The sequence below is a fragment of the Urocampus carinirostris genome, chromosome 20 (assembly GCF_059441175.1).
Source record: "Urocampus carinirostris isolate Australia breed hairy pipefish chromosome 20, RoL_Ucar_1.0, whole genome shotgun sequence".
NCBI classification, from domain to species: domain Eukaryota; kingdom Metazoa; phylum Chordata; class Actinopteri; order Syngnathiformes; family Syngnathidae; genus Urocampus; species Urocampus carinirostris.
Genome location: NC_142368.1, coordinates 14,132,477 through 14,418,320, shown reverse-complemented (window position 1 = coordinate 14,418,320; position 285,844 = coordinate 14,132,477). Strand labels below are relative to the sequence as shown.

Below are 285,844 nucleotides of genomic sequence, written 5' to 3'. Positions count from 1 at the left end.
CTCACGGGCCGGATTCAATCCCTTAGCGGGCCTGATCTGGCCCACGGGCCGCCTGTTTGACACCTGTGCACTAGGGGGATATGGCTCCGGTGTGTATATATAATATATTTAGTCATGGTACCAAAAACTAATGCTAATTTTGCTATGCGTTTAACATGTCACGATAAGCATCAATCAGTCTCGAATGACTAAAATAGAATAGGAATTTAGAATTGATGGTCATTTTAACATGCGCGCAACAAAATTAGCAATTGTCTCTGGTACTGTGACTAAAGATTTTTTTTTTAAAAGGTTAATAAAAATACGTGTTATACACTAATAAATACAATATACATAAGGAGAGTTTTTAGTACTACTAAAACTTGTTTGTGAGTGCAAATAAGTTGGGGACTTCTCAAAGTGGACAGAGGACATGGTCCAAAGACTCCATGTGGACATGCTCACCCTTTCTGGAATTTTTTTCTGGATTTCTATACGTGGCTCCCTTAACCACTTGGGTCATTGGTGTACTCTCCAGGCCATTTTGGGGGGGGGTTAGGGGTTTACGCCCCCACATGAAACATCTAGTACTGGTTTTAATGGTTACCAGTAGCAGGAGAAGCTTCCTGATGTGACTCAGACACAACACCTTCATCATCTGGTCGCTGTTGTTTTTCGATGGGACGGGTTCTTAAAAGCGAGTCCAGGACATTTCAAGGGCATTTCTGCAAAAGATAATGTTGGAAGAAGAGAATATTTATTGGAATAAAATCTATCGTACTTTCACAATTTTTAAGGAGTATGTGATTTTTTTTATAGGTTTTGAGGAGTGGAACAAACATCTGTCACAATAGGGGGCAGTAAAGTCATGTATGCTATCAGCGCTTACACCCGAAGAAGAAAATCTACAGTAACGAGAGAGAGAGATAGAGAGACAGAGACAGAGAGAGAACATAGGGAAAAGGAAAAAAGGAAGAGAGCAAAAGAAGGTAAAAAGACAGAGAGAGAGAGAACATAGGGAAAGAAAAAAAAGGAAGAGAGCAAAAGAAGGTAAAAAGAGAGAGAGAGCAAAAGAAGGTAAAAAGACAGAGAGAGAGAGAACATAGGGAAAAGGAAAAAAGGGAGAGCACAAGAAGGTAAAAAGACAGGGAGAGAGAGAGAGAGAGAGAGAAGATAGGAAAAAGAAAGTGTTAGCCCTTTAAGCTAACCAGCAAACAAAAAGTAGCCCTCAACTTCAAAAAGATTGGAGACCCCTGCTATATACTGTATAATCCTAATCAACGTGTATGTCGCCATCTCGTGGCCGTTCATGGACCTACCCACAAAATCAACAGTAAAATAATAGCTACAAATACAGAATACACAATAGGGTTGGAAATTTTACACCATGCTGATCTACTGGTGATCCCAAGAGCCAAGAAGAACTCCGCAGGTTTGAGAGCGTAATAGTATTGGAAAATTTACACCGTGCTGATCTACTGGCGATCCCAAGAGCCAAGAAGAACTCTGCAGGTTTGATAGTGTAATAGTATCGGAAAATGTACACCATGCTGATCTACTGGTGATCCCAAGAGCCAAGAAGAACTCTGCAGGTTTGATAGTGTAATAGTATCGGAAAATTTAAACCATGCTGATTTACTGGTGATCCCAAGAGCCAAGAAGAACTCCGCAGGTTTGAGATGTATTAGGATCGGAAAATTTACACCATGCTGATCTACTGGCGATCCCAAGAGCCAAGAAGAACTCCGCAGGTTTGAGAGCGTAATAGTATCGGAAAACTTACACCATGCTGTTCTACTGGTGATCCCAAGAGCCAAGAAGAACTCCGCAGGTTTGAGAGCATAATAGTATCGGAAAATGTACACCATGCTGATCTACATATTTTACAGGTTTTTTTTTTGTTATAACATGAATTTCACTCTCTCTCTTTCTCTCTACCCGTATTCTATATGGTGTACTGTATACAGGGGGGTATACTGTATACGTTATTTTAAGCATTTTTGAAGGGGCGCCGCTACTTTGCGGATTTTCAGGTTTGGCAAGTGGTCTCGGTCCCCATCAACCGCGATAACCGAGGGATTACTGTTTACTCAAATCAGAATTTGTTCCCTTTTTCTGTCCCCTGTGATGTGTTGTCACCTAAAGGCGCATCAGTGCACCGCTCTACTTATGTTTTTAATGACGTCTGCAGGGATGGCCTAAAAAAAAAAAACGCTTCGTCATCACTACATCATCCTAAATTCGATTTTAAATGAAGTCAGGGTTGATATTTAAAAGCAAGGGTTCAAAAGACGAATTTTGGAATCAAAGTAATTGTGCGTCATGAAGTGTGCGTGAAACGAGTGATGCTCATGTTGCGGCTTTTTGGCGACATCTTGTGGTCACGTTGCGGTACAAAGTCCCTGCAAGCAGGGTCGGATAGGGTTACATGAACTTGATTACTTTCAATTACTTTTGGATTACTCCAATACCAATTATGCTAATAAGAGACAAAAGAAACTAAATATGAATAAAATGACTAAATTTTGTGCAGGCTTGGGGAGTAACGGAATACATGGAACGGCAAAAATGATGTTGGCAAGCTGTTTGGATTTATTTTTATTTTGTTTCTGTCGCATTTGATGTTAGTTTTGCCAGAGATCAAAGCCAGGAGAGAAAGCTTACCACGTGTTGTGAGTCATCATTTTATTCCTATTTAGTTTTTTAGGGAGAAACCTAAAATAGCAAGACACAGGAAAGTAAGCCTGTACAGTGTACACTACAAGGACTCTGGCGGAGTCGCAGGTTGATGACGTAACAACACTTCCCGTATGCAATTAGGCTTCGCCTGCTCCCTACTGGGTGAAAAATAGAATTGATTGTTACAACTTTGGAAAACGTGTACTGGACGTATTTTATTATTTTGTGCATTTCCTTTTTTTATTAGGCTCCTTCCACTATTTTCAACCATTCCCCCCAGCGCTTACTCTACCATTTAAGGACTTTATTGTGTGGACACTTCCGTCGTTCTTGGCACCCATATTCTAATTTGATAATCAATAGAACTGGAAGTTTTAAATTGAATTGTTGGAGATGAGACGCCCAAAAACACGCATAAATAACACAAAATTACACCAAATAAATTGCAAGACCTTTCCTTATTATATAAACATGGGGGACCGATATTCTTTTTTTCATAATCGGAAACACAGGACAAACACAAAAAGAACGCTCTATAAATTGTGTCAAGTTTTGGAACAACAGCGATTCAACAATGAAAAAAAAAAACTCAATCATATTTCGATTTTTTAAAATGCTAGATGAAAACACAATATTTTCTGTTCTTTTCTGTATGAATTTGTATGCCTTGACTGTTGTTTTTAGATGTTGATTATGGTCAAATATACATTTTGCTTATTTTCTTCCCCCTTTATCATCTTTTTTTTAAAGAGGATATAAAAGCAAAACAACATAATTATCATAACTACCGGTAATTAAAAAATATATTAAATTAGGCTCGGCCATTTCCGGTTAGAGAAAAAAAAAGTAGGCGTGTTTTTCTCGGACAAATTGGTTAAACTACGTTGGGCGCATTTTCGCTGTCGGCGTTTGTTAAATTTAATTTAACTCCTGGGCGTGTTTTAGTTTCAATTCCACCCAACAGCAAACTTGTTTACCAACAACTTAATCCGCATCTCATCCCAAAACTCAACCGAGAATATTCTGTTCGGAAGGTGCTAGCTAACTAGCGTGCTAGCTCGCACCTGCGTGAATTTTGGCGGAAGTGAAGGCCTCGGACGCCAAGAAAAAACGACAAAAGGTAAGAAAGATAACGTTTGTCCAAACTTTATCATGAACATTTAAGTCACTTTTAAAACATTCTGGCTTTTGTTTTGCGAAAAACTGTTTAAAGGCCTCATTAGGGACGTAATTGTTCGGTAGGGATGGGTATTCCGGCTCTTTTTCGAAAACCGGCTCTTTCGGCTCACTAATATCAGCGGCCTCTTTCGCTTCCTAAACGACTCCTTCGTTATATCTCCAACAATAATTACATAGTTTGCACTAAATAACGTTAATCACATAAAAGTTATATCCTCATTTAATTTAATAGCCTTCATATTTTTTATTCATGCTAGGAACTTATACCCATTTTACTATAAACTGTTAATGGATGAGGAAGTAAAGCAACAACGAATAATTTAAAACACGGGGATACAAAAAAAAATCTAAATTTTGAACACATTATAAACATTGAAGCTAAAGGAAACCATGTGAGGGTAATAATACGCTTTTAAGGTAGCCGTCTCCTGCTTGAGAGGGAGCCGGTTATTAGAGCCGTTACCTTCACGAACGATACATCACTCGCCCGGTGTTATGCCGAGATTTGCATCCCCTAGCTACTATAAGCACTTTTACCTCGTTTTATCTCACTTTTATATCACTTTTCAGGAAATTAATGGCGAACATATAACTAAAGCAACTTCGTCTTGCATTTGTTGGGAATGTGATACAACTAATACCATTCCGTCTTTGTATTTGTTGTGAATGTAATCGAACGGTAATGCACACTGTTATGCACTCTACCGTAAAGCTTTTTATGCTGAAATAAGCTTTATGGTAGAGTGCATAACAGTTTTAATACGAGCGATTTGAGTAGAAAAAGGCAAAAGTGAGATAAAACGAGGTAAAAGTGGTTCTAGTAGCCAGCGGATGCATTTCTCGGCATAACACCGGGCGACATTGATTTATCGACAAAACTGCTATTGTCCTTGTAACTCATTACAATGACGTAGTTATATTTGCAATGATTTATTTGAAGAAAACGAATACATACAGAAATGACGATGAATGCATGGGATGTATTTATTTTGCCGCTTTGCAATTGGTCCGAACTGTGCCACGTGACTGGAATGCTACGCTGATGCAAATCACTTTGATGAGTTTACCCTCGATTCGTGTTGAATGGATGCAAACAGAGTTACACTGTTTTTGGTTAAAGCGTATTTACCCAATTTTGGTGTTGCATTATGGTAAGTCCATTATCTTAACTGATCAGGTAATAAATTGTGTCTCAAAACCTACTGTAGGTTTTGCTTCTTGGCCTTTTGGCTAAGATCAAATTGTTCAATAAAATTGTTTAAACCCCAAAAATTGCTGGCATATGATATAAAGAAACTGTGTTTGATTGCTGTTAAAAGTGTTGGAAACAATTGTTAAAACGTCATATTGTCAGAGATAACGGAATTGTGAATATGCTTAATTGCATTTAAAATTGTAGAGAAAAATTGTTCAAACCTCGCATGGTTTATTTGCTGTTAATAGTGTCAATAAAATTGTTCAAACCCCCCAAAAAATAAATCAAAAATATGTAATAGGCATCGTGAATGTGATTTAATTGCTGTTAAGTGACAATAAAAATTGTTCAAAGCAATAGTCTGTAGTTGGCATCGCTTCTCTGCCTTGTGGCTAAAAAAAAATTGTTCAAATTAAATCCCCCAAAATGTTCAAACCTCATTCTGTTAGAATATGATATAATGAAATTGTGAATGTGTTCAATTGCTGTTAAAAATGTCGACAAAAATTGTTCAAACGTCATATTTTACCTGGTTATATCAGTATCAGAAATCATTTTCCCCCCATTTTATTATGAATATTTTGTTTGTTTGTTTGTTTGTACATGATTCAATTGTTTGTTTGTTTGTACATGATTCAAATTGAATCTTTTCTTCCGGCGCCGTCACGAATGGCAGCCACTCCAGCAGCTCCCGTGTTATTTTCGATTGTTCTCGATTGTTCTCAGCTCAGGGATGCTGCTGGAAAAGTGAATTTCCCTTCGGGGATGAATAAAGTATCTATCTATCTATCTATCTATCTATCTATCTATCTATCTATCTATCTATCTATCTATCTATCTATCTATCTATCTATCTATCTATCTATCTATCTATCTATCTATCTATCTATCTATCTATCTATCTATCTATCTATCTATCTATCTATCTATCTATCTATCTATCTATCTATCTATCTATCTATCTATCTATCTATCTATCTATCTATCTATCTATCTATCTATCTATCTATCTATCTATCTATCTATCTATCTATCTATCTATCTATCTATCTATCTATCTATCTATCTATCTATCTATCTATCTATCTATCTATCTATCTATCTATCTATCTATCTATCTATCTATCTATCTATCTATCTATCTATCTATCTATCTATCTATCTATCTATCTATCTATCTATCTATCTATCTATCTATCTATCTATCTATCTATCTATCTATCTATCTATCTATCTATCTATCTATCTATCTATCTATCTATCTATCTATCTATCTATCTATCTATCTATCTATCTATCTATCTATCTATCTATCTATCTATCTATCTATCTATCTATCTATCTATCTATCTATCTATCTATCTATCTATCTATCTATCTATCTATCTATCTATCTATCTATCTATCTATCTATCTATCTATCTATCTATCTATCTATCTATCTATCTATCTATCTATCTATCTATCTATCTATCTATCGTTAGAAAATGATATAACGAAATTGTGAATATGCTTAATTGCTGTTATGTGTCGAGAAAAATTGTTCAAACCTCACATTGTTTATTTGCTGTTAAGTGTCAATAAAATTGTTCAAATCAGAAAAAATTAAATCAAAAATATGTAATAGGCATCGTGAATGTGATTAATTGCTGTTAAGTGACAATAGAAATTGTTCAAAGCAATAGTCTGTAGTAGGCATCGCTTCTCGGCCTTTTAGCTAAGATCAAGTGTAGTAGATAAGCGGCGAGGGTGAGTCTGTCGCGTGAGGTATATTGAACACTTGTATATCACATCCTTTCTGTCTGCCATATATTGTCTTCTTATTAGCTAGAAGGAAAAGGTAAAGCGGCCGAGCCCCGCCATGGCCAGGCGGCCGAGACATCACAGCGTTCCTTTTTAAAGATGTGCGATCTGATTCCGACAAAATGTTAAGGATGGATTTTTCGAGGAAGTTTATTCAAAAGTGTCTGAAATTTAAAACTGAGGATCTAAATTGCATTATGACCATGCCTTTTAACAAAGGCTTTGATGCGAGTTTCGCATCGGCGGTCCTTTTTCGCGAGTTTTGGGATTGCTTTGAGGAGGTGAGGCCCAGGTTTTCTGCTTTTACGGTGGAGAAGCTGACTGACAATGCTACCAAGATAGTCATTCTCAGAATGTTCACTGAAACGGTGAGTGCAGAGGACATCTGTTTTCGGTCGAGCAGGTACTGCACGATAAAAGGCCAGGCTATGAAGGTGTCAAGTCAAGTCACATTTATTTATATAGCCCTCAATCACAAAAAATGTCTCAAAGGACTGCACAGGATTACAAATACAAGGTGAGGGATGAGGACGGCATCTGGAATTGTGCCTGGAGGGTACCCATCCAACAATGGCAAGACCCTGAAACACCTCCCGTCGATGATAGTCCTGGTGGAAAACCGAGGCTATATCCACTATCAAGGACAACCCAAACTCTGCCGCAAATGTGGTGATCATGGGCATCTGGCTGGATATGTGATTGAATCATTTGTGGAAAGTGTAGGACAATTGGACATTCCTTTGAGGAGTGTACCAATGGCAGAAAGTGCAACCTCTGTGGAGAAACCAACCACCTCTACAGGAACTGCCCGAAATCGTTTGCTAACAAGTTGAAAGCTGAGAAGGAAGGTAACAAAGACAATGAAACGAATAAATATATTGAAATGCCCAAAGAAAATGGACAAGAAATGCCCAAAGAAAATGGACAAGACAAACAAATTGAAAATGCGAATGTCCCTCCCAAAACCCCTATTAGTCAGGAGGGACCTAGAGGAGAGGCCAAAAAAAATCAAAATTGAATTTTCCTCCACTATCTGAAATTGGACAAGACAAACAAATTGAAAAGGCGGATGTCCCTCCCAAAATCCCTATTAGTCAGGAAGGACTTGGAGGAGAGGCCAAAAAAATCAAACTTGAGTTTCCCTCCACTACCTGCAATGGGAAAGAGGGGTAATAATAGGACAAAATTGGGGGTGGTGACCACACCGGAAACAAAGATTAAAGATTGAGAGGAAAACCGGTTCCTGATGAAAACGCCCACAAGGGAACTGTATGAAGTTGACCCGGGAGAAGAAAAAAATCAGATTCCTTGTGGGCAGGGAAACAAGAGACTTGTCCCCGCCTAACCCATAAAAAAGGGGAAGGCCTGGAACCACAGACAGTCAAAAGATTCCAGAGTTTTCCCCAGTGGGCCTCCAAATGAGATACCGTTCTTAAGTGTTGCTTTGTGCCCCAACTCTCAATGACCCCCAGAGAATGGACTCGGATCCCATACTTCAACAACACCTATGAACATTACCTTCTCTACTATCAATGTGAGAAGTGTGAGATCAAATGTTAGAGGTCACAGCGTTTTATCATTTTTAAAAACCATCAGAACGGATGTGTTTTTACTACAAGAATGCTGCATCCCCTTTTAAAAAAATTATAAACAGTGGGAGGAGATTTGGCCATACCCTTCATTATGGAGTGGCTCAAATGAAAACCGTAACAATGGGGTGGCCATTTTAATAAACAACCCTTGACTCATCATAAAGGGAAGCACTGTGATGAAGGACAGACGCGCAATTTTAGCAAGACATTCCTATATAGGGCACGATTTTAACCTCATTAACATATACGGCCATCCTGACAAACACCTCAGGTACGAACTCTTAGAAGACATCCAGTCACATATGCTAGGCCATCAACCACTAATAGTGGGAGGAGATTTTAATTGTATCCTAAGTCGAAAGGATAGGCACGGGACCGATGAGGATTTTAAAGTAGATAAAACATCAATTTTATTACAGGACATGTGCCGAGTTTTTAAACCGGAAGACTGTTTCAAGTCCATACATCCAAGAGAGGAGGGCTTCACCTGGTTCAGTAGTGACAACGCCAGAGCTTCTCGAATAGACAACATATTTACAAGGTGTTTACCACTGAGTGATGCTAGATTAATTCCTGTCTTTTTTTCCCACGATCACTTGTTACTGTCCTGCTCTCTCTCACTTTCTCCAGGTTTGACTGTTGGGAAGGGTCTGTGGAAGTTAAACTGCTCCCTGCTGGAGGATGAGGCCTTGGCCGCGCAATACAGGGAGCGGTACAAGGACTGGCAGACCCTTCAAGACTCGTATGATTCACGAGCACAACAGTGGGAGATGACAAAGAAACGGACGCAGATATTTTTTTTAAAAATGCAGGGGGGAAAAAAACTTAGGGGTAAAATATTCTAATCTAAGTCTCTTTAACACAAAAGGGGACTGACTTTATGATGAAATCAAATAGATCAAACAAGAACCAAACGCTTTGGCGGAAATAAAGAGCAAACGCATCATACTAAGGAGTAAAGAAAGAGAAATCGAAGGTAAAATGTACGCGCTATTTTTTCCAAAAAATTATGAGCAAGAGTGAGGAGCTTTTCAAACTTAAGAACGAAAACGGGCTTCTGACAAAATAAAGCAGTGAAATAACCCAATTAGTCCAAGACTATTACCAAAAATTATATGAAAGGTAAGAAACACACAAAAATGTAATGGGACAAGTATTAATTTATTTTTCGAGATCAGTGTGTCAAGACCCCTTTTTATCATCGGATTTTACCCAGGACCAACTGGATGCTTGTATAAAGAATTTTAAAAAAGGAAAACCGCCCGGGGAGGACGTGCTCAGCCTCGAATTTTATCAGACTTTTTGGGATATTTTGGCACCGGATCTGATTACTGTTTTTAACGAATTTTCCAGTCGAGACAACATGCCAGACTGTCAGAACAAGGATAGTGACTCTATTGCACAAAAAAGGGGACAAGACTGATTTAAAAAACTGGAGGACTTTGCCAAGGACTGGCTCACTCTCGCCGCCATCAAAGACGCCATCTGAACCTCCAGAAACCTGCTGGTAAGGAGGCACAGGTAGACCTCCCCCCATGGCTGTGCTCCGAATGGCTGCAGATACCATACAAAATCTGCGAGCGGCAAGCCTAGTACGCAGCCACAAAAGCAGAGTCGTCTGCGCCCACCCGGAGGAGGGAACCGGAGCTCCAATGTGAGGGTCCCGGCAGCAACGGCCTGACTCTTCGGTGGTTGTGGAAGGCAGGAGCACGAAGGGAGAGGACCCATCTGAGCGTCTTGGGCAGAGGACTGGAGGATCTCCGTACACATTGGCTTTTTTTATTTTCCAACAAATCCCATTTCCATAATGATCCGTATTGTTAGAATATGATATAATAAAATTGTGAATGTGTTTAATTGCTATTAAAAGTGTCAATAAAAATTGTTCAAAACAAAAATCTGTTCTTATCAGGATGATGAAAGCTACGAGAAGTCGTCCGACGTGCGTTCTCATCTGCGTTTCTTCGAACAACTAAACAGGATGGAAAAGGCGAGGAAGGATGAGCAGGAGAGAGAGATCCTCTTGAAAGCAGCCAAGGTAAAGCTAACGTCTTCATATGTGTGTGCTGATATTATGTCCTGTTGTGCCAAACACGTGTACCTGTGGGATGCTGGATGTGTGTGTTCGTAATATCGATGTATGTTGCTCCTGACATAGGAATTTGAGTGCAACGGGGAAATTATATGAACATACCCAAAGTCAATTAAACATTAAATTAGAGTCAAACAAAAAATAATCTGTTCTCATCAGTTTAATATCTGATACGTCCCCTATCCGGGGACCATATATTAAATTGATTTTTTGAACTGGGAGATGGGAATAGGGGCTTGCTCCGTCCACTCCACGCATCGACCTGGTATTGCAGTACCTTCAGGAACGGTGCACCCCCAACTCATGTTAATGAAAATTGTGTACAAACGCTTTGTATTTCTTGAGTATTTAGAAGGAGTTGAACTTGTGTCTGAAATATTTTGAATGAAGAGTCTGTTGGTAGTGAAAAGACTGGGTAGATCAAGGAATGAAACTGAGAGACACATCTGGAGTAGTAGTGGAACTGAGCAAGCGGGTGGATAAGAGAGTACTTGCTTGGTTTGGACACATGGAGAGGATGCTTGAAAAATGTTTACACTCGTATTTTTTAGAACCACAAATATATTTGTGATTTACTCAAGCTCTAACAATTATATGCCTGTATAAATGAACATGCATGATTAAAAATCACATTTGTAAATCGCATATTTATTTGTGGCTCTACAAAATACCTGATCCACACGGGATTTCTACTTTAAATGATATTGGAGAAATGGAAAAATCAGCTTGGAAAGTCTTTTAAAAGTGCTTGAATTTGGTCATGAAAAAAGTTTACGAACCCTGAACATTGGAGGTAAAACAAGGTGTCCTAACAATATTTTTTTGGACTCTGGCAGTTTCTTCGTCTGAGAGAATTTCACCTATTTTAAACCGTTCTCCCTTGCTTTTATTCGTCCATTTAAGGACTTAATTGTGTGGACACGTCCGTCATACCTGGCACCTGTATTTTAATTTGATGATATATTGAACTGAAAATCATAAATTAAGTTGTTGGTGGAAAATGTGTGAAGTGCATTACGAAAAAATATCAGATAACATGCAAGCTTTATTTTTCCCTTCCAAGGAGACCGACACTTTAAAAAAAAAAGCACAGGAAAAAAGACAAAAAGAACAATCGATAAATGGTGTCCGGTTATGGCACAAAATTGATTAGAGAATGAAGAACAACCCCAGAATATTTTTAATTTAAGTCTTCCGGATAAAAAACACAACTCGGATCCTCAGAGTTGAATGTTGAAGTGTCCTTGGGCAAGACACTGAACCCCTTATACTCCCGATAAGCAGGTTGCCAGGCGCCTTGCTTGCTATCAATGTGTGAGTGTGTGTGTGTGAACGGGTAAGTGTGAAGCCAATCGTTGAACGCTTTGGGAGGCTTTCAGTGGCTTGAAAAGCACAGACGATCTACCATTTACCATTTCAACAACTCCTCATTATTGAATTATACTATGTTCTTCCCTGTGATTCTATTTATTTGTATGCCTTGATTGTCCTAATTTTTTTTGATGTGGAGAAATTTTGCTTCTTTTTGTCCCCTTTTAACTTTTACGATAGCAACACATAACTAAACTAATATAAAGATTTAGAAACATAATAAACTAAGGAAGGCAGAGTTATTTTTGGTTGAAGGAAAATGTTTGTTTCTTTTTTTGATAAGTTCACTAAACTACAGTTGGCTTCTTTTTTCCCTGTCAACATTAATTCAGCATGGTTTCGAATTAATTTTCATATTTGGTAACCTTTAAACCAAAATAATCCTAAATTTTTTGTTCCAACTAATAAGTGCGCTAGCTAGCCCTCGCATGATTTTGGCGGAAGTAAAGGCGGCGACGCTATCAGCACAAAAATCCACGCAATAAAAACACCAAAAGGTAAAATAACGTTTGCCCCCCCCCCAAAAAAAACATAGAAAACATTTGAGCAGTTTTCAAATCCTCCTGTCTTTTGCCTTGTGAAAAAACATTGTGTTTTTAAGGCCTCATTAGGGGACGTTTTTGTTAGGAAGTTACTGGAATTCTGGCTTTTTTATGAACAGTCCCTTTCGGCTCACTACAATTAGCCAGCTCTTTTGGCTCCCTTACAGCCCCTGAATCAAATTGTGATCCATAGTAATGAAACATTATACTTACACTAAATGAATCATTTTACAACTTGTGTTATATCACTATGTTAATTTTGCTTGGGCAAGACACCGAATCCCTAATGCCCCCAATAAGCAGGTCGGCGCCTTGCATGGCTGCTATTGGTGTGTGAGTGTGTGTGTGAATGGATAAGTGTGAAGCGCTTTGGGAGGTCTTCATTGACTTGAAAAGCGCTATATAAATGTAGACCATTTACCATTTTTATTTACAATGAACTCTTTCCTATTTTCAATGTTCAGCTCTAAATTACACAGCACGAACATAGAACCCCTATAAAGATGCAACACAAAAAATGTCAGTGAAAAAGATCTACCTTTCAGCGCAAAAACAAACTTTAATCATACTGTAATGCAAATTTTTATACAAGGGGAAAACGACTCATGGTATGTAGGGAGCCAGCTTATTGAGCCGTTCCGTTCGCGAACGACACATCACACGTCTGCACGACATTAGCTTATTGACAGAACCATTGTTTTTCTTTTTTTTTTAACACAGTATAACAACCTCGTTATTTCTTCAATGTTTTATTGAAAAAAATAAGAATCCTATACTGTTTTGCAGATGAATGCATTGCATATATTCGCTGCTGCTTTGCTATTGGACGGAACTGTGTCACATGACTAGGAAGTTTCTCTGGCAAAGACCTTTAATGAGTTTACCTTCAGTTCACGATAAATGGATGTTAAAAAAAAATAACACTGTTGTTGGTTAAAGCGTATTTCCTCAGTTTTGTGTGTAAATGCATCAAATTTGGGTCACGACCAAGAACTTAACGGATCGTGTCGGGTATAAAATTGTGTCTGAAAACCCATTGTAGGTATCGCTTCTCGGCCTTTTGGCTAAGATCAAGTGTAGTATCTGTTCTTATCAGTTTAATATCTGATACGTCCCCTATCCGGGGACCATATATTAAATTGATTTTTGGAACTGGGAGATGGAATAGGGGCTTGCTCCGTCCACTCCACGCATCGACCTGGTATTGCAGTACCTCCAGGAACGGTGCACCCCCACCTCATGTCAATGAAAATTGTATACAAACCCCATGTATTCCATTAATAATTAGAATAAGTTGTACTTGTGTTTGAAGAATTTTGTATGTTGTGTAAAGGATGTATAAATCATAGAATGAAACTGTGAGAGACACATCTGGAGTAGTAGTGGAACTGAGTTAGCTCGTGGATAAGTCTTTGGTGGGTTTGGACACATGGAGAGGATGGCTAAGTAGCGAATGTTGAAGAGGATCTACTGAGCAGAAGTCAAGTTATGTGATTGTCTTGCTGTTGGTCACCCCTCTCAAGTTATATGACCAGGGTAGACTGATAGATTGTAATGATCGTAGTATCACTCGCATGACAGTTGAACATCTATCACGTGTAGTAGTAAAGTCTATCCAAAATCATGATACCACCCACATGTAGACCATAAATATGTTGTATGCTTCGTTGATCCAATAATTTAGTGAGGCGGAAATCACACCCTGAATACATAAACACGTGTCTGAAGAGTTTAAATACTTAGGGTTAACCCTAATAAAAAGATTTGTAAACGGTATTTTAGATGAATCTATGCCATATATTTGCAGCTGCTTTGCTATTGGACGGAACTGTGTCACATGACTAGGAAGTGTCTCTGGCAAAGACCTTTGACGAGTTTACCTTCAGTTCACGATGAATGAATGTTAAAAAAATATCACTGTTGTTAGTTAAAGCGGATTTACTCAGTTTTGTGTGTAAATGTATCAAATTTGGGTCGCAACCAAGAACTTAACGGATCGTGTCGGGTATTAAATTGGGTCTGAAAACCCATTGTAGGTATCGCTTCTCGGCCTTTTGGCTAAGATCAAGTGTAGTATCTGTTCTTATCAGTTTAATATCTGATACGTCCCCTATCCGGGGACCATATATTAAATTGATTTTTGGAACTGGGAGATGGAATAGGGGCTTGCTCCGTCCACTCCACGCATCGACCTGGTATTGCAGTACCTCCAGGAACGGTGCACCCCCAACTCATGTTAATGAAAATTGTATACAAATGCTGTTACCCTTCAGCTGTTAGAAGTATCTGAGCTTGCATCAGAATTTTTCGTATGTATAGTCTGCTAAAAAGGCTGCATAGATCAAAGAATGAAACTGTGAGAGACACGTATGGAGTAGTAGTGGAACTGAGTAAGCTCGTGGAAAAGTCATTGGTCGGTCTGGACACATGGAGAGGATGGCTAAGGAGCGAATGTTGAAGAGGATTTACAGAGCAGAAGTAAATGGAAGGAGACCAAAGAAGAAGGCCGCGGTTGATGTGGATGGATGGTGTTATGAGGTCGATATATAGTTGAAGCTAGGCTCTTGTTGGTGATAGGAATGAGTGGAGAGGTGTTGTAAAAGGAATAGTGGGATGTTGGACGCGTTCTAAGGGATGGGCAGGGGACCTCTCTGATGCGGCAGGGGTAAACCAGTGAAAGCTGTCGGGCCCTGCTGTTGAACAGAAGACTGTGTTGTCACCCTGACCCGAGTGACATGACCCCTTTCTCGTGTCCCGTTTCATCTGGAGGGACGAAAGCATGACCGACCTGGGTGCTGAGGTGCTTAACTTTTTAGGGTTGGGGTTTTGAAGGGTTATTGTTCTATCTTCGTTATTCATTATCAATTATCCGTTATCGGTCAGTTCATAATACGCTACAAGGCCTAGGAGCCGGGACACTTACTCTCAGCCAAAAGGCCAAGCTAAGGTCCTAGCCTTAAAGCCTTGCTGCGATCATTGCGAATGCACCGTTCCCGGAGGTACTGCAATACCGGGCCGATGCGTGGAGTGGACAGAGCAAGCTCTTAATCCATCTCCAGATTGCAAAAATCAAAGATCATTGAAGATAAATGTTAACCCATACGGCCAGAAATTTCTGGCCGTGAAGCAGATGCTGTTGGGCGTTTAGGCATTTGCGTTGGCCATGTTCCCAAAAATTTTGTGTGTTTTTTTGCTACTTTTTCCCTTTTTCATTTGTTTATGTGATTGTCTTGCTGTCGGTCACCCCTCTCAAGGTATATGACCTGGGTAGATTGATAGATTGTAATGATCGTAGTATCACTCGCATGACAGTTGAACATCTATCACGTGTAGTAGTAAGGTGTATCCGAAATCATGATATCACCCACATGCAGACCGTGCTCGCGACAACGGGTCAGGTGTATCGACATTTCGTTCTGTGTACATTGTTACAAAGAATGACAATACAAAGGAAATTATTATTATTATTAAATATGTTGTATGCTTGGTTGATCCAATAATTTAGTGAGGCGGAAATCACACCCTGAATACATAAACGCGCGTTTAAAGAGTTTTTAACGTGAATTATTATGTCATTGTCTCTGTTTGTGCCCATTCAACGTGCAGTGTTTTAATGGATTCGTGAAACCCTTAAATATTGATGGTACATTTTCAAGTATTAAAAAGGGCTTGAATTTAGGGTGAAGTGCTGGTAAATACTTGAATTGAAATGTTTCACAAAAAGTCTTTTAAAAAATGATGCAGACACTGCTCTCTGTTGGCTTTGCTTTGCCATTGCATTTCTTCCCTTGTGATTAACGGCAGCTGGCATTAGTTTGTATGGCATCGTCTTATAGAGCGTCATCACCCCCTTATGGGTTATGCTTAAGAGGACAGGTAGATGCTACACCTAAACTGGGCCTTATGAAATGTGTATCAATGTATGTATTGCGTATCAATTATAGGCATTTATTGGGGGTCATGTTAAGGAATTATGTTGGTGTAAATTGTAATGCAAATGGAAGCGACATATTACTGTTATTTTACCCAACACCTATACGTGGGGGGATTTTTCAGAAAAACGTTTACACTCGTATTTTTCAGAACCACAAATATATTCATGATTTACTCAAGCTCTAACAATTATATGCCTGTATAAATGAACATGCAAGATCAAAAATGACATTTGTAAATCGCATATTTATTTGTGGCTCTGTAAGATACCTGATCCACACGGGATTTCTTCTTTAAATGATACTGGAGAAATAAAAAATTAGCTTGGAAAGTCTTTAAAAAGTGCTTGAATTTGGTCATGAAAAGGGTGTACGAACCCTGAACATGTGAATTTTTGAAATAAGGAGGTAAAACAAGGTGTCCAAACAATATTTTTTCCTAAGTTTTTGGACTCGGGCAGTTTCTTTGTCCGAGAGAATTTCACCCATTTTAAACCGTTCTCCCTTGCATTTATTCATCCATTTTAGGACTTAATTGTTTGGATACGTCCGTCAAACTTGGCACCTTGTGCGCAATTTCGTTGTCACAATATGTGAACCCCTTTTGTAACAATGACAATAATGGTATATTCTATTCTATTCTATTCTGTATTTTAATTTGGTTGTATAATGAACTGAAAATCCTAAATTAAGTTGTTGGTGAAAAATGTGTGAAGCACAGAAAAAAAGACAAAAAGAACGGTCGTTAAATTGTGTCAGGTAATGGCACAAAATTGATTAGAGAATGGAAAACACCCCCAGAATTTTTTTAATGTAAGTCTTCTGGATAAAAAACACAACTCAACTCCTCAGAGTTGAATGTTGAAGTGTCCTTGGGCAAGACACTGAACCCCTAATGTTCCTGATAAGATGGTTGCCAGGCGCCTTGCTTGCTATCAATGTGTGAGTGTGTGAACGGGTAAGTGTGAAGCCAATGGTTGAGCGCTTTGGGAGGCTTTCATTGGCTTAAAAAGCACAGACGATGTACCATTTACCATTTCAACAACTCCTCATTTTTGTATTATACTATGTTCTTCCCTGTGATTCTACGCATTTGTATGCCTTGATTGTCTTAATTTTTTTTGATGTGGAGAAATTTTGCTTCTTTTTGTCCCCTTTTAATTACTTTTTACGATAGTAACAAATAACTAAACTAATATAAAGATTAAGAAACATAACTAAGGAAGGCGCAGTTATTTTTGTTTGAAGGAAAAAGTTTGTGTTTCTTTTTTTGACAAGTTCACTAAACTACGGTTGGCTTCTTTTTTCCTTGTCAACATTCATTCAACATGGTTTCGAATGAATTTTCATATTTGATAACCTTGAAACCAAAATAATCCTAAATTTTTGGTTCTAACTAATAAGTGCGCTAGCAAGCACTCGCATGATTTTGGCGGAAGTAAAGGCGGCGGCGCTATTGGCACAAAAATACACGCAATGAAAGCAACAAAAGGTAAAATAACGTTTGCCCCCCGCAAAAAAAAAACAAAAAAACATAGAAAACATTTTAGCAGTTTTCAAATCTTCCTGTCTTTGGCCCTGTGAAAAAACGACGTTTTTGTTCAGAAGTTATTGGAGTCCTGGCTCTTTTTCATGAACAGTCCCTTTCGGCTCACTAAAATTAGCCAGCTCTTTTGGCTCCCTTACAGCCCCTGAATCAAAATGTGAGCCATAATAATGAAACATTATACTTAGACTAAATGAATCATTTTACAACTTGTGTTATATCACTGTTAATTTTGCTTGGGCAAGACACCGAATCCCTAATGCCCCCAATAAGCAGGTCGGCGCCTTGCATGGCTGCTATTGGTGTGTGAGTGTGTGTGTGAATGGATAAGTGTGAAGCGCTTTGGGAGGTCTTCATTGACTTGAAAAGCGCTATATAAATGCAGACCATTTCCCATTTTAATTTACAGTGAACTCTTTCCTATTTTCAATGTTCAGCTTTATATTACACAGCACAAACATAGAACCCCTATATAAACGCAACGTAAAACATGACGTGAAAAAGAGCTACCTTTCAGTGCAATACCAAATGAACTATAAATATACTGTATGCTAATTTTGATGCGAGAGGAAAATAAAGAGCCGGCTCATGGTATGTAGGGAGCCAGCTTATTGAGCCGTTCCGTTCACGAACGACACATCACTCGTCTGCACGACATTGGTTTATTGACAGAACCATTGTTTTTCTTCTTTTTTTTAACACAGTATAACAACTTGGTTATTTCTTCAGTGTTTTATTGAAAAAAAAGAATCCTATACTGTATTGCAGATGAATGCATGCCATATATTTGCTGCTGCTTTGCTATTGGACGGAACTGTGTCACATGACTAGGAAGTGTCTCTGGCAAAGACCTTTGATGAGTTTACCGTCAGTTCACGATGAATGAATGTTAAAAAAAATAACACTGTTGTTGGTTAAAGCGTATTTACTCAGTTTTGTGTGTAAATGCATCAAATTTGGGTCGCAACCAAGAACTTAACGGATTGTGTCGAATATTAAATTGGTTCTGAAAACCCATTGTAGGTATCGCTTCTCGGCCTTTTGGCTAAGATCAAGTGTAGTATCTGTTCTTATCAGTTTAATATCTGATACGTCCCCTATCCGGGGACCATATATTAAATTGATTTTTGGAACTGGGAGATGGAATAGGGGCTTGCTCCGTCCACTCCACGCATCGACCTGGTATTGCAGTACCTCCAGGAACGGTGCACTCCCTCACTTTGTTTAAAAAAATCAATTCTACATCTTTGTTAATGCTGAATGTACCTTTAATTTATGTGTTATTTTTCCCATGTGGTCATAAAAACTAAATGTTGTATTGTATGTATGGTATGTAGAATATAGATTAGTGGGATTTAAAAAATGCTCTGAATGTCTAAAATATGTTTCAAGCCTCAAAATTTGACTCTTTCTGCTCAGAGTCGGGTTTATAGGGGTTTTTGAAATCCATGTAAGTGATTGAAGTTGTTGTTTTTAGGGATTGAAAAGTGCTTGTTTTTATTTGAAAATGTGATGCTAATTGCTTGAAATTGTTGCCATGTTTCACCACGATTATGCTTATGAATGCGGGGGCGGCAGTAGCTCAGGAGGTAGAGTGCTCGTCTTGGGATCAAGGCATCCCAGCTCGCCCGTGTGTCATGTCGAAGCGTCCTTGGGTAAGACACTGAACCCCTAATACCTTCAATAAGCAGGTTAGCGTCTTATATGGCTGCAAGGCCGCTATTGGGAAATGTGGAGCACATTGTAAAGCGCTTTGGGAAGTCATTGGCCCAATCCCATTTCTCTCACTCGGCCCTGAGAACCCTCCAGTGAGGTCCCTCGATAGAGGAGTGCCCTCCGCGAGTGGAGTGCAAATGGAGATGGTTTGGACAAGACTTGCAAGGTTCCACCCCTGTCCAGGAGATGGCGGTAATATTAATTGGCTGTAGACCTCAGTGACGTATTGGTCTACGTCACATGTAAACAACTCGAGTCTCAACCTGTAGTGTGTCAGTTGGAGAGTTCGTGCAACGTTAAAAATGCCCGCTACTGCTGTGTTATTACCGATTGCCTGAAAGCTCATCATCTTTTCCGTGTCTCCAATCAACGGAGGAGAAATGTGCTATACTGAAGACAGCTTCGGCGCTATGTAGTGCTGATTCATCTTTACAAGGTACGTACACTCATTAAAAAAAATGACCCGTTCGGTCAAATACAGTAAGAGTTAACATACAATGCACGTTCCCATAATACCCTATGTTTGTGTAGACATAAATGGCAATCTACTTATTAGTATCTTAATGCCATTTTATGACATATAGTAGGGGTCTTGAATCTGTGACATGACGAAACGTAAACAAACACAAGAACAGTCCACCTGGCCCTTTAGCTGACATAATATCGTCACCAAACTTCCCTGTACGACCCAAAAACCTTAGTTCATAAGGAATTTAATTCAAAAGAGTTGTCATTGAATATAAAAAGGTCATTTCAACATTTTTTCATGATGCTTACATCACAGTTAAAGCGGTCTTTTTCTTTGCTATGCCCACATTTATGTCTAAATTGTTTGTTATCTATTGTGTTCCAGAGTGGCTGTCCCATAAGCGTGGACAGGTTGGACAGGAATGTTCCCATCCTGTGCTTATGGTTGGATGTGGAGTCAGAACTCATTCAGGACTTAAGGTTGAGCAAGAAGGTTATGTGGGCCCTGCAGGAGCTGCTAAAGAGGGAACAGGGCCATGGCTGGAGGTCTTGATCTACGTGTACTGGCTGGTCCACGCTCTGTCCTACCGTGTGGTGTCACGGGTCTTCAGGGTTCCCAGGTCCACCGTACAAAGAATTGTCCACAGTTAATATGGAATAAATTGCCCAAAAGCCATATTTTAGGCTCTGGAAGTCAGACCCACATTTGCATTATGTGCTTTTCTGCATTACTATTCAATAAACATCTTCATTTTGAGTAACACCTTGGTGGTTTATTTCATAATGATGTGAGATACTGTGTGTGAACTATGTCACTGTTGGACAGAAAACAACTACAAATCACTCCAGCTTAAATAATAGTTTACTTTCAGAAAAACAAACTCACATTGGGCCAAAATACATAATAGTAAATAAATAATGTGTCACAAATTTTAACAAAAATATACCAATACTTCCATGAAGCTGGAAAACACAAACTGGAACTTCATTGAGTTCTTAATAAAAAAAAAAATATTTTCCTTTTATAAAACAAAGGGAAACATTGCAGAGATGTCACTGTTCTGGAAATTTGTCCACGAGCTTCCCAAAAAGGACGGGAACCGCTCAGTTTTGGCCACAGTTTCTTCGAGCCTTTTCCTCGCTCTGGCAGACTCCGCTTTCAAAAAGTCAAGGAGTGTATCGTGCTTCCTTTTTTTTCTGGGTGATTTGGGGTTTGGCGCCGGATTAGAAGGTGCCAACGACGTGCCCGGTGGTGTGGATGGCGTGGTAGCTGTGATGGTGACCAGCTCTTCCACGGGACGTTCTACAGTGGCCTTTAGGTTGGGTGGAAAAAACAAGAATTACTTAATGCTGATGTATTGTACAAAACAACTGTGTATAGGATGCTCAACAAGTTGATATGAGACAGGAAATTATAGGATGTGTTCTGGATAATTATTTGATAGTGAATAGATACAAAAAAATGACATGTTATTCTTATGGCTGTAAGAGCCTTCTATTGGCCAGCATCACATATGCTTTAGAATTGTCTCCACATTTGGACAACATTTTGAGAAGGTAATTAGTTTACTTAATATGTGTTTACAGAGAAGGCAGTGGACTATGTGATAGTAATTTGTTTCAACTGTATTTCCACGTGAAATTCTGAGACATTACTCACAATGCATGATGAAAACTAATGCATTCTGATCTCACATGAAAGAATCAAATTGTAAATAAAACACGACACCCGAAATTGTGTGCAGTAAACAAGGGCTTATGTCCAGAACGGTATTCTGACTATGCTCCATGTAGATGTAAAAGCACGACTCGTTTAAGATAAAAACAGGGATGGGCTGAACCGTGATTTTCTGCACAGTTATCCTACTTTACAGTTTGTAGCGTGAAGATTTTTTTTGCCGGCTCCCTTGGTAGATTAGTGCACTTCGTAAAGTAGCGATTTTGCAATGTTCGTGTTTTAACGCGAAAATACGATTTTCTATTGCATTTACGTCTAACTAAGATATCTCAATACATTTTGTTGCAAATACGTGCGTGGTTGTGGAAAACTACTTACATTTGTGCGGTTCCTTTTCGGGCATGTTTGTTGATATTGAGAATTCGCAAAGCCTTCTGGGTAGTCACTTCGCTGCCAAGTGAGGTCGAGAGCCCCCTCGGTCTTGAAGTGGTTACGACATGGTTTGAGGGCACTTCTGCCTCGGTCTTGAGAGTATCGGGACACACCCCATTTTCACGTGAACGCGCAAACCGAGTGACTAGGGCACATAGCGAGTGAAAGTGCGAAGAATGGGACGCAGCCATTGACTTGAAAAGCGCTATAGAAATGCAGATCATTTCATTTCATATAAATGAGGCAGACACTGCTCTTTGTTGGCTTTGATTTGCCATTGCCTTTCTTCCGTCTTTATTTACGGCAGCTGGCATTCGATTTTATGGCATTGTCCTATGAAGCTTCATTGGCCCCCAACAGGTGGCGCTCAAGAGGACAAGTGCATGCTACAGCTAAACAAAGCGTTAAAATAAGGTGTCAAAACAACATTTTTTTCCAAAATTTTTGAACTGGGGGGGGTGGGGGGTGTTTCTTTGTTTGGAGAGATTTTCACCAATTCTAAACTGTTCTCCCCAGCATATAGTCATCCATTTAAGGACTTAATTGTGTGGACCCGTCCGTCATACTTGGCACCTGTATTTTAACTTTAATACAAATTGAACTGAAAATTTTAAATTGATTTGTTGAAGAATACCGCGTGAAGCTCATCACTAAAAAATACCAAATACCTTTCAAAACCTTTTTTTTCCTAAGGTGACCGACTTTTTTCTTTTCATAATCACAGAACAAAAGCACAGAGCAATGAATAAACGGTGTCAATGTATGGTAAAAAATTGTTTCAACAAAGAAAAACATCTCTATTATATTTTTAATTTAAGAGGTCTCATGGATAAAAACTAGAAGTTGATGACTAGCGGGTGGGCCCATCATTATAAAACTGCGCCTTGTAGGGAGCCGGCTCCTGGTTGGTAGGGAGCTCGCTCATTGGGCCGTTGGTTTGTTGACAGAGCCATTGTTTTTCTTGGCTTTTTAACACAGTATAACAACCTGGTTATTCTTTCAATGTTCTATTGAAATTAAAAAAAAACGAATTACAGATGAATGCATGCAATATATTTGCTGCTACTTTTTTATTGGACAGAACTGTGTCACATGACTGGGAAGCTTCTCTGGCAAAGACCTTTGATGAGTTTAATGTCGGTTCATGATGAATGAATGTTAAAAAAGTAACACTTGTTGGTTAAAGCGTATTTACTCACTTTTGTGTGTAAATGTATCAAATTTGGGTCGCGACCAAGAACTTAACGGATCGTGTCGGGTATTAAATTGTGTCTGAAAACCCATTATAGGTATCGCTTCTCGGCCTTTTGGCTAAGATCAAGTGTAGTATAAAAAAAAAAAAAAAGTATAGTATTGCCTTTTACACGCTTGTTTACTACTGTTAAAAGAAAATAACTCTGAAATTGTTTAATTGATGTTGAAAATGTCAGGAAAAAATGTTAAAACGTCATATCGTCACGTCATATTGTCAAATATAAAAAAAATGTGAATATGCTTGATGGATGTGTTTTGCTGCTGTTGGTGTCGGTGGATTTGTTCAGACCGAGGACAATCGACTTTGGCCTGGACGGATCTATTGACACTAACAAAGATGTTATATAATGAAATTGTGAATATGTTTGATTTTCGAGAAGGTTTGTTCAAACCTCACTTTGTGTTTGCTGTTAAAAACGTAATATTGGAATATAATATTGTGAATGTGCTTAATTGCTGTTGAGATTGTCATGATTGTTTTCTGTTCTTAGTGTCAATAAATTTGTTCAAACCAAAAAAAAAAAAAAAACTGTTCTTATCAGTTTAATATCTGATACGTCCCCTATCCGGGGACCATATATTAAATTGATTTTTGGAACTGGGAGATGGAATAGGGGCTTGCTCCGTCCACTCCACGCATCGACCTGGTATTGCAGTACCTCCAGGAACGGTGCACCCCCTGAAAATGTAACAGTAAATCTTTAGATAGGCAAATCTTTTAGTATAGCTCACATAGTAACAAAACCCTACTAGTAAATAAAACACACATGTTCGGGTGTTGAAGATTACATCATGTCCGTTACCACAAAATCACGAAGACAGTAAAATATGTATCAAATGGTTGTTGCATGCAGTAAAATAGTGGGGTGTAGTTCTGGCTATTTGTACAAAAAATTATTGGGTAAAATAAAGTGCCTGTTCGTTTTTATATTAAAACAATATTTTTTCCAAAGCTTTTGGACTTGGGTGGTGTCTTTCTTTGCTGAGAAATTCACTTGCCTTAAAAAACGCTTTTACATGGTTTTGATTCCGCAATGGTAAACCTATTTACAAACCCTTTAACCAAAGTAAGTCATGTCATGTTTATTTGTATAGCCCTTAATCACAAGGAATCTCAAAGGGCTGCACAGACCACAGATTATTGCAAACTACAAACTACAAACTATGATTACACCATCCCCTGATCTAAAACATACATGAGGGCAAGGAAAAACTCAAAAACCCCAACATGAGGAAAATTAAGAAGCCTTGAAGGGACCACACATGAGGTCATCTCCCTTCCAGGATGACCAGGCTGCAAAGGATGTTGCAATAACAAATGATACGCGCGTTTACGGCACAGTTCTAAGGTCTAGGGAACCTCCTGTGTGGGTTCAAATCCAGCTACCGGACTTACTGTGCGGAGTTTGTATGTTCTCCCCGTGCTTGCGTGGGTTTCCTCCGGGCACTCTGGTTTCCTCCCACATTCCAAAGACATGCATTTCAGGTGGATTGGCCAGTCCAAATTGTCCCTAGGTGTGAATAAGCGAGCGAGTTGTCTGTCCCTGTGTGCCCTGCGATTGGCTGGCAACCAGTTCAGGGTGTCCACTGTCCGATGATTGCTGGGATGGGCTCCAGCACCCCCGCGACCCTACTTGAGGATAAGTGGTGCAGCTAATGAGATGAGATGAGACACCGATTTTCCACAGGAAATAGTCATTCATAAGATAGAGAATAGAAGTGTGTTTTAAGCCTTAATAAACTCCTCCAACAAGGTTGGAACTCCCTGTTTTAGGCTAATCACGTTTTGATTTGTAGTTATTTAATATGATTTCAGATTACATTTTACAGATAGAGATTCGGAGATCAGGTTTCAAATATGGGTGTCACGGGATTCTTGCTCTGACACGATAGAACAATCTGCAAGACTTGAATAAAACGGTGCGTTTTCGACTCTTGAGTGGAATCCATCCCCAGGGGCCAGAAAAGAAATAAGGATTTCTCCCCTGCTAATAGAGGTTCATGTAATGTTTTTAATCTGTTCTTTTTTGTTAGGATTACTGTTTTAAGATAGTTTGGAATCTGGTTGGAGACCCAAGTTGAGTTTTTTTTTTTTTAAAGCTGCAATGGCAGAACAAGCCATCAGACAAAGTGCGTCGGCATCACTTTTTAGCCAACTTGATTCATATTACTTTATTTGTTGTCTAGTAGGTGGTAACAACTTGTAGCATTTAAAAGGCACTTTTCAAACCTTGAAAACAACCATAAATTTCAGGCATTTTCAAGGATTTCAAGCACCAAGTAATGACATCAATTTTTGACTTACTCGACATAAGTCCAGCGCACTTAAAACCACAGTTAGGAATGATTTTTAATTGTTTCGCACCAAAGCACATAGTGCAGCCCAATACTAAATTTTCTATTCTGGAGGCCGTTAACTCATGCGCTAGCTAGCACGTGCATGATTTTGGCGAAAGTGAAGGCCTCAAAGCGGTCAGCACAAAAGTCCGCGCCATGAAAACACCAAAAGGTAAAATAATGTTTGCCAAAATAGCATAGAAAATATTTGAGTAGTTTCTAAACCTCCAGCCCTTTGCCCTGTGAAAAAAAGTGTTTTTTAAGGCCTCATCAGGGGACGTTTTTGTTCAGAAGTTACTGGAATTCTGGCTCTTTTTCATGAACCGTCCCTTTCGGCTCACTAAAATTAGCCAGCTCTCATGGCTCCCTTACTGCCCCTAAATCAAAATGTGATCCACAATAATGAAACACTATACTCTGACTAAATGAATCATTTTAAAAATGTTAATTTTGTTTTAATTTACAGTGAACTCTCTATTTTCAATGTTCAGCTTTATACTACACCGTGCAAACATCGGACCCCTATAAAAACATAAAAAACGACAGTGAAAAAGAGTTACCTTTCAGTGCAATACCAAATGAACTATAAATATACTGTATGCAAATTTTGATGCAAGCAGAAAATATAGTGAGAGAAAAAAGCGCCTTGCAGGGAGCCGACTCATGGTGTGTAGGGAGTCGGCTTATTGAGCCGTTCCGTTCGCTAACGACACACCGCTCGTCTGCACGACATTAGCTTATTGACAGTCATTGTTTTTCTTGTTTTTTTTAACACAGTATAACAACCTGGTTATTTTTTCAATGTTTTATTGAAATAAAAAGAATCCTATACTGTGTTGCAGATGAATGCATTGCATATATTTGCTGCTGCTTTGCTATTGGACGGAACTGTGTCACATGACTAGGAAGTGTCTCTGGCAAAGACCTTTGATGAGTTTAATGTCGGTTCACGATGAATGAATGTTAAAAAAAATAACACTCTTGTTGGTTAAAGCGTATTTACTCAGTTTTGTGTGTAAATGTATCAAATTTGGGTCGCAACCAAGAACTTAACGGATCGTGTCGGGTATTAAATTGGGTCTGAAAACCCATTGTAGGTATCGCTTCTCGGCCTTTTGGCTAAGATCAAGTGTAGTATCTGTTCTTATCAGTTTAATATCTGATACGTCCCCTATCCGGGGACCATATATTAAATTGATTTTTGGAACTGGGAGATGGAATAGGGGCTTGCTCCGTCCACTCCACGCATCGACCTGGTATTGCAGTACCTCCAGGAACGGTGCACCCCCTCACTTTGTTAAAATATTCACTCTACATCTTCATTAATACAATATTAAACTTTAACCCCCAACTATGTCTTCTGCAGGGGCACACCATCAGACAAAGTCGCATGATGCTTAGGTATCCATGAGGACTGATAAATGTGTTAAATGCTTGGTGAATTGGACAAATAATGGTCTGATCTAAATCATGCCCTGAATATCAAAAATATGGTTCAAGTTTCATAAAATGATTTATTTCTGCTCATGCAACGAGTAGGGTTAATAGGGGTTCTTGACATCAATGCAAATGCTTGACTTTCTAAGTAGGGTTGCATAGACATGACATGGCAAGTTTGTAGGAAATTGGTATGGTATATTTCCAAGATTCCCTGTACTGAAGGGGACTTTCAACTCTAGGGATCTATGGTTTTTTTGGTCGCTTGGTACACCTGCTTCGCGGAGCTTTAAAAGTCACCATGTAAGCCTGATGTGTCCAAAATCCGGCCCAAAGGCCAGTGATGGCCCTTGATTAAATTTCTACTGGCTCGCGGCCTCTCATAAATTGGATATGCGGCCTGCTAGTAATATTGATCGCTGAATAAGATTAATTCGTAAAATAAAAAAATGCACCGTTGCACCAGATGGTGGTAGCCCTTTGGCCACCTTGCCCTTTGCTTTCTGTGAGAATTTCAGCTCACTCCATTTCCAAAACGACGACTGTAAATAGAATAGGGAAAGTGCTTCCAAGCAAAAAAATTGAATTTTTTTTTCACTATGGCTGTTTTCAAAGGATATGATATTTAGAGGTACTGTCAGACGAAACGTGCCGACTACAAAAAAACAAACTGTAAAACAACGCTGTGAAAAGGTGAAGCAACTGGAAGCTGTTTAACCAGCACGGCAGCGCTTATTCACGAGATCCTGCTAGTCAAATAAAAATGCCACAAAAAAATTTAAGATGGTGATGGCCCCTGGGACGAAACTGTCCGTGAGACTTTTAGTCTTTATTTTTATGTGACGTGTAGCATCTGGCAGAGGGTAGAACAGGTGGTGGCCAGGGTGAGAAGGATCATTTCTGCAATGTCCTCCAGACTAGGTAGAGGGCAGCCGATAATTTTCTGGGCTGTGCTGATAACTGTCACGTGTTTTATCTGCAGCAATGCTCGGAGCATACCACACCGTGATGCGTTAAATTACCAGGTCATAGTAAAATAAGAAAATAATTCCATTTTGAGCAACTTTTCCTACTTTAATGCAACATATTTACACTATTCCAATTTATATTTTACAGATATTTTGCATGCACAGCGGTTGACAAATGGACAGTTTGACCGAGTGAAACTGAGGCAATGTCATCCATCCCTGGGCCTCCGACACGAGGGTCTGATGTGACAATCCTTATAAGCAGGGTTCTCTCAAATCCATTTAGTCCACTCTTAGAATTTGTTGCCAACTTTGGACAGTCGAGAGCCAGGGATTATGAATTCCTGGCCCAAAGCATCCAGTCTTCTGTAAATCAATTTCAGGAAGTCGAAGGAAATCCTGGTGACTTGTGCTTGGCTCAAATTGATGGTACATGGTACAGAGCCCGCATAGACTCGAGAAATGGATCCAATTGCAGAGTGTTCCTCATCGACCATGGCATCGCATGTAGTACGAGCACAAATTTTTTGTCTTGGGGAAAGATTGATTACTTCAACCTACCTCCTCAGGTGGAGTTGTGCGTGTTAGCCAATGTATGGCCATACCATCCTGAAAAAAGATGGTCTCCGAGAGCTCATGAATTCATCCAATCTCTTCAAGGGAGGGTGGTAAGGGCACATGTACTAGAGGTACTACTATATGAAAGGCAGCTTGTTCTAGACATACCATGCATATGCAAACAAATGTATGAAATGGGATTGGCGAAAAAAATAGAACCAAGCAATTTTCTGAACTTTGTTCTTAAATCATCAGAAACGGAAAAAAGTCCTCGTAGCTTAATCGGCGAAGTTGAGCAACACCAAAAGCAGGATCTTTACATGTTCCCAGAGCTTTCAGCTGGAGCTGTGGAGACTGTAGTCGTCACAGAAGTCACCAATCCACAGCGTATTTTCTGCCAATTGAAAGTTTTTTCTACAGCCCTGAGGAAACTCTCAGAGCAAATAACACAACACTATACGGGCAGAATGGGCAGTTGTAGCGTGAATCCAGAAATGATAGGATTCACCTGTGCAGCAAAAGGAAACTATGGCAGTTGGTTCCGTTCCGTTTTGCAGCAGATAATCCCAGGCAGTGAACAAGTGGAAGTGTTGAATGTTGACGATGGGACAAAACAACTGGTTGAAATGGAAAACATAAGACCACTTGCTCCAGAGTTCTTCAAAATGCCAGTTGTGACTTATGTGTGCTCACTCCACGGAATTTTCGACAAGGGTGTTGGATGGAACTGCAACCAGATCGACTTCCTCAAGTCATTGCTCTTGCACAAGACGGTCATGGCCAAATTTCATTACCAATGTATCTTCGAGGGTGTTTACTACGTTACGCTATATGGTGATGAAAATACTAACCTCAACCAGGTGTTTAGTTTTCAGGATTATTCTCAGCAGGAGAGTAGAGAAGCACCTGGTGAGTATGCACTTGCACACATGGCACCCAGCAGATCGCAATCGCCCCGATGTGAAAATTATAGAGACACGTCATTTTCTGAGAAAACCATAACGGTCGAAGAGATGGAGAAAATCACCATGTTCCCAGTACAAAGCTTTATCGCCAATTCTTCACACATGGCATGTATTTCTCACATATCCAACCCAGGCGAGTTTTGGATCCAAACCCAAAACCACAAGCTTGAAAAAATGATGTCCGATATTTTCCATTTTTTCAAATCCTCAGAGAATGTCCACGTGATTGAAACACCGACACTTGGTGCTTGCTGTGCAGCAAAAGCTGCTGATGGGGAATTCTACAGAGCTACTGTATCAGAAGTTGCGGAAAGAAAAATCAAAGTGTTCTTTGTGGATTATGGGCACAGTGAGGAGGTTGATTGGAGTAACATAAGCTTTCTTCCAGATCGCTTTAAAAAAATGCCACAGCTTGCGTTGAAATGTTCGTTGGCAGGCCTCAGACCAAAATATGATCAATGGAGTCACTCTGCCATTGACTTTTTCATCAGAGTGACTACAGACAAACTTCTAAATGTACATTTTTTAGGGAAAAACAACGATACCTATACAGTAACCATGACTGATCAAGAGTCACAAGGAGAAAAGGATGTAGGTAAGCTGCTATGCTATTCTGGTTTAGCAAAATTCCAAGGAAGTAAAAAATCCGGAATAGTCACTTCCGAAAATGAATTCTTGGGTTTTCCCAGAAACATTGTGGAATTTTTGGAAATACAAAATAACGCTGAGCCTGCCAGTAATGCGTTACAAATTGGAAAGTTCCACGAAAATATATTCCCCGTCGGGAGTGTCATTGAAGTCAACGTGTCTTGCATCGCGAGCCCAAATAATTTTTGGTGCCAACAGGCTCAAAACGCTAGTAAATTGAAGTCGCTCATGCGTGACGTACAATTATACTACATGGGCAGCGTTTATGAACCTTTTGGAGAAGCAGCTTGTGTTGTTCGACACCCAGACAACGAATTATGGTACAGAGGTCTAATCGTTAGCAAAGATAACGCTAATCACGCAACGATTCTTTTTGTTGACTATGGTCAGACAATAGAGGTCAGTCTTCAGGAATTGAGGAAAATCAGCCCGGAATTTCTCGAACTGTGTGCTCAAGCGTTTCGTTGCCGTCTTCTCAACCCTCTCGAGGTCACGTCACTTGAAAACGATTGGAGTGATGCTGCAAAAGAAATGTTTAGGAACTTTGTGGAAACTGCTGCTTCCAATACTGTGCCATTAAAGTGCACCGTGAATGCAGTCGTGTACAATGAAGAAAATCTAGTCATCAACATTGTGGATTTAGGAACTCCTTTTGAGAGCATCTGTACTAATATGGCCGGAATCGGCCATTTTTCACCTGGGAGGGCAGCACCTGAATCCCCTTACCGCTTGGAGACATACTACTACTCGACACACGGCATCAAAACTGGAACTCAAGAACAAATCAAAGTCACATGTGTCAATAGCGTGAGTTGGTTCTACTGCCAACTTGAAAGGAACTCCGACACGTTGAAGGACCTTAACAAGAAAGTCTGTAATCTTTGTTATCAGCTTGGCAAGGCGAATTTGTCCACTTCATTTCAGAAATTGTGCTTTGCAAAGTACACTGACGGGCTGTGGTACAGAGCACAAATCAAGAGACTTCAGCCATCAATACTGGTTCAGTTAGTTGATTATGGTGATACAGCTGTAGTGGCAATATCAGACTTGATTCCAGTGCCTAAAGAGGCCAAGGATATCATGTCTGTCCCAATGCAAGCAATGTTGTTCTCTCTCTCAGATGTCCCAACAAATGTACCCAGTGAGGTTAATGACTGGTTTAAAAAATATGCGGCGGAATGTAATTTCCGAGCAGTGATCACAGCCAAACAGCCTGACGGGAGTCACCTTGTCGAGCTTTACCACAAAAGCATGCAAGTCAACTCAAAGATGAAGAAAATGTTTCATCTCCAGATGCCGACTGTAGGTCAAGTTGACCACAGTTTTCAAAATGAACATGCTGTCAAGGAAACGGTGTCCATTTCTGCTGACCTCAACCCAGAAAACAATGTACTAAAACCACTGCACCAAATAAGTCAAGTGACGCAAACTTCAAGGCAGAATTTGCCGAAAAGGATTGCTAAAGCACCACAAAAACTCTACCAAACCCCTAATAGAAGGCAACACACTGAAAGAGAATTGGTCTCGAGCTTCAACCTGAATTCTGGATCACCTCTTAAAGAACTTGACAGTTTGCTAACTCAAATCAACTATGACAAACGTCCAAATCTTGGAGACTTAACCCAAAATGTCATCACATTGGATTGGGAAGAAGATGTCTACATCTCTCATTACAACAACCCATCAAGTTTTTATGTACATCTTGCGAGACAAGAAAATGAAATATACTCTGTAACTGAAAAGCTTAATGACCCACAATCCTTTCCCAAAATGAGCATCACTCAAGTTGAAGCAGGTGATTTGGTTGAAGCCAAGTTTCCAGATGATTCCTTGTGGTACCGGGCATTTGTAAAGGTCGTGCTCCCCAGCTCATTTGCTCTGGTGGAATTTTTAGATTTTGGCAACACCGCAAAGTTAGCATTTTCTAAACTAGCAAAACCAAGCAAGACTTTCTTGCAGGTGCCGAGGTACAGCATACACTGCATGCTTAACCAAGTTGATTCCCATGAGCTGTTGGATGCAGGAGTGGCGTCCTCTTTGAACAAAGCGATTGGTTCTAATAAAGAGAAAATCTGGAAGTGTCGGTTTTTGCAACAGTTGGGTGCAATGTGGAAAGTCATTCTTGAGGATGATGCTGTGAAACTCAAATGTGAACCTGAAAGTTTACCTGTCATTGAAAAGGAGACTGAAAAGAGTGCAGAGATTTCAGAAATGAATTACCGACATTTAGAATTAACAGAAGGACAACAGCTGGGTGTTTACGTCTCAGCTTTTTGTGATGCTCAAAAGTTCTGGTGTCAGCCTGACGACTCGGCCACACTCGATCAGATTTCTGAAAGTCTTTCTAGAATTGGAAACGCACCCCTGAATTCAAGCATGAACATCAACGTGCTTTCACCTGGCACACCGTGCATTGCTTTTTTCGCGGAGGATAAGCTTTGGTGCCGTGCCGAAGTACTCAGTCAAGAAGATGATGAGCTGTCTGTTCTGTTTGTGGATTATGGAAACACAGATAAAGTTACCCGCACAGAAATAAGGGAAATTACCCCTGACCTGTTGCAAACCCCTACACATGCATTTCTGTGTCGACTTGATGGTTTCGATGAACCTGATAGCTCTTGGCGTGACGGGGCTTTCAATGAATTAATTTCAATTGCAGGGCAGGTCAAATTAATGCAGATGACAGTTACCAAATCTTGTTGCGAAGGAGGAAAGAACATGTATCTTGTGCAGTTGGAGTGCGAAGGTAAGAAGATAAATGAGACTATGCTAAGCTGGTTGACGCCTGTTGTGCAAAATCAATCTGAACTTAAAAAAATGGATGCAACAGTGACCACCATAGAAAATGAACCATTAAAAAAAGAGAAAGCGGAAGGAGCTGTACCAATTGCCCTCACTGACATAGACCATGATGGTGTTGACTTGGACCATTTGGAGAGTAGATTTTCAAAAGACATTGAGAGCGTTGTGGATTATCTTCTCGATGCAGTTCTGAGCCAGGTTGAGACAAGCGGACCAGTAAACATAGTCGACGCTTCGAGTCCTCCAAGTAAAACTAATTTCACCAAAATGGATAGTGGAATACAAGCAAATATGGAAAAGAAAGCTGACTGGAGTTGCCTAGACTTCAAGGTGGAAACCGCCTCTCCGATAGACAATTTTTTGTCTGCATCTTCACCAGACAAAACCAGAGATGAATCTGGCGTTCCGCTGTTTCCACTTGAAGTGGGGGATCGCTCCATCGACAGAATTGACTCTGCAGGTACGTCCTGTGAGTTGATAAATGTTTGCACGGCTTGAGATATTCACCCACTACTTTTTTCTATTTTCAGATGCGACTGATTCTACGAATGACAAGGTTACAGATACAAATGCAGTCTCAAGTGGGACAAACTTGAAAAGGGTAAATTGTTTATCTACTCTGTTGGACTTGTAGTTGGTTTTCGTTTGTCTCTGCATTGTATTTTTAGATAACTTTACTGACACATTCACTAGCGACAGGAATATTTTACTTTATATCTTCCCAACTGGAATTCTAAATTGAAAAACCAAGCACCACCTAAACTTTTGTTTTTAAGTCAAGTCATTTTTATTTGTATAACCCTTAATCACAAATAGTCTCAAAGGGCTGCACAGATCAAAGACTATTGCAAACTACAGACCATTATGACACCATCCCCTAATCTAAAACCTACATGAGGGCAAATACACATATTATCAACATAAAATATAGGTTATTCATATGCTATAGAATAGAAGTTTGTTTTAAGCTTTGATTTAAACATTTCCACTGAGGTTGCAGATCGAATCTCAGGGAAAAATGCATTTAACTGATGGCAGTATAATACTGTTTGTTTCAGAAGTTAATTTGTCATGCATCCGTTTTCTTTTAGATTGAAATGACAACTGAGGACACGTCATGTGTGTTTTTTGAAGTAAAAACATGTTCAGGTTTGTTTTTGTTAGGCACGCGTATTAAAAACTATGAAATTTCCTAACGTTCTTCAGAAGTGTTTTTTTTATTTCCCACGCAGATCTTACTGTTGAAACTGAAACCAAGTTCAGCGATCTGGAGATCAGCACAGTATCTTCTACAGATGTAGTAATTGCTCAATATGCTCAATTGTAAGTGTAAATAAGCGTATTTCAGGTTTTGTTGGTTTTCAGGATGCCACAGCTGAGAAGTCGGTCGAAACTGAAAAAGAGTTGCCAGGTACGCAACAAAAGCTCTGTGACATGTTTACTAGGTTTCGCTCCCTCATTGACAAACTTAACCTCCAATGAAATAATCATCCAGGAGAGACCAGTATTTCCTCTACTACTAAAAAAAATCTTGCATGCTGAGAAACCCCTTGAATAACATCATTAAATATGTGTTGCAGAGCCGTTTGAGCACACCGGTGCGGTCACGGCTTCAAGGAATCTTTGCGTCATCAGTGAGAGAGAGGAGGAAATGGTAATTTGCATAACACTCAATTTCCACATGAGTTGCGCAGACATTGGCACATCTTCTACTTGAGTTTTTGCATGGGCTTCACAACATCTCGGAGAATGAAAATGTTAAATTGTTTGTTTTTGTTAGAGCCACAAAAGGGAATTGTGTTTTTCTAAATGTGCAAAGTAGAGCAATGTGTCCAAAACTAAAACATTTTCCTTATAGCTTTAATATATCATTTAATATTTTAATTTCCAAAGAATATGAGGAGTAAAAAAAAAATCCATGTCATAGGCGATGTTAAATATATTTTGGCCTCACTTGAATGTAAACATTTTTATATAACTTGGTTGGAATGCAGTCCAATCATTTTTTTTCTTAATCCCAAAGAAACAAAAAAAGTTTTTAATTTTAGGTCCCTGCTGAACCAACAAAGGAAGGATTTGGTAAGTCAGGCGAAGATTCCATTTGCACAATATACCAAATGTGAATATTGGATTTATCCAATCAGCATTGCTCTAAAGTGAATTTGAGTTTTTATTTTATGTGGAACTGAATATTCCGCAGAAGAGCCAATGCCCGTTCCAGAAGAGGAGGCAGAAAATGAGATGGAAGGTAAATGTTGAAGTTGATGGCGTTGCTTCTCCTACCCTCAGCTTCTCTATTTTCAAGGTGGTTGTTTGCATTCAGCTCGAGCATTTGCTACAGAGGCCGAATCCCTTACACATCTCTGTTCAGATGAGGTAGTTGATAGAAATTGAATAACAAAACAGTCTTCAATGAAAACTGAAATTCTGTACTATTTTGGGTGACGTTGAGGTGGTGACTTGTCTGGCCAAGGACATGTGCTTGGCAGACTTCCATGTGCCAGAAAATGAGGCTAGTGTGCATGGTAATTGAGGTCACGTGGTTATACCTTGTATATTGTGATGCTGAGCTGACTTGTCACTCCTGTTGTAGAGCAAAATGAGGATGAAGAGGAAGAAAAGAACAGAGAGGTAACATGATACTGATAGGATTTTTTTATGTTCTTTGTGAGAAAGCTAAGGAGTTGTTGTTTTTTCTTTGCAGTGTGCTCCAATTCAGATTTAATATTTTTCTCCATAAATCAGCAGTCAGAACACTTATTTTTCTCCTTTCTCTAAAGGATTCCCACGGTGTGGTGCATATCGGTCCTGCTGATGATATTATTGGTAGGTGACGGATACCAAATCCTCATTTCTCCAGTGATGATGATTCAAGTTATTTTTTTTCTTTTTAGGTGATGCGTTCTTGCAACTGATCCCCCAGTCTGTGGTTGCCAATGATGACTCTGCTGACACTAAGCCGGAGGAGTGACGGCAAAAATATTTGGGGGTTTGCTTTTGTAGTTTTTGGTTTTGTTCAAGTTGAGAAGTTGCATACATGTTAATAAATATTAGTTTGCAATTTGCTGCATGTTTGGAATGAGACTGCTGTTTGGATACAAACCCGTTTTATTACACAAAAATAGACTGCAGTGAAGAAAACGTCTAGATTTAAGCACAGCTTTACATATAAATATACAGCGCGGGCATTTGTTGTAAATGAAAGTACATCTCACATTGTTTGTGTACATTTTGCACCTGTATTGGTTGTTCCGCTTTTGGCTGAAAAAATACACAAAACCACAATTTGATCCAATACGTATTGCTTTTGAAAAGATTAAAATGTTTGTGAATATCCGCAAATATAAATAGACTTGAAATTGGTCAGTTATGTGCAGATCGCAAAAGTCCCTTTAGATAGAAGTCTGACTTTGATTAACATTGAGGGATTATCTCAATCCTAAGGCGCAACGTTGCAGAGGCTCCAAAAAAATTACCATCACAGTCTTGTCACATGGCCGACTGAAGCAAAGGGACATTCGTTCCCGGTATCAGGTTCTCGTCGTCTCCGTCGATCAGATGGTCCCATTGATTAAAGTCCTTTTCCAAGCCTTCAACAAAACATGAATAAGAAGAAATACCGTATTTTCCGCACTATAAGGCGCACCGGGTTATAGGTCGCACCCCCAAAAAATAGTTTTTGGTCCTATATTTTCCATACATAAGGCGCACCGGATTATAAGGCGCTACAATGGGAACGTCGACAAAACAGTCAGATAGTTCAGTCAAACTTATTACCCCTTAACATTCCGAAAGCTTGCAAAGAAGCAAATACGTGTCGTAGACACGTGCGGATGCGGTGTCCGTACGATGTCACCAAACAAACATTTCTTAGTTTCCATTTTATTTTTTTCTGTCAACTGTGTGGACAGCAAAGTAAGAATTTTATTGTGCAGGGAAACGGGGTTCTTTGCTGTGCATGTGACAATAAACACTTTGAATTGAATTGAGTTTAAAAATAGACTCATCCCAGAAACATCAAGATCGTTCTAAAACAAGATACCGGGGAAATATAAAGCCACATAGCTCACCTAAGTTCTCTTGCAGCCATCACATTCAATAATGATAGGTAACCATGGTCTTCTACAACCGTGAGTGTAGTAAATCCAGGAGAGTAAAATATTTACAAATTCAGAATAGTAAAAAATGTTTTCTCCATGCCGTCGTGCAACCCAACGTGTGATTCACATTCATCTTTTTCGGACAATTGCAGGCTTTGTTTCACCCCTTTAGCCTATGTGAGGATCCGCCCCCTTTACCTCCGAATAACTTTAGCCAATGGTGACTGATTCAAATGATGATCGACACATTGGTTAGGAAATGAAACGCCGGTATATAAATCCCAGCATACACCGCGGACTACTTGGCCTTCGGGGGAAAATCTAGTCGGCGGCTGCTTGCCTTAGTTGCAAGACTTGGCGACTTAATATTGATCCATATATAAGGCGCACTGTATTATAAGGCGCATGGTCAGCTTTTGAAAAAAAATATAGGCTTTTAGGTGCGCCTTATAGTGCGGAAAATTCGGTACACGTTTTAAATGTCAAAAATATATATATATATTTTTTACCGAGGTGCCGTTGAAGAAATGCAAGCGAGGCTTCGTTTGAGAGCTCAATCGCGATGTGTGGGTCCAAGTCTCCCTTGAGATTCATCAACTTGCCTATGCATTTCCCCGTCAGAAAGGTGAAGTCTGGGAACGATTGGTGCACAGTCCCCCTAGAGAAGTAGACCAAATCTGTCAAAGAATGTCACTAATAGGTTTGTTTTTGATGCATGAGGTACCTGATTGTAATCATTTTCCTCTCAACCTCTGTGGAATCCAACATTTTAATACGTTTAATGTTTTCCGCCCACTGAAACCTCTCCGAGTTGATAAAAAAGATGGGCTGATTAATCAGAGGGAAGGTTTCGTCTTTTAACGGAAACATCCAGGCATCCAGTACGACGGCACATCTGAAAGGAAGAGACGAAGATTTTATTATAGATTATACAACAACCGAGTAAGTGCCTCATTTTAGATTCTATTTGCCACGTTTTTAGTTCACTGTGTAGATGAGATATTTTTTTGGCCCTATTCACGGCATTTTATCCACTATACAACATGAACAACAAATTAATTTGTGTGCCCGAAAACTTGATAAAAATTCACATTTTCTTGTGTCGTATGACAAGTAACATCTCTTGGGTGGCTGACTGCTATTCGCTGGCACAGGGTTCATACAGGTGCTTGAAAATGCTTGAATTTTGTGTGAAGTTCTTGTAAATGTTTAAAATGATTTCCATGTAGACAAGTCTACTTAAACATGATGCCGACATCGCTTTCTAGTGGCTTCGCCTTGCCATTGCATTTTCTCTTTGTGACTAACTGCAGCTGACATTAGTTTGTATGGCGTTATCCTATGAAGTGTCATCAACCCCTACGGGACAGGTCCATGCTACATTTCAACAGGGCACTATGAAATGTGTATTGAATATGGACCATGCGAGAAATGAACGAAGCATTTCCCAGTGGTAAATTTTAATGGGAAAATGTCCTGCAATTCAAAATGTAAGCTCTAAATTGCAGTCATTTTACCCAACGTGTATATGAGGAGAGGTACCTCAAAAATATTTACACACTCATTGTTTAGATCCACAAATAGTTGAAATTCACTGATGATCTAAATATTATGTCTAGGTAAATGCGCAAGAAAGATAATTCTTGTGTGTAAATCAGATATTTTTATGAAACTGCAAAATACTTGATTCACACCAGATTTTCTTTTAATTGTAAGGAGAAATAGAAAATTTTACTTTTGAAAGTCCTTAAAAATTGCTTACATTTGGCCATTAAAAACCCTTTAGACGTCATAAAATGCTGGTCTACGATGACTTTGTGTCACGGCACCATGGAAATGCTGATATGCTGTTGTCTGAACTATTTCCCACAATGCTTTTATATTTCAGTTCACAATCCTGTGTGGTCATTTAAAAAAAATGAGTCGGTGATTTAATACTATCGTAAATTCTGGACTATAGAGCGCACCTGACTATATGCTGCTCATACCACTTTTTGAGTGATTTGGCACTTTTGTACTTATACAAGCCGCACCCGTGTACAAGCCGCGCGCGCCCTTACTGCGATACAGTCATTACTGCAATACAATCACAAGTTTAACTCAGGCCACACTTAAAGTTCCACAATTGGATCTTCATAGATAGTATACAAATTCAGAATCACAGTTGACATCACAGATAGCAAATGATACCTGTAATTAAGGTATGATGCAGACTTCTAAAGTCGGGTTCCCATTGAAAGTAATCCAAGGAAACAAAATGTATATTTCCAAAGTTAAGGGTGGGAAAAATATATATCCACTATTGTCCGCTGCGACAACAGACAGATCTACCGGTAACTCAGATTTACCACATTTCCCATCATGCCTCGTTTTCTCCGCCCCTTATTTTTGATTCGTCCGTAGAACACACAGGGCTGAACATTTGGGAAAAAAGTAGTGGCTTATAGTCTGGAATTTATGGTATATTTTTGTACTGTATTTGCTATAGGTCCCATGGGTTGCTGTGATGCTAAAGGTAGAAGCAAAAATATGATTACAATGGAAACAAGCTTGCAATTACCAAGAAAATTAATGCACACGAAAAAGTGAGGACTAAGTTGCTTGGTTGTAACAAATGTAACAAACGCTGATTGGGCCCAGTATAGGATTGGAACATCACACTACAATTGACACTTACTTAAACTTTGATTCTTTTGCTAGAGCTTCAATAGAAGTCCCACCCCCAAAGGAATGGCCCATTACAGCTACTCTGCCAAGATCCATGGAGTTCTGTATTTAGCAAGACATAAAAAATTAGTTTAAGGTACACGTACCGTCTTATAATCGAAGGGGATTCTGTTTAAAAGTTACAAATAATTTGTTACCTCCAAAGTCTTCCAATCAAATGGTGTTTGCAAAGAATTCTGCACCGGAGCCCCTGAGTTGATGTCCGTGAGTTTCTGAAGTGCACGTATGCATTCATCCGCCCTTAGTTGCACCTGGAAAAGACACCTGACTCTCAAGTCCGGATTTTCCAAACTCCAATTGCTCTTCGGTTTCATACTTGCTGGTTTCTGAGGGGGAATTCTTCCTCTCCCGGTTTCAAACTTCTATAGTAGACCCATTCTCTTACGAAGGTGTCTGTGAGAGACGTTTTTGTGGAATCCTTGTCAGCTGTCTCCATTTTGCTCTTTTGGCGTAGGATATATGTAGCAGAGGCTGATTGGTCTCTGCGCGAGATAAAGTAACAGTTGCATTCAAATCATAAATGCTCCAAAAAGTTCAAAGTAACATTTGACGTGGAAGTATAGGCACGAGTGAATATACGGGATACGATGTCCTCACTTTACAGTTTTCACCTTGGTTGTGGAATATGATATTTTTTTGGTCGCTTTTAACAGCATTTCCCCATCAAACAACATTGACGACAACAAATTGAATATAAAATTCTAAACTTTCCAGTTTTCGGGCGTTAGTGGAGTTAAACCTCCAAGATGCCTTTCCAGTATTGGTCGATGTCAGATAAAATGCTGGTTCTTCTTGATTTGTGTCGCGGCATGAAAATACCAATAGGCTTTGGGCTGAACAATTTCCCACAATACATTTCGCCTGCTATAGTTCAAAATCTTAAAGAATGTGATGCATACTTGATATAAATAATTATATTTGCAATGGGTCCTGATGCTTGCTCTGATGAAGCTTCATATGTAATTCACAAGTATTACCCGTGTCTGAAATGATGGATGCCCGGGGCGTGGACCTTTTCCGTTGGGCTTAGAACTTACAAAACGTCCCCGCCCTGGTGTCTGACAACTTTTTCAAGGATAGGAAAGTCAAACGTTTGCTTTATTCCAATTTCAAAATCTCTGTTCGGTTTGGAAATTTTGGAATTTCGGAAGTTCGTTTGGCAATTTGCATACTCTGCATCGACTAACTTCGTGCTTCCGGATTTTCCCGAGCGTTATAAGGTCATGAATTTGCATATCATTTTCCAAAGTAGACGCACAGAGAACACTAGAAAAAAGGATAGGTGGTTAGAAATCAAGCCAAAACCTCAGCCCCAGAAGATTCAAAAGAAGCTAACAAAATTGATGACGCTACTAAATGTAAAAGTACATTAAAAGCATCGTGGAAAGAGGAGTTCACGTTGCTTCTAGCAGACGATGTAATGCAAACATTGCATGAATGAAGATGAGTAAATACAGGTACATACTGATGACAGATGGAAAACAGCGATGTTGTAAGTGGATTTATAATAAACTTAATTTTAAAGTGTTGTTCTGTTATATATTCTGATTAACAATCCTTAATACTTTGCAACAATGTTGTTTTTTTTTGTTGTTGCGATTAGTCGCCTTATTGCGTTTCAAGTTGTGAAAAATGGAGCAGGCAACTTTATGGTTGAGGCAGGTAACTTTTCAGAGGTGTCTGCCCTGGTGTCTTTTAACATTTTGTCACAAGTTTCAGACACGCGCATTACACATAAGTAGTACTCTACAATATTTTGTTTTTTACTTGGGGTACTGGGGGCATACAACACATAAGCCACCCATTACTATAGGTTTCTAGCCTCACCCATAATTTCAGTTTGAATGAATTCATATCATATACTTGGGTCTAATATGTATATACCGTAAATTCCGGACTATAAGCCACTACTTTTTCCCCTAACTTTCAACCCTGCGGCTTATTCAGTGATGCGGCCAATTTATGTCATTTTTCTAACGACCGCTAGCGGCGCTCGAGTGTTGCTACCATTAACTGCCCTGTCAAAGCTATATTATTATTATTAAAGCTTTGAAAACTCTCGGTGTACCATCCTTCTTTGTAAATATGTGTAACCTATGTATAATATGTATTTGCAACTGTATATTTTTGTAATGCATTTATTTTAGTCACTTATTCTGATATTTTTTGTTCACCCGTGCAAAACATGAGGGGCGGAACAAACGCGGGGTGCCGAGTTTAAGTGGGGATCGCTAAATGTGAGGGACAGACAAGGAAAGAAGAGGGGGTAAAAAGTTGGTTCAAAAAAATGGAGTTGCGTGAGTAAATGTGTTCATCTGATAGATTTTTCCTTACCTTTGGAAATATACACTTTTTTTCCTTGGATTACTTTCAACGGGACTCGGACTCTGCAGGTCTGCATCAAACCTTAAGTATCGATATCATTTTCCGTTCATTTTGCCGGCTGTGATTTTTGGACTGTGGACTTTAATGAAGGACATTTAGTTTCAATCGCGGGACTTGAAGTCGGGTTTGGGTTCATTTTGTGTTTGTGTTACATGTTTAAATGTGGGCGCATGCGGCTTATATACAGGTGCGGCTTGTGTATGTGCAAAATCGGTTGATGCATACATACCTGTGTTCCACAGAAGCCACAATGAATCCTTGAGATGCAAGTTCTGTACATATGGCTGAATACAAAGTCCTGCAAAATTATAAATTAACATATATATACAAACAAAGTGCAATACATTGGAAAGTGTCAAAACTGCCAAAAAACGGTACATACCGGAAGGCCCCTAAACCATGTGAAAAAATAATAACGGGACATTTTTCACTTGATTTAAACGGAGCATCTAAATAGGCTGGGATCTTAAAGGACCCTGGAAAAGGGGGTGAGATGTTAATACCCAAGACTTTTAAGTGTAAATACCACACTGAATTACCAAAGAGGCAGTTGAATAGCCGCACACCAAAAGTCCTGTTGATTTTCATAAAATCCACCAGCCCGTTGAAGTACTCTCTGTTTGGAATCCAGTTTGGCATCTCTTCTTTCTCCGTCTTCTGGCATGGGTAGTAAAGGCGAAGGAAGCTACCCTGTGAAGGACAAAAAAAATGATATCCTAAAACATCAGCTCTGGCTTTGCAATCTTCCAAGGTAAAACCTACCTGCAACGTGTGATCCATCATAAAGTCTGTGCATCCTGCAGCATTTGGGCCTTTGGGTGGAGGGATTTCAAAGTTGTTGCACATGTTTCCCATTTCTAAAGAATTTAATTTGATGATGTCAATAATCTATATTGAAAAGGGGGACAAATGACAGATCACAATTACATATTGCATAAGAAAGCAAGAGCTTAAAGGGACAGTGCATTATTAGGCGCATACCCAGTGGTTAAGAAAATACAAAGAAAAACATTGATTTGAATAATAAAACATACATGACATGATTGAAACGTTCATTTTAAAACATGTTTAAATGGAGAAATGTGTATTCATTTGTCATAAGATGGGGGTGACATTTATTTTGGCAGTCTTGCTGCTAAGGGTATCCCAAATACCAGACTAGGTCTTTTCTTTCTCTTTTCTTTTTCCTTTTACCCATTTGCTTGCCTATTCCCTTTATTGTTCTTTTTCCACATTCTTCCTCTTTTCTTTTTCTCCTTTTTTTCCTTCCTTCCACCATTTCTTTATTATTTTACTTATTTATTTTACTTACCCCCCCTTTATTTTATTTTTTTGCACCAAATGCATATTGCACAAACCCTACGATACCAAACTGTATGTAACATCCTATATGCCGACATTTCTTGGGTAAATTTTGTGTAAATTATAACTATAACCTTATCTTCTCTGTTCCTTTATCTTCTTAGACATACCTAATTGGTATAATGGCGGCGCCCTCTGTTGGCTGCGGCTGCATCGACTCGCTACAACGGGTCAGGTGTATCGACATTTCGTTCTGTGTACATTGTTACAAAGAATGACAATACAAAGGAAATTTATTATTATTATTATTATTATTGGCTTTTTTACCTCACTGTGAATGTGTGAAACTGGAGTGTCATGCCCAATTTCGTTGTCACAATATTTTAACCCATTTTGTAACAATGACAATAAAGGTATATTCTATTCTTTTTGGACACCCACCCTCACCACATTTTCTTTGCAAAAAACTTGAGAACATTTTATTTTGGTCACTTTGAGTCTTTTAGGACTCCTTTTCATTTGAACTATACAATAACTTTACATCTAGCGGTAAAACATAACACATAGTCTCTTTAAAGCCCCGGTATGTATTAAATTGCAAACCCTAATGGTGTAAAAAAAAAAAAAATACTTCGTTTTTGACTGAACTTGATTCAAATAATCAGCAAAAACACATTTTACTATCTTTTACAAACTTTAAAAAATGGTGATTATATTACACATTTTGTCTTTAATGACTTGCGCCTCTTTCCTTCTTTAGCCACTCATGTGTGCCACTTGATAGCAGCCTATGCCTTGCTGCTATATCTATTGTTAGCGGCTAAGTGAAAATAAAAGGTTACTTTATTACTTCAGTGTCACTCGCCTTCCACAGCTTATGTTTTGTGATTCAGCGTCCCGATGCTTGTCAAATAAATTTTGGTTTGCTTTTGCTTTCTAATTTTAGCCTTTTTAGTAACTTCTGGCCACTGCTAAAGTTAATGGTTTACACCAGCTCTGACCAACTCTATTCGCTCTTTTCAGTCATGTATACAGTTGGCTCATGTTTTAGTTGCCGGGGTGTATTAGCAACTGGCTTTGGCTGCTTCATCCTTGCTTTTGCAAAAAAATAATTACAAGTAGGCTTCCGAATTTCGCCAAGTTATAATCCTTTCGGCAGCACTGCGGCGCAGTGGTTAGTGTGTGTGCGCGGCACAGTTCTAAGGTCTTGGGAACCTCCTGTGTGGGTTCAAATCCAGCAACCGGACTTCCTGTGCGGAGTTTGTATGTTCTCCCTGTGCTTGCGTGGGTTTCCTCCGGGCACTCAGTTTTCCTCCCACATTCTGAAGACATGCAAATTGTCCCTAGGTGTGGATGAGCGAGCGAGTTGTCTGTCCCTGTGTGCTCTGTGATTGGCTGGCAACCAGTTCAGGGTGTCCCCTGCCTACTGCCCAATGATTGCTGGGATAGGCTCCAGCACCCCCGCGACCCTACTGAGGATAAGAGGTGCAGCTAATGAGAGATGAAATAATCCTCTGGGATTCCATAGTGCGTCTTCTCCTAATGCACAAACTCCATTCTAAGCTAGAAAATAAACTACTGCATAATGGTGAGTTTTTACACACTGTCACTTTAATAACATGTTTAGAAATGTGATTTCTCCCAGGTCATGTTTGCTTCGAGCGAAGTCCACGAGAATCAGAATTTATATACTTTTCGACTTGCGGTTAAAAATAGTCGCAATGATTTTAACTTTAGTTCAGAAATGATCATTTCAGGGCGAATAATACGTTTATTTATAACTTAATCACTAACTTTGAATACGTTTAAATCGAGGGCGCAAATGACCTCTAAACTGAAATCGGAACTCACCTGAGAAGGAAAAAACGGTTCGATGTCTCTTATGCAAAGTTTCTGTAGTCCATGTCGCAACATTTAGTGCACTTGTCCGATCTGGTTAAAAATGTGAGGCAATGGGGAGTGTTTACGCCAGGTTCGAATGGCAAGTTAAAGGCTATGCCGGCTCCGAGCATTCCGATTGTTTTCTACTTTAGAATTCTAAAAAAAAGCGGGTATACAGGTGCCTTTTAAATTATTTCTACGTCTGCTGCTTCACTCATGTAGCCTGAGTAAAAAAAATGTTCCAATTGTCTCTTGAGGAAAATAAACAAAACCCCGGAAGTATATTAATAATTCTGAACCCGCCACACGATAGGTGGCGCCATGTTGTGTAAGCCACTGAGTAAGTGTGCGAAGAAGAAAGTGATACGTTACTCTTCCGGTATTAGTTTATTATGGTCTTCGTATTAACTGCAAAATGAAATTGGTAAGTCTTCTGTTTTGAAAATGTAATTTTTTTGCGTATCTTGAACTATTAAATAAATAAAAAGTTAAATGTTTTGCAATGCCACAGCGGGTGTTCTTAGCGTAGCTACTAGTATCCTATCTTGCACTGAAATGTTGCAAATTTGAAGTTGTTATATACAGGGTTGGGTAGGGTTACTTTAACTGGATTACTTTCGATTACTTTTGGATTACTCCAGCTTGCCAACATCATTTTTGCCGTTCCATGTATTCCGTTACTCCCCAAGCCTGCACAAAATTCAGTCATTTTATTCATATTTAGTTTCTTTTGTCTCTTATTAGCATATTTGGTATTGGAGTAATCCAAAAGTAATTGAAAGTAATCCAGTTAAAGTAACCCTACCCAACCCTGGTTGTTATATACAGGGTTGGGTAGGGTTACTTTAAAAAACTAAATATGAAATGGAACGGCAAAAATGATGTTAGCAAGCTGTTTGGATTGATTTTCATTTTGTTTCTGTCGCGTTTGATGTTCGTTTTGCCGGAGATCATAGAGATCAAAGCCAGGAGAGAAAGCTTACCACGTGTTGTGAGTCATCATTTGATTCATATTTAGTTTCTTTTGTCTTTTATTAGCATATTTGGTATTGGAGTCATCCAAAAGTAAATGAAAGTAATCCAGTTAAAGTAACCCTACCCAACCCTGGTTATATACCACGTCACAATGTATTTATGTTCCTGCAAAAAAAACATGTTTTATCTACTAGTACTGTCTTTCTGGACACCCCACACTGCCTTGCAATGTGCTCAAATTCAAATCCACCACCATCATGTTGGATTGTGGACTGGATACAACATCCGTCCTCAACTTCTTGCCTCTTCCCCTCGTGCACAGGTGAGCCACTTTCCATTGTGCACAAAACTTACTATTATACAACGCGTGCATTGATTATTTTCCCTTTCTAGTCAGAGACTTTCAAAGCTACCAGGTTGGAGTGCGAAAGACGGAAGTGTAAACCTGGAAAAGGTTGCTCATTTTGAATATTATGGTTTTTGCAGTCCCAAAATATATAAATGCATTTGTTTCAGGAACTGAAAGAATGTGCAGGCAGAGTGTTTGTAGACTCGCAGCCGGAGTTTTGCCTCCCTGAGGTAATGCATTTAAACATTAACCACTAAAATGTCCACAAAGTCTGTTTAGTAATACATGATATGATCAAATCTGATGTAATTCTTCAGAGAGAACTGCTGGACCTTTCAACAATTGACGTCATCCTGATTTCCAACTACCACTGCATGATGGCCCTGCCTTATATCACAGAAAACACCGGCTTCACTGGCACGGTCTACGCCACAGAACCCACCCTACAGATAGGAAGGTCAAGATAATTTTCCACCCAACTATTTGGGACATTTTAGTGGAGTTCATTCTTTTGTCCAGGTTGTTGATGGAAGAGCTTGTCAAGTTCATGGAAAGAGTTCCTAAAGCTCAGTCTGCTACCACGTGGAAGAAGAAGGAAATACAAAGGTTAGTTTTCTTATACACAGGACTTTGAGTCTTAGACACCTTTTTTTATTGTACAATACGGCGACCCGACTTGTTTTCACTTTACGGGATGAAATAAGATGTGGATGTCAACTGTAAACAAAACACAATTACCGTAAATTCCGGACTATAAGCCGTTACTTTTTCCCCCAAACGTTCAACCCTGCGGCTTATTCAGTGATGCGGCCAATTTATGTCATTTTTCTAACGGCCGCCAGCGGCGCTCAAGTACAAAAGGTAAGATTTAGACCGGTGGAATATATGCGCCGAGGAAGACTGCAACTTCTTGGCTTGTGCATAAATTAAATTAGCGTAAACACACCCTCATCATGCAAAATGCAAAAAGAAAGGCACATGACGCAGCTTTCAAGCTAAAAGCAATCGGGCAGTCCGATAAAGAAGGAAACAGAACTACTGCACGTAAACTTTACCAGACCCGTTTACTGTGTTGCTAGCGTGTTGCTACCATTAACTGCCCTGTCACAGGAACCGTTTGGGATAAAAGTTATATTATTATTATTAAAGCTTTGAAAACTCTCTCGGTGTATCGTCTTTCTTTGTAAATATGTGTAAACCATGTATAATATGTGTTTGCAACTGTATATTTTTATGTATTTATTTGTATTTATTTTAGACACTTATTCTGATATGTTTTGCACGGGCGAATGAAAAAGGAGGGTCGTAACAAACGCGGTGTGATGGGGAAGTGGGGACCGGTAAAGGTGAGGAACAGACAGACCTGTTTGTGGACGCGGCGGACAATAGCGAATATATATTTTTCCCACCCTTACCTTTGGAAATATAGACTTTTTTTCCTTGGATTACTTTCAACGGGACCCGGACTCTGCAGGTCTGCATCAAACCTTAAGTACCGGTATCATTTTCCGTTCATTTTGCCGGTTGTGATTTTTGGACTGTGTACTAATGAAGGACATTTAGTTTCAATCGCGAGACATAAAGTCGGGTTTGGGTCAATTTTGTGTTTGTGTTACATTTTTTAATGTGGGCGCATGCGGCTAATATACAGGTGCGGCTTGTGTAAGTACAAAATCTGTTTTCCTCTTATAATGTGGTGGGTGCGGCTTATAATCAGGTGCGCTCTATAGTCCGGAATTTACGGGAGCCAAACTAAGAGCATTTTCACTTTTCAATGTCCACCTCAAAATGGAATATTGTATCCCTAGGGTCTACTGTATTATAACAAAAATAGTGCTTATGATTGATTGATGTCACATGACCTTCAAACATCCAGGTTGCTTCCTGGACCACTCAAAGACGCCGTCGACGTTTGGACGTGGAAACAGTGTTATGGCATGCAGGAAGTCAATTCCGCCCTCAGCAAGGTGCAACTTGTGGGTTATTCGCAAAAAGTGGTAAGAAACGATGAGTGAGTTGAGGTCGACTTTACGATGCCATTTAGTGAATTCGTCAAAGGTTTTTTGTTTTTTTTTCCATTGAAGGAGTTGTTTGGCGCTGTTCAAGTCTCCCCTTTAAGCTCCGGCTACTCTTTGGGGAGCTCCAACTGGATTATCCAGTCACATCACGAAAAGGTTTCCTACATATCCGGGTCGTCCCTTCTGACCACACACCCGCAGGTGAGTGGTATATTTCCTCGGCTCCATTGTTCCCTGTCATTTTCCTTACGGGTCTGAGCGTTCACACAAAGTCGGTGAGCAACGCTTGAAACAACAATGAGGAACCATAATCCCAAGTGTGGCAAGATAATTAATTCTCAAACATGTCCAAAACTTGACATCAACTTACATTTTGCTTAGTTTCCGGCAATGCAAAATGATTTTTCTCTTTTGAATGAATTGACTCATGTACTATTGCAAAGGTTGTACGGCCTACAAACGTCGTTTGTTCTTACAATTCTTTCACAAGATATCCATTTCTTTTTATTTCCTGATATATTTTGTCGCATAATATTAACATTTTTGGGGGCTTATTGAGTCGGTTGCACGATACACAACTGTATTTAATCACATTTTTTAGTGGAAGTACAATGTTGGCAACAAGATTCACTTGATGTAATTGGAAATTATTGGATTGCAACACAAACTTTTTCTTTCCGTGTTTATTTTTCGACTTTTTTTAAATTCCTTTAAAAAAATCTCATTGTGTTTTATTTTTTCCGAGCGGCTACTTTTTTCTTTTTGTTCTCTTTTTATTTTTTTTACTACGTTTCTTTCTTTTCTTTTTTTTATGGCTTTTTTCAAAATTTGTCCTTTTTTTCTCTTCCTTTTGTTTATTTTTTTCTCAGCTTTTCACTACTTTTTCATTTTGGTATTTTTTTTCTTTTTTGTTATATTTACCCCCTCCCTTTAAGTCATTTTGTGCATAGTTTTATATAATATTTGGTCATGTTGGGATTAAGGAAGCAAAAACAACCTGAAGAGCCGTTTAGGACCCGAAAGAGCCGGTTCCTTTTAGTGGGCCGAGCCAAAGAAGCCGGTTCCCGACATACTCTACTAACTTTACTCAAATTTGTTCGACTTCCAAATACCGCATTTAGGACCCAACATCAGGGGAACCCGTGTATTTTTACCTTCATGCACTGTAACTTTGACTTAAGTCGCTTCTTAATTAGTAATTTTGAGCCCTCATTTTTGTGTGCTGAGAATGTGCGAGCAGTGTGCAATTGCGCACGCGCACAGCTTAGAGGAAACACTGCTCGGCTCCTTTTTATAGAAACTCATCCAGGTTTGTTCTTTTTTTTTTTTCAGCCCATGGACCAAAGTTCCCTGAAGAACAGCGACGTTCTCATTCTGACAGGCCTCACCCAGATGCCCACTGCCAACCCAGACGGCATGCTGGGGGAATTCTGCAGCAATCTCGGTAAGTTAGTCAAACCAAATATAAATCTCTTGATGATTTTATTTTTTTCTGTCACTTTTAGCCATGACGATACGCGCCGGGGGGAACGTGCTGGTGCCGTGTTATTCCTCTGGCGTGATCTACGACCTGCTCGAGTGTCTGTACCAATTCATTGACAGCGCCAACCTCGGCACCACGCCCTTTTACTTCATCTCGCCGGTCGCTAACAGCTCCCTGGAGTTCTCACAAATATTTGCTGAATGGTGAGAGGAGTTAATGCCCTTGTTACATCCATTGCAGACAGGCCATCTTGGAAGGGGTATTACCCAATGTTCCCTGTAATTTTCCTTACGGTTCTGAGCGTTAACACAAAGTTGGTGAGCAGCGCTTGAAACAACAGTGAGCAACCATAATCCCAAGTGTGGCAACTAAATTATTATCAAACATGTCCAAAACTTGACATCAAGTTACATTTTAGTGAGTTTCCGGCAATGCAAAATGATTTTTCTCTTTTGAATGAATTGACTCATGTACGATTGCAAAGGTTGTACGGCCGACAAACGTTGTTTGTTCTTACAATTCTTTCACAAGATATCCATTTCTTTTTATTTCCTGATATATTTTGTCGCATAATATTAACATTTTGGGGGGCTTATTGAGTCGGTTGTAAGATACAGAACTGTACTTAATCACATTTTTTACTGGAAGTACAATGTTGGCAACAATATTCACTTGATATAATCGGAAATTATTTGAATGCAACACAAACTTTTTCTTCTTTTTTCCGTGTTTTTTTTCTACTTTTTTAAAATTCCTTTTAAAGAAAATCTCATTGTGTTTATTTTTTTCCTAGCTGTTACTTTTTTCTTGTTGTTCTCTTTTTACCTTTTTCCTACATTTCTTTCTTTTCTTTTTTTTGGCTTTTTTCTAAATTTTTCCTTCTTTTTTCTCTTTTCTTTTTTTCTCAGCTTTTCACTACTTTTTCATTTTGGTATTTTTTTTCTTTTTTGTTCTATTCCCCCCTTCATTTTGTGCTTTATTTTGCAAAATAGTTGGTCATGTTGGGATTAAAGAAGCAGAAACAACCCGAAGAGCCGTTTAGGAGCCGAAAGAGCCGGTTCCTTTTAGTGAGCCGAGCCGAAGAAGCCGGTTCTCGACAAACTCCACTCAACTTTGTTCTAATTCGACTCGACTTCAAAATACCGCATTTAGGACACAACGTCGGGGGAACCCGTGTATTTTTACCTTCATGCACTGTAACTTTGACTTAAGTCGCTTCTTAATTAGTAATTTTGAGCCCTCATTTTTGTGCGCTGGCTAGATTTTCTTGTGCGCTGAGAATGTGCGAGCAGTGCGCAATTGCGCATGCGCGCAGCTTACAGGGAGCACTGGTATTACCCCATGTGCGGTATTTTTCAAGGTTTTCTTATATTTTCTCAATGCTGAGGTTCATAGAGTTTTTCCTTGCCCCCATGTAGGTTTCAGATCAGGGGATGTTGTAATGGTAATCTGTGCAGCTTTTTCTGTGATTAATGGTTATTCAAATAAAAGTGACTTGCCATAGCTGGAAAAAACAACACTGAATAGTTTTTTAAGCACCTGTCTGTTTTTTTTTTTTCAATTATATTTTAGGCTCTGTCACAACAAGCAGTCAAAGGTGTATCTTCCGGAGCCTCCATTCCCCCATGCAGAGGTGTGTTGTGTAGATAATTTCCACTTCAGTAGATTTCTGGACACTACAACAACAAATTGGGGCACTCACATTCATGAATTTTTAATTTTTTGTTTTATGATTTTGATTTTATGACTTTGTTTTAAATTTTGTATTTGTTAATTTGTATTGAATTGTTTTTATTTTACCATTTATTTTATGTTTAATTTTATAATTTTAATGTTTTTTATAAAGTAAAAAGAAAAGTTTAATAGTGCACCAACGGCATGGAGTTTCTTTGAGAATAATCTTTTTTTTTTTTTTTTTTTTTTTTTTACAATAAATTGTAATTTTTAGAAGAACAAAACCCACTAAAATCATCCAAATTCTCAATATATATTTGAAAAAAACTCATGATGAAACGCTAAATATTTCCCTTTTTTTATTTTCAAAATTCTTAAAAAAAATAAGTCCCTACATGTTGGTTGTTTTTCTGACTCAAGATTTTTTTTACACGAAATTAAGTATATATTTGATTAATATTATTATTACCAGTTATTTCCCTTATAATATAAAATTAAGACACTGGTAGATAAACATGCTTCCCTATCGTTTTAAACAATACATGATCAATTAATTTATTTTCATAAATGGTTATATCCAACAAACGTTCTATCTTGGTATACAGTATTTTCTGGCCTATAAAATGCATTGGATTATAAAGGGCACCATCCCCCAGGGCAGGGGTGTCAAACTCATTTGAACTCTGGGGCCACACGATAGAACATGCATTCTGTCGGGGGCCGGACTAGTAGATTCAAGAGAAAGAATAAGAGAGATGAAGAAATAAGAGAAAGAGGGAGGGGAAAAGGGGAGAGGGTGGGACAAAGAAAGAAAAAGAGAGAGAGAGCATGAGAAACAAAAGATAAAAAGTCATGAGAGAGGGGGAAAAGAAAGGGAGAGGAAGAAAAAAATCCAAAGAGAAATAGAAAGACAGAAGGAGAGAAGAGAGAAAAGAAAGCGTGAAGGGTAGGAAGAGAGAAAAAGAATAGAGCGAAAAAGAAAAAAGGATGTTAGAGCAAAAGAGGCTAAAAGACACAGAGAGAGAAAGAGACAAAGAGCAACAAAGTAAGAGAAAAAGAGAGACATAGAGAGTGAAAGAGACAGAGACAGTGAGTGGAAGAAAAGGGGTGGAAAAGAAAGAGAGAGAGAGAGAAATATACAAGTACAGTGTCTTTGTGAGAGGCACCTGGCTTTGGTAACAGCAAGTTGACATATTTCAACCTGCAGCTTGTTTTTGTCTTGCGCTTCTCTGCTGAGTGTTGTCTCGCGGGCCGGATTCAATCCCTTAGCGGGCCTGATCTGGCCCGCGGGCCGCCTGTTTGACACCTGTGCCCTAGGGTATTTTGTGAGATATTTTTCATTTATTAAGGTTACCAGACTGACTATAAGGCACATTAAATGAAAACCACTCTAAGAGCTAGAGTTGCATATAACTTAATTATCATAAAATCTGGTACCACCACTAAATCAATTAATTCATAAATTGTTACCATACTTGGTAGCAATTCATTGTAATTATTTCTTTCCAATTTTTCGTACCGTATCTTCCGGTCGATAAGGTGCAACACATTGTAAGGCGCTCATTCAAAATTCTAGCAAATTCTGGGTTTTAGGTCCCCCTCATAGTCCAGAATGCTGATTTAAATTAAAGCATTATTGGGTTATCAGATAAGATCCCCAAAAATCTCGTGTGTATATATATATATATATATATATATATATATATATATATATACACACCGTAAATTCCGGACTATAGAGCGCACCTGATTATAAGCCACACCCAACATATTTTGAGAGGAAAACTGAATTTGTACATACACAGGCCGGACCTGTATATAAGCCGCACACACCCACATTTAAACATGTAACACAAACACAAAATTAACCCAAACCCGACTGCAAGTCCCGCGATTGAAACTAAATGTCCTTCATCAAAGTCCACAGTCCAAAAATCACAGCCGGCAAAATGAACGGAAAATGATACCGGTACTTAAGGTTTGATGCAGACCTGCAGAGTCCGGGTCCCGTTGAAAGTAATCCAAGGAAAAAAAGTGTATATTTCCAAAGGTAAGGGTGGGAAAAATATATCAGATGAACACATTTACTCACGCAACTCCTTTTTCTTGAACCAACTTTTTACCCACTCTTCTTTCCTTGTCTTTCCCTCACCTTTAGCGGTCCCCACTTAAAATCGTCACCCCGCGTTTGTTCCGCCCCTCATTTTTCGTTCACCCGTGCAAAACATATCAGAATAAGTGTCTAAAATAAATACATTACAGTTGCAAATACATATTATACATGGGTTACACATATTTACAAAGAAAGACGGTACACCGGGAGAGTTTTCAAAGCTTTAATAATAATATAGCTTTGACAGGGCAGTTAATGGTAGCAACACTCGAGCGCCGCTAGCAGCCGTTAGAAAAATGACATAAATTGGCCGCATCACTAAATAAGCCGCAGGATTGAAAGTTAGGGAAAAAAGTAGCGGCTTATAGTCCGGAATTTACGATATATACATGATTGTTGCAGTGCTAAAAACGTAACCAACTCATGTGCTAATCCTTCAGTTGATCCAAAGCAACAAGCTGAAACACTACCCCAGCATCCACGGCGACTTCAGCAGCGACTTTCGCCAACCCTGCGTGGTGTTCACTGGCCACCCTTCTCTGCGCTTTGGGGACGTGGTCCACTTCATGGAGCTGTGGGGGAAATCCAGCCTCAACACCATCATCTTCACTGGTGACCAGCACGCAATATAAAAGAATCGCTTAAACTTCCTAAGAACGTGCGTCCATATGTGTGCTCTTGGGAAGTTAAAGCTCCAATGTGGGTTATATTTCGACTTCCAGTGGTACAGTGTTCTGGTTTGCCGGCGTCCTTGCGTCCTAGACGCATCATTTTTTTTGGGGGACGCATCGTCTCAAATCAACGTGCGTCCCAGGGACGCAACCTTTTTGCCACAAAATTGTCATTATTACCCAATTACTTTTTTCTAACAAAGATTTACTGCACTCCAAACTTTTCGTCGGGCATTTTCGTTTTGGTCTCGCGGTTCAAGTTTTCGTCTGCACGTCGTGGAGTGAAATGAAGTCCGTCTTTTTTTTAGAGAACCGGCTTTTTTGGCTCAACTCATTAAAAAGAGCCGGCTCTCAAACGGCTCACTTGCTTTGATGATTGATATTACGAATTATGTTGTATAAAGAAGTTAAGAAAAAAAGGAAGTATAAAAGGAGAAAATAAAAAAAAAGACAGGTTTGTGGTTATCCCTTTAATCGGTATATTACCAACAATAATTTGATGCAGAAATGAATTAATAATTTGATGATTAAAACTGAATGAATATATAGATTTATATTATATATTTGTCGCCGATTTACAATTTCAACCTCGATAAATTTTGGGGAGCCATAGATCTCTGTTGGGACCCATAGATTTTTGAACATGCGAGTCCCCGGGACCCATCACTTTTTACAGCTCAAATGAACACCGGTGGTGCAAAAATACTTTGTTCATTTGAATAAAAGGATATCGCTTTAAATAAGAAGAAAAAAAATATATATATACTGTAAATAGAAAAAGCAGTCCGAATTTTGAGTGGTATCCTCTGAGCTTCTGTATAATGTCTTCTTACAATTGTTGGTAATTAAATATCAAAATGTAGCGTTAACCAAATTGTTCGAATTAGTTATGTGACTCCATTAACCAAACACAACCTATATTCACCCAACGATTTATGCGCGCTCGCTTCTTGACGGAAAAGATGGACAAGAGAGCCGACACTTCCACACGGGGGCAGATTTAATTTCATTAACAATTTAACTATGTGTACTCCATCGAAAACAGCCGAATTAGTGTCTGTTGAGTCTGGGGCTCTCTTCTAAAGTCCTTTAGCTCTCTCCTCTCGTTGGCCATCTTCTCCCTGCACAATGGTGTGCCAGCTCCTCCCATGGGCGTGCCAAGGAAGCCCAACGTGGGCTTCACAATCTCAGAGACGAGCGTCCCGATGTCTGTGGTTCCTCAAAACAACGGCGAGCGTTTCTCAAAACAAAGCCTGCCGTCCTCTGTCAGAGTCCTATTATCAACAGAACTAGACAAAATATTTTGCATTTGGAACAGCCCAGCCTGACCTGTCATTGAACTAAAGCCTACTCAGTGAAAATCTTCATTGCATTATGAGTCAATCGTATAAAATCCTTTATAGTCAAATGTATAAAATCCTTTATAGTCAAATGTATAAAATCCTTCACAATGCACAGTATTCTACTCCATTCTAAGCTTAAGTAACCACTAGTTGTGAATTATAACACTTTGTCACTAGAAAAAAACTGCCCCGTGATCTGAGGTTTTGCTTTGTGCCATCAGAACCCGACTTCTCCTACCTGGATGCTTTGGCGCCCTACCAGCCGCTGGCCATGAAGTGTGTGTATTGTCCCATCGACACGCGACTCAACTTCCACCAAGTTTCTAAGTTGCTCAAGGAGGTCCAGGTAAGACGCTGAAGCTAGTTAATAAGGTGTCGCACTTTTGACGCAACGGTTATGTCTTCTCTTAAAAAATATTTACCGGCTTGTCCAGCCTGTCCACGTGGTGTGCCCGGAACAGTATACCCAACCTCCGATGACTCAGTCTCATCGCTCCGACCTGATGCTGGAGCTGCAGCCCCCGCCAATGGCCTATCGGCGCTGCTCCGTTCTCAGTTTGCCCTTCCGGAGGCGCTACGAGCGTGTTTATATTCTACCCGAGGTGAAACCGACAAAGAGAGATGCGTGAAAAAATACATCCCTGAAGTGTTTTTTTTTAATGTCATTTATTAACATATTTAAATTTACTTATTTAAAATGTAATTCTAAATCCTGGACGTTTAATATATATATTATACTTGAAAAATCCAAAAGGTTTTATATTTTATTTAACTGTTTTATGCCATGAGGCTCTTTAACTCCACCCGGGGGAGTAAAAACACCACATTAAACCCCAACCCTACATTTGCATATTACCCTATTTTTTTACAGTGTGTATTGTTCGTAACACTATTTAAATGCTCTTTATTAACGAGTTATATTGGGTATTTTTGTATTCTATATCTTATATTTTATTTTTTAACACAAGGGTACTGCTGGTGAAGTGTGAATTTCCCTATGGGGGAGAATAAAGTCTCTCTGTCTGTCCAGCTAGCTGTCTGTCCGGCTGTCTGTCTGTCTGTCCGTCTGTCCGGCTAGCTGGCTGTCCAGCTAGATAGCTGGCTGGCCGTCTGTCCGGCTAGATAGCTGGCTGCCCGTCTGTCCGGCCAGCTAGCTGGCTGCCCGTCTGTCCGGCCAGCTGGCTGGCTATCTATCATCTTCTATAATTGTCTATATATTTAAAAACAAATCTGGAAATATTATGTAAGACAAACAAATCAACTGTAAATATTAACTGGTCTGCATTTATCTAGCGCTTTTCAAGTCACCGAGACCTCCCAAAGCGCTTTACAATGTGCTTCACACTTACCTATTACATTTCACACATGGATAGCGGCGACAGCCATGCAAGGTACCGACCTGCTTATCAAGAACCTGAAAGTCTTGATTTTACTTATACATTTTTAATGTACCTGTTTTAAATATGAAAAAAAAAATCCTCGATGTTTTTTTTATTGTAAATATTAAAATTCTTTTTTAATATAAGAAAAATCAGGGAAATATTTTCTATTTTTTTTTACTTATTCAAAAAGTCCTGGATGTACACATTTAATTTGTATGGTAAATATTAAAGTGAGTTTTATTTTATTTTTTTTTAAATCAGGGAAGTCTTTTTTCATTCTATTTATCCATATACATATTAATATATACATTTTTATTCTGCCTGTGAAAAAACCTGGAAATCATTTTTGTTCTTAGCTGGCCAACTCCCTGGTGCCCACTGAGGTCAAACCCGGCGTTTCCGTGGCGACCGTCTCGGCCATGTTGCATTCAAAAGATAACAAGCACACGCTGATGGTGAGTTCAAGTCGAACTTAAATGCACGGTTGGGTAGGGTTACTTTCACTGGATTACTTTGAATTACTTTTGCATTACTCCAATACCAAATACGCTAATAAAAGACAAAAGAAACTAAATATGAATAAAATGATGACCAGGGTTGGGTAGGGTTACTTTAACTGGATTACTTTCAATTACTTTTGGATTACTCCAATAACAAATATGCTAATAGAAGACAAAAGAAACTAAATATGAATAAAATTATGACCAGGTTTGGGTAGGGTTACTTTAATTGGATTACTTTCAATTACGTTTGGATTACTCCAATACCAAATATGCTAATAAAAGACAAAATAAACAGAATATGAATAAAATTACAACATTTTGTGCAGGCTTGGGGAGTAACGGAACACATGGAACGGCAAAAATGATGTTGGCAAGCTGTTTGGATTTATTTTCTTTTTGTTTCCGTCGCATTTTATGTTCGTTTTGCCGGAGATCAAAGAGATCAAAGCCAGGAGAGAAAGCTTACCACGTGTTGTGAGTCATCATTTGATTCATATTTAGTTTCTTCTGTCTTTTATTAGCATATTTGCTATTGGAGTAATCCAAAAGTAGTTGAAAGTAATCCAGTTAAAGTAACCCTACCCAACCCTGCTTAAATGTCACGTGAATGTAATAAAATTACAAATGTACACCAGTCAGTTCCAAAGCCACCTCCAGCCCCTCCTACCAAGAAAAGAAAGCGCGTGATCGAGGAGCCGCCCGCAGGTCAGGCGCCCAAACCCTTACTAAGCGGAGCTGTACCCTTGGAAGCCTTCCTGTCGACTTTGCAAAAGGTTTGACTTCACATATTTTACCGATGTGATGACGAGCGAGATCAAACGGAATGGGTTTCGCAGCACGGCATCACCGAGGTCAAAGTGGAAGAGACGGCGGACGGCCACATACTCCACCTGCAGGCCGAGGACACGCTCATCCAGCTGGAAGAAGACGGCACTCACATCGTGTGTGACAACAACGAGCCTTTGCGCACCACGCTCAGGGACCTGGTGCTACGCTACCTGCAGAAAATCTGAAGTAACATATCGCTTATTAAAGGGTTTTGATACGTAAGCTGGGTACTCATTTCTACCCCTCGTTGTATACAGTGTAACCTCGGTTTTCGAAACGCCTCTCAGTTCGAACAAATCAGAGTCCGACCAAAAATTTCGAGAAATTCTTGCTTCGCTGTTCGGTCAAAAAAATCGGAGTTCGAACGCCGGTAGTGCGTGAGTGCGTACGCTAGGGTGCCATGCTGAGCGGCGTACGGGTGTAGATCGCTCTTTTCGTTTTGCTTTTGCTTTTAATATAGGTGTACCAAGTGTTTTAGCCTCTAATTATGCCTCAGAAGAAAGTCAGTGCAAGCAGCAAAGTTGCTACTGGTGAAAAAAGAAAAGTAGTGCGTACAACTATTGCATTCAAGAAAGAAATAATAGCACCCCACCGTCCATCTGCGCCTTCTGCTGACCACCACAAAGGTAAGAAATCCTATTCATTATTTCATTTCTTTATCCTTTTTTTTAAATTTTTACACGTTCATGTTAGCATAATCTTTCGTACGGAAGATTATGATAACGCGAACGTACGATTAGCCTGGGTTAGCTTTATGTTTACAGGTAAACATTTAGGGTGTTGGAACGGAGCCCAACATTGAGGGTGTTGGAACACACAAAAAGATTGCAAGACCAAAGCAGAATTTTTAAAGCGTCGAGACACTGAATCGAGGAAGTTGGCAATATGAGTGGCTAGAGAAGGAAGCTGGATTAGGAAAAGCCTAAAAGCCTGAATCTTCGACGTACACTTGATTGACTAGCTGACACTGAAGTAAAAAGCAGGTGTAGCTGGTGACAAGCTTGAGGCTGCAGTCAAGTGGCTTTCATGAGTGGCTAGAGAAGGAAACAGTAAGAAAAAAAACACCAAATACTTAAATTCCTGCAGCTGTTGAAGGCGATAGGCTTAAATTAAGACAAAGCAGGAGCAGCAAACAACCGCTAGTAGCCTGCAGCCAAGTAGCTAACATGACTGGCCAGAGAAGGAAACCGTGGGAAATAAAGTTAAAGATGCCTGATTCACAAAACACTGCGGCATTAACAGATGCCTAATTTTACACCATTAGATGTCACTATATTACACTCAGGCGGCTTTCGATTCCTTTTTTTATTATATAAATGTATTTTTTGTTCCACTGTTGTAAGAATACACATTTTAAGCTGACACACACACAAAAATGGTTTATTTGTTGCGTTTCACTTCAAAACTGACACAGTTCAGTGTCCGTTTTGACATTTTCACAAGCGTCTAAATATGAATATATGCTTAGAAAAGTAGATGAAGACAGAATTGTCTCTTCTTGGAAGTTTTCAAGTGTGATCCTGCTCTAAATTAGTAGTTTGCTATCAAGGCTGCAGTGGAAAAGGACACAGATGCTGTTGTTAATGATCATAGACATTTTGATCCTTCTAAAGCGTTTCTTTCCACATCAGAAGTCAGGGAAGCTCAACCCCCTTGCTGCTCTTCGAATCACCACAACACTGCCAGAAGAGCCAATTTTATCTTTCGAGTGCAACAGGTGAGATTCAACCGAATAAATGTTTTGGAGGATTTTTTTCTGATTCTACTTGGAGTCCTTCTCCGCGTCTAATAACGCCGACCGGAGGCCCAACTTCTTGAGCTCCTCCACCAGATCGCCGTTCTGGTGCATCTGCAGGAGGATGTCGCAGCCGCCCACGAACTCCCCGTTGAAGTACACCTGAGGGATCGTCGGCCAGTTGGAGAACGCTTTGACACCTGTGGACACAAAAAAATATTTGGACATTGAATGAGAGGTGAGATGCAATGCAGAACTAGAACTATAGTTATGTATGTATCCACGGGATACAGGGTCCCCACTTTACAGTGCGGAATTACCATAACATCCGGACTATAGAGCGCACCTGATTATAAGCCACACCCACCACTTTTTAAGTGATTTTCCACTTTTGTACTTACACAAGCCGCACCTGTGTAGAAGCCGCGTGCGCCCGCGTTAAAACTTGTGACTTGATCACAAGTTTAACCCAGACCAGGCTGTAAGTTCCACGATTGTGATTTTGTGGACATTTATTGTTCTATACTCTTTATCAATTATCCATCAAATCATAATACACTACAAAGCCAATAGGCCGAGACACTTGCTCCCAGCCAAGAGGCTGAGTCAAGGTCCTAGACTCCTACCGACACAATCCAAAAGTCAATACTACACAATCCTAGAACCACAGTCGGCATCATGAATGGAAAATGATACCCGTAATTAATGTATGATGCAGACTTGTAAAGTCCGGGTCCTGTTGAAAGTAATCCAAGGAAACAAAATGTATATTTCCAAAGTTAAGGGTGGGAAAAATATATATCCACTATTGTCCGATGCGACAACAGACAGATCTACCGGTAACTCAGCTTTACCCCACTTCCCATCAGCCTGCGTTTGCTCTGCCCCTTCTTTTTGATTCGCCCATAGAACACATAACAGAATAAGTGTCTAAAATAAATATATTACAAAAATATACAGTTGCAAATACATATTATACATGGTTACACATATTTACGAAGAAAGACGGTACACCGAGAGAGTTTTCAAAGCTTTAATAATGATAATATAATTTTCATCCCAAACCGTGCATTTTCCCCAACAAATGATTTTGTGAGCCCAAGAAGATAAAGATTTCAAACTTAGTCATGTATCTACGACGCTTTTGCTCTAAGTCAACCTCATAAAATATACCTGTCCATTATTGGTTTGTGATAGGCTATTGGCTGAACTCCCTCCCACAATGCCTTTCTCTTCATTCGGTTCAGAATCTTGTACGTTTTGGAAAGACCATGCGAGTTTGTGAGATACAAAGCTATTTTTGTACTGTATTTGTTTGCTATGGGCCACAAGGCTTGCAGTGATGCTAAAGAGAGAAACAAAAATGTAACCACAGAAACGTAACTAGGAATTATCAAAAAAATATGAAGGAGGCACACAAATCGCCACATTCGCTATGCTGAATGGCAGTAACCAATCATCCACAATCCCTGCAAAATATTTTTTACATAAGTTTCATCCTAACCCTGGGTTAAAAATAACTATCTTCACTTAGGGTACTTAGACCATGAAATGTCCATGTGTTTGCAGTGTTATAACTTCTGACCTATTTTATTTCTACTTAAACACTAATTTTCTCAATGATTTTTCTTTATTGACTCATTACAACCACAAGACCAAATAAGCAATAAATGCCTCCCAAGGGTTAACCCACTGTCATCTTCCACCCTCTGCATCCACCTGTTACTCCACTCCACCAGCTCAAGTTACGGCACATCCACGGTCAATACATTTTCATTTTATATTTAGCCAACTCCCATATTTCCAGAATTTCACCCAGCGACAGGACATGAAACCTGCTAATAATCCTTGATGGCGACAAAAGAATGAGCTAACTGCATGCACCAGGGGCCACTCTAAAGAGCCAATAGCCTGAATTGAGCAGAGCAGAGGCGTGTTCAGGAGAGTAATCAGACATGTAGTCGCTTGTTAATCGCTTGCCGCGCACTGCTGAACGTTTTGTAATCGCTCACTGTGATTGCCTTACTGATCCAAAATGGCCGACGACAGTACAATGGATTTCGTTCTACAGCTTGCTTTGAGCGAGTTGGCTTATATGAGCGACAGTTCGCATATTGACACAGTTAAGGTTATCCTAAACGCAGTGGAAGGGTCATACCTGTCTTGCATTGTTCACAAACATTACCAGGCAATGTAAGACGATATATTACATCGCCAACAGCACTCGTCAGGGTGAGATCCTCCATCTTCTGCACTGTCGACGCCATGTTGGAAATCAAAGTAAGCGGTCTTTCTCCCGTGATTACTCGGGCACGCGAGCGCTCAATAATCATTGGCCGTTCAGAAGCTAGCGATAGCTAGCGATAGCAATCGCTCACTCTCCTGAACACGCCTCAGGTGTAACGGTCTAACTCTTGTGGCGAGTGAGGTCAGCAACTTGTGGTTCCGGAGACAAATGTGGCTCTTTAGCTCTGGCTGCCTGGGGCTTTTAAGAAAATGCTTGGAAATGAAAAAAATAAGGGGGGGGGAATATATATTTTTTTAAATCTAGTACAAGTAAGAAAAACACACAAACATTATCAACATTTTACAATATTAAATGAGTGACTTATGAATCTATGTATTTTGATATTTTAAAGTCTTATGTATAGCTTTTTGGCGGTTCCAGACCAATGTTCCCTCTAAGCTGCGTGTGTGCGCAATTGCACACTACCCAGAGCTTTTCCGTGCACAAGAAAATCTAGCCGGCTCACAAAAATCAGGGCTCCAATTTGCTAATTAAAAAGCAAATTAATTCAAAGTTACTGTGCACAAAGTTAAAAATACACGGGTTCCCCTGACGCTGTGTTCTAAATGCGGTATTTTGAAGTCAATATCGAAGTAGAACGAAGTTGGGTAAAGTCAGTAGTTTTTCGAGAACCGGCTTCTTCGACTCGGCTCACTAAAAAGAGCCGGCTCTTTCGGGTCCCGAAAGGCTCTCCAGGTTGTTTTTGCTTCTTTAATCTCCACACGACCAAATATTATGTAAAATTGTGCACAAAATGACTTAAAGGAAGGGGGGAAAATACAAAAATGAAAAAGTAGGAAAAAGCTGAGAACGAAACAAAAGGAGAGAAAGAGAAAAAAAGCAGGAAAAAATCAGAAAAAAAGCCAGAAGAAAAGAAAGAAGCATATAAAGGGTAAAAATGTAATAGAGAACAAAAAAGCAAGAAAAAAAGTAACAGCTAGGAAAAAATAAACAATGAGATTTTTTTAAAAGGAATTTAAAAAAAAAAGACAAGGAAAAAGAGGAAAAAGTTTGTGTTTCATTCAAATAATTTCCAATTATATCAAGTTAATCTTGTTGCCAACATTGTACTTCCACAAAAATTTTTTAATTAAATACAGTTCTGTATCGTGCAACCCACTAAATAAGCCCCCCAAAATGTTCGTGTTATGCGACAAAAGATACCAGGAGTAAAAGAAATTGAAATCTTGTGAAAGAATTGTAAAAACAACCTTTGCAATCGTACATGAGTCAATTCATTCAAAAGTGAAAAATAATTTTGCAAAATGTAACTTGATGTTTGATAATGATTGAGTTGCCACACTTGGGATTGCCGTCGCTCACTGTTGTTTCAAGCGTTGCTCACCGACCCGTGGAAAATTACAGGGAACATTGTTCCAGACATATTTTTGTCTCATTTAATTTAGTCTGTCGTGGGTCTTTCCACATTCCCAATTGCTGACCCCTGATAAGCCACAAAATGAATCTTATGTCTAACTATAATGCTATTAAATCATATGGAAGTATGAGGTACTAACCGCATCTAATTGTTATTTCAATACTTTATCTGGGATACCGAGAAAATTATCCCCACTTATAAATGTCGTATCCCGGGGGATTGTTGTATTGTTGAAGGTAACTTGAGGAGCCATTAATAAAACATCTAGATCACAGGTGTCAAACAGGCGGCCCGCGGGCCAAATCAGGCCCGCTAAGGGATTGAATCCGGCCCGCGAGACAACACCCAGAAAAGCACAAGAGAAAAACAAGCTGCAGGTTGAAATATGTCAACTGGATGTTGCCAAAGAAAGGTGCCTCGAACAAGGACACTGTACTTGTATTTCTTTCTCTCCCACCCCTTTTCTCCCACGCTCTGTCTCTCTTTTTCCCTTTGTTGCTCTGTCTCTTTCTCTGTCTTTTTAACTTATTTTGCTCTCACTTCCTTTTTTCCTTTTCTTTCTCTCTTCCTACCCTTCGCACTTTTTCTCTTTCCTCTCCTTCTGCCTTTCTATTTCTTTTTGGATTTCTTTCTTCCTCTCCCTTTCTTTCCCCCTCTCTCACGACTTGTATTTTTATCTCTTTCTTTGTCCCGCCCTCTCTCCTTTTCCCTCCCTCTTTCTCTTATTTCTTTATCTCTTTTTCTTTCTCTTTCATCTACTCATCCGGCCCCCGACTGAATGTTTGTTCTATCGTGTGGCCCCCCGAGTTAAAATCAGTTTGACACCCCTGATCTAGATCCAGTTCAAAGTACCACACCCTTGGGCGCTTTTCTGCAAAACGCTGATAAACTTAGCAAGTTATTGCGACGGTATTAAATAAAGCTGAGTCATCTGTGCGCGATGAGCACGCAAAGCAGGCTGAAAAAAGGGTTTTAGGAATGTGTTATTTTATGAAATCGAGTAGAATTAAAGAGACAACTGACCTTCCCGGAGCTCCTCGTCCGCCAACACGTTGTGGGCGTCGTACTGGTCGACTCCGTGCATTCGCAAAATCTGCACCACGGCGTTGCTAAACCCGCATAAAGGTTGTTCAGGGGTTCCCTTCATAAAAACCACCACCTTGTTCTTCTTCACCATTTCGCCCAGATTGTTTTGCAAGTCCGTGCACAAAAACCGCGTCGAGATCGCCCATGCTCGTCCTTCGCTTCGTCCTGCAAGACAGGACGCCGCCCCTACGCGCATACATCGATAAGAGTATTTGAATAAACTATTCATGACTTTTATTTAGTTTTATCTTAAAAAGTGCGATAAATTCTAAAGTCTCGCAGGCTTCTACACCTTCTGTTACTTAAAAAAAAACACCCCAGTTTGACCTCAATGGGCGGGACTATCAATCCTTTGATCATTGGTTAAGAGATATGTCAATCATGTTTTATTACGCAAATATATAATAACGTTGACGAATAAAAACATTAAAATAAAGAAGACACATTTTAGAAATATAATCAACTAATATTTAAGCGTTTAATCTGATTAAATTGACGATTTAAATAGTATTAAAAATTCGGAAACAAACGAACTTCCGGGTTAACCAAGGAGGCTTTGTCGTTTTTTTTTAAGTATGTATTTGTTAACTCACAGTATCTTTATAAATAAATTAAAATTTTATATTTATATCTTGTATATTTATATTTCGGGGGAGGGTTGGGCTGGAAAACGATCTTAAAATTTATATTTTGAATTGAAATAATCTTTTCTAAATACAGCAGAAAAACCATCCATATTGCGTTTTTAATGTGAAACGATGATGACATTTTAGTATTTGCCAATAAATACATTTAATATTGCATGTAATAATTCGAAAGAAATACCAACTTCCGGGTCACAAAAACTGATATGATATTCAATAAATATAAAAAATACGTTTTTATGTTATTCAATATGTGTGAAAAAATAAGTAAGAAATAAATAATCACAGAAAAAAAACACTTCACTTTCGGATCACTAGCAAAAGCCGGAAGTATTTGATTACGCCATTCGTTTCGGAATTTCAATTTGAATGTAAACAAAAACTTGTATGGTATTCAATAATCATAAAAAGAAGTATGTACGTTATAAAAAAATATGTAATATTAGAAAATAAATAATAAACGAACGTTTAAAAACTTCCGTATCACTGGCATAAACCGGAAGTACTATACGACCTCACTCGTTTTACAAGATGGCGGCGACCGAGGAAAAAAACAACAAAAAGTCCTCCAAAGCGAGCGGAAAACCCGCTCAGCCGCTAATCATCGCTAAAACCCCCGCGGAGGAGCAACGCCTCAAGTTAGAACGCTTAATGCGAAACCCGGACAAACCTGCCGCCATCCCGGACCGCCCTAAAGAATGGAACCCCCGCGCTCCTCCGGAGTTCGTGCGGGACGTGATGGGCTCCAGCGCCGGAGCAGGCAGCGGCGAGTTCCACGTCTACCGCCACCTCCGACGCCGTGAGTACCAGAGGCAAGACTTTCTGGAGAAAATGTCGCAAAAACACAACAAGGAGGATGCTTACCTTGATAAAGTGGAACAGAACCGACGGGAAGCCGAAGAGAGAACGGCTAAACGCAGGAAGAAGCGCGAGAAACTCAAGCAGAAAAAACTCATGGCCAAAAAAGCCAAACAGGAGCAACGTAATGGAGACGAGGAGGGGAACCGGAGTAGCAGTGAAGATGAAAAAGAGGACCAAGAGAAGGATGAGGAAGAGGAGGAAAAGGAAGGAGATGATGATGCTGAGGTACCCAGCTTTATCATGGGGAGAAAGTAAACTCACAACCTGTCCTACAGACTGAGCAGCACAACCTATCATTTTCTGGGTTGTGTTTATGACTTACGTACATTTCCCCTATCAGCCGCTTTGCTATAGTGGATACTTACTTAATAATCACGTATACCACCGGTTGTCGGCCACAAAGTCCTATAAACTCGGCAGAGAGCAGCCCATGACTTTCTGGGCTGTGTTGATGACTCTGTAAGTGTCCCCTGTCTGCCATGTTCCCACTTTTGAGACCTTGCTGTTTTTATATTAAAGACTTGGAAGAACATCATCAACAATTTTTGTGATTAGGACTCTCTTTTGCTTGCAGATCCTTTATTTCAACAAACGATTATAATAAACAAAAATCAAGTGAATTGACCGATTTCCGTAGTTTTATTCCAAATTTAAATCTGCATTCATTGAAAACTACTCTTCTTTTTTTTAATGAATTTTTTGCTAGTCAGGACTCCAAATTGCACTACCAGAAAATCCCCAAATATCCATTCTATATTTAACATGTGCTTAGATGCCCACTTACCCTTCTGGCAACAATGTTGGACCGGGTATAATGGATCGCGGCCGCACAGGTGCTGTTGATTTTAGGCGGAAAGAATGGAAAAGAGCCACCATGCTTGACAACTCTGCTCTCGTGGCTCCCTTGCTCAGTCGTCAACAGGATTATTGATTGTGTCCAAAACAGTACAGTTCATGGTAGATGGATCACTTTGACACACCGTAGCATCCCAAACTGGAAAAAGTAGTGCTCCCAATAGTAGGTGACTGGGGATAATGAATTGCAAACACAACTGTGTATTTGATTATAGGTGGGCCAGAACAGCACTTCTGCCAGATCTCGTTTGCAGCAAAAGGTGATAACAGATTGCAGCTGCATGAGTGTAGTTCATTTTAGGCGAAAAGGTAAAAAGAGTTGTTAGGCCTGACAAAAATGGGCTTGGCTGGTTCTTGGTTGCCTCAATATGCAATCGAGGATAATGGATTGTGGGGATGGACTGAGCGCACTTTCGTTGGGCCTAGCAGCTCTATTTGTTGCTGTTAGTTTTGCATAAAACGAACTGCACTCTTGTGGTCGCAATGCATTATCTTTGAGTGAGTCAATTCACCTTTTTTTGTACAGCCTTTAATCACCCAAAATAAATTCTCAAATGACTGCACAGACCACAATTACACGATCTACTTGTTTGACTCAGGTTTGCCTTGTGGCTTTCTAAACTGAACTGCACTGTATTGGCTGCACTCCATTGTCCCCAGTCGAGAATTGCTGTGAGCGGGGGCTTGGCAGCAAACTTTTCTGGTCCCCAGTAACTGCGATAAACGAGGGATAACAGTCGTTTCACAATTCAAGTAAAGATGACATTATTATATCCATCCATCCATTATCTGCACCGCTTATCCTCAGTAGGGTCGTGGGGGTGCTGGAGCCCATCCTAGCCATCTTCGGGCAGTGGGCAGGGGACACCCTGAACTGGTTGCCAGCCAATCGCAGGGCACACAGGGACGGACATGTCACTCGCTCATCCGCACCTAGGGACAATTCAAACCGGCTAATTAACCTGACATGCATGTTTTTTGGAATGTGGGAGGAAACCCACGCAAGCACAGGGATCATATGCAAACTCCGCACAGGAAGGTTAGCTGGATTTGAACCCATGACCTCAGAACTGTGCCGCTCACGCGCTAACCACTGCTCCGCCGTGCTGCACTTTATTATATCATCAGGGTTGGGTAGGGTTACTTGAACTGGATTACTTTCAATTACTTTTGGATTACTCCAATACCAATTATGAGAAAAGTCAATATAAAAGACAAAAGAAACTAAATATGAATAAAATGACTCAATTTTGTGCAGGCTTGGAATACATGGAACGGCAAAAATGATGTTGCAAGCTGTTTGGATTTATTTTCATTTTGTTTCTGTCGCATTTTATGTTAGTTTAGCAGGAGATCAAAGCCAGGAGAGAAAGCTTACCACGTGTTGTGAGTCATCATTTTATTCATATTTTGTTTCTTTTGTCTTTTATTAGCATATTTGGTATTTGAGTAATCCAAAAGTAATTGAAAATAATGCAGTTAAAGTAACCCTACCCTACCCTGTATATCATTAAGTCTTAAAACACAATAAGAGATGTTGATTTGAACTCACGAGTGAAGTGATCAACTCAAACCCTGAACAGACTGGGCAGAGAGCAGCCCATGATTTTTTTGGGGGTTGTGTTGATGACCGTAAGTGCCGTTTACCCAGCAAACCACACTACGACGCTCTCCATTGTGATCCCGGTACAGAAAAGCGGCAGCTTTTTCTCCGTTTTCCGATTCGGCGTCCAAATCCATGCAGCCTCGCGACGCCGTCCCTTGCACAGCTTTTGCTCGCGGACGCAACGAGGTCTGCAGAAAGAAAAATGGCAAAGAATGAAAAGGCGCGACTTCCGAAGGTTGGGAAGCTCTGCGTGCGATGCTCTTTGCACAAAAATCCCCACAAAGTAATTTGGTTAGTTTTGTGTATACTTTTCGAATAAATGGTTTTGTATTTTATACATACGATGCACACTGAAAATTGTGTTAGTTTTATATATATACCCCAAACAATGGTCTGCATTTATAGCGCTTTTCGAGTCAATGAAGACCTCCCAAAGCGCTTTACAATGTGCTTCACACTTACTCATTCACACACACATTCACACACCAATAGGGAGTCAGCCATGCAGGGCGCCTATGATAAAGCATATTTACATTTGAGTAGAGGGGCAGCACGGCGCCGCAGTGGTTAGCGCTTGTGCGGCACGGTTCTAAGGTCTTGGGAACCTCCTGTGTGGGTTCAAATCCAGCTACCGGACTTACTGTGCGGAGTTTGTATGTTCTCCCCGTGCTTGCGTGGGTTTCCTCCGGGCACTCCGGTTTCCTCCCACATTCCAAAAACATGCATTTCAGGTGGATTGGCCGGTCCAAATTGTCCCTTGGTGTGAATGAGCGAATGAGTTGTCTGTCCCTGTGTGCCCTGTGATTGGCTGGCAACCAGTTCAGGGTGTCCCCTGCCCACTGCCTGGAGATGGCTGGGATGGGCTCCAGCCCCCCCGTGACCCTAATGAGGATAAGCGGTACGGCTAATGAGATGAGACATTTGAGTAGATTCTTCAATTTTCCATACAGTAGTTTTACATTTTATATATTTTATAATAGGTATTTTTACACTTTAAAAAAAAAAAAAATTCTCAACTCTTATGATTTTGTGGGGTGGGGAGGATGGTTTAGGAAAAAAAATATTTAAATACAGTTTTTAAATCTGTTTTCATGAATTGCAACATAGAGTATTTTTCTTTTCATTCCTTTATAATAAGAAAATATTTTTTTAATAAAGTGTTATTCATAAATATACGTAATAATCCAATTTATAAACATAATGCACACTCAAATCCTAATTTGAGGGTTTATTTCTATACATGAAATGAATTTAATAATATTTTTTTTGGTTTACACATCGATTCTCCGGGTATAGATTTTTTTTACTTATGGAATAAATGTTTGGAATTTTTTGGAATGATTTTTTTCATAGGTGCTACATAGTCCTACGTGTTGTTCATATTTGTTCTTGTTTTGTGTTTCTGGCGGGTCCGTAAAAACAAATTTCCTTTGGGGACAATAAAATACCTACCTTCCTTTCTGACCTCCCTCCCCCCCTTCCTAGTGAAGGATTTTATACATTTGACTATAAAGGATTTTATACAATTTACAACAAATTACATTTAATGCAAAAGAAATTCACTGACTGGGCTGTAGTTCAATGTCAGGGCACCCTGGTGGAAAATGTTGTTTGCGGGAACCAGACGTAAGGCTGATAAGATAATGAGCACATCCAGACGCAGAAAGGCCCTGATGACGTAGAAAAGCTCGGTGTTGTTTTGAGTATTCCAGACATCGCGAGGCCCAGTGGGGGCTTCCTCGGCACGCTCATGGGAGGAGTCGGCACGCCATTATGCGGGAAGAAGATGGTGAGTAGGAGAGAGTTAAAGGACTTTAGAAGAGGGCTTCCCAGAGACTCCAATGACACTAATTCGGCCTTTTTCGATGGAGTACACTTAGTTAAATTGTCAATGAAATTAAATCTGCCCCCGTGTGAAAATGTTGGCTTTCTTGTTCATCTTTTCCCATTAAGAAAAGAGCATGCATTGTTAGGAGAATGAAGTTTGTGTTTGCTTAATAGAGTCAGATAACTAATTCCAACAATTTGGTAAACGGTACGTTTTGATATTAATTCCCAACACTAGGTCCCGAGGTCCCTACCTCTATTCTTGCGATCACATCTAAATCTAAACTTTCAACTACCCCGAAAACTAGTCTCAAAACTAAACTTGCCTCAGCCCTAACTCTATTTAATGAGGATCTTTTACCGTAGGCTGGAGGATTATTTTTTCTCCCAATTTTTTGGGGTTACCTCTCATGATTCAAACCTATTAGAGGCGAAGATGCTCCCATCGCCTCAAACAAGCCTTTGAATTAGCCTTCTGTGCAGCTTCCTTATTAAAATCCATTTAAATTGGACGTTTGGGATCTAATGACGGTTTTTATTTTTTTTGCTGCTGCAGATATTCAGCAACATACTGCTATTCTCATAATTGCTTGCAGTTTAAAAAAATGGCAGCAGTGTTTGGAAAGTTTTTAACGAGGGAAGTTCATGAGAGATCTGCTTTTGCACGATTTAAAATGATATACACTCAGGAAGATTTAATTTGGAATCGGTGCTTTTTTGTTGGCGTGTAATTTTCAGTTTGGCCACAAGGTGGCAATGCAATATCAAATATAAATGCTCCGGATTTCATTTCACTCTGTGGCGACATGTACAGTAAGAGTAAATACTTAATAATTTATATGTTTGATAATTTTGTACACGACATTTATATTTAAGTGCTTGGATTTTATGATGTAATTGTGATTAAAAAGATGAGTAATCATTAAGGTTTTAATATTTTTACACATATACATACAGTTCAATACTGAGGCTTTATAATATTCAATTCAAACACACGTTTATAATTATTTTTTTTATTTGATTAGTGGTATGGTTTTTAATATTATTTTTTGTGTGTATTTTATTTTTTAAAATGCCCAACTATTGATAAATAAAATACGGTATCCCAAATGAATTTGGAATAAAATACCCACAAGTTCAATGAAGGTATTTGAGGTATTACACCACTAAAATATTTTATTGAAATATAATTTAGCTTTAAACTTCGACCTGATGCATGGTTTTCTTTTAAAATGGACGTCGCCATGACATGACACCGCTTTTTTTGTTAAAGGACTACAAGTCCCAGACAAAGGTTCGACCTTGAAATCATTTTGATGTTTTTAAGCTAGTTTTGATCACATAATGTATTTAGTTTATATACACTTTTCTGAGCAATCATGTTTTAGTTTGTTATTTCCCTACCTTCTTTTTTTTCAATTTCTTTAAGTAAGTTATTGAAATTCCTTTAAATATATATATCTATATATATATATATAGATATATATATATATATATATATATATAGACGCTAACGTTTGACCTCAATTCAGAAACACAATTGTCGCTTAATAATGACGTCATCCAGAGACGCCATTTTAATTGGCTGGTATAGTAAAATGACTGAACCATATCTAATTTTACTCAGTTTAAAAACCATTTTTTTTTTGGGTTAAAATACATATTTTTATTTCCCATTAGTTTTATTAGCGATAATATTTTCTTTTTTTGTTTGTTTTTAGTTACTGTATTTGCTTACTTTTCTAGTTTTTGTGCTCTCCTCGAGGGCTACACTTGGCAAAAAGGGATGTCGTTGTATTTTTTTTAACTTTTAAGCAAAAACCAAAAAACGATATTTTAAAGGAAGTATTTAGGTAATGTGTGATGATTTTAGTTTTGTGTGCTTAAAAACATGTTAAAGATAAAAAAAATTAGCTGCTTAACCGTTAGCTGCTAATGCTGTGCGCGCCGCCATCTTGATTAAAATAACAAATAAGATAAAACTAAAACATGTGAATAAAACTAGCCTCCCACTCCGCTTACATAAGGGTTCAAAACCCATCTTGACTCTTTTAAAAAAAGGATGCACCATCCAAACAGTTTTCTACAAACCTGGATGAAAAAACAAAAACAAAAGCCGCCCGCCGTTGTTTGCCTGGAACTCATCCCGGGAGGTCAAAAGCCGATCCCGAGAGATCGATCGACTTTCATCGTCGCCCACTCGCTGAACAAAGAAAGCCACGTTTCACCGCAACCCGAGCTTGGCCCGTCTCGGCAGAAACGGGCAAAACAAAAGTATTCGTTTTTGGGTCCTGAAATCTGGCGCAACGTAGTCGAGATAAAACTACAAGAGTCTGTGATCCCGAGCTGTAAAGAATCTGTATTGTGAAAACTTTAATCTTTGCTCATTGATCCAAAGAGTAAACAAACACATTGATGCTTCCGAGTCCAATACTCGAAAGGACTTTGGACTGACGCTAAAAATCTCTTGAGTAGAGTGCACCCGGAGCCCTAAAAATGGACTCGATCCGAGGGGAACCGAGGGAGGAGTTCTCAATAAACCTATTTATTGAATATTTCTTTCTGTAACGGGGTAATTTAATCATGACTGACGGTCAAAAGTGGTGCGTTACTTTGGCTGCAAAACGCAAGCATAATCTTACACCATTTTTTTTTTCAAACGTGTTTATTGATGTAGTTTAACGTGTTATATTGTACATGTGTTTCCTTATATCATATATATTGTTAATTGACATTTTGTTGTGAGATCCTGAGTTGCTCGACATGAATGAGCTTTATTATAAAAAAATTGTCAAATATTAAGTAGCTTGGACGTTCACTGTAAAAGGGAAAAATACATGCAAATATAATTAAGTGGAATAATACATTTTCTTATTCAAATTATTCATTCATTTTCTGCATTCAATAATTTTTATTTATATACTTATCAAAGGGATAACCATAAACCTGTCTTTTTCATTTTCTCCTTTTATACTTCCTTTTTTTTTTTTAACTTCTTTGTACAACAACTTCTTTATACTTTATACCAGCTCGGTGGCCTTGGGGGTACGGCGCCCGCCCCGAGACTGGGAGGTTGTGGTTCAAGCCTCGGCCGAGTCATACCTAAGACTTTGACATTGGTACCCGTTGCCTTCCTGCTTGGCGTTCAGCTTTAGGGGTTGGAATTGGGGGGTTTGGTCACCCAATGACTCCCAACACCTCAGTTGGGTTGAGCGAGGGGGCTGGGAATCCCCTCCTCTGAATCAATCTCCCAAAAAGAGTCAGAAATGACTAGCCACCTCCCACTAGGGGGATATGGCTGTGGTATATATACGTACAATATCTCATCTCATCAGCTGCACCGCTTATCCTCAGTAGGGTCGCAGGGATGCTGGAGCCCATCCCAGCAATCATCGGGCAGTGGGCAGGGGACACCCTGGACTGGTTGCCAGCCAATCGCAGGGCACACGGGGACAGACAACTCACTCGCTCAGTCACACCTAGGGACAATCTGGACTGGCCAATCCACCTGAAATGCATGTCTTTGGGAGGAAACCGGAGTGCCCGGAGGAAACCCACGCAAGCACGGGGAGAACATACAAACTCCGCACAGTAAGGCCGGGAGCTGGATTTGAACCCACTCAGGAGGTTCCCACGACCTCAGAACTGTGCCGCACACGTGCTAACCACTGCACCGCCGTGCTGCCTATATACAATATATATATGTATAATATACAACATCATAATTCGGAATATAATGCATCAAAGCAAGTGAGCCGTTTGAGAGCCGTCTCTCTTTAATGTGTTGAGCAGAAAAGGCCGGTTGTCTAAAAAGAGACGGACTTCCTTTCACAACACAACTACCACGGAATGATGCATGATGGGAAATCCCCAGGCGGCAGACGCATACTCACAGTAGCATCACACCGCTCGCTTCGTTAGCAAAGAAAAAAACGATACCGAGATAGAGGCTACCGCGGCGAAATCGTTTGACTTGATTGATTTGCCGTTTGGTGATAGTCGGTGTATACCGGATGGTACCCATCATTGACAAATTTGCGTTTTTCCGTACGGATTTTCTTGTACACGTCTTAAAATGCATAATGAACGTACTTTGTACGGCAAAAACGTACAGGTTGACATGTATGCATGACGGCGCTGCCAGGACCAGAACGGAGACAGGACCCACTTGCGTTGCGTTTCCCACAAATTTTATTGGAAGAAAGAGAAAGGGTTGCGCCCACGATCCGGCTGGACGCGGGAAGCACGTCACTCTGATACTCGGATTCTGCTCCGAACGCGGAAATGGATCTTCCGTGGCGAGCGATGGCGGTGTCAGGGAAGGAAAAAGCGGGTCGGTAGCCTGGACAGGAGAGCAAAAAACGTGGTCGGAAGCGAGTCGTAAGCCAGAATAGGAGAGAAGACTAGTCTAGTATCTATCTACAGCAGGGGTGTCAAACTCATTTTAAATCGGGGGCCACACGATGGAACAAACATTTTGTTGGGGGCCGGACTAGTAGATTCGAGAGAAAGAGAAAGAAAAAGAGAGAGAAAAAGAGAGAGAAAGAGAAAGAAAAAGAGAAAGAAATAGAGAAAGAGAGAGAGAGAAAAGGGGCAAGAGAGAGACAGAGAGAGGAAGGGGCAAGAGAGAGAGAGACAGAGAGAGGAAGGGGCAAGAGAGAGAGACAGAGACAGGAAGGGGCAAGAGAGAGAGAGTGGAAGAAAAGGGGCGAGAAAGAGAGAGGAAGAAAAGAGGCAAGAGAGAGAGAGAGAAACAAAAGGGGCGAGAGAGAGAAACAAAAGGGGCGAGAGAGAGAGAGAAACAAAAGGGGCGAGAGAGAGAGAGAGAAACAAAAGGGGCGAAAGAGAGAGAGAGAGGAACAAAAAGGGGCGAGAGAGAGAGAGGAACAAAAAGGGGAGAGAGATAAAGAGAAGGGGCGAGAGAGAGAGAGGAAGAAAAGGGGCGAGAGAGAGAGACAAAGAGAGAGAGGAAGAAAAGGGGCGAGAGAGCGATACAAGGACAGTGTCTTTGTTCGAGGCACCTTTCTTTGGCAACATCAAGTTGACATATTTCAACCTGCAGCTTGTCTTTCTCTTGCGCTTCTCTGAGTGTTGTCTCGCGGGCCGGATTCAATCCCTTAGCGGGCCTGATGTGGCCCGCGGGCCGCCTGTTTGACGCCTCTGATCTACAGTATCTAGTATGTATCTATCTACATATACTGTTTATATTGGTTGCACTAAAACTGTTGATGGTGAGGTGCAATAAATATTACAAGCTTCTATAACACCACTAACACTCTGTTCTTCCCTATTTAACTGACTCAAATACTGCTCAGAAAATCTCATTTTTTTTTAACATACAACAATTTATTTTGAAAGTAATGGAATACGTTTTTTTCCCTGTTTACTAGTTACTTTCACTAGAGAGTAATTTAGTCACTGACTTGGTTACTTTTTGGATGAAGTAGTGAGTAACTTAAACCAATTACTTTTTCAAGGTTACGTGCCCGACACTATTAATAAAGGTTTTATAACAAAATCCAGGAACAAAGTAACAAACAGCAACAAACCATCGGTCTGTAAACAACCAACAAAATGTTCGAACCTGACGTAGCAATGGCAATGACCTGACCACCCTCTGCTGTTGGGCACAGTCAATATCAAGGGCTAGAACAATAATAAAGTGCAGAATTGCCACTTCACTGAAATGGAGAAATAATCCCTTGTAAACCAATTTCCTATCCCGGTGGTCTCCAAAATGGACCATGGGAGGATTGGATCAGACTGCTTATGTCCATCTTATAGAAGACATTCTGTGATCTTGGAGAACAGGGGTCCGGAACCTGTTTGACCAAAAAGAGCCATAAAAGCAAATATATTTTAAAAACATTTTAAGACAAAACTAAACAAGACAAACGTTAATTCTTCAGCACATCTTAATTCACTGTGTTGTTTGATGAGTTGATCAAATATATGAAATAATAATGTCAAAGCCTGTGTCCCATATCAATATAAATATACCACTTAAAATTTGCCTCCCTCTCCCAGTTACTTAGGAGTGTTGAGCAGTGTTCCCTCTAAGCTGCGCGCGTGCGCAATTGGCGCACAAGAAAATCTAGCCAGTGCACAAAAATGAGGGCTCAAAATTACTAATTAAGAAGCGACTTAAGTCAAAGTTACAGTGCATGAAGGTCAAAATACACGGGTTCCCCCGACGCTGTGTCCTAAATGCGGTATTTTGAAGTCGAGTCAGAGTAGAACGAAGTTGAGTAAAGTTAGTAGAGTTGGTGGAGAACCGGCTCCTTCGGCTCGGCTCACTAAAAGGAACCGGCTCTTTCGGGTCCTAAACGGCTCTTCAGGTTGGTTTTGCTTCTTTAATCCCAACATGACCAAATATTATGTAAAATTATGCACAAAACGACTTAAAGGAAGGGGGGAATAGAACAAAAAAGAAAAAAATAGTAGTAGTGAAAAGCTGAGAAAAAAAAGAAAAGGAAGAGAAAAAAAAAAAGGAAAAATTTAGAAAAAAAGCCAGAAAAAAAGAAAAGAAAGATATGTAGGAAAAAAGTAAACAGAGAACAAAAACAAAAAAGTAACTGCTCGGAAAAAATAAACACAATGAGATTTTTTTATAGGAATTAAAAAAAAGAAAGAAAAAAACACGGAAAAAAAAAGAAAAAGTTTGTGTTGCATTCAAATAATTTCGAATTATATCAAGTCAATCCTGTTGCCAACATTATACTTCCACTAAAAAATGGGATTAAGTACAGTTCTGTATCTTACAACCGACTCACTAAGCCCCCAAAAATGTTAATATTATGCGACAAAATATATCAGGAAATAAAAATAAATGGATATCTTGTGAAAGAATTGTAAGAAGAAACGAGGTTTGTAGGCCGTACAACCTTTGCAATAGTACATTCAATTCATTCAAAAGAGAAAAATCATTTTGCATTGCCGGAAACTCAGCAAAATGTAACTTGAAGTCAAGTTTTGGGCATGTTTGCTAATGACTTAGTTGCCACACTTGGGATTGCAGTTGCTCACTGTTGTTTCAAGCGCTGCTCACCGACTTTGTGTGAACGCTCAGACCCGTAAGGAAAATTACAGGGAACATTGGTGTTGAGGCTAATTTTGATTGTCCTAAAATATGGTTTCAAAACAAGGTGCAAGCAAGGTTCTTGAGTAAAAATGTTCTAAAAGACAGCAAACCATAAGGTTATCGACATATTTACCTTCGGCGCAGACTGCACTGAGCAGAGATCCACCCACATCTATCGCTCACCCAATTAAATGACTGGAGTGGTTTGCTGGCATTTTCACCTGTCCACAGGTGAGCATATATAGTTTAATGAGCTTCAATTTAAAGGGTTTCTTAGCAAACTGTAGTGAAGAATGTGCCTTATGTATACTAGGCTGAACCTCCTTTTTTTATTCTGTGTTGTTTTGGCTTTGCATGAACCAAAATGGGCTGTATCCATCTGATTTTGGATTACCCCAGAGAATTATGGTAATATTTTATCTCCGAGGAATATCTACTCATGTAGAGAGACATATATGGCTCGGGAGTAATAGGTTCCACACCCCTGTTGTAGAAGAATAAACATGCTAAAAAATATTTCTAGGAAATGGCTAAAACAAAAAAAACCTAACTCTACTAACAAACTAGTTTTGACTTTTTATCAGGGTTTAAAAACATTTTAGGGTTTGGATCAATGGTTTGAAAATAGTTATTTGGCTTCAAATTAAGGCTTTAAACAAGGGGTGTCAAACTCATTTTAACTCGGGGGCCACACGATAGAACAAACATTCTGTCGAGGGCCGGACTAGTAGATTAAAGAGAAAGGAAAAGAGAGATGAAGAAATAAGAGAAGGAGGGAGGGATAAGGAGAGAGGGCAGGACAAAGAAAGAAAAAGAGAGAGAGGGAGAGAGCGTGAGAAAGAAAAGATAAAATGTTGTGAGAGAGGGGGAAAAGAAAGGGAGAGGAAGAAAGAAGTCAAAAGAGAAATAGAAAGACAGAAGGAGAGAAAAGAGAAAAGAAAGCGCGAAGGGTTGGAAGAGAGAAAGAGAAAAGACAAAAAAGGAAAAAAGGAAGTAAGAGCAAAAGAAGTTAAAAAGACACAGAGAGAGAAAGAGACAAAGAGCAACAAAGGAAGAGAAAAAGAGAGACACAGAGAGTGAAAGAGACAAAGACAGAGACTGGGAGAAAAGGGGTGGAAAAAAGAGAGAGAGAAATAAATACAAGTACAATGTTTTTATGAGAGGCACCTGGATTTTGTAACATCAAGTTGACATATTTCAACCTGCAGCTTGTTTTTCTCCTGCGCTTCTCTGAGTGTCGTCTCACGGGCCGGATCCAATCCCTTAGCGGGCCTGATCTGGCCCGCGAGCCGCCTGTTTCACACCAGTGCTTTAAACGGTTTCTAATTTGGGTTTCAAACTAAGGTTTTTGGCTTCACATTAGGATTTTGATGATTTTTTTACGTTTTCATAGAAAGATTTTGGCTCTATATTGAGCTTTTAATGTGTTTTTAGGGTTTCAAACTCGCGTCGATCCCATGCCTCTGATCCCAGTGGTCTCCAAAAACAGAACACGTGAGGACGGTCCAGACAGATAGGGTATCTGTTCGCAAGGACATAAGCATGTCTGGTTAATCTTCAACCAGCGTGACCGCGCATAAAAAGGGGGAACGTCGGAGGATCTGCCCGCAGCCAAGAGGACTCTTAAAGGTAGGATTACGTTGTGCCTTCAGAACTGTTCCTCAGACTCTGGGTGTCCATTGAATGTCTTTGAGTAACCATAGTCTTTGAGGATCAAGATCCTGCCAGTTTTTAGTAACCCCAGGTCTGGTCTTGGTGGACTTGTATCTTGCATGTTTTAGCTGTTCCTCGTCCTCTTGGGTCTTATAATTCTAAATGATTCCCCACAGCCAGTAAAATTTCAGATGTTTTTGTTCTCGTGCAAAAATCTTGATCTACGACCGTCCCTGTAGATCAAGATTTGGTCAGTTTCATATCAGGCAGCCTCATATCTGGTCTTTGAGAGTGTTCATTGTGCAGGTTTTAGATGCTATTCTTACTCTTAGGTCTAACCATTCCAATTAATCAATACAACCAGTATTAAGTTCATTAAGTGTTTATTTTTTCCGAGCTGTTACTTTTTTCTTTTTGTTCTCCATTTACTTTTTTCCTACGTTGCTTTCTTTTCTTTTTTTCTGGCTTTTTTTTCTAAATTTTTCCTTCTTTTTTTTCTCTTCCTTTTGTTTCTTTTTTTTCTCAGCTTTTCATTACTTTTTCATTTTGGTTATTTTTTTCTTTTTTGTTCTATTCCCCCCTTCCTTTAAGTCATTTTGTGCATAATTTTACATAATATTTGGTCATGTTGAGATGAAAGAAGCAAAAACAACCCGAAGAGCCGTTGAGGACCCGAAAGAGCCGCTTCCTTTTAGTGAGCTGATCTGAAGGAGCCGATTATCGACTATCTCTACTAACTTTACTCAACTTCGTTCCACTTCGACTCGACTTCAAAATATCGCATTTAGGACACAACGTCAGGGGAACCCGTGTATTTTTACCTTCATACACTGTAACTTGGACTTAAGTTGCTTCTTAATTAGTAATTTTGAGCCCTGATTTTTGTGCGCTGGCTAGATTTTCTTGTGCGCTGAGAATGTGCGAGCAGTGCGCAATTGCGCACGCGTGCAGCTTAGAGGGAACACTGGTCATGAAGGATCAATATCTTGCTGGTTTTAGATCAGTCACTCTATATATCTGGTCCTCAAGGACTTTTAGATGTTACTCTTACTTTTCGGTTTGACCATTGGAAAGTTTTGCAAATCCTACGTCTGGTCTTCGAGAACTCCTATTGCTCGTCTTAGATGTTTCCTCTACTCCTAGGTCTAACCATTCTAATTTCTTCCTTACAGCCAGTAAAGATGCAGGGTTTCTTTGTAATGCTGGCGATGCTTCTGGCCACGTGCCTGGCAGCCCCCGCCCACGACCACGACCACCACCATCATCACGGAGAAGATATGAAATGCCACCAGCTGTCCCCTCCCAATGCTGATTTTGGCTTTTCTCTTTATAAAACCATAAGAGCCAAAGCAGGCGACACTGACAACATATTCTTCTCCCCGCTGGGCATTTCCACCGCCTTGTCTTTGCTGTCCACCGGGGCACTGGGTGAAACCCACAGCCAGATGTTCTCCACCCTGGGCTACACCGGAAAGGAGCAGGCCGAGATCAACGAAGCCTACAAACATCTTTTCCACATGCTGAGCCACACTCAAGAGAACCAGAAGTTGCACGTCAGCAATGCGGTGGCCATAGACGATGGCTTCACACCCTCCGATGCCTTCACGAAGAACGCCAAGGAGTTTTACTCGGCAGAGGTCCTCAAGGTGGACTTCGGCAAATCAGAAGAGGCCAAGGCGGCAATCAACTCGTACATCGCCGGTCAAACCAATAACATGATTAAAGACCACCTGAAGGACTTGAACGAAGCTTTGGCTATCATGCTCATCAACACTGTCTACTTCCAAGGTAGGGGACTGAGAAGACCGCTGAGGTGTCGATTCCAGGTTCAGAAAGTCAAAATACTTCTAGTTTAAAGTGAAACTAGCACCTTACTTATTTGACAACCTGGTATCCATTGAGATGGAAACGTGGATGACTGGTTAACATGTTTGCCTCACAGTTTAGAGGTCCTGGGTTCAGTTTCAGACACCAACCTTGCTGTGTGGGGTTTGTATGTTATCCCTGTGTCTGGCTGGATTTTCTTTGGGTATTGCGCTTTCCTCTCACCAGAAGGCTTCGGGCCGGAACGTAGGGGGAAATCAGATCTGAAAGATATGAGGGGGAAAGTCCATGTATGATTTTGTATAATAATAATAAGAACCTTGAAGTCACATCTTAGGCTAACAGGGAGCCAATGCAGGTTAGCCAAAATTGGGGTGATGTGATTGGACTTTTTTGTCCTAGTTAAAAGCCTCGCTGCGGCATTTTGTACCAGCTGAAGACTCTTGAGTCTGGTCATCGGAAGACCGGAGAGTAGTGCGTAGTAGTGTACCCTGCGATTGGCTGGCAACCGGTGCAAGTTAACCCAAAATGAACTAGGATTGATTCCTACTGGAAAACTGAAGTTTATGAAATGAAATGATCTGCGTTTATATAGCGCTTTTCAAGTCAAGACTTCCCAAAGCGCTTTACAGTGTGCTTCACATTTACCAATAGCGGCCGTGCAGCCATGTAAGGCGCTAACCTGCTTATTGGGGGCATTAGGGGTTCAGTGTCTTACCCAAGGACACTTCGACATGTAACACGGAGGAGCCGGGATTCGAACTGCGATCTCTTGATCCCAAGACGAGCGCTCTACCCCCTGAGCCATGACAGGTGACAAGATCAGGTTCGAAGGACCAAATGATATGTTTATAGTTTGACAGACGCTCAAAATCAGGAGCGGAGACGTCAATGAATTTTGAGATTGCAAAGAGTACAGAAGAAGACCGTACAAAACCCTGAAGATGTTAAAATATAACCTGTTCATTGATGTCTCTTCTGCGAATTTGAGTGCGTAGTAAACAATAAACTTCTTATTTAGTGCTCCGAGACGGATCTGGTGCTTACTAAATGTCCTGTTTTTTGTTTCATGTCCCCACTTTTTAAACATTGGCCATATTTAAAAACCAGAATGAATGAATGGTCTCCAAGTTCTTAAAACGGTTTTGATTTCCGGTCACAGGAAAGTGGGAGAAACCCTTCAACAAAACCATGACCGGGAAGGCCCAATTCCAAGTGGACGAGACCACCAAAGTGGAAGTAGACATGATGAAGAGGACAGGTCGTTATGACGTCTACATGGACATGGACAACGGCACCACCGTCCTCATGTTGCCCTATAAAGGCAACAGCTCCATGATGATCATCCTCCCCAATGAGGGCAAAATGAAAGATGTTGAGAGTTACATCAACAAAGACTACATCAAGCATTGGCACGACTCTCTCTATAGACAGTAAGGACAATTAAGACGAGTTTTTTTAATTGAAGACTGATCTTTATCCATTCCTTTCAGATCCGTGAGCGTCTTCATGCCCAAGTTTTCAATCTCTGCTAAGTCTTCCTTGGACAGTGCTTTGAAAGAAATGGGAATAACCACCGCTTTTGAGGACACTGCCGATTTCTCGGGGATTTCCAAAGACGCCGCCTTGAAACTCTCAAAGGTAGAGTCAACAGGACGCAATGGTTTGGTTAAAGTCTACTTTTTGAGGACATTTATGTCAGGAAGTCGGAACTCATATGCGTAGACGATCTGTCACTTTAATTGTTGTCCAACACACAAACGGACCGAAAACAAAACAAAACAGGTTCAGAGGCAATCAAAATTCCAAACTAGGCTTTACTCAGATCAAACGGGCATGAACAGGGTTTCAACGAGGGTTAAACAATGATCTGGCAGCGGGCAGTCCCAAAAGTACTCCAAGAGCAATCAGTCCAATGCGTCTCAGCCGGTGTCAAGGGGCGGGGCCAGCTGGGCGCCATGACAACCGTGCAGGACAGGACGATTTATGTCTTTACGAGGTTTAAGGCCCGGGATAGGATATTATTTGTTAGTTGCTTTACCGATTTTTAACATGAAATAGCACAAAAATAAATAAATAAAAATACCTCATAATTTTTTGTACAAATAATGATCAAATTGATGAGCTGCAATACTATACTATACTATACTATACTTTACTATACTGTAATAATACTCTACGGTAGACCTCCAACATTGATTCATTTTGAGGTTGAGTAAAATTGCTAATAGAAACCTATGCTAATCAGCTAACACCTTCTGAACCCCCAGTAGCTCAGATAAAAACATTTAAATGAAAAAAAAAATAATTATATTAAGAACTACTGATGTGTTTTATATGTTTATATAATTGTATTTGATTTACCTTTTGGTGTGACGTGACTTGAGCTGGTCAAGTCGAGTAGCAGGTGGATGCAGAGGAGGGAGGAGAATATGGATCCCAAGGAAAAATGTTCTTGCTTTAAGCGTCTCCTTAATCCTTAGTAACAATCCCAATTGGCAATTGGCTCCAACCATGCTACTTACCATGCCCTTTTCTTGATAATCTCATGCTTTGTTTAAATCATCATTTTGCTTCTCCCTTTAGCATCAACGCAAGCCTTGGACCCATAGTGAATAAATACAGCACACAGTATCACTGACTCGCAAAGTCTTTACCAAGCACTTGAGATCATGAAGACACAGAATGGCATTGTGTTAGGGTGTTACGCTAATAGCACATCAGCATTTTCATGATACCGGGATGGAAACCAATAGCATACCAGTTTGTTGTTGATGTTTTATAGTGGGTAAAATGCTATTAGATTTAAGGACCAAAATGTAATCGAAACTGTCTTATGGCCGTTTTGCCGTATCCCAGGGGGTCTGCAGCAATCTTCCCTGTCATTTTCCTTACGGGTCTGAGCGTTCACACAAAGTCGGTGAGCAGCGCTTGAAACAACAGTGAGCAACGGCAATCCCAAGTGTGGCAACTAAAAGTACTTAATCCCATTTTTTAGTGGAAGTACAATGTTGGCAACAAGATTCACTTGATATCGTTGGAAATTATTTGAATGCAACACAAACTTTTTCTTCTTTTTTCCATGTTTTTTTTTTACTTTTTAAAAATTCCTTTAAAAAAAAATCTCATTGTTTTTATTTTTTCCGAGCTGTTACTTTTTTCTTTTTGTTCTCTATTTACTTTTTTCCTACATTTCTTTCTTTTCTTTTTTTCTGTCTTTTTTTCTAAATCTTCCCTTCTTTTTTCTCTTCCTTTTGTTTCTTTTTTTCCTCAGCTTTTCACTACTTTTTCATTTTGGTATTTCTTTCTTTTTTGTTCTATTCCCCCCTTCCTTTAAGTCATTTTGTGCATCATTTTACATAATATTTGGTCATGTTGGGATTAAAGAAGCAAAAACAACCCGAAGAGCCATTTAGGACCCGAAAGAGCCGGTTCCTTTTAGTGAGCCGAGCCGAAGAAGCCGGTTCTCTACTAACTTTACTCAACTTCGTTCCACTTCGACTCGACTTCAAAATACCGCATTTAGGACTTGAGTCGTTTCTTAATGAGTAATTTTGAGCCCTCATTTTTGTGCGCTGGCTAGATTTTCTTGTGCGCTGAGAATGTGCGAAACAACCAGCTTAGAGGGAACACTGGTCTGCAGTACTAACCAGGATCTATTGATGGACTGAGTTAAACTGATTTGATTCGTTACTGCTCGGTGAAGATTGTATTTGATTGTTTTTTTTCACCCCAAAAATCCTTTGCTAACGCTATGAATGTCTTCAACGTCCCACAGGCGTCCCACGAGGCCGTCCTCAGCGTGGACGAAACGGGGACGGAAGCATCCGCCGTCACCACCCTGGAGATTATGCCCATGAGTATGCCGATAAGGGTAGAACTGGACCGACCCTTCTTGGTCTTGATCGTGGAGGACTCCACTCGTAGCATCCTTTTCATGGGCAAGATCAGTAACCCGACCGCCAAGTAAAACCAAGTCCTCCGTTTGATGTTTTTGGGTTGTATCACAAACTCTTGAGTTGTCTTAGTTATGTCCAATCTGTCCTAAGCACTGGTTTACGCAAACGTATCCTCGAAAGTTCAATAGAAACCGAAACTTTAATTGTGACGACATAGCGTTGGGTTATCGTTAGCATCAGTTTGACTTTTGCCTTGATGGAATAAAGATTTTGAAACATTTGCTTAATTTCCTTCAATGTATAGAACAAATACCGCGATAGCGAGCATATCCTCTAGACTGGGCAGAGAGGAGCCTATGATTTTCTGGGTTTTGTTGATGGCCCTTCGTAAGCTTCCCCTGTCGGTAGCTGTGCACCAAGCATACCACACCATGATGCCATATGCCAGTACTTGTCAGAGGTCATGTCCTCCAGACTGGGCACAGAGCAGCCCATGGTTTTCTGACCCGTGTAGATGACCCTCTGTCACAACCCTCTCGAGGTAAATAGTCCCTGTTTTAAGGGACCTCTAATGTCTGCCATAGAGAAACAATTCAAAAGGGTGGTAGCAGGGATAAGAGGCGTCCTTAACCCCTTAACTTTAACGCTTGGGATATTTTCAAAATATACTCATCAGAAAAACATCATGATTTGTTAGCCAATGAAATTTCCAATATAATGAATACAATTGTTTTCACGTGTATTCAAATCACATCCGAAATTAAATGTGCACCAAGCAATTCATTACTACGCACCATTTTTACACGCAAACCTGCACAATGATTGATTTGACATCTGGAACGAGAAGTCAAATATTTACAACTCTTTCACAATGTCTAAAGAATTGGCGGAGGTCTCACCTGTTTTCCTGCTAAGATGTCCTTGCCACATTCATCTGCAGGCATTTAAACAAAATCAGGCGAGAATAGAAACCTAATTCTATGTGTTCCAACTTCAATTACTCAATGTTTGTAGCACTTGCAGTGACTATTTCTATTTGGGACAAAATATCAGAGTCTTAGCTTTCAAAATAAACCAAAACCTTCCATTTTCTTTAAATGGTTCAAGAACAGCATTCAATTTACTCTGGATACATTTTGGGACAGGACTTTAGGCAAATTTTACAGGAACGATAAGGGGATAATAATGCTGTCGGCAATGTCGTTCTGACTATGCAGAAAGTAGCCCATGATTTTCTGGGTTGTGTTGATGACCCTCTGTCACAATCCTTTCGGGGTTGTTAGTCCATTTTTAAGGGACCTGTAGCGTCTACCATAAGCAACAATTCCAGGAGGTGCTGGCCAGGTTGAGAGGAGTCCTGCAGACTTGGCAGCGAGCAGCCCAGAATTTCTTTGCCTGTGTTGATGACACATCTTGGCGCTTTTAAAGTGAGTCCTCCTTTGACAAAGACAAGTCAGTACCCTCGTAAGGTCAAAGAGGTGGTCGCCGAGGTGAGAGGAGTCCTTCATACTGGGCAGAGAGCAGCCAATGATTCTCTGGGCTGTATTGATGACCTTGGTCACAAGCGTTTCTAGGTTGATAGTCCTTGGTCCAAGAGTCCTGTAGCATCTGCCAGGTTAAGAGGAGTCCTCGATGATGTTGTCCCATGATTTTCTGGGCTGTGTTGATGACCCTCTGTCAAAATCCTTTCGGGGTTGTTAGTCCATTTTTCAAAAGACCTGTAGCGTCTGCCAGAGGCAACAATACCAGGAGGTGCTGGCCAGGTTGCAGACTTGGCAGAGAGCAGCCCAGGATTTCTTTGCCTGTGTTGATGACACATAATGGCGAGGTGGTCGCCGAGGTGAGAGGAGTCCTTCATACTGGGCAGAGAGCAGCCAATGATTCTCTGGGCTGTACTGATGACCTTGGTCACAAGCGTTTCTAGGTTGATAGTCCTTGGTCTAGGAGAGTCCTATAGCATCTGCCAGAGGAGTCCTCGATGATGTTGTCGGCAATGTTCTCCAAACAGGACAGTAAGCATCCCATGATTTTTTTGGCTGTGTTGATGACCTTCTTTCCTAACCCTCTCAAGGGAGTTAATGCTTGTTTAAGGGACATGTAGAGTGCAGCAGTCCAAGAAGGTGGTGGCTGGGGTGAGAGGAATCCTTAATAAATTTTGATGGCAATGTCCAACAGACCGACCAAGTGAGCAAGTCACCACTTTGTCAATTTCAAACGAGTCTTCTCCTCTAAATGAGTCTCTAGTTTTTCGTATTGTTGCGATTACAGAAGGAAGCTTTTAGGAGAAGGATCCATGTCGCCGAAAGAGGCAATCATTTAATGGCATCCATTTTGTGCGCAATAGAGTCTGCGATATGTCCACTAGTGCCGCAACGTAATTACGCAAACCGAAATGTAATTTTCCAGGAAAATCGATTGAATATCTAAGTTATTGTGTCCCTGCGGGAGACAGCCCGAGTCCTTGAGTAGAATTGACCACGCGAGCATGTTCGTGAAAACTAATCATTGGGTTGAAATGCGGACAATTGAGAAAAATAGACCATTTGGTACGTCCTGCATGGTTTTGCGTCAACAATCTGGAGTTTGTGTACTTTGTGGACCGAGGCCACGCGGTAGAGTGGATCGATACGTCTCTCGTAGCATCTGGCTAGTGTTATGTTCCTCTTTTCCTTTTCTCTCTTTTCTCTTTCTCTCTTCCTACCCTTCGCACATTCTTTTCTCTTTTCTCTCCTTCTGCTTTCTATTTCTCTTTGGATTTCTTCCTTCCTCTCCTTTTCTTTTCCCCCTCTCTCATGAATTTTTATCTTTTGTTTCTCATGCTCTCTCTCTCTCTCTTTCTTTTCCACCCCTTTTCTCCCACTCTGTCTCTGTCTCTTTCACTCTCTGTGTCTCTCTTTTTCTCTTCCTTTGTGGCTCTTAGTCTCTTTCTCTGTCTTTTAACTTCTTTTGCTCTAACTTCCTTTTTTCATTTTCTCTCTTTTCTTTCTCTCTTCCTGCCCTTCGCACTTTCTTTTCTCTTTTGTCTCCTTCTACTTTCTATTTCTCTTTGGATTTCTTCCTTCCTCTCCTTTTCCTTTCCCCCTCTCTCATGACTTTTTATCTTTTGTTTCTTATGCTCTCTCTCTCTCTCTCTCTCTCTCTCTCTCTCTCTCTCTCTCTCTCTCTCTCTTCCACCCCATTTCTCCCACTCCGTCTCTGTCTCTTTCACTCTCTGTGTCTCTCTTTTTCTCTTCCTTTGTTGCTCTTAGTCTCTTTCTCTGTGTCTTTTAACTTCTTTTGCTCTAACTTCCTTTTTTCCTTTTCTTTCTCTCTTCCTGCCCTTCGCACTTTCTTTTCTCTTTTGTCTCCTTCTGTCTTTCTATTTCTCTTTGGATTTCTTTCTTCCTCTCCCCTTCTTTTCCCCCTCTCTCACGACTTTTTATCTTTTGTTTCTCACGCTCCCTCCCTCTCTCTCTTTTTCTTTCTTTGTCCCGCCCTCTCTCCTTTTCCCTCCCTCTTTCTCTTATGTCTTTATCTCTCTTTTTCTTTCTCTTTAATCTACTCGTCCGGCCCTCGAGAGAATGTTTGTTCCATCATGTGGTCCCTGAGTTAAAATGAGTTTAACTCTACTTTAAAACCCTGGCCTTTCTTTAAAACCCTACTTTGAAACACTAGTTTTGATCTAAAATCGCTTTAAAATCCTACTTTGAAACCCTAGTCTTGTTTTAAAACCCTATCCTATTGATTTTTCACCGTTCTTCTCGATAATTTACCGTAACAATGTGACAAAGCGGCTACTTTAAAAACCCGGCAAGAGATGACACGATTTTATTTAGCCGGTCGGGCGAAATGATGTATCGCGAACGGTCCGACAACTAACAAAGCGTATCCATCACAAATAACGCAAATGTCAGCCGGCAAATGAGTTCATCAGTCTTTGTGCATGACACCTTTATTACCATCCGTCAATTCATGCCTTGTACTGTTGAATCTTGTTAAAACTTTGACGTGTGATTTGGAGATCCCAATTGAGACGTCTCATCTCATCTCATCAGCTGCACCGCTTATCCTCAGTAGGGCCGCGGGGGTGCTGGAGCCCATCCCAGCAATCATCGGGCAGTGGGCAGGGGACACCCTGAACTGGTTGCCAGCCAATCGCAGGGCACACAGGGACAGACAACTCGCTCGCTCAGTCACACCTAGGGACAATTTGGACCGGCCAATCCACCTGAAATGCATCTCTTTGGAATGTGGGAGGAAACCCACGCAAGCACGGGGAGAACACACAAACTCCGCACAGGAAGTCCGGTAGCTGGATTTGAACCCACGCAGGAGGTTCCTAAGAACTGTGCCGCACACGTGCTAACCACTGCGCCGCCGTACGTCCTCTAATTTATCGATTTATCTGATTGTGATCGTGTACTATTTGCAGTGAGGTGTTCGTTACATCGTTTATCTAGATCAGGGTTGTCAAAAATTTAACTCGGGGGCCACACGATAGAACAAATATTCTGTCGGGGGCCGGACTAGTAGATTAAAGAGAAAGAAAAAAACAGATAAAGAAATAAGAGAAAGAGGCAGGGAAAATGAGAGAGGGCAGGACAAAGAAAGAGAGAGAGGGAGAGAGCGTGAGAAACAAAAGAGATAAAAAGTCGTGAGAGAGGGGGAAAAGAAAGGAGGAGGAAGAAAGAAATCCAAAGAGAAATAGAAAGACAGAGCGAGAGAAAAGAAAGCGCAGAGGGTAGGAAAAGAGAAAGAGAAAAGGAAAAAAGGAAGTTAGAGCAAAAAAAGTTAAAAAGACACGGAGAGAGAAATAAAAAAAAAGCAACAAAGGAAGAGAAAAACAGACACAGAGAGTGAAAGACACAGAGAGATTTTTATGTGTACAGACGCTGCCCTACTTACGAACAATATCCGGACGATCATTCGTAAGTTGAATTTGTTCATAAATTGCTTCAGTGCTATATTTTGCATGTTTAAGGTTTATATAAGTATGTTTAAGGCCTATATAAGTAACCTGTATTGTTTTGTACAAAAAAATAAACATTTTATAAAATAATATGCTCTATAAAGATAAATAAAGTTGAGTTTAACTTACTTTTGGAAGATGTGCCTCCGTGGTAAAAAGTGGCCAAAAAAAAAGCGTTCCAATCCTTTTCTCAACCACATCAAGCTTTCTTATTCCACGTTCATTTCAAAAGAATCGGATCGCCTCATAAGAATTTGGGGAAAACAATACAACTCTCATATAATCCAGTAATTGGTCCCAGCGGTCGGGTTCTTCGTAAATTTTCGCCTATTTTTCTCTCCGTGCCATAATTTACCTGTGATCGATTTTCTTTTGTGCTTCATTTTTCCTGAGCGAGCGGTGAAGATAGAATTGAGTAATGCGCAAATATACATATACAGAAAAACGGGCAGGGCCAAAGTCTTCCTCCGGGTTAACTGATGCGGCGGAGAGGCCGGTCGGTGAAAACCAAAATCGATCGGGAAAATGGAAGTCTTCTCTGTTCTACGTTGAGGAAAAGGAAGTAAGAAGAGTTTCTGTCGTTAAAAGTTTTATGCAGTGGAATCACAGAAGAATAAACCCAGTCCAGTGTTTTTCTTTTCATTGGTTTTTGGCTGGAGTTTGGAACGAGAGTTAGGGCCTAAAACCAGGCATTTGATGCTATTCTAGGGCTCCAGGGTAGGGTTTTGAACCATGGTTAAGGCCTGATACCAGGCATTTAGAGCATGTTTTTAGGGTTTTATCCGCACGCCACCTTCCCCCTCGGGCGGCAATAGGTTTGGAACCGGACACAGATGGTGATTACAAGATAGATAGATAGATACTTTATTCATCCCCGCAGGGAAATTCACATTTCCAGCAGCATCCCTGCGCTGAGAACAATACAATAATAAAGCAAAAAGAATACAATATACAAATACCCAATGTGACGTGCTTAATACCCACTGTAGCGTGTTGTATAGAGTATCTAGATAGTGCTACACAGAATACACATTGCAATAGAATACAGTGGAACCTCGGTTTTCGAACGCCTCTCAGTTCGAACAAATCGGTTCTCGACCAAAAATTTCGAGAAATTCTTGCTTTGCTGTTCGGTCAAATAATCGCAGTTCGAACTCCGGTACGCTAGGGTGCGATGCTGAGCGGCGTACGGGTGTAGATTGCCCCCACCCCTTGTAAAGAACTGTTGTCACGTGACTGCGCACTTCTTTTTGCTTTCGTTTTGAATATCGGTGAACGGAGTGTTTTAACCCCTAATTATGCCTCGAAAGAAGGTCGGTGCAAGCAGCAAAGTTGCTACAGGTGAAAAAAGAAGAGTAGTGCGTACAACTATTGCATTTAAGAAAGAAATAATAGCAAAATATGAAGAAGATGTGCGAGTTTCCCTTCTTTCGAGGGAATAGAGCATGGCTTCTGCAGACCACCACAAAGGTAAGAAATCCTATTCATAAATCTTTTCTTTATCCTTTAACCACTCACCACTTGTTGTGGAGACCCTGGTGCTAAATGACGTGTAAACGACCTGATTTTTTTATTTTTACACGTTCATGTTAGCGTAATCTTTTGTACGGAAGATTACGCTAACGCGAACATACGATTAGCCTGGGTTAGCTTCATGTTTACAGTCATGGTAAACATTTAGGGTGTTGGAACAGATTCAAACGATTTTACATTACTTTTAATGGGAAAAACGATTTTCAGTGATCGACCAAATCAGTTTTCGAACAGGGTTCTGGAACGGATTATGGTCGAGAACCGAGGTTCCACTGTACAGTAATATGCAATGTAGGGGTTGTGGTTTAATGTGGGTCTCTACTCCGCCGGGTGGAGTTAAAGAGCCTCATGGCATGAGGAAGAAAAGATCTCTTCAGTCTGTCCGTGGTATATATATATGTGACAGCAGTCTGTCGCTGAAGCTGCTCTTCTGTCTGGATATAATGCTGTGTAGTGGTTGTGATGGATTGTCCATGATTGACCGCAGCTTTTCCAGTGCCCGTCTCTCAGCTACTGTTGTCAGGCTGTCCAGCTCTGTGCCCACAACAGAGCTCGCTTTCCTCACCAGTTTATTGAGACGAGAGGCATCCTTCTTCATGACGCTGCCTCCCCAACACGCTGCCGCATAGAAGAGGGGGCTTGCCACAACTGTCTCATAGAATGTTTTCAGGAGCTTTTTATAACTGTGAGCTATGAACTATGGCTGCTTGGACGGCACACTGCGTCGGGTCATTGCCATTTACACTCCATTTCCATCCGGGATTTTTTAGTATGTCAGATCTGTTTTTTCTTTCTGGTTTGGACACTTTCCTAGTTGTTTTAAGAACCGGTTTCCTTCTGTTTGTTGTTAATACCATCCTTTGTTGAGCACCCCTGGTCCCATTCCAGCTTTCCTACACTTGGGTCCAACTGCAAAATATGAAAGAATGACCCGAGCAGCAAAGGAACCAGGGAGAAGCTTCCACATCTCTGTACTGGCACCCTCTGGTGTCTGTCTCTGCAGCAATGAGAAAGCCCCTCGGCTGCTTCTGGTTCCTGTCTCAGCGGTGAGGAGAAAGCCCCTCGGTCGCTTCCGGTTCCTGTCCCGGTGATAAGAAGAAAGCCCCTCGGTCGCTTCCAGTTCCTGTCCCGGCAATAAGAAGAAAGCCCCTCGGCTGCTTCTGGTTCCTGTCTCAGCGGTGAGGAGTGAGCCCCTCGGTGGCTTCCGGTTCCTGTCCTGGCAATAAGAAGAAAGCCCCTCGGCTGCTTCTGGTTCCTGTCTCTGCGGTGAGGAGAGAGCCCCTCGGTCGCTTCCGGTTCCTGTCCCGGCAATAAGAAGAAAGCCCCTCGGCTGCTTCTGGTTCCCTGACCTTTGTTCCGGCAAAGGACTGTCTGCTGTAGCGTCTGTGTTTTTTTTCTTTATTTTATTTTTTGCCCGTCTGGCATCTGGCCCTTTAAGGGAAGGTATTGTCATGATCTGGCACGCCACCTTACCCAAGAGGGCGCCAACCACGTCTATAAATGAGCATAGGTGTGTCCAATCTCTCCACATCTGACAGTGATTATCCTCAGCCTGTTATAAAGACTGTTTGGACAGCACCCTGGTCGGGTCATTGCCATTTTCCTGCCACTTCCATCTGGACTGTTATCATGTCATCTTTGGTTTTTGTTTGTGGTTTTGACAGTTTTCTAGTTGTTTTAGGACCTGGTTTATTTTAAATTGTTGTTCCTGTTGTTGTTACTAAATACCATCCTTTGTTGAGCACTTCTGTGTCTATCCTGGTTTCCCTGCACTTGGGTCCACCTACAAAATAAATTTAGGGTTCCCAACCAGGATTTTGTTCTCATATTAGGGTTTTTAAATGTCTTCATCCAGGATTTCAGCCTCATATCAGGGTTTTAAAACATTTCCAGGGTTCCAAACTAGGGATTTAAACTAGGTTTTGGTCTTCATGTTAGGGTTTTTAGGGTTTTAAACTAGGAGTTTTTCTTTGAAACTTTTTTAAAAAGTGTTTCACTTCAATCTAAAAAAAGGAACTGAAGAAGAACTCAGACTCTTAAAACGAATCATAAAATATCATGCCTGCTACTCATTTTGACCTCTTATTCCCCCCCAGAACCAAACCTGCATTTGAAGTCCTCCTGATCCCGGAGGTTCGGGTTTCCTTTTTCTCTCCTGAGATTGTGATCCTCTTTGCAGAGGTTCCGTCTCCGCCTTGTCTGATAAAATGAAGTAACGTCAAAGAGAAAAAAAATAAAATGAAGTTACGTCTCTTCCGTGTCTGACACGGTCAAGATGAAAGTCGCCTTTCAAGGCGGCGTTGTCGGGAAAAATGATTGCTTCACTAAAGCCCGTCTTCTTTTTTTTTTTTCTTGCCTCTTGCAGCTGGAACAGACAACTTGCTCTTCTGGACTCGTCAGACCGCAGGAATTTTTTGGGGGTTTTACTCAGGTTTAGAAAATCCAGCAAGGATTTATCGACATCCTGTTTTTTTTTTACATTTTAGTCATCAAATACATTGTCTATGAATACATGAATATAGATCAATGTATTTACTCTATTACCAGTATTGCTAGTATTGGGCTTCATTCCTTTTGACCTCTTCTTGTAGGTCATTAGGGGTTTGACAATTTTTCTATGAATTACACATTGCGTTTAATTTATTTCCCCTTCTTTTATACCTGGAGAATAATCGTAACTTATACAGTGGAACCTCGGTTTTCGAACGCCTCTCAGTTCGAACAAATCGGTGCCCGACCAAAAATTTTGAGAAATTCTTGCTTCGCTGTTCGGTCAAAAAATCGGAGTTCGAACGCCGGTAATGCGTGAGTGCGTACGCTAGGGTGCGATGCTGAGCGGCGTACGGGTGTTTTAGCCCCTTATTATGTCTCCGAAGAAAGTCAGTGCAAGCAGCAAAGTTGCTACAGGTGAAAAAAGAAAAGTAGTGCGTACAACTATTGCATTTAAGAAAGAAATAATAGGCAAATATGAAGGAGATGTGCGAGCGCCTTCTGCTGACCACCACAAAGGTAAGAAATCCTATTCATAAGATTACGATAACGCGAACGTACGATTAGCCTGGGTTAGCTTTAAGTTTACGTTAAACATTGAGGGTGTTGGAACGGAGCCCCCTTTCCAATGAATCGCTGACCACTTGTTGTGGAGACCCGGGTACTAAATGACTTGTAAACGACCTGATTTTTTTTCTTTTTTCACGTTCATGTTAGGGGAATCTTTCGTACGGAAGATTACGATAACGCGAACGTACGATTAGCCTGGGTTAGCTTGATGTTTACGTTAAACATTCATGGTAAACATTCAGGGTGTTGGAACGGATTAAAACGATTTACATTATTTTTAATGGGAAAAATTATTTCGGTGATGGAACAAATCGGTTTTCGAACAGGGTTCTGGAACGGATTATGGTCGAGAACCGAGGTTCCACTGTGTATTTTATTTTATTCCTATTTAGTTTCTTTTGTCTTTTATTAGCATATTTGCTATTGGAGTCATCCAAAAGTCATTGAAAGTAATCAAGTTAAAGTAACCCTACCCAACCCTGAGCACAACTAATAACATTTTCGAATATTTACTATTATCGCTATGGACTTCATTCTTTTTGACCTCTTCCTGGAGATCATCAGGAACTCGACAATGTTTCTATGAAGGATAAACTTTGTTTCATTTATTTTTCCTTCTTTTGAACCTTGGAAAGAAATGTAAGTTAAATATATTTTGATATATACAGACAATCATTTACTAATGATACTGTCAATTCATGTTTATTTATGACGCCCTTAATCACAAAGAGTCTCAAAGGGCTGCACAGACCACAGATTATTGCAAACCGTAGACTATTATGACACCATCCCCTGATCTAAAACCTACACAAGGGCAAGGGAAAACTCAAAAACCTCAACATGAGGAAAATGAAGAAACCTGGAGAAGGGGCTGCACTGTGGGCTTCATTCTATTTAGGCCTACTCCTGGGGTCACAAGGCATGCAGGGTACATGATGCATATTATTCTTTGTACACTCATTTACTAGTACAGTTTTTCTATGGGCCTTTTTGGCCTCTTCCTGGTGTCACAACACATGAAGAATGCATGACCCATATAGAAATAATATATGACCTCATTTATTGGTATTGCTGTAGGATTTATTCTTTTTGGTTCTGTCCCAATTTCACTAGATTTACGGGGCCTTACTACGGGCATTCTTTTCGGCCTCTTCCTGGTGTTCCAAGACATGCAGGGTATGTGATGCTTATAATCATACATCTACTTATTTTTTAGTATTTCTACTGGTAGGAAATCTATAAATATTTTTTCCCCGATCTTTTTATCTATCTATCTATCTATCTATCTATCTATCATCTATCTATCTAGACATCTATCCATCTATCTATCTATCTATCTAGACATCTAAAACATCTATCTAGACATCTAAAACATCTATCCATCCATCTAGACATCTATCTAGACATCTATCCATCTATCTATCTATCTAGACATCTAAAACATCTATCTAGACATCTAAAACATCTATCCATCCATCTAGACATCTATCTATCTATCTAGACATCTAAAACATCTATCCATCCATCTAGACATCTATCTATCTATCTATCTATCTATCTATCTATCTATCTATCTATCTATCTATCTATCTATCTATCTAGACATCTAGACATCTCTATCTAGACATCTCTATCTAGACATCTATATCTATCTAGACATATATCTATCTATCTAGACATATATCTATCTAGACATCTACCGACCGACCGACCGACCTACCTACCATGGTCATATCCCTCAATAGGGGTGACCGACAGCAAGACAAACACATACAATAAAAAAGGGGGAAAAAAAATAGCAAAAAAAACACACACAAATTTTTTTGGACCATGGCCAACCCAATTGCCCAAACACCCAAACAAGTTAGGCACCACGGCACCTAAGTTGGTCATGCTTTCGTCCCTCCAGATGAAACTGGACACAAGAAAGCGGCCCTGTCACTCGGGTTAGGGTGACACAACACACTCTTTTGTTCAACAGCAGGGCCCGACAGCTTTCACTGGTTTACCCCTGCCGCATCATACGGGTGCCCAGCCCTATCCTTAAGAACGCGTCCACAATCCCACTATCCTTTCACAACACCTCTCCACTGCTTTCTATCACCAACAAGAGCTTTAGCTTCCATTATATTCAGGCCTCTTTCCTGGAGTGCACTCATAACACCGATTTTTTTTTAGTCCCGGTTACCTAACGTTCATCGAGCATCGTCTGACTCTGTCCTTTGACCTTGTCAACAATTTTTACACAATCAGCACACATACACTTTGTCTCCCACCTTCCTTCCAATGTGACACCCCCACAAAAAAAGTAGATAGGAGCAACCGGCGTGGGCAGCACTTTGAGACTTGAAAAAACGGTGGAAAATACTTTTAAGGGCGCCACTGACTCCGAGGCATTTAGTTTCCAAACGGTGGTGGAGAAAAAATTTTTTTTACTGACTTTTAATGAGACCCATTATGAGAATATTAAAAAAAAAAAACAAGAAAAAAAAAACAAGCGTGCCTGCAGCTTTCATAGTTTCAAACATTTAAAGTTAATTGTAATACCAAGACTAGACTGAGGAGGGAGCATGGTGCCACAGGGCATCTGAAATTCTGTGAAACACAAAGAAGAAGGAATAGTCATTGTTGAATTTTGTGGAGAAAACAAGGAAATATGATTACTTGTTTATAATTTTAAGCAAATTTGGTAATAGTTTTTAATCATTTTTGTTCCCAATTTTCATTTTTTTTATTTTGAGTGCCTCAAAGGTTGGATGACCAAAATTTATTTATATATTACATTTTTTGTTATTGTTAATAATATTGTTATTGTTATTGTTATTGTATAGTGACTTGTTTACCTGACTACCCATTTTGCACATCTGGTTAGCTGCTCCTCTTGCACTCTTTGCACTACTGTATAATACTATACACAGCTTTAATTATTTAGTATATTATTAGTACTTCAATACTCCAACTCAATACAACATTTTATTTATATCTGTACATTCAAGGAAACTGTGCGGGTCAGATGTATCGACATTTCGTTCTGTATACACGTGTACAAGAATGACAATAAAGTAGATCTGAATCTCAAAGAAATTTATAAAATGCATTGAATGGTCGGCATTTAAAGAGCACTTTGAATAATACTGTTGCTAAAACACATTGAAATGGATAAAAACACATTGATATATCCAAATCTAGATTTTTAATTTAGAAATGTTTCCACGTCATTTATTTTCTAATACGATTGAAGTTATTTAAAAGAAATATAGAAGGGGAAAAAACAAAAAGAGGGAAAACATAACACGAATAAAATGGACATATATAAAAGAAAACTATTTTGATGATTATATTTTCAGGTCTTTTAATATTTTATTATTTCACAGAACACCCAAAAATAAAAAAATATACTACTATAGTTTATCAAACAATTTATTTTAGATTTCTATCTATTGATTTATTATTAAATTATATATTTACGTATAAAAATCCTGGTGGGGTGGTATCTGTGTCATCCTCAGAGGCAGTTTGAGCAACTTCTTAGCTGTTCCTACGACTGCGCTCTTCTGGACTGAGGTTTCAGATGTTGTTCCTGGGATGTGTTGGAGCCATGCTTCCAGTTTGGGGGTTCCTGCCCTGAGGGCCTCCACTACCACAGCTGCCACGCTGGCCTTGACCTTGCACATCTGTCCCAGCTGCTATTTCAATCTTTGGTACTTCTCCAGTTTCTCATGTTCCTTCTTCCTGATGTTGGTGTCAGCTGGAATGGCCACATATATTATCAACACCCTCTTCTGTTTTTTGTCCACTACTACTATGTCTGGTTGCTTAGCCAGGAGCTGTCTGTCAGTCCGGAAGCTGAAGTCCCACGGGATATTGGCCCTGATCTTCTCAGCGACATTCTGTGTTACAACCCATCGAGATTTGCGTACTTCTATGCCATACTGGTTGCAGATGTTCCTGTATACTATCCCAGCTACTTGGTCGAGCCTCTCCATGTGCGCTGATTCTGCAAGCATCCTGCAACGATACGCTCGACTGTTTCAGAGGTATCTCTGCACAGTCTGTATCTTGGATACGATCTACTCTGGTAGATCCAGGCCTCTATTGCTCTTATGGCTTATGACCTATTTTTATGCTGCTATGATCAGAGCTTTGTGCTGTCTGTCGGTCATGCATTTTCCAGCCACTGGTAGATTTCTTGAGGTCAGCCTCCTCCTCAATATGACTGTGTTACATTCCATGTAGAGACCTGTCTGCAGTCATTCGGACCCTGTACCGTCGTGGTGAAGAGGGAGCTGAGTCGAAAGGCAAAGCTCTCGACCTACCAGTCGATCTACGTTCCTACCTATGATCATGAACTTTGGGTTATGACCGAAAGAACACGATCCCGGATACAAGTGGCCGAAATGAGTTTCCTCCGCAGGGTGTCTGGGTTTTCCCTTAGAGATAAGGTGAGAAGCTCTGTCATCCGGGAGGGACTCGGTGTAGAGCCACTGCTCCTCCGCATTGAGAGGAGCCAGTTGAGGTGGCTTGGGCATGTGATAAGGATGCCTCCTGGACACCTCCCTCGGGAGGTGTTCCGGGCATGTCCCACCGGCAGGAGGCCCCGGGGGCGACCCAGGACGCGCTGGAGAGACTATGTCTCTCGGCTGGCCTGGGAACGCCTCGGGATCCCGTCGGATGAGCTGGAGGAGGTGGCTGGGGATAGGGACGTCTGGGCTTCCCTTTTAAGGCTGCTGCCCCCGCGACCCGACCCCGGATAAGGGGAAGATAATGGATGGATGGATTGATGGACTTGTCCTTCCCGGATGTCTACTTCTCCTCCTCTACACTCTCATCAGGGTTCTGCTAGCGTAGGTAATTACTCAGCAGGTCATCTCTTGAGGCCCTTTGTTTGAAGTACTCTTGGATTTTGATGTTTCTATCATTTAGCTGACTTTTCAGGACTAGGTATTTGGTTGTGGTTGACTTTCTTCTGGCCTCTCCATGATTCCCCTTAGCCTGTGGGATGCCGAGGTGTTTGTAACTGCCTTGGATGTCACCCATGTTGCTGTCTGGTAGGTCGATCCCCTCGGTCCTGATCATTTTGCTTCTCTTTGCGACCATCCGGCCACACTTGTGTAATCTGAATAACATCCCTACGTCATTGCTGTAAATCCTTGTGCATGGAATGTATATTTTTTTATGTGTAGAGAGTGTTTGAGACTGAAGCACGAAACATTTGCGCATATTTCTTAGTTGAAAGCAAACTCGTCAGTTCAGTTGGACTAACAAATGTCGCACACGAGTCCCCACCCACCAGGGCCGCGCTTGAAGGCGTAACAAACCCTCCACCACCTTCAGCGTCTTCATTAGTCTTTCGAGGGTTTGGCTTTCTTGTGAAGATCCACTCACATCTTTCGGCTTTTTGCTTTCTTTATTCCGTCTTCAAGGAGATGAAACGCGTGCGACGAATAAAAATCAAGACGCCATGTGACAAATCGGAACGCCCGCATGCATAATTGAATTTCCCCAGCTGGTGTGAGGGCGTCGTTCGCACAACGATGGTTATTTCGGGGATGAAGTGATGAATTTTATGCAGACATTAATTCCTATTTTGATCAATTTGACATTAAATGACACTTTGTGACTGGTGGGTAGAGCATTTAAATAAATGAAATAAGATCTTGTAGCAAAAAAAAAAAAAAAAACAGGACCCTGCAATTCTTCTTCTACGCATTACTAAAGTAGAGCTCTCCTTGTTTAACTCTGCACTGACATCAAGTGATAGAGTTGATGTACTTCCTGGACTCCATTGTGCTGTTTTCTTTAAGACAATTATGATGTAATTACTATATATTTAGGACGTTTAGATATGTTGATGTTTTTAAAAAAAGAGGAACATTGTTTATTATTTAGCGCCCCCCATTGGTGAAAAAAAACTTTATTCATTTAAAAAACAATATTAATTGAATGGTTGATTGCATGAATGAAGGAATTCATTATCTTTTGCTACGATTACAGCTGCAAGTCATTTGGAGTAAGTCTCTATCAGTTTTGCACACCGAGACACTGATATTTTGGCCCATTCCTCCTTGCAAAACAGCTTGATCTCAGTGAGGTTGGATGGAAAGCGTTTGTGAAGAGCAGTTTTCAGTTCTTTCCACAGATTTTCAATTGGATTGAGGTCTGGACTTTGACTTGGCCATTCTAACACCTTGATATGTTTTTTGGTGAACCATTCCATTGGAGCTTTTGCTCTATGTTTTGGATCATTGTCTTGTTGGAAGACAAATCTCTGTCCCAGTCTCGGTCTTTTGTGGACTCCGTCAGGTTTTCTTCCAGAAGGGTTCTGTATTTGGCTTTATCCATCTTCCCATCAATATTAACCATCTTCCCTGTCCCTGTTGAAGAAAAGCAGGCCCAAACCATGATGCTACCACCACCATGTTTAACTGTGGGGATGGTGTGTTGAGGGTGATGAGCTGTGCTGCTTTTACGCCAAACATAACATCTTGCATCTTTGCCAAAAAGTTCAATTTTGGTCTCATCTGACCAGAGCACCTTCTTCCATATGTTTAGTGTGTCTACCAGGTGGATTGTGGCAAACTTTAAAGGACACTTTTTATGAAATGGCTTCCTTCTTGCCACTCTTCCATAAAGGCCAGATTTGTGCAGTATACGACTGATTGTTGTCCTATGGACAGATTGTCCCACCTCAGCTGTAGACCTCTGCAGTTCATACAGTATCATGAGCCTCTGGCTGCATCTATGATCCGTTTTCTCGTTGTATGAGCTGAACGTTTAGGGGGACGGCCGATCTTGGTAAATTTGCCATGTCTGATACTCCTCCCATTTCAATATTATTGCTTGCACAGTGCTCCTTGGGATGTTTAAAGCTTGGGAAATCTTTTTGTATCCAAATCCCGCTTTAAACCTCTCCACAACACTATCTCGGACCTGCCTGGAGTGTTCCTCGTTCTTCATGATGCTCTCTGCGCTTTAGACAGACCTCTGAGACTATCACAGTGCAGGTGCATTCATACAGAGACTTGATGACACACAGGTGGATTCCATTTATCATCGTTAGTCATTTAGATCAACATTGAATCATTCAGAGATCCTCACTGAACTTCTGGACAGAGTTTGCTGCACTGAAAGTAAAGGGGCTGAATCATTTTGCACACCCACTTTTTCGTTTTTTTTTAATTTGTTAAAAAAGTTTTAAAAATCCAATAAAGTGTGTTCCACTTCATGATTGTGTCCCAATTATCGTTGATGCTTCACAAGAAATGACAGTTTTATATCTTTATGTTTGAAGTCTGAAATGTGGCAAAAGTTCACAAAGTTCAAATAGTTTCGCAAGCCCATTTAGTGTCACGTATTTTTGTTTGATTATTCTTATTGATTGTTAATGCCGTCTACAATTTCAAGTAAATGAAAAATGTTTCTCTTACTTTTTCGTAAGCCTTTGAGCACACACACAAAAAACTTGCTAATGTTACAAATAAACAACGTGGCATGTACATATTCTCCTTTCAAGTGTAAAAATTGTTATGACCGCGCTAAGGGTTATCGATTTCCTCGCATATTATCCTTTCCGCCGCTCGCGGGGAAACAAGTCGATATGAGGAAAATAACAGCTTGTGCACTCCCTTCCTGTTTTCGTGAGATCAGCGATATCTGAGTATGACAAACATGTCAGGTGTCTTTCTTTCTTGCTATCTGTCTTTCTGTCTTTCTGTCTTTCTTTTTCTTTCTCTCTTTCTCTTTCTAGTCAAGTCATGCTTATTACTATAGCCCTTAATCACAAGGAGTCTCAAAGGAGACTCCTCGTGATTAAGTCTCAAGGAGTCTCAAGGAGTCTCTACATACATTATATATATATATATATATATATATATATATATATATATATATATATATATATATATATATATGTATGTCCCCTGCCCACTGCCCGATGATTGCTTGGATGGGCTCCAGCACCCCCGCGACCCTACTGAGGATAAGCGGTGTAGCTAATGAGAGATGAGATGATATATATATATATATATAATAATAAATAATAATAATAATAATAATAATTTCCTTTGTATTGTCATTTTTTGTAACAATGTACACAGAACGAAATGTCGATACACCTGACCCGTTGTAGCGAGCCGATGCAGCCGCAGCCAACAGAGGGCGCCGCCATTATACCAATTAGGTATGACTCGGCCGAAGCGCGAACCAGCGACCTCCCAGTCTCAAAGCGGGCACACTACCATCTAGGCTACTGAGCTGGTATATATATATATATATATATATATATATATATATATATATATATATATATATATATATATACACACACACATAAAATACAATTTTATTGATATGTTGATTTATTTAATACAAAAAGTATCAAAGCCAACTATTTATACAAACAATGACTGACTGATAATATACCGTAAATTACGAACTATACAGCGCACCTGATTATAAGCCGCACCCACTACATTTTAAGAAGAAAACCGATTTCGTACTTACACAAGCCGCACCTGTATATAAGCCGCCGCATGCGCCCACATTAAAACATGTATCACAATTATACATTTAGCCCAAACCCTTTGAGTCCCGTGATTGTAACTGAGTATAAAGTACACAGTTCAAAAACCACAGCCGGCAAAATGAACAGAAAATGATACCGGTACTTAAGGTTTGATGCAGACCTGCAGAGTCCGGGTACCCGTTGAAACTAATCCAAGGGAAAAAAATTTTATATTTCCAAAGGTAAGGGTGGGAAAAATATATATCCACTATTGTCCGCTGCGATAACAGGTCTCACTCACCTTTACCCCACTTCCCGTCAGCCTGCGTTTGCTACACCCCTCTTTTTTAATTCGCAAAACATATCAGAATAAGTGTCTCAAATAAATACATTACAAAAATATACAGGTGCAAATACATATTATACATGAGTTACACATATTTACAAAGAAAGACGGTACACCGAGAGTTTTCAAAGCTTTAATTATAATACTATAACTTTCATCCCAAGCCGTGCCTGTGAAGGGTAGCAAAACGCTACTAGCAACATGCTCGCAACACAATAAACAGGTCCGTTAAAAAAACATACCGTACCTCTAGAAACTATGGTAAACCGTCCTCATCCTACTCCTTATAACTGACGTCATCAAAGTCGTTTTCCCCAGTATGGGAAAGATACTTTGTCATATAGACGTCGTCCCACGCTCCCTTATTCAAAAACATGCTAGCAACACGCTCGCAAAGTGAAGTTTATGTGCAGTAGCTCTGTTTCCTTCTTTATCGGACTGCTCGTTTGCTTTTAGCTTGAAAGCTACGTCATGTGCCTTTCTTTTTGCAATTTGCATGATGAGGATATGTCTACGCTAATTTAATTTGTGCACAAGCTAAGAAGTTGCAGTCTTCCTCGGCGCATATATTCCACCGGTCTAAATCTTACCTTTTGTACTCGAGCGCCGCTGGCGGCCGTTAGAAAAATGACATAAATTGGCCGCATCACTGAATAAGCCGCAGGGTTGAAGGTTTGGGAAAAAAGAGGCGGCTTATAGTCCGGAATTTATGGTAATCATAATATAAAATTTCATTTATTTGAATAAATTAAATAAAAAAGATACAATTATAAATATTAAAGCCAATGATTAAAATTATATACAAGTCATGTTTTTTTGTATAGCCCTTTATCACAAGGAGTCTCAAAAGGCTGCAAAGACCACATACTATTGCAAACTACAGACTACACCATCCCCTGATATCAAACCTACATGAGAGCAAGGAAAAACTCAAAACCTCAACATGAGGGAAATAAAGAAAACTTGAGAAAGTCGTTAGCTGGTATTTATTAGCATGTACTCGTTAGCATCAATTTTTAAGGACACCTCTAACTATGCACTCCACTTTTAATGCATCAATTTTTTTTTTAGCATAAAATTATAGTCAAAGACCACTCTTAATGCACTTGGTTTAGGGTGTTGGATGACATCATCTAAGATTGGTCAATATTGTTTTAATAATTGTGATTTAACAAGACCCAAGCAATATTTAGTTTTATGACTACATGTGTAGACTCTTTTTCCATGTTTCTTTTCTCTTTCACTTTCATGAACATGATTGTACAAGATTGCTAAACCTATTATCAGTTGAAAGAAATGTAATTTTATATGCACCGATTTCAGAATTAACTTTAATCCATTTTCATATCAGTTATATACAAATCCAGCACTTAGTCCAAAATTAAATTTGACTATTTTCTTATTTGTTATCATATATTTATCAATTAATCTATCTAATATCATGCAAAAAAGCATGGCGGCGCAGTGGTTAGCGCGTGTGCGGCACAGTTCTAAGGTCTTGGGAACCTCCTGTGTGGGTTCAAATCCAGCTACCGGACTTCCTGTGCGGAGTTTGTATGTTCTCCCCGTGCTTGCGTGGGTTTCCTCCGGGCACTCGGTTTTCTCCCACATTCCAAAGATATTCATTTCAGGTGGATTGGCCGGTCCAAATTGTCCCTAGGTGTGAATGAGCGAGCGAGTTGTCTGTCCCTGTGTGCCCTGCGATTGGCTGGCAACCAGTTCAGGGTGTCCCCTGCCCACTGCCCGATGATTGCTGGGATGGGCTCCATCACCCCCGCGACCCTACTGAGGATAAGCGGTGCAGCTAATGAGATGAGATGAGATGAGATCATGCAAAAAGCAAAATAAAATAAAATTAAAAGCTTAAGATGGGACTGTGTTTTATTTATGAAAATGGTTCAAAACTGCTTTGACGAAATGATCAAGCAATACACAAATTAAAAAAAAAAATCTAATTAGAAATATCAAGGCAAACTATTTAAATTATATACTTGTGTTTCAGTTCTCTTAAATTTATTTTTGAGTGAACAAATTCATTGATTCAATCATACATTTCCGGTGCAGGACACACTTTTACCTATAGATGACGCTGTGGTGTCGCCTCTGCTTATCTGCAGGGGGATGAAAAAAAATACTCCTTGTCATTGTGCCCTCATCGCTTGACTCATTCCCAGTTTATAATTTGGAGCAAATCTGAAGCACAGCCGCTGCTCTGTTTATTAGTCGACTTTGCGAAAAAAGAAGATATTTTATTCATGTTGGGCAATCGCACTTAACACTGAGATCACTGATTTTAGTGAATGCAGCACCGCATACCACATTGACGTATTTATCTGTTATGTGTGTCTATTTCACCTGTTTTCATCCTAAAACATGAAATTGTGTTAAATAAACGCTTGTGTCCTTTTTAAAAGAAAAACAAAAACACCATGCCCTGCTCGTCTTGAGTGCACCTTTTCTTTTGTTTTGTAATGTTCCTCCTCCTAAATTTCCTCCGCTTGACTTCCGCTCACCGCGCAGAATCCCGAGTGCTTTCGCCTGGCCTCTTCATAAATGCATCCAAATCTGTTATGTGTGTCTATTTCACCTGTTTTCATTATAAAACATGAAATTATGTTAAATAAACGCCTGTGTTCTATTTAAAAGAAAAACAAAAACACCATGCCCGGCTCGTCTTGAGTGCACTTTCTCTTTTGTTTTGGAATTTTCCCCCTCCTCAATTTCCTTCGCTTGACTTCCTCTCACCTGTCAACATCGCGAGTGCTTACGCCTGGCCTGTTCATATATTCATCCAGGTCGTGATAAAGGTAAACACAGTGGACATTATTAAGGAGGCAAGAAACCTTTCTTTTCTTAACTCTATTATATTTTATTTTTAGTGCACATACAAACATGAAAGTCCAGTTAGCATGCGTTACGAAGAAATTTCCACCCGTTTACCGGCGGAGGCCATTTTGATAATGACATCAAACACCCTTAGCAAATCCTAAAATGGCCGCCGACCTGAGTGGATCGATACTAATGGATTTTGCTTTGTGAGTCACACGTTTCAAAAATTTAAGCTTGAATTCCAGGTTTAGAGTAGTGGGCACACACACAATGTTTATGTAAATACACATATTTTCATTGTATTATATTTAGGACGTGGGTGAAGTACATAGTGTAATTGACCTATAGCCGGGGATAGAAACCTATGCTATTTAGCTAATGCCTTCAGAACGCCAGTCCTCAGATACGAACACTAATAAAAAATATATAAGTGCTACTTCTGTCTAATATACATGCATATGCAGTGTTCATTTTAGCTGTGAAAAGTGATGGGTCCCGGGGACTCGCATGCTCAAAAATCTATGGGTCCCAACAGAGATCTATGGCTCCCCAAAATGTAGTCTTATCCAGGTTGACATTGTTTTAATCAACTCAGTTTATTGGTAATACAAATCAGTTATCACTTCAAGATTTTTCCGTTCACAATATTGTACATTATACAAAATAATATTGCTGAAATATTAGTCTATATATTCATGCACTTCAGATTTTTCAGTTCATATATTCTTGGTGGTTTGCTGTACCGCCACAGTTGTATTGCCTTCTCAAGGTCCAATTGCAGCAACGGAATTTCCATAGCTAATTTGTGGTTTTCATTCTCGTTGTGCCGATCCAATGTGCTTTTCTGAAAGTTCGTATTGCGAAAGGATTTATGCGATCCAGTTTTTTTGTCACGCTGGGTGCACGCATCACAGAACATGTCGCCTCCATTATCATCCTCCTCATAGCGTAACCAGGAATATAATTTAGTCCATTTTGGCAGTAAAGTCCTTTTCTTGCTAGGAGTATTCTTTTGTTTATTTTCTTCGTCGAATCGTTCACTTCAACACACGGGTTTTCCTTGCCTCCGCGATCTTCCGAAGAATTCCTCCGCCGTTTTTTCGTGCCGGAATTATTGCTGTTGTTATCACTTTCTGCATTATGTTGCGACTTATAACTGACACTGAAGAAATGACCAATTTTGTGTTGATTTTCACCTTCCCTCGACGACAGGCACCACAACAATGACGTAATCTCGAAGCAACAAAATCTCGTTTGCCGATATCGGCATGCAGACGAAATCTCAAACCGCGAGACCAAAACAACAATGGCGGATCTGCCTGACGAAAAGTTTGGAGTGCGGTAAATCTTTGTTTAAAAAAAAAAAAAAGTAATCGGCTAATAATGACAATTTGGTGTCAAAAAAGTTGCGTCCCAGGGACGCACGTTGATTTGACACTATGCGTGCCCAGCAAAAATGATTCGTCTAGGACGGAGGGACGCGGGCAAACGAGAACACTGCATATGAACAAATAACGCAACTAAATATACATGTAAAGCATTATTTCAGAACCAAATAAAAAGTAGTGCTGCAACAACAAATCGACAAAATCAATTAAAATCGATGATTAAAAGCGTTGTTAACTAATTAAATAATCGATTCGTTGTATCACGTTATTTATGAGCCACCCAAAACGTTAAATCAATGCAAAGTAGAGTGCACACCTTTTCGGTGTGACACTGGGAATCCTAGTACCGCTTTGATTCAGCAGAGGGCGCTAAGAGTTTTTATAAAAAAAGCTATGTTAAAATTTTTGTACTACATTTTGAACATTGCATCATTTACAAACAAAATTGACATGAAAGTTTCAACTTAAGTGTTTGACTGTTTCATCATGAAACAAAGTTAACAATTTTCAAGGGAACTGACTGAAATACAGAGCAAAACAATCAGAAAACACGTATAAAATAAAGTTAAAAAAAATAACAACTACATGTTTAACTCAACCCAAGGGGCAAATATATCATTTTCAATTCGGCAATGTTTATCATATTCCAAAATGTAACCCCCAAAACAAATTTGTTGACATTTTGAAAAGTGGGTTTGTTTACATTTTTGATTATTTCTATTTTCCTGGTTAAATAATCCATAGAAATTGAAACTTATTGCTTTTTTGTTTTATATGATAAGTCCAAATATAATGTGATCTGTGGATAAGGTGGTAGGAAATTGGTATCTTTACATATTTGCAGGTGGATAGCATACAAATCTATGCATTTTTTTAAATTATCAAGTTAATTGACAAACATTTATCATTACTTTATAATTTGAGATGATAGAATATTTTTGTGCACCATTGTCTATCTGTCCAAAACTTCAATATTTGAATTAATAGGAGGGAAATTATGCCCTGCGACTGGCTGGCAACCAGTTCAGGGTGTCCCCTGCCCACTGCCTGGAGATGGCTGGGATGGGCTCCAGCACCCCCGCGACCCTACTGAGGATAAGCGGTGCAGATAATGGATGGATGGATGGAGGGAAATTAGAAATCCGATTAATCGAAAAAAAAAAAAAAATCGATCGATTCATCGATTATGAAATTAATCGGTAGTTGCAGCTCTACAAAAAAAGTATTTTCTCGCTTTGGCACTCTGGGACAACTCTTCTGAAAGCATATCTACGTGCTATGCTACTCATTGAGTTAAAAGGAATTTTGAATTGAGGCAAATGTTGGGACGGGCAGCCATTTTTGATGGTCTCATCTCTCTTTTATTACCATAACCGCGGCCGACAGTCCCAAACACGTCGCTCGCAAACCTCGCTGACCTTTCGCATCACGCAAAACACACAAACAGTCAGCGGCAACGGCTCTCGCCTTGAGGATTGTTTTTTTTTCTTCTTTTTTTTCTCTCGAACGCCTTCTTTGATGCTCTGACCCTAAAATGCGAGTACGCCGATGACAAACGAGATCAGACGTGTGTTATGACAGAGAAAGCTGCAGGATTGATCGTCCGGCCGCCGCCAATCAGCAACCAGACGCAAAATAGCGCCACCGCCGCACGATTTGACTTTTATTCCTTTACAATATTCGCCTCTAATGCGAATGTCATTGCGGATAAATCACGGAAAAAGTGTAGCAGAAAAAGAAACGCTGGCGGCCCAGTTGGCTCCACAACGCGCGGGCTGATAGATTTCGAGTGTTTACGTGTAAATTATTCGCTAGGGTGCTCAAAACAAAATTAGGTAGTGTTTGATAAAACGCCACATTAGGAAAGTGGCTGTATGTGTTCAATGAGGTAAACAAGGGAAAGAGTTCAAGGTGGTTTGCTTGCTTTACAAATGGGCAAAAGTTTTTTTTTTTTTTTAAACGCAGCATTTGTGTGGCCAAACTCTGAAATTCAAACTGTGTTTGTACATATAACGAGTTTAATATTCCTGTCTGCTATTGGACAACGTTATATAAAATGCCGATATGCTATTGGCTGAACAACCTCCCACAATACCTTTCTCTTTATTCAGTTAAAAATCTCGTGTGCTACATAGTTACTTTTTTGTTGATAGTCTTTTCTTTTTGTATTGTATTTATTCACTACAAAGCCCAAGACAAAAATGCTTAAGGGAGAAGCAAAAATTATAACAATGGAAACGAACTTTACGACATTTTCCATACTACACAACATCAACAACCAGTTGTTTTGCGTACAACAATGTATACAATTCAAACAGTTTTGGTGTGTGTGGATGTGACGTCTCAAATGCCTGTCGGCTATTGGACGATGTTATATAAATGCCCATATAATATTGGCTATACAACATCCCACAATGCCTTTCTCTTTATTCATGTAATAATCTTGTGTGCTTCTTAAAACCTTTTGGGGGATATAATACTGGATTTTTTTTACAGCATTTATTCGCTGTGGGTCCCGATGCTTGCAGTAATGCTCAAATGAAAATCAAAACATATTACATAACCATAGAAACCAAAATTGCAATTATCAGGAAATAGAAAGAAGGCACAGAAATCGCTACCCTCACAAAGGAAAATGGTTGTAACAAACTGTGGATCTTGACTATTGTTAAAAATGAGAAAGCAATTAAAGCGAGAAAATATTTCAAGGATATGATAATCCTCATTTTTAAATAATCTTTTATTTTAATCCATGTCGTTCCCACTCTGCATCCACCCACTAACTCCACTGTACCAGCTCAAAACATTCCAAACCATAAGTAAATAAAATATTCTTTAATTTACATTTCTGTTTGAGCTCAAACAATATCCAAAGATGATGATGACGGTGAAAATAGTTATGGTGATGGTGATGTTGAAGTGACTGTGTATCCACAGAATCTATGTAAATATGTATATTCGTGGGGGGTTGTTATATGTAAATACACAGGAGATCTAGCTGTAAAACACAATTGTAAAGGACGTTGAAGTGGTAGGAATAAATTAGCATATGCTTTTTCCTATTCTTTTTCAAACATGTTACATTAACATTGTTTTTGTTTTTTGACTTGTTTTTTTAATTTTGTTTTCTCATTCATTCAGTCATTCATTCATGTTTTTGTACTGTATGTATTAGCTATGGGTCCAATGCTTGCAGTGATGGTAAAGGGAGAAGTGAGAACATGACATCCACGGAAACAAATCTTGCGGTCATCAAGAAATACAAAGGGGGTACACAAATCACCTTACTAAGTTAAACGGTTATAACCAATTAACAATCTATTATTAAGAATAAGGCGGCGCTTAAAGCAAGAAAGTCTTTTTTTAAAATGGAATCCGCCTTCTCCTTCCCCCTCTGCATCCGCCCGCTGCGCCCCTATTTTAGCTGATATAACATCACACCAAAAACGTATACACATTTTTAGTTTACATGTATATACTGTATATTCACGTATTTAATCCTAATGCGTAAATTACTAATAAGTGGTGCTAGTTATTTCGATGTTTTTTTAAGGTACTGGGGAGTTTGAAGGCATTAGCATAGGTTTCTATCTCCAGCTGTACTGTATTTTCACTTTGCAATCCCCACATCAAAACGGATTCCAGTCATATTCCTGGCGTATTATTACCATGTTATTAATATGAAATTAGAAGCCTCAGGGCGAACAAACACCTAACACAGCAAACATGACCCCAAAAAATGATTCAAAACACGGTTCTGCATCTTCTTGACTGGAAAAAAATGTCTTTCGTCATCTGCAGAGGCAATCTCTGAGCCGTGAGATACCAAGATGGGATTCCGCGGGCAGCAACCGGGAATTTTCCACAAACCGGGACACAACTCATTCCTTGGGGCTGACTACAGTTGACCTCACAAAGGTGGGTTATCGCGGCTACCTGTGGAATTTGGGTAATTCACAAAAAAGGGTTTTACCTGGGACGTGAGCGGCATGAGGTGTACAACCAAGAAGCTTTGACCTGCAGTTCTTCTAATATGAAAATATGCACATATTTAAAAAAATGTGAGGTTGCTATACAATTAGTGCAGTGATAGCACCCTCTTGTCGGTAGCTATTTAATGCAGTTTTATTTTAGTCAGGCATGTTGTGGCCACCTGCTTCTCATTAGCAAATAAGTGCCTCACTGTGTTTTCTGGACTACAAGGCACACCTAAAACCCTACATTGGTCAAAAACTGTGCGCCTTTTAATCCGGTGCGCTTTATACTTTGCAGTACGGTTGATTCAGTTGAAAATCCATTCCGTATGTATACGTGTGAGTTACTACATGAGGTGTTAAGTGGCCTGGAGAGGGATGGGCGCCACTAGGATGTACTTGCCCAAGACACACCACAGGAAATTGTGCCCCCACAACCATAGCGGTTAGGAAATACTTCTCACCTGCCTCCCAACCGCGTTTGTGCAATGATTGAGCTATCCAAAAACATTGCAAAGTATTATATGCAACGGTAATTGAAACCAGGTCGCGGCATTCGATTTAATCTCAACACACTATCAGAAACTGATGTTAGAGAAAGGAGGTAACAAATTTTATTTAAAAGTGGTAATGTTTCGCCGTTCCTACGGCGGCAACCCGGGTTTGATTTCCACAGCATACAATGTTTTGCAATTTAGGTCAGCAAAAAATTTTGACTGATCAATCATGGTACTGTACTATTATCTGTATATATACCATATATGCGCAACGATAGGTAGATTTTACAATAGTTTTAGTTTCATACATCGTCCGGTGCGCCTGATTGAGTGTTAATTTTGCTTATGAGTCATAACAGCAAATATCTTCTATTATCTCCGTAATAAAGAATATTAAATATATTATGTAAAATTATATGCAAAAACTAATTACAAATTTTACTTTTTGTTTGACTTAAACTGAAGAGTCCCCTTTGTTAAAACATTCTACATTATTCTATTTTTTATAGAATAATTATTTAAAATAAATATTTCATCTTGCTTCCCCCCCAAAAAAAAAGAAATCATTTTTCACTTTTCAACTTAAAAAACACAATTACTTTAAGATTCAAGTCAAGTCAAGTCAAATTTATTTATATAGCCCTTAATCACAAAAATGTCTCAAAGGACTGCACAGGATTACAGTTACAAAATTACACAATTACCTCATCTTAAACCAGCAAACCAGCATGCGGGCAAGGAAAAACTCAAAAACCTCAGTGTGAGGAGAAAAGAGAAACCTTGAGAAAGGACCTCACATGTGGTAATCCCCCTTCCAGGATTGAACAGGGTGAATTACAATTAACATTACTGTACACAGAATAGTAAACACTAGGTAAGATGTTGAAAATGTCCGGAAAGAGCATGACATCAACGACGACGCCAGCTGGTAAATGCAGGGGTTGACATGCTGCAGGTCAGACCCCGGTCCGTTGACCCATCCCAGATCATCCTTCTCCTTCGTATCAGCCAGGCAGGCCTCAGAAAAAGACAGGACAAAACAGAATACAAGGTGGGCATCAATCATATGCTTTGGAATAGAAGTGTGTCTTAAGCCTCAATTTAAAAACTTCCGTTGAGGTTGCAGATCTTATCTCCAGAGGCAGGGCGTTCCACAACACCGGGGCCCGGATGGAGAACGCTCTCGAGCCCGCAGACTTCTTGGCTCTCGGAGTCACAAGTAGACCGGCATTTTCCGAGCGCAGACTCCGTGCAGGAACATAGGGGGAAATCAAATCGGAGAGATAAGAGGGTGCAAGCCCATGCAAACATTTATATGTTAATAAGAGAACCTTAAAGTCACATCTTAAGTGGACTGGGAGCCAGTGCAAGTTGGCCAATACAGGTGTAATATGCTCAAACTTTTTAGTCTTAGTCAAAAGTCTAGCTGCCGCATTCTGAACCAGCTGCAAACTTTTAATGCTAGACATCGGGAGACCAGAAAGCAATACATTACAGTAATCAAGCCGAGAAGTAATAAACGCATGAATTAAAATCTCTGCATCTGATTGGGACAGCATTGAACGAATCTTTGCAATATTACGGAGGTGGTAGAAAGCTATTCTAGTAATATTTTTCACATGTAACTGAAACGACAGGTTAGGATCAAATATAACACCTAGATTTTTGACCGAGTCACTATGGGTGATATTACATTTGTCTAGGTTCAGGGTAATGTTTGAAAACAAATGACGACAGTGAGCTGGACCAATAATCAACATTTCAGTTTTTTCTGGGTTAAGGCGTAAAAAATTATTTGACATCCATCTTTGAATCTCAGTAAGGCAATCCTCCAGATTTCTAAAACTTAAATGTCCAGTTTTTTCCAGTGGCACATACAGTTGAGTGTCATCTGCATAGCAATGGAAACTAATATTATACTTGCGGATAATGTCACCAAGCGGGATCATATAAATACTAAAAAGAAGGGGGCCAAGTACAGAGCCTTGAGGAACACCACAAGGGACATTAGATTGTTTAGAGGTCATATTGCCATAGTTAACACATTGCATCCTGTCTGACAGGTAGGACCTAAACCACGAGAGTACAGTTCCTGAGATACCAATGCGTTCTAGACGAATCAATAATATGTTGTGGTCGACCGTATCAAAAGCAGCGCTGAGATCCAGCAGCAGTAACATTGATGAGGCACCAGAATCTATTGTTAAAAGGAGATCATTGGTTACTTTTGCAAGGGCTGTCTCAGTAGAATGATTTGCTCTAAATGCTGACTGGACAGTTTCAAAAAGGTTATTTTCTGACATGAAGTCATTTAGCTGCTGTGCAACGACCTTTTCAAGTAATTTCGCAAGAAATGGCAGATTTGACACTGGCCTATAATTACCTAGGCTTTCTGGGTCAAGGTTAGGTCGCTTAAGCGTGGGTTTAATGACGGCAGACCAAAATTTGTGATTTGAATCTCAACTATGATTTTTTTTTCTGGAGCTGTGCAACTCCGCAATATAAAATATAACTTATTTTCTCCCAATTCCACAAAAACTTACTTTAGAATAACAGTGCATTTTTATTTGTGGCTCATTTTTTTAATATACAATGCTACTTATGCCGTAAAATAGACTTCTTTTGGGAATAGTTTTATCCATACGTAATTGTCAAAGAAAGACAGACGATAAGACAAAAAAAATAAAAAATAAAAAATCCAAAAAAACTCACCTTGAAGTTGAAATCCTGTTTTTTTGTGGCTCACGTATTTGAATAAACAATGCTACTTTTTGGTGTAGAAAATGATAGTTATATCCGTTGGGTTAAAGTAAGAAAAAACACTATTTTGTTAGCCATTTTACACTTAAATGAGGGGCAAAGGTCCCACCTGTTTTTAGTCAAACCACGCTCACTCAAACCATTTCTAAAGCATGATGAATCCTCCTCCTCAGTCACTTAACTGTGAATTAGGAAGCATAAATAAAATGAAATGAAACACAATGTACTCTGTGACATACGTGTATGAATATTTATGTATGTTCCAAGCACCGAACAAAGAAGGGGGGCAATTTCGCCTGAAAGAAAAATTATTTAGTTACGATGGTCTTCAAAAAGAAGTTTGTTTATTAATTACCATTGGCCTCTCATCCGTCCGCCTCGAGTCACCGTGGCAGAAAACGAGACACCAGAGCCGAGGTGGCTCGGTTCCCCCGTCCGTGCTGCCAAAACTACAAAGCTTTTCAAAGTTTCCTCAGTTGCTTTACCAAAATGTGGAGCTTGAAGGAACATGTGCCGAGCCCTGCTTTTTGTCAGCATTTACTTCAACTTTTTTTTCAATTTGACTTCTACTTCACTGGCACCAAAAATGCCTCGAATCCATGCCAAAATGCCCTTAATAAACTGCAGGGGAGAGATTGTAACGGAGGTTGATGGAGGTCTGTATCTAATTTTGAAGTCCATCTATCCATATTCTGCTTATCCTTAGCACAAAAGCAAAAAACTTCCTATCCTAAAGCCACTTTGTCCAGCTTATTTGAAACGACCCCCAAGTTCCCAAGCCAGGTTAGAAAGGTAGTCTCTCCAGTGTGTCTTGGATGGGACATGCCCATAACTCGTCTCCAGGGACACCATTAAGAAGGTAGCCCGACCACCTCAACTGGTTTCTCGAAACGCAGAGGAGAACTGGTAATTATTGTGTGGATCTTAAAAATGTGATGGCATCCAAAAGGCAAGCTGACCAGATGCCCATGCCACCTCATCTCAAAGTGGAGGTGAACCAATTACAATGTCATGGGTCCCTCTTTTACGGTACTTTGTAGTCCAATACTGGTCTTAATGTGTGCATAAGGTTTAATTGAATAGATTAGGGGGGTTTGCAGACTTGAGGGATGGAATTCGGTCGACTCTTTGAATTGAATCTGGCTCCACACATAATCATTAACTTAGGATTTCATCAAATTTATTACGTACATTATTTTCAGCTAAATTTATGGATGAGTTCTTACTTGTTTATTGTTTTTTTTACTTGCACTTGTTTTACTTAGCTAAATGATGGAATGCGCTTGACTCAAATTCAATCGAAGCAGCTCCAAATCTAGTAGATCTTTGTAATTGGCAGGTATAATGCTAAACACTGTAAGCTAGTACAAAAATTGTTTGTTCCGTACAGTATTTTGTTGCAACAATGTGAGCCTGATATTTTTTTTGCTTTTGATGCTTTTAATTTTACTTGAATAGGGTGTTTTACACTGAAAGATGGAATGCGGTCGACTCAAATCTAATTGAAGCGGCTACACACATGACCAGTAACTCGTAAGCTGTTTTACAGACTTTCTATCAATTTTAATCAAAAGAGGAACGGTGAAGAGCGATTCAGATCTAGCACATCTTTGTGTAATTGTCAAATGTTAATTGTAAACCAAGTATCATAGTACAGATGTTGGCTATGACTGTTATTTGGTTCCTGCAGTATTTTGTACCTGGTTTAAATGTGTGCCTGAGATTTTTGGGCTTTTGTTATTTAACATGAATAGGGCGTTTGCACTGATTCAAATTCACTTGAAGTGGCTCCAAACAGAACTATTGACTCGTCGGTTGCACTGATTCAAATTCAATTGAAGTGGCTCCAAACAGAAATATTGACTCGTTGGTTGTTTTCCAGAATTTTCACAATTATTTTTTAGGGTTTCTAAAAACAGAATTTAGGTGAAAAGCACAACTTTTATTGTTGTTATTTTACGTAAATGGTGCAGATGAAATGGGGCATTTTGCACAGATGAAGGATGAAATGCGGTCGACTGAAATCTAATCAATGCGGCTAGCCATATTACAATTAATTAATTTGATACCACTAAATTTTAAGGGTGTTACAGAATATCTTGGGGTATATGCCGTGATTTTGCCATGTTAACAAAAAAGATAGGAACAGTTGCATATCATATCGAACAAATCCTCCCCCCCAGGTTGACATGGGACATTCCAAACAACCTTGGTGCAGTCAGCAGTTCCCACTCCAACTGTGCTGCTATAAAAGAGAGCAGGATTGACGAGCGCGGAGGCTCGCCTGATATTGCTGCGGGATGGCAGAGCGCAACGGCGCTACTTGCTGTCCTTCTTTAAAAAACCTTGCACACGTTTACGTCTCTGCTGACACGCTGAACCGCGGCCTCGCCATTTATAACCAGTCGTTACCGCACTCTCGTAAAAGACCTGTATAGAAATGTTAACGCTCATGATTTATTTTCAAATGTCAACGATATGTCGCGCTTCAAAAGCCTGCTAATGAGGGGACGACGGTGACAAAGAGGTGAGATGATGGCGGGTGGGACGGTCAAATTTCCTACATCCCTTGGATGCAGGTTTGAGGTTAACTTTTAAGGTAGAACTGGGGAAAATCAAGAAGATCTCACTGCTTCATCTAATGCAGTGCAAGGTGCATGCTGTCATGCACTTTCTGGACAAATTTCAACATATTACCTATTGTTTGCTTTTATTGATGTTCACTATGTTTAGTTTACTGTTACCAAATGCTAAATCTATTGCACCCTGGTCATCCTGAAAGGGGGATTAGCACTTTTAAGGCTCCTTCTTAGGGTTTCTATTGTCCTTGGCCTGAGGGTTTTGAATTTTTCCTTGCCCGCATGTTGGTTTAAGATCAGGGGATGGTGTAATTGTAATCCTGTGCAGTACTTTGAGATGTCTTATGATTAAGGGCTATAAAAATAAATGTGACTTCATGGATGGCTTTTAGTATGGACCTAGGAAAATCCAGGTGGGATAGACCTACTTCCGCGCAGGTTTTGAGGTTGACTGCGGTTGGAAGGGGAAAACAGTCCAACTTCCCACCATCCTGGAACGCATCGGATGGTTTAAAATTGGCAGTGGATTTTCTACCTTCCTCATATGCAACACAAGGATTGAGGTTGACTTTGAAATTAGAAATGGGTAGTAGTCTGATTTCTCACCTCCTTTAAACTCAGCTCAAGCTCTGAGGTTTGGGTTTGTTTTTGTGACGATCCAGGTGGGGACAATCGTATTTCCCAGGTTTCCCAACTTCAAAATTTGCTTTGAGTCTGGACCAGGGAAACAGTCCGATTCACAAAGTTCCTTGAATACTGCACAAACTGACCTTTTTACAGCCATACCACCCTGAGAACGCCTAATCTCAGGAAGCTAAGCAGGGTCGGGCCGGGTTTGTATTTTGATGGGAGACCCCCTGGGTATAATAGGTGCTGTAAGTAGGTCTTTTGGCACACGGTCTTCTGCGACAGCATTAACACCCTCCGGTACTGTTGGTGAAAATGAATTTCCCTTAGGGGACCAAATATATGGAATTATTATTATAAAATATTTTTTAACATTGGCTTTGAGTTTGTAACTGAGAAACCGTCAGATTTCCCACCTTCCTCAAACGAAGAACAAGCTTCAAGGTTGGTTTTAAGGTTGGAACTGTGAAACATTTGAAACCGTCCAATGTCTCACTTTTTTCTAAATGCAGCACAAGCTTTAGGATAGGCTTTGAGTTTGGAACTGCAAAAATCCAGGTTGGACACTCCAATTTCCTATCATTCTCAAACAGAGCGCAGTCTTCAATGCCATCACACAACACAGATCAAATTTTCTTCTCAAACGGCATCAACGACGCCCACAAACCGTCAAAAGCCTTCAAATCCCCGGCCCAGCACGGATAAAATAAGGCCAATCCATATCATGAAAAGCAAAGGCGCCACCTGCCTGTGTCTGTGCCGTCGCCATGGCAACCACGGCCAAGGGCACACCAATCTGACAGAAAAGCAGAAAAACAATTCGTTGTCGGCCAGCTCATTAGAGAGCCAAACGACAAACCAGGCGAAAATGAAAAGGGTGACCGGGATTTTATTTTTTAATGCAACGCGGTAAGAAACACCAATGGTGTTAAAATAGCGAGGGCGCTCGCGGGACGATATTTCATAGATAATTAAAGTAGTGGGACGCTGGGCTTTGTCGTCATGGGGGGGAGGACAACAAAGCGGCTCTCAATTTCTTTGTAATTAAGACGCCATTGTGCAATATTCTTCTCAAAAAATTATGATTAAAAATAAGTACTTCTTGTGTACCAGGGATTTGTTTTAGATTAAAACGTATTCCAACTATAACATCTGTCCGCCAAAGTTTGCTTCACATAATAATTACTCTTTCAGAACCAAAACAATTTCAAACATTTTTAGTCCAAAGTAATTTAATATGCTTTATATATATATATATATATATATATATATATATATAATATATATATATATATAATATATATATAATATATACATTGGAGGGAGGGTTACTTACAGAGGGAGGCAGACAATGAATTTATCAATTGAATCTGTTATTCTGATATGAAGTGGTAACTTAATCTACCGAAATTTTGGGAAAATCAATTTATTTAAAACTCTTATACACGGAAAAACAATACTTTAATACGTTTAGAAACCCATTTGGACGTCATCATCCTTACTTATTTTTTAATTCGTAATATATATTTTGCTATTTTAGCAGATAAACTTATTGTTCATATATTTTTATATTTTCCGAAACGCTTGAAGCACAAAGCTGTAAATAATTTGCAAAAAAAAAATCTATTTTTTGAAAATCGTTCAGAAGAAATACAGTTTAAGTACAGTTGTATTGGGATCCACTGATAATTCAGGTGAGAAAAACTAGGGCAAGAAAAAATGTAAAAACTATAATTTTTCCAAATCCTTTTTGATTTAAAAATTTTTGTTGAGGGAGATATTTTTTCCTCAACACTAAAATGCAAATACTATGGTAAAAATTAGAAAAGGTAACATAGAAAATAAAGTAAAAAATAAAATTTAGAAATTCATTTTCACTTGATCCCCCTTTAAAAACAATACATTTTGGCACTGACCTAAAAACAGTACCAAGAAATTGTATAGAGGGGCACAGAGAAACCAGGTGAAGGGAAAATATTTTTTAAACATAGAAATTATTAAAAATTTAATATTTTTTTTCTTGAAAAACAAAGCAAATATTAAAAAAGTAAACAAAGCTGTTATTAAAGTTGGTAAAAATGTCAACCAAAAGAGCAACATTTCATTCGGGGTGATTTAAAAAAAAAAGTTCAGTGCTTTTCATTGAATGTTTTTAGCAAAGATTATTATTCACGCCAAGAAATTATTAAGGGCATTTTTGTCAAGCTTCCCACTGTCTACAGCAGACAACAATTTCATTGTTTAGGGAAAAAAATCAGAACAAAACATCCACTGGAGGACAACAACGATTGATTTGATCTCCCGCTCAAGTTTTGCACTCGAGTGAGCGTTAGCGAGGATCGGGGTCAGAAAGATGAGCGCCGAGATGAGAAATGGAGCGCTCCCCGGGATATCATTTTGCCTTATTGATTTTTTTTTTACGCTGGTCTTACATTATGCCGTCAACGTCTTTATCATTTATTTCCAGTGTCTTGAATGTCCTAGAGGAACTTATTAGCGAGTGATCCGCCAACCTTTTATGTCTTTTCTCCATTAAACGGCCATTTGGAGACTTGATTACATCCAGTTGTGTAATTACAAGTTTGTTTGGGCGGGTAAAAAAATGTCAGCTGGATTACGGCGAAGCTGAAGCATAACATAAAAACACAAACGAGCAGATATAAATCATAGCATGTATTCTCATTAAAACTAATTAATGATTGATTTTTTTTTTCGTCTGGCAAACTTTATAAGCAACTTTGTAATGGTAGTAATGGTAGTCTGGAGTCCGCACAGCCCTTTGAGACTATACAAATACACATGACTTGATTTTGAATGTGCAATCAGCTATGCCTAAGCTAATTTTTGGCAAGGATGTGTTTGTATTTTGATTAGGGTTCTAACTAAAAAATAAATAATCCCAACATCAAGGTTTAAATGTAAGTTCAACTTACCTGACATTGCTGTTTATTAAAGCCACTTCACAAACGAGTGCTAATGAGCAAGGTTAGCCAAAGGTGCTTTCTTGAAAGATGTTACGTGTTTTTTTGCAAGATTTTAGTAAAGACGTTTTTCTCATTTCAGGCCATATAGACAGTTAAAGGAAAATTTGGAAAAATATATGTATATTTTTCATCGTCTCAGACTTGTCTCCACAATTTTGTTTTTCAGAAGGCTGGAAAAAACACGTATTCTCTCTGAAACTGATTATAGTAGATTTCTTTGACATGAAAACAACAATATATTTAATATTGACAGATTTACATTATTCTTTAGTATTTAAATAATCCTTAATAAATTATCAAGGGATGATTTAGGTAACAAAGAAACAATAACAATTTTCAGGTGTTTTCATAGTAAAATAAGGAGTTCATATTAATGGTGCTAACTCTTAGTATTCTTTAAACGATAACAAATATTTCCACATAACATCGACTATTTTTTTTTTGCGGCTTTATTGCATCTTCTTTCTTTTACAGTTATTCTTGAATCAAGTATAATTCAATCTATTGTGAAATATAATTTCTTTACAAGCCAGGTTAGACCGTAGTGACGAGTTCTGGAATGGATGGATGTTTTTGTTTTTTTTCTCACAAGATTCTTTTCTGCAAGATTTTTCAGAAAGAGCGAGACGAATCAAAATGTGCTTTTTAAGTATTTCATTTTATTATATGAAAGAAAGTCCGATAGTTTACATTTTTGGAATTTAAAACATTGTACTTAATCCGATAAAGTGGGCCGAATATTGATTCTTGAGGTACACCCAATTTTTTGTCATGTGAAAAACTTTCCGATACAAAAATGTATGACTGAGAAATACTTTAAATTCCAAATTTTTCCTTATTTTTCCTCCACCTTCATGCAAAAGTGGTTCGAGTATTGAACTTTGAGGCGCATCCCCAGCTTTTTTTTTAATATTGAAAATGCCTTCGATACCAAAATATGAACCCAGGAAAAACTTTTATTTCCCTATTTTCTTTCTTTTCTTCCTTCCTCCCTCCTCCTTTCAGTTTGTTCACCCGTCTGAAAAAAAGCACCATTACACAAGTCCGTCACCCAAGAAATGTTGACATTTTATTTCCTCCCAGACAAAGAGCCGGTGATGGGTGATGAGTTTGTTGCCGCTGAGGGATTTGACAAAGCGGGGGAGGCAGAAGGAGGAAATAATAAAGCAATTTCAGCCTGTCAGACAACACAGGGAAGCAAACTTTGGGATGACGGTGCGTTCATTATATTAGAGGTTTCTATTTCCAACGTGTTTACTTTGCAAAGGTAAACCCGAGACATAAGGGACGTTTTTTTAATGTTCAATGAAAATAATGTATCTTGATTCTCTCATGGGATGATCGACTTGGGAGCAAAACCATGGCACGTTTATGTCAAGTCAGATAATGCTAGCTGCCGTTGCTAGCTACCGTGACACAAATTCCACAAATGTTGGTACGAAATTAGGTTAGCAATGAACTGGGTCTCTTAAAAAAGACGTTTGAGAAAACCACTACATGATTGAGAAAACCACTACATCATAATGCACAGGACTAGTCTGGCAAAGATAGCTGTTGCTGCTAGCCGCTACAACACAATTTCCATAGATGTAGTTCTCAATTAAGGTAATTTGGGAATCTAACATGGCTCTGTATGCTGACAAACTTGTCTCACATAGGATGACAAACTTTGGAGCAAAACCACAAAATAAACCTTGTCAAGTCAGAGATGGTTACCGGCTGTTGCTAGCTATGATAAGTTAAAAAATATTCTATACGTTTTTAGGTTAGCCTAGTAGTGACCACACCTTCTTTGTTATATACTTGGACTTATCATACAGGATGGAGCAAACCACTATGTGATCATGCACACGACGAGTCAGCCAAAGCTAGCTGCTTATGCTAGCCGCTACAATGTAGATATCTATTTAGGTTACCTTCGCAATTACCACAGCTTCTTTGTTATTAAACCTGTACCTCTCATACGGAATGGAACAAACCACTACATCAGGGGTTGGGAACCTTTTTGACACAAAGAGCCATAAAAGACAAATATATTAATTATATTTGGGGAAAGAGCCACAACATTTGTTATGAGACAAATTTACTAAATTGCTAAACCCGCGCCCCAAACAAAAGCTTAGTCTTCAGCACATTTATTTTTAATGATTTGATAAAAATTATGAAAAGAGAATAATGCCAGAGCCCGTGTTCCAAAATCAACAAACATACCACTTTAAACTTGTCTCTTTCTTGCAATGACTCAAGATCGGTTAAACTCATTTTGACCTTTTTTTTTCATACATATTGGTTTCAAAACCAGATGCAAGCTGTTTTTTTGTAAAAACGTCACAACATTCTGCAAACAGGAAGCCTGATGTGCTTACCTTTGGCGCAGACGGCGTAGGGCGACAGATGGGAGGGAGTGCTTGCACTTTTTGCATAGCTCCACCCATCCCTCCCACTCACCCAATCAAATAACTTTAAAAAATTTCCGGTGTTTTGGCGTATTTACAGTTTGTTCTGTGGATTTCATCAAAAGGTATCTGAACACTGAACACAGATTATACTGTATAGTGAGCTTTTATATAAAGGATTCTTTAGCGTTGTACAGCCAAAATGATTTTTTTCTTGTTTTTTTTTTGGTGTGACACTTTGACTGTAAATTGTTGTGAAAAACGTGCCCTATATATTCTGCGAAGTACTGCATTATAATTCAGCTTTGGTTTGGCTTTGCGTTTTGGCTCAAGTTTTGAATGAGATGGAGAAAATTTGCATGCAATCAAATTTGTCTCTGAGCCACAGGTACTCATAGAAAGAGCCATATATGGCTCACGGGCCATAGGTTCCCGACCCCTGCACTACATGTTCATGCGCAGGGCAAACCAGACAAAGCTAGCCACTCATGACATCATTTCCAGAAATCTAGATATCAATTAAGGTTAGCTTAGCAGTATGCTAAGGACTTTGTAGCCAAACTACTACTTGTTCACCTGCTAGCTGCTGTTGGTAACCGCTATGACGCAATTGCCTCAAATCAAAATTTTTAATAGAACTCGCCTTTTTAGTAATCTAATATAATCTGGCATAATAAACGATAGAAGAATCACAGTATTTGCTAGCTCTTCGTTAAAGTCACGTTTACCTTGACATTTCATCTATCATTAGCCTCCACATCTGAAAGTTTTCCTTTCATATAGCACATCAATCAATATTACTGTTTACTTCATTTTTTCCCCTTTACTACCTGCTGAGTCATACTCGAACACAGGCGATTAAAAAAAGACAAAAAAAGAAGCTCTTTATTATGCTAATTTGCCTTTCAAAAACGATAACTTCCAAACCTTTGCTCTCCGAGGTGCACAGAATTATTTTGACGTGGCGCATAATCGACTGCTGGATGACATTTAAAAGGCTTTGCGCACTACGTTTTACCATCGCTGGGGCCGGCGTGTGGCCCCCATTAAACCGGGGGACGCTTTCAATGGCGGCTGTGCGGGTGACTTAACATTTAAAAGTGCCCAAAAAACCATCGAAACAAGTCCTAATGGGATTTATAGTTTGAGCAACTTACTACCAAAAGGGCGCTTAGGTAAATAAACCCAGAAAAGAATAATTAGCTAGGTGGTTGAAAGGAAATAATGCTTTTTTGAAATCTACAAAAGACGTACCAATAATTACTAAACACACTGAGTGCTAGTGACAACAATAGATGTCAAACGTGGCATCTCAAAGCATGCTGGGAAATCCTTTGATTCTTCTTTTTTTTTGATAACGTTATTTCTAAACAGAGAGGAGAAACGTACCGTAAAATTCGGACTATAAGGCGCACGTGATTATAGCCCGCACCCAGTACATTTTTAAAGGAAAAAACATTTTGTACATTTGGTTTGAAGCCGCATGTGCCCACATTGTAACATGAGATATTTACAAATAAAGATGGTACACAGAAAGAGTTTTGAGAATATTTCAGTACTGCAGGGTTGAAAGCTTGGTAGAAAAGTCATGACTTATAGTCAGAATTTTACTGTAAGCAAATAATAAAAGAACATTTTATGTTACGACTTAAATGGCCTTGAACACGTTTACTGGGCCGCTTCCGCTATTTTCATGCAGGAACATAATTGTAAGATTGAGTGTACTAGCGTGGTAGTGGGTAGCAACAGAAGCTAGCTTAGTCTGGCTTGTCCCGAACATAAACACGTAGTGGTTTTGCTAAAATAGAAATCATCCCGTATGAGGAGCTCAGTTTTGTCAACATATTAACAAGGAATCAATTGCTAACTCAAAAAAGCATTTTAAATTGTGGAATTTGCTTTGCAGCAGCTATTAACAGCAGCTAGAAAAGAACATGTAGTGGTTTTCCTTCAAATTCCGCCATCCCATTCGAGATAAAAACATTTAATAGGATATCAAGAAGCCATGCTAACTGTTAAGCTATTACAATCGAATATTTAGCGGAATTAGTGTCATAGCGGCTAGCATCATCAGCTAGCTTTGTCTAGATAAACATTTAGTGGTTTGCCCCAGAACTGCCGATCCCGTATGAGAGGCACAAGTTTATTAACAAAAAAAAGAAACATGTTTTTCGGTCAGCTAACCTCAATTCACAGTTTAATTGCAATGTTTATTGTCCCTTCAGAATAAAACGAAAACACTAAAGCAGTATAAATGGGGAATTGGCAAGTCAAGTCACATTTATTTGTATAGCCCTTAATCACAAAAAAATGTCTCAAAGGACTGCACAGGATTACTATTACACCATCACCTGATCTTAAACCAACATGCGGGCAAGGAAACACTCAAAACCTCAGCGTAAGGAAAAAAGAAACCTTGAGAAGGTTTTGTAAAATGTTTTTTAAGGTTACAAAGCTAGCGACATCTCAATTTTTCGTCCTAACAAAGATACAGCGACCAAGTGAGACAGACCTTGTCCTGTTCTCCATACAATGCAGATAGAGTACCTCCCCCCCGATCGGAGGACACACGGGAGCGCGAGACATTTAATCCAAATCGCCCACCGACGGCAACACGTAGCGCAACGAGGCGCTCGTGCAATTCCCCGTCCGGGGAGCCGGGGATGCTAACATTCACTCAGCCGTCTATCGCAAACTCATTATGATGCTACTAAGCGCCTGATGATTTCCAAATGATCACGTACGCCTCCGCAATTAAGCCACCGGCAATTACAGATCGGCAATATAACCGACGCTACGCTGATGTATCGCCTTGCGCTCACCTTCCGACCTGGGGACGGATTACACTTATTAAGCTAAAGGGTTATTGGACTTATAAAAGGCATCGCGCGGCCGTATCAGCAAACAGATCGGCCGAGTGGGCACAAAAGCTTGCGCCGGGAGAAAAGGGATGCCAGAAACTTTTAATTTAAAGAAGTGTTAACGTCGTATCGATCTGAAAGTGGACAAAGAGTTTGATCGGAGTATCAACCCTCCCGTGGGTTCACAAGTCTTAGCTTGTTTTGTTAGCTTTTTTTTAGCTCTACCTGAGCGGTTTTCGATTTGAGAATGAACCGTGTTCCTTTCAAGGTCTTATCAAATGTTTCTTATAGGGACAGTGTGTAGTGTTTGACCACTAGATGAAAAGCCTAAGGAAGGAAACAATCGATGAAGACCACATATGACCAAACCACAACATTTTTTAAATTTATTTACTCAGACTTTTGCAAGGTTGTTGCTATTTCGCAATAGTATTTCTCAATTGTATTTCTACAATATTATTTGTCAAATAGTATTTTTCAAGTTGTCTCTTTCAATAGTATCTCAAGTAGTATTTCTCAATAGTATTCGCCAAGTTGTATTTTTCAATGGTAATTCTCATGTCAAATCTCTTTATAATATCTTGAGTAGTAGTTCTCAATAATACTTCTCAAGTTGTATTTTTCAATAGTATTTCTCAAGTAGTATTTCTCAAAAAAGTTTTGTAGTGTTTCTCTATAACACTTTCAACAGCATTTATTGAATAGTACTTTTTAAATATTTTTTTTCTCAACTAATATTTTTCAAATACTCAAAGTCAACTTTATTGTCAATTCTGCAGTATGAACAGAGAATAGAAATTACGTTTCTCTGAACACTCAGTGTCTCAAAAAACCTTTATTCCAATTAGTATTTCTCAAGTAGTATTATTCCAAAAGTGATCCTTATGTTGTTTTTCTTTAAAATATCTTGTAGTACTTCTTAATAGTACTTGTCAGGTAGTATTTTTCAAGTGTTTTTCAATAGTATTTCTTAATAATATTTCTCAAGTAGTATTTATCAAGTTGTATTTACCAAATATTTTTCAATTGCAAATCTCAATCGTATTTCCCAAGTAGTATTTCTCAAAAAGTTTTTGTTAAGTAGTATTTCTCTATAGCATTTTCAACAGCATTTACCTAATAGTATTTCTTAAATTGTATTTCACAACTAACATTTTTCAAATAGTTTCGGTTAGCATTTCTCATGTAGTATTTTTTAATTAGTAGTTATCAAGTAGTATTTTTCAATTGCATTTCCCAAGTAGTATTACTGAAGAGTATTTTTATTTTGTATTTTTCAATTGTACATCCCGATAGTATTTTCAATGGTATTTCACAAGTATAATTTCTTAAGTAGAATTTCTCAAATAATATTTCTTATGTAGTATTTGTCAATAGTATTTGTCAATAGTATTTTCAATGGTATTTCTCAAGTATAATTTCTTCAGTAGAATTTCCCAAATATTTCTTACGTAGTATTTGTCAAGTAGTATTTCTCAAGTAGTATTTCTCAATAGCTTTTCTTGTAGTATTTCTCAAATGTGTTTCCCAACAGTCCAGCTTAAGTCATGCCACACTCAAGGTAAATGGAAACATTTTACCTTTACGTGTATATTTATTTATAATATTTCATCATACGTCTGTGTATTGCACAGTCATGAGCATGTGTTTTACACATAAGTAGTACTTCGTTTATACTATCTATTTACTTTAACATTTTTATCTAGGCACCTGGGAGTTCAGAACGCATTAGCTTCACATTACTGTCCCGCTATGCGGCAATGTCACTCGCATTCCCCACCTCGGAATGAAGTAATTCCGTATTCCGGGGGTTTTATTGTGTCGGTCGGATAAAAACGAGCTCGCGATGGCCAAGTGAAATATTATCCGACTAGAATACGAAGGCAGGAGGCCTTGAGGATTACACATTCGGGCTGTCAGGGCCACCAGAGGAATGACTGCAAGCAAGGACCGAAGTCAATCAGGAAGCAAAAACCAGACGGTAGATTTCAACAACAGCCAGCTAACCGGGTTAGCCGTTAATAACAATGGCAGCGGAGGTTCATTTTTCCTTTTTCTTTGAGAGGTTAATGCAGGCCAGTGCTCGATAAATGAGAATGAGTCAACGGGACTGATGAGACTCAATGAGTCGTGATTACAGACCGAGGTTCTGCATTTGATTGGAGTCTTTTAGATCATGAATGGCGACATCGAGCCTCCAGAAATTGGAACAGGAAGGGGACTTCACGCTCGGACGAGGTCCGGTTTCTTTGTAATATGATGAATTGTGGTTTGCATTTCGGCGCCGTTGCTTAGACACAATGTTTTCGATTTCTCAATTGTATGCAAGGAAAGAAAGACCAAGTCCTGCAGATCTTACCTTGCCTCAGATTTTGATTTTTTTAAGAGAGAAACTAAATGAAAACTGGACCATAAAGACAATTTAGCATACCTGACAAAGGAAATCAAATCCATATTGGTAATTTAGAGATTTTTTTCAATTGAGTTGAGGTGCGTGGCTCGAGGTGTCCTTAAACAGTGTAAAATACAATATTTTCCCTGTTAATTATGTGTTAAAAATGCCAAACTGAGTTCAAAAAGCCTTTTTAATATTTTTTTTTACCACACCAATCTCTTTTATATTACTTTTATCATAGGTGTTCGAGCCAGAGGCGGGGTTGAAGGGAGGTTAGTCAGTGATTACATGCTTGTAATTGTTGTTTTATTTTATCCCAAGATGAAAATGGTCAAATTAACAAAAGGGTTGTTTCAATTATAGTCGAATTGCCAACACAAACCCCCCCAAAAGACAAAAGTTTTTTTTTTTATTTGAGCGGGTCTAAGAAAATAATTGCATGCGCCACTAAAGGAACTTGCCAGAAGCAACAATGATGGTTTCAGCCAGAAGATGGCATAAGCAAGTAGAACATTTTAAAATTGTGGACCCCACCTTAATGTAGAACAGGCAAATTTTTGACTTTGCATACTGCAAAAATAAATAAATTGATTAAAAATACGTTCAATTTTTTTTTTCTCGTTTAAAAATGTAACAACAAATACATCTTATTTAATTGGCTAATAATGTAACTTAAAAAACATTTGCTGTTTTAATTAAATCCTAGTAAGAATGTAAATATTGGAATTTTTCATTAATAAAACATATTTAATCTAATTATTTTGCAGATAATAATCGAATTGTTTTATATTCTGCAATATATATATATATATATATATATATATATATATATATATACATAGATATATTAAATAGATATATTAAATACCGGTAGATATATTAGCTATAGATAGATGGATAGATATAGCAAGAAAACATACTTTTTTCATTTCTGGTGCAAAATGTTAGTATATTACAAAATAATTCCTAACAATATAAGCATAGTTCTCAGATTTTTTCAGATTTTCAAAGATTATTTTATTGCTAAATATTTTGAAAATGTAACAAAAATAATCACTCACATCGTTCTTATTTTCTCTTGCAAAATATTCAAAACATATATAGCAAAAACAATCATTAAATTATCGAGATTTTGAAAGGTTATTTTTAAATGTTATGTATATATTACCATAAAAATGTCAATACAAATAAGACTTTCCTTGAAGATCCTAGCCCTGTTTTAGTTAATCCATCCTTCATTGGCAGGATTCGATACAATCTTTTTAAAATGCACTTAAAACATTCAGTTCAAGTTCTGGGGTCCCCCAAGCCTCTGTGTTGGGGCCCCTTATCTTAAATATATGTTATTTTACTTTATCCTCTTTTATAAAGAGTCTACATGCTGGTTTTTCTTCTTTCTCACTTTCCTGCTCATTTTCGTCTTGTTTTTTGAAACAAAGGTCAAGAAAAATCGACTATGCACACTTAATTCCATCTCAATTGGCCTACGATGAACGTAAACCGAATGAAGAAATATTACCGTGTCGTTTCCGCAACTCCAACATGTTCATCACCAGTTCGGATCATTTCCCCCGAATAAGACGGCCATTCAAATGGAGTTTTATTACGTATTGATTTATGTCATATAATCTCCTCCCCACTCTGCACTTTTGCTACCTTTTGAAATGTTTTCACTTATCGCTGTGAATTGGAGACACACTGTTCGATTTTTTTGGGGGGGGACTATAATTTCAACAAAAGTGAATGTTTTTTGGCCAGTGTCTATACACCTACCCTTCTTTATTTAAAAAATAATTCACACACACATTCAGGGGAAAGGTATCTCACTCTAAAAGGGGATATACACTGGTAAATAATGGGTGTAAAGAAGCACATTCCTGAATGCTCGCGTGGGGGTATATCAGATTAAGCAAACTCCAACTCCTATTCCTGTTACCAAAATACAATTGCTCCCCTCAGGCAAAGGTTGAGGGTGACGATGCAATCTGTAGCACGGCAATATGCAACTGTCGTATACCTTTGTTTACGTTGATAGCAAATGTATAATCAATTAACATAACCCTATTATTTACACATTTATCATTGAATTGTTTCTCATTATTCCTTTGAACTTCCATCCTATTTGATGTTAGCATAATTGTGCAAAAAAATGGAACAAGCATCGCTGGTCACGGCGATGCCCTTTTAAACAACCCCCGCGCTCTCCTAAATTAGAGTGACGACCTCACATTGTATGCAAGCTTATTTTCTGGCAGGTTTTCCTCTGCATCGACATTTGAAGCACTTGGCAGTGGCCAGTTAGCAAGGGGAGGGGGAATAATTGGTTGCTAAACCCTACCACTTGATTTATTTTGTACATTTCCTCTTCCACGCGGGCTTTAAAGGACACGGTTAAATAACCGTAATCCCTTGTTTATCGCGGTTAAAGGGCTCAAGAACCCCCCGCGATATGCGAAATTCTGCGAACTAGCCCCAACCCTACATTTTTTAAATGCCCTCTGCTGGCTCCTGCTCACAGCAATGGTTGACCGGGGATACCGGATGGCTGCTGCATGGGTGCTGTTTATTTTAGGCATAAAGAACAGAAAAAAAAACACACCATGCATGACACAAATTTGCACTCTGCTTCCGCCTTCAGCAATTGTCCACTGGGGATAAAGAGTTATGGCCAAAACAGTGCAGTTCATTTAGGCGAGCCACTATGGCTTGCTTCAGCAGCCCTAACTGGAAAAAAAAAAAAAAAAAAAAAAAATGTCGCGCCAGCCCCTGCTCTCAGCAATAGTTGACCGAGGATAAAGCGCTACCACAAACGTGCCTTTCATTTTAGGCAGGCCAGAACAGCACGTTTCCCTACAAAAGTCCATACTGTTGGTCTATGATTACAACAATATAGGATCGCGTTTGCAGAGTGTGGTTCATTTGACGTGGAAATAATGGCAAAAAAAGAGCTGCCAGGCCTGACAGAAATCGGACCTTGCTTATAGCATTATGTGAATGGGGATAATAGATTTTGGCCAAAGTAGTGCAGTCAATTTTAGGCGCGTGGAAATGGCACGCTTCAGCATTCGGAACTACTTGCCCCTTGTTCTTAGCAATCGATCAAATTTCAAATCAAATGAAATTTAAGGCACTTTTAGGGCAATACCTTTCCATTCAAAGTGCTGTACATGAACATTCATTACTTAAAACAATAAAATCCCCCTCCTTTATCCCCACCCAACTATTGAAACACCAAATACACAGGCGCATACAATGGTTAAAAAAAAAACAATACAAACAAAATAAATAGTAATAGAAATAAAATATAATTATGGCAAGGCACACAATAGCCAAAGGAAGAAAGGGACCTGAGGGAGGCATACCCTCACTGCTAAAGATGGCAGTAGATGGCATCAGGAATTTCAGCCATTTAACCACACCCTACCAGTGAGATACCCCTGCCCCCCTCCCCGCCCGCGCACACAAATATGGAAACTGAAATAATAAAGAGAAGAAAAATATGAATAAAAAAGGTTAAAATAAAGATAAATTATGTTAGTTAAAAGGTTATAAGTTAAAGTAGATAAAAATGATCAATTAAATCCCATATTGAATATGATCAGGTATAATGAATCGCGGCCACCGAGGGTTTCACCTTAGGCGGGCCGGAGTGGCAAGTCTCCCGACAAAACTGTCCTCTGACGGTCCTTGCTTGCAGCAATATGGGAGTTGGATTAATGGCTCATGGCCGCTTTGGTGCAGCTCATTCTAAGCGAAAAAAATAGCAAAAAAAAGCTGGCAGGCCTGACATTGCTGCGCTGTTATTCTTCGCTCGCTGCACGATGCGATTGGGGAAAATGGATCGATGAAAGTTTTCTCAGAAATATTTCATGCATTTTAGTTCTCAAAATCTGGATAGATCCATTTTACCTCTTACATGCAAAAGTGTTTTAATCATAAATTAAATAATCAGCAACTGGATGGATTTAGTCATGAAATCATAACAATGATTTTCACCCTCCATTCCTTATTGATTGAAGTCAATTGAAAAATTAGATAGCAAAAGGCGTAAATACTGTTCTGAACACTTTTTTCAAAGTCTCATCTTTTCTTTGAAAAAAAAACTCGTTATGAACTTTAAAAAAAACTCCTCCACCTTGCCAGCATTGGCATGAAAATAAGCCCAATCATTCCAAATTGAAATTAATTGCAGGATTTAATTTAAAACATTTATGGCGCTCGTGCTCTTTTTGTTGTAAAAATCTTTCCATGAAAACATGAGCGCGAACAATGAAGCGTTATTTGCGGGAAATGGGATTAGGGAAGGGGATTGTTCATGCCAGCTCCTGTCAGTCGTGTTTGGCATTCAGTGGAAGAGACACAAACAAAACCTTTGCCAAATATTACAATTGACTCATTTCCTCATGGACTAGTCTTTCATGTATATTGCTATCTGACAGAAAAAAAGTAGACGACTGTAATCCAGGGGTCGGGAAGCTTTTTGACCCAAAATAAACATAATTGCAAATGTTTTTGAAAAAAAAAAAATTGATTCCATCTTTATTTTTTGAGAGAGCCATATCACATATTGTGGGACAAAATTCAGCAAAACCGCCAAATTCGCTTTTTAGACGAGCTAATTTTTTTCCACATTTTTTTTCCCTCTATGTGATGTTAAATTATTGGATTTGAATTAATGAAATAAGAATAATGCCAGAACCAGTTTCCCATATAAACATATATCCCACTTTAAACATGTCTCCTCTTATTTTGACCTTCATTTTTCTGTAATTAATGGTTTCAAAACCAGGAGAAAGTTTTTTTCCTAAACATGTCACAAAGAACTACAAATGAAAAGTTTATGGATTTATTTCCCTTCAGCGCAGTATAATAGGGAGGGTAGCATGCTATGTGTGCACAGCTCCGCCCAGCCCTACTGCATACCCAGTCAAATTGTTCTGTGTGCTTGGCTAGCGTTAGAGGGTAATTATAGTTTGTTGTGTAGATTTTTATCTTTAAGTGTCCCAACAGTGAATAATATATTTAATGAGCTTCCATTGAAAGGATTCTTTAGCTATGTAGAGCCAAAACAATAAACTGTAGGCAACACGTGCTTTATATACTTGACCGGACAGTTCCTATCAGCGTTGCTTCGGCTATGCATGCACCAATTTCTACTTTGAGCTCATCAGAATTGAAATGCTACAGAGAAAATTTGCACGATTAGCATTTTATATCAGAGCCATATCTACTCGTAAAAAAGCAAGCCATAGGTTCCCTACACCTGTTGTAATTCCTCGCCTTGCGGCATTATTGCATCGTAGGTTAAAAAATATTCGGTGATCCATTTTCCCTGATCGCATATTGTGACAAAAGGGGGCCGGCAGAGCCCATTCTGTTGGGCCTGGCCGCTCTTTTTTTTTTACGATTTTGTCTACCAAAATGAGTGCTTGAGTCGTTTAACCCCCTGAACAGATTTTTTTTGTGTGCTATATCTTTTAGAACGCTTCCAAAATGTAAATAGAGGAACTCGACATTAAACAAGATTCATTCCAAGCAACTTTGACCAGTAAACAATTAATCCAGGCGGCATGCTAAGGCTAGCGAGTGGCACAACGGACCACGCGAACCATCTTTTGATTTCCCGTAGGAAATCATAGCAGTGGACCGCAGAGCGCCGTCGCACATGGCCGACTTTGGAGCGGCCAACTCGAGATCGATTACTGTTACGTGACTGTAGTTGCGAATGCAAGTGTAAATGAATCAGTTTCCTTGTGATGGACTAGCTGCTTCGTGAGCACTCTGGCTTTAGCATCCCTAAGGGAGAAGTAATCGAAATTGGATGTGTCGAAATAGTAGCAATAGAGTTTGTTCTCACGTCTATTGTGTGTAAGGACCAGTAAATACTATGATACCTTGGTACTCGAACGACTCAATTTTTGTTCATTTCATATTTTTGATATTATGGACATTCAAGGTGTCCCTTGCACACTGCCTGAAGATGGCTGGGATGGTCTCCAACACCCCCGCGACCCTACTGCGCTGATAATGGATGGATGGATGGTTGTTTATGTACATATTTTATTGGTATTTGGGGTATTTTGGAATGCATGGGAACATATACAAATCAATTATTACTTCATATGGGTAAAACCGTGTTGGTACTTCAATAATTTGGTGAGTGGATTAAAAAACAAAAAACCCAAGCAAAACACAGTTTGGAAACAACTCACGACTGTGAGTTCATGGTCCGTACCTGGTGAGAACAGGAGACGGGAAACTAGGGCGATACCTCAACGATCTAAAAACCTCTGTTTTCAGACCAGTCAAAGGATGGCACAATAATCTTTAGGGTAGGTAGTGTGGAGATTAGATGCAGGTGTTCACTGTCCTACCACTCCCCACAGGTTGGCGCCCTCTAGGGGGTGCCAGAACCTGACAGACCTGCAAGGTTTGTGGTCTGAAACAAACCCATCAGATACCTGAAGAAAGTCCTAGTTGGACCAACTGAATTAGAGTTTAGAGTTTAAAATGATCCCTGATCGTATATTGCGACGAGAGGAGGTCGGCAGAGCCCATTTTGTTGGGCCTAGCCGCTCTTAAAAATGGCTTGGTAAGGCTGGCTCAGAGAGGCTTCACCTTTTTCGCCCTCCTCCAAGGATTGCGTGATAAGTTTGGAGCCCTCTAGGCAAAAGGATGAAGTGCTCAGAAAGCCTGGAAAAGCAGCTGGAGGGGAAAAGACCGTGAGCGTCTGGTCCCACAAGTACAGACCTGAAAGCCACTCGTGCCAGGGAACACAGAGTCTCCGAACAACCGGGGCAAAGGGGTCAGCTCAGGAGAGGACTTCAGTCACTGTGGAGACTCGTGTTTTTAATGAACAGAAATCAAAATGTCCTAGCTTTTAAAATAATTTTACAAAACTGCCAAAAAACCTCCAGATCAAGAGGCAGGGACTTGGCATGCAAAACATACCGATGACACCCCTGGAGGGATCGGTGGATTGAAATATTCAACAGAACCCTGGCTGAACACTGTGTATTTCTCACTGCAGAACATTACAACACGGTCTTATGGGCCTCAAGTCTATTGCAGTTGATTCCACCTTGAACACCTGTCTTGCTCAGATACCAACACCAGGGGAAATGGGTCTTTTCAGAAGCCCAGGTACAGCACCAGAGGGAGCAAAATTTACACAGAGGTTCCAGGAGAAAATTAAGCAAACCCGTGCCTTTTTCGCTGCAGGAAATCGGGCTACAGGAAATCAGGCAAGAAAAAGCAAGTGTTAAGGCCTTAATACTTCAGGCACCAGTATTTGAATGCACTCAAAGGTTTTAGAGGCATTTTACAGTACCCTTGGGAGAGGATTTTGTGTAACAGGATAAACGTGTAATATTTTTTATTTTACATTCTGATTACCTGTGGAGCTGTGAAAGGGCAACTCAATTGTATATAGAAGTGTTTTTCAACTGGTGGGTCGGGCCCCAACGTGGGTTGCAGACCTGTTTTCAGTGGTTCATCGGCCTTTTTCTTAGTAAGCTAATGCTAAGAAGTAGAAGAAGAAACAGAGGGTCATTTACAGTCCTTAACAGTAGATGGCAATAATGTATTCTACCTGGTAAATCAATTAGCGCATTTGAGAGGGATCACATCTCATTGTATTGTGATTTTGTTGGTTTCTTTTCCCTTTTCTGTCCATAATATTGGGTCCCAAGAAATCTAGTGATAAGGGGGAAAAAAACTGGAAACAGTAACAACTAGGAGGAGGGGCTGTATTTGACCAAGCTCACCCCCTCCTCCTACCAAGTCCCCACAATAAAATTCGGGTTTACTTTGGGCTTGGTCCCCGCAATCGCTAATTGGTCTGGTTCAGGCTTTAATACACTCAGGTCAGGTCGGGCTGGCTTTTTTTAGACCCTATCTTACCTCTATTACGGTACTTGAAGTTGTTTTGGTTTTGTTTGTCATTTTATTGTTTAAAAAAAAGTAAATATATTCAATATCTGCTTAAAACTGCCCAATCATTTGATTAGATGGATTTGAGAAGTGGAATTTCTCAATTTGGGTCGCAGCTTGTCATTCGGGTGAAATGGTGGGTTTTTAATAATAATAATAATAATAATAAGTGAGACGAGTGGAGAACCAATGGTATATTGTATAAGGCTGCAACGATGAGTCGACACAAATCGAAAATAGAAATAGTCAACAATGAATTTCAGTGTCAACTGTTGTCACCAGACACGTTTTTCCAACAGAGAGGGTATCTCGACACAAATATAATCATTGCTAAGCGTCGCACATGCACAATATCGTCTCTGTCTGGAGCGGTAACATGAACATAGAGAAATGGTGGCATAAACATCAACTACGCCTACGTTTAATGTTCGGGAGCAGACCCTATAATGACGGTAGATCGGTGAGTTTAAAGAGCACATCGTACCTTTGAACGAAACGGTGTCTCGGTAAAATTCAAGTAACATTCCAGCTAATGCAGTTTTCTCATCTCATCTCATTAGCTACACCGCTTATCCTCAGTAGGGTCGCGGGGGTGCTGGAGCCCATCCCAGCAATCATCGGGCAGTGAGCAGGGGACACCCTGAACTGGTTGCCTGCCAATCGCAGGGCACACGGGGACAGACAACTCACTCGCTCATTCACACCTAGGGACAATTTGGACCAGCCAATTCACCTGAAATGCATGTTTTTGGAATGTGGGAGGAAACCGGAGTACCCGGGTGAAACCCACGCAAGCACGGGGAGAACATACAAACTCCGCACAGGAAGTCTGGAGCTGGATTTGAACCCACGCAGGAGGTTCCCAAGACATGAACTGTGCCGTACATGCGCTAAATACATGAATTGTACATTTTATACATTTATAATTTACTGTAAAGGAGAGCTTTAGCATTATGTCAGACTCCCTGACAAACATATTTGAAATGAAATGCATGCTCTATGAATAACATCAGTAGTTGTTAAAATTGTTTGATTTCAAACTTTTAAGTATTTTTAAGTGCTTTTGTTACACTCTTTGTAACCACTGAATGTACACAAAATGGACATCATATTTGTTTAATATACTGTTCTACTGCTGCTAATGTGCCGCCTGTTGGTTTACTGGGATAAAAATGTTCATTTGACTTTAATCTAATATTAATTTGCCTGTACTTAAAAATTTGGGCCTCATTGGTTTTAGATTTTTTTAATGTAATTTTTTTTACGAATCAGGAGTGTGTTCAACTTCATGCTAAATTTAATAAAATAAGTAAATAAATATTCGATTATTTGAATAATCGTTTTAATAGTCGGTGACTAGTCGATTATTAAAATAGTCGTTAGTTAATATGTTATTGTAATTGTGGGTTTCTTTATCAGGTTGGCTGAAGTTTGAGATTTTTCTGGAGTTGACTCAAGTTAACGGAGCCGGGCTAGCACTGAGCTTCACTACGCTAACGCAACCTCCAGGGAAACATATTAAGGTAAGCTGAATTAAAATATGAAAATTGACTAAATAAGTGTAAAGGTGAGAAGTGCATCTGTGAGGAAGCTGATATTCGATTTTAGGTCTTCGTTGCAGGTAAAGGACAGAGTTACTCCATTGATTGTAACGTGAGTGAATCAGAAAATTTCAGGATCTCTGGAAATTAATCTGGATTTATATTTATTCTCTCGCTTATCATGGGGGTAACATTTCAAATTGAACCTCTGATGAGCGGATTCTGTAAAGTAAAAGCCCTTATTTTCTGTTATATAATTGATAACTCTATACACTGAAACCAAATCACAAGCCCTTTTACTGTAATAACGTTTTTTTAATTAATATTTTTTACAAATAATAATAAGCATGCAGACTGCTTAGCCAATCTGAATGCAGAACAAAATGCACAATGGAAATCAATTAGGTAGCAACCGCGTTATAGCGACTGATTACTTCAACGCCACCCAAGAAAACTGTCTTTTGCAAAATATTTTTCATATAAGGTGCAATCCTACTGTATTTCCTGGACTATAAGGCTCACTGGAATATAAGGCGCACGTTCAAATTCCTGGGAAATTTGTTTGATTGTTTTAGGAAAATACGGTAATAGTGTATTGCCTCCAGCCAAACAGAGGAGGGAGGGGGTAGAGGGCACTTTGGCTCCGACATTATGCAATGGCACACACTGGAGAGATGGCGCACACAGTCCTGGAATTAGCCCTCCGATTTATTTATTCATTTCCTTCAAAGAAGCAATTTAACGCATGACATAATCCATCTTTGCGATGTCGCCGCTGTGCCTCCTGCACCGTGTGACACCAGCCGCATATTTGGGGCTTCAGATAAACACTCGCGGGCCAGAAATACTGGATCATTTTGGAGTGGGGGTGTGTTTTTTGCAGATGCTAAAGCCTACCGATCTTTCTTTCAATCTGCGGCTGTATAATGCTTGAAATAACGGTTTATTTCCAAAATAAAGATGGCTCAGAATCTCCTCGGATGGGATTTTTATAGGTGGGCGCTCAAGCGGCACTGATCCGCTGGCTCGGGTGTAGCCAGACGGACACGGGACGGCCAAAAAAACAGAGTTGGTGGGCAGGTCCTGCCGTTTTTGGGTCGGCGAGTTGGACCAGAGTTGGGCCAAAAAGCACCGCTTTATCGGGAAAAGCTAACCTTGTTGCGGTGCGCCGGGAAAACGAGGGAGCGTCTGGGTTTGCTGAGATTGCGACACTTACGAAGGGGAGCCAAAAATCTGCAGGGGGGGCATTGAATGAAATGACAATCTGTATACAAGCTTTCCCCTGACAGAAATCCTGTACTCGAAAATAGGATTACGCCATTGGGATAAGAAAAGAGTTAATTTCAGTCATGGTAGCATGACAAAAACGTGCCAACTAAGCGCATTATGTGCAATTGTATTTCTTGTAGTATTACCATCATATTTTATACATATTGGACTTCTTAAACCATTCTTCATATGACCTATGTTTATTGTTGTTTTGTGTATTGTTACCTCATGCAAAATCTACTGGTCATCCTGGAAGTGGGATTACTTCTTGTGTGGCTCCTTCTATAGGTTTCTTTTTTTTCTCATACTGAGGTTTTTAAGTATTTCCTATCCTGCATGCCTGTTTCAGATCAGGGGATCGCTTGATTGTGCAGTCCTTTGAGACAGTTTGTGATTAAGGGCTTTACAAATAAATTTGGCTCGATTTGACTTGATATAAAGTCGCAGACATTATAATAACGCAGGGTACGTACGGGTGCTTGAAATGCTAGAATTTTAGTATTAAAAATGCTTGAAGTTTGGATCAAGTTCTTGTAAATGCTTGAAATTGTTGCCCCGTTTCACAAGTCTGCTTATAAATGACGCTGACAGGTCTCTCTGGTGGCTTTGCTTTGCTATTGCAATTCTTCTGCCGTTGTGATAAACGCCAGCTGGCATTAGTCTGTATGGCTTTGTCCTATGAAGCGTCATCCCCCCTACATAAACAGGTTCATGCTACACCTAAACAAGGCTCCATGAAATGTGTATCAGTGCAAGGATTACTAGTCAATTATGGATTTTTTTATGGACCATGCAAAAAAATATTAGGGAGAGTTTCCCTGTGGTAAATTGTATTGAGAAGAACTTCCTACAACTAAAAATATAAGCCATATGTTACATAATTTTTTTCGCTATGCTAACATAGAGAGATTTGCCTCAAAGATGTTTCCACATGTATTTTTTAATTTCACAAATATATTTGTTATTTACTCAAGGTCTAAAAAACATATCTCTTGATAAATGCAAACACAAGATTAAAATCCACATTCATAAATCGCATATATATTTGTAGCTCTGCAAAATCGGTGATTTACCGGATTTCTTGGTACTGGAGAAATAGAAGAATTGGTTTTGAAAGCCCTTAAAAAGTGCTTGAATTTGTCCATGAAAAAGATGTACGAACCCTGTATCGACATTTCTCCACACAAAAAGACCAAAAGCATGGGGATACATCTTTTTCACTTGACAGGAAAAATGGCTATAAAAATAGACAAAATAGAGATATTTTTTTTACATGACATCATTCTGGTTCTCATAAATAGGATGACACCACTCAGATAAGAAAAAGTGTTAATTCTGATCACCGTAACTTGGCAAGAACGTGCTAAGTAGTGCAACATGTGCTATGTTATTTGTTAAGAAATTACCATCATATTTACTCAATTGTTTTAAAAATTACTATATAGACATATAGAACAGACGTAACTCAATTTTTGTAGTTTATTAAAAAAAGAAGACATTTTTAGAATGATTACAAGTTAAAAATGCAAAAATGCTACAAAAAAAGATAACAAACCTGGAGATATTACTTTTTAACATGACAGGAAAAATTGTCCTGAGAAAAAAGATTGGCGATTTTAGTTGTGATAAGAATCTGCCAACTAACTCAATATGCTGGTACGTGTTAGTTTTATTTAATTATTATTTAATTATACATACAGTAGGTCATATATATAAATATATATATATATGACATGATTAAAAAAACAGCAATATTAAAACATGTCTTTTAATGTGGTAGGAAAAATGCCCACAAAACAAAGTAATGTACAAAAACCCAATTTGTCTTTCTTTTAGGGACAAGAAACTTGACCATAAAAAATAATCTTGAATATTATGAAATAGTTAAAAAATTTGATTAACTACTTTAAAATCGTACTATTGTTTCGTCTCTTTGGGCATTTTTACGTTGTAAACATTATATTTATCCCCCCCGCCCTCCAAAAACACAGGCTTCGTCTTTGCCTCGAACTCCCATTTGGAATTATAGCCGATTAATATTAAATTAACCTTCATATCGACCTCGGCCATTTGCACTGGTCACAGCCAAGAATTGGCGTTCAGCATCAAAAAGACTTTAAAAAAAAAAAAAAAAAAAGCATTCACTGTCCAAATATTCTCCAAGGAAAATACACAAGCCATTGACTAACACTATTCTTCCAAACCATTAATGGCCAAAGGAAATGTTTGTGCTTTTCCAAGCTCCCTTCAGCTTTTGCGTCCGTTAAGGCTCGCATCAAGTCACCGTTCCGCCGCTCAGATGACCCAATTAGAGCGCCTCAGTGTCTTGTGCGAATTACCTCCAGCGTCTTCGGGGAGGGCACAAGCGTCTTTTAAAGTGTGTGGATTTGCCCCAAAGCCTTCTTGTACTTTGAGCCTCATTATTTTCTCCCTGATGGTCTCATTTTTACTACTTTACTCAACGGGAACACGCTTTAAAGGAGTCATTTCTCTTCGTTAAGGGATTTTCTTTTTTTTAATGTGTTTTCGACAAGTTGAAGAAAATGGATGCGTCAGTCATTGGCTATAAGAACCTCGAAAAGCTGAGATGTTGATTGTTGGTCCACTTCATTGTTTTGACTTGTTCTCAAACATTGCTCGGAACCATGATAAATGTACAGTGCTTTGCAAAAGTATTGTCCCTCCAAAATTTTTTTAACAAATTGCCATATTTCAAGCTTCAAATTTATATCTAAAAAAAACCTCAAAATATTTTCCAATGATCAATAACATGTGAGACACAATCGTGAAAAGAAACCAAATTTAATCAAATTATTGTTAATTTTAAAGCGTTCCATTGTAGATTTTAGATTTATGTTTAGGGTCAGAAGGTGAACCTGCACCTAGTTGTCAGGTTTCTTGCAGACTCCATCAGATTTTCTGCCAGAATCGACCTGTACTTGGCTCTATCCATATTCCCATTAACTCTAACCATCTTCCCAGTCCCTGCTGAAGATAACAACCCCAGCATGATGTTACCACCACTAGGGCTGCACGATTAACCGAAATCTAATCGCCATTGCGATGTGACGTAGTGCTATTCAGTAATTGTATGACACTGCATTTTTTTAAGGATTTAAAGACAGCAACCCTAACAAAGCTCCCCAGAAGAGGGCACTGTTGACTTTCAATCGTTTAACAGTCCTGTCAAATTCCAAGACCTACTAATATTGAGTAATCTAAGTTGAAACGCACAGAAATAGTAGGTTTTTATTCTCGCCTATTTTGTTTATTTGCAATCACATGCAAGGAATCTTAGGTAGAAAACAGCTGGGACAATACCAAGAATTCTTACCTGGTCGCGGGTCAAAGTTGAATACCATCTGAAGAACTCAACATTAGTATTTTATACATTTTTAAGAGTACGTCTAGGCGTTTTCAAAAGTGAGCGCCCACTATGCAGCTGTTTTTTTTTCCTTTAACTCTATTGGGATGTAAATATGTACATAACGTGTAAATGATTTTGAGTGCATCTGGAAAGGGTCCAGAGGATGGCTTTTTATACATCTCACATGCAAACATGTCTTTGGAGACTCCAAAAGGACTGGTGACATAAAGACACATCTTTCCTTCTCAACAGTCTAATACCCCTGTTGCTAGTATTAACCCCTGAGCGCATAAGTGGGATAAAAATTGACCTCATGAGTTGTTGGTCTTAAAAATATTTAAAAATAAAAAACTGTTGTAATGTTGTAATATTCCAGGTATTCCTTATAAAACATGTTTATGACATGATGCCATTAGTATTTTCTTTTTTTCCCCCCAACTAATTATTGAGTCCACTCGTGGAAGTAGGTATGTATTGGTGGGTCATGCATCCAAGGGTAACGTACTTACAAAAATAACAAAACTTGCACAGAAAATGCACCTTTCTTGCATCAAAATTGCAATACTGATCTGAAAATCGCAAATAGGTTTTTCTCAAAATTTGACAGCCCTAACCACCACCACCATCTTTGTCAGTGGGCATGGTGTTTACAGGGTGATGTGAAGTGTTTATGAGGCCTGACTGGCACAAGTACCCAAATATGCCAGGCCCCCAGGGAACAGAATCACAGGCCAGTCTCACATTATGGGATTTATTGAAGATAATTGAATAAAGGGGTATGTGTAGGTGGGGTAGGCCAGCGTCAGAAGGGGGTCTTTCTGAAGCCCAAGAACGAGGGCATTGAAGGTGAGGCAAATGTGAGGCTCAAGACAGGCTTTTGACACAATGGAAGTCTAGGAGTGAATAATTCAGGCAGTCTAGAAGGCATAGGCAACAATTATGAAAAGGAATCCAAAAATACAGTTTTAAACCATGAGTTAAAACATGGATTGGCTTCTACGAACCACAGTAGTCAAGGAGGGATTTTGGCTGGGGCGTGGCATAACAGTGTTACTATTGTGCCAAACGTACTGCTTTGCATTCAGCCCAAAAATTTACATTTTGGTCTCATCTGACCGGAGTACCTTGTTCCACATGTAATTTGTGTCTCCCATGTGGCTTCTTGCAAACACCAAACAGGCCTTTTAAAAGTATTCAAACTGAGACGTAAAGACACTCTGTAAGTGTTGGTCATTTAGGTCAACATTGGATCAATTGGAAGTCATAACTAAACTTCTGGAGTCTGTTGGCTGAGCTGAGAGAACAGGGCAAATACTTTCTCTAGACGCTGTAATATCTATCAGAGTAGCTAGGGGCTATACTAATAAACGTGAATTGACTTGGTATTACATCACTTCCCGAATTATGGAATTTAATTTACGATAGGCCTTAGCTTGACATTTTTTCGGGCTGGCTAAATTTGACCAGGACACGGGTCAGTGGAAATACTTTTAATAACGTTGGGACTCTTTTCTTCCTGCCAGGAGAAAAGTAAAAATAGGCGTGCCGCATTTTTGGTGAACAGCTTGCCTTTAATTAAATCTTTGATGAATAGGTAGGCTGTTCGCTGCTGTTTTTACGTAAACTTACACAGTAAAAGCCCTTTTTGTCCTCTAGATGTGTGAAGTTGGCTGCGTTGAAGTGAGCCGGTGGAAGTTAGACCTGACTTTTTTTCAAATCAATATAAATAAATATGGTATATGAATCGTTCTCTCTATAGTTCTCAATATCAGTCTCTATATCTGTATCTCTATAACTCTCTTTCCTTCATCCTTTTCTCTTTTTGACAAACAGAAACTAAGCTTGTTTAGTGTGAAAGATGCACACCACTAGTCAGCACGATACGGTGTTAACAATGCTACGTTGAAATGCGGCATGGAATATTGCCTACTTTTGCACTCTCGACACACTTTTGACACATGCCACCGTTTGATTTCTTGTGAATTAGTGCTGTCTCGTACCGACTCTAATCCATCCAAACCTAAAATGATATCGTCTTACAGTTGACAAACAACCGCACACGACAATTCACAGCAAATCGAACAGACAAAATCGTGATTGATGGAGATGTCAGAACCCAAAACGGCCTCGCTAACATGACACGACCAAACAGGCGAGCCGCTCGATCGAACGATACGCAGCCGGCATCTTTAGATTCTATTTCTGTCTTTGTAGTTTGCCGAGCTGACACTTTTTGCAATGAATACTTGAACGGAGTCCTCCTCTCTTTGTGGCGCGTGATGGATGAGGTTTGCAGAAAACGCTCAAGATTCGATGCTTGAGCCACAAGTGTAGAACCAGATTGAGGGACCCCGTACATAAACCTTCTGAAAGACTCCCTTGGTCCTATGTAGGCCAAGTTTTAATTCAAAGTATTAGATATCAGAAATGTATTAGCAGTGTCACGGTTTCATCCGCCGGGGCCATCACCATCCTAAACAGGCACACAAAAACTACTTCTATGTTATTTGTCATTGTGCTATTTTCTGATGCACTGCCTTGTAAATATTGTCTATATTGTCTTTTATTTTATTTTTTTCTTTGAAATCTTTTGACATGTTTATCCTGGAGTTCCCTGTCTAATTGCATTGTAAACAATGTACACTACCTCGTTTAATCAATGACAATAAAGACAATTCTATTCTAAAGTTTGTTCTCCTGGAGTAAGCAAACGCCGGTGCTGACGAAGGGAATGTTATGCTCATTTCCCTAAAGACAGACCTTTCCCCAGGGAGAATTCCAGTCTCCATCAGCACTCGTGAATCGACAAGCAATCAGCTGACTCAGTTTGCGCCAATTTACCCCGTCAGAGCTAGCGAACTGTGCTTCTTTTACTAAGGAAGACTTTTGACGAGCGAGGAACTGTTAAAGTCTTTCAGTTGAGTTCCGACTCTTTCGTCTGTCTACAGTGATTTTGTGTCCGTCATGGGAGTCGTTAGAAGACGGAAATATATAGATCGCAGCCTCTCATCAGTTGTAGACCAACCCTGGGAGCAATTTCAATGGGAAACAATACATCAAGTGACTGCACCGCCCAACCCGTTTTCTCACTTGATGTCTGAGAAGTTTTGCTGGTCCACAGCGGGGGTCCGTTATCCCAATGATCTTCACAGGAGCAGGCAAATCAAAGGCCGCGTAAATTTGTCTGCTAGGACTCGCTAAAACGGGTCAAAATGTTCACTTCAACACCCCTGCAGTAGTGTACCAAACTTACTATATTTTCACGTTTTGATGTGGAACACAAGGTTATTTCGGACCCTCTTTTTAGCATTTTGTCCACTATACAATGGCAACAACAATTTTTTTTTCATGGACAAAAACTTAGATGATTCATACTTTGTGGTGTTTGTGCGTATGTTTTGTGTTAGTGTAGCATGAAAATGGCAGAAATAAGGCAAGGAAACAGGCCTTCAAACACAGTCCAAACGCCAACCCAACTCCCAAAAAGATGAAAAAAAAAGCCCGACCAATGAATCTGACTGAGGCTGCAATCATGACCCTAAACCGGGAGATGGCGGCAGGGAGTAACACATTTCTAATTCCAGACAGAACCTTTAACTCATTCAGTGCCATAGAGTATAATTACCTTTTTTGTTTTATTTTAAAAAACTTCTAAAGGCTGCAGCGCTTCTGATCAGTACATTTCAAGCCTCCAGTAATGATTTCAATATGATGAATACCCACTAGATGGCAGGACTGGCTTTGATCAGATCTTTGTACATACATCGCAGAGCCCCCATTTTTCCTCATGTTGCTTTCTCTATCCAGTAATTGCGGGCGGACCCTGAGTGATCGAAATATTCTGATCATGTGACCGGAAACATCAGGCGCCGAGAAGTTCTTGCAAAGTTCATGCATTGTTCATGCATAAGTTCAGTGTTTTTGCAATAAAATGTTATTTTGGAAAACATTGTTTAGATATTGAAGGTATCACACATGCAAGAAGAAAAAAGTTCCAAAGTGAAAGTTCTGCTTGAAATGCCTCCCTTCTCAAAAAGCCGTTTTTCTTAGTTTTCTTGTAAACGAGTTTTTTCAAAAGGGTAAGCAATGTTCAACTGTTGTTTACTAAACAATGATTAATAGTCAAAACAAACTTTTCTAGTAAGAAATGATGTTTAAAGCTTTATTTTGATATGTTCGTTGCCTATATAGCTACTGAACATATTTTTCTGTAGCTCTTTAGTCAAGATGGCAAAAAAATTCTGGCACCGTTTCTCCCAATTCGAGAGAAACGTCTGTCGTTGATTGAGGTAAGAGTGCACGAGATAAATAATAAAATAAATCAAATAAAGTAAACATTTGATAGACATACTTTGGAAATTGTAATTATTTCAGTCCAGGCCTGGTTTACTAACTCAAAAAAATCACCAAAGGTATGTAATCATAAAAAAGCATGCATTTTCTGTTGCAAAACCGAATCAGGATTGTTTTTGAAAGCTGGCTAGACAGTTGTGCAGTTTGCCAAAAGAATTGGCAGGAGCCTGTGTCTGACCTTTGCATCCACACTTAACACAGCAGCTCCACAGAGGACCGCTCGCCGGTTGCTAGGGAACCGCCTCTGATGAGATCTCATGTCTGGCCGTTGAGTTCCGCTTCGTCGCCGAGGGGGCAGGGAGGTCGCTCGCGATTCGGCGCTTGCTAGCCCGCCGGGAGAATCTCTTGGAAGAGCTAGCATGGTGCTGCATAAGGTACACGTTGTTTGGATTGCGGTCCTAGCATAACCTCGGGATGGGGTTACGACTTGACAGGAACATGAGGCAGCTTTTGCCTTTTACATTCGATCCCCAGGATAAAGCATGACTTTCACTTTACAGCATGGACTGAGGTATTTTCAGCCCCTCTTTAACAGCTTTTTCCCAATGACTCAGCAATACAATAATTAAGTAATGTTATTTTGTGATGCCCCTAATAACAAGAAGTCTCAAGGAACTGCACAGACTACTGACTACTATTACACCATCCCCTGATCTGAAACTTACAAGAGAGCAAGGAAAAACCAACAAACCTCAGGATGAGGAAAATGAAGAAACCTTAAGAAAGGGGTCGCACATGTAGTAACCCACCTTCCAGGATGACCAGGCGGCAATTTATGTTGCTAGGGCACTAATAGACAATACAAAGACATTTTCAATATGAAATATAGGTAGTGAAAGAATGTCTGGTTGACTGCTTCCTGTTCCAAAATCTTGACCGGTGCAGCTAGTTCTATATGATCAGTTCCTAGTGCCGGTGTGTGTGATGGCTCAAAGTGCATGCACTGTGCAACAACCAGGCTCATTCTTCCCCTCAAGGACAAGACAAGATTATGCGGTCCAGATCACTTATAAGCTTTTGAATATGTGTGTTTTAAGCCTAGATTTTGACAATTCCTCTGACGTTGCAGACCGCATCTTGGGACAAAGCATTCCACAGCACCAGGCCACGAATGTAGATTTCTTCTTGGCTCTTGGAAGCACTAGTAAACTAGTGTTTTGCAAAGGCTCTAATCAGAAACATAGGGTGAAAATAAGTCAGAAAGAGATGAGGGGGCAAGTCCATGCAAACTTTGTATGATACCAACAAATTCATAAAGCCACATCTTAAACTGACAGGGAACCAGTGCAGGTAATTTGGGGTAATGTGATAAAACTTTCTTGTCCCGGTTCAGGGTTCCCACTATTACTTAGTCATCGAAAAGCATTGAATACAGTATTTTAAAAAAAGCCTTGATTTGCATTCATATTTTGAAAGTCTTAAAAATGTGAACATATGAATAAGATTTATGATTGTTGATCAAAAAATATTTAGTAACACTTATCAAGTATTATTTTTTAATAAGTCACCGATTTACTTACGTGGCAACATCGCGTGACCACAATAGCGGAACTATCGAAACAGGGATGTGGTTTCAGTCGGGCATTTCGGAGCAAACGCTTGTCTTAGGTCTGCCCACAATTCATAGCAACTTCGAACAGAGACATTTACTCTTTACCTTGGCAAAGTGTAAATTTAATGAGAAGTGGCTGTCTAACGAACACTTTTGCCATGGCTAAAACCTGTGCCGGGTAACTTGTTTGAGGCACCAAGTACTGTGTGCGAGAAGTATTTGTGTTTTTTTTGTTTTGTTTTTTGTGGTCATTGTTTTTTTTTTGTCAACTTGGTCTTAAATTTGATTTCAAAAGTTATAAAATTCTTAAAAACTTTGAAATTTCACCTGTCTTTAGCTTTAGAAAAGGCCTGTAGTTAAAAGCCTTGCTGCAATAAATTGTAATTATTACTTTGACTTGTATGTGTATTTATAATTTTATATAATCATATGCACACATAATAGTATTTGATATTTCTATTTTGTGATTATTGTTTTATCTGGGGGACCGTGAGTTAGGACGGCATTTGCTATTTCGCATGGGTTTCTTTCTCCCAGTATAAGGCAAAATTTCACTTTATGATCCTCACATCAGAACCCATTCAAGTCATATTCTGAGGTCTGCTATAGTTTTATTTTCGGGAACTCAAATGGTTAAGTAAAATGGGTGATGCTCCCAATGAGACTGTTCTATGGAAAAACTCTTGTTTCCAAGGCCTCAAACAGTACTGTTAATGGTTTTCCCCAAAAAATGCATGCCAAAGTGTTAAGCATTCAACTGTAGACTGTGCTTTCTTTACACTTTAACTCCCATAAATCTTTGATTTCACTTAATTGTTTTTCGGTGGAGGTTTATGTGCTTGAAATGCCTTTTATTGAGGGACACCCAGATCAATAAGTCCGTGTAATCCTTCGCGCAAACAACTGCAGTCTTCTGCAGAAAGGGAATGAGGCTGCAGTAGTTTCTCCAGGGAGGGATGTGCAAAAAAAATTACGTCACCAGAAATGCCAACACAAAGTTTTCCTTTCCCAAAGAGTACAGCATTGAATTTTTCTATTCTCTATTGAGTAGCTGACAGTGAATTTGTACATGGAGATCGCCTAAAAAGATGTTTGCTGGTAAGAGACTGAACAGTATCACTAGATTTACCTTTTACTTTTGTATTTGAATTAAAAAACAAAGCAGACTGAAAGCAGCACATTCTTTGAACATGTTTGTTTTGTCGATACTTATTTATTTATTTTTTTCAAACAGGAAAAATATGGCCCAAATTAGAAAATGTCTTTTACTAAACTACTTAACAAACTATGTATCCTAAAATGCGTCTTAAAAATACAAAAAAAAGATAAACGATTCAGAAAAAAACAATCTTCAGAAGAAAGGAAAAAAAAACATTTTATGAATGTATTTGAGGTAAATCTACAAAAATATGAACTCCAAAAACAGTTTGTTGAAAACCCCCCCAAAAAATCGATAGGGCGCGTGTACCCTCTGCTGCAGCCGCATTAGAACACAGACAAGCATATTTAAAAGTGTGCATATTTAAAAATATAGGGCTGGAGAATAACTGTATTTTGTTGTGGATTATTTAAGTATTGATTACAAAGTAAAACATGGACAAAAACTTTGAGCTGTTAGTTTTTCAGCTTAGTCTACTTGCAAAACATCGATTCATTAATTTTCAATTCTCTCGCGGTTTCAGTTTTCTTCCGCACAGCGTAGAAATTGACACACCATGGCGGTCATAAACACAAAAAGCATTCAGTGGAGGGAAAGTAAGGTTTTGGATTTAATTAATATTTGGGGGAGACAACTCTGTTCAGCCCCTGGCACAATACTCTACTGCTTTAAGCATCCATGAGTACTTCCGCAAATGATGGACGCGTTGCACGTGACGTCACGCGTCCTCTTCTATCCAAGCTTGACACTTGTCACGTACGCAAAGGAGACGCATAGAAGTCACAGGAGATTGCACACGCGTCACATTTTTTTGGAAATGTAAACAATCTCATAAAAACATCGGATTTCAACCGAAAATTGGAATTGAGCAATGTCTGGAGTGTGAAACGTAGCCTTATTTAAGCGCCCACACTTCACCCTTTAGCGGTGACGCCAACACTTCACTCTTTATAGCCTCATTGTGTCCTCAGTTAGCTCTGCCGCTCTACATGACACACAGGGCGCACTGCACGATAGGGCATGCTGCACAATTTAAAGAAAATTATAGACTTTAATATGTGCCTTATAGTCTGGAAAATAAGTTGTGTGTCTGTATATAATATATACCGCATTTACTGTGTGTGTGTATATATATATATATATATATATATATATTATATGTATATATATATATATATATATATATATATATATATATATATACATATAATAATACGTCTTAGAAATACTTAAAGCACAGATAAAATGTTTCAAAAAGAAATCTTCAGAAAAACAAATAGATTTTCAAAATGCAAAAAAAAAGATTCGGAAAATATTGGGTGGGAAATCTACAAAACCATTGCATCATAAAATGAAAAAATTCTATATATTGAAAATTCATACATTTTAAACTATCCCACCTTCATAATACAAGAAAACCCCAGAAACTCTTCCGAAAAATCAGTTTTCAGAAAAAAAAACAAATTGAAAAATTGAAACATGTATACTACGATATTGGGAGGTATGAAGATTGTGATTATATTTGAGGACTTGAAAAAGTGTCAATTGCAAAAATATTTGTGGATCTGCAATATACATGTTTTAAGGCGGACTTTTTCATTTAATGGTACAAGAGAAATTAGAAAATTGGCTTTGGAAATCCTTAAAAAGTGCTTGAATTTGTCCATAAAAACGAACCCTGCTCCATCTTATTCCTTCTCTCGTTTTCGAAAAAGTCGTTTTTGAAGGGCGCCGGTTTTCAAGAAAGGGGTGACAGTCAATTTGTGGTGTTGCTGGCGCAATCATCCGCCTACATAAATCATATAAGCGCAAACCGGCCTACTCCACCCGAGCCAAAAGCACCGAGGTGACACTTCCGTGGCCAGACTCCAAAAACGCTCCCTGCCAATCAGGCCTGAATGACAGATACAGTCCCATGAAAAAGTATTTGCTATTTTCCTGATTTTTTTTTTGGCATATTCATACTCACAAATGTTTCAGTTCATCTCACCAATTTCAACATCACTTAGAGAAAACCCAAGGAAATAAAATATGCAGTTTTGAAAAATGTTTTCCATTTATTAAGGCACAAACAAATGTAGGCCTATCTGGCCCTATGTGAAAAAGTAATGGTCACCCTCTTGTTAAGTCACAAAATAACTTTGACTAATCACTATTTTGGGAAATCTGAGTTCAATTCTACATGCCACTCCCAAATTTGACCGCCACCACCTGTGTTGAATCACTTAAACTAAATATGTTCGACAAAGTAAAAACCCCCAAAACTTTTAATTAATAAAGCCATTTCCAAGGATATAGGGCTCCAAGCTAACCACTATCAGAGTCATTATCCACAAATGGAGAAAACTGTGAACAATGGCAAACCTTCACCCAACGAAGATTATTCCAAGCGTGTGATGACGGCTCGTCCAGGTGGTTACAAAAGAATTTTAAAAAACATCCAAAGGAACTGTAGGCCTTGCTGGCCCAATGTCCCATGACTCCATTATAGGAGAGACACTGGCCAAAAATGGCATCCATGGGAGAGTTCCCAGGCGAAAGCCATTGCTGCCACTAAAGAACACAAAGCATTTTCTCACATTTGCCCAAAAACTTTTTTATTACCCTCAACACTTTAGGATAACTATTCTGTGGACTGATGAAACATAAATAGAACTTTTTGGAAGGTGTGCAGTCTGTTGCATCTGCTGTAAATATGGCACATCATTTGACAAAAAGAACATGATGCATTACAGCATGGTCTTGGCAGTTTGATGGTTTGAGGCTACGTTGCTGCCTCAGGACCAGGACAACTTGCTGTGGTTGACAGAATAATGAATTCTGCTGTTTGCCAAAAGATCCTGAAGGAGAACATCCAATTATCAATTCATGCCCTCAAACTTAAGCACTCTTGAATCATGCAACCGGACAACAATTCGACACACACCAGCAAGTCCACCTCTGAATGGCTCAAAAAACAAACGAGATGCTGTAGTGTTACCTTAAACGGGCAGTTCATGCTAGAAAACACTCCAATATGGCAGATTTAAAACAATTTAGCAAAGAAGAGTGGGAAAAAAATCCTCCACAGCGTTCTGTTTTCACTCCCATAGGTGGCCCAACTCTCTCTTGGGTTCAGAAGGCAAATACTTTTTCACATAGGGCCAGATAAGTTTTGATGTTTTTGTTGTAGTGCATCAATAAATAAAATCAACATTTCAAAAGTGGATTTTGTGTTTCTTTGGGTTGTCTCTGTGTTATATTAAAATTGGTTTGATGATCCGAAACCTTTTGTGAGTGACAAACATAAATAAACACGGAATTCAGGAAGGGAGCAAATATTTTTTTGTAGACATTGACTCCTAACTGACTATGTCCGATTTCACTGTGGATTTGATGATTACATGCATTAAGCTCTAATCAGACCATGGATAATGACTGAAACGAAGACAGAAAGGCATGTAGCGGTCAGGAAGATTGACATTCAGTTCAATTTCCAGTCATCATCTACCTTTTGGCAGATTTTTTCTTTAGGCTGAAAATTGACAAAGTTAAAACATTTAAAGTCAACACAGTAAACCCCTGGAATACAACATTTATCTGTTTCGAGGCTGGTATCACAAAGTGAAATTGCTGTATAGCGGGTGATATGAACCTATGCTAATTAGATCCAAAGCCCTGACACCCTAGCTAAAATCATTAAAATAAAATAGTATAGAGTAAATGTTACTCATATGCTATATACTTTCCTCTGATTAAATAACATTATAAACACATTTAGATGACGGACGGCAAGGCAGCTGATTGGTTGGCGCGTCCGCAACGCAGTTCTGAGATCATTGGTTCAAAGCCAGCAACCAGCCTTCCTGTGCGGAGTTTGCATGTTCCCCCCGGGCTTGCGTGGGTTTCCTCCGGGCACTCCGGTTTCCTCCCACATTCCAAAAACATGGATGTGAGGGGAACATGCTGGTCCAAATTGTCCCTAGGTGTGAATGAGCGAGTGAGTTGTCTGTCTCTGTGTGCCCTGCGACTGGCTGGCAACCAGTTCAGGGTGTCCCCTGCCCACTGCCTAAGGATGGCTGGGATGGGCTCCAGCACCCTAGTGAGTATATGCGGTGCAGATAATGGGTGGATGGATGAAAGAATGATTTTGATTTACCTTTGGTGTAATATGATTTGAGCTGGTACAGTGGAGTTAGCCAGGAGGTGGGGCAGATTGAAATGAAAACAAATTTGGTCCAAATTGTTTACAGCCATGAAACTCTGAGGGTAGGGTAGCGAATAATTTAAGCATCACGGCAAGCTTCAGGACCCAGAGCCAACAAACTTAACTCGTCAAATTTGTGGGCATGAGAAAAGTTTTGTTGTTGATGTTATATAGTGGGGAAATGCTGCAAAGAGGGGATGAAAAACATCCTATTTTACATCATAAAACAAAATCTTAGTAGATTGGAGTTTCTGTATCCTGGGGGTCTATTATATTGTAATTACGATAATGCAGTGTTTCACCCTAGTCTGAATAATTAATTTTTTTTACTGTCATTCTTTTGTCTCCAAGAAGCCATAGCTAAAAAAAGTTACAACTTTTATCAGTTGTCCCCCACTTGTCAACCATAATGTCTGATATGTCACTGCTTATACAAACGCTGTCAAAGAGCCGTCAATCCAAGACGAATTGCTAATTTTAGACGGATTTGATTGACGTCTTTCAACGTGATCTAAGACTAACTCATCTTTTTCTGGACGACTCATTACAAACATAAAAACGAAGTCACAGGCCAAGCTACAGTTAAATTAAGACACTATGTTGCTTTTCTTGATCCAATTGCTTTAAAGTAGTTATTCGGCGTCTTTTTTCTGATATTTCACGCACCATGACATGTACTGACGGAAAAAAAAAAATTCAGACTGTCAATAGTCTAAAATGTGGCTTCGCTCTTCCGCGAGATGTTCCTAGCGAAGCTCGGAATTCATTTTGGCCCAGTTCAACGGTAAGCCTAAACGCTTCACCGAGGTTCAGTTTGCCCGTCCCTCTGGACAAAAACCTGAAAGTCATTTGTCCTAACAAAACTTCTCTTGTGTGATTGTGTTTGATCCACTATCAATGAACTTATTCAATGCCAGTCTCGCTATAGAAGTGAAAAATCAATTTTAGCTATATACAATGAAATGTTTTCAAAATTAAGGAATGAAAAAAATAGGGGCCCCAAGATTGAGCCTTGAGGAAAAAAAAAAGTATTTTTGATCTGTAAGAGATATAATTTTAGCAGATAGTAAATGAGGGGAATTAGTGGGCATCAGAAAGGGCACCAAGATTGAACTTTAGAGAGCACCCCAGGAAAAACCTTTGATGCTGACAAATAAATAAACAATTGTTTTTTTTTTTTTACTGATTTTCTTTTTTAAATAACATTGGTATGATAATTCATCTATTTTCGCCTAGTATTCAAACTAATATACATATTTTTTTACCGCTAGGAAGCATTATATATTACACACTGTCCCTTTAATAGTGGTCCTGATTGTTGATTAGTTGCGGTGATGCAACCCAGCGAGTCTAGTGATTCATGTGCCTTCGTATTTCTTAATAATCGCAAACTTTGTTTCCATTGTTATCGCTTTTTAAAACACCTTTTAGCATCACTGCAAGCCTCATGTTACTCTACTTACGCATGAACTAAATAAATACAATGTCCTATTGTCATTACAGATCGTGTCTTTCTCAGTCCCCGGCATTCGCTTCAACCGAATTGCAACTTTTGTTGAGAAAATGAGCTCCATTTTGCAGTGGTATGTTCACATCCTCATCTCTGTCACGGCGAAATTCAATTATAGACACCTGTGGACTCGGATAGAGTCTGCCAAATAATAAATAGGTATTAACTCCGGCCGTGCAGCTCGCCCGTCCTCGCCCACGGGAGCCGGCAGCTTTGATGAGATGGAAGAGAGATGAGGGGATTTGTTATGAAAGGCGGCGGAGCGCCTCGTTGTTTATTCGCAAGGTCACCAGCTGATGTCCGTCCAAAAATGTTCAAACAGGCTCTGCCAGGCCAATATTTGCAACGCTAATTGTGTCTCGCGTACGCCGAAAAAGGTGCCGTGCGTTAATAACTCGAACACTCTTAATGATGTCAGGACGAAAGTAAGTCATGAAGCTCGTAAATAAAATCGTCATCTCAATATATCAAAAGATCGTTAAATCTATTCTGTTCTATACTAATGCTAGCATCAGCCATTAGCCGCTAATTATTATTAGAATTGTCATGCCATGTTTATTTGTATAGTCTCAAAGGGCTGCACAGGCCACAGACTATTGCAAACTACAGACGATTATTACCATGACCTGATCTAAAACCTACATGAGAGCAAACTCCAAAACCTCACCATGTGGAGAATGAACATCACGGCTCCCAACAAAAGTGCCTTCTGCCTGTCCCCGCTTGCAACAATATGCATAATAGATAGCGGCCACACAAGTGCAGTTCACGTTTTAGCGGACAGAACAGCAAAAAGGAGCTGGTAGGCCGGACAAAGAAAAGCTTGCCAGTTCTCCCTCAAAACAATATGCAACCAAGAATGATGGATCCCAGCTGCACATGTGCAGTTTATTTTTGGTGGAAAGAACATAAAACTAAGCTGCCGAGCATGGCACAATTTTGCTCTCTTGGCCCTCGCACGCAGGTGTAGTCCACAAAACAGTGCGGTTCATTTTAACCGGTCAATGACATGCCTCAGAGATCTGAACCGTAAAAAATTTGCTCTGCCGTCCCCTGTTCTCAGCAGTAGTCAACCTGGGATAATATATTGTGGTGACAACCTTGCATTTTACTTTAGGCAGCCAGAACCGACAACAAATCCTTCTGCTGGGCCCCGCTCGCAGCAATGTGCTATTTGGGATAATGAATTGTGGCTACTCAAGTGCAGTTCACATTTTGGTTGACAGAACAGCAAAAAACAGTCGTCAAGCCTTGTAAAATGTGCTCTGCGGTCCCTCCTCGCAGCAATATGTGATCTGGGATAATGTGTATGGATGCAGTTCACTTTTTTGTGGACAGAACAACAAAAAAAGATGCACCAGACTCGACACAAGTGTGCAGTGCAGTCACCCTTCTGCAGTAAAATGTGCGCACAACTGCAGTTCCCTTATTCATTGACTGAATGGCCCAAAAACAAAAAACCCAAAGCCTATTCAAAATGTGGTATTCTGACCGCCCGATTGCAGCAATATCTGCTCGGAGATAATGGATCGTGGCAGCAAGTCTGCATTTCACTTTTAGGTGGACAGAACGGCAAAAAAGAGCTGCGAGGCCCGATGAAAATGCGCCCTGCCGGCCGTCGATTCCAGCAATGTTCGATAAGGGATAATTGTGGAATATTTTTCAACCAGTGCTGCACTGAGGCTGCAAAGCACAAAAAGCGAGCGATTGCATAATTTCAATTTGTAGACTTGCATAACATAACAATAGCTACTGTATATATATAAAACTACGTAAATAACAATATGAATCCACATGCACCCAACAACACCCATTATGCAAATGACTGAGATCCTGTCATATAACAGCATATCATCCAAATTGTACAGCGCATTGTTGTACTTTTCCCATTTTCGAAAAACTGCATACGAGCTCGGGTTGTCCGTGAGCATTGGACATGTTCTCCCCCCACCTCGGTCTAAAAATACACAAAAGCAAAGCGTCGGGGAAAATAACAGCAATTTGCCGGCTGTAAAAACCGACATTTGCCTAATGTGGCGCACGGATTGTCATCGACGTCGGGCCGCCTGCCATTCAACATCACGCCGCAGAATGTATGCGCCATTAAAAAACAGAAAGGTACAATTTAAAAAAAACGTGTTTTCCATTTCAGGCGACATGATAATTTACACTGGGTCGCTTATGATAGCCGTCTCCCTGCCGGACTATAAATAATGAATGCTATTGGTTGCGACGGCGTTCTTGACAACAATACTCGTGGCGGGGGCCATAAATCAGGCATGACGGACCCTGGCGTTCCTCTATGGTCATCACGGAGATACTCTATAACAAATGCGTGCGGTGGAATAGCGAGTCCAACACACTGATGTGTCTTAACCTGGATTTTTTTGCACAAAAAATATTTAGACTAGACTTCAACATTACTCATTTTCTGTGCTTTACGTAACAGCAAACCCCGGTTTAAGACATTTCTAGATTATTTTTCAGCTCCACCATACTAACTCTTGAGTAAATACCCAGAATTTATACATATATTAGACCCTCAGGTTAAGGCAACCCAGCTTTATGACATTTTCACTTTACAGTGTGGAATAAGATGTTTTTTCAGCCCTTCTTAATGGAATTTTCCCCTCTGAACGACATGACAAACAAATTATTTGCCATCCCAAAAACGTTGTGTATGACGATTTTCATGCTCAACTGTTATCGCGTGCGGACGTGCATCGTTTTGATTTCGCTTTTAATATATGTGTACGAAGTGTTTTAGCCCCTAATTATGCCTCCGAAGAAAGTCAGTGCAAGCAGCAAAGTTGCTACAGGTGAAAAAAGAAAAGTAGTGCGTACAACTATTGCATTTAAGAAAGAAATAATAGCAAAATATGAAGGAGGTGTGCGATTGTCTGATCCTCTCCCCACCGTTACACGTTCATGTTAGCGTAATCTTTCGTACGGAAGATTACAATAACGCGAACGTACGATTAGCCTGGGTTAGCTTCATGTTTACGTTGAACATTCAAGGTAAACATTCAGGGTGTTGGAACTGAGCCCAACATTCAGGGTGTTAGGACGCAGCCCCCTTTCCAACGAACCGCTCACCACTTGTTGTGGAAACCCGGGTGCTAAATGACTAGTAAGCGACCTTATTTTTTTATTTTTACACGTTCATGTTAGCGTAATCTTTCGTACTGAATATTACGATAACGCGAACGTACGATTAGCCGGGGTTAGCTTCATGTTTACGTTAAACATTCATGGTAAACATTCAGGGTGTTGGAACGGATTAAAACGATTTACATTATTTTGAATGGGGAAAAATGATTTCGGTGATCGAACAAATCGGTTTTCGAACAGGGTTCTGGAACGGATTATGGTCGAGAACCGAGGTTCCAATGTATAAGAAACCCAGCGCAATAACTTGAATCTGATGGGAGCCAATTCTGGTCTTTGATCCACTCATTGTCACCATGCTATAAGACACGGGTACGGTATACGGTGTGGTTACCTTCCGGCTATAGAAAAACGTGGAAAATCTGAAAAAAAAAAATAAAAACCCCGGCGCTTTGTAACGTGATCAGCTTCATCTGTTCTGGGAAAGCTTTGTGCAAGATGTTGCTCGTATGCCCCCAATCTCCTTCCGTCCCAGATGTATTTAATGCTGGCGAGACTCAGGCTCCTCCAGCCTCCAAAAGCAATCTCATCCAACAATGCCGTTATGGACCCCGCTTTGTAGTCTGGAGCCAAGTCATACCGCAACGGAAAAGAGCCTCCCTCGGGCCACTCGGCGTCCGTTTGCAAAAAAAAAGCTACAAGGGGAGAATAACATGGAAACAAAGCCCGGACGTAGATTAATTAAGATCTAAAGTTGTTTCAAGTTAAGTAACTTTTCATCAGTTATTACTAATTCATTGTGCCACAGCTAAAGTGGATCTCTGACGTCTGTGGCTGTCAATGGCACTGCACGAGGAACATTATTATTATAACTTATTGAGTAGAACCCTGGATATGAGAATCTTTTCGAGGTGGGGATCTTGAAGTGATATTGCCGTATGGCGGGGTGATTAAAACCTATGCTAATTGCCTAATCCGTTCCAGAGATAAAAACATTAAAATAACAAAATATTGTACTCTACTTACATTAAAGATTCATGTATATAAATAAATCACATATATAAATTTAAATGTAATGGAAAAATAAAATTAAAATGACCTTTGAGTGTGATTTGAGATGAGCCGCTGATAATGTGGTGTAGCGGGTGGATGCAGATAGTGTCATTCCTCGCCACTTCGTATTTTGCAGGCACATTGCATCGCAGGTCTAAAAATAGTTCACGATCCATTATGCCGCATTTTGTTGGGCCTGTTGGCTATATATTTTTTGCTGTTCTGTCCACCAAAAATGTAACCTGAACTCGATGAACATGATCCATTATCCCTAATCACTTATTACTGCGAGTGGGGAGGAACAGAAGGCACTTTTGTCGGGATGCATGACGTTCTGTTCCGCCCAAAACCAATTGTACAGTATTGCCCCTTATCCATTATCTGTAGTCGTCTATTGCTGCGAGCAGGGAAGGGAGAGAGAACTTTTGTCAGGCCTGGCTGTTCTTTTTTTTTCCGTTCTTTCTGCGTAAATGAACTGCATTTGTTTAGCTGCGATCCATTATGCCCAATCTCATACTACTGCTTAGCAGGAACTGACAGACCTTTTTGTCTGGAGGGGTCCTGTTCACCTATAACAAAATACACAATTGTGGCAAAATACATTATCCTGCTCGACTATTGCTGATGGTAGGAGACAATATGTTGATTTTTTTTTCTTTTCTTTTTTTCTCTTGTTTGGGCCACTGAAGTGTGCTATTGTGGCCCACCCAAAATGATGCGTACTGTATTGGCCAAAATCCACAATCCAGTGGACGGCCGGGGCCAAGAGAGCTCAATTTTTTCCTCCTTTCTGCCTAAAATGAACAGCCCCCATGCAGTTTATCCCCTGGTTGACTATTGCTGTGAGTAAACGGCTGGCATAATGAAGTCAAATTGTTTGTTAAAGCTAGGTAAAGCATAAACACAATTGTACTATTCCTTAATGTTGTATAATAATGATACATACAGTTTTATTTACATTTATTTATAACTTATATGTTCCCAAAACTTTTTATGTTATAAATAAGGGGCAGGTTGGAGGTTTCTTTGCAGATTTTTGCATATTGTGGGGGTTTTGGTCCCCTCAACTGATAAACAACTAAGTAATTTGTAATTATTACTTGGGTGTAAGATATGTGTATTTAAATAAATAACAAAACAAAATCTACATGGAAAGGAAAAATGTAATTGTTTTACCCTTTGATGTGACGTGACTTGAGCAGGTATGGGGAAGTAGCAGATGGATGCAGATACATCGTTACCTGGGGTTCAATGTAACTCCAGCGAAATTTGTCCTCAATGCAACGCCTGCCCTGTCACGATCCATTCATCACAAAATAATAAACAAGACTAGACAACAGCCTTCCCTAATATGGCAATCTTTGATTTATATCCCCCTGAATTAATATGATTATGGTCATTAAATTTGCACGGTAATGAGTTATGGAAATGTCAGCTCGTGAAAGCTTCTGCAGGCTGCCAGTTAAACATCATTTATAATCAGCAGCCCGGTGTGCGGCGAGGACACGTTTATAGCGCCGGGCGAAGCCGTATCGGACGGTTAATATTTGCTGCCCGATTATATTGACACGAGTTTATCGACAAACCTTGAAAAACACGACCAGAGTCGAACCGTAAAAGCCAAAACCCGTTTGATGTCCAACGTCTACGGATCCCAACGTCTACTTCCCAGCAGGTGTCCGGCACTCTCACAAAAGAAGGGCATCCGTGCTCGATGTCGACCCTAGGAAATAAAACCTTTGTATATACAGTGCCTTGCAAAGGTATTGTCCCCCCCCAAGAACTTTTTGACATATTTCAAAATTTCAGGCTTCAAATCTATAGATGAAAAACTCCCCGCCACAGTTTACATTTAAGGTGTCATATTAGATTTTGTCTGGAGAGTGGGTTTTGCTGAAATTTGTCTTAAAATGTATGATATAGCTCTCTAAAAAAACAAAAAAAAAGAATGTTGCAATTGTGGCTCTTTTGGTCAGAAAGTTTCCCAACCCCCGCTCTATAGGATTGAGTTCCGGACTTAGCCTTCTAACCAGGGTTGGGTAGGGTTACTTTAACTTGATTACTTTCAATTACTTTTGGATTACTCCACTACCAAATATGCTAATAAAAGACAAAATAAACTAAATATGAATAAAATGATGGCTCACAACACGTGGTAAGCTTTCTCTCCTGGCTTTGATCTCCGGCAAAACGAACATAAAATGCGACAGAAACAAAATGAAAATCAATCCAAACATCATTTTTGCCCTTCCATGTATTCCGTTACTCCCCAAGCCTGCACAAAATTTTGTAATTTTGGTCTCTATAATGCTTTCTGTTCTCCAGTGTCTCCGATCGCAGACATCTGAGCCTATCACAGGGCATTCAAACTGAAACTCTGCCATTTTTATTCATCTAGGTTGACTTTAGAGCTTTCAGTAGTCATCGGGTAACTTCTGTAGTCAGTCGGTTGAGCTGAGAGAACAGGGGGCCAATATTTTTGCAACACTTCCATTTTTTTCTGGGGGTGTAAATGTAACAAGAAATTTTGAAATAATTTGATTCCACTGCACATTAGAAATTATTTCCAGTTGTTTAGCTTTAAGTTTGAAGCCTGAAATGTGGAAATACGACAAAAAGTCCTGGGCGGGCAATACTTTGGTTAGGCACTGTATTTCCCAGCAGGTGTTCGGCACTCGCACAAGACAATGGCATCCGTGCTTGACGTCGGCCCTGGGAAATAAAAGCTTTGCATATAACAGACAAGCCCTATCAAAGAAAATAATCATTTTTAACATAAAAGTGTATCCGGCTACAGCGTCGGAAAACAACTTCATTAGTTTGGGAGATTAAGAGATTGTGTCGAGGGCCACCGTGTGTTTTATTACAATGGAAACCAGATGACGGTTCGATTTCCTTAGAGAGTTTTTTTTTTTTTTTTGGGCCGACGTCTTTCATTATATCGCACGGAATCAATTATCTGGCAGGCGGAACGTCGTAATAAGGAAGACGGGTAGGACTTCGAGAAATGGCGATTGCGGCGACCAGCTTCGGAATCTCGTAATTGAGACACACAACGTTATGATTTTACGCTGATTAAGAAGAATTAGCCGAAGCCTCAAGTACCCCTCTTTTTAATTGAAATATTTCTCACTCCGACTGGATTCATGTGCACTGTTTTTGACAAAGTGATTAGTTAGCTCCGTTCCATAAAATGTCAACGGTAAGACGTCTAATAAAGCACTTTGGATTTTTGTGAGCTGATCTAAAAAAGAGAGGAAAGACGCTACTCCGAACCTGTTATGCGTTAATATGTTGCGTGATACAAAACTGTGTTTTTGTCCTGTATTTATTCACTAAGAGTGCCAACAATCGCAGTGGTACTAAAGGGAGAAGCAAAATATGATAACCAGAATCAGAATCACCTTTATTATCGTTGTATTGCTACAAAGAGATTACGGTTGCACTTCTGTTGGCAAAAATATGCAATATAAGGACTCATAAATTGAAAACAAAAATGATACAAAACCGGGATATTGCACTTAAAACTGTAATAAGTCAACAGGACAACTGACAATTCTTCCATTTGCACAAAATTATGGAAATGAAGTCAAGTGCAAACAAAGTAAACAATACGATGTAAAACATTTGACAGTACAAAAATAAAATATAGTAAAATCGAATAAGTTACTTCTTCTGCAATAAAATACAAATTCCTCTCTACTGTTTGAGCATCAACTCAAGAACATCTCAAATAAAACCTGTACATAACCGGGATAGTGCACTTAAAACCAGGATATTGCACTTAGAACAGGGATAGCTTTGGGTAAGAAGCTAAAGTCGGACTACAGGGATGAGGTCAAAAGACCAACGGAATTAAGCTGGTTATTATAAAGACACGAAGAAGCCTGCATTTTAACAATACCCGTATTGTCGAGGAATGCAGATTTATTTTGTATAACATGAGCCACACCCAGAGGGCGCTAAGCTCAATTTAGGCCATACCGCTGCTATGCTAAGCCGTAAACCTCACGAAAAGCTTGGCTAAAAATGGTGCGGTTTGGTTACTTTTAGCCTCTGTAGTTTGTGTTCTTTCTTGTGCTTTGTAGCACTCATTTTGTGTTGCACTACACATTACAGTGTTATCTAATGGTCAAATCAAACACAGTGTCGCTTTAACTGCAGATCATATGACAAATAACGAATGTATTGCTTTTTTTAAATCCGACCAAACGACAACTCTTCGATCGATTCTCCGGGAATCGTCTTTTTAACCTATTCCCCAAACGCAGTATCTTAAAACCGGTCCCTGGCTTTTTCGCGGGTGTGAGGTCTCGTCCTTGCAGAGTAAAGTGCACTCCATCCGGCTTTTATCACCTGATGCCGCCAGAGCCAAACGAGGCTTTGGACCTCGCTGCCTCATTTATCATCCGCGAGGACCTTGAATGCGTGCTCACGCTTTTTTTTTTTTTTCATTCCGGCCCCTGATGCTTATTCCTGGGAGCACCACCATCAGGGTACGAATGCGGTAGACCCCCGGGATATATTCTGAGGTGGGGATTGCTAAGTGAAGTTGCCGTACAGCGAGGGATCCGTGTGCACTTTTGTATTTGTTGAAAAAGTTTCCAGGGTTATCATGCTTTTGCTTCCCCTTTTAGTATCACTGCAATCTTTGGCTCGGTATCGTATTGCACCAACGCCCAAATTCCTCAAGAAATGCACAAGATGAGCTAATACCTTCCGAAACCCCTATACTCAGGATAAAAACATTTATATAACAGAAAAACAGTGGAGTGAGTGGGTTCATGCAGAAGTAATGCTAGCTCGCATTAGCATAAATATAACACTACATTGCCAGATTTCCCAAAAGTTGGCGAAATGCAAAATGTTCAAGGAAAACTCGTAGTTTAAATCATCTTAACGGGGAATTTGGTTTTCCTGAATACAATAGACCCCCAGAATACGACATTAGGTGGGTAAAGCAAAATAAAATGTCGAAGGATGGAAACCCATGGTAATTATTTGAGCCGAACCTCTGTTACTCCAATAAAAGCATTGACATAACTACCTCTCGTGTGTAATACGTTAGATAACATTGTAAAAAATATAAATTTTAAGGTGAATTGAAATTTGATTTAACTTTGATGTATTGTGACCTGAGGTGGTGCATAAGAGTAGCAGGTGGACGCAGAGAAGGGAAGAGACAGAGGATTCAAATTAAAACTTTAAAACTTCCCCTTGGGAGGATTGTCAGGGCCTTGGAATACTTCCATGCTTTATTAGCTTCCTTATTTTTAGTCCAGATCATCGTTTGGTTAACTTAGTTTGGGTAGAGATTCCTGCGCCCTCTGCATATTTTTTGATCATCAAAATCTATGTCTCCATGATTGTCGTTTTTTTTTTTTCTAAATCATGTAGCATCACTGCAGTGAATAAATGCTGTACAAAAAAAAAAACAATATTCTATTGCCGACTCGTTAAGTCTTTACAAAGCACACGAGTTGCCCCTGATAAGCAGGTCGCCCTATTGGTGTGTGAGCGTGTGTGTGAATGGGAGTGAAGCACATTGTAAAGCACTTTGGGAGGTCTTCATTGATTTGAAATGCGCTATATAAATACACACCAGAAGAGAGATTCCAGAAGTAGGATGAGACGACAGATGTCGATTATTAATGATTTTAAAACATCCACTTGCAAAGATTTAATTGCCTCTTTGTTTATTAAAAAAAAGAAAGAAATCTCCCCTATTGTTTATTGGTTATGGACATTTTCCTTAGCAATTCTAACGATGCCCTCTCCCTACTTTTTGATCACAAGTTTTTTTCCATGGTTATCATCTTTTTGCTTCTCCCCTTTAGAATCACTGCAAGCTTTGGGACCACATGGAATAAATACCGTACAAATAAAATGCAGTATCGAATTGCAGTAACTCGCAAAGTTTTTGAGACAGAAGATAGAGAGGAGCATTGTGGGTAGCTGTTTAACCAACAGCATATCTGCATTGTCATGATGCAGTGATGCAAATCAGTAGAGCATCTTATATGAAGTTTTGGATTCTATTCATTTTTGGACATGCGGTGATGCTGTAAACAGGGGCCGAAAAAATCATCCAACACAGTCAAGTGAAAACATTACTAGGCTGGGACGCCATATCCCAGGGGTCGACTGTATTTATAGTCTCAGGGTTTGTTTGTCAGTAACAAATTGCCAAAATTAGCATAGAACATAAGGCTGACGAACTAAATCATCTATTTTAATTGATGTAGCACCTCGCATTAGCATTTAATACCTACCAAGTGACACAGAGTCGTTTAGGGGACGATAAACAGTAATTAACACACCTTCATAGGGCAGCAGTTTGTTTTTGCACCACCCGGAAGAGAAACTAGTTATTATTCTTCATATGTCATGGGAAAAAAAATCCCTGTTTGCCTAAGATAGTCCGGCCAACTGTCGGTAAAGCACGAAACCCGCCCACTTTGCGTCAGTCTGTCGGGATCGGCGTTCTGGTACACGTCTGCTTTTGTTTATTTACTTTGGATGGATTACCCAGCGGCTCAGGCCTGCTATACATGGGAGGATATTTTAAATCTGGAAAGATTGTTTTATCTGTGACGGAACCCACATGGAAAGATAAAAAACTAGTTTTGGTGGTGTTGTGTGTGGTCTCAAGTGATAATCTGAAAACCAGAGCACAACTGTTCACTTCGTATTCAAGGGATACACCAAAATTTGGGGCTGAAACTGAAAATGTAAAACTCCTGGCCAAAAACTGAGAAAGAAACATAATAAAAGAAATGACATATTTTGCATTGACTTGCTCAAAAAGGTACACTGTAAAATAATGAAAAACAGCCAGGCATATGACTAGATGATCATTTTAACTGTTTCACTTATTTAAATTCTTATAAATATACACTAAAGGTTTTGAAGTCCGACCAGAACGGAAGAATTAAATCTGATGAAAGATTAAAAACGCAGATAAATCAAGGGAGTTAATCCACGTTGAAGACCTTGGTTTGGCGTGATTTTAATTCAAACTAATTTGAGGTATGTCATGTCTTGTCATCCTTGTTTTTTAAAAAATAGTCCAGATCATAGATTGTTTAAGGTGGTCGGCAACATGTGGTTCTAGAGCAGGGGTGTCAAACTCATTTTAACTCGGGCGCCACACGATAGAACAAATATTCTGTCAGGGGCCAGGCTAATAGATTAAAGAGAAAGAAAAAGAGATAAAGAAATAAGAGAAAGAGGAAGGGAAAAGGAGAGAGGGTGGGACAAAGAAAGAAAAAGAGAGAGAGAGCGTGAGAAACAAATGATGAAAAGAGAGAGAGAGAAATACAAGTACAGTGTCTTTGTTCAAGGCACCTGGCTTTAGCAACATCAAGTTGACATATTTCAACCTGCAGCTTGTTTTTCTCTTGCGCTTCTCTGAGTGTTGTCTCGCGGGCCGGATTCAATCCCTTAGCGGGCCAGATTTTGCCCGCGGGCCGCCTGTTCGACACATGTGTTCTAGAGCCACAGGCTGCACTTTACAACCAGCCTAGTCATTCCTGGATCTTTGTTTTTGTAAATGCTTAGAAACAGGAAAATAAGAGGGAAGGAAATATATATTTTAAATCTATATTTATAGTTATATATATTTTAAATCTGGTTCCTGTTGAAGGACAAACAAATAACCTATTCCCAATGTTTTACACGGCTGTAAAAATGTTTAGAATGAATATTAAATAAGTAGCTTTTCATTTGAATCCCGTTTTTAATTTTGATTTCATAAAGGCCTTTAAAGGGCTTTAATTTTTTTTCAGGGCTCCTGGCATTTTTTCATTTTTTTCTATCCAATTGTGGATTATTGGGTTAAGACCATGCATCTTAGCAAAGGTAAGGATGTGTATGCCTTCCATGTATTTGTTGATAATCGCGGGCTTCTTTCTGTACTTATCTGTCACAAGCCAGAAACAGAGACAGGACCCAGTAGCGTTCGTTTACTCAGTTTTATTGATATAGAGGGAGAGCAGTGCTTGCTTCCACGATCCGATGATCGACGGACACGGGTAGCAGGTGGCAGTAACGCGGAAGTGGCACTTCCGTGTCGAGCGAGGATAATCGTAGGCAGCAAGGATACTGGTCGATAGCCGGGACGGGAGAGCAAGGGCGGTATCGAGTCCAGAAAAGAGGTCGGCAACAGGTATCGGGCAGGAAACCGGGCAAAACAGGTTGATGGTCGTGATGGCAGAACAGGAAAGAAATGGGTCCAGAAACAGGTGGGCAACAAGTATCAGGCAGGAGAAAACAGGGCAGGAAAATGTTGGAAGATATGAGCTTGCCTAGCTGAGAGCATAGGTTCGCAAACGGTCTGACGGCTTCCTCTTTGAAGCCGGGGGTTTAAAAAGAGTCTTTGAACCAATCAGCACTCAGGGCTGTTGCCGCCAATTGGGCAGTCACAGGTGCCCTGAATCAGCAATCATGACAGATATCATTATCTTGCTTCTCCCTTTAGCATCACTGCAAGCCTTGGGACCCATAGTAAATAAATGCATTGTAACATTTTTACGAAACACAAAAGATTGTAAACATGAGTAGAAAATGCATTGTGGGAGGGAGCTCAGCCAAAAGCATTTCTGCATTTCTATGATGCTGTGGCCCAATTCAATAGCAGACCAGCATCTTTTACGATGTCAACTTAAAGCAGACAGAAATTTTAGGGACGTAATACCTCATTTGCATACTTGAATTTGTTGTTGTAATCGAGTGGGGATATAATAAAGAGGGACTGAAAAACATTTAAAGCCATCAAGTGAAAACGCCGTAAGACTGGGTACTGCATTTGAACAGTTGTGCATGTTACATGATTCACTTTCCAATCGAGTCAGAAACTGTTTATGCGGGCGAGGTTTCCGTCCCGCTGAGACGAATTAATGGCCACCTCGGCGGTGAAGAATTCTGGAAAAGTGGCGTCTTGTGAAGTTGCGTCTGCTAGCTAGCAATCGGTCACGTGAGCGTGTAAATATGCAGCTAGCGGGAGGACGAGTGGAGTGCTTGATGGAATGCATGAACAAGGGTGATGAGTAATTTGCCTCCTGCTGGCAGATTGTGTTCACTCACTTTTGCACGGATGCATACAGACGCTGCCCTACTTACGATCGAGATAGGTTCCGGACGATCGTTGATAAATTTAATTTGTTGCTTCAGTGCTATATTTTGTATGTTTAAGCTTTATATAAGTAACCTGTAATGTTTTGTACTGAAAAATAAACATTTCATGAAATAATATGCTCTATAAAGATGAATAAAGTTAGGTTTAACCTACTTTTGGAAGATAGGCTTTAAGAGTTAGGCGCCCTCCTCCTCTGTGGTAAAAATTGGCCGAAAAAAAGCGATCCAACCATTTTCTCAACCGCATTATGATTTCTTGTTCCACTTTCATTTAAAAAAAAAAACGGCTCGCCTCTTCATTACACTCTACACCAACCGTATTGAAAGGATGCACGAGATATTAAACTATAAAAACGTCAACGTGCTTAGCGCACTGGAGATACAGTATAGAATGTTTCCACACAAACTAGGAAGAGGAAGTGTATTTCTTTGGGGTGGATGCTGGGTCACCTCTCACAGCGCCACACGCTGGTAGCGGCAGAAAGAAGCACTACAGTAATGTCCTGTATTCGGAACACCATACGAAATCTAACTTACAGCAATTTCCGATTTTTTTTTCCCTCTTATCTACCGTTTTTCGTAAATCGAATGGTTGTAAGCAATGTTCCCTCTAATTTCCCACGGGTCTGAGCGTTCACACAAAGTGGGTGAGCAACGCTTGAAACAACAGTGAGCAACAGCAATCCCAAGTGTGGCAACTAAGTCATTGTCAAACAGGTCCAAAACTTGACATCACGTTACATTTTGATGAGTTTCCGCCAATGCAAAATTATTTTTCACTTTCGAATGAATTGACTACAAACGTCATTTGTTTTTACAATTCTTTCACAAGATTTCCATTTATTTTTATTTCCTGATATATTTTGTCGCATAATATTAACATTTTTGGGGGCTTACTTAGTCGGTTGGACGATACACAACTGTATTTAATCACATTTTTTTAGTGGAAGTACAATGTGCGCAACAAGATTGACTTTGTATAATTGGAAATTATTTGAATGCAACAAAAACCTTTTTTTAATTCCTTTAAAAAAAATCTCATTGTTTATTTTTTCCTAGCTGTTACTGTTTCCTTTTTGTTCTCTTACTTTTTTTCCTTTGTTTCTTTCTTTTCTTTTTTCTGTTTTTTTTTCTGAAATTTCCCTTCTTTTTTCTCTACCTTTTGTTTCTTTTTTTCTCAGCTTTTCACTCCTTTTTCATTTTTTTTTCTTTTTTGTTCTATTCCCCCTTCCTTTAAGTCATTTTGTGCACAATTTTACATAATATTTGGTCATATAGGGATGAAAGAAGAAAACAACAACCTGAAGAGCCGTTTAGGACCCGAAAGAGTCCTAAAGTTTTAGTGAGCCGAGCCGAAGAAGCCGGTTCTCGAAAAACTCTACTGACTTTACTCAACTTCGTTCTACTTCGACCTTGACTTCCAAATACCGCATTTAGAACACAGCGTCAGTTGAACCCTTGTATTTTTACCTTCATGCACTGTAACATTTTGACTTAATTCGCTTCTTTCGATTTTTGTGATTGCTTTTAAAAGATAGTGATCCTGTCAATACTTCTTCCGGCCTGAGAGAATACAAAAGTCCTTTTTGGGAAAGCTGAAAAACCAAAAATGCAGTCGGCTCTTTTTGGCAGTTTTCACATCTGGGATAACCTACTTGAATGACTGTCAAATATGTTTATATTCAATGTAGTTCTATATGTGGAATGTCTTTCAGGCAAGAGTCTGCAAAACAAAAAATACAATATTTTTTTTTTTTTTGGTAGAACTCTTGCCTCGAAGTGACCTTAATTGTAATGCTGGCTAAACTTTTTGGCTGTAAGAATAGGTTGTCTTTCCAAGAAAGCTGCTGCGTCAGCAAAACAAAATATTCCAAGTCAGCTTTTTTGGGCAGTTTTCACATCTGGGGTAACCTCCCTGACTGCCTGTAAAATATGGTGTTGATATTCAATGCCATTCTGGGCTGTAAAGGGGAATGTCTTTCTAGGAATAAAATGCTTCGTCTACAAAACCAAAAGTTAGCGTCTTTGGCGTTGATCCACATTAATTGTAATTTACCCGTTTATCACCACCCTCACTTTTCTCAAGGGACATAATGAGAAAAGATTGTGTAGCTATAGGGAAATTTGTGAGTTTTGTGGAACAGCTGGTCCGGTTTCAATTTTTCCTAAGTACGTTGCAAAAAAACCCCAAAAGAAAACTGCTCCAAATGTTGGTGATACCGTTGATTACACACCATAGATCCACTCGTAAACACTACCACTTTTTTTTCCTCCCAAAGACGGTCTACCCTGCTTCAAAATTATGTAAATGTATCTCAATAGAGATGAACGGGTCATGCTTGCATCTATCTCTCACTTAGCTCAGAAATCCCAGACTTCTCTATCCCCAGCCACTTACGTCCAGGTCATCCAGGACACTTCCAGCTGAGCTGGGGCACAAAATCTCCCCAACAGGTTATCCCCGATGGGACATGCCCGAAAACACCTCTCAGGAGGCATCCCCGCTAGATACCCAAGTCACCCCAACTGTCTTTTTTTCAGATAAACACTTAACGGTGACGTCAAACCTTTCCGACAGGATCTTAAAGCATGATGATGGGCATGCCCAGAACATCTCCCACAAAGCATTCCAATGAGATACCCAAGCTACTTAAAATGGCTTCTTTTCAGATAAGGACAACATGGTAACGTTCAATTTGTTCTACAGCATCTTTTCAGGAGGCATCCAAACTGCCTGAAACACCTCAACTGGCTCCTTTTCAGAAAAGAGCAATATGGTGATATCATATCACCAGTGTGCGCTTGGTCATTGTGCTGATGAGACATGCACATTGCATTCAAACTAGATACCCAGGCCACCTCAACTGGCTTCTCTTATCATAAGGAAACTCAAGTTCTATTGAATCTCTCCAGCATGTCCAGCTTTGTCCCTCGGTATCCAGCCAGTGAAATATGCACAATACACCTTTAGCAAGACATCCAAAATGATTCCAGAACCACTTCAATTAGCTCTTAAATTTTCTGGTCATAAATAAATCCTACAGTATGTTCTGTTTTGTCTCTGGAGCATCAGGTCAATGGTACATACCTGATACCAATGAGACATGCAAGGAACACCTCTCAGAAGGCATCGGAACTCGATGCCTGAGCAGGGTTGGGTAGGGTTACTTTAACTGGATTACTTTCAATTACTTTTGGATTACTCCAATAGCAAATATGCTAATAAAAGACAAAAGAAACTAAATATGAATAAAATGACTCCATTTTGTGCAGGCTTGGGGAGTAACGGAATACATGGAACGACAAAAATGATGTTGCAAGCTGTTTGGATTGATTTTCATTTTGTTTCTGTCACATTTTATGTTTGTTTTGCCGGAGATCAAAGAGATCAAAGCCAGGAGAGAAAGCTTACCACGTGATGTGAGTCATCATTTATTTCATATTTAGTTTCTTTTGTCTTTTATTTGCATATTTGGTATTGGAGTAATCCAAAAGTAATTGAAAGTAATCCAGTTAAAGTAACCCTACCCAACCCTTTGCCTGAGCCACTTCAACTGGCTTCTCTCCACAATATAGTACACACGCCACAATATTAAGACAACTTGTATTATCATGAATGAAATTGCTGCACTTTTTAACATACTGTATAGTGAGTATTTTTAATACAGATGTACAACTTCTCCTTATTGCAATGATCCTCGTCTTAAAGCAGTCTCATTAAATGCGCACAAATGAATGAAAATACTAAATGTCAGGCTTCTTTTTTTAGTCCGTGTTTCAATTTCGTTCATAAGCCTCTTTCGCATTGTAATATTCCCTTATTAGAAAGATGTTACGTCTACTTAAAAGGCCAAGAACATTTTTACATCTGCTAGCAAATTAAACTCGGGAGAAAGTTATCGAGCGAAAACATTATTATTAATGAAAACGGCGAAAATCCAAGCGCTTCATCAGCGCCTGGACGGATATCTCAAGCACGTTCATTAGCGTTAGCTTATGACAAATGTCTGGGCGAGGCCCCGCGCTAATACTTCACCCGATCCCAAAGATCGATACTTAATTACGCCGACTGTTTGGAGTCGCTTGGATTATTGCTCGGCAGAAAAAGGTTCAGACCGCCGTCTTATAAAGCCAGCCGTCATTAAACATGCCGCCACTAACAAAGTGTTCCCAAACGGCTTGAATGATATTAAAGGGAGAGTGTTTATGATTTGACCACTAGATTTATTGTCTAGTGTACCTTAAAATGAGCACTAAAAAGCAACAGGAAGAATGCAAACTCTGCGCTTCTTCATATTCTTTTATCATCGCAAGCTTTGTTTCCATGGTTATCATGTTTTTGCTTCTCCCTTGAGCATCATTGTAAGTCTCAGGGCACAGCTAGTAAACAGTGTATAAAACACAGTATTGTATTGCTGTAACTCACAAAGCCTTTACGGAGCACACGAGATTCATAACTGAATGAAGAGAAAGGCATTTCGGGAGGTAGTTAGGCCATAAGCTTATAGGCATCTTAATGACACTGACGCAAACCAATAACAGACCGACATCTTTCGACCCTGAACAATACCACTCATGCACCTTCGAGGCATGTAACTCTGAAAGGCGCAAAGTTTGAAATATTTTGTTGTTGATGTGTATAGTGGGAAAACGGTGTAGCGAGAGGGTGTACAATTAATTGTTTTTGAGCAACCGCACTAACAAGATGGACTACAATAATATCATGTCACCCCAAGTGAGGCCCATTTAAATTACCGTATTTTCCGCACTATAAGGCGCACTTAAAAGCCTTTATTTTTTTCAAAAGCTAACCATGCGCCTTATAATACAGTGCGCCTTATATATGGATCAATATTAAGTCGCAAAGTCTTGCAACTAAGGCAAGCAGCCGGCGACTAGATTTCCCCCCGAAGGCGAAGTAGTCCGCGGTGTATGCTGGGATTTATATACCGGCGATTCATTTCCTAACCAATGTGTCAATCATCATTTGAATCAGTCACTATTGGCTAAAGTTATTCGGAGGTAAAGGGGGCGGATCCTTTTGATCATTTACAGGCTCGCATAGGCTAAAGTATGTATTGTATTCGTAAATATTTTACTCTCCTGGATTTACTACACTCACGGTTGTAAGAAGACCATGGTTACGTATCATTATTGAACGTGATGGCTGCAAGAGAACTTAAGTGAGCTATGCGGCTTTATATTTTCCCGGTATCTTGTTTTAGAATGATCTTAATGTTTCTGTGATGAGTCTATTTTTAAACTAAATTCAATTCAAAGTGTTTATTGTCATATGAACAGTAAAGAACCCCGCTTCCCTGCACAATAAAATTCTTACTTTGCTGTCCACACAATTGCCAGCAAAAAATCAAATGGAAACTAAGAAATGTTTGTTTGGTGACATCGTACGGACACCGCATCCGCACGTGTCTACGACACGTATTTGCTTCTTTGCAAGCTTTCGGAATGTTAAGGGGGTCATAAGTTTGACTGAACTATCTGACTGTTTTGTCGACGTTCCCATTGTAGCGCCTTATAATCCGGTGCGCCTTATGTATGGAAAATATAGGACCAAAAACTATTTTTTGGGGGTGCGCCCTATAACCCCGTGCGCCTTATAGAAAATACTGTATATGATGTATGCAAGTTTTTTTTAAAATGCACGCTTCTTCGTATTTCTTGATGATCACAGGCTTTGTTTCTTTAGTCATTATCTTTGCAATATTTTGCTGTTGATGTTGTACGGAAGGAAAATGCCGTGGAGAGAGTCTGAAAAAGGACCGTCAAATTCGAACTATAAGGCGCACCCAATTATGTCGCACTTATTACATTTTAAAAGGAAAAAACTTGTTGTACATACATAAGCCGCACCTGACTATAAGCTGCATGTGCCCACATTGAAACATGAGATATTTTCAAAGAAAGACGGTACACAGAGTTTTCACAATATACTGTACCTTAACCCCTTAATGTTCCGACAGCCCGCCGGTGTGCCACCGGACTTTTGATCAACAAATATGTGTCCGTACAATGTCACCAGTCACTGAAATAGGTCATGCTACATATCAGTGGAAGGCTTAAACTCTTGGGATTTAAGACATAGCTTTGCAGCCATCACATTTGATGATAATATGCAATCATGGTCCCCCTTACATGGGTAAATGTAGTGAATCTAACGTATTAAACATTTACTTACGTACTCCAAAACACCCTATAAATCCGACAAAAATAAACCCAGATTCAGCCGAAAAGCATCTCTGTCACAGGCCAGAAACGGAGACAGGACCCAGTAGCGTTCGTTTACTTAGTTTTATTGATAAAGAGGGAGAGCAGTGCTTGATCCCACGATCCGATGATTGATGGACACGGGTACCATGTGGCAGGAACGCGGAAGTGGCACTTCCGTGTCGAGCGAGGATAATCGTAGGCAGCAGGGATACTGGTCGATAGCCGGGATGGAAGAGCAGGGCAGAAACGGGTCCAGAAACAGTTCGGCAACAGGTATCAGATAGGGGAAAACAGGGCAGGAAAATGTCGGAAGGTATGGAGCTTGCCTAGCTGGGAGCATAGGTTCGCAAACGATCTGTGAAGCCGGGGGTTTAAAAAGAGTCTTTGATCCAATCCGCGCTCAGGGCTGTTGCTGCCAATCAGGCAGTCACAGGTGCCCTGAATCAGCAATCATGACACTGCATCGATGGACGTTGCTTGTTGCTAGCGGTCTCTTTAGCTCCATAATTCCTGTCTATAAATAAACGGACTGGTAAAATTATTTTCTCTTGGCCCCAGAGCAACCTAACTTGTGATTCACATTTATCTATCTATCCCTGACTGCAGCGCGCACTACTTCTTCTATGGGTGAAAATCGAGTCGGCGGCAGCTAACTCTAATTGTGAGACCTGTTGATCCATACATAAGGCGCACCGTATTATAAGGCGCATGGTCAGCTTTTGAGAAAAAGGCTTTTAGGTCGCTTTATGGTGCGTAAAATAGGTTATTTGTTTTATATTTAAGACGTACTGGAATATAAAGCGCATGCAATTAAAACTACAGTCATTAAACAAGGACATCACAAAATAGAAAAAAAAACTTATAACATAAATGCAAAGAAATCATACAGTATGTATGATTTTTACAAGTAAATAAACTTGATTCATTGACAAATGCTTATGTTACATCATAGTAATTATGCATTTCCGAACTTATTTAAGGTTTATACGGTGCACTTTCATAATTCTGACAGAATTTTGCTTTTTAGGTGTGCCTTATAGAAATTACGGTAATTCGTGTTACCTGCTGGTGATCCCGACAGTTTTGAATATCAGCAAAAATACCAAACAACTATATCATTACAAAAACGAGTGCACTCAAACCGAAATGTTGATTTTTAAAAAGCAGATTTCCTTTTTTTTTTTATTTGTGCATTGATCAAAGAGCCGTTTTACCTTTTTGAAGGTTAAGGAGATCTTAAATTATTCCCCGGCACAGTTGGGCGTACGCCTGGGATAGAAAATATGAAACGTTTAAGCCTTTTTCAGTGCTTTTGAGTCTCGGCCAATTTCCAAGGTGCTTTCGCAAGTTTTAAATCCAGCCAAGAAAACATTTTTGTTAATACCGACGTAGCACAATCTGCTGAATTTCTAAAAAAAGACCACAAAAATCGAAAGGATGCATCTGTTACAGGTCACAGAGTCAAAACAATTTTAACCTTTTTCATGTGTTAGCTTTTAGGCAACAAAACCCAATTTAGCAGGTCAATGGCGACCCTTACCTTAAACCAGCTGTGAAATATGCAAAAAACAACACATCATCCTTTTTTCTCATCTTGGTTATTTTTTTAGGCTTCCTTATAACTGTTGGGTATGTAATATCAAAAAGTACCGTTTACCAAATTGTTCCAATTAGCTATCTGACTCCTTTAACCAAACACAACCTACATTCACCCAACAGTTTATGCACGCTCGTTTCTTGAGGGAAAAGATGAAAAAGAAGCCGACATTTTCACACGGGGGCAGATTTAATTTCATTAACTATTTAACTAAGTGTACTCCATCGAAAACTGCCGAATTAGTGACGTTGGCGTCTGTGGGAAGCCCTTTTCTCAAGTCCTTTAGCTTTCTCCTATTGGCCATCTTCTCCCCGCATAATGGCGTGCCGACTCCTCCCATGGAGGCACCAAGGAAGCCCCCTGGGCTTCATCTCCCGATGTCTGGAGTACTCAAAACAACACCGAGTGTTTCTACGTCATCGGGGCCTTTCTGCGTCACCAGCGTCTGAATGTGCTGATTATCTTGTCAGCCTTACGTCCCGTTCCCGCCGTTCCTGTAAACAACACTTTCCATCAGGGTGGCCTGACCTTGCACCACAGCCCAGTCAGTGAATATCTTTTGCATTAAATGTAATTTGTATTTTCCATCTTTTCCCTCAAGAAAAGAGCGCACATAAATTGTTCGGTGAATGTAGGTTGTATTTGGTTAATGGAGTCAGATAACTAATTGGAACAATTTGGTAAACAGTACATTTTGATAATTAATTCCCAACAGTACTTACAAATTTTCTTTTTCATCTTTGTTGACATTCCTAAGAAGCCCTGATGCGATAAGCAAACGCATGTGTTTTTTTTTTTAACGCATTTAAAATCCAATTCAGATCAGTAGCGACCCTAACACAAGGTGAAATGTTTCAAGGGAGAATATAAACAAACACATTAGCCGAATAACAATGGTGGTTTCATATCTCACGGACTTAGTAGCCGCATCCAATTACGAAGAAAATCATCTTGCAAAAACAAGAAAGATAATCCCTTTCTATCAACTCACCTTTCTTGTACTCAATGACACTGGCGGACGTTATTAAGAGCTCATTTAGCTCAATGTGGCAAACAAAGGCTTGCCTGAATGCAAACACGGAGCTATAATAAGCTAATAAGATTGCGTTAGCAGAGATAAACATCGATGGCGGTCGCATGTGTTCTTGTCGCCGTTCAAGAAGCTAACACAAATACTAAAAGATGGCCTCTTGCCATGCAAAGGTCGTGTATTTTGTCTGTGTTATGATTGTGTTCTAGTTAGGTCACTTACTTGCTAGCTAGTAAGCATCATCGATAGCTTAACCAAACATGCTAGTCAGTGTGTCATAATCCGATATAGCCCATCCATGCGATAAGAGCACCGTAAACCAAATATTTTGCCTTGTTTTTACAAATACATATAATACTAATACATATTACATTACATTTTTAAGCTAGGTAATTTACATGGTTCTTAGCCAGCTAGCATACTAGATACTGGGAAAGATATATAAGACCTCATTTTGCGCAATGTGGCAAGCAAAAGTGTCCCTGAATGCAAACATGGCGCTATAATAAGCTAATACGATTGTGCTAGCCGTCTCTTAACTCAAGAGGCTAGCACAAATGTGTAACTACTAACAAACTGCGACTTGTCAGGCAAAATTTAGGTATTTTGTTTGTTTTATAAGTAATTTTTTAGCTAGATCACATACATTTTCGTTAGTTAGAATAGAATAGAATATACCTTTATTGTCATTGTTACAAAATGGGTTAACATATTGTGACAACGAAATTGGGCATGGCACTCCAGGTTCACACATTCACAGTGAGGTAAAAAAGCCAAGAAGATAAAGGAACAGAGAAGATAAGGTTATAAAACAAGGAGGATAAGGTTATAGTTATAATTTACACAATATTTACACAAGAAATGTCGGCATGTAGGATGTTACATACAGTTGGTATCGTAATACCGTTTGGTATCGTAAAGGTTTGTGCACTTATACATTTGATGAAAAAATAGTCATCATAGTGCAAAAAAATAGTCAACATATGAATTTGGTGCAAAAAAATAGTCATCATAGCATAACATACCTGGAACCTAGCAAGTGTCCCGATCTGATATCACATATCCAGTCGATAAGAGCACCAAAAATGATCGGACTTAATCTATTTGCTCGAATTTATAAATACATAATCCGTTTCCATTACTTTTTTTGACTGGTCACATACCCGTTTGCTAGCTAGCTAGCATAATAGATGCCTGCCAGACAGTTTACCTAGCATCCTTGTCGGAGTGTCTGGACAGATATCGCCTATCTGTTCAATTAGAGACCCAAAAAAAGGTATCCGATTTCATAGGATTCAATCTAATGTCATCAATATTTTTCTTAAATTTACTATTTACAATATTATTTTTCTTTGTTTTATATATATTTGACCTGGATCACGTATGCGCTCGCCACCTATCGAGCTACCATACTAGATAGCCGTCGAGGAGTTAACCTAGCATGCTAGTACGTGGGTCCCAATCTGATATCCGATTGATGAGAGCCTGAAAAACTGTAGGAGCATTGGTTTTGTTATGAAACATGAACACTAGATATCGCTTTATTGTGCAGTGCAACAGAAAACGAGTGCCAAAAAGAAAGAAGACAAACTACAGAGACAAAGTAATAAAACCACAACCTTCTTTGTTTTGCCCAGCCTTTTGCAAAGAAAGGAAAAAGGGGGGAAAAATGAATTAAAAAAAGACTAAAATGGGAAAAATAAAAAAAGTTAAAAGATGGGGGAAGGAAAAGAAAGAAGAAAAAAGATGGAAAAGAAGAAAAAGTAAAAAAAGGAAGAAAAAAAAGCAAATTTAAAAAAAAAAAGAAAAAAAAAATGAAATAGCCGGACAAAAAGAATACAAGAAAAAAGGAAAAAGAACATTTTTGTTTTGTATTTGCGGGGGTAACTGTAGCAGCAAGATGGCCGACAATGATGTCTGCCCCATCTAAATGAGGCTCATTTTATGTAACGTAAATGCAAATTTTCCAATGAGTATTTTGAAATATGGACGCTTATTTCATAGTTTAAGTGTTTATCTTTATTTTTTAATCAGTATTTGTTTTATTAGGGAATTCTATTTTTCCAACCAGGAGGCGCTTAATAATGCACAATGTCCCTTTAGACTTCCATATTAAGGCTGGGGCTTCAAACTATTACCCCATGGGCTACATTTGGCCCCCGGGCCGCCTGTTTGAGTTCCCTGCTATAGAACAAAAATAGAGTGTCGGGTCCCGACATGTTCGACGTTAAAACGCTTTAGGCGGAGGTGGTTCATCTCCAGCCACTCCTCCCAAGTTGGCGCCCTCTTGAGGGAAAATCTGAAAAGTGTAATGATTTTTTTTTTTTTTTAAATGCTAGCGTTTACCGCAGGCGACTTGTGCCAAGTTTCCCCGAAACTCCCTCGCATCTCTAATTTGTATGCCACGGCGTCCATTTTTTAAACATGTTTGTTAATCTGTGTGCCCTTGCAGCTATTTGTTGGCAGGTGCAGATACTCATCGGCGCCGGGGAGCCAGTTAAAGCATAGCCGTGGAAAAAAAAAAGTGGGAGCGGTAGGGAAATTGTGAGATAACTGCCACGCGGCTTTCCGTGCTGACAACTCGGATTGAAATTTCCGAGTAAACAGAGTGAAGTCACCGCTTCGCCCGTTGCTCGCCGGGCCTTCCCGGAGTAGCGGCGCCCGGAAGCCGTCTTCTCCAGTCCGTAGATTTCTAGCCGACGCCGCCACGCTTGTCAGCTTTGCTTGATTGCATATTTCTATCGCCCCCACTTCTACACGGCGTTCGTACAGGTGCTCGAAACCCTCAAACCCTTGAATTTTAATGGTGTGTTTTGAAGGATTTTATACATTTGACTATAAAAGATTTTATACGATTGACTCATAATGCAATGAAGATTTTCACTGAGTAGGCTTTAGTTCAATGACAGGTCAGGCTGTTTGTGAGAGATATACAAGATATAAACTCTCTGTTGGCAGAATTATTCAGATAAAAACACTTATTGAGGTTTTAAATCTACATCATGGATATCACAGCCCAGCCTGACCGGCCATGCTCGCTGGCCGCCCAGTCTAAAACTGAAAACATCCGGTCAGTAGGTGTGGTTTATTGATGTCTCACATAAACAGGAAATGAAGTTACACATGAGTGCGACTTCACAAGAAAAGGAAACAAGATTGAAAAACGTATTTACAAATAATGGAATTATACTGATCTTTGAAACGTGACTGTGTGTGTGTGTGTGTGTGTGATGATTGTTTTTATATTTAGGAATATAAAAACAGGTTAATTTCATAGCATGGAAGTCTGAGAAATACACAACCAAAAACAGCCAACTTTACACTGTTCCAAATGCAGAATATTTTGTCTAGTTCTGTCGATAACAGGACTCTGACGGAGGACGGCAGGCGTTGTTTTGAGAAACGCTCTGTGTTGTTTTGAGTACCCCAGACATCGAGACGCTCTTCTCCGAGATGGTGAAGCCCAGGGGGCTTCCTTGGCGCGCCCATGGGAGGAGTCGGCACGCCATTATACGGGGAGGAGATGGCCAATAGAAGAAAGCTAAAGGACTTGAGAAAAAAGGCTTCCCACAGACTCCGTCACAAATTCCACCGTTTTCAATGGAGTACAGTTAGTTAAATTTTTAGGGAAAATAAATCTGCCCCCGTGTGGAAATGTCTGCTTCCTGTTCATCTTTTCCCTCAAGAAACGAGCGCGCATAAATCGTTGGGTGAATGTAGGTTGTGTTTGGTTAATGGAGTCAGATAACTAATTCGAACAATTCGGTAAACGCTACATTTTGATATTTAATTCCCAACAGGACCAACCGTGAAGGTGGGACCCACTAGATTGTGAGACCTTGTTAAGCGGCCTCATGAGGGACTTTTTAGCAGTGACACGGTTTCATTGCTGGATTGTCATTAATATGAATTTCCAGCAGTCCCGCGTTGCCCCCTTTAGCTCGGGTCATAGGCAGTTGCCTGGTCACTGCGTAGCACACACCCAAGGGGACCAACCAAGCCGCGGCATTACTGACGAGCGACACACAAATGAAACCTCCTTTATGCTCGAGACACACTGATGAGGGGAATCCAGGTAAACTCCGTTATCCCTCTCTGATCTTATTAAATCCCAGCCAGTCATCAGGGACAAGCCAGAAATGAAAGAGCGTGGAATCTTTTCAAGGAGTGTGCAAAACAGGGCTTTTATTCAATAACTGAGATGTCCCGAGTATTTTCATCCACTGCCTCTTATCGGCTCGCCGAAGCTTTTTATAAAGCAGTCCAGCCGTGAAATAGTCGTTTTTCGCTAGCTCCACCTAAGTAGAGGCCTCAACTGATAAATAGCATTTACGATGTGGATGGAGTCGGGATCCGGCACACCATTTCCCACTTAGAGGGCACCAACTTTGGGGAAGTTGATGGAGAGCGCCCACCTGCATCTAATTTTTCTCTCTTGGGAAGTTCATATGCATGCAAAAAAAAAAAAAAAAAACAGGAACATGCAGACGTGCTAAAACAAACATGTTTTCATTCAAAACCCTCTAGTGGTCTCAGAACAACAGACAAGAAACAAAAACAATGACCCATCAATCTCTGCAGTCGTGTATACTCAAAATAAATGGGCTAGTCAAGTCACATTTATTCATATAGCCCGTAATCACAAAAATGTCTCAAAGGACTGCACAGGATAATAATTACACCATTACCTGATCTTAAACCAACATGCGGGCAAGGAAAACCTCAAAACCTCAGCGTGAGGAAAAAAGAAACCTTGAGAAGGCCTCACAAGTGGTAATCCCCTTCCAGGATGACCAGGGTGGAATTTTATTTATAACAATAATCTTAGAGAAAAACGATGCTTTAGCTGAGGCAAGAGCTACTTTATATTTCAGCAAGCTGTCACACCAGGCCGGTCGGAAGACCTCCAGCTTTTTAGTACGCCATTTTCGTTGTTTGAGTGACCTGGTTTCTTCAGTAGACCAAGGTGTATGCTTCTTATGTCGAAATTTATGCCTTAGGGGCACCACAGAATCAAGAACATTAACCAAAGCAGTATTAAAGTTGTTAGTGAGTCAACAGTGCAAACAATACTACTACTTTTTTGGGGGGAAATGTAATGAAACAGTATAGCACGTAGCATTTGCACATTGTGTGCGCGAGGGATAACATTTCATGCTGGCAGGGGACACCTGCGCCCTCTGTCGTGTTAAAAACAGGAAGAGAACTAGGTACGGAGACTGCTCCCTTTCACACGGTGCACCCTACGATTGTGAAAATATTATACTACTTGTATGTAATATGCGTGGATACTATTAAATAACATGATGGATTGTTAATTTGATCTGATTACCTTTTGAGATAGATAGATAGATACTTTATTCATCCCCGCAGGGAAATTCACATTTCCAGCAGCATCCCTGCTCTGAGAACGATACAATAATAAAGCAAAAGGAATACAATATACAAATACCCAATGTGACGCGCTAATACCCACAGTAGCGTGTTGTATAGAGTATTTAAATAGTGCTACATAAAATACACACTGCAATAAAAGTACGGTAATATGCAATGTAGGGGGTGTGGTTTAATGTGGGCCTTTACTCTGCCGGGTGAAGTTAAAGAGCCTCATGGTATGAGGAAGAAAAGATCTCTTCGGTCTGTCCGTGGTACAAGACAGTGACAGCAGTCTGTCGCTGAAGCTGCTCTTTTGTCTGGATATAATGCTGTGTAGTGGATGTGATGAATTGTCCATGATTGACCGCAGCTTTTTCAGTGCCCGTCTCTCAGCTACTGTTGTCAGGCTGTCGAGCTCTGTGCCCACAACAGAGCTCGCTTTCCTCGCCAGTTTATTGAGACGAGAGGCATCCTTCTTCATGACTCTGCCTCCCCAACACGCTGCCGCATAGAAGAGGGCGCTTGCCACAACTGTCTCATAGAATATTTTCAGGAGCTTTTTGCAGATGTTGAATTGATATTCAAATTGAGCTGGTAGAGTGGAGTAGCAGATGGATGCGAAGGAGGGGACGGCAGATTCTAAGGAAATTGATTTAAAAACGATCAATTGGGTGGATTGCAATGCACATAGAATACAGTATTTCCTTGCTTAATCACCTTCTAATTTTGAATGATAGTCCTGATTGTCGATTGGTTATGGTCGTGCAAGCTTCATTTCCATGGTTATCATGTTTTCGCTTCTTCCTGGGGCATCACAGCAAGCCTTAGGACCCAGGCTTAAAAAAAATACAGTAGATTAAATACAGTATTGTATTGCTGGTTTGCAAAGTCTTTACATTGCACACAAGATTCTGAACTGAACTGAGAGAAAGGCATTAAGGGATGTTATTCAGTCCATAGCATACTGGCTTTTTCATGATGTAGCGACGCTAAACAAAAGCAGACCAGCGTTTTGTATGACGTCGACCAATACCACACGGGCATTTTAGAGACCAAAGTTTCGGTATAAGCAGGATAAGTTTTTGATGTGATATTGCAGAAAACACGCCATAAAGAGGGGTGAAAATCCACAAAAACGCCACAGGGCGCACTCGGAGGTGTCTACTATGCTATGAAAAACCCTTCAGACATTGATAAAGCTTTTATGAACACTTCATGTAAGACTATTAAGATGTTTCTTCTTCACAATCCGGCTTTTCCCGTCGGGTCTAGCTCTAGCACGTAATCCATTACCGCGGAATTTAGTCTTCTATCTCCTTGTTATACCCCTCAAGACTTCCCTCAGCACATCTATCAAGCTTCTTTTAGGACTTTCTCATTACACTTTTCCCAGTACAGCGCTTTGCAAAAGTAGTACCCAAATCCCTCAAGAACCTTTCGACATATTGCCATATTTTGGTCTTCAAAATGATAGTTAAAAAACTCCAAATATTTTCGAAGAATCAACAACCTTTGAGACACAATTGGTAAAATAAATCAAATTCATTATAAAATAGAATAGATTAGAATATACCTTTATTGTCATTGTTACAAAATGGGTTAATATATTGTGACAACGAAATTGGGCATGACACTCCAGTATCACACATTCACAGTGAGGTAAAAAGCCAAGAAGATAAAGGAACAGAGAAGATAAGGTTATATAACAAGGAGGATAAGGCTATAGTTATAATTTACACAATATTTACACAAGAAATGTCGGCATGTAGGATGTTATATACCGTTGGTATCGTAATACAGTTGGTATCGTAATACAGTTGGTATCGTAATCCTTCAATGACAGGTCGATTGGTATCGTAAGGGTTGTGCAATTTTGCATTTGGTGCAAAAGTCATCATAGTGCAAAAATATAGTCAACATATGCATTGGTATGTAAATGTGATTTCTTAGTTTTCTATTTTTAATAAATTAGAAATAAGTAAAAAAAAAAAACTTTTTCACATTGTCATACTGGAGTATTTTGTGTAGACTTTTGTGATGAGAGATTAAATTAATACAATTTGGAATGAGGCTGTCACATAACAAAATGTGGAAAAAGTGAAGCGCTGTGAATACTTTCCGGATGCACTGTATGTTTAAATAATTTGTTTTCTGCCACTTCTGAGGTGCTCGATAATACACAATGTCCCTTCAAGTCAAGCAGAATGCATTTTTATTACATATTTTGTTTTTTGTGCTTTGTTTCAGAACGTTGAGGTCTTGGAATAAGACACTGTTACATCCGCCTTTCACCTCTTCTGGTTTCCTGACTACATGAGCCAGGTAGGAGTCGAAAATACGCAGGAATGGTCAAAGTTCTGTCGAGATATATACTGAAAAGCACAAAAACAGAAATGATGATATGAGAAATGATCACAGATCAGAAACACTAAGCTCCTAGACGAAAAAAAAAATCAAAAAGGGTTTATGCTAATCGGCGGGAGTGACATTTACTTAGACGGTGATAGCTCCAAACAGTTGCTAAGCGACAGGAAAAACTGAAATCAATATATTTATATTTAGAAAAACTGTACCAATACTCCTTTGTGTGAGGTTGGATTTGTACTTTTATTGGTTTAAAGCCGTAAGGAACTTTCAGTGGATATGCTGCTGTGCACGATGGTGTAAGGTTAGGAAATAATTCTCTTTGTTATTGTCTACAATGACATTAGATGTGGCACTCTGGGATAAACATGTTATAAAAACTCAAAAGAGGAAAAAGAAGATTAAAAAAAGGTAATATTTGAATTTAAGTGCATCAAAAACTAGTGCAGTAGTAGTTTTAGATTGGTGATCACCCTTGGTTAGAAACTGTCTCTGAACCTTTTAGTCTAAAGCCTTATTCTAAAGAATGTAAGCAACGTCCTCCAGACTAGACAGAGAGCATCCCATGATTTGATGACCCTCTGTAACATTCTCCTGTTTGCTGCCGCGCACTCTGCATACCTGATAATATTATCATTACAAGTTTATTATACATTTGTACTTTGATTGCTGAACGCTTGCATTGAAGAATACTTTTAAGTCCAGGATTGGTCTATTTTGATTGTCAAATGCTTGGTTTATTTTCATTATTGAACGCTTGCATTGAAGAATGCTTGTAAAGCAGTGGTTGTTTTATTTTGTTGAACGCTTGCAATGAAGAATGCCTATAATGTCATAGCTGTTCTATTTTGATAATTGAACGCTTGGAATAAAGAATGCTTATACGGCCAAGATTGTTATATTTTGAACGTTGAAGCCTTGCAAGCCTTGAAGAATGCTTATAATAACACTGTTGTTCTATTTTGATTGTCGAACACTTGCAATGAAGAATGCTTATAATGCCAGGGTTGATCTATATTGATCGTCAAACGCTTGCAATGAATGATCCTTATAACGCCAGGGTTGTCTTATTTTGATTGTCGAATGCTGGAGTTGTAGGCCAAGCATACCTCACACCATGATGCAGGGCTCCAGTTGTTGTCAGGCGAAATTTCCTACAGAGAGCAGCCCAGGATTTCCTGGGCTGTGTTGATGACACTCTAAGGTTTTATTGTCTACTTCAGTGTACTCAGCGTACCACACCATGCTACATTATCCCAGTACTTCTCAAATGCAATGTCCTCAAGACTTGGTAGAGAGCAGCTCTGTGTTATATGTCGAAGTGTCCTTGGGCAAGACACTGAATCCCTAATGCCCCCAATAAGCAGGTCGGCACTTTGCATGGCTGGCTCCATATTGGTGTGGGAGTGTGTGTGTCAATGGGTAAGTGCGAAGCACATTGCAAAGCGCTTTGGGAGGTCTTCATTGACTTGAAAAGCGCTATACAAACGTCTAACTTCGTTGTCAAAATATGTTCAACCCATTTTGTAACAATGGTAATAAAGGTATATTCTATTCTATTCTATTGCTGTAATGCCCGTTAGAAAATAAATATTAAACCGTACCGTTTACCAAATTGTTCGAATTAGTTATCTGACTCCATTAACCAAACACCACCTAGCAATGCGCGCTCGTTTTTTTGGGGGGGAAAGATGGACAAGAATAGCCGACATTTTTACACGGGGGCAGATTTCATTTCTTAAACAAATTAACTCGGTGAACTCCATCAAATTAGCCGAATTAGTGTCACTCGAGTCTTCGTCGGGCCTCTCCCTCGATCTTCTGAAGTTCTTCTGGCCCACGCCTTTTTCCGCAAGCCGGCGCCCCGGCTCCTTCCATGGGCGCGTCAGTAAAACCCCCCACGTGGGCTCCACCACCTCGCCTCGATGTCTGTCCTTGTGCGTCTGGCCTCCTCCGTCAGAGTCCTGTTATCAACAGAACTAAACAAAACATTCGCATTCGGAACGGCGTGACCTGAAGCTCACTCAGTAACAATCTTCATTGCACTCGATAAATGTAACTTGTATTTAATCGTTTAAAATCCTTCATGCCTTATGCCAGTATGCACTTTACTGTGTTTCTTTATTTTTTCCTGCTCTTTATAGAAAACATGACAAAATGCTTGCTCGTATCTTCTTTCCTGGGGTTTGGTTGGTCGTTTCTGGACAAGGTTGGCTCCGCAAGGTTCCAGAGTAAGACCCCTGATGTCGATTGTCAAGTTGTTTAGCACAAGTGATGTGACAGACCAGAGTTGGTCCACGCTTTGTTAGGATAAATCAGAAACCCCACTGCAGGTTATACAGCCAAATCAAACACACTTTCTTTCGCCATCCTTGAAATCCTCCCATCATTTATGCCACCTTGCTCTCGTAACTGTTTCCCAAGCCGAATGAATGCGTTTCCTCCAGGCCAGCATCGGCGAAGAATGCTTAACAGTTAGCGGCAGAATGTGGAATTGAAACCAATGAATGGAATCCTTTCTTGTTCACTGGAGCTGAATTCCTTGAGCGTGAAACGACGCTTTCATTGAGATGTGGCTGCCATTTATGGCTTTCGATTATGTTTCGGATTATGTGTGGGGATCCGGCATCGGATGACGCAACGCTTGTTTGAATATGTCGCATGGATAACCATGTCTAAATCGGAACTGGAGATACGATTATGCCCGATTTTCTGCCCGATTCCAGAAGCCCATCTGTATCGTAAACTTCCGAAGTTCTTGATGGAAAACTCTAACCCCATGGTGTCAAACTCAAGACTTTCTGTTGGGCGGGATCGGTAAATGTCATGGCAAAATATTTCTCTTTAGTACATGTATCTAAAACAAGTATAGTATGATTTCTTTTTTTTAATTCATGTAAATCAGAGACATTTTTAAGGTTATCATCTTACATCATTCCATAAATGAAATTCATGTTTCTACTGTGTACATTTAATTATTTGAGCTCTCTTATATAGATTGGTGTTTTGACTGGTGAATTAAATATTGTATGGAATAAATAGAACTACCGTAAATTCCGGACTATAAGCCGCTACTTTTTTCCCCAAACGTTCAACCCTGCGGCTTATTCAGTGATGCGGCCAATTGATGTAATTTTCCTAACGGACGCCAGCGGCGCTCGAGTACAAAAGGTAAGATTTAGACCGGTGGAATATATGCGCCGAGAAAAACTGCAACTTTTTAGTGCACAAATTAAATTAGTGTAAACTTACCCTCATCATGCAAATTGCAAAAAGAAAGGTAAATGATGCAGCTTTCAAGCTAAAAGCAATCGAGCAATCCGATAAAGAAGGAACATGAGCTATTGCACGTAATCCATTACCGCGGAATTTAGTCTTCTATCTCCTCCTTATACCCTTATAACTTTACTTTGCGAGCGTGTTGCTAGTGTGTTTTGGAATAATGGAGCGTGGGACGACGTCTGCATGACAAAGTTTCTTTCCGATACTGAGGAAGACGACTTTGATGGCGTCAGTTATAAGGAGGAAGATGAAGATGGTTTACCTTGATTTTTACAAGTACGGTATATTTTCTTAACAGACCCGTTTAGTGTTTTGCGAGCGTGTTGCTAGTAGCGTGTTGCTACCTGTCACAGTCACGGTTTGGGATGAAAGTTATATTATTATTATTAAAGCTTTGAAAACTCGGTGTACCGTCTTTCTTTGTAAATATGTGTAACCATGTATAATATGTATTTGCAACTGTAGATTTTTGTAATGTATTTATTTTAGAGACTTATTCTGATATGTTTTCCACGGGCGAATCAAAAAGAAGAGGCGAAAAACAATGGGGGCTGACGGGAAGTGGAGTAAAGGTGAGACGTGTTTTTGGATGCAGCGGACAATAGTGGATATATATTTTTCCCACCCTTACCTTTGGAAATATATACTTTTTTTCCTTGGATTACTTTCAACGGGACCCGGACTTTGCAGTTCTGCATCAAACCTTAAGTACCGGTATCATTTTCCGTTCATTTTGCCAGCGGTGGTTTTCGGACTGCGTACTTTATATTCAGTTACAATCGCCAGACTTAAAGTCGGGTTTGGGTTACTCTTGTGATTGTGTTACATGTTGTAATGTGGGCGCATGCGGCTTATATACAGGTGCGGCTTGTGTTAGTACAAAAGCGGTTATCCAAAAACAAAAAGGCTACCGTTAGACTTGATTGATTTGCCGTTTGGTGATAGTCGGTGTATACCGGATGATACCCATAATTGACAAATTTGCTTTTTTTCCGTACAGATTTTCTCGTACGTCGTACACGTCTTAAAATGCATAATAAACGTACTTTGTACAGCAAAAACGTACAGGTTGACAGGTATGAAAACAGCACTTTAAAAAATGCTACACATCTGTTTATTGCCCAAGGTTTTACATCCTCTTACAGTAGAAGCAAAATAGTCCTCGATGATTTCTCCGTAAACATGGGTAAAAAAAATTGGTATATATGTAAGATACAAGTTGCGTCCTTTACAATTATTCAATCTCCGGAGCGCATGTATCAGTTTGTAAACAATATCCCGGCAGTTACCAAACACAAAACATTCAATAGCTCGCTGAAGGATAATTGATGCTTACATCTTTATTTCTTTTTACCCAGAACGCAATTAAGCCGACTGTTTCGTGTCCTTGGTTTTTTCATTTTTTTCCTACTCTAGTCACGCAGATTCTGTCAATAATTGCACATTCGTTTACCTGCAGATTGAAAGGGCAGTTCATTTCACAGTATTATCAGGTTATATGCTGCGGAGTTCTGCCGTGGTTTTTTTTTTCAAGGGGAGGAAATTCGAAAAATTCCTCGCTTTTGGAAGACACAAAAAAGAGACTATTTGATAGCGAGAAATAAAACGGGGAAATGCGATGTTTGTGGGATATAGTTAGGGTTAGAAATTGACGCATTATTCCCGTGCCAAATGGTCACCAACGTGTTAAAAACCGAGGAAAACAAATAAGTACCTCATCAGCGGAAAATCATGCTCATTTTAATATTTCTTGGTTTGAATATTAAAAAAGTATATAGATTTTTTTAAACTCTAATACGTTTTTCTGTAAAAAATATAAATAAGTAAAACATTTTAATTCTATCAATTTGGCAGCATATTTAAAAAATGTTTCTTGTTTTACAACAAAGACATTATAAAATATAGTAAAAATACACTTTATATTATTTTAAATGTAAAAAATAAATTAATACCTGAGTAAAAGTGTAATTGGGAAAAAAGATTCTTATTTTGCTCATTTTAGGTATTATTTTTGGGGTATCCTACTATAGAGTTTTTCTGTAATATATATTACCCCCCCTGACCCTACTGAGGTTAAGCGGTGCGGATAATGAATGAATGAATGAATATTACAAACTTGAAACTTTATATTTTAATCTATTTGATTTTCTGTAAGATTTAAAGATGCTTAAAATGTTTTTTTTCAATATATTTGATTTTTGCAAAATATTGAAAACAGTACTTAAAATTGTTCTAACATTTTGATTTTCTGTAATAATATATATTTAAAAAGGTTTGAGAAAAATGTTATTATATCCTTTTTGTCAGCTTATTTAGGTATTTTTCCTATTTTACAACAAAAACATGATAACGTAGTAAAATCCACTTGAAAATATTTTAAATATGAAAAATGAAAATAAATAATAATCCAGCAAAATTGTCTAATTGGGAAAACTGCATATTATTTCAAGTATTGTTGGGGTATTTAATATCTTTTTTCTTATGTAAAACATATCTAAACATTTATCTATCTATCTACCCTGGTCATATCCCTCAAGAGGGGTGACTGACAGCAAGACAGATACAAAAACAAAGAAAATAAAAAAGGGAAAAAGTAGCAAAAAACACACAGTAATTTCTTTGGGACCATGGCCAACCCAAATGCCCAAACACCCAAACAAGTTAGGCACCTAAGTTGGTCATGCTTTCATCCCTCCAGATGAAACATACCTAAAATATATATTTAATGTAAATATTTAAAGACAATTTAAATATTTCTATAAATTCTTTGGGTGAGTTTTAATATCTTTTGCTCAATATTTTTGTTCTCAATATTTAAAATGTCTTACTTTGATATAGTGGAATTTCTCTAAAATAATACGAAAAATACATAATACAAACGAAAACCTTCTATGACCTAACTTTCAGAAGAAAGCACACAGCGAGAGACAGGAAAATTAGCATCATTTGGTATCTTTTCATGAAATAACCTTTTAAAATTCTGCAATGCAGTCTTATTATTCAACATGCGTCAGCTCCCTCTGACAGAGTTTTAAAAGAGAATACAAAAATGAGCCCGTTTGGTATTCCGCGTTTGACTTGACATCTGGATTTGTCATTCCTGCATCACATTTTCCTTCTCCCGGTTTATTTTATATTTTTCCAGAAAGTTGACGCTACACCGTTAGCTGTCAAACTCTTGTAGGGAATAGCGAGGCCGAGCTATGCTGGTGGTGGCCGGGCTCTGGGGACCCGCCGGAAGACAAGCGCATCAGCTGCAATTCCCAGCGTAGGAATACAATCACGCCGAGAGGAGAGTCCAACTCCGGCCGCGGAATACTGATTCGACACAAGCTCGGGAACGCCAAGGATGGGGGATGAATCCGGAAAGCCGGAGGCTTTGAGACACGGCCGAGGAGTTGCAGGAACTGCGGTCGTGTTGGCGATCGCTAGCTTTAAAAGAAAAAAATAAGAACGGGGATTTTAAAGGGCGGTAAAAATAACCGAGCTACATCTCGGGAAAAGGACTAGCTTAGTGTTGAACCTGGAAAGGATCTTTGATGTCTGTAGCCCTCTATTGCAGCCTAGCTAGAATGGATCTTGATATATACTCTGTTGCTGTCTATGGCAGCCAAGCAATGGTGTTATCGCTGACATCTAGTATAGCATAGAATAGAATAGAATATACCTTTATTGTCATTGTTACAAAATAGGTTAACATATTGTGACAACGAAATTGGGCATGACACTCCAGTTTCACATTCACAGCGAGGTAAAAAACCCAAGAAGATAAAGGAACAGAGAAGATAAGGTTATAAAACAAGGAGGATAAGGTTATAGTTATAATTTACACAAGAAATGTCGGAATATAGGATGTTATCTAGAGCCATCTATGGCAGCTTAGATGTAGTAAATCTTTGATGTCTGTAGCTAACTATAACAGAATATTGACATCAGTAGTATACTATGGCAGCTTAGCTAGAATGGATCTTGACATCTAGATCCGTCTATGGCAGCCTAGCTAGAAATGATCATTTACGTCTTTATCCATCTATGGCAACTTAGCTTTATTGGATCTTTGACCTCAATACCTGACAATAGCAGCCTGGCTAGAATTGATCTTTGATGTTTTAAACCATCTATGGCAGTCTAGCTATGGTAAATATTTGATGTCTGTAGCTGTCTAACTATAATGAATCTTTGACATCCTTATCTTTCCATGACAAAGCGACTTTGACGTCTATAGCTGTCAAAGACTGCCTTTTTAGAATGGATCTTAACATCTAGAGCAGTCTATGGCAGCCTAGCTAGAATTGATCTTAAACGTCTAAAGCAGTCCATGGAAGCGAATGAACTCCAGTGATGGGAGCTTTGACTGCACTCAAACACGTCCTTACATCAATTTTACATCTCCGATTAAGCTATCGGAATAGTTAATGCGCTGTATAGCTTTGCAAGCCATTTTGAACGAATTAAAGTATTAGTCCTATCTAATAGCCGCCTCGGCACGCTAATCGCGCATGCTAATTTGCCTTTTCTAAGACCACGTACCCTGTGGTTAATCCCATGTACAGTGTACTGGAAAATCCTCGGCAAAGGGGTCTTCTCCTCATCATCAAAAATGTTGCCTTTAATTATAAATCCCCTCGGGTGATTTCTTTGTCGGAGTTTCCGAAAGCTACGAAAGCAGAATATAAAGTGCGCACCCTTGATCTCGGTATACGAGTCGACAGATGGAAGCGACGACCGCTTTCTGGCACCTTGGTTAGATTGACGTTAAATTTTACCCACCGATAACCAATTATGTTACAAACGCTCCAAATTTTCCTAACTTCGTTTTGAGTAAGAAGGTTCATTTAATTGTTTGCTGATAGAGGCATCGAGCATGGAAAGTGAGGGATTGAGGACACGCTTGTCGAGAGGAATAAAAGTAAAAATGAAAGCAAAGGTTGGAATCGGGCTTTTGGTGGTTTCGCTAGTTCTTTGTTTTATTTATGAGGTACGCACTAACGTGGACGGATCGGATCAGACGGATCCGGTTGAAGGATATTTCTTGCGTGAACGAGGAAGACAAAAATTGTTAGTGTAATTTGTTTGATGGACCCAAAAATATCTCGCTGGTTATTATTTCATTTCTGTGGAAAATAAATAAAACATGTGTCACTGAGGCCAGACATTTTGTCACTTCACTTACCTTCCCTAAACATGACTTTGCACTTGCTTGCACATCGTTACAAGAAGTTTTGAATGCTTTAAGTCGTGGCGTTAGAAACCTAAACCATGATTTGCTATTACCTGTGTTTCTGGTTAAGTCAAGTCATGTTTATTTGTATAGCCCTTAATCACAAAGAGTCTAAAAGGGCTTCACAGACCACACATTATTGCAAACCACTGACTATTATTACACTATCCCCTGATCTAAACCCGACATGAGGGCAAGGAAAAACTCAAAAACCTCAACATGTCAAAAATGAAGAAACCTTGAGAAGGGACCCCACACATGAGGTAATCCCCCTTCCAGGATGACCAGGTTGCAATGGATGTTGCAATAACAAATAATACACAGATATTGTCAACATAAAATATAGGTTTGAGCACCATTAGCGATTTAGCATCCTTGGTATTTCTGTTGGTGGCATCTCTGTTCTTATTTCTGGGTCAAATGTACACTTAAAACCCATCCCAGTGACAATATATTCATAATTTTTGTTTCCCTTTCCGTGAGAGCGTCTAAAAACATCTTCAATCCCTTTGGTCATCTAGGACTCATCATTGTCACTTCACGATCTATTACTCCTCAAACGAATCCTAAAGCTATTTTTCTATTTTTAAGCGTTCAGTCAAACGGGAATAATGGCTCAGAATCTGACACAACTTTCAAACGTCCCGCTGGCGTCTACAGGGAGTCAAACTGACCCGAGACGATTTCCACAACTGACACATCTTCAACTGATTCCAAACAGATTTTTGGGTCAGGAGTCCGCCTCTGTTTTTGTCTGTTCTCACGATTTACATTATATTATTAGAATACAACTTCGCCATAAAACTACTATCAAAAATTTTGAGAAAATGCTTAAAGACGACTAATGCTGCTAAATGTCGAGGAATTCTTGGGAAGGCTCAAGTGGGGGAATGCTAGGTAAAATTGTAGGGCGATGCCAATAACTTCCAAACCTCTGGTATCCACAACATTCAAACAACACAATAATATATGATTAAATAACATTATCAGACTAGAATGGCTGTGCGCCATGAGAGCATAACCCCTGTTGAGAAGCGAAAGCATTTTTACCTCTAGAATGACCTACCTGATTGCTTGTAAAATATTGTGATCCTGTCCAAACTTGTTCTGGTCTGAGAGAATAGAAAAACTTCCAAGTCAGCCTTTTTTTAGACAGTATTTACATCTGGGTTAACCTACCTGACTGACTTTAAAATATGGTGTTGATATTCAATGCTGTTCTGGCCTAGAAGAGTCTGATGTCTTTTTGGACAAAAATGTTGAGTCAGCAAAATCTAAAGTGCTGAGTTGACTTTTTAATTATAGTTCAACCCTCCTGACTGGCTGAAAGACATTGTGTTGAAATTGAATGTTGTTCTGGCCTGGAAGAGGGGAATGTCCCTCTGGAAAAACTGATGAGGAAGTAAAACCAAAAATTCAGTCTTCTTTTTTGGAATATTTCAAATCTAGGGTGACCTATCTGACCGCCTGTAAAAGGTGGTGTCGATATTCAATGCCTTTCTGATCTGGGAGAGTGGAATATTTTTCTGGGCAAAATGCTGATTCAACAAAAGGCAAATTGCTGAGTCAGTTTTTTTGTGGCATTTCTTAGATCTATGGTATTCTATCTGACTGCCTGTAAAAGATAGTGTTGTTCTGCCTTTGGAGAATAAGATGTCTTTGGGGGGGGGGCAAAAATGCTTGGTCAACAAAAAACAAAAGTCAGCTTGGGCATTTTTCATATCTAAGGTAACCTACCTGACTATCACCACTATCGCTTTGCTTGCGGGTGTTAATAATATTCAAAGCTTAATTTTATAGGAAGTGTAAGCACAGCCAAAAAAAAAAGGTTTCGTATTCCCACTAATTATATTGTGCAGAAGTCCGGGGCAATAACTACAAAAGTTCACTACAGACCCTTTTCATCCTCCAAAAACAGCCAATTAGAACCATACACAGGGTAGGATATCGAGATCATACTCGTATTTTATTCCTGCAGTCCAAATTATTAAAATTAGATGATTTAGTCAAATTTTTCACTGCACAACTGCTATTTAAGGTCAACAAAAACGTAGTGCCAGAAAACCTCCATAAATGATTCATTCGGAAAGAGGGAAATTATGTCTTAAGGGGCTGTAGTGAATTCATAATCCCAAAGGTGAGAACCACCAGGAAAAGTATGTGTGTGTCTGTGTGTGGAGTCAAACTTTGGAACGGTTTGCAAGACGAGATCAAACAATGTCCAACTATTCACGTGTTCAAATATAAATACAAAAAAACATTCCTGGCAGAATACAGAGATGAGGAGGGTGGGTTATGAGTGGTGCGGGAGATTAAGAATATTGCGTCTAGTTAACTTTGTGTTATTTTTGCTATACTTCTATTATAACTGTTATTATTAATATCATTACAATTGTTGTTATATCATTGGTGAATTTGCTGGGGAAGATGAAGGGGTAGGGAATATAAGCATTTGCTTCTTACTACCCCCGCATTATGTAACATTACAGTGGAACCTCGGTTTTCGAAGGCCTCTCAGTTCGAACAAATCGGTGTCCGACCAAAAATGTTGAGAAATTCTTGCTTTGCTGTTTGGTCAAAAAATCGGAGTTCGAACGCCGGTAATGCGTGAGTGCGTACGCTAGGGTGTGATGCTGAGCAGCTTACGAGTGTAGATCGCTCTTCGCGTCACCAACTGTTATTGCGTGCGACGTGCTTTGTTTTGCTTTCTCTTTTAATATCGGTGAACGGAGTGTTTTATCCCCTTATTATGCCTCCGAAGAAAGTCAGTGCAAGCAGCAAAGTTGCTACAGGTGAAAAAAGAAAAGTAGTGCGTACAACTATTGCATTTAAGAAAGAAATAATAGCCAAATATGAAGGAGGTGTGCGAGCGCCTTCTGCTGACCACCACAAAGGTAAGAAATCCTATTCATAAGATTACGATAACGTGAACGTACGATTAGCCTGGGTTAGCTTTAAGTTTACGTTAAACATTCAGGGTGTTGGAATGGAGCCCAACATTGAGGGTGTTGGAACGGAGCCCCCTTTCCAATGAACCGCTAACCACTTGTTGTGGAGACCCGGGTGGTAAATGACTTGTAAACGACCTGATTTTTTTATTTTCACACGTTCATGTTTGCGTAATATTTCGTACGGAAGAATACGATAACGCGAACGTACGATTAGCCTGGGTTAGCTTCATGTTTATGTCAATGGTAAGCATTCAGGGTGTTGGAACGGATTAAAACGATTTACATTATTTTTAATGGGAAAAATGATTTCGGTGATCGAACAAATCGGTTTTCGAACAGGGTTCTGGAACGGATTATGGTCGAGAACCGAGGTTCCACTGTATTTTGTGGTTGAGTTATTGTTTTTGTTCTGTTTTTATTTTGATATTTTAATAAAGTTTTCATTCTTTCATTCATTATGAACCATGGTAACGTTTTGAAACTATTTTCTCAATGTGACCAGTGAAAATTCGCACCAACAATTGTGATTTCTTTTTTGGGAAAGATAAACCTCCAAAAAGAGGCTCATCCGTGCAGATTACCCGTGTAAGATTCCGGTAATGAAACTGAGCCAGTCACAAAAGGATTACAACAAAACTGCAGATAGGGGAAAAAATAAAAGTTCAAAGCAAGAACTGAGGGCTGCAACACAGCCGGAAAGAATTCTAATAGAAGTTGGAGTAGTTGGACACGTATTGTTTGCATTTAAAACCCCCGATTATTCTTCACTTTGAAAAGAAGGGATGACGGCAGGTGTGAAGTGCCAAAGAAGCGTGTTTGAAAAAAAGTACTCTGGCGTCAGTTATTTCTCAGGGGACGGTTATTACCGCGACAGGATTACGTCTTGTTCAATGTGCAATGCTCTAACGTTCGTTGTATTGTTCGATAAAAGTACACGGTTATTTGGAGTACCGTATTTTCCGCACTATAAGGCGCACCTTAAAGCCTTTGTTTTTTTCAAAAGCTGACCATGCGCCTTATAATACAGTGCGCCTTATATATGGATCGATATTAAGTCGCAAAGTCTTGCAACTAAGGCAAGCAGCCGCCGACTAGATTTTCCCCCGAAGGCGAAGTCGTCCGCGGTGTATGCTGGGATTTATGTACCGGCGTTTCATTTCCTAACCAATGTGTCAATCATCATTTGAATCAGTCACTATTGGCTAAAGTTATTCAGAGGTAAAGGGGGCGGATCCCTTCTATCATTTACAGGCTCGCATAGGCTAAAGGGGCGAAACAAAGCCTGCAATTGGCCGAAAAAGATGAATGTGAATCACAGGTTGGGTTGCACTACGGCATAGAGAAAACATTTTTTACTATTCTGTATTTGTAAATATTTTACTCTCCTGGATTTACTCCACTCACGGTTGTAAGAAGATCATGGTTACGTGTCATTATTGAAAGTGATGGCTGCGAGAGAACTTAGGTGAGCTATGCGGCTTCATATTTTCCCGGTATCTTGTTTTAGAACGATCTTGATGTTTCTGTGATGAGTCTATTTTTTTAAACTAAATTCAATTCGAAGTGTTTGTTGTCATATGCACAGTAAAGAACCCCCTTTCCCTGCACAATAAAAATCTTACTTTGCTGTCCACACAGTGGCCAGCAAAAAATAAAATGGAAACTAAGAAATGTTTTTTTGGAGACATTGTACGGACACTGTTTCCGTACATGTCTGAGACACGTATTTGCTTCTTTGCAAGCTTTCGGAATGTTAAGGGGTAATAAGTCTGCCTGAACTATCTGACTGTTTTGTCGACGTTCCCATTGTAGCGCCTTATCATCCGGTGCGCCTTATGTATGCAAAATATAGGACCAAAAACTATTTTTTGGGGGTGCGCCTTATAATGCGGAAAATACGGTAATTCTCGTGGAGCAGAGAAATGGGGCGTAGGGTTTTTCATGAAATACTTCATTCGTTTCAAAGTCTTCAAAGTCGATGAAGGTTTTTTCTCGACTGTTTCCTTCTTCAGCCACCTGACGACCATGAGTTGGGCATCTTTAACATTTTTTTTCTGCGTATTGAAGTCGTGCGTATCGTGATGGTTACCAAAATCCCATCAGACAGGCATCTTTCTCTGTTTTTCTTCCCACGGTTTCTTTATTTATCCATTGAAATTAGTAGATTGGCTGCAGGCTTCATCTTACCGCTATTGTTAGCTGATCCATGTGAACAAAGTTTGCCTCGTCAGCTTAGCCCTTCGTTTAATGGACGCCAAGTCTCGGCATGTTCCACTATTTTCTTCACTCTTTCCCTCTTTAGCCACTAATATGAACCACTTGACTGCAGGCTTGTCGGCTGCTCCATATAAGTAAAGCTTGCTTAGTCAGCCTAGCCCTTGATATGATTGAGGCCAAGTCATGTGATTAAGGCATCTTCCACTATTTTCTACACTGTTTCCCTCTTTAGCCACTAATATGAACCACTTGGCTGTAGGCTACGGCTCGCCGCTTATGTCATTGTTGACTGCTCCATTTGAATAGAGCTTGCTTTGTCAGCCTAGCCCTTGATGTGATGGAGGCCAAGTCACTTGATTCCGGCATCTTCCACTATTTTCTACACAGTTTCCCTCTTTAGCCACTAATATGAACCACTTGGCTGCAGGCTACTGCTCACAGCATTTTTTATTGTTAGCTGATCCGTGTAAATATGGCTCCCTTAGTCAGCTGAGCCCTTCATGTCATGGTTGCCAAATGAAGTGATTGGGGCATTTTTAGACTTTTTTTTTCTACTGTTTCCTTCTTTAGCGACTAATATTAGCCTATTGGCTGCAGGCTACAGCTTGCCGCTCATGTCATTGTTGACTGCTCCATTTAAGTAAAGCTTGCTTTGTCAGCCTAGCCCTTGATGTGACGGAGGCCAAGTCATGTGATTCAGGCATCTTCCACTATTTTCTACACTGTTTCCCTCTTTAGCCACTAATATGAACCACTTGGCTGCAGGCTACTGCTCACGGCATTTTTTGTTGTTGGCGGATCCGTGTAAATACGGCTCCCATAGTCAGCTGAGCCCTTCATGTCATGGTTGCCAACTCAAGTGATTGGGGCATTTTAGACTTTTTTTTCTACTGTTTCCTTCTTTAGCGACTAATATTAGCCACTTGGCTACAGGCTACGGCTCGACGCTATTGTCATTGTTGTCTGCGTCATGTAACTAAACCTTTCTTAGTAAGCCTAGCCCTTCATGTGATGGTCGCCAAGTCACGCGAGTCAGGCAACTTCCACCGTTTCCCTCTCTAGCCACTAATATTAGCCACATGGCTGCAGGCTCCTGCTCACAGCTATTCTTATTGTTAGCTGATATGTGTAAGTAAAGCTTTCTTAGTCAGCTGAGCCCTTCATGTAATGGTCGCCAGATCACGTGATTCAGGCATTTTCCACTATATTTTCCACTGTTCCCCTCTTAAGCTACTAATATTAGGTACTTGGCTGCACGTCATTGTTACAGCTATTTTTATTGTTAGCTGATCCTTGGCAATAAAGCTTGCTTACTCAGCTGAGCCCTTCATCTAACAATTGCCAAATTACGTGATTCAGGCATTCTCCGCTATATTTTTTCACTTATTCTTTTTCTAGCCACAAAAATTAGCGACTTGGCAGCAGGTTATTTTTACCGCTATTTTTATTTTTTAGCTGCTCCATGTAAATAAGGCTTGCTTAGTTGGCTTAGCCCTTCAGGTGATGTTCGCCAAGTGACATGTTTCAGGCATTTACACTATTTATTTCCACTGTTTCATTCTCTAGCCACTCATGCAAGTCACGTAGCAGAATGCTACGGCTCGTCCTTAACCGCTATTGTTGTTAGTCTCCTGCTTTGTTTTTTAGTGTCACCTGCCGTCCACAGCTGCTCATGTGAGTGAACATTGCTGATAACGGTCATTTAGGTGTCTTTGACCTGTTTCAGTATTTCCTTCTCTAGCCACTCCTATAAGCCCTTTGGCAGAATGTTATGGATAACCGCTAGCCATTATTGTAATAGTTGGATGCTCCTGTTTGCCCTTCAGTATCACTCGCCTTCAAAAAAAATAGTCATTCAAACAATGTTGCTTAGTTTGGATTCAGGCATCTTCCACTTTTTTTCCCCCGTTTTCCTTCTCTAGCCACTCACACTGCCACGCTTCGTTATTCAGTCTCCCGACGCTTGACAAATCTTCAGTCTTGATCGGCCTTTTTCTCTCGCTCTCAGCTCGCTTTAGAAGCTAGCGGGAGACTGTTTATGATATTTGTAAAAATGAGTAGTGGAAGCACTTAAAAAAAAAACGAATGACACTTAATCGTTTATTTTTTTTTTTGCCCTTTATTTATCAATTCAATCTTCAGGTCCGTTTTAACTTCATATACGGCACCGAAACCCATTATTTCACGTATAACTGTGTCATCATTCTTTACTCCCTAATCACTTTATAGTTGCGCTTTGATTTATGGATTTAATTCCTTCTGTGGCTGTGTTGTTAACTCTGATCTCTGATATCTCGAAAGTAATGTTTGCTACTGAACCGAATTGTAAAAGAAAATATAAAAGACTAAACTTTATTTCTCCCTGATGATTTTGTTTTTCTATAAGAACAAAAGTAGCTTTAAATAATACAAAAGTAAGAAATAATATGTTTTTCACATGGCCAATAGGAGTTCAAGACCGTAAACGTCATCACTTTTCACTACATATTTCAATTGCAGGTATTACTATTTTAATATAAAATCATTACCATATAATGTACTTTTTAGGCAATTTTCAAAAGGAAATCTTTCTAGTGGCAGAAAAATGACAGCACAATTTTGACTTTACTATATATTAATGAGCAGGGTTGGGTAGGGTTACTCTAACTGGATTACTTTCAATTACTTTTGGATGACTCCAATACCAAATGTGCTAATAAAAGACAAAAGAAACTGAATATGAATAAAATGACTAAGTTTTGTGCAGGCTTGGGGAGTAACGGAATACATGGAACGGCAAAAATGATGTTGGCAAGCTGTTTGGATTTATTTTCATTTTGTTTCTGTCGCATTTTATGTTCGTTTTGCCGGAGATCAAAGCCAGGAGTGAAAGCTTACCACATGTTGTGAGTCATCATTTTGTTCATATTTAGTTTCTTTTGTCTTTTATTAGTATATTTTGTATTGGAGTCATCCAAAAGTAATTGAAAGTAATCCAGTTAAAGTAACCCTACCCAACCCTGTTAATGAGCTACTCTAATAAAACGATAATAAAGTCAGATACCGACGCATTTGTATTAAGTAACCGTTGCGACCGCGATAAAATAACACGTACAACCTTGCCTTCAAGGGTAGTCGTAAAGGTGAAAGGGGAATGATATTCAAAGCATCCAATTAGATTGGCAGGTCAGGGCGATCGAATCGTTATCTCAGTTCAGGGGACACAGACCTTGGTTTGTTACGTTGTACGTCGCAATCGGGGGTAGACCTTGCGGTGTGACCAGCACAACAGTCACAATTTTCTATTTTTGTAATCTGCTGTTAGGAATTAAATATTATAATGTACCATTTATCAAATTGTTCGAATTAGTTATCTGACTCCATTAACCAAACACCACCTAGCAATGCACGCTTGTTTCTTGATGGAAAAGATGGACAAGAGACCGGCATTTCCACACGGGGGCAGATTTAATTTCTTAAATAATTTAACTAAGTGAACTCCATCGAATATGGCCGAATTAGTCGAATTAGTGTCGCTCGAGGCTCTGTGAAGCCTCCTCTCTCGATCCTGTGCTTCCTTTCTCTGCCCACGTTTTTCCGCAAGCTGGTGTGCCGGCTCCTCCCATGGCCGTGCCAGGAAAGCCCCCACGTGGGGTCCACCCCTTCGCCTCGATGTCTGGAAAAACTCAAAACAGCAGAGTGTTTATCAAAACAATGCCTGCCGTCCTTCGTCAGAGTCCTGTTATCAAAATTCCCCAGCCAAAACATTCCGCATTTGGAACAGCGTGACCTGAAGCCCACTCAGTGAAAATCTTCATTGCACTCAATAAATGTAACTTGTATTCAACCGTATGATATCTTTTATAGTCAAATGAATGAAATCCTTCACTGCCTAGAACGAGGGTCGGCAACATAAGGCTCAGAAGCCGTGTGGCTCAGAAGCCGTGTGGCTCTTCAGCGCTGACGAGGACAAACGTGAAACAAAAGACTTTTATTGTTTTCCAATGCCGTAGAAATGTTGAAAAAAAATATTACATTTCAACTGTGGAACTATGAAATGAGAGGGAAGATCAGCTTTGTATGAGTGGGAATTGACGGGCTTGACTGCTACTTTCTCACTGGTATTGGGTTTTGAAAAGACAGGATACGCGTCGCCTTAAATGTAGCTAGAGCTAAGCTCTTAAAATGCCAATCATTACGTTCGGGTTCGAGCTGGGCTTCTCTATCGCTATTTTTTATTAGTCATCCAGCGGTCTTTCGTCTTTTTTTTCTTTTCTTTGTGGAGGATCTGCACAATGGATTTGGTCACTCAAATCAAGTTCGTTTGTGGGTTTGCGCTTTAATACCCGCGGGTCGAGTCGCTGGTGTTTTTTTTTTAGTCATATATTGTGATATGAAGTCGTGGCCCTCAGGCTTGAACTCTTGCCTGAAGAACTGGAATGCAAAACTCCGGCGCATCTCTACTTTTCCCCTGGTTTTCCATTTTCTCAGCTGCCGTCTGTGTTAAAAGAGCTCCGCCTTCTAAAGACTTTGAATATAGATACTGTGATCATGGCGTATGTTGAATTTATTATCAAGATTTACATTTTTTTGAGGATCGAGACAATTTCGTTTTTTGGTTCAATATGGTTCTTTGAACATTTAACAATAAATGACTATATAAATAAATAAAATTGAAATGAAAAACATGATATAATCTGTGCAATGAAATCATAATACCGTAAATTCCAGACTATAGAGCGCACCTGATTATAAGCCGCACCCACACATTTTAAGAGGTAAACAGCTTTTGTACATACACAAGCCGCGCCTGTATATAAGCCGCTTGCGCCCACATTTAAACATGTAACACAAACACAAAATTAACCCAAACCCGACAGCAAGTCCCGTGATTAAAACTAAATGTCCTTCATTAAAGTCCACAGTCCAAAAATCACAGCCGGCAAAATGAACGGAAAATGATACCGGTACTTAAGGTTTGATGCAGACCTGCAGAGTCTGGGTCCCGTTTAAAGTAATCCAAGGAAAAAAGTGTATATTTCCAAAGGTAAGGGTGGGAAAAATATATCAGATGAACACATTTACTCACGCAACTCGTTTTTCTTTAACCAACTTTTTACCCCCTCTTTTTGTCTGTCCCTCACCTTTAGCTGTCCCCACTTAAACTCGGCACCCCGCGTTTGTTCCGCCCCTCATTTTTTGTTCACACGTGCAAAACATACCAGAATAGTTGTCTAAAATAAATACAAATAAATAGATTACAAAAATATACAGTTGCAAATACATATTATACATGGGTTACACATATTTACTAAGAAAGACGGTACACCGAGAGTTTTCAAAGCTTTAATGATAATAATATAGCTTTGACAGGGCAGTTAATGGTAGCAACAGTCGAGCGCCGCTGGCGGCTGTTACATAAATTGGCCGCATCACTAAATAAGCCGCAGGGTTTAAAATAGCGGCTTATAGTCTGGAATTTACGGTGAACATATCTAATAGCCGTTTTAACATCATATATATCATAACAATTTTCGTACATGCTATGGTAAAAAAAAAAACAGAGATAACTGGATAAATGTCACAACAGATTATAAATGTATATAAATCAATTCCATCATTTGACATTAAAATATATTTTCATCTGCTTCTTAATGACGACGACATAAGCATTAGCGAAAATAATGGCGAAAAGTTGCTAGCAATCAATCGCGAAGCTCTACAAAAGAACCGCTACGTTTTCGTCCATTTTAGCGAACAAAGACACAAGCTCCGAATTTTCACCCTAAATTAACTTGAGCGCATTAACCCAAATTGCTTTCGTCTCTTTTGTTTGCTTTTTTTTTTTTTTTACACGAAGCAAATGACACGTGTATCGGCTCTTTTTCTGACTCATCACCCACGGAAATTAAATCCGGGCCGACATTTTTCCTCCTTCCCTTTGAAAACGATATTATTGTTCCTCAGCTCATGAAAACGGCAATTAAGCGGTCAACATTAATCTGGCAGAGACAAACACGTTAGCGCACTTGCGCTAATTGCTACCGTATTGAGAACACGCGCAAAAAGTCCACTAGGGGGCATTATTTGATACCAATACTCCTATTTGATGTCTAAAGGGTTTTGTGTTTTTCAGTTCTTGATGCCAATATTTTTTTTTACTTCAATGTTCTGTACCCCCTCCACGTTCTGTACTTGCTGTACTGTCATGTTCTGTTTTGGTGCTTCCAGCAATATTTTACAATTGGATGTATTAATTAATGTAGCGTTGAAAGGTGTTATTGTGTCTCTCCTTAACTTAATTTATCCATACCCCAGTCACCTCCTTTCGTGTTTTGTTCAGTTCCAGCAAATAATTATAGTGGCCATGGCACATTCATTTGCCTGTCCACATGTTTACCAAGTCCTCTTATTTTCATGTTTTGTTCTGTTAGAGCCTGTTGGTGTATCCACACGCTGTTCTGTTTTTATTAGTCATGGCCCATTCATTGGAAATGTTTTTCTCGTCGGTTACGTTCATGTTTTGTTCCGATAGCCTTGGTTAACGTTGGAATATTATGTAACTGTCCTACCCTCTCGGGAGTGGGTGCCTTGCTTCTTCATTCTTTCATGTTCTGTCCCGTTAGTCAGTGTTACAACATGTCCTGAGTTGTCTTCTTTCTTTTCAAGTTCACTTATAGCAATGCGTCTACATTATATTTCATGTCTCATCATCATCATTGTAACGTTTCCTGAGTCGGCTTTCATGTTTTGTGCTGGTAGAGTAGGCTGGTGTTAGAACATAATGTATTTGTTCTATCCACTCATGTTTTCCCCAACCAGTTGGTGTTCCAACATACCCTGTGTCTACTCCTTTTATATTTTGTGGCTTTATCGTCATAAATCTCGTATTGTCGTCCTCTCCCATGTGGGAATGTTTCTTGTGTCGTCTACTTTCATGTTCTGTTCTGTTAAAGCTGTTTGGCGTCGGAAAAATTTGGAGTCGTTCTATAAGCCCTTGTGTGTGTGTGTTCTCTGTCGGCTTTCTTAGTGTTTTGTTAGGTGTTGCAACATCCTGCGATGTCTCCTTTCATGTTTTGTTCTGTTAAAGCTATATAGTGTTATTATATTATATTTCATAGTCTCGTCGTCATGAAACTCTTGTTGTACTGTCCACATGTGGGAATGTCTCATTTAATTTCAAGTTTCAATGTTTGTTTGGTTAGAAGTAGTTACTATTCCAACATATCCAGTCATGTCAATTATTTTATGTTATGTTCAGATACATCTAGTTTGTGTTCCATCATATCCCGTGTCTTCTCACTTTCATGTTTAGTTCATCTAGATTTTGTCCAATAATGATGTAGCAAGGACGCATCGTCAAGCTTGCGTTTGAGTAGCTTCAATGTTTTTCGATTGTGAAGAAAAGTTCCTTGTTCTGTATCCGTACAATATCTGCACAATATCCATTTCCCTTTCCGTTAACCTTACAGGAATGGATTTCTATGCCGAGCAATTTCTCCTGGAAGGAACATGTGATATTCCAATCATGCAATATTAATTAGCTTTGCATATAAAGTCACACTGCCCTTACTAGATTCGGTCAAATTGCAAAAATTTCGAAAAAGCGCGTTAACGATTATTTTGTGAGAAATCGGCGAACGGTGCAGGTGCACCAAAAGGAGCGCGCTAATTACAATTAGTACAAAGTCATTAGCGAGAAGCGATTGCACGGCTCGCTGATGAAGTGCCGCCTTCACCCAGGAAATAAAATCCATGAGTCCTTTGAGGAGCCTTGCTTTTCTCTTTGGATTTTTTTTTAAAGACTTGCCTACATAGGATAAAAAAATCGACCCTTTCAGAGAAACTTTAGAGTTCTATTTGAGATGTTTTTATTTTATTTTAGATATTCTCTGTTAAACGTAGTACTCTAGTGAAATAAAATGAAAAAAATAAACTTTTTGCTAGATCATTTCTGCTTTTATGTACAATTTTTTGATTTTACTAGCAAAACAAAGGCAGAATATTTTCCCTCTATACTCTAATAATTTAAATTTTACTGGAATGGTAAATGGTTTGCATTTATGTAGCTCTTTTCAAGACCTCCCAAAGCACTTTACAATGTGCTTCACACTTACCCACATTCGCAATCCGATCAGAGGCAGCCGTGCAAGGCTCTAGAAAAATATTGCCCCCGTTGCAGACAATTTTGCTCATTCCAAATATTTTTGATTTTTAAAAATGAATTAAGATACTGTGCACAATATATCGTTTCCTTATAGCAGATATTTTTTCTAATATTATTGACTTTTGGTTTTTATTCAATTAATGGATATACCGTACAGTTTTAACCTCTCCATTAGCAGATTTTTGAAATTTTGAGTATTTTCTTTTTATCCAATATAAATTTTGAAAATGTTAAGTATTTTTACTATGCGATTAAGATACTGCATTAGCAGATAACCAATTTTAGGTATATTTTGTTCCGATATCTAAAGGTACTGCACCCAATAATTCCCACTATTAGCAGACAATTTGCAAAGTATAAGTATTTTGAAAAATCTGATAAAAAGATCACAAATAAAATATTCCCCTCGTAGCATACAATTGAGCTCATTTTAAGGTTTTCTTTTAAAAATCAAATTAAGTTGCTGTGCAAAAGAATATTCGCCCATTATCAGACTGTTTTGCTCATTTTAATCATTCATTTAATTTTTTTTCAATTATGAAAAGAAATTCCCCTATTTGCAAATGATTTTGTTGAAAATCTTAATTTTATTAAGACATGATTCCCTTATTCTTGGATTATTTAGCTAATTTCAAGGTTTTTTTTCCCCATTGGATGAATCAAGATACCATTCATTTTGTTCCACAGACAGACTGAGGAGATCATTTCTTCCTCATGCCATGAGGCTCTTCAACTCCACCCGGGGGAGTAAAAGCCCACACTAAACCCCACTCTCACATTTGCATATTACCCTATTTTTATGACAGTGTGTATTTTCCGTAGCACTATTTAAATACTCTATCGCAAAACGTTATTGGGTATTTTTTTATTCTATATCTTTATTTTATTATTTTATTTGTCAACACAAGGATACTGCTGGAAGTGTGAATTTCCCTACGGGGATGAATGAAGTATTTATCTATAAATCTATCATTTTCTCCGTATTAAGAGACAGCTCTAGTAGTTCTCTGCTAAGTACGTAGTTTTATTTTATTTATTTATTGGGTTGTTTTGAATACGTGAAACTATTTTCCACACTCAGTAATAAAAACATAGAACAACATCTGACAGGCCACCATAACCTGACTATCAAAAGCTAATTTACAAATTGATTCAAAAGTGATGACGTCCATGTGAATTGAAACCTAAAAACAAACTAACTGAAAGAAACAACGGAAACGTTTTTCATAAATTACGTAATGACGCATAATGATTGGTCATTAAAGCTCATGCTGCAGCTGTCGCAAATACTTCCCGGGAAATAAAATGTTTTATTCATGTTGTTTTTGTCGGGCCCGACGAGAAATTGCTGGCCGGAAATAAACGTGATGTGGGAATAAAATGGCAAATATGAAACTTAATTTAGAAAGCTGTTTTATGGCTAGAAATATTACATGAGCGTATTTCTAGATCATTTCATACTCTCTTTAACTTCCCTAATTCACACACTTTCCCTTTAAATTTTTTCTAATTTTTAATCGAAGAAAGTTGGTGCCTTTCATGGATGGTTCCTTACACTGCAACATAAACAAATAAATGAATGCCTTCTTTCATTAATAAGATATAAGTAAATTAACCGAAACTGAATAGACTATTAAAATAAAAAATATGTATCGACGTTTGAAGTATCTGGAAATATTTAAACTTGATTTTAAATATTACATTAAGTAAAAGTAACCGTCTTTTTGCAAAAAATTAGACTTTTATCTTGAAATAAAAAATATCTGGCAATAATTAATAATTGATCTAAGAAAAAATATAATATAATTAAAAAATTAAATAAAGTTAAATTATCTATTTTTTCTTTTGTTTCTTTTAAAATGTAACATATTAAAAGTTAAAAGAAAACAATAATATCTGACACTGTTCAAAGTTTATTTAGCAAAAAATAAGTGTGATGAAATGGAAAAAATACTATCAAAATATAAAAACATGCATAAAAGAAAAAATAGTATTTGGCGATGTTTAAAATGCATTTGGCAAAAAAATATAACTTTCTATAGCAATATATAAATATGATTAATTATAAATATATATGTGTATATGTATATATATATATATATATATATATATATATATATATGTATGTATATGTGTGTGTTTGTGGATAAATACTTCTTGCACCCCAAAAATAAATCATTTCAACTAGTTTCCTCTTCTCTTTTTAATTTGAAAATAAGGTAGAACATTTTGAACTTTGCCCCCTCAAAATAAATCCACTCAACCAAGAATGAAAACAAATTAAATTTAGATCCTTTTGTTCTTGATGAAGAACTGCAGGGTAATAAAAAATGATGAAAAGGTAGCACAACTGCCCAAGTAGAACGATTTAACCGTCGGCGACGACCGATTCAAAAGCGCCTCGCCGATATCTGAACTCTTGAGACTCGGTTTGGTTTTTTTTTCATGGTTTTTTTTTTTGCAGGCCGCACATTTCCGCCTTCTCCCGAGCACGACCGAGAAAATTAGCACCTTGCAGGCCGACACGCTCAACTGTTTAGCGGATGATGAAGGGGGGAAAAAAAGTCTGGCCCGATCAATTGCGGCTGGAACCGGCGCTGAAAATAAATGGGGACGCTATTCCATATAGAGCTGTGGATTTGATATTTATGAACGTGGGAAAAAAAAAAAAAAATATATATATATATATATATATATTTTTAGTAGTCTCACTGTCATGTGAAAAATTCTCAATTTTTCCTTTTCATTTGCCATTTAAGGAATGTTTAGTTTTAAAAAGGCAAACAAATCATTTCAAACAAATGTATGTCCATATTTTTTTCTCTCATTATCTCTCTCTGAAATCTCTATATTATGTAAAAAAAAATAAAATAAAATAACCCCGGTCTCCAAGTTTAGGATTTGTGAACATTTTTTAATAAAAATTTTTAAAAAAAGAACAATCTTACAATTTAAAATATTTTTTGAGCTTTGATAGAACACTTACAATGGAAAAAAATGTCCCAAATAGAAAAAAAATGTAAACTTCTTGTTCATGAAAAAACGACAAATAATGGTACATTTTATTTTTTTACTATGTAAAAAAAGCCGTCAATGAAATAATTTATACATAAAAAACTAAAATAAATAATAAATATAGTTTTTTTCGCATGATTTAAGGTTCATACCATTTTTTCTTATATTGTTTAAATTAATAAATATTGTATCAAATGTATACCACTCAATATACCCAAAAATATTTTTTAAGTCATTTCCCTGAAGAAAGTAACTGCAATGATTTTTATTCCTAAATTGGCAAAAGAAAATATACCCAAATATATGTATTGAATTTTTGGGGTAAAAAATATAGAACATAATGTTAATTTTGGGGGGAAAAAATGAATTTTTCTTGAAGAGAGTCACTTGAGTTTTGATTCTCCTCAAATTGGCAGAATTTCTTTTTTACTTTATTCCATCAAATGCATGAAATATATCATTATTTTTGAAAAAACAACAATGGACCCTAAAAAAGTCACTCATTAGGTTTTTTCCTCACAAAATGGCCAAAAAAATTCCCTATTATCAATACATTGTTAATTAATTTTGTCAAAATACACGGAATATATCATTTTTTGATATATTATTTTTGTTTTTCCCATAACTGGCTAAATTAGATTGCTATTACCTTTTTTATTAAAGATATAATATCTTGGTTGATTGCTTTGCACATGACAATATCTTGAGTACAAAATGAATTATATGTAAATAGAGTAGAAAAAAAAACACCCATCCGTTCAAAAATAAATGTAGTTTCTCCCCCAAAAAAGGCAAAAAAAATACCTGATTACCTTTTTTTAAATTGTAGTTCATCATATGCATTATTTCGAAAAACAAAAAGTTTTTCCCAAAACAAGCCACAACAAAACAGACCCCCCCTTATAGTTTGAAATGACAGCCTTCGTCAATTCCATTAAAAGATCAGAGCTTCCTGTCGCGACGCCTTCAAAACAAAACCCCGTCAAAGGGAAACGTGTCGGAAAGGTCGTGCGGCAGGAAGCGATTGATCACCGTCTTTCCTTTCATCCTTCTCCGCCTCGCTTTGCAAATAAACAATAGCGAAAACCTAATGAGGCTCAGGGGTGTCGTAGGGAGGTGAGATGAGAAGGAGACCTGGCCGCAGAGATCGTATAAAACCGGGAGCCCGAGGGCCCTGAAGGCTCATTAGGGGCCCGTGAACCCCGATGGCGGCTATTGCTTTCCCTTGCTAATGACTACTGGACAAGCGCACATAAATCCATATTTGCCCAGAGTGGGAAAACTATTGCGTCAAACGCAACTTCTTCTTCTGAAATGGTCAGAAAAAGTCCAAATAGTCTAGATTAATTTTGGTATACCAGTCAGAAAAGTACTAGCATAAGCTATAAGACAAAATAAACTAAATATGAATAAAATGACAAAATTTTGTGCAGGCTTGGGGAGTAACGGAATACACGGAACAGCAAAAATGATGTTGGCAAGCTGTTTGGATTTATTTTCATTTTGTTTCTGTCGCATTTGATGTTAGTTTTGCCGGAGATCAAAGTCAGGAGAGAAAGCTTACCACGTGTTGTGAGTCATCATTTGATTCATATTTAGTTTATTTTGTCTTTTATTAGCATATTTGGTATTGGAGTCATCCAAAAGTAATTGAAAGTAATAAAGTTAAAGTAACCCTACCCAACCCTGATCTTGGTATACCAGTCAGAAAAGTACTAGCATAAGCTAGCTAGCATGTCTGGCTTTAAATTCTATGTTTAATTCATCCAGAACCTGGAACATTTGAGACCAGAATCGGAACTTCAAGATCAATTTGACAGCTGACTGTTTTGTGCGCTGTCTGAGCAAGAATGAGAATCATGAGATGTATTTTTCTGTGTGTCCCTTTGCTTTCATGTTTTTTTTATTTTTAACCAGTTGGTAATCTATATCTTGCCTTTTCCATCTTCAAACTTTTGCAGGAATTAGTCTTGCTGCTTTCCTGTTTTGTTTAGTTAAAACGAGGTACAATGGCACTCTACATACTGCGTCGGCCAAAATTCTGTGATTTGTTCTGTTAGACCTCGGTCATGTCCCAAAATATTCTGCGTTGTCTTTCCTTTACGTTTCAGTTCAGTTAGCGTTCCAACAATTCCTGCATTGTCTTCTCTTCCTTTTTTGTCCAGTTAGAATTAGTAGGTTTTTCAGCATTTCCTGCATTGTCGTTCTTTCATGATGTTCTGTTATAACTGGTTGCTGTTGGAACATTCCGTAGTTGTGTTCTGTACACGAGTGAGTATATTTCCTGCCTCTTCATACTTTCATGTTTTGTTAATTTTGAACCAGTTGGTAATCTACTTTATCTTGCCTTTTCCATCTTCCAACTTTTGCAGGAATTAGTCTTGGTGCTTTCCTGTTTTGTTTAGTTAAAACGAGGTACAATTGCACTCTACATACTGCGTCGGCCTAAATTCTGTGATTTGTTCTGTTAGACCTCGGTCATGTCCCAAAATATTCTGCGTTGTCTTTCTTTTACGTTTCAGTTCAGTTAGCGTTCCAACAATTCCAGCATTGTCTTCTATTCCTTTTTTTGTCCAGTTAGAATTTGTAGGTTTTCCAGCATTTCCTGCGTTGTCATTCTTTCATGATGTTCTGTTATAACTGGTTGCTGTTGGAACATTCTGTAGTTGTGTTCTGTACACGAGTGAGTATATTCCCTGCCTCTTCATACTTTCATGTTTTGTTTAGTTTCCAACCTATCTTTTGTTTATTTAGATCTAGTTAGTGTTTTAACATGATGTTGGAGGGATACATGATCGAGTCTACGTTGGATTGATGTCTCTGAATTTTTAAGATACTAGCAAACTTCCACTCTCTGTTCCTGCACACCTTCGGATATGTATACTTTTTCTGGAAATTCATCCTTTTGGAAAATGTTTTTTGTGTCTACATTCAGGAGATCTGTTTCTCCAGCCAAGCCAAAATAAAATATTGAGTAAGAGGCAAAAAAAACAAAAGGGTCTTTCACCAAATAGAGCCAGACCTGGTCCACCGAAAATCAGTCAAGGGGTCTCGGTTCTCTGCCACCGGGGCGGAACCTCCATCAGTTTTGTTTTTCTTCCTGTCGAGATCTGGGCTGACGGTTCTCGTACGTGTTTTCAATCCAGACCAGGGGTGTCAAACTCATTTTAGCTCGGGGGCCAAGTGGTAGAAAAAAAAACCATGGTGAGATCAGAGATCAGCAAAAGAGAGAGACCTTATTACAGGATTGTGAGGTAAAGTGTTGGATAGTGTTCCTTCTTAATCAGTTGGGCCACTCACATTTGAAAAAATAAAAGAGACGGGAAAAGATTGAGAAAGAAAGAAAGAAAATGTGAAATATCAAACAAATGAAACAACAGAAAAAGACAGACAGAAAAAAAGAGTAAGCATGAGAAAGAGGGAGAAAGAGTATCTCTCTCTCTTCCCCAGACACACAGACACTGAGTTAAAGAGAGACAGACAAACCATAGAGCTAACAAGAGACAGAAAAAAGAGAGAAAGAGGTAGAAGGAGAGAGAGTGACAAAGTGACAGAGAACGAAAGAGAGGAAATTACAGCTTTAGCTGCTGTGTGAGTGGCGCCTGGCTTTGCTGACCAAGTGCAGGGTTGGGTAGGGTTACTTTAACTGGATTACTTTCAGTTACTTTTGGATGACTCCAATACCAAATATGCTAATAAAAGACAAAAGAAACTAAATATGAATAAAATGATGACTCACAACACGTGGTAAGCTTTCTCTCCTGGCTTTAATCTCTTTGATCTCCGGCAAAACTAACATAAAATGTGACAGAAACCAAATGAAAATAAATCCAAACAGTTTGCCAACATCATTTTTCCCGTTCCATGTATTCCGTTGCTCCCCAAGCCTGCACAATATTTAGTCATTTTATTCCTATTTCGTTTCTTTGGTCTTTTATTAGGATATTTGGTATTGGAGTCATCCAAAAGTCATTGAAAGTAATCAAGTTAAAGTAACCCTACCCAGCCCTGCCAAGTGGACATGTTTAAAACTGCAGCGGGCCAGATCCATACTGTTTGCGGGCCTTTTTAGGGCCGCGGGCCGCATCCTTGACACCTGTGATCTAGAGATGTTTTCTTTTTTTAATTCAACCAATCAGGAGGCTGATGAGTGAGCGGCGGTCGCTAACATTGTGTATAATTCATGAAGCTAGCAGATGCACTTTGCTGAAACTCCAGCCAAGGCCTCCTCCCATTAGCCACAGCCACTTTTGGGTTGTTTGAGAGCCGCGCAAATGATAAATACATTTAAAGGAAGGTAAATAATCCATCCCAGTCCCGCCGGTCCGACTCAGAGAAAAAGCTTTTACGGGCTCCGAGAATCCTCCGAGAAAATTGTCCCTTTCATAAGCCTCGTCTCTTCTGTGATATAACAAAATGGAGGACGGCGTGTTCCGTTATTATGCTAGCGGGGACGCGCAATTCTGTTGTTGCCTTTTGTGACGGCAAATAAGAGTACCAAAATTGACGTTTAATATTCGTGCTGGGGGGGTTGCGCAGTATCCTACTTTTCTTCGGAAAAGACTAGATATGGGGGTAAATGTGTAGGTTATTTTTTTATGAGGTCCTAGTAGAAATTTGTACATTTGACAACAATAGATTACAGAATGAGTTTTATCTACTTTTGTGTTTGGTTTTGAGAAGGGGTTGTCAAACTAACAAACACAGGACAGTCCAGTAAAATGCAAGATTCTTACGTGTGCTTGAAATACTTGAAAATGCTTGAATTTTGGAGGATTTGCCGTTAAATGCTTGATATTGTTGCCGTGTTTCCTAACAAGTTTGCTTGAAAATGATTACTGCTCTCGGGTGGTTTCACTTTGCCATTGCATTTATTTTCCCCTTTTGGTTAATGACAAATGGCATTAGTTTGTGTAGTATTGTCCTATGAAGCGTCATTGCTCCTATAGATGGCCCTCAAGACGGGTGCATGCTATAACTAAACAGGGTTTGTACGGGTGCCTGAAATCCTTGAAAATGATTGATGTTTTAAGTTGTGTTTTCCAGTATTGAAAATGCCTGGGTCGAGTGCTTGCAAATGCTAGACATTATTGCCATGTTTCTCAACAAGTCTGACTAAAAAGTGAGGCCGACACTGATCATTTCTTCCTTCGTGATTAACAGCAGCTAGCACTAGTTTGTACGGCATTTTTCTTCTCTTAAGGGTACTGAAGAATTCGGAAAATTGGCTTTAAAAGCCCCTAAAATATGCTCGAATTTGGCCATGAAAACAAATTCAGTTTCCAATTAAAGTACCCGTTGCTTCCTTTTGTTTAAAATGTTATTTTGACTGCAGGACGGTGTCGGATTACGGTTCGTATAATCCCCAGGTCTGTTGTAAAGGCTAGTCTATATACTCTATAAGTCAAACAAATTGGTAGAGCATCGATGCTTGACATTGGCCACCGGCGCTCCGTTTCCAAAAGAAATAAAAACTATATCGTAGTAGCGGGCATCGTAAAAATATATTCGGGCCGTGCCACCGACTTGTTTTGTTGTGGATAGTGTTATTCTCCAAAATATATTTTACAGTTTTTTCCCCTTTTAATATATACGTAATTTATTTTATTGTATCCAGTTTTAGAATTCTTTATATACAGCGTACACCGGGGTTGCAAATGAAATGTTATTAGCATTTTACGTTAATGACAATAACAAAAATTTTAAGCTTGAATTTGTTTTGAAAGCAATTCTGTTTTTAATAATCACAGAATTGGAACATAATAACAAAAAACACTCATTGAGGGATACTTTACAGGGTTCGTATAGGAGCTTGTAATCCTTGAAAATGCTAGAATTTTGGGTGAAGTGCTTGAAAATGCTTGCCATTTCCATGTTTCTTGGCAGTCTGACTCTATAGACCACGCAATAAATTAAGTAAATGTGTGTTAAAATGACACAACTGCTCTAATGGCTTTTCATTATGGCGTTGTCATGTGAAGCGTCACAGCCCACTATTGGTCGCACACAAGAGGACAGCTCCATCTTGAAAACCGTCTCTTTTGGCTCGGCTTCAGATTTTTTGTTTAATTATATATTATCAATAATAATATAACTTTATGCAACAATTTATTTAGTAGTTAATAATTTCATATGTTGTACAGGGGAGCCATTAAAAGCACGAGGAATATAAATTAAGATGTGTAAAATACAAAATAATTTTGGCTTTTTACACATTGAACAACAAAAAATAACAATAAAACAATAAATATTAACTCATCAGTGCTCTAAGTAACATGCAAAAAAATAACTATTTGCAATTCTATTGTCCACCAATTTAGACACAGATCCCCAGAAAGAATATAAATTAAAATAAGTAAAACAAAAACTAAAATTCAGCTGTCGATTGAAAGCACTTTCAGAGCAATCAATATCATTAAAATGAGTCCAAATTTGGCTCATTTTTCTTTATTTATACATACTACACTTTCTTTTTTTTGTCTTCTGTATTAAACTAAATTATTACCTGACACCTATAAAGCCCTTTCTGTGTTTGTAAACAAGTGTGACGTATTAAAGCTGCAGGTTCCTTGTTGGAGCAGAACGGTAGAATTCATGTCAGTTTATAGCAGCCCAATGCCACACAAAGATTGTAGATCGTAGTAAGGAACAGTTCAAGACAGCACAAAGTGTGTGCTAGCAGCAAGATAGCTTCTTTATTTTAGTCATCAAAGTCAAAAAAAACCTTCTTTTTATCTGAGCTGGAAGAATTGGCCTTGAAAGTGTTAAAGTGCTTGGATTTGGACATGAAAAAGGTGTACCAGTGCTGGATTTAGGTAACACAGATAAGATTCAGGGATTTTTTTTACATGACAACTATGATTTTTTTTAATATATAAATATATATTTGTTTTTTTGAGCGGTACTATTGCGAGTTTTTGGGTGTTATTGCAAGGTCATTTTTTCCCTTTGTTTATGGATGAGTTTTTGTGCTTTTGGCAAGGTCAATTTAGATGTGTGTGTGTGTGTTTGTGGGTTTTTATGTTGTTTTGTTTTTGTGAAATAATGAGGTAAATTATAGAATAGAATAGATTAGAAAATAATATACCTTTATTGTCATTGTTACAGAATGGGTTAACATATTGTGACAACGAAATTGGGCATGACACTCCAGTTTCACACATTCACAGTGAGGTAAAAAAAACAAGAAGATAAAGGAACAGAGAAGATAAGGTTATAAAAACAAGGAGGATAAGGTTATAGTTATAATTTACACAATATTCACCCCAAAAATATCGGCATATAGGATGTTACAGGATGTCCCTCTAATGTGTTTTTGTGTGTTTTGCGGGTTGCTATTTTGTGGTGTTGATGTCAATTTATATATATTTCATAATTCATATATATATATTTATTTATTCAATGTGTGTGTGTATTAATAACGTTAATTTAGAGTTTTTTTGTGAATTTTTTTTTTTTTTTTAGAGGTACTTGCGAGGTCTAAATAGATTTTTTTCTCTATTTTGTTATTTGTGTTATTTCTTCTTATTTTTTTTTATCCACAAGGTCAATTTAGATTTTTCTTTGTGTCCGTTTTGGAGTGTTTTTTTTTTTTTTTTTTTTTTATCAACAAGGTTTTTTTTCTGGGCCTGATTTTGGAGTGGTATTAACATGGTAAATTTAAATTTTTTGTTTTGAGGGATTTTAACGATGTCCATTTGGATTTATTCTTTTTCCCAAAAAGTTGTTGTATTTTGTGCATGAGTTTTGCAATCTTTCCTTTTCAATATTTCAATCCACGGACTGAAATATGCCCATTAGTGCTCAAGGCGGTCCAAACGAGTGCAGAACTCACCCGCACCCTACCAAAGAAATAATCCAATCAGACCTCTGAAAAGCCATTCATCTTACACATACAGTATTAATACCCGTCAATGTTTTTTGTCAAGCAAGTCATACTTCACGCCGCTAGCAAAATAAAACACTCAGCATCAAGCTGTCAGGTTGCAAAAACAAACCCATTGCGTGTCAATTTGGCCTGCTGTTGGGCAGGCAGTTTGCAAAACAGGACTTATTAATCGGCACTCTGCAGCGGGCTGCCATCGATTTTTATTACATTTTTATTTTCCGTTCTGGGGGGGAAGCTAGCCACGAGGCTAATCAACGTATATTGCCAACCTTAGAGTCTTTCAGGGTTTGTACACCCTTTTCATGGCCAAATTTTAGCACAATTTAGGGACTTTCAAAGCCGATTGTATGGTGGGGGAATTGCTATAACAAGGGGCCAAAAAAACATCCTATTCCACATCGTAAGGTTGGGACGTCGTAACCTGGGGTCCTACTAAACAACCTACCGTAAATTCCGGACTATAAGCCACTACTTTTTTCCCAAACCTTCAACCCTGCGGCTTATTCAGTGATGCGGCCAATTTATGTCATTTTTCTAACGGCCGCCAGTGGCGCTCGAGTACAAAAGGTAAGATTTAGACCGGTGGAATATATGCGCCGAGGAGGACTGCAAATTCTTAGCTTGTGCACAAATTAAATTAGCGTAGACATATCCTCATCATGCAAATTGCAAAAAGAAAGGCACATGACGTAGCTTGCAGGCTAAAAGCAAACCAGCAGTCCGATAAAGAAGGTAGGTAACAGAGCTACTGCACATAAACTTCGCTTAGCGAGCGTGTTGCTAGCGTGTTTTTGAATAAGGGAGCGTGGGACGACGTCTATATGACAAGGTCCTGTATTGGGGAAGACGACAAAGCTGATGAGGACGGTTTACCGAGGTTTCTACAAGTACGGTATATATATTTTTTTTAACAGACCCGTTTACTGCGTTGCGAGCGTGTTGCTAGTAGCGTTTTGCTACCCTTCACAGGCACGGTTTGAGATGAAAGTTATAATATTATAGTTAAAGCTTTGAAAACTCTCTTGGTGTACCGTCTTTCTTTGTAAATATGTGTAACCGATGTATAATATGTATTTGCACCTGTATATTTTTGTAATGTATTTATTTAAGACACTTATTCTGATATGTTTTGCGAATTAAAAAAGAGGGGCGGAGCAAACGCGGGCTGACGGGAAGTGGGGTAAAGGTGAGTGATACCTGTTGTCGCGGCGGACAATAGTGGATATATATTTTCCTCACCCTTACCTTTGTAAATATAGACTTTTTTTTCCTTGGATTAGTTTCAACGGGCACCCGGACTCTGCAGGTCTGCATCAAACGTTAAGTACCGGTATCATTTTCTGTTCATTTTGCCGGTCGTGGTTTTTGGACTGTGTACTTAATACTCCTTTACAATCGCGGGATCCAAAGCCGAGTTTGGGCTAATTTTGTGATTGTGTTGCATGTTTTAATGTGGACGCATGCGGTTTATATGCAGGTGCGGCTTGTGTAAGTACAAAATCGGTTTTCCTCTTAAAATGTGGTGGGTGCGGCTTATAATCAGGTGCGCTCTATAGTCTGGAATTTACGGTAATTGTTTATATTTTTGCTGACTACAATTCGGCTCGTGGTTATTACGCTTAGAACTTTAGGACAGTGATCAAAACCTGGGTGGCCTGCCAGGCCTTAAAACACTGTTGAAACCCTACCCTTCATTGATGATTGGGCCATATAAAATCAAAGTTGTAACTCTATCCTAAAACGCAGTAGCTCGTATTTGACTGTAACAGACACTCCAGTTTAGTGGTCATTAATCCCGATGAACCGGCAGCAGCGTTCTCATGTTCCTCTTTTTATAATAAATAGGACTTTTTTTTTTTACAAACATCTTTATTGATTGAAGTCGTTTCACGACCCTGGATTCTACAAGTGTCTGTGCGAAACCCCCGACGGAGGATCATAACAAGACACGGTTGATGTATTTCGTGTAATCATTGCCACGAAACCATTTGATGATCCAGCACGAGGACAGATGTTGAAACGGCAGATCGCGCTGACTGCTAGCCTGGCTAATGCGCAACGACAGCTGCGTGATGACTCTGTGAATTAGTCCTTGCTCATGCAAATAGAATGCACATGCGGGATTTAACTGGGAAGGACTGCGACTTCCGAGTCTGGCTCCAAGGACTCGCTCCTTAAGATGAATGTTGACTTGAGGTTAACTGGATCATTATCCGTTAGCTTCGAAAACCAGACACATTAAGAGTTTTGGGAAAACTGGAAAGTTACTTTGTTGGCTTCGTGGTGGCACATCTGCGTTAATGCTATATCGCTACGGGTTACCTGACAACTTGAGTTCCTTGGCATTCGGAAATGCGCGGGAAGACTGACATTGTTGCACTAGGCAGGGGGACATATGGCTTGCGGCACTCGACTAAGGATGCCTGGAAGGCTACGGCAGGCAGTGCTGCTGGGGCTGGGAAAGCATTCCCTGGTGCTGTCGAGACCTCAGGGAATGTTTTGGATGGGGGTTTGGGACGAAGGTTTCGTACTGTCAGGTCCTGGGTGGCAGCTCCTCATCCTTTTGATGAGGTTTTCTTACATGCTAGGCTCTCCCACCACAACAACTCTAACTATAAATCTGCTATGTAGCACAGCTATATCTGTCTTTCGCCTCTTCTGATAATCGAAATACTTTACTCTGCTGGGAGTCAAAAATACACGAGAAGACTAAAACTGTGAAACTGTTGGACAGGGATGGGTGTGGTGGGCTGCCATGTGGTCGGCAATGCTCTATCTGGGCACTTGGGGTTGTTGGCCGTCTTGGCAAGGTTGCTTTAGGGTGCTGCTGCCGAGGCTGTAAATGACATGCCCTGGTGCTGCTGATACCTCAGGGAATGGCTTGGTTGGAGGTGTACTAAGGGGTGTCACCCCATCGGTTCCTAAATGAAAGCTTTTAAAAGTCAGAGCTTCATCTATTTTGGTTACCCGACTACTTACAGTAAGTCAGTTGTGAGTTGAATTAACCTAAACCTAAACTGACTTCGGCCTGGTTCCATCCCATGGCTGGCTGACCTAGGACCTGGGGCTAGTTCACGGGTGTGGAATCCGAGGGTTGGGAATGGCATGCCCTGGTGCTTGGAGAATTGATATGTTGAGCGCATGGAATCAGGTTTTGCGCACACACTATTTTATTATGATTTTCTTTCTTTCATGCTATGCTCTCCCAGAACACTACCTAATTTCAGGAGTTTAGCCTCACTCATGACTATTTTGATAATAGAGGCAGTTGTCCTTGGTTATAACCATTAAAACCTCATGTATTCCAGACCCAACACTTAATCACTAGTATAGTTTGTAGTGACCCGCCCCCCTTTCGCGTTGGTAGGGTATTGGCTGTTGGACAAGGATGAGTTGTTACTATTAACGTAACACTCTAACTGAAACATAGAGTATGCTGATCGGCAGATCTTTGACATTTGGGAACTAAATTGACATTTATAGGGAGGTGGTCATTGCACCTGGAGTAGTAGTTCTTTGTTATCGTCTCAATTCTTTTCACTGGTCTCGTGTGCCATTGTGTTTTTCTTCCGGCCTCAAGGCAGTGATCGAGGAAGAGTCACACCGATAGCCTATATATTTTTTTTCTTACTTGCACTGACATGTCCTTTAGATGAAAGGAGCAATTGTTTGGCCAGCTCTTAGACACAGCTTACAGCGAAATTCCGTTGTTGGAACAATAAAACAGGAAGCAGGTCCCTGTCCTTTAACCCTGGGATTTTGGTTGATAAGTTGAAGGTCAGATGGCACAAGTAAGTGTATATAGAGTAAGTACCCCTTACTCTGCATTATTTTGTTATTTTAATATTTTTACATGGGACACTGAGGATTTGCAAGGTATTAGGTAATTACCATAGATATTTATCCCTGTTATGAGGCAGTTTTACTTAGCGATCTCCACTTAAGAGCAGATTTATGTTGTATCCTGAGGGTACTAAGTACTTGATGCTGGTAAGCAAAAGGCAATGACCTAACAATGAGCTTGTAAACCCACACCAACACACACTACGCCTCATCTTACTGACGCCTCCCCTCAGTCTACAAAAACCGCCGGTCCCCCAGGGGCCTGATCCATGCCCCTCTAAACAGTTCGCGGGCCGTCTTCGGAGTGTAGTGGGTAGGTCAGAATTGAACCGGGACCTGTTTTCCCGTCAAAGAGGGCACCGTTGACAGGCAGGGAGGAAACACAAATAGATAAGACTACGTGGATAACCCCCTCGGAATTGTCGGGTCAAAGACGGCAACCCGTCTGGCTCAGGCCCACATCAATGGATGTCAAACCTCAAAACCGCACAAGGTGAGAAGAATCATTAGATACCACTTCTTTGGACGACTACCAAGAAATGCTCAATATGGCTTGCTAACAAAAGACAAGCTACAGTGCAAAGAAACCGTAGGAAGTCAACAACTTAGCAGCAGGGATGCTACCAACCTTTTTGTACAGGTAGCCTGACAAATTGACCTCCAGAAAGACACGTGGAAGGATCGGTCAGTGTAAACTGGTAAAAATGGACTCTGAGAAAAATACTCTTTCAGCATGCCAATTGTAGCAGTTTTAACGCTAGCAACCGAAAAATCCATCACGGACGCTCATCGATTGAAGCAAATACTCGCGAGTTATAATGGATCTTTGAAATTTAGAGCTTACTATGGCAACCGGCCTTAAATGTATATCTAGTTTCTAGAGCTGTCTAGTATAGCCTAGGTAGAATTGCTAACAAAAGACACGCTGCGGTGCAAAGAAACTGTAGGAATTCAACAACCTAGCAGCAGGCATAATACTGTCTCTTTTGTACCGGTAGCCTGACAAATTAACCTCCAGGAAGCCACGTGGAGGGAATCTTTCAGTGTAAACTGGCAAAACAGACAGAGAAAAATGCCAAATCTTTCAGAGGCCATTAAAAGAAAAGTCCATCACGGATGCTCCTCTATTAAAGCAAATACTACGGGTAATCCCGTTTGTTGGTATTCCGCTGTAATTGGGTTTTTGGAATAAAGCTCAAGATGGGGATTGAAATGGAATCCGACTCGAGCTACGCGCTAATCCCTGAAATCCGGGGAAGCCATATTTGTCCCCAAAGTGATTGTTCCTATTGGACCTTGGCAACACCATTTTTGTACTTTTCTATGATCACAACCAGAACTATTTTCTTTTCTTTATTTATTTAACAGTTATGACACTACAATCTTTATTAAGTTTCGTTTTTTTTGAAAAGGGACACGTATGCTCCATAAACTCATGTCACATACTTAATATTTTAGCCAAGGCTAATTCTCAATTGAGGAAGAGACACACATTTTTTTGAAACAGAATTGGATTTCAATTCATTCTGGGAATCCTTTTTTTTTTGCTATTAGTGTAAACGAAAGTCCCATGACAATGTTCAAATAATAATAATCAAGATTCTGTTTACAATGTCTGAACGAGTTCTGTTCCTATGATTGCGATGTTCTTAAGTCAGAATTTATGAGGGATACCTTTTTAAAACGAAACATTCGTTCAACGTTTATTCAACAACAAAGCTTAATTATTGAACAATGCCTGATTTCAGTTTCCCCCCAAAAAAGGATAGCCCTGAACTATAAAGATATTTTAAGACTATTTAACAAACGGATCTTTGACCTCCATAGCCATCTATGGAAGCCTAGCGAAGATTGATCTCTGATGTCTACAGCTATCTTTGACAGCCTAAAATAGATCTTTGAACTATGGCAGCATAGCTGTAATGAATCTCTGACATCTAGGGCTGTCTATGGAAGCCTGTATAGAATGGAACTTTGACCATAGTCATGACAGACTTGCTAAAATGGATCTATGCCGTCTACAGCAGTCTTTGACAGTCTAGCTAGAATGTATATTCGACGTCTAAAGCCGCCAATGGCAGCCTAGCTCAAATGGGTCTTTGACCATAATAACAGCCTATGGCAAACTAGCCAGAATGGATCATGATGTCTATATTCATTTGGCAACCTGGTTAAGATGGATCTTTGATGTCTATAGCAGTCTTTGACAGCGTAGTTAGAATAGATCTTAGACATCTAAAGCTGTTTATGGCCGCCCAGCTAAAATAGTCGTTGACGTCTATAGCTGTCAATGGCAGCCTAGCTAAGAGATCTGTGACATCTTTCAGCCTAAGTATAATAGATCATGGACATCTAGAGCCCACAATGGGAAACTAGCAAAAATGAATCTCGTCTCTAAGGCCATTTAGGGTAGCTCTTTGACTTGGGTAGCAGTCAAAGGCAGGCTAGATGGAATGGATCTTTGACGTCTAGAGCATTCTATGGCAACCCAATTAGAATGGATCTTTGACATCAGCCAACAGCCAATAATAGTCAACCTACAGTCGATCTTTGACATCTATAGCAGTCAACAACAGCAAATAATCTAACAAAAACTTGTTCTTCTACGAGTTATATTTGTGTCGCCTCGGCAACAACAGTATCATAACAATGTTTTGTCATCCGTGTCAAGCGTATAGCGGCCATAAATGTTTAATGCCCGAAGCGGGATTTCCGATGCGACTTGAAAAGGGTCCCCAGGAAGACTGTGATATGTAAATATTTCAATAATTAGACGCGTTTTATGGCATTCTCTAAACGAGTACACGTGTTTCACTTGTGCTGTATGCAAATGAGCTCGTTACCGAGTCTTATCACGAGGTGCTGTTTTGCTCTTGCTCGCTGACGATTAGAAGAGCAAAAACCAAGCTTGTTTGGACTTAGTACTAACCGTGTAATGTTTTTTTAGTATGTACATATTTTAACACGCTAATCGAGTTGAAAAAATGCTGACGGCGCGGTTTTCTCGTTGCCGTGTCGACCGAGTTTGCTGGCAATGCATGCAAAATATAAGTAAATGCAGTTTCGTTATTTCGTTTATTTTTGAAATAAATTTGTTTAATGTGAATTCAATTTTTAATTCATAGTATAATGCATGTTAATTAATAAGATTTGCATTTCACTTTTTTCAATATATTTTCTATTTAATAAATTAAAATGAATAAAAAAATAAACACTGCATTTATTTAATTAATATTCATAAACGATTACAATACAAAAAAAAATACAATACAATAAAAAATAATCTTTGTTTGTTTCAAGTTATTGATATTCAACATAAAAAAACTGTTAGATTGCTTGTAATAAATAAAATGTATCAAAGATAATTAAACACTTAAAAATATTTGTATTTAACTTATAAACACTGCGTACATTTAGTACCTTTCATTAATCTTTATAAAAACTACAATTTAAAATTAGATTTTAAATTCTTTGTAAACACATTACACTTAAATACAAAATAATAACAAATTATTTTTATTTTTTCCATTTTATTGATATTTAAAATTAAACTAAAGTCTTTAAAATTGCTAGACAAAAATGAATGAAACATGGCATCGACAACTATTCGGAACATGAATAAAAAAAAAAACTTCTTTAATAGATTTTTATTTCATTCAATTTATCAGAAAGTAAAACTTTCAACTGTAATTGAAATGAAAAGAAGTACGACGTGTTCTTAAAAATTCAAAACTAAATTAATAAAAACAATACATACATTTAAAGGTCTACAAATGTGGATTGTATTTCAAATTGCTAATACCAACCGACAGGTTCTGCAGTCTGCACCTGCAAAAAAAAAAAAAAAGGGTGCACACCATCTTATTGTGTTTTTTTTCTATTCTTCACACTCTTGAAAAAAATTTCCCATCTGCCCCGGCTGTCAGGTAACCGCGCCGGCACATCTGCATCTGTTTTGCTAGCGCTGCAGCTGTGACCTCGCTTTTCATCTGCAAAAAGAAAACATTTTATGTGGCGTTCGCCATCTGTACTCCACGGGGGGCCGGCAGGGATAAGGGGAGCATCCTCTGCGTTTTCACACAAGTTCTGCATCAGGGTCCCAAACTCGCACTACGGGGGCCATTTGAGGCCTTGCCACCTTGCAAAATTATTGGCCCTGAAAGAAAATTTGGAGCTATTGCCACATTTCAGGCTTCAAACTTGTTTAGATAAAAATCCGTCATCGTGAATTGAAATTAAATCTATTCAACATTTTATATTGTGTTAACAAATTAGAAATTGAAAAGTAGGTGTGGCAGAACAATTGGCCCCCTTTGACTTGTCACTTTGTACAATTATTTTGGGGTATGTCCCTCAAAGTTTTGCCCGTTTTTACTTACAAAAGCTTCCATAAAGAGCAAACTTATGCTCAGAATTCCCTACCTCAGGTGTGTATGCCTGCAGGTTATCCAATATGATAATTATTCCTCTTGGTTGATTCTCTGAATAGTTGTCTCCTTGTTTGGGCTGGCATTTGAGAGGGACTGATTTGACTGTTTTTGGTAAGCTTTCAGTAGTCGTATGCTCGCCACCTTGCAGAAGTACTGGCCCCTGAAGGAGTTCCCGAGCTATTTCCATATTTCAGGTTCAATTGTGAAATTAAATTTATTCAACATTTTATATTGCGCTCCAAATATTGAAAATATTGAGTTATTCCTTTGTTTGCTGCGATCACAGCCACAGGTATTTTGGGGTATGTCTCTGACTAGTTGTCTCCTTGTTTGTGTTGACATTTTAGAGGGACAGTAAGGTCTCAGAAGGTGAGAATTTATCCCCAACCGACTGGGTATATGCTTTGGTCTTTACAGTAATGTCTGTTGGGGTGCATTTAAACTGAGACTTAATGACTCATAGGTGTTCTCTGTCATTGTACGTTATTTAGGTTGACATTGGATCACTTGAGACAACATGCGTCAAATGTTTATTTTTGGTTTTAAATATGAAGAAGGGTTGAAATAATTTGGTTCCACTTCACGATGTGTCTCACATGTCGTTGTTTTTTTTAGCTTTAAGTCAGAATCCTGAAAATGTGACTATATGTCAAAAAGTTCTTTAGGGGCTTATACTTTTCAAGGCACAGTACGTGCAAAACAAATACTTGTATAATCGTAGACCTTGTGCACGTTTAGCGAATTTTAATGCAAAAGTGTCGAGATCTGCGTTTAGTGGAAAAACAACTTTAATGACTCTCACGGTGATAAAAGATAAAAGTCAGCTTAACCTTGGCGGTGCAGGCCGAGATTGTTTTGGGTGCAGATCATTTATTTCTTTTTTTAATTAAATGGGCAGACATGAACATTGTCCTCCAACATATAAAAGAGAATTTCTGCATCGAACAAAGGCTTTATTCTTCCTTTTCTAAAATTGTTTTAAAACAAATATAATACACGCCGCTGCCCGTCAGTGTCGAGCTGGACACTTTCCACGTAAAAACATCGGCAACCAGATGATGAAGGTGCTATATCTGATTCTTGTAACATTCCTGTAATCGAAGTTGTTCAAATTAATGATTAATCATTACAAAGATAAATGTTTACTGGGCATTTGTGCTGATATGAGGTTGGTTATTTCCCTGGAAAAATACATATAATGGTACATGCGGAAGTCTGGGTTATCTCTAAAGAATAGGATGACACTTCACACCAAAAAACAACATAGGCCAGATGATGGTATCTGAATCTTTTACAATAATACACTTTATTTAAGGTAATTTAATATCAAATTTGTAGTCAAATAAATACTAATAAAATCCTTACTTTGTTCTGTATGTGCCACTCAAAAGAAATATTATGAAAATTGTTTTCGTGCATTACGTGTAAGCCAACTCTTGACAAATTTCAGTGATGAAAAGTCCAATAATGCAAGAAAATTACATCAATTGGCCACATCACTGAATAAGCCCGGGGTTGAAAGTTAGGGAAAAAAGTAGCGGTTTATAGTCCGGAATTTACGGTACTCATCAGAGAAACATCACGGTCAGTCTGAAACAAGATGCCCGAAAACTATAAAGCCGGCGGAACTCGCCAGTACGTCGTCTGGGCCGCTCTCAGTTCCTTTGAATGTCGAAAAGGACAATCCATATTTTCTCCAAAACACACGATAATGCTGACGAATAAATGAAAATCCGCGTTGGCCATTGCCACATTAATTTTGGTTTACAAAAACTTGTAAAATTATTCCCACTATTGTAGTTAGCCCTCCTCTTATGATCAACACACTTTCCATGATGAGGGTATGTTCATTCTAGTTTTTTTCATACATTGAATGTCTTCCTTGACACATATATTCCACGTGTCTCACTGTTACCTTTAATGCTCGGGCGTTGATGGCAATGCAGGGTTGAAAGCTTGGGGAAAAAGTCGCGGCTTATAGTCTGAATTTTATGGTACCTAATGCCTGCAGACGATCACAACTGCAGTTTTTGGTCGTTTCCCCTCCGGACTGATTTTAAACTTGAGCTAAGCAAGATTCGGAATCGCATTTTCTGGATTGCAGGCAGAAAGTTGCAACAAACAACTCTGCATTTTATGTCTGCCCTGTCCCTGAAAACGACATTGGCTTTGATGGCGGCATATGTCGCTCCAAAACCTTCCAGCGTTAATCGCGCTTCGCAGATGTGGGACGCGCCCCACGGCACGGCCGCTAATATGCTTGTAAACATGGCTCCGATCGCACTTTCTAATGTGGTCTCGTCAGACCGCAGCACACTTTTGCACTTCAATTTGGATGTAGTAAACTCCCAGGATACGTCGACCTTGCCTTATGACTTTTTGTGAAATAAGATTTTTTAACCCCTCTTTATGGCATTATTGTCACTATATGACATTAACAAATCATTTTGCGTATGCCTGTAATTCATCCAGTCATGGGCCTCGTGGTTGCTTCTCTGATTAATTTTTTCCCTGTTTGTGCTGAAGGTTTATAGAGACGAACATGGGCCTCATTTATAAAAGAGTATGCACAAAACAAGATGTATGTTATTTGTAAGCAATGTTTGTATTGATTTTCACAAGAACTCTGGCCCTGCTGTAGAGACAAAATCTGGAATCGCAGACGGCTGAAACTAAACTAAATATCTGAAATCGATAGATTTGTGATAAAACAGATTAACTATGACTCTTCACTTAACATATAAGAAGAGGATATTTGAACAAATGAAGTATCCTCGAGAGCACTCACAAAATTATATACATTATTTCAATATTAGTTTTCGTTGGTTACCAAAATATCATGGTCGTTGCACTAGACAGTTGGTTAAATAAGCTCATTCAGAAGATTACCCCCACCTGTAGCTCTTTAGACCATTAAGAGATGGATGGACATAAAAAAGTATGGAATGAGTATTTATCAAGGGCGTTTCCCCAGCATGTTCTAGGTATAAGGTGGGGTGGGGGGTTCTCGCGTGCACTAACTTTAGAGTAGTCCGTGATTTATAAAGAGAAACAAGCGTGGGACATGCATGCCCATTGTTTTTTAATTTAGTTACCGTAAATTCCAGACTATAGAGCGCACCTGATTATATGCCGCACCCACCACATTTCGGGAGGAAAACCGATTTTGTACATACACAAGCCGCACCTGTATATTAGCTGCATGCGCCCACATTGAAAAAACGCAATACAACCACAAAATTAACCCATACCCGATACAGTCCAAAAAACACAGCCGGCAAAATGATACCAGTACTTAAGGTTTGATGCAGACCTGCAGAGTCCGGGTGCCCGTTGAAACTAATCCAAGGAAAAAAGTGTATATTTACAAAGGTAAGGGTGGGAAAAATATATATCCACGTGTTTGTCGGCCGCGTCCACAAACACGTCTCACCTTTACTCCACTTCCCGTCAGCCCGCGTTTGCCCCGCCCCTTCTTTCTCATTTGCTCGTACAAAGAGAAAGAGTTTCTAAAATGAATACATACAAAAATATACAGTTGCAAATACATATTATACATGGTTACACATATTTACAAAGAAATACGGTACACCGAGAGAGTTTTCAAAGCTTTAATAATAACTTTCATCCCAAACCGTGCCTGTGAATGGTAGCAAAACGCTCGCAACACAGTAAACAGCTCTGTTAAAAAAACATACCGTACTTGTAGTAAGCACGGTAAACCATCCTCCTTACAACTGACGTCATCAAAGTTGTTTCCCTTCAGTATGGGAAAGAGACTTTGTCATGTAGACGTCGTCCGATGCTAGCATTACGCTCGCAATGTAATGTTTACGTGCGGTAGCTCTGTTTCCTTCCATATCGGACTGCTCGCGTTTAGCTTGAAAGTTGCGTCATGTGCCTTTCTTTTTGCAATTTGCATGATGAGGATATGTCTACGCTAATTTAATTTGTGCACAAGCTAAGAAGTTGCAGTCTAAATCTTACCTTTTGTACTCGAGCGCCGCTGGCGGCCGTTAGAAAAATGACATAAATTGGCCACATCACTGAATAAGCCGCAGGGTTGAACGTTTGGGGAAAAAGTAGCGGCTGATAGTCTGGAATTTACGGTAGTTTTCGTTCTCACGTACGGCCTGTGTTTCTTCCGTACGCCATCTTTAGTGATCTTTCCTATGCACAGTTTTATAAATGGTCGTTTTTTTTTTTGCTCTCATAGATGTGTAAATGTTGCAAAATCTTTTTTTTATCCTAGATCTGCTACGTGTGTTCTTTGGTCTTGCTGTCAGTTCAGGTGCATTTAAACTGAGACATGTTACACCCAGGTAACACTCGGTTGTCATTGTTAGTCATAGAGGTTGAAGGTCAGTTAGCTGAGCTGAAGTGGCAGGGGGGCAATATTTTTGCAACACCTACTTTTCAGTTTTTGTTGTTGTAAATGTTAGAATAATTTTGTTCCACTTAACGAATGTGTCTCACGTTTTGCTTTTGAAAGCTCAATTACGGAACATATTTTTAAAAGTTTGAAATGCGGCAAAATTACAAAGTTCTTGGGGAGGGGCAAATTGTTACGCTAGGCACCGTACCCCCTGGCATACCTCAGAACAGATACACTTACATACCTGTCAACCTCCTCGGCTCCATGCCCTTACAAAATACAAAATCTTACACCAAAATCTTTTTTCAAACATGTTTATTTATGTAGTTTAACATGTTATATAATAATAATAATATTGTACATATGTTTCGTTATATCATATACATTTTAATTAAAATTTTGTTGCGAGATACTGAGTTGCTCGACATTAATGAGGTTTATTATGAAAAAAGAAAAAAAAAAATTAGCTTGGACGTTCACCGTAGAAGGAAAAAATACATGCAAATATAATTAAGTCGAATAATACATTTGCTTATTCAAATTATGAATTCATTTTCTGCATGAAATTATTGTTGGTAATATACTGATTAGAGGGATAACCATAAACCTGTCTTTTTTCATTTTCTCCTTTTATACTTTCTTTTTTTCTTAAATTCTTTACACAACAATAATGATTTGTAATATAATGCATCAAAGCAAGTGAGCCGTTTGAGAGGCGAAAAAGCCGGTTGTCTAAAAAGAGACGGACTTCCTTTCACTACATAACTACCACATGAAATCCGAGGCGGCAGACGCCTGCGCACAGTAGCATCAAACCGCTTGCTTCGTTTGCAACGGAAAAAAAACTATACCAAGATAGAGGGTCCCGCGGCAAACTCGTTTGACTTGATTGATTTGCCGTTTGGTGATAGTCAGTGTATTCCGGATGTTACCCGTAATTGTCAAATTTGCGTTTTTCCGTACAGATTTTCCCGTACGTCGTCCACGTCTTGCATAATAAACGTACAGCTTGACAGGTATGTACTTAGTTCTACTGTACTTTCTCTGTAGATGTTTAAATTCCCAAATTAATTACAAATGCAAGTCAACGACGCCGCAAAACTGACCCAAGACAGTCTCAGCTCTATTAATTTCCCCGGCGTGTTTGCGTTCAGTCACTTGGGGCTTGATCTAGAGGAAGCTGACAAGAAGGTTGATGAAAGTCTTGCTGGCTCCGTCTCTCGCATAGCAATGGGATTAACGCTAGCTGCAGAACCGCCACTTGGACCGGGACCAGGACTCCCCCGCGGTGCCGGCGTCAGACTGGCACTGAGTTTGGCAGCACACCCGGTGAAACGCCGTGACGTTGTTTGCAGACAAAATACAAAGTGTCGGACGCTTTTAACTTGGACGAAGTGTTGAAAAATGAAAGCAGATTGAGGGGAAATACGATAAATTTTAACTGGTACAATCCGCACGCTTGTATATCAAACATTACAAGTCGTTTTGCACATGTGCAAAAAAAAAAACTCTTAACGTTAAATAAGTGCTCAAATTGAATGTGCAGTTGGAAAAAGTATTAATCCAATTTTGTTACTTTTATGGATAGCTTTTGTCTAAAAAGTACAGGAACAGTTTTTTGTGGTAACACCCGAGAGTGCTTTAAATCCTACTTGGCAGTGTCAATTAAATCGGCACTGTTATTAAATTTAGCTTTAATTTAATTTGAAGTGTTTCAAAGCACACCCTAATAAACTACAGGGAGCATTCTTTAAGCATGCGTAGAATAAAGTTAATACATCAAACACCATCAGCGTAACATTTTCTATACCGATGCTCGATTATCTATAATGCATTACTTTGAAGTCTGCCCACCATCCCTTAAAGGGACATTGTGTATTATTAAGCGCCTCCTAGTGGTTAAAAAATAATAAGCACACATACATTCATCTTATAAATGTGCATTTATTTTAATACTCATAGGCAATGTTCCCTATAAATTTCCAGGGGTCTGAGCGTTCACACAAAGTCGATAAGCAACAGCAACCCCAAGTGTGGCAACTAAATCATTATCAAATATGTCCAAAACTTGACATCAAGTTACATGCAAAATGATTTTTCTCTTTTGAATGAATTGACTCATGTACTATTGCAAAGGTCGTACGGCCTACAATCATTGTTTGTTCTTACAATTCTTACACAAGATTTCCATTTCTTTTTATTTCCTGATACATTTTGTCGCATAATATTAACATTTTTGGGGGCTTATTTAGTCAGTTGTAAGATACAGAACTGTACTTAATCACATTTTTTACTGGAAGTACAATATCTGCAACAAGATTCACTTGATATAATTGGAAATTATTTGAATGCAACACAAACGTTTCCTGGCTTTTTTCAAAATGTTTCCTTCTTTTTTGTTCTATTCCCCCTTCCTTTAAGTCATTTTGTGCATAATATTTGGTCATGTTGGGATTAAAGAAGCAAAAATAACCGGAAGAAGCCGGTTCCCCGACAAAATCTACTAACTTTACTCAACTTCGTTCTACTTTGACTCGACTTCAAAATACCGCATTTAGGACACAACGTCAGGGGAACCTGTGTATTTTTACCTTCATGCACTGTAACTTTGACTCAAGTCGCTTCTTAGTTAGTAATTTTGAGCGCTGAGAACGTGCGAGTAGTGCGCAGCTTAGAGGGAACACTGCTCACAGGTCAAGAAATTTGTAATTTTTTTGACATAACATGAGACTAACCTGGAGGAAGTGTACATGATTGTTGTTTTCTCGCTCCAGGCAGTTTCGAAATCCAAAAACCTTGTAAGGAGTAGGCAAAAAAAGGATAAATGCTGCAGTCAATTTGAGTGTTGTTTGTATTGTTCCCTGTGCAAAACACAATAGAGTGATATTTAGTGGTCAAATATTACACAGTGTCATCAATCGGTGGAATAATCTAGCCAACTAAATCAGCCCAGAACTGAAATTGAACCGGTATTATTTTTGAGGCAAACCGAAAAATCACAACATTACAACTGTAACAGTAGCTAGAACTGAAAAAGCGTTGAAAGATTTTGCGGTGACTGCGAACGCGCCGTATATTTGACTTGCGGTATGGTACCAGCTGAGCAAATCGTTTGACGGTTTATGTCTGCGCGATAGAAACAAAAATATCATCAAAACCTGCTTTTGAGAGAGGTCCGATTGACAGAAGTAGCAATTATGTCAACGGGTTACGGACGCTAATGTTTTAATTTAGTTTGACAGTAAATAAAGTCTATTTACTGGGTTATATGACCACCAACGATCATAAAAACTGTGATTCAATCCTTGGAAATGTGGGTCGAAAGTTGATATTTTTGGCGGTGACATATGGCACGGGACTTGTCGGTTTTGGTCGGAGATGAAAGAGTGACCAGTCACAAGTTCAGGAACCTCCGAACGAAAGACCGAAGTCATTTCCTTTCACTGCACCACCCTAACCTCAAAGCATCTTCTGGAATGACCGAGGTCAGTATGCGAAACGTTCAGAAAAGACATACATATAAAAAGTTTTATTGCACAAATAAGAGACACTTATAACTATAATTAGAGTCCTGTGGTACTCTGTCTTCGATCGTATGTTTATAATTACTCAATGCTAGTAAATACATGGATTAAGCCGCAATTATATTTTGAGAACAAATTACAATTAAACAGCAACAGGATTATTTAATATAATTAATATTACATAGATCGTGTTACGAGTATTCTTTATACAATTCAAGCAAAAATGAATAATCGTCTCCTAAATACAATGGAACCTCTGTTTTTGAACGCCTCTCAGTTCGAACAAAAATTTCGAGAAATTCTTGCTTCGCTGTTCAAACGCCGGTAATGCGTGAGTGCGTACGTTAGGGTGCCATGCTGTGCGGCGTACGGGTGTTTTAGCCCCTTATTATGCCTCCGAAGAAAGTGCAAGCAGCAAAGTTGCTACCGGTGAAAAAAGAAAAGTAATGCGTACAACTATTGCATTTAAGAAAGAAATAATAGCAAAATATGAAGGAGGTGTGCGATCGCCTTCTGCTGATCACCACAAAGGTAAGAAATCCTATTCATAAGATTACGATAACGCGAACGTACAATTAGCCTGGGTTAGCTTTAAGTTTACGTTCAACAATCAAGTGTTGGAACGGAGCCGCCTTTCCAACGAACCGCTCACCACTTGTTGTGGAGACCCGGGTGCTAAATGACCTGATTTTTTTAATTTTTACCCGTTCATGTTAGGGGAATCTTTTGTACGGAAGATTACGATAACGCGAACGTATGATTAGCCTGGGTTAGCTTTATGTTTACGTTAAACATTCAGGGTGTTGGATCGGATTAAAACGATTTACATTATTTTTAATGGGAAAAATGATTTCAGTGATCGAACAAATCGGTTTTCGAACAGGGTTCTGGAACGGATTTTGGTCGAGAACTGAGGGTCCACTGTAGTATAATTTTGCAAATTTCTATGTGTGATGAATACATAATTATACATGGAAATGAAATAGTATTTACGTTTGCTGGGACGCGACTTGAGCTGGTCAGGTGGATGCAGAGGGTCATTCAAAATGAAACTGATTACAGCCATGCAACCTAATAAGGGTAGTGAATTGTGTTTCCTCTTTGTATTTCTTGATTATGAAATACATAAATAGTACACTTCCCCGTGCTGAGGTTTTAGATCAGGAGATTGTGTAGCCCTTTGAGACTCTTTGTGATTAAAGGCTATACCAATCAATAAACATGACTTGAATATCACTGAAAAAATAGAATGAGAGAAATAATCTATCATCTCTTATCCTACAATTTTAATTTTAAATAAAAAATTTTAAGTCTACATTTTACAAGAAACAAAAGAAATTGTGAGTTAAACTGAGAAAAACCCATCCATTATCTGCACATCCTCAGTAGGGTCGTTGAGGGTCCTGGAGCCCATTCCAAACACTCAACTGGTTGGGGGTAGGTGTCAGAAAATAATTAATAAGCACCGTCTAGAGGAAAACAAAGCTTGTAAAAGTCTTTCATTTTGGTGTGCCATGTCTAATCTCATTGTAAACAATGATCATTACTTAACTACGAAGAACAATTGGTAATCTTTCAATGAGTTCAACGCTGTCTGGGAGAAAATCTAGGAAGGAATAAACACCTTTAACGGCAATCGGAGCTTTTCTCCTTTTACAAGACCTTTGTCGGGCGCAAACATCCATCATCCGGTGATACACAATCGCCAATAAATCCCCGACAAGCTTTTCCTGCTGTCCGACACGCAGCCTGCAAGGAAAGTGAGATGTTTTACAGCGAAGCCGCAACCGTGGCAGGAATCCCCGCGGGGGGTAATGCCTGCTGGAACAATGCTACCTTTTTAGTTTGACGACGGGACGTGGAAAAGACGTCTTACAGCTTGGGTCCAGATGTCATCGCCGACGTTCAAAGTATTTTTTTACAAATTGTTTATAACGAGAAAAATCGATAGAGGATTGCATTGGGCTGCTTGGAGTGATCAATGGGCGTGAACTTAATTGCAATTTGGCCGCCAGAGGGTGTTAGAGACCCCACAAAAGCAGATGTTTGTGTATTCTTTACGAATGTGTAAATGTTCACGAAAATCGGTTCAGCCGTTTCAGAGCCTATAAATCACATACGAATCAGAATTTATTAAGTAGTTTTGATTAGATACCTGACGGAAATTAATATGACGTAAAAAAAACATTTGTATTTATTTCATTGCATTAAGTTATTTAACAAACAAAACACAATTTGATTTATTAATAAGCATGATTTTTCTCATTTTACTGTAGGAAATATATCCTAACATAGTTAAAGTGTTAAAAGAACAATGTATTTTGCCAATGGGGTACTTCATTTAATAATTTTTACCATTCAATTGTTTATTATTTTTATTTATTTAAGTATAACTTTTTTACCTTCACCTTACAAAAATAAGCAAAGTTTTCTGCCAATGTGGCTCAATTTTTAGCTTCCACATTTCAAAATGAAAAAATTAAATAAAATTTTCTTGTAGAGGTTTGGGTTAAGATCATCTTAAAATAAAATACCCAAATTTTTCTGCCAACAGCTTTATAATTTTAATTGAAATTTGAAAATAATATTGATATGTTCAGAATATAATTTTTAATATTTTTTTCAAAATACGTTTACCTTAAGCCACTGTTTATATCTTAACCCCAATTCGTGTGTGAGTTTGTATGCGTCTTATAGGCTCAGAAATAGGTGAACCACTTTTCGTGGAAATGTACACCGTTGTACTTTAAGGCTCTGAATGTGTTTTTAGCTAGGTTTGGTGTCAAGGCATCACCAACAAAATCTAATCTCTTTCGTTTAGTCTCCCTTACAATCATCTGGCGGGCTAATTGAATACTCCGGCTCCTGACCAGTCAATGTTTTGCTTGTATTGATTATGTATGACAGTAACTTCAATCATATTGTTTTTCCTGATGTAGTCAAAAACACAATTTTTTTTTGTCAGACTATTACTGTCGTGTAAACACAGTAAGTTATCGGCAAACATTGACCAAATGTAAAAGAAAAACCCGCTTAATTAGGGTCAGAGTTTAAGAATGTTAACCTCCGACCCATTGGTGCGTAAATGTACTCCCCAGGAAGTGAGATTTGACAGCGCTCTTTATTGCAAGTCTTTTTTTTTCCAGAAGCGAAAAAGGCTAAAACCTGGAGGAGATGATTGAAACACAGACCGTCGGAGAAACTGTTCCGCTTTGAAGAGAAAATCTTGAAGAACTGGCTGATTTAGGGACAGGTTTTCACACACACTCACTCACCTCTCTTGCAGGCCCTTGCGGCGAAATATTGATACTTTGTTCATATATACCTAAAACAAACCAATGCAATATTTTCAACATAAAATGAAACGCTAACCCCCCCAAAAATCATGTTTACTTTAATACACTTTCAACTACAAAGTGATCTAATTGTGGTGTAATCTGGAACACAATTTGTCCAGTACTCAGGTTGAAGTTGCCACATGTTAAAGTGTTTGCACAGTTGTTAATACAGTGGAACCTCGGTTCACGACCATAATCGGTTCAGAACCCTGTTCGATCATCCTGAATGTTTAACGTAAACATGAAAATAACCCAGGCTAATCGTACGTTCGCGTTATCGTAATCTTCCGTACGAAGGATTAAGCTAACATGAACGTGTAAGAATAAAAAAATCAGGTCGTTTACAAGTCATTTAGCACCCGGGTCTCTACAACAAGTGGTGAGCGGTTGATTGGAAAGGGGGCTGCGTTACAACACCTTGAATGTTTAACGTAAACATGAAGCTAAACCAGGCTAATCGTACGTTCGCGTTATCATAATCTTCCGTACTAAAGATTAGAAAAAGGATAAAGAAAAGAATAATGAATAGGATTTCTTACCTTTGTGGTGGTCAGCAGAAGGCGCAGGTAGATGGTGGTGCTATTATTTCTTTCTTAAATGCAATACAGTGGAACCTTGGTTCTCGACCATAATCCGTTCCAGAACCCTGTTCAATCACCTTGAATGTTTAACGTAAACATAAAGCTAATCGTACATTCGCGTTATCGTAATCTTATGAATAGGATTTCTTACCGTTGTGGTGGTCAGCAGAAGGCGCTCGCACACCTCCTTCATATTTGGCTATTATTTCTTTCTTAAATGCAATAGTTGTACGCACTACTTTTCTTTTTTCTCCTGTAGCAACTTTGCTGCTTGCACTGACTTTGGAGGCATAATTAGGGGCTAAAACACTTGATTCACCTATATTAAAAGCGAAAGCAAAACGCGATAACAGTTGGTCACGAAAAGAGCGATCTACACCCATACGCCGCTCAGCATCACACTCTAGCGTACACACTCACGCATTACCGGCGTTTGGACTCCGATTTTTTGACTGAACAGCGAAGCAAGAATTTCTCGAAATTTTGACTTTCTGACTCCGATTTGTTCGAACTGAGAGGCGTTCGAAAACCGAGGTTCCACTGTATAAGTCTTTTTTTGTAAATGAAGTTAAACAGTTTGAGGTGGCATTAAAAAGTAGAATTGTTTTTTGTATAATAAAGGCTATTTGACCCAAGTTGGGCATTGTTATCTTTTCTCCACCGCGCCTATCTGTTAATGCTCTTGGTGTTTCCACCATGGAGCGCATCTAAAACATTCCCATACTTGCACGGGCAACAAAAGTCTTTGCAGTTAACTTAAACATATCAAGTCAGCTGCTACAATTATGTCCTCTTTATTCAAGGTTTACTCAAATGTATCATTTTTTTCTGTATAGCATTTTAGCCTGAGTAGTGCTGGACGGCTAAGACCTTGGCGCTAGCACAGTTTGGCAGAAAGGTTTTTTTTCCCCCCTCGGTTGTATTTAAGCCTGGAGCCACAACAAATCCATATAATGCGGCTTTGATTTTTCCTTTTGAAAAAAAAGTAAGACTCTTAGAAGAAAAATGACAGGCCAATGTAAACACATGCTAGCAATTTTCTAGTGGACAAGAATCCCGAAGACGAGCTCAGTAATCAAAGCGTCAATTAGCCCGAAAAGTGGGACAATCACCATAAATACGTACCATCGAGTGTCAGATTTCTGGCTGCGATCGGCTAACGCCCGGCATCCACCAGGCACTTTCTTCGACCGCGTGAAAAAGAATTGTGAAGCTCCTCTGGAAAGTGGAAAATGTTTTATGACGTTTGGATATGGTTATAACGTCATGCACCGTTTCACTTCTATAAATTGTCGAGATATTCAACCGATACGTCAACCTGTATGTTTTTGCCGTACAAAGTACATTTATTATGCATTTTAAAACGTGTACGACGTACGAGAAACTCTTTACGGAAAAACACGAATTTGTCAATTATGGGTACCATCCGGTATACACTGACGATCACCAAACGGCAAAAGAGTTAGCCGCGGTAGCCTCTATCTCGGTATCGTTTTTTTTTTTATGCTACTGTTCGCATGCATCTGCTGCCTCAGATTTCATGTGGTAGTTATGTATATGTAGTGAAAGGAAGTCCGTCTCTTTTTAGAGAACCGGCTCTCCAACGGCTCACTTGCTTTGATGCATTATATTCCGAATTATTATGTTGTATAAAGAAGTTAAGAAAAAAAAGGAGAAAATGAAAAAAAGACAGGTTTGTGGTTATCCCTTCCTAATTGAATGCAGAAAATGAATTTATAATTTGAATAAGAATGTATTATTCTACTTAATTATATTTGCATGTATTTTTTCCTTCTACAGTGAATGTCTAAGCCACTTCATTTTTGAACTTTTTTATAATAAACCTCATTCAGGTTCAAGCAACTCAGTATCTCACAACAAAATGTTCATTAACAATATAACATGTTAAACTACATAAATAATAAACAGGTTAGAAAAAAAATATGGTGTAAGATTATTTTGTAAGGGCATGGAGCCGTGAAGGTTGACAGGTATGATACATAGTAGTTTAATCATTAAAAAGAAGGATTATATTCTTGTTTGTAAAAATTTGAAGCAAATTGGCCTTTTATTAATTATTTTATAATGTTATTAGATCCTAATTCTTCTCTCCATTCAAAATGATCACAAAACGTTGAAAATCCAAGAAAAAGGTATATGTTGACAGGTATAGATTCCGTACATGTAGTTATACTATGGTACGCGGGGTTGGGTAGGGTTACTTTAACTGGATTACTTTCAATTACTTTTGGATTACTCCAAGACCAAATATGCTAATAAAAGACAAAAGAAACTAAATATGAATAAAATGATGACTCACAACACGTGGTAAGCTTTCTCTCCTGATGGTATGTTATATAGTGCTACGATTTTTTTGTAGTTTTTGATTTTCATGATAATATATTAAGCCTCTTTTACAGTAGCTAATAAACACATAATGATTTGCTGCAGCCGTGTAATTGGTGCCCGAGTGTTGGACTCCTTCAATAACAACAACATTGATTAATTGCCTCATCAAATGTAAGCGGTAGGGTTAGAGTTACTTTGACGGAAATGAATTTACGCTCGTACGACTATTATACGTCAGCGAGTCGCTCAATCGTCTTTTTAAAGCTGACTGTCATATTTCTAATCTTGTTTTGGTTATCAAGGTTCACCAATCCCTTAGAGCACAGGTGTCAAACTCACGGCCCGCGGGCCACATCCGTCCCGTGAAATCCTTTTATATACATCTACTATAATGGCCCGGGTCTATAAAACCCTGATAACTTTCAAATTACACTTGGATACTGAAAACCACAATGGCCGAGAAAATTATGTTAACTAACATCGGGGTTGGGTAGGGTTACTTTAACTGGATTACTTTCAATTACTTATGAATTACTCCAATACCAAAGATGCTAATAAAAGACAAAAGAAACTAAATATCAATAAAATGACTCCATTTTGTGCAGGCTTGGGGAGTAACGGAATACATGGAACGGCAAAAATGATGTTGGCAAGCTGTTTGCTTTGCCGGAGATCAAAGCCAGGAGAGAAAGCTTACCACGTGTTGTGAGTCATCATTTTATTCCTATTTAGTTTCTTTTGTCTTTTATTAGCATATTTGGTATTGGAGTAATCCTAAAGTAACCCTACCCAACCCTGACTGACATTGCCGGTAAACCCGTGTGTCTTATTTGTAAAGATTTTGTGGCCGTAATTAAGGAATTTAATGTAAAACGGCACTACAAGACAAAACTTCAGAGTAAGCTGAAAAACCTTGAATCCAGAGAAAAGATACAGAAAGTTGAAGAATTGAAGAAGAATATGAAGATGTTTTTCACTAAAGCAAATTCCCAAAGTGAAAAGCACAAATTTTATTTATATTTTCCGTTTTTTCATTGTTTTGACAGGAGACATTTTTATGGAGAGCAACGATTTTTAATACATTTAATGTTTAAGTTTGTTTATTCTGGAATCATAATATTAAATTCATATTTATTTATTTTTAAAGGAAAGTGTATTCAATAAATATTTATCCTGTTCAGCCCGCGTCCAAAGGTGTGGTTTGAGTTCTGGCCCTCTGTATAATTTTGTGTTTTTCGACATTTTCGACATACTAAACCCTTTGTTTTTTCGACATTTTCGACATACTAACCCCTTTGTGTTTTTACGACATTTTCGCCATACTAACCCCTTTGTGTTTTTTGGGATATTTTCTACACAGTAACCCCTTTGTTTTTTCGACATTTTCGACATACTAACCCCTTTGTGTTTTTCTACATTTTCGACATACTTACCTCTTTGTGTTTTTACGACATTTTCGACATACTAACCCCTTTGCGTTTTTTGGGATATTTTCTACACAGTAACCCCTTTGTTTTTTCGACATTTTCGACATACTAACCCCTTTGTGTTTTTCTACATTTTCAACATACTAACCCCTTTGTGTTTTTTTGACATTAACGACATACTAACCCCTTTGCGTTTTTTGGGATATTTTCTACACAGTAACCCCTTTGTGTTTTTTCGACATACTAACCCCTTTGCGTTTTTTCCACATTTTCGACATACTAACCCCTTTGCGTTTTTCTGACATTAACGACATACTAACCCCTTTGTGTTTTTACGACATTTTCGACATACTAACCCCTTTGCGTTTTTTCCACATTTTCGACATACTAACCCCTTTGCGTTTTTCGACATTTTCGACATACTTACCTCTTTGTGTTTTTGACATTTTCGACATACTAACCCCTTTGTGTTTTTTCAAAATTTTCGACATACTAACCCCATTTGTGTTTTTTTCGACATACTAACCCCTTTGTGTTTTACGACATTTTCAACATACTTACCTCTTTGTGTTTTTACGACATTTTCGACATACTAACCCCTTTGCGTTTTTTGGGATATTTTCTACACAGTAACCCCTTTGTTTTTTCGACATTTTCGACATACTAACCCCTTTGTGTTTTTTTGACATTAACGACATACTAACCCCTTTGCGTTTTTTGGGATATTTTCTACACAGTAACCCCTTTGTTTTTTCGACATTTTCGACATACTAACCCCTTTGTGTTTTTGACATTTTCGACATACTAACCCCTTTGTGTTTTTGACATTTTCGACATACTAACCCCTTTGTTTTTTCGACATTTTCGACATACTAACCCCTTTGTGTTTTTTTGACATTAACGACATACTAACCCCTTTGCGTTTTTTGGGATATTTTCTACACAGTAACCCCTTTGTTTTTTCGACATTTTCGACATACTAACCCCTTTGTGTTTTTTCGACATACTAACCCCTTTGTGTTTTTGACATTTTCGACATACTAACCCCTTTGTGTTTTTGACATTTTCGACATACTAACCCCTTTGTGTTTTTTCAAAATTTTCGACATACTAACCCCATTTGTGTTTTTTTCGACATTTTCGACATACTAACCCCTTTGCGTTTTTTGACATTTTCGACATACTTACCTCTTTGTGTTTTTACGACATTTTCGACATACTTACCTCTTTGTGTTTTTGACATTTTCGCCATACTAACCCCTTTGTGTTTTTTCGACATTTTCGACATACTAACCCCTTTGTGTTTTTACGACATTTTCGACATACTTACCCCTTTGTGTTTTTTCAAAATTTTCGACATACTAACCCCTTTGCGTTTTTTGGGATATTTTCTACACAGTAACCCCTTTGTGTTTTTCACGACATACTAAGCCCTTCGTGTTTTTTCGACATTTTTGACATACTAACCCCTTTGTGTTTTTGACATTAACGACATACTAACCCCTTTGTGTTTTTGACATTAACGACATACTAACCCCTTTGTGTTTTTACGACATTTTCGACATACTAACCCCTTTGCGTTTTTTCCACATTTTCGACATACTAACCCCTTTGCGTTTTTCGACATTTTCGACATACTTACCTCTTTGTGTTTTTGACATTTTCGCCATACTAACCCCTTTGTGTTTTTACGACATTTTCGACATACTAACCCCTTTGTTTTTTCGACATTTTCGACATACTAAACCCTTTGCGTTTTTTCCACATTTTCGACATACTAACCCCTTTGTGTTTTTCGACATTTTCGACATACTAACCCCTTTGTTTTTTCGACATTTTCGACATACTAACCCCTTTGTGTTTTTGACATTTTCGACATACTAACCCCTTTGTGTATTTTCGACATACTAACCCCTTTGTGTTTTTACGACATTTTCGACATACTAACCCCTTTGTTTTTTCGACATTTTCGACATACTAACCCCTTCGTGTTTTTGACATTTTCGACATACTAACCCCTTTGTGTTTTTTCAAAATTTTCGACATACTAACCCCATTTGTGTTTTTTTCGACATACTAACCCCTTCGTGTTTTTTCGACATTTTTGACATACTAACCCCTTTGTGTTTTTTTCGACATTTTCGACATGCTAACCCCTTTGTGTTTTTACGACATTTTCGACATACTTACCTCTTTGTGTTTTTGACATTTTCGACATACTAACCCCTTTGCGTTTTTTCCACATTTTCGACATACTAACCCCTTTGCGTTTTTCGACATTTTCGACATACTTACCTCTTTGTGTTTTTGACATTTTCGACATACTAACCCCTTTGTGTTTTTACGACATTTTCGACATACTAACCCCTTTGTGTTTTTACGACATTTTCGACATACTAACCCCTTTGTGTTTTTACGACATTTTCGACATACTAACCCCTTTGTTTTTTCGACATTTTCGACATACTAAACCCTTTGCGTTTTTTCCACATTTTCGACATACTAACCCCTTTGTGTTTTTACGACATTTTCGCCATACTAACCCCTTTGTGTTTTTTCAAAATTTTCGACATACTAACCCCTTTGTGTTTTCGACATTTTCGACATACTAACCCCTTTGTGTTTTTCGACATTTTCGACATACTAACCCCTTTGTGTTTTTACGACATTTTCGACATACTTACCTCTTTGTGTTTTTGACATTTTCAACATACTAACCCCTTTGTGTTTTTCGACATTTACGACATACTAACCCTTTTGCGTTTTTTGGGATATTTTCTACACAGTAACCCCTTTGTTTTTTCGACATTTTCGACATACTAAACCCTTTGCGTTTTTTCCACATTTTCGACATACTAACCCCTTTGTGTTTTTACGACATTTTCGCCATACTAACCCCTTTGCGTTTTTACGACATACTAACCCCTTTGCGTTTTTTGGGATATTTTCTACACAGTAACCCCTTTGTTTTTTCGACATTTTCGACATACTAACCCCTTTGTGTTTTTGACATTTTCGACATACTAACCCCTTTGTGTATTTTCGACATACTAACCCCTTTGTGTTTTTACGACATTTTCGACATACTAACCCCTTTGTGTATTTTCGACATACTAACCCCTTTGTGTTTTTGACATTTTCGACATACTAACCCCTTTGTGTATTTTCGACATACTAACCCCTTCGTGTTTTTGACATTTTCGACATACTAACCCCTTTGTGTTTTTTCCACATTTTCGACATACTAACCCCTTTGTGTTTTTTCAAAATTTTCGACATACTAACCCCATTTGTGTTTTTTTCGACATTTCGACATACTAACCCCTTTGTGTTTTTTTCGACATACTAACCCCTTCGTGTTTTTTCGACATTTTTGACATACTAACCCCTTTGTGTTTTTTTCGACATTTTCGACATGCTAACCCCTTTGTGTTTTTACGACATTTTCGACATACTTACCTCTTTGTGTTTTTGACATTTTCGACATACTTACCTCTTTGCGTTTTTTCCACATTTTCGACATACTAACCCCTTTGCGTTTTTGACATTAACGACATACTAACCCCTTTGTGTTTTTTTGACATACTTACCCCTTTGTGTTTTTTTGACATTAACGACATACTAACCCCTTTGTGTTTTTACGACATTTTCGACATACTAACCCCTTTGCGTTTTTTCCACATTTTCGACATACTAACCCCTTTGCGTTTTTCGACATTTTCGACATACTAACCCCTTTGTGTTTTTTCGACATACTAACCCCTTTGTGTTTTTCGACATTTTCGACATACTAACCCCTTTGTGTTTTTTCGACATACTAACCCCTTTGCGTTTTTCGACATTTTCGACATACTTACCTCTTTGTGTTTTTGACATTTTCGCCATACTAACCCCTTTGTGTTTTTACGACATTTTCGACATACTAACCCCTTTGTGTTTTTACGACATTTTCGACATACTAACCCCTTTGTGTTTTTACGACATTTTCGACATACTAACCCCTTTGTTTTTTCGACATTTTCGACATACTAAACCCTTTGCGTTTTTTCCACATTTTCGACATACTAACCCCTTTGTGTTTTTACGACATTTTCGCCATACTAACCCCTTTGTGTTTTTTCAAAATTTTCGACATACTAACCCCTTTGTGTTTTTTCGACATACTAACCCCTTTGTGTTTTTTCGACATACTAACCCCTTTGTGTTTTTGACATTTTCGACATACTAACCCCTTTGTGTTTTTGACATTTTCGACATACTAACCCCTTTGTGTTTTTCGACATTTACGACATACTAACCCTTTTGCGTTTTTTGGGATATTTTCTACACAGTAACCCCTTTGTTTTTTCGACATTTTCGACATACTAACCCCTTTGTGTTTTTTCGACATACTAACCCCTTTGTGTTTTTCGACATTTTCGACATACTAACCCCTTTGTGTTTTTGACATTTTCGACATACTAACCCCTTTGTGTTTTTGACATTTTCGACATACTAACCCCATTTGTGTTTTTTTCGACATTTCGACATACTAACCCCTTTGTGTTTTTTTCGACATACTAAGCCCTTCGTGTTTTTTCGACATTTTTGACATACTAACCCCTTTGTGTTTTTGACATTAACGACATACTAACCCCTTTGTGTTTTTTTCGACATTTTCGACATACTAACCCCTTTGCGTTTTTACGACATTTTCGACATACTAACCCCTTTGCGTTTTTTGGGATATTTTCTACACAGTAACCCCTTTGCGTTTTTCGACATTTTCGACATACTTACCTCTTTGCGTTTTTCGACATTTTCGACATACTAACCCCTTTGTGTTTTTACGACATTTTCGACATACTAACCTCTTTGTTTTTTCGACATTTTCGACATACTAACCCCTTTGTCTTTTTACGACATTTTCGACATACTAACCCCTTTGTGTTTTTACGACATTTTCGACATACTAACCCCTTTGTGTTTTTACGACATTTTCGACATACTAACCCCTTTGTTTTTTCGACATTTTCGACATACTAAACCCTTTGCGTTTTTTCCACATTTTCGCCATACTAACCCCTTTGTGTTTTTTCAAAATTTTCGACATACTAACCCCTTTGTGTTTTTTCGACATACTAACCCCTTTGTTTTTTCGACATTTTCGACATACTAACCCCTTTGTGTTTTTTCGACATACTAACCCCTTTGTGTTTTTACGACATTTTCAACATACTTACCTCTTTGTGTTTTTGACATTTTCGCCATACTAACCCCTTTGTGTTTTTTGGGATATTTTCTACACAGTAACCCCTTTGTTTTTTCGACATTTTCGACATACTAACCCCTTTGCGTTTTTTCCACATTTTCGACATACTAACCCCTTTGTGTTTTTACGACATTTTCGACATACTAACCCCTTTGCGTTTTTTCCACATTTTCGACATACTAACCCCTTTGTGTTTTTTTGACATACTTACCCCTTTGTGTTTTTACGACATTTTCGACATACTAACCCCTTTGCGTTTTTACGACATTTTCGACATACTAACCCCTTTGTTTTTTCGACATTTTCGACATACTAACCCCTTTGTGTTTTTTCGACATACTTACCCCTTTGTGTTTTTTCAAAATTTTCGACATACTAACCCCTTTGTGTTTTAACGACATTTTCGACATACTAACCCCTTTGTGTTTTTTTCGACATTTTTGACACACTAACCCCTTTGTGTTTTTACGACATTTTCGACATACTAACCCCTTTGCGTTTTTACGACATTTTCGACATACTAACCCCTTTGTTTTTTCGACATTTTCGACATACTAACCCCTTTGTGTTTTTTCGACATACTTACCCCTTTGTGTTTTTTCAAAATTTTCGACATACTAACCCCTTTGTGTTTTAACGACATTTTCGACATACTAACCCCTTTGTCTTTTTGACATTTTCGACATACTAACCCCTTTGTGTTTTTTCAAAATTTTCGACATACTAACCCCATTTGTGTTTTTTTCGACATTTCGACATACTAACCCCTTTGTGTTTTTTTCGACATACTAAGCCCTTCGTGTTTTTTCGACATTTTCGACATACTAACCCCTTTGTGTTTTTTCAAAATTTTCGCCATACTAACCCCTTTGTGTTTTTGACATTAACGACATACTAACCCCTTTGTGTTTTTTTGACATACTTACCCCTTTGTGTTTTTACGACATTTTCGACATACTAACCCCTTTGCGTTTTTACGACATTTTCGACATACTAACCCCTTTGTTTTTTCGACATTTTCGACATACTAACCCCTTTGTGTTTTTTCGACATACTTACCCCTTTGTGTTTTTTCAAAATTTTCGACATACTAACCCCTTTGTGTTTTAACGACATTTTCGACATACTAACCCCTTTGTCTTTTTGACATTTTCGACATACTAACCCCTTTGTGTTTTTTCAAAATTTTCGACATACTAACCCCATTTGTGTTTTTTTCGACATTTCGACATACTAACCCCTTTGTGTTTTTTTCGACATACTAAGCCCTTCGTGTTTTTTCGACATTTTTGACATACTAACCCCTTTGTGTTTTTGACATTAACGACATACTAACCCCTTTGTGTTTTTTTCGACATTTTTGACACACTAACCCCTTTGTGTTTTTGACATTAACGACATACTAACCCCTTTGTGTTTTTACGACATTTTCGACATACTAACCCCTTTGCGTTTTTTCCACATTTTCGACATACTAACCCCTTTGCGTTTTTCGACATTTTCGACATACTTACCTCTTTGTGTTTTTGACATTTTCGCCATACTAACCCCTTTGTGTTTTTACGACATTTTCGACATACTAACCCCTTTGTGTTTTTACGACATTTTCGACATACTAACCCCTTTGTTTTTTCGACATTTTCGACATACTAAACCCTTTGCGTTTTTTCCACATTTTCGACATACTAACCCCTTTGCGTTTTTTCCACATTTTCGACATACTTACCTCTTTGTGTTTTTGACATTTTCGCCATACTAACCCCTTTGTGTTTTTACGACATTTTCGACATACTAACCCCTTTGTGTTTTTACGACATTTTCGACATACTAACCCCTTTGTGTTTTTACGACATTTTCGACATACTAACCCCTTTGTTTTTTCCACATTTTCGACATACTAAACCCTTTGCGTTTTTTCCACATTTTCGACATACTAACCCCTTTGCGTTTTTCGACATTTTCGACATACTTACCTCTTTGTGTTTTTGACATTTTCGCCATACTAACCCCTTTGTGTTTTTACGACATTTTCGACATACTAACCCCTTTGTGTTTTTACGACATTTTCGACATACTAACCCCTTTGTGTTTTTACGACATTTTCGACATACTAACCCCTTTGTGTTTTTACGACATTTTCGACATACTAACCCCTTTGTTTTTTCCACATTTTCGACATACTAAACCCTTTGCGTTTTTTCCACATTTTCGACATACTTACCTCTTTGTGTTTTTGACATTTTCGCCATACTAACCCCTTTGTGTTTTTACGACATTTTCGACATACTAACCCCTTTGTGTTTTTACGACATTTTCGACATACTAACCCCTTTGTTTTTTCGACATTTTCGACATACTAACCCCTTTGTGTATTTTCGACATACTAACCCCTTCGTGTTTTTTCAAAATTTTCGACATACTAACCCCTTTGTGTTTTTTCAAAATTTTCGCCATACTAACCCCTTTGTGTTTTTGACATTAACGACATACTAACCCCTTTGTGTTTTTTTGACATACTTACCCCTTTGTGTTTTTACGACATTTTCGACATACTAACCCCTTTGCGTTTTTACGACATTTTCGACATACTAACCCCTTTGTTTTTTCGACATTTTCGACATACTAACCCCTTTGTGTTTTTTCGACATACTTACCCCTTTGTGTTTTTTCAAAATTTTCGACATACTAACCCCTTTGTGTTTTAACGACATTTTCGACATACTAACCCCTTTGTCTTTTTGACATTTTCGACATACTAACCCCTTTGTGTATTTTCGACATACTAACCCCTTCGTGTTTTTGACATTAACGACATACTAACCCCTTTGTGTTTTTACGACATTTTCGACATACTTACCTCTTTGTGTTTTTGACATTTTCGACATACTAACCCCTTTGCGTTTTTACGACATTTTCGACATACTTACCTCTTTGCGTTTTTGACATTTTCGACATACTAACCCCTTTGCGTTTTTACGACATTTTCGACATACTAACCCCTTTGCGTTTTTGACATTTTCGACATACTAACCCCTTTGCGTTTTTTGGGATATTTTCTACACAGTAACCCCTTTGTTTTTTCGACATTTTCGACATACTAACCCCTTTGCGTTTTTTGGGATATTTTCTACACAGTAACCCCTTTGTTTTTTCGGGACATTTTCGACATACTAACCCCTTTGTGTTTTACGACATTTTCAACATACTTACCTCTTTGTGTTTTTGACATTTTCGACATACTAACCCCTTTGTGTTTTTACGACATTTTCGCCATACTAACCCCTTTGTGTTTTTTTGACATTAACGACATACTAACCCCTTTGCGTTTTTTGGGATATTTTCTACACAGTAACCCCTTTGTTTTTTCGGGACATTTTCGACATACTTACCTCTTTGTGTTTTTGACATTTTCGACATACTAACCCCTTTGTGTTTTTTCAAAATTTTCGACATACTAACCCCTTTGTTTTTTCGACATTTTCGACATACTAACCCCTTTGTGTTTTTTCGACATACTAACCCCTTTGTTTTTTCGACATTTTCGACATACTAACCCCTTTGTGTTTTTTCGACATACTAACCCCTTTGTGTTTTTACGACATTTTCAACATACTTACCTCTTTGTGTTTTTGACATTTTCGACATACTAACCCCTTTGTGTATTTTCGACATACTAACCCCTTTGTGTTTTTACGACATTTTCGACATACTAACCCCTTTGTGTATTTTCGACATACTAACCCCTTCGTGTTTTTTCCACATTTTCGACATACTAACCCCTTTGTGTTTTTTCCACATTTTCGACATACTAACCCCATTTGTGTTTTTTTCGACATTTCGACATACTAACCCCTTTGTGTTTTTTTCGACATACTAACCCCTTCGTGTTTTTTCGACATTTTTGACATACTAACCCCTTTGTGTTTTTGACATTAACGACATACTAACCCCTTTGTGTTTTTTTCGACATTTTCGACATGCTAACCCCTTTGTGTTTTTACGACATTTTCGCCATACTAACCCCTTTGTGTTTTTTCAAAATTTTCGCCATACTAACCCCTTTGTGTTTTTGACATTAACGACATACTAACCCCTTTGTGTTTTTTTGACATTAACGACATACTAACCCCTTTGTGTTTTTCGACATTTTCGACATACTAACCCCTTTGTGTTTTTTGGGATATTTTCGACATACTAACCCCTTTGTGTTTTACGACATTTTCAACATACTTACCTCTTTGTGTTTTTAACATTTTCGACATACTAACCCCTTTGTGTTTTTTCAAAATTTTCGACATACTAACCCCTTTGTGTTTTTACGACATTTTCGACATACTAACCCCTTTGTTTTTTCGACATTTTCGACATACTAACCCCTTTGTGTTTTTTCGACATACTAACCCCTTTGTGTTTTTCGACATTTTCGACATACTAACCCCTTTGTGTTTTTGACATTTTCGACATACTAACCCCTTTGTGTATTTTCGACATACTAACCCCTTCGTGTTTTTGACATTAACGACATACTAACCCCATTTGTGTTTTTTTCGACATTTTCGACATACTAACCCCTTTGCGTTTTTTGACATTTTCGACATACTTACCTCTTTGTGTTTTTGACATTTTCGACATACTAACCCCTTTGCGTTTTTACGACATTTTCGACATACTAACCCCTTTGCGTTTTTTGGGATATTTTCTACACGGTAACCCCTTTGTTTTTTCGACATTTTCGACATACTAACCCCTTTGCGTTTTTTGGGATATTTTCTACACGGTAACCCCTTTGTTTTTTCGGGACATTTTCGACATACTAAGCCCTTTGTGTTTTACGACATTTTCGACATACTAACCCCTTTGTGTTTTTACGACATTTTCGACATACTAACCCCTTTGCGTTTTTTCCACATTTTCGACATACTAACCCCTTTGTGTTTTTTCAAAATTTTCGCCATACTAACCCCTTTGTGTTTTTGACATTAACGACATACTAACCCCTTTGTGTTTTTTTGACATTAACGACATACTAACCCCTTTGTGTTTTTCGACATTTTCGACATACTAACCCCTTTGTGTTTTTTGGGATATTTTCGACATACTAACCCCTTTGTGTTTTACGACATTTTCAACATACTTACCTCTTTGTGTTTTTGACATTTTCGACATACTAACCCCTTTGTGTTTTTTCAAAATTTTCGACATACTAACCCCTTTGTGTTTTTACGACATTTTCGACATACTAACCCCTTTGTTTTTTCGACATTTTCGACATACTAACCCCTTTGTGTTTTTTCGACATACTAACCCCTTTGTGTTTTTCGACATTTTCGACATACTTACCTCTTTGTGTTTTTGACATTTTCGACATACTAACCCCTTTGTGTTTTTTCAAAATTTTCGACATACTAACCCCTTTGTGTTTTTACGACATTTTCGACATACTAACCCCTTTGTGTTTTTGACATTAACGACATACTAACCCCATTTGTGTTTTTTTCGACATTTTCGACATACTAACCCCTTTGCGTTTTTACGACATTTTCGACATACTAACCCCTTTGCGTTTTTTTCACATTTTCGACATACTAACCCCTTTGTGTTTTTTACGACATTTTCGCCATACTAACCCCTTTGTGTTTTTCGACATTTTCGACATACTAACCCCTTTGTTTTTTCGACATTTTCGACATACTAACCCCTTTGTGTTTTTGACATTTTCGACATACTAACCCCTTTGTGTATTTTCGACATACTAACCCCTTTGTGTTTTTACGACATTTTCGACATACTAACCCCTTTGTGTATTTTCGACATACTAACCCCTTCGTGTTTTTGACATTTTCGACATACTAACCCCTTTGTGTTTTTTCAAAATTTTCGACATACTAACCCCATTTGTGTTTTTTTCGACATTTCGACATACTAACCCCTTTGTGTTTTTTTCGACATACTAACCCCTTCGTGTTTTTTCGACATTTTCGACATACTAACCCCTTTGTGTTTTTTTCGACATTTTCGACATGCTAACCCCTTTGTGTTTTTACGACATTTTCGACATACTTACCTCTTTGTGTTTTTGACATTTTCGACATACTAACCCCTTTGTGTTTTTACGACATTTTCGACATACTAACCCCTTTGCGTTTTTTCCACATTTTCGACATACTAACCCCTTTGCGTTTTTCGACATTTTCGACATACTAACCCCTTTGTGTTTTTTTGACATTAACGACATACTAACCCCTTTGCGTTTTTTGGGATATTTTCTACACAGTAACCCCTTTGCGTTTTTCGACATTTTCGACATACTTACCTCTTTGCGTTTTTCGACATTTTCGACATACTAACCCCTTTGTGTTTTTACGACATTTTCGACATACTAACCTCTTTGTTTTTTCGACATTTTCGACATACTAACCCCTTTGTGTTTTTACGACATTTTCGACATACTAACCCCTTTGTGTTTTTACGACATTTTCGACATACTAACCCCTTTGTGTTTTTACGACATTTTCGACATACTAACCCCTTTGTTTTTTCGACATTTTCGACATACTAAACCCTTTGCGTTTTTTCCACATTTTCGCCATACTAACCCCTTTGTGTTTTTTCAAAATTTTCGACATACTAACCCCTTTGCGTTTTTTGGGATATTTTCTACACAGTAACCCCTTTGTTTTTTCGACATTTTCGACATACTTACCTCTTTGTGTTTTTCGACATTTTCGACATACTAACCCCTTTGTGTTTTTTGGGATATTTTCTACACAGTAACCCCTTTGTTTTTTCGACATTTTCGACATACTAACCCCTTTGTGTTTTTACGACATTTTCGACATACTTACCCCTTTGTGTTTTTTCAAAATTTTCGACATACTAACCCCTTTGTGTTTTTTCAAAATTTTCGACATACTAACCCCTTTGCGTTTTTTGGGATATTTTCTACACAGTAACCCCTTTGTGTTTTTCACGACATTTTCGACATACTAACCCCTTTGTGTTTTTTTGACATTAACGACATACTAACCCCTTTGCGTTTTTTGGGATATTTTCTACACAGTAACCCCTTTGTTTTTTCTACATTTTCGACATACTAACCCCTTTGTGTTTTTCTACATTTTCGACATACTAACCCCTTTGTGTTTTTACGACATTTTCGCCATACTAACCCCTTTGTGTTTTTACGACATTTTCGACATACTAACCCCTTTGTGTTTTTGACATTTTCGACATACTAACCCCTTTGTGTATTTTCGACATACTAACCCCTTCGTGTTTTTGACATTTTCGACATACTAACCCCTTTGTGTTTTTTCCACATTTTCGACATACTAACCCCTTTGTGTTTTTTTGACATTAACGACATACTAACCCCTTTGCGTTTTTCGACATTTTCGACATACTTACCTCTTTGTGTTTTTGACATTTTCGCCATACTAACCCCTTTGTGTTTTTTGGGATATTTTCTACACAGTAACCCCTTTGTTTTTTCGACATTTTCGACATACTAACCCCTTTGCGTTTTTTCCACATTTTCGACATACTAACCCCTTTGTGTTTTTACGACATTTTCGACATACTAACCCCTTTGTGTTTTTTCAAAATTTTCGCCATACTAACCCCTTTGTGTTTTTACGACATTTTCGACATACTAACCCCTTTGTGTTTTTTCAAAATTTTCGCCATACTAACCCCTTTGTGTTTTTTTGACATACTTACCCCTTTGTGTTTTTACGACATTTTCGACATACTAACCCCTTTGCGTTTTTACGACATTTTCGACATACTAACCCCTTTGTTTTTTCGACATTTTCGACATACTAACCCCTTTGTGTTTTTTCGACATACTTACCCCTTTGTGTTTTTTCAAAATTTTCGACATACTAACCCCTTTGTGTTTTAACGACATTTTCGACATACTAACCCCTTTGTCTTTTTGACATTTTCGACATACTAACCCCTTTGTGTATTTTCGACATACTAACCCCTTCGTGTTTTTGACATTAACGACATACTAACCCCTTTGTGTTTTTACGACATTTTCGACATACTTACCTCTTTGTGTTTTTGACATTTTCGACATACTAACCCCTTTGCGTTTTTACGACATTTTCGACATACTTACCTCTTTGCGTTTTTGACATTTTCGACATACTAACCCCTTTGCGTTTTTACGACATTTTCGACATACTAACCCCTTTGCGTTTTTGACATTTTCGACATACTAACCCCTTTGCGTTTTTTGGGATATTTTCTACACAGTAACCCCTTTGTTTTTTCGACATTTTCGACATACTAACCCCTTTGCGTTTTTTGGGATATTTTCTACACAGTAACCCCTTTGTTTTTTCGGGACATTTTCGACATACTAACCCCTTTGTGTTTTACGACATTTTCAACATACTTACCTCTTTGTGTTTTTGACATTTTCGACATACTAACCCCTTTGTGTTTTTTTGACATTAACGACATACTAACCCCTTTGCGTTTTTTGGGATATTTTCTACACAGTAACCCCTTTGTTTTTTCGGGACATTTTCGACATACTAACCCCTTTGTGTTTTTCGACATTTTCGACATACTAACCCCTTTGTGTTTTTTCGACATTTTCGACATACTAACCCCTTTGTGTTTTTTTCGACATTTTCGACATACTAACCCCTTTGCGTTTTTTGGGATATTTTCTACACAGTAACCCCTTTGTTTTTTCGACATTTTCGACATACTAACCCCTTTGTGTTTTACGACATTTTCGACATACTTACCTCTTTGTGTTTTTACGACATTTTCGACATACTAACCCCTTTGTGTTTTACGACATTTTCGACATACTTACCTCTTTGTGTTTTTACGACATTTTCGACATACTTACCTCTTTGTTTTTTCGACATTTTCGACATACTAACCCCTTTGCGTTTTTTTGACATTTTCGACATACTAACCCCTTTGTGTTTTTGACATTTTCGACATACTAACCCCTTTGTGTTTTTTCGACATTTTCGACATACTAACCCCTTTGTGTTTTTTCGACATTTTCGACATGCTAACCCCTTTGTGTTTTTTCAAAATTTTCGCTATACTAACCCCTTTGTGTTTTTGACATTAACGACATACTAACCCCTTTGCGTTTTTTGGGATATTTTCTACACAGTAACCCCTTTGTTTTTTCGACATTTTCGACATACTAACCCCTTTGTGTTTTTCGACATTTTCGACATACTAACCCCTTTGTGTTTTTCGACATTTTCGACATACTAACCCCTTTGTGTTTTTGACATTTTCGACATACTAACCCCTTTGTGTTTTTGACATTTTCGACATACTAACCCCTTTGTGTTTTTCGACATTTTCGACATACTAACCCCTTTGTGTTTTTTCGACATTTTCGACATACTAACCCCTTTGTGTTTTTTTCGACATTTTCGACATACTAACCCCTTTGCGTTTTTTGGGATATTTTCTACACAGTAACCCCTTTGTTTTTTCGACATTTTCGACATACTAACCCCTTTGTGTTTTACGACATTTTCGACATACTTACCTCTTTGTGTTTTTACGACATTTTCGACATACTTACCTCTTTGTTTTTACGACATTTTCGACATACTAACCCCTTTGCGTTTTTTCCACATTTTCGACATACTAACCCCTTTGCGTTTTTCTGACATTAACGACATACTAACCCCTTTGTGTTTTTACGACATTTTCGACATACTAACCCCTTTGCGTTTTTTCCACATTTTCGACATACTAACCCCTTTGCGTTTTTCGACATTTTCGACATACTTACCTCTTTGTGTTTTTGACATTTTCGACATACTAACCCCTTTGTGTTTTTACGACATTTTCGACATACTAACCCCTTTGTGTTTTTACGACATTTTCGACATACTAACCCCTTTGTGTTTTTACGACATTTTCGACATACTAACCCCTTTGTTTTTTCGACATTTTCGACATACTAAACCCTTTGCGTTTTTTCCACATTTTCGACATACTAACCCCTTTGTGTTTTTACGACATTTTCGCCATACTAACCCCTTTGTGTTTTTTCAAAATTTTCGACATACTAACCCCTTTGTGTTTTCGACATTTTCGACATACTAACCCCTTTGTGTTTTTCGACATTTTCGACATACTAACCCCTTTGTGTTTTTACGACATTTTCGACATACTTACCTCTTTGTGTTTTTGACATTTTCAACATACTAACCCCTTTGTGTTTTTCGACATTTACGACATACTAACCCTTTTGCGTTTTTTGGGATATTTTCTACACAGTAACCCCTTTGTTTTTTCGACATTTTCGACATACTAAACCCTTTGCGTTTTTTCCACATTTTCGACATACTAACCCCTTTGTGTTTTTACGACATTTTCGCCATACTAACCCCTTTGCGTTTTTACGACATACTAACCCCTTTGCGTTTTTTGGGATATTTTCTACACAGTAACCCCTTTGTTTTTTCGACATTTTCGACATACTAACCCCTTTGTGTTTTTGACATTTTCGACATACTAACCCCTTTGTGTATTTTCGACATACTAACCCCTTTGTGTTTTTACGACATTTTTGACATACTAACCCCTTTGTGTATTTTCGACATACTAACCCCTTTGTGTTTTTGACATTTTCGACATACTAACCCCTTTGTGTATTTTCGACATACTAACCCCTTCGTGTTTTTGACATTTTCGACATACTAACCCCTTTGTGTTTTTTCCACATTTTCGACATACTAACCCCTTTGTGTTTTTTCAAAATTTTCGACATACTAACCCCATTTGTGTTTTTTTCGACATTTCGACATACTAACCCCTTTGTGTTTTTTTCGACATACTAACCCCTTCGTGTTTTTTCGACATTTTTGACATACTAACCCCTTTGTGTTTTTTTCGACATTTTCGACATGCTAACCCCTTTGTGTTTTTACGACATTTTCGACATACTTACCTCTTTGTGTTTTTGACATTTTCGACATACTTACCTCTTTGCGTTTTTTCCACATTTTCGACATACTAACCCCTTTGCGTTTTTGACATTAACGACATACTAACCCCTTTGTGTTTTTTTGACATACTTACCCCTTTGTGTTTTTTTGACATTAACGACATACTAACCCCTTTGTGTTTTTACGACATTTTCGACATACTAACCCCTTTGCGTTTTTTCCACATTTTCGACATACTAACCCCTTTGCGTTTTTCGACATTTTCGACATACTAACCCCTTTGTGTTTTTTCGACATACTAACCCCTTTGTGTTTTTCGACATTTTCGACATACTAACCCCTTTGTGTTTTTTCGACATACTAACCCCTTTGCGTTTTTCGACATTTTCGACATACTTACCTCTTTGTGTTTTTGACATTTTCGCCATACTAACCCCTTTGTGTTTTTACGACATTTTCGACATACTAACCCCTTTGTGTTTTTACGACATTTTCGACATACTAACCCCTTTGTGTTTTTACGACATTTTCGACATACTAACCCCTTTGTTTTTTCGACATTTTCGACATACTAAACCCTTTGCGTTTTTTCCACATTTTCGACATACTAACCCCTTTGTGTTTTTACGACATTTTCGCCATACTAACCCCTTTGTGTTTTTTCAAAATTTTCGACATACTAACCCCTTTGTGTTTTTTCGACATACTAACCCCTTTGTGTTTTTTCGACATACTAACCCCTTTGTGTTTTTGACATTTTCGACATACTAACCCCTTTGTGTTTTTGACATTTTCGACATACTAACCCCTTTGTGTTTTTCGACATTTACGACATACTAACCCTTTTGCGTTTTTTGGGATATTTTCTACACAGTAACCCCTTTGTTTTTTCGACATTTTCGACATACTAACCCCTTTGTGTTTTTTCGACATACTAACCCCTTTGTGTTTTTCGACATTTTCGACATACTAACCCCTTTGTGTTTTTGACATTTTCGACATACTAACCCCTTTGTGTTTTTGACATTTTCGACATACTAACCCCATTTGTGTTTTTTTCGACATTTCGACATACTAACCCCTTTGTGTTTTTTTCGACATACTAAGCCCTTCGTGTTTTTTCGACATTTTTGACATACTAACCCCTTTGTGTTTTTGACATTAACGACATACTAACCCCTTTGTGTTTTTTTCGACATTTTCGACATACTAACCCCTTTGCGTTTTTACGACATTTTCGACATACTAACCCCTTTGCGTTTTTTGGGATATTTTCTACACAGTAACCCCTTTGCGTTTTTCGACATTTTCGACATACTTACCTCTTTGCGTTTTTCGACATTTTCGACATACTAACCCCTTTGTGTTTTTACGACATTTTCGACATACTAACCTCTTTGTTTTTTCGACATTTTCGACATACTAACCCCTTTGTCTTTTTACGACATTTTCGACATACTAACCCCTTTGTGTTTTTACGACATTTTCGACATACTAACCCCTTTGTGTTTTTACGACATTTTCGACATACTAACCCCTTTGTTTTTTCGACATTTTCGACATACTAAACCCTTTGCGTTTTTTCCACATTTTCGCCATACTAACCCCTTTGTGTTTTTTCAAAATTTTCGACATACTAACCCCTTTGTGTTTTTTCGACATACTAACCCCTTTGTTTTTTCGACATTTTCGACATACTAACCCCTTTGTGTTTTTTCGACATACTAACCCCTTTGTGTTTTTACGACATTTTCAACATACTTACCTCTTTGTGTTTTTGACATTTTCGCCATACTAACCCCTTTGTGTTTTTTGGGATATTTTCTACACAGTAACCCCTTTGTTTTTTCGACATTTTCGACATACTAACCCCTTTGCGTTTTTTCCACATTTTCGACATACTAACCCCTTTGTGTTTTTACGACATTTTCGACATACTAACCCCTTTGCGTTTTTTCCACATTTTCGACATACTAACCCCTTTGTGTTTTTTTGACATACTTACCCCTTTGTGTTTTTACGACATTTTCGACATACTAACCCCTTTGCGTTTTTACGACATTTTCGACATACTAACCCCTTTGTTTTTTCGACATTTTCGACATACTAACCCCTTTGTGTTTTTTCGACATACTTACCCCTTTGTGTTTTTTCAAAATTTTCGACATACTAACCCCTTTGTGTTTTAACGACATTTTCGACATACTAACCCCTTTGTGTTTTTTTCGACATTTTTGACACACTAACCCCTTTGTGTTTTTACGACATTTTCGACATACTAACCCCTTTGCGTTTTTACGACATTTTCGACATACTAACCCCTTTGTTTTTTCGACATTTTCGACATACTAACCCCTTTGTGTTTTTTCGACATACTTACCCCTTTGTGTTTTTTCAAAATTTTCGACATACTAACCCCTTTGTGTTTTAACGACATTTTCGACATACTAACCCCTTTGTCTTTTTGACATTTTCGACATACTAACCCCTTTGTGTTTTTTCAAAATTTTCGACATACTAACCCCATTTGTGTTTTTTTCGACATTTCGACATACTAACCCCTTTGTGTTTTTTTCGACATACTAAGCCCTTCGTGTTTTTTCGACATTTTCGACATACTAACCCCTTTGTGTTTTTTCAAAATTTTCGCCATACTAACCCCTTTGTGTTTTTGACATTAACGACATACTAACCCCTTTGTGTTTTTTTGACATACTTACCCCTTTGTGTTTTTACGACATTTTCGACATACTAACCCCTTTGCGTTTTTACGACATTTTCGACATACTAACCCCTTTGTTTTTTCGACATTTTCGACATACTAACCCCTTTGTGTTTTTTCGACATACTTACCCCTTTGTGTTTTTTCAAAATTTTCGACATACTAACCCCTTTGTGTTTTAACGACATTTTCGACATACTAACCCCTTTGTCTTTTTGACATTTTCGACATACTAACCCCTTTGTGTTTTTTCAAAATTTTCGACATACTAACCCCATTTGTGTTTTTTTCGACATTTCGACATACTAACCCCTTTGTGTTTTTTTCGACATACTAAGCCCTTCGTGTTTTTTCGACATTTTTGACATACTAACCCCTTTGTGTTTTTGACATTAACGACATACTAACCCCTTTGTGTTTTTTTCGACATTTTTGACACACTAACCCCTTTGTGTTTTTGACATTAACGACATACTAACCCCTTTGTGTTTTTACGACATTTTCGACATACTAACCCCTTTGCGTTTTTTCCACATTTTCGACATACTAACCCCTTTGCGTTTTTCGACATTTTCGACATACTTACCTCTTTGTGTTTTTGACATTTTCGCCATACTAACCCCTTTGTGTTTTTACGACATTTTCGACATACTAACCCCTTTGTGTTTTTACGACATTTTCGACATACTAACCCCTTTGTTTTTTCGACATTTTCGACATACTAAACCCTTTGCGTTTTTTCCACATTTTCGACATACTAACCCCTTTGCGTTTTTTCCACATTTTCGACATACTTACCTCTTTGTGTTTTTGACATTTTCGCCATACTAACCCCTTTGTGTTTTTACGACATTTTCGACATACTAACCCCTTTGTGTTTTTACGACATTTTCGACATACTAACCCCTTTGTGTTTTTACGACATTTTCGACATACTAACCCCTTTGTGTTTTTACGACATTTTCGACATACTAACCCCTTTGTGTTTTTACGACATTTTCGACATACTAACCCCTTTGTTTTTTCCACATTTTCGACATACTAAACCCTTTGCGTTTTTTCCACATTTTCGACATACTTACCTCTTTGTGTTTTTGACATTTTCGCCATACTAACCCCTTTGTGTTTTTACGACATTTTCGACATACTAACCCCTTTGTGTTTTTACGACATTTTCGACATACTAACCCCTTTGTTTTTTCGACATTTTCGACATACTAACCCCTTTGTGTATTTTCGACATACTAACCCCTTCGTGTTTTTTCAAAATTTTCGACATACTAACCCCTTTGTGTTTTTTCAAAATTTTCGCCATACTAACCCCTTTGTGTTTTTGACATTAACGACATACTAACCCCTTTGTGTTTTTTTGACATACTTACCCCTTTGTGTTTTTACGACATTTTCGACATACTAACCCCTTTGCGTTTTTACGACATTTTCGACATACTAACCCCTTTGTTTTTTCGACATTTTCGACATACTAACCCCTTTGTGTTTTTTCGACATACTTACCCCTTTGTGTTTTTTCAAAATTTTCGACATACTAACCCCTTTGTGTTTTAACGACATTTTCGACATACTAACCCCTTTGTCTTTTTGACATTTTCGACATACTAACCCCTTTGTGTATTTTCGACATACTAACCCCTTCGTGTTTTTGACATTAACGACATACTAACCCCTTTGTGTTTTTACGACATTTTCGACATACTTACCTCTTTGTGTTTTTGACATTTTCGACATACTAACCCCTTTGCGTTTTTACGACATTTTCGACATACTTACCTCTTTGCGTTTTTGACATTTTCGACATACTAACCCCTTTGCGTTTTTACGACATTTTCGACATACTAACCCCTTTGCGTTTTTGACATTTTCGACATACTAACCCCTTTGCGTTTTTTGGGATATTTTCTACACAGTAACCCCTTTGTTTTTTCGACATTTTCGACATACTAACCCCTTTGCGTTTTTTGGGATATTTTCTACACAGTAACCCCTTTGTTTTTTCGGGACATTTTCGACATACTAACCCCTTTGTGTTTTACGACATTTTCAACATACTTACCTCTTTGTGTTTTTGACATTTTCGACATACTAACCCCTTTGTGTTTTTACGACATTTTCGCCATACTAACCCCTTTGTGTTTTTTTGACATTAACGACATACTAACCCCTTTGCGTTTTTTGGGATATTTTCTACACAGTAACCCCTTTGTTTTTTCGGGACATTTTCGACATACTTACCTCTTTGTGTTTTTGACATTTTCGACATACTAACCCCTTTGTGTTTTTTCAAAATTTTCGACATACTAACCCCTTTGTTTTTTCGACATTTTCGACATACTAACCCCTTTGTGTTTTTTCGACATACTAACCCCTTTGTTTTTTCGACATACTAACCCCTTTGTGTTTTTACGACATTTTCAACATACTTACCTCTTTGTGTTTTTGACATTTTCGACATACTAACCCCTTTGTGTATTTTCGACATACTAACCCCTTTGTGTTTTTACGACATTTTCGACATACTAACCCCTTTGTGTATTTTCGACATACTAACCCCTTCGTGTTTTTTCCACATTTTCGACATACTAACCCCTTTGTGTTTTTTCCACATTTTCGACATACTAACCCCATTTGTGTTTTTTTCGACATTTCGACATACTAACCCCTTTGTGTTTTTTTCGACATACTAACCCCTTCGTGTTTTTTCGACATTTTTGACATACTAACCCCTTTGTGTTTTTGACATTAACGACATACTAACCCCTTTGTGTTTTTTTCGACATTTTCGACATGCTAACCCCTTTGTGTTTTTACGACATTTTCGCCATACTAACCCCTTTGTGTTTTTTCAAAATTTTCGCCATACTAACCCCTTTGTGTTTTTGACATTAACGACATACTAACCCCTTTGTGTTTTTTTGACATTAACGACATACTAACCCCTTTGTGTTTTTCGACATTTTCGACATACTAACCCCTTTGTGTTTTTTGGGATATTTTCGACATACTAACCCCTTTGTGTTTTACGACATTTTCAACATACTTACCTCTTTGTGTTTTTAACATTTTCGACATACTAACCCCTTTGTGTTTTTTCAAAATTTTCGACATACTAACCCCTTTGTGTTTTTACGACATTTTCGACATACTAACCCCTTTGTTTTTTCGACATTTTCGACATACTAACCCCTTTGTGTTTTTTCGACATACTAACCCCTTTGTGTTTTTCGACATTTTCGACATACTAACCCCTTTGTGTTTTTGACATTTTCGACATACTAACCCCTTTGTGTATTTTCGACATACTAACCCCTTCGTGTTTTTGACATTAACGACATACTAACCCCATTTGTGTTTTTTTCGACATTTTCGACATACTAACCCCTTTGCGTTTTTTGACATTTTCGACATACTTACCTCTTTGTGTTTTTGACATTTTCGACATACTAACCCCTTTGCGTTTTTACGACATTTTCGACATACTAACCCCTTTGCGTTTTTTGGGATATTTTCTACACGGTAACCCCTTTGTTTTTTCGACATTTTCGACATACTAACCCCTTTGCGTTTTTTGGGATATTTTCTACACGGTAACCCCTTTGTTTTTTCGGGACATTTTCGACATACTAAGCCCTTTGTGTTTTACGACATTTTCGACATACTAACCCCTTTGTGTTTTTACGACATTTTCGACATACTAACCCCTTTGCGTTTTTTCCACATTTTCGACATACTAACCCCTTTGTGTTTTTTCAAAATTTTCGCCATACTAACCCCTTTGTGTTTTTGACATTAACGACATACTAACCCCTTTGTGTTTTTTTGACATTAACGACATACTAACCCCTTTGTGTTTTTCGACATTTTCGACATACTAACCCCTTTGTGTTTTTTGGGATATTTTCGACATACTAACCCCTTTGTGTTTTACGACATTTTCAACATACTTACCTCTTTGTGTTTTTGACATTTTCGACATACTAACCCCTTTGTGTTTTTTCAAAATTTTCGACATACTAACCCCTTTGTGTTTTTACGACATTTTCGACATACTAACCCCTTTGTTTTTTCGACATTTTCGACATACTAACCCCTTTGTGTTTTTTCGACATACTAACCCCTTTGTGTTTTTCGACATTTTCGACATACTTACCTCTTTGTGTTTTTGACATTTTCGACATACTAACCCCTTTGTGTTTTTTCAAAATTTTCGACATACTAACCCCTTTGTGTTTTTACGACATTTTCGACATACTAACCCCTTTGTGTTTTTGACATTAACGACATACTAACCCCATTTGTGTTTTTTTCGACATTTTCGACATACTAACCCCTTTGCGTTTTTACGACATTTTCGACATACTAACCCCTTTGCGTTTTTTTCACATTTTCGACATACTAACCCCTTTGTGTTTTTTACGACATTTTCGCCATACTAACCCCTTTGTGTTTTTCGACATTTTCGACATACTAACCCCTTTGTTTTTTCGACATTTTCGACATACTAACCCCTTTGTGTTTTTGACATTTTCGACATACTAACCCCTTTGTGTATTTTCGACATACTAACCCCTTTGTGTTTTTACGACATTTTCGACATACTAACCCCTTTGTGTATTTTCGACATACTAACCCCTTCGTGTTTTTGACATTTTCGACATACTAACCCCTTTGTGTTTTTTCAAAATTTTCGACATACTAACCCCATTTGTGTTTTTTTCGACATTTCGACATACTAACCCCTTTGTGTTTTTTTCGACATACTAACCCCTTCGTGTTTTTTCGACATTTTCGACATACTAACCCCTTTGTGTTTTTTTCGACATTTTCGACATGCTAACCCCTTTGTGTTTTTACGACATTTTCGACATACTTACCTCTTTGTGTTTTTGACATTTTCGACATACTAACCCCTTTGTGTTTTTACGACATTTTCGACATACTAACCCCTTTGCGTTTTTTCCACATTTTCGACATACTAACCCCTTTGCGTTTTTCGACATTTTCGACATACTAACCCCTTTGTGTTTTTTTGACATTAACGACATACTAACCCCTTTGCGTTTTTTGGGATATTTTCTACACAGTAACCCCTTTGCGTTTTTCGACATTTTCGACATACTTACCTCTTTGCGTTTTTCGACATTTTCGACATACTAACCCCTTTGTGTTTTTACGACATTTTCGACATACTAACCTCTTTGTTTTTTCGACATTTTCGACATACTAACCCCTTTGTGTTTTTACGACATTTTCGACATACTAACCCCTTTGTGTTTTTACGACATTTTCGACATACTAACCCCTTTGTGTTTTTACGACATTTTCGACATACTAACCCCTTTGTTTTTTCGACATTTTCGACATACTAAACCCTTTGCGTTTTTTCCACATTTTCGCCATACTAACCCCTTTGTGTTTTTTCAAAATTTTCGACATACTAACCCCTTTGCGTTTTTTGGGATATTTTCTACACAGTAACCCCTTTGTTTTTTCGACATTTTCGACATACTTACCTCTTTGTGTTTTTCGACATTTTCGACATACTAACCCCTTTGTGTTTTTTGGGATATTTTCTACACAGTAACCCCTTTGTTTTTTCGACATTTTCGACATACTAACCCCTTTGTGTTTTTACGACATTTTCGACATACTTACCCCTTTGTGTTTTTTCAAAATTTTCGACATACTAACCCCTTTGTGTTTTTTCAAAATTTTCGACATACTAACCCCTTTGCGTTTTTTGGGATATTTTCTACACAGTAACCCCTTTGTGTTTTTCACGACATTTTCGACATACTAACCCCTTTGTGTTTTTTTGACATTAACGACATACTAACCCCTTTGCGTTTTTTGGGATATTTTCTACACAGTAACCCCTTTGTTTTTTCTACATTTTCGACATACTAACCCCTTTGTGTTTTTCTACATTTTCGACATACTAACCCCTTTGTGTTTTTACGACATTTTCGCCATACTAACCCCTTTGTGTTTTTACGACATTTTCGACATACTAACCCCTTTGTGTTTTTGACATTTTCGACATACTAACCCCTTTGTGTATTTTCGACATACTAACCCCTTCGTGTTTTTGACATTTTCGACATACTAACCCCTTTGTGTTTTTTCCACATTTTCGACATACTAACCCCTTTGTGTTTTTTTGACATTAACGACATACTAACCCCTTTGCGTTTTTCGACATTTTCGACATACTTACCTCTTTGTGTTTTTGACATTTTCGCCATACTAACCCCTTTGTGTTTTTTGGGATATTTTCTACACAGTAACCCCTTTGTTTTTTCGACATTTTCGACATACTAACCCCTTTGCGTTTTTTCCACATTTTCGACATACTAACCCCTTTGTGTTTTTACGACATTTTCGACATACTAACCCCTTTGTGTTTTTTCAAAATTTTCGCCATACTAACCCCTTTGTGTTTTTACGACATTTTCGACATACTAACCCCTTTGTGTTTTTTCAAAATTTTCGCCATACTAACCCCTTTGTGTTTTTTTGACATACTTACCCCTTTGTGTTTTTACGACATTTTCGACATACTAACCCCTTTGCGTTTTTACGACATTTTCGACATACTAACCCCTTTGTTTTTTCGACATTTTCGACATACTAACCCCTTTGTGTTTTTTCGACATACTTACCCCTTTGTGTTTTTTCAAAATTTTCGACATACTAACCCCTTTGTGTTTTAACGACATTTTCGACATACTAACCCCTTTGTCTTTTTGACATTTTCGACATACTAACCCCTTTGTGTATTTTCGACATACTAACCCCTTCGTGTTTTTGACATTAACGACATACTAACCCCTTTGTGTTTTTACGACATTTTCGACATACTTACCTCTTTGTGTTTTTGACATTTTCGACATACTAACCCCTTTGCGTTTTTACGACATTTTCGACATACTTACCTCTTTGCGTTTTTGACATTTTCGACATACTAACCCCTTTGCGTTTTTACGACATTTTCGACATACTAACCCCTTTGCGTTTTTGACATTTTCGACATACTAACCCCTTTGCGTTTTTTGGGATATTTTCTACACAGTAACCCCTTTGTTTTTTCGACATTTTCGACATACTAACCCCTTTGCGTTTTTTGGGATATTTTCTACACAGTAACCCCTTTGTTTTTTCGGGACATTTTCGACATACTAACCCCTTTGTGTTTTACGACATTTTCAACATACTTACCTCTTTGTGTTTTTGACATTTTCGACATACTAACCCCTTTGTGTTTTTTTGACATTAACGACATACTAACCCCTTTGCGTTTTTTGGGATATTTTCTACACAGTAACCCCTTTGTTTTTTCGGGACATTTTCGACATACTAACCCCTTTGTGTTTTTCGACATTTTCGACATACTAACCCCTTTGTGTTTTTTCGACATTTTCGACATACTAACCCCTTTGTGTTTTTTTCGACATTTTCGACATACTAACCCCTTTGCGTTTTTTGGGATATTTTCTACACAGTAACCCCTTTGTTTTTTCGACATTTTCGACATACTAACCCCTTTGTGTTTTACGACATTTTCGACATACTTACCTCTTTGTGTTTTTACGACATTTTCGACATACTAACCCCTTTGTGTTTTACGACATTTTCGACATACTTACCTCTTTGTGTTTTTACGACATTTTCGACATACTTACCTCTTTGTTTTTTCGACATTTTCGACATACTAACCCCTTTGCGTTTTTTTGACATTTTCGACATACTAACCCCTTTGTGTTTTTGACATTTTCGACATACTAACCCCTTTGTGTTTTTTCGACATTTTCGACATACTAACCCCTTTGTGTTTTTTCGACATTTTCGACATGCTAACCCCTTTGTGTTTTTTCAAAATTTTCGCTATACTAACCCCTTTGTGTTTTTGACATTAACGACATACTAACCCCTTTGCGTTTTTTGGGATATTTTCTACACAGTAACCCCTTTGTTTTTTCGACATTTTCGACATACTAACCCCTTTGTGTTTTTCGACATTTTCGACATACTAACCCCTTTGTGTTTTTCGACATTTTCGACATACTAACCCCTTTGTGTTTTTGACATTTTCGACATACTAACCCCTTTGTGTTTTTGACATTTTCGACATACTAACCCCTTTGTGTTTTTCGACATTTTCGACATACTAACCCCTTTGTGTTTTTTCGACATTTTCGACATACTAACCCCTTTGTGTTTTTTTCGACATTTTCGACATACTAACCCCTTTGCGTTTTTTGGGATATTTTCTACACAGTAACCCCTTTGTTTTTTCGACATTTTCGACATACTAACCCCTTTGTGTTTTACGACATTTTCGACATACTTACCTCTTTGTGTTTTTACGACATTTTCGACATACTTACCTCTTTGTTTTTACGACATTTTCGACATACTAACCCCTTTGCGTTTTTTCCACATTTTCGACATACTAACCCCTTTGCGTTTTTCTGACATTAACGACATACTAACCCCTTTGTGTTTTTACGACATTTTCGACATACTAACCCCTTTGCGTTTTTTCCACATTTTCGACATACTAACCCCTTTGCGTTTTTCGACATTTTCGACATACTTACCTCTTTGTGTTTTTGACATTTTCGACATACTAACCCCTTTGTGTTTTTACGACATTTTCGACATACTAACCCCTTTGTGTTTTTACGACATTTTCGACATACTAACCCCTTTGTGTTTTTACGACATTTTCGACATACTAACCCCTTTGTTTTTTCGACATTTTCGACATACTAAACCCTTTGCGTTTTTTCCACATTTTCGACATACTAACCCCTTTGTGTTTTTACGACATTTTCGCCATACTAACCCCTTTGTGTTTTTTCAAAATTTTCGACATACTAACCCCTTTGTGTTTTCGACATTTTCGACATACTAACCCCTTTGTGTTTTTCGACATTTTCGACATACTAACCCCTTTGTGTTTTTACGACATTTTCGACATACTTACCTCTTTGTGTTTTTGACATTTTCAACATACTAACCCCTTTGTGTTTTTCGACATTTACGACATACTAACCCTTTTGCGTTTTTTGGGATATTTTCTACACAGTAACCCCTTTGTTTTTTCGACATTTTCGACATACTAAACCCTTTGCGTTTTTTCCACATTTTCGACATACTAACCCCTTTGTGTTTTTACGACATTTTCGCCATACTAACCCCTTTGCGTTTTTACGACATACTAACCCCTTTGCGTTTTTTGGGATATTTTCTACACAGTAACCCCTTTGTTTTTTCGACATTTTCGACATACTAACCCCTTTGTGTTTTTGACATTTTCGACATACTAACCCCTTTGTGTATTTTCGACATACTAACCCCTTTGTGTTTTTACGACATTTTCGACATACTAACCCCTTTGTGTATTTTCGACATACTAACCCCTTTGTGTTTTTGACATTTTCGACATACTAACCCCTTTGTGTATTTTCGACATACTAACCCCTTCGTGTTTTTGACATTTTCGACATACTAACCCCTTTGTGTTTTTTCCACATTTTCGACATACTAACCCCTTTGTGTTTTTTCAAAATTTTCGACATACTAACCCCATTTGTGTTTTTTTCGACATTTCGACATACTAACCCCTTTGTGTTTTTTTCGACATACTAACCCCTTCGTGTTTTTTCGACATTTTTGACATACTAACCCCTTTGTGTTTTTTTCGACATTTTCGACATGCTAACCCCTTTGTGTTTTTACGACATTTTCGACATACTTACCTCTTTGTGTTTTTGACATTTTCGACATACTTACCTCTTTGCGTTTTTTCCACATTTTCGACATACTAACCCCTTTGCGTTTTTGACATTAACGACATACTAACCCCTTTGTGTTTTTTTGACATACTTACCCCTTTGTGTTTTTTTGACATTAACGACATACTAACCCCTTTGTGTTTTTACGACATTTTCGACATACTAACCCCTTTGCGTTTTTTCCACATTTTCGACATACTAACCCCTTTGCGTTTTTCGACATTTTCGACATACTAACCCCTTTGTGTTTTTTCGACATACTAACCCCTTTGTGTTTTTCGACATTTTCGACATACTTACCTCTTTGTGTTTTTGACATTTTCGACATACTAACCCCTTTGTGTTTTTTCGACATACTAACCCCTTTGCGTTTTTCGACATTTTCGACATACTTACCTCTTTGTGTTTTTGACATTTTCGCCATACTAACCCCTTTGTGTTTTTACGACATTTTCGACATACTAACCCCTTTGTGTTTTTACGACATTTTCGACATACTAACCCCTTTGTGTTTTTACGACATTTTCGACATACTAACCCCTTTGTTTTTTCGACATTTTCGACATACTAAACCCTTTGTGTTTTTTCAAAATTTTCGACATACTAACCCCTTTGTGTTTTTTCGACATACTAACCCCTTTGTGTTTTTCGACATTTTCGACATACTAACCCCTTTGTGTTTTTGACATTTTCGACATACTAACCCCTTTGTGTTTTTGACATTTTCGACATACTAACCCCTTTGTGTTTTTCGACATTTACGACATACTAACCCTTTTGCGTTTTTTGGGATATTTTCTACACAGTAACCCCTTTGTTTTTTCGACATTTTCGACATACTAACCCCTTTGTGTTTTTTCGACATACTAACCCCTTTGTGTTTTTCGACATTTTCGACATACTAACCCCTTTGTGTTTTTGACATTTTCGACATACTAACCCCTTTGTGTTTTTGACATTTTCGACATACTAACCCCATTTGTGTTTTTTTCGACATTTCGACATACTAACCCCTTTGTGTTTTTTTCGACATACTAAGCCCTTCGTGTTTTTTCGACATTTTTGACATACTAACCCCTTTGTGTTTTTGACATTAACGACATACTAACCCCTTTGTGTTTTTTTCGACATTTTCGACATACTAACCCCTTTGCGTTTTTACGACATTTTCGACATACTAACCCCTTTGCGTTTTTTGGGATATTTTCTACACAGTAACCCCTTTGCGTTTTTCGACATTTTCGACATACTTACCTCTTTGCGTTTTTCGACATTTTCGACATACTAACCCCTTTGTGTTTTTACGACATTTTCGACATACTAACCTCTTTGTTTTTTCGACATTTTCGACATACTAACCCCTTTGTCTTTTTACGACATTTTCGACATACTAACCCCTTTGTGTTTTTACGACATTTTCGACATACTAACCCCTTTGTGTTTTTACGACATTTTCGACATACTAACCCCTTTGTTTTTTCGACATTTTCGACATACTAAACCCTTTGCGTTTTTTCCACATTTTCGCCATACTAACCCCTTTGTGTTTTTTCAAAATTTTCGACATACTAACCCCTTTGTGTTTTTTCGACATACTAACCCCTTTGTTTTTTCGACATTTTCGACATACTAACCCCTTTGTGTTTTTTCGACATACTAACCCCTTTGTGTTTTTACGACATTTTCAACATACTTACCTCTTTGTGTTTTTGACATTTTCGCCATACTAACCCCTTTGTGTTTTTTGGGATATTTTCTACACAGTAACCCCTTTGTTTTTTCGACATTTTCGACATACTAACCCCTTTGCGTTTTTTCCACATTTTCGACATACTAACCCCTTTGTGTTTTTACGACATTTTCGACATACTAACCCCTTTGCGTTTTTTCCACATTTTCGACATACTAACCCCTTTGTGTTTTTTTGACATACTTACCCCTTTGTGTTTTTACGACATTTTCGACATACTAACCCCTTTGCGTTTTTACGACATTTTCGACATACTAACCCCTTTGTTTTTTCGACATTTTCGACATACTAACCCCTTTGTGTTTTTTCGACATACTTACCCCTTTGTGTTTTTTCAAAATTTTCGACATACTAACCCCTTTGTGTTTTAACGACATTTTCGACATACTAACCCCTTTGTGTTTTTTTCGACATTTTTGACACACTAACCCCTTTGTGTTTTTACGACATTTTCGACATACTAACCCCTTTGCGTTTTTACGACATTTTCGACATACTAACCCCTTTGTTTTTTCGACATTTTCGACATACTAACCCCTTTGTGTTTTTTCGACATACTTACCCCTTTGTGTTTTTTCAAAATTTTCGACATACTAACCCCTTTGTGTTTTAACGACATTTTCGACATACTAACCCCTTTGTCTTTTTGACATTTTCGACATACTAACCCCTTTGTGTTTTTTCAAAATTTTCGACATACTAACCCCATTTGTGTTTTTTTCGACATTTCGACATACTAACCCCTTTGTGTTTTTTTCGACATACTAAGCCCTTCGTGTTTTTTCGACATTTTCGACATACTAACCCCTTTGTGTTTTTTCAAAATTTTCGCCATACTAACCCCTTTGTGTTTTTGACATTAACGACATACTAACCCCTTTGTGTTTTTTTGACATACTTACCCCTTTGTGTTTTTACGACATTTTCGACATACTAACCCCTTTGCGTTTTTACGACATTTTCGACATACTAACCCCTTTGTTTTTTCGACATTTTCGACATACTAACCCCTTTGTGTTTTTTCGACATACTTACCCCTTTGTGTTTTTTCAAAATTTTCGACATACTAACCCCTTTGTGTTTTAACGACATTTTCGACATACTAACCCCTTTGTCTTTTTGACATTTTCGACATACTAACCCCTTTGTGTTTTTTCAAAATTTTCGACATACTAACCCCATTTGTGTTTTTTTCGACATTTCGACATACTAACCCCTTTGTGTTTTTTTCGACATACTAAGCCCTTCGTGTTTTTTCGACATTTTTGACATACTAACCCCTTTGTGTTTTTGACATTAACGACATACTAACCCCTTTGTGTTTTTTTCGACATTTTTGACACACTAACCCCTTTGTGTTTTTGACATTAACGACATACTAACCCCTTTGTGTTTTTACGACATTTTCGACATACTAACCCCTTTGCGTTTTTTCCACATTTTCGACATACTAACCCCTTTGCGTTTTTCGACATTTTCGACATACTTACCTCTTTGTGTTTTTGACATTTTCGCCATACTAACCCCTTTGTGTTTTTACGACATTTTCGACATACTAACCCCTTTGTGTTTTTACGACATTTTCGACATACTAACCCCTTTGTTTTTTCGACATTTTCGACATACTAAACCCTTTGCGTTTTTTCCACATTTTCGACATACTAACCCCTTTGCGTTTTTTCCACATTTTCGACATACTAACCCCTTTGCGTTTTTTCCACATTTTCGCCATACTAACCCCTTTGTGTTTTTACGACATTTTCGACATACTAACCCCTTTGTGTTTTTACGACATTTTCGACATACTAACCCCTTTGTGTTTTTACGACATTTTCGACATACTAACCCCTTTGTTTTTTCCACATTTTCGACATACTAAACCCTTTGCGTTTTTTCCACATTTTCGACATACTAACCCCTTTGCGTTTTTCGACATTTTCGACATACTTACCTCTTTGTGTTTTTGACATTTTCGCCATACTAACCCCTTTGTGTTTTTACGACATTTTCGACATACTAACCCCTTTGTGTTTTTACGACATTTTCGACATACTAACCCCTTTGTGTTTTTACGACATTTTCGACATACTAACCCCTTTGTGTTTTTACGACATTTTCGACATACTAACCCCTTTGTTTTTTCCACATTTTCGACATACTAAACCCTTTGCGTTTTTTCCACATTTTCGACATACTTACCTCTTTGTGTTTTTGACATTTTCGCCATACTAACCCCTTTGTGTTTTTACGACATTTTCGACATACTAACCCCTTTGTGTTTTTACGACATTTTCGACATACTAACCCCTTTGTTTTTTCGACATTTTCGACATACTAACCCCTTTGTGTATTTTCGACATACTAACCCCTTCGTGTTTTTTCAAAATTTTCGACATACTAACCCCTTTGTGTTTTTTCAAAATTTTCGCCATACTAACCCCTTTGTGTTTTTGACATTAACGACATACTAACCCCTTTGTGTTTTTTTGACATACTTACCCCTTTGTGTTTTTACGACATTTTCGACATACTAACCCCTTTGCGTTTTTACGACATTTTCGACATACTAACCCCTTTGTTTTTTCGACATTTTCGACATACTAACCCCTTTGTGTTTTTTCGACATACTTACCCCTTTGTGTTTTTTCAAAATTTTCGACATACTAACCCCTTTGTGTTTTAACGACATTTTCGACATACTAACCCCTTTGTCTTTTTGACATTTTCGACATACTAACCCCTTTGTGTATTTTCGACATACTAACCCCTTCGTGTTTTTGACATTAACGACATACTAACCCCTTTGTGTTTTTACGACATTTTCGACATACTTACCTCTTTGTGTTTTTGACATTTTCGACATACTAACCCCTTTGCGTTTTTACGACATTTTCGACATACTTACCTCTTTGCGTTTTTGACATTTTCGACATACTAACCCCTTTGCGTTTTTACGACATTTTCGACATACTAACCCCTTTGCGTTTTTGACATTTTCGACATACTAACCCCTTTGCGTTTTTTGGGATATTTTCTACACAGTAACCCCTTTGTTTTTTCGACATTTTCGACATACTAACCCCTTTGCGTTTTTTGGGATATTTTCTACACAGTAACCCCTTTGTTTTTTCGGGACATTTTCGACATACTAACCCCTTTGTGTTTTACGACATTTTCAACATACTTACCTCTTTGTGTTTTTGACATTTTCGACATACTAACCCCTTTGTGTTTTTACGACATTTTCGCCATACTAACCCCTTTGTGTTTTTTTGACATTAACGACATACTAACCCCTTTGCGTTTTTTGGGATATTTTCTACACAGTAACCCCTTTGTTTTTTCGGGACATTTTCGACATACTTACCTCTTTGTGTTTTTGACATTTTCGACATACTAACCCCTTTGTGTTTTTTCAAAATTTTCGACATACTAACCCCTTTGTTTTTTCGACATTTTCGACATACTAACCCCTTTGTGTTTTTTCGACATACTAACCCCTTTGTTTTTTCGACATTTTCGACATACTAACCCCTTTGTGTATTTTCGACATACTAACCCCTTTGTGTTTTTACGACATTTTCGACATACTAACCCCTTTGTGTATTTTCGACATACTAACCCCTTCGTGTTTTTTCCACATTTTCGACATACTAACCCCTTTGTGTTTTTTCCACATTTTCGACATACTAACCCCATTTGTGTTTTTTTCGACATTTCGACATACTAACCCCTTTGTGTTTTTTTCGACATACTAACCCCTTCGTGTTTTTTCGACATTTTTGACATACTAACCCCTTTGTGTTTTTGACATTAACGACATACTAACCCCTTTGTGTTTTTTTCGACATTTTCGACATGCTAACCCCTTTGTGTTTTTACGACATTTTCGCCATACTAACCCCTTTGTGTTTTTTCAAAATTTTCGCCATACTAACCCCTTTGTGTTTTTGACATTAACGACATACTAACCCCTTTGTGTTTTTTTGACATTAACGACATACTAACCCCTTTGTGTTTTTCGACATTTTCGACATACTAACCCCTTTGTGTTTTTTGGGATATTTTCGACATACTAACCCCTTTGTGTTTTACGACATTTTCAACATACTTACCTCTTTGTGTTTTTGACATTTTCGACATACTAACCCCTTTGTGTTTTTTCAAAATTTTCGACATACTAACCCCTTTGTGTTTTTACGACATTTTCGACATACTAACCCCTTTGTTTTTTCGACATTTTCGACATACTAACCCCTTTGTGTTTTTTCGACATACTAACCCCTTTGTGTTTTTCGACATTTTCGACATACTAACCCCTTTGTGTTTTTACGACATTTTCGACATACTAACCCCTTTGTGTTTTTGACATTTTCGACATACTAACCCCTTTGTGTATTTTCGACATACTAACCCCTTCGTGTTTTTGACATTAACGACATACTAACCCCATTTGTGTTTTTTTCGACATTTTCGACATACTAACCCCTTTGCGTTTTTTGACATTTTCGACATACTTACCTCTTTGTGTTTTTGACATTTTCGACATACTAACCCCTTTGCGTTTTTACGACATTTTCGACATACTAACCCCTTTGCGTTTTTTGGGATATTTTCTACACAGTAACCCCTTTGTTTTTTCGACATTTTCGACATACTAACCCCTTTGCGTTTTTTGGGATATTTTCTACACGGTAACCCCTTTGTTTTTTCGGGACATTTTCGACATACTAAGCCCTTTGTGTTTTACGACATTTTCGACATACTAACCCCTTTGTGTTTTTACGACATTTTCGACATACTAACCCCTTTGCGTTTTTTCCACATTTTCGACATACTAACCCCTTTGTGTTTTTTCAAAATTTTCGCCATACTAACCCCTTTGTGTTTTTGACATTAACGACATACTAACCCCTTTGTGTTTTTTTGACATTAACGACATACTAACCCCTTTGTGTTTTTCGACATTTTCGACATACTAACCCCTTTGTGTTTTTTGGGATATTTTCGACATACTAACCCCTTTGTGTTTTACGACATTTTCAACATACTTACCTCTTTGTGTTTTTGACATTTTCGACATACTAACCCCTTTGTGTTTTTTCAAAATTTTCGACATACTAACCCCTTTGTGTTTTTACGACATTTTCGACATACTAACCCCTTTGTTTTTTCGACATTTTCGACATACTAACCCCTTTGTGTTTTTTCGACATACTAACCCCTTTGTGTTTTTCGACATTTTCGACATACTTACCTCTTTGTGTTTTTGACATTTTCGACATACTAACCCCTTTGTGTTTTTTCAAAATTTTCGACATACTAACCCCTTTGTGTTTTTACGACATTTTCGACATACTAACCCCTTTGTGTTTTTGACATTAACGACATACTAACCCCATTTGTGTTTTTTTCGACATTTTCGACATACTAACCCCTTTGCGTTTTTACGACATTTTCGACATACTAACCCCTTTGCGTTTTTTTCACATTTTCGACATACTAACCCCTTTGTGTTTTTTACGACATTTTCGCCATACTAACCCCTTTGTGTTTTTCGACATTTTCGACATACTAACCCCTTTGTTTTTTCGACATTTTCGACATACTAACCCCTTTGTGTTTTTGACATTTTCGACATACTAACCCCTTTGTGTATTTTCGACATACTAACCCCTTTGTGTTTTTACGACATTTTCGACATACTAACCCCTTTGTGTTTTTACGACATTTTCGACATACTAACCCCTTTGTGTATTTTCGACATACTAACCCCTTCGTGTTTTTGACATTTTCGACATACTAACCCCTTTGTGTTTTTTCAAAATTTTCGACATACTAACCCCATTTGTGTTTTTTTCGACATTTCGACATACTAACCCCTTTGTGTTTTTTTCGACATACTAACCCCTTCGTGTTTTTTCGACATTTTCGACATACTAACCCCTTTGTGTTTTTTTCGACATTTTCGACATGCTAACCCCTTTGTGTTTTTACGACATTTTCGACATACTTACCTCTTTGTGTTTTTGACATTTTCGACATACTAACCCCTTTGTGTTTTTACGACATTTTCGACATACTAACCCCTTTGCGTTTTTTCCACATTTTCGACATACTAACCCCTTTGCGTTTTTCGACATTTTCGACATACTAACCCCTTTGTGTTTTTTTGACATTAACGACATACTAACCCCTTTGCGTTTTTTGGGATATTTTCTACACAGTAACCCCTTTGCGTTTTTCGACATTTTCGACATACTTACCTCTTTGCGTTTTTCGACATTTTCGACATACTAACCCCTTTGTGTTTTTACGACATTTTCGACATACTAACCTCTTTGTTTTTTCGACATTTTCGACATACTAACCCCTTTGTGTTTTTACGACATTTTCGACATACTAACCCCTTTGTGTTTTTACGACATTTTCGACATACTAACCCCTTTGTGTTTTTACGACATTTTCGACATACTAACCCCTTTGTTTTTTCGACATTTTCGACATACTAAACCCTTTGCGTTTTTTCCACATTTTCGCCATACTAACCCCTTTGTGTTTTTTCAAAATTTTCGACATACTAACCCCTTTGCGTTTTTTGGGATATTTTCTACACAGTAACCCCTTTGTTTTTTCGACATTTTCGACATACTTACCTCTTTGTGTTTTTCGACATTTTCGACATACTAACCCCTTTGTGTTTTTTGGGATATTTTCTACACAGTAACCCCTTTGTTTTTTCGACATTTTCGACATACTAACCCCTTTGTGTTTTTACGACATTTTCGACATACTTACCCCTTTGTGTTTTTTCAAAATTTTCGACATACTAACCCCTTTGTGTTTTTTCAAAATTTTCGACATACTAACCCCTTTGCGTTTTTTGGGATATTTTCTACACAGTAACCCCTTTGTGTTTTTCACGACATTTTCGACATACTAACCCCTTTGTGTTTTTTTGACATTAACGACATACTAACCCCTTTGCGTTTTTTGGGATATTTTCTACACAGTAACCCCTTTGTTTTTTCTACATTTTCGACATACTAACCCCTTTGTGTTTTTCTACATTTTCGACATACTAACCCCTTTGTGTTTTTACGACATTTTCGCCATACTAACCCCTTTGTGTTTTTACGACATTTTCGACATACTAACCCCTTTGTGTTTTTACGACATTTTCGACATACTAACCCCTTTGTGTTTTTTTGACATTAACGACATACTAACCCCTTTGTGTTTTTGACATTTTCGACATACTAACCCCTTTGTGTATTTTCGACATACTAACCCCTTCGTGTTTTTGACATTTTCGACATACTAACCCCTTTGTGTTTTTTCCACATTTTCGACATACTAACCCCTTTGTGTTTTTTTGACATTAACGACATACTAACCCCTTTGCGTTTTTCGACATTTTCGACATACTTACCTCTTTGTGTTTTTGACATTTTCGCCATACTAACCCCTTTGTGTTTTTTGGGATATTTTCTACACAGTAACCCCTTTGTTTTTTCGACATTTTCGACATACTAACCCCTTTGCGTTTTTTCCACATTTTCGACATACTAACCCCTTTGTGTTTTTACGACATTTTCGACATACTAACCCCTTTGTGTTTTTTCAAAATTTTCGCCATACTAACCCCTTTGTGTTTTTACGACATTTTCGACATACTAACCCCTTTGTGTTTTTTCAAAATTTTCGCCATACTAACCCCTTTGTGTTTTTTTGACATACTTACCCCTTTGTGTTTTTACGACATTTTCGACATACTAACCCCTTTGCGTTTTTACGACATTTTCGACATACTAACCCCTTTGTTTTTTCGACATTTTCGACATACTAACCCCTTTGTGTTTTTTCGACATACTTACCCCTTTGTGTTTTTTCAAAATTTTCGACATACTAACCCCTTTGTGTTTTAACGACATTTTCGACATACTAACCCCTTTGTCTTTTTGACATTTTCGACATACTAACCCCTTCGTGTTTTTGACATTAACGACATACTAACCCCTTTGTGTTTTTACGACATTTTCGACATACTTACCTCTTTGTGTTTTTGACATTTTCGACATACTAACCCCTTTGCGTTTTTACGACATTTTCGACATACTTACCTCTTTGCGTTTTTGACATTTTCGACATACTAACCCCTTTGCGTTTTTACGACATTTTCGACATACTAACCCCTTTGCGTTTTTGACATTTTCGACATACTAACCCCTTTGCGTTTTTTGGGATATTTTCTACACAGTAACCCCTTTGTTTTTTCGACATTTTCGACATACTAACCCCTTTGCGTTTTTTGGGATATTTTCTACACAGTAACCCCTTTGTTTTTTCGGGACATTTTCGACATACTAACCCCTTTGTGTTTTACGACATTTTCAACATACTTACCTCTTTGTGTTTTTGACATTTTCGACATACTAACCCCTTTGTGTTTTTTTGACATTAACGACATACTAACCCCTTTGCGTTTTTTGGGATATTTTCTACACAGTAACCCCTTTGTTTTTTCGGGACATTTTCGACATACTAACCCCTTTGTGTTTTTCGACATTTTCGACATACTAACCCCTTTGTGTTTTTTCGACATTTTCGACATACTAACCCCTTTGTGTTTTTTTCGACATTTTCGACATACTAACCCCTTTGCGTTTTTTGGGATATTTTCTACACAGTAACCCCTTTGTTTTTTCGACATTTTCGACATACTAACCCCTTTGTGTTTTACGACATTTTCGACATACTTACCTCTTTGTGTTTTTACGACATTTTCGACATACTAACCCCTTTGTGTTTTACGACATTTTCGACATACTTACCTCTTTGTGTTTTTACGACATTTTCGACATACTTACCTCTTTGTTTTTTCGACATTTTCGACATACTAACCCCTTTGCGTTTTTTTGACATTTTCGACATACTAACCCCTTTGTGTTTTTGACATTTTCGACATACTAACCCCTTTGTGTTTTTTCGACATTTTCGACATACTAACCCCTTTGTGTTTTTTCGACATTTTCGACATGCTAACCCCTTTGTGTTTTTTCAAAATTTTCGCTATACTAACCCCTTTGTGTTTTTGACATTAACGACATACTAACCCCTTTGCGTTTTTTGGGATATTTTCTACACAGTAACCCCTTTGTTTTTTCGACATTTTCGACATACTAACCCCTTTGTGTTTTTCGACATTTTCGACATACTAACCCCTTTGTGTTTTTCGACATTTTCGACATACTAACCCCTTTGTGTTTTTGACATTTTCGACATACTAACCCCTTTGTGTTTTTGACATTTTCGACATACTAACCCCTTTGTGTTTTTCGACATTTTCGACATACTAACCCCTTTGTGTTTTTTCGACATTTTCGACATACTAACCCCTTTGTGTTTTTTTCGACATTTTCGACATACTAACCCCTTTGCGTTTTTTGGGATATTTTCTACACAGTAACCCCTTTGTTTTTTCGACATTTTCGACATACTAACCCCTTTGTGTTTTACGACATTTTCGACATACTTACCTCTTTGTGTTTTTACGACATTTTCGACATACTTACCTCTTTGTTTTTACGACATTTTCGACATACTAACCCCTTTGCGTTTTTTCCACATTTTCGACATACTAACCCCTTTGCGTTTTTCTGACATTAACGACATACTAACCCCTTTGTGTTTTTACGACATTTTCGACATACTAACCCCTTTGCGTTTTTTCCACATTTTCGACATACTAACCCCTTTGCGTTTTTCGACATTTTCGACATACTTACCTCTTTGTGTTTTTGACATTTTCGACATACTAACCCCTTTGTGTTTTTACGACATTTTCGACATACTAACCCCTTTGTGTTTTTACGACATTTTCGACATACTAACCCCTTTGTGTTTTTACGACATTTTCGACATACTAACCCCTTTGTTTTTTCGACATTTTCGACATACTAAACCCTTTGCGTTTTTTCCACATTTTCGACATACTAACCCCTTTGTGTTTTTACGACATTTTCGCCATACTAACCCCTTTGTGTTTTTTCAAAATTTTCGACATACTAACCCCTTTGTGTTTTCGACATTTTCGACATACTAACCCCTTTGTGTTTTTCGACATTTTCGACATACTAACCCCTTTGTGTTTTTACGACATTTTCGACATACTTACCTCTTTGTGTTTTTGACATTTTCAACATACTAACCCCTTTGTGTTTTTCGACATTTACGACATACTAACCCTTTTGCGTTTTTTGGGATATTTTCTACACAGTAACCCCTTTGTTTTTTCGACATTTTCGACATACTAAACCCTTTGCGTTTTTTCCACATTTTCGACATACTAACCCCTTTGTGTTTTTACGACATTTTCGCCATACTAACCCCTTTGCGTTTTTACGACATACTAACCCCTTTGCGTTTTTTGGGATATTTTCTACACAGTAACCCCTTTGTTTTTTCGACATTTTCGACATACTAACCCCTTTGTGTTTTTGACATTTTCGACATACTAACCCCTTTGTGTATTTTCGACATACTAACCCCTTTGTGTTTTTACGACATTTTCGACATACTAACCCCTTTGTGTATTTTCGACATACTAACCCCTTTGTGTTTTTGACATTTTCGACATACTAACCCCTTTGTGTATTTTCGACATACTAACCCCTTCGTGTTTTTGACATTTTCGACATACTAACCCCTTTGTGTTTTTTCCACATTTTCGACATACTAACCCCTTTGTGTTTTTTCAAAATTTTCGACATACTAACCCCATTTGTGTTTTTTTCGACATTTCGACATACTAACCCCTTTGTGTTTTTTTCGACATACTAACCCCTTCGTGTTTTTTCGACATTTTTGACATACTAACCCCTTTGTGTTTTTTTCGACATTTTCGACATGCTAACCCCTTTGTGTTTTTACGACATTTTCGACATACTTACCTCTTTGTGTTTTTGACATTTTCGACATACTTACCTCTTTGCGTTTTTTCCACATTTTCGACATACTAACCCCTTTGCGTTTTTGACATTAACGACATACTAACCCCTTTGTGTTTTTTTGACATACTTACCCCTTTGTGTTTTTTTGACATTAACGACATACTAACCCCTTTGTGTTTTTACGACATTTTCGACATACTAACCCCTTTGCGTTTTTTCCACATTTTCGACATACTAACCCCTTTGCGTTTTTCGACATTTTCGACATACTAACCCCTTTGTGTTTTTTCGACATACTAACCCCTTTGTGTTTTTCGACATTTTCGACATACTTACCTCTTTGTGTTTTTGACATTTTCGACATACTAACCCCTTTGTGTTTTTTCGACATACTAACCCCTTTGCGTTTTTCGACATTTTCGACATACTTACCTCTTTGTGTTTTTGACATTTTCGCCATACTAACCCCTTTGTGTTTTTACGACATTTTCGACATACTAACCCCTTTGTGTTTTTACGACATTTTCGACATACTAACCCCTTTGTGTTTTTACGACATTTTCGACATACTAACCCCTTTGTTTTTTCGACATTTTCGACATACTAAACCCTTTGTGTTTTTTCAAAATTTTCGACATACTAACCCCTTTGTGTTTTTTCGACATACTAACCCCTTTGTGTTTTTCGACATTTTCGACATACTAACCCCTTTGTGTTTTTGACATTTTCGACATACTAACCCCTTTGTGTTTTTGACATTTTCGACATACTAACCCCTTTGTGTTTTTCGACATTTACGACATACTAACCCTTTTGCGTTTTTTGGGATATTTTCTACACAGTAACCCCTTTGTTTTTTCGACATTTTCGACATACTAACCCCTTTGTGTTTTTTCGACATACTAACCCCTTTGTGTTTTTCGACATTTTCGACATACTAACCCCTTTGTGTTTTTGACATTTTCGACATACTAACCCCTTTGTGTTTTTGACATTTTCGACATACTAACCCCATTTGTGTTTTTTTCGACATTTCGACATACTAACCCCTTTGTGTTTTTTTCGACATACTAAGCCCTTCGTGTTTTTTCGACATTTTTGACATACTAACCCCTTTGTGTTTTTGACATTAACGACATACTAACCCCTTTGTGTTTTTTTCGACATTTTCGACATACTAACCCCTTTGCGTTTTTACGACATTTTCGACATACTAACCCCTTTGCGTTTTTTGGGATATTTTCTACACAGTAACCCCTTTGCGTTTTTCGACATTTTCGACATACTTACCTCTTTGCGTTTTTCGACATTTTCGACATACTAACCCCTTTGTGTTTTTACGACATTTTCGACATACTAACCTCTTTGTTTTTTCGACATTTTCGACATACTAACCCCTTTGTCTTTTTACGACATTTTCGACATACTAACCCCTTTGTGTTTTTACGACATTTTCGACATACTAACCCCTTTGTGTTTTTACGACATTTTCGACATACTAACCCCTTTGTTTTTTCGACATTTTCGACATACTAAACCCTTTGCGTTTTTTCCACATTTTCGCCATACTAACCCCTTTGTGTTTTTTCAAAATTTTCGACATACTAACCCCTTTGTGTTTTTTCGACATACTAACCCCTTTGTTTTTTCGACATTTTCGACATACTAACCCCTTTGTGTTTTTTCGACATACTAACCCCTTTGTGTTTTTACGACATTTTCAACATACTTA

The 285,844-nt window shown here is 38.7% G+C and overlaps 6 protein-coding genes, 3 long non-coding RNA genes, 5 other non-coding genes and 3 pseudogenes across 29 annotated transcripts; 13 read left to right on the top strand and 4 right to left on the bottom strand.

The window, feature by feature from the left end:
* The first annotated feature begins 2,493 nt into the window (after positions 1 to 2,493).
* On the top strand, positions 2,494 to 36,243 carry tdrd6a (tudor domain containing 6a). Of its 11 annotated transcripts, none has more exons than XM_088324727.1 (15): positions 2,494 to 2,651; positions 10,340 to 10,465; positions 28,349 to 33,633; positions 33,704 to 33,774; positions 34,265 to 34,322; positions 34,406 to 34,473; positions 34,539 to 34,584; positions 34,754 to 34,827; positions 35,222 to 35,252; positions 35,374 to 35,421; positions 35,479 to 35,549; positions 35,626 to 35,698; positions 35,767 to 35,804; positions 35,954 to 35,999; positions 36,068 to 36,243. In XM_088324727.1, exons 3-15 carry the CDS (start codon positions 28,407 to 28,409, stop codon positions 36,142 to 36,144), a joined length of 5,928 nt encoding a protein of 1,975 aa, XP_088180853.1. In that variant the 5' UTR covers positions 2,494 to 2,651; positions 10,340 to 10,465; positions 28,349 to 28,406; the 3' UTR covers positions 36,145 to 36,243. The 11 variants fall into 11 exon arrangements, with proteins under 11 accessions (XP_088180853.1, XP_088180854.1, XP_088180855.1 ...); XM_088324728.1 differs by lacking the exon at positions 2,494 to 2,651 and adding an exon at positions 3,514 to 3,778 and having other exon boundaries at positions 34,406 to 34,470; XM_088324729.1 differs by lacking the exon at positions 2,494 to 2,651 and adding an exon at positions 3,514 to 3,778 and having other exon boundaries at positions 35,497 to 35,549.
* Positions 10,639 to 10,818, top strand: LOC148346328 (U2 spliceosomal RNA; annotated as a pseudogene).
* LOC148346327 (U2 spliceosomal RNA) lies at positions 13,477 to 13,667 on the top strand. The gene has a single exon (XR_015848383.1). It is a non-coding gene; the product is annotated as a U2 spliceosomal RNA (small nuclear RNA).
* Positions 14,471 to 14,661, top strand: LOC148346326 (U2 spliceosomal RNA). The gene has a single exon (XR_015848382.1). It is a non-coding gene; the product is annotated as a U2 spliceosomal RNA (small nuclear RNA).
* LOC148346325 (U2 spliceosomal RNA) lies at positions 15,410 to 15,545 on the bottom strand (annotated as a pseudogene).
* LOC148346324 (U2 spliceosomal RNA) lies at positions 18,936 to 19,126 on the top strand. Its single transcript, XR_015848384.1, has one exon. It is a non-coding gene; the product is annotated as a U2 spliceosomal RNA (small nuclear RNA).
* Positions 19,691 to 20,855, top strand: LOC148346323 (uncharacterized). Its single transcript, XR_015848293.1, has 2 exons — positions 19,691 to 20,062; positions 20,480 to 20,855. It is a non-coding gene; the product is annotated as an uncharacterized LOC148346323 (long non-coding RNA).
* Positions 20,939 to 22,387, bottom strand: LOC148346322 (uncharacterized). Its single transcript, XR_015848292.1, has 2 exons — positions 22,151 to 22,387; positions 20,939 to 21,407 (listed from the first exon to the last, which is right to left on the bottom strand). It is a non-coding gene; the product is annotated as an uncharacterized LOC148346322 (long non-coding RNA).
* On the top strand, positions 23,496 to 23,620 carry LOC148346321 (U2 spliceosomal RNA; annotated as a pseudogene).
* LOC148346320 (U2 spliceosomal RNA) lies at positions 23,955 to 24,139 on the top strand. Its single transcript, XR_015848385.1, has one exon. It is a non-coding gene; the product is annotated as a U2 spliceosomal RNA (small nuclear RNA).
* On the top strand, positions 26,895 to 27,085 carry LOC148346319 (U2 spliceosomal RNA). Its single transcript, XR_015848381.1, has one exon. It is a non-coding gene; the product is annotated as a U2 spliceosomal RNA (small nuclear RNA).
* A 20-nt stretch (positions 36,244 to 36,263) lies between the features above and the next one.
* On the bottom strand, positions 36,264 to 45,863 carry pla2g7 (phospholipase A2, group VII (platelet-activating factor acetylhydrolase, plasma)). 2 transcript variants are annotated; one of them, XM_088324738.1, is made up of 11 exons: positions 45,539 to 45,863; positions 43,148 to 43,242; positions 42,925 to 43,075; positions 42,768 to 42,861; positions 42,615 to 42,683; positions 40,317 to 40,482; positions 40,138 to 40,251; positions 39,951 to 40,042; positions 37,998 to 38,168; positions 37,783 to 37,931; positions 36,264 to 36,763 (listed from the first exon to the last, which is right to left on the bottom strand). In XM_088324738.1, exons 2-11 carry the CDS (start codon positions 43,238 to 43,240, stop codon positions 36,663 to 36,665), a joined length of 1,200 nt encoding a protein of 399 aa, XP_088180864.1. In that variant the 5' UTR covers positions 43,241 to 43,242; positions 45,539 to 45,863; the 3' UTR covers positions 36,264 to 36,662. The 2 variants fall into 2 exon arrangements, with proteins under 2 accessions (XP_088180864.1, XP_088180863.1); XM_088324737.1 differs by having other exon boundaries at positions 43,148 to 43,273; positions 45,539 to 45,862.
* ints9 (integrator complex subunit 9) lies at positions 45,864 to 59,129 on the top strand. The gene is made up of 17 exons (XM_088324733.1): positions 45,864 to 45,992; positions 46,738 to 46,865; positions 46,937 to 46,997; positions 47,060 to 47,122; positions 47,210 to 47,349; positions 47,412 to 47,498; positions 48,769 to 48,889; positions 48,977 to 49,111; positions 50,243 to 50,354; positions 50,416 to 50,596; positions 51,966 to 52,026; positions 54,621 to 54,792; positions 56,416 to 56,540; positions 56,629 to 56,796; positions 57,933 to 58,031; positions 58,715 to 58,852; positions 58,916 to 59,129. Exons 1-17 carry the CDS (start codon positions 45,984 to 45,986, stop codon positions 59,090 to 59,092), a joined length of 1,977 nt encoding a protein of 658 aa, XP_088180859.1. The 5' UTR covers positions 45,864 to 45,983; the 3' UTR covers positions 59,093 to 59,129.
* A 1,129-nt stretch (positions 59,130 to 60,258) lies between these two features.
* Positions 60,259 to 65,733, bottom strand: glrx5 (glutaredoxin 5 homolog (S. cerevisiae)). The gene is made up of 2 exons (XM_088324740.1): positions 65,331 to 65,733; positions 60,259 to 60,842 (listed from the first exon to the last, which is right to left on the bottom strand). Exons 1-2 carry the CDS (start codon positions 65,620 to 65,622, stop codon positions 60,670 to 60,672), a joined length of 465 nt encoding a protein of 154 aa, XP_088180866.1. The 5' UTR covers positions 65,623 to 65,733; the 3' UTR covers positions 60,259 to 60,669.
* A 664-nt stretch (positions 65,734 to 66,397) lies between these two features.
* On the top strand, positions 66,398 to 67,526 carry prkrip1 (PRKR interacting protein 1). Its single transcript, XM_088324739.1, has one exon. It carries the CDS (start codon positions 66,569 to 66,571, stop codon positions 67,151 to 67,153), a length of 585 nt encoding a protein of 194 aa, XP_088180865.1. The 5' UTR covers positions 66,398 to 66,568; the 3' UTR covers positions 67,154 to 67,526.
* Positions 67,527 to 81,056: 13,530 nt separating this feature from the next.
* Positions 81,057 to 85,924, top strand: LOC148346313 (alpha-1-antitrypsin homolog). Its single transcript, XM_088324836.1, has 4 exons — positions 81,057 to 81,708; positions 82,907 to 83,177; positions 83,238 to 83,385; positions 85,523 to 85,924. The coding sequence occupies exons 1-4, from the start codon at positions 81,102 to 81,104 to the stop codon at positions 85,712 to 85,714; spliced, it is 1,218 nt and encodes a 405-aa protein (XP_088180962.1). The 5' UTR covers positions 81,057 to 81,101; the 3' UTR covers positions 85,715 to 85,924.
* Positions 85,925 to 106,767: 20,843 nt separating this feature from the next.
* Positions 106,768 to 238,234, top strand: LOC148346312 (uncharacterized). 5 transcript variants are annotated; one of them, XR_015848227.1, is made up of 7 exons: positions 106,768 to 106,840; positions 112,052 to 112,168; positions 138,675 to 138,778; positions 155,383 to 155,466; positions 156,186 to 156,265; positions 185,967 to 186,041; positions 238,122 to 238,234. It is a non-coding gene; the product is annotated as an uncharacterized LOC148346312 (long non-coding RNA). The 5 variants fall into 5 exon arrangements; XR_015848230.1 differs by lacking the exon at positions 155,383 to 155,466; XR_015848226.1 differs by lacking the exons at positions 155,383 to 155,466; positions 156,186 to 156,265.
* Positions 238,235 to 285,844: the final 47,610 nt, after the last annotated feature.

Bases quoted from the DNA above. Each gene is read 5' to 3' on its own strand.
- tdrd6a (XM_088324727.1), top strand. From the start codon at position 28,407: ATGTCATCCATCCCTGGGCCTCCGACACGAGGGTCTGATGTGACAATC. The intron at 34,474-34,538 runs GTAATTGCTCAA...GTTGGTTTTCAG, and splicing joins CAGTATCTTCTACAGATGTA to GATGCCACAGCTGAGAAGTC. The intron at 35,805-35,953 runs GTAACATGATAC...CTTTCTCTAAAG, and splicing joins AGGAAGAAAAGAACAGAGAG to GATTCCCACGGTGTGGTGCA.
- pla2g7 (XM_088324737.1), bottom strand. From the start codon at position 45,601: ATGTTGCGACATGGACTACAGAAACTTTGCATAAGAGACATCGAACCG. The intron at 43,076-43,147 runs GTAGGTTTTACC...TGTCCTTCACAG, and splicing joins TGATGGATCACACGTTGCAG to GGTAGCTTCCTTCGCCTTTA. The intron at 40,252-40,316 runs GTATGAAACCGA...TGTCTTTTCCAG, and splicing joins TCCCCCTCAGAAACCAGCAA to GTGCAACTAAGGGCGGATGA.
- ints9 (XM_088324733.1), top strand. The intron at 49,112-50,242 runs GTGAGTGGTATA...TTTTTTTTTCAG, and splicing joins TTCTGACCACACACCCGCAG to CCCATGGACCAAAGTTCCCT. The intron at 58,853-58,915 runs GTTTGACTTCAC...TGGGTTTCGCAG, and splicing joins TCCTGTCGACTTTGCAAAAG to CACGGCATCACCGAGGTCAA.
- glrx5 (XM_088324740.1), bottom strand. From the start codon at position 65,622: ATGAATAGTTTATTCAAATACTCTTATCGATGTATGCGCGTAGGGGCG. The intron at 60,843-65,330 runs GTCAGTTGTCTC...TTGTGTCCACAG, and splicing joins GGACGAGGAGCTCCGGGAAG to GTGTCAAAGCGTTCTCCAAC.
- prkrip1 (XM_088324739.1), top strand. From the start codon at position 66,569: ATGGCGGCGACCGAGGAAAAAAACAACAAAAAGTCCTCCAAAGCGAGC.
- LOC148346313 (XM_088324836.1), top strand. From the start codon at position 81,102: ATGCAGGGTTTCTTTGTAATGCTGGCGATGCTTCTGGCCACGTGCCTG. The intron at 81,709-82,906 runs GTAGGGGACTGA...TTCCGGTCACAG, and splicing joins CAACACTGTCTACTTCCAAG to GAAAGTGGGAGAAACCCTTC. The intron at 83,386-85,522 runs GTAGAGTCAACA...AACGTCCCACAG, and splicing joins CCGCCTTGAAACTCTCAAAG to GCGTCCCACGAGGCCGTCCT.